Consider the following 288,358-nt stretch of genomic DNA (forward strand, 5'->3'; position numbering starts at 1 on the left):
GTCACTGTTTTTTAGTGTTGTAACATCACCATCATCCAGGCCCATTACTCTTTATTACATACAGTCAACTGATGCACTATATAGCCAGTGGTCCATGACAAAAATGGACTATACAATCAGAACAGTAAGAAAATCAACTGGATACAGCTAACAAATTCTGACATATCTGATTTTGATGGAGAGGTGACTACGCTCTTAAAAAATCTGATTTAAAAATACATAAAGAAATTATTAGCTTGTATTTTTAATATTTATAGTTCTAGTTTATTCTAAATTTTGTAGGGGGATTCTATGTATAATAAAATTTGAGAGTCTGATGCTTTACATCCATTTGGAGTTACCACACGTAAAGCAGGGGGAATGTTGTCTGGGCTTGCTGAAGGTAGGCAGCAGTGCTTTATGGCTGGGCAGAGAAAGGAGGTCAGAAACTGCTGCAAAAGGTGAGTGTCAGCTTTGTGGCGCTGACTCACTCCCCCGGAATGTGATGTCAGAAGGCTATAAAGGTGCAAGGCCTGAGCTTTGGAAGCCCTTTTCCCACAAAACAGGCAAGGCAGCAGCAGCTGCAGGGGGCAGAGGATCTAGGCTTTTTAGGCAGCATGGCTCCAGGTGCATGCAGGAGGGTGAGAACAGGGAGAAGGGGCGCTAACATCCCTCTACCCCAGGTGCAGGGAAGAACAGGCAGAGTGAAAGTACAAGCAGGAAACAGGGAGGGTGAGTCAGCCAGTGAAATTGCTCAGCATCTGATACAGTCGCCAGGCATTGAGAGGGGAAGGGGGAAGCGAGGGGGCTTAACTCTCTCAGGTGGCAGCCATGCTGTGAGCAGAGGTATGGGGGATCGAGTTTCACTTTTTTCCTGCTATGAGCGGATTAGGGCTGGGGGGAATGCACCTTCACTGGGAGGGACAGAAGCAAACGCTGCACAAGGCAGTCCAAATGGAGATCAAGGGCTAGAGGGGGGCCCAACGGTAGGATTATTGCAGCAGGGGCAAGGGGTTGTTACCAGGGGCAAGGGGTTTGGTGGAGCCCAGAGCGTGTCGGATACTCCAAGGCACCTCATGGGCTGAGGGATGGGGATGGTCATGGAGAAGCATCCACGCATGCAGGTGGGCAGGCTATGTTTGCTAGTGGGACAGTCAGCAGTGCAGTGCAGCAAGTGGACCACTTGCAGGGGCCTAAGCGAGGTGTGGGGTCTGGGTTCAAATTGTCCCTCTGAATTTACTTGGTGGGGATGGGAGTGGGCCTGGTGGGTAATAAATAGTCTGGGCCTAAGAGTGGGAGTCTCAGAAGCCATAGCAGACCCGTCTGCTAGTGGGGACACGAATGGTGTTACGTAGCTGCTCCAAGCTAATTTGCAGTTGTTGCAACAACTTCAGGCATCTATGGGTAAGGTGTCTGGACAGGGTGACAGGGTAGGCCCAGTATGGGCTCAAGTTTGGGAGGCAGGAGATCAGCAGCTGGGGAGGCACCCAAGCTAATTGCTGGCACCTGCTTGTGGCAGATGTCCAGTGCAGGTACTCCATAGGGAGGGCAGCCAGTGACCAGATAAAGGGCCTGGTAAAGGACTTAAAAGGAGGTGCTGGATAAAGAAACAGAACAGGGGAGGGGTATTGGGGACTTCTCTGATTGGTACGGCAGGGAGCCAACCCCTCCCCATTCTTCTAGCCCACCTTAACCCTCCTATGAGGCAGGTGGATGGTAAGGTCCAAGCCATGGGTTGGCAGGGGGACCTGGATAGAAAATGAAGTGGGGGCTGGGGGAGACCCCAGGTAATTATTTGAACAAACATGGATTTGCCTGCACTGTACATTTTATCTGCCGGGTAGTCCCAGACATCTATATAATAAAGTTGCGGCCTAATTAAAATCCATATCAAGTGTCTCCTGTCCTTTTTCAGAATAGCCAGATAATGTGTTTTTGGCCAATTTAGAGCCACACACAGTCCTCCAAGGAAGATTGATGGCTGTGGGAAGAGGAGGGGTATCTATCCTCAACTGGAACAAGTCCCAAGAGGCAGCTACTACAACTTCTAACACTTTATTATTGGTTAATTTGGGAGCTTCTTTCACTCAGATGACATAGCTAGAAGGATGTCACTGCACAAATCAATATCTACTGCCTTGCCATTGATGTGTCTGCTACCTTAAACAACAACAGCTGGGTCTACAATCATCTCTGAGTTGTTCAGGATACTAATTATTGAAAGCACACTACTCTTACACCAGGCTGTCCAGAAAAATTCTGACCTCCTAATACAAACTTGAAGAATTTGCTGCACATTCTCTAGTAGCCCTTGCTATTTCATTTTCTGACAGCTAAGACTTTCTGTCTTTGCCATCAGTGTCATGCAAATGGTTTCATTTATGTTTAAATTAAAATTCACATGTGCTTGCAGCTTAATGCAACAAGAACATCACATTTATTCAAAGCAGAAAATGTCTGAATTCCGATACCACATCATGGCTTAAGCAGCAATATGTTTTACATAGATTTACATTACTTTTTTTCTGGACTTTTAAACTACTACCATAATCTAGCAGTTTTTACACATTGTAGTTGAATTAAATTAAATGCATATTTTAATTCCCTTAAAAGTGCTGCCAAGGATTATGTAAGATTTGTGAATCTTTACATGCTTTCAAACCTCACAAGATGCAAAAGGTTGCATGCAGTTTTGCTTGAAAGGACATCATAGCGCTGAACTACACTTTTACACCATTTATTGCCAAGATTATTATTCAACAATCATATAGTGTCATAGCAGTGCTGCTCTGCTATTATTGTATAGCAGAGGACATAAAATTGCTCCTCTTAAGGAAGACCGCCTTGTGACATGTCACTTTTCAAAATATGAGAATGTTTGGGTCTCCTCTCTGTAGTATTAGTGCCTTTTTGACAGGTGGTGGGTGAGTGCACCTGAGAGTGCTGGGACTCAATTTAAGAGGAAGACTTTTGTGGTGGATTATAAAGTTTGCTTGAGTTCACACAAGACCTGAAAAGTTTGGATGCATACCTGAAACTATGCAATCCAAAGCATTCTAAGTGTTCTTTTACCCATTTCCAACCCTTCTCTTCTACCCCCATTCTTCTCTCTGCTGGCCCCTCTTTCCCTCTCTTCAGTAACGATCACTCCCCCTAGTTTCATCGTCTCTCAACAGTCTCCAAGTTGTCCCAACTGATTCTGCATCCTCATTCATCTTTCTGACTCAGACTTTAGGTTTTACTAGCTTTGGTTATTCTCATTCTTGATATCATAAACACTAGGGCCCCAATCCTGCAAACACATGTACATGTGCTTAACTATTATGAGCAGTTCCATTGAAATAAATGGGGCTATTCCGAACACTAAAGTTAAGCATGTGTTTGTTCATAGGCTCAGGGCCTAGTAATGTATTAAATAGAGAATTAGAACCCCTTTGATGTAACAATGACAGTAAAAAAAACAAAACAGGGACAATAGCACACATGCAGAAAGAATAATAGCAAGTGTGTAAATACTAAACGCACCTCATCTGAATATAGACATACAAACTAAAACTGTGCATGAGAGGATATTTGACAATATCTGTACAAAAGGTCTAAAGGTGAGCAGAACAAAAGAAAGGCCAAGAAATCAGCACAAATTAAGACATTAATGCTCTTCCCCTGAATGGTTTCAGAGTAACAGCCGTGTTAGTCTGTATTCACAAAAAGAAAAGGAGTACTTGTGGCACCTTAGAGACTAACCAATTTATTTGAGCATAAGCTTTCATGAGCTACAATGCATCCGATGAAGTGAGCTGTAGCTCACGAAAGCTTATGCTCAAATAAATTGGTTAGTCTCTAAGGTGCCACAAGTACTCCTTTTCTTCTTCCCCTGAATGTTCCAGAACATGCACACAATGTGTGAGCATAGAAAACATTAGGTCAAACAACGGTTGAGAGAAAAACTGAAGAAGAGACTAACCCTTCTTTGTTCCACTGAGAAAGCTATCTTCAAATAACCAGAGGAAGAAAACTGAAGTTGATACATACCATCATCATTGAAAGTAATTTAGCTGATTATGGATGAGAGACATAGTCATGTTAATTTTTGAGTGAAAAGGGAATAGAAATCACCAGTATTCTGTTTATTGAAGTCTTTTGTTCCTCCACCCTAACAGGGACACAGTAAAAGAACATCAGTATAATGGTGCCACCTATCGAGCAGCAAGGAGATGAACAAATTGTGAGCTCCAGCCTTTATCTATTGTATAGCTCCTAAACTCATACCTTCACCTCCACTAAGGGTATGTCTACACTATGAAATTAGGTGGAATTTATAGAAGTCGATTTTTTAGAAAGTGATTTTATACAGTCAATATTGTGTGTCCCCACTAAGCGCATTAAGTCGGCGGAGTGCATCCACAGTACCGAGGCTAGCGTTGACTTTTGGAGCGTTGCACTGTGGGTAACTATCCCACAGTTCCCGCAGTCTCCATTGGAATTCTAGGTTGAGCTCCTAATGCCATTATCGCAGGTGGCTTTGGGTACATGTCGTCAGTCGCCCCTCCCTCCGTGAAAGCAACTGCAGACAATCATTTTGCGCCTTTTTTCCGTGCAGGCGCCATACTGCTTTCAGCGGATGGTGCAGTAGGTCTGCAAACCATCATCATCGAACGACCGCTTCCGCTGCCACTCTGCTCTCCTGCTGGTCTCACAGGTCCTATATATGACAGTCGTCATCCGTCGCTTCTGCTGCAACTCTGCTTGGCTGCTCTTGTCTCGCCATACCATGGCAAGCGTACAGCCCGCTCAGCTGTTGTGTCCTGGCAGCAGACGGTGCAGTAGGTCTGCAAAACTGGTCATCCAACCACCACTTCCCCTGCAATTCTGCTCTTCTGCAGATACCATACCACGGCAAGCATGGAGACTGCTCAGATCACTGCGGCAGTTATGAGCATTGTAAACACCTCGCACATCATCATGCAGTATATGCAGAACCTGAACCTGCAAAAGCAGGTGAGGAGGCGATGGCAGCGCAGTGACGAGAGTGATGAGGACATGGACACAGACTTCTCCCAAAGCACGAGCCCCAGCAATCTGGCCATCCTGGTGGCAGGCTCATGCCATGGAATGCCGATTCTGGGCCCGGGAAACAAGCACAGACTGGTGGGACCACACTGTGTTGCAGGTATGGGATGATTCACATTGGCTGCGAAACTTTCGCATGCGTAAGGGCACTTTCATGGAGCTTTGTGACTTGCTTTCCCCTGCCCTAAAGCGCAAGAATACCAAGATGAGAGCAGCCCCCACCGTTCACAAGCGAGTGGCAATAGCCCTCTGGAAGCTTGTAATGCCAGACAGCTACCGGTCAGTCGGGATCAATTTGGAGTGGGCAAATCTACTGTGGGGCTGCTGTGATCCAAGTAGCCAACGCAATCACTGAGCTGCTGCTATCCAGGGCAGTGACTCTGGGAAATGTGCAGGTTATAGTGGATGGCTTTGCTGCAATGGGATTACCTAACTGTGGTGGGGCGATAGATGGAATGCATATCCCTATCTTGAGACTGGAGCACCAAGGCAGCCAGTACATAAACCAAAAGGGGTACTTTTCAATGGTGCTGCAAGCACTGGTGGATCACAAGGGATGTTTCACCAACATCAACGTGGGATGGCCGGGAAAGGTACATGATGCTCACATCTTCAGGAACTCTGGTCTGTATGAACAGCTGCAGCAAGGGACTTACTTTCCAGACCAGAAAATAAACCATTGGGGATGTTGAAATGACTATAGTTATCCTTGGGGACCCAGCCTACCCCTTAATGCCATGGCTCATGAAGCCATACACAGGCACCCTGGACAGTAGTCAGGAGCTGTTCAGCTATAGGCTGAGCAAGTGCAGAATGGTGGTACAATGTGCATTTGGACGTTTAAAAGCACGCTGGCGCAGTTTACTGACTCGGTTAGACCTCAGTGAAACCAATATTACCATTCTTTTTACTGCTTGCTCCACAATATCTGTGAGAGTAAGGGGGAGACATTTATGGCAGGGTGGGAAGTTGAGGCAAATCGCCTGGCTGCTGATTACGTGCAGCCAGACGCCAGGGCGATTAGAAGAGCACAGCAGGGCATGCTGAGCATCAGAGAAGCTTTGAAAATCAGTTTCGTGGCTGACCAGGCTATGGTGTGACAGTTCTGTTTGTTTCTCCTTGATGAAAACCCGCCCCCTTGGTTCACTCTACTTCCCTGTAAGCCAACTGCCCTCCCCTCCCCCCTTCAAAACCACTAGCAGAGGCAGTAAAGTCATTGTTTCAAATTCACGTATTCTTTATTAATTTGTCACACAAATAGGGGGATAACTGCCAAGGTAGCCCGGGAGGGGCGGGGGAGGAGGGAAGCACCGGGTGGGGTGGGGGAGGAAGGAAAGGACAAGGCCACACTGCATTTCAAAACTTATTGAATGCCAGCCTTCGGTTGCTTGGGCAGTTCTCTGGGGTGGAGTGGTTGGGTGTCCGGAGAGCATTCTTGGGCATCTGGGTGAGGACGCTATGGAACTTGGGGAGGAGGGTGGTTGATTACACAGGGGCTGCAGTGGCGATCTGTGCCTTTCCTGCACCTCAACCGTACACCAGAGCATTTCAGTTTGATCCTCCAGTAGCCTCAGCATTGCATCCTGCCTCCTCTCATCACGCTGCCACCACCTCTCCTGTTGCTCCAGACTCCTGTCCTCGCGTTCTTTTTGTGCTTTCCTGGACTCTGATATTGTTTGCCTCCACGCATTCTGCTGGGCTCTTTTAGTGCAGGAGGAGTGAATGAGTTCAGAGAACATTTCATCGCGAGTGCGTTTTTTTCGCCTTCTTGTCTGCACTAGCCTCTGGGACAGAGATACTGGTGGCAGCGTTGAAACGTTTGCAGCTGCGGGAGGAAAAAAAGGGAGAGTAAAATTGAAAAAGACGCATTGGTCATTTAAAAGGAGGGGTTGATGTTTTTGGGTCAACGTGCAGCACAAACTTAACTAACCCCCACACCTCACTCAATTCTCTGGGATGATCACTTCACCCCTCCCCACACTGTGTGGCTAACAGCAGGGATGATTTCTTTTCAGCCACAAACAGCCCCGCCGGAACGGCCACCTCTGAATGTCCCCTTAATAAAATTCCCCTATTTCAACCAAGTGACCATGAATGATATCACTCTCCCGAAGATAACACAGAGAGATAAAGAACAGATGTTGCTTGAATGCCAACAAACACCAGGACCACACACTGCCATGCTTTCTTATGCAATGATTCCAGACTACGTGCTACTGGCCTGGCGTAGTAAAAGGTCCTACCATGGAGGACGGAATAAGGCTGCCCTCCCCAACCTTTTGCAAAGGCTTTGGGAGTACCTCCAGGACAGCTTCATTGAGATGTCCCTGGAGAATTTCCACTCCATCCCCAGACACATTAACAGACTTTTCCAGTAGCTGTACTGGCCGCGAATGCATCTCAAGTATTCAGGGCAAATTAATCATTAAACATGCTTGCTTTTAAACCGTGTACTATATATACAAAGATACACTCACCAGAGGTGCCTTCTCCACCTTCAAGGTCTGGGAGCCCGGGTTGGGAGGGTATTGGCTCCAGAGTGATAAACAGTTCCTGGCTGTCGGGGAGAACGGTGTGCACTTGCCTGGTGTGCACTATCTTCCTCATCCCCAAAACCCTCATCACTGTTGCGTGAGACTCCCTTGCAGGAGTCCATGTACAGGTGTGGGGTAGTTGTAGGGGCACCCCCTAAAATTGCATGCAGCTCATCATAGAAGTGGCATGTCTGGGGCTCTGACCCCAAGCAGGCATTTGCCTCTGTGGTTTTTTGGTAGGCTTGCCTGAGCTCCTTAAGTTTCACGCGACACTGGGTCCCTGTTATAGCCTCTGTCCTTCATGCTCTTGGAAATTTCAAATATTTTGGCATTTCGTCTTTTCGAACGGAGTTCTGATACCATGGCTTCGTCTCCCCATACAGTGATCATATCCAGTACCTCCTGTTCGGTCCATACTGGAGCTCTTTTGTTATTCTGGGACTCCATGGTCACCTGTGCTGATGAGCTTGCCACAGTGGCCAAACAGGAAATGAAATTCAAAAGTTTGCAGGGCTTTTCCTGTCCACCTGGCCAGTGCATCCGAGTTGAGAGTGCTTCTAGAGCAGTCATAATGGAGCACTCTGGGATAGCTCCTGGAGGCCAATACCGTCATTGTGTCCATGCTACCCCAAATTCGATCCGGCGATGTCGATTTCAGCACTAATCCCCTCATCAGGGAGGAGTACAAAAATTGATTTTAAGAGCCCATTAAGTCGACAAAAATGGCTTCATTGTGTGGACGAGTGCAGGGTTAAATCGATCTAATGCTGCTAAATTCGACCTAAACTTGTAGTGTAGACCAGGGCTAAGAGTCTTTCAAGAGTGATCAGGAAAGAGGGAACTGAGAAAGACAGAAGAGTACAAGGCAGCATCCTTCAGAGGGGAGAAAAGAAGATAAACTTTTCAACTGTTTTGAAGGATAACAGCTTCCAAGGGATCAAAAGACAACTTCAAGAAGGCACCTTCAAGACAAGAGATAAATTCTACTGCAATAGTCTCTGCAATAACAGAACAAAACAGTCTTTTAACATAGGAACAGGAGCCAAAGTAGAAGCAGAGGAATTAATCAGGAAAGCACAGACTTTAAAACCTTCCGTGAAGCCTGCTATTCCAAAACATTCCAAAGATGTGGAAATGGCAGTCCTGGTTCCTGTGGACCACTATCTGAGGAAGTTCTTCAACATGCAGGAGCATGTCTTAGAAGTACTAGACTCTGCTGTTCACCAGGCACTTGGCTTTCCCCATGGAGAATTTTTCCTTTAATTAGATGGCTTGCTCAATTTCCATGCAGTCCTAGTCTATGGCATATTCATTAAAACAACTAGAAATGGAAACTCAACAAAACCCTCCCAAAGTTCTCAGGTATTCAGAACTAGGACGCTAGTCTGAGCCTATCACTATTATACAGAGTGGTAGAAGTCATTAAATGTTTTTACATGTTCAATTGAGTAAATGGAAGAAAAGAAAGAGGAAAACCAGGCTGGTCCTTGAGTACAGTAGCTTCAGCCAAAGAAGATACATCCTGACTTTAGGAGCATAAAATAATGAGTGAAATCCTGCCCACAGTGAAGTCAATAGGAGTTTTGCCAGAAAAATGCAAAGATATCTCGGAATATGGATGGTAGATTAACCATCTGAGGGAAGGCTGTTGATTGGGGCTGCCAAAAGTCAAGTCTAGAGAAGAGAAACCTAATATCAGGAGAAACCAGATCTAAGGTCTTAAGGAAGGGTGGTGGTTCAGGGTGGGCCTTTTTGAAGCTCTCAGCATTGACCTAACTCTTCTCCCAATGTAAGTTTTCCCATTGACTTCAAGGGGAACAGATTTAGGCCAATGTGATTGCTTCTAAAAACCTCAGAAAGGAGGAATACTATTTCTTTTAAATGTAGGGTTTATTCTGTTTTACTAAATTCCAAAACCAGGGAGCCATATCACAGGTTTCTTCAATCTGATTCTTAGAGATACTTTCTAAAAGATCTGAAACTTTTAAAATAATATGATTGCAGATTGTAATGTCAAAACTGAAATAATGACTCTCACTGGTCTTTGGGATGGCAGTTTTTAAGTGGTAACATGAACATATTAAAAATTATTCTAAGCACAACCCATCACAGAAAACTATGTCACATTTAAATGGTAATTTCCAGTGAAGCATCAATGACAAAAATACAAGAAAAGATAGAATTCAGAAAGACTCTCTTTTAAATCATTATAGATTTTAAAATTATTATGCAACCATTCACATTTGGATGTTTTTATAGTTGCATGGGACCTACAGAGTTACAAATTTTTCAGCTCTTGAGTGACTGCAGTACTCAGAAAATGGGAACTGTTCCTGCCTGGTAGGTAGCTTGCTTTTATTTTCATTTCCTGTGCAAGAGTGAGATTACTGTTTGGGGAGAGTTAAATCTATTTCAAGCATAAGAATCATTTGTCCCTGGAGGTGTTGAGCTTCGATTAATAGCTTTTGGTTTCTTCTTATTCATCCTAAGTCTCCAATCTGTGCTGTTTGGCACTATGGGGTCCATTTTGTTCCTTTCCTCATTTTTGTGCATTTCTAGCTTGACAATTTTGTATTCCCCCTTTTTTTTTTTTTTTTGGAATGCTACATTTCAGAAGAAGTTTTTTTGCCATTGTTTTAGTTTGGGTAATATTGTTGATATTTAGATCAGATCAACATTTAATCTTTATTTATAACCAGCTGTAATTCACATGTGACATCAACCTCAGTATTTGATATCCCTCGGTTTTAATTTTCATGCAATAAAATCTTAGTCCATCTGTATGTATACAACCCCCATGTTTAGGAACAAGGTTTTATGGAACCGCTCTGGGCTCAGCCAGCCTCACCCACCCTGCCCCTCCCCCCTTATGAGAGAACAGACCCTGCAAGCTCCAGCAGAAGAGAGCTGAGGGGAAGGCAGAATCTTTCCCTATGACAACTGCCCAAAGGTTCCTCACTGAGGGAAGAGAGGATCTACTACAGAGACAGCCTGAGAGGGAAGCATTCCCCTCTCCCTCTCATACGAACCCCTGACTTTCTGAATCCCATTTATTTTGTTTGGACTAACCTGGCAGGGGAAAGCCCTGAGAATGATCTGGCCCAAGAGGGTGTGCCATACCTCAGGAGGAGGCAGCTGCCGCCTGAGAACGAGAGTGACCTCTCTATGTGCAGCCTCCAGAAGGTGAGCAGAAACCATTCACATCACCTTAACTCAGACAGAGATTTTGGGACTACTATGGGTGTGGGGAGGGATAGGAAGTGGCCCAGGGTGGGTAGCCTTAAGCATCCTCAGCTGTCAGATAGCCCTCAAAGGGCCCTGAATCAGAGCCAGATGAGTGGGAGGGCTTGGGCTCCCCATCACCCTCCCGCAGATCACGAACCTAAGTCCTGACCACTACCAGCAACGCTACCCTATCAGCCAACCCCTGAATGAGGACCATCACACCTTGTTATAGATTAACCACCTGTAAAATTACAGTTTTGCATACTGAAGCCATTTGAAGCTATAATACAAGTACAAATATGATCCAAAACTCATAACCCTCATTTATTTATACAGTTCAAAGTCACTCAAATCAATTTGCTGAAAATCTGGTTAGTATTTAGGACTAAAATCTACTCAGAATGTGCATCTCACACAATAGGGCAAATTTGTATTGTCTTCCATCTGACAGAAGCCTGCCCGAGAAATGCTTGACCTGGCATTGTATCCTGTTGCAATCAGTACAGATATTCATTGCCAACTGCCACCTCCACTCCTCTCTCACTGACCTGAGATAATACACTGACACTGATATATGGTAAAAGCCAAAGGCCTCTGGCCACAACTTCATTTTAAACCAGTTTAAAAAACATCCATGAATTCAGACTGATTAATGCTGGTACCTGACTACCCACTGGTTAATCATTGCATATGTAGTTGATAAAGGCTCATGAATCCACCTAAGCCAATGGACTGCTGTCTCTCCAGGACCACACATATATTACCAACCCCTTCTAAAAAGGAAAATGGGCACTCTTCAAGGGTGCCCATTACCTTTGCATAGTATTAAGGCATTTGTTCCTCCTCTTCCAGTACTCTTACTGTGGATTCCTCCTAATATATCCTGACTCATGGGTACCTATCAATTTAACATTCTTACTACCATAAGGGCTTGTCCAATATCCTTATCCTCACAGCTGGCAACCTCATCCTCTCACGAACCCACTGACAGCCTGCCTGCTAGGCATAAAGCATATCCATAAGTTTCGAAAGAGACACAGTAGATACCAAGGGGACATATAGCTGCTACAACAGGTATCTGAGGATTCCTCTAGCATAGGAGAATCGCTGGCTGGCATGGAACCGGCATAGTTGCTAAATCATTGTTGCCATTAAAAATCAACAATGTGTCTGGTACCATACAAGACACAAAATGAAGACTGTCCCTGCTCCAAGAGAAGCTTATAATCCTTTCACAACATATATAAAAGAGAACAAATAAAGGAATAATTTTAACAGGTTTTGAGATGCAAATAATATGTGTGAAGGTAGATGGATCCACTGAAGAACGAGTTTACTTGTGACTAAGGTTACAGAAAAAAATCAAGCTGGTGACAATTAAAGAAGTTAAAAATTTTAAGCAAAATGAAACGTGTTAGATGAAAATTAATGTGATTAAAAGAGTAAAAAAAGGGACAAAACTGAGAAAAGGGAAAAAGTAAAGTGTAAAAAGTTAAATTAATGTACAGTCATAGGTTGTGTAACAGTCATAGGTTGTGTATCCAATCTAGTAATACATATATGAGGAGTAGAAGAGTCAATGGGGATGAGCAGGAAAGTCCAAAATGTAATCAAAGGTAAGGAAGAAGGAAATACATGGCATAAAACATCAGCTACAGAGCAGTATTCAGAAGATTACAGAATGACATTAAGAAAGAGTGCAAAAATGATAAGAAAATTAAGGGTAGAAAATGAAAAGCAGATTGCACAAGAGTTTGAGATAAATCAGAATTTTTTTCAAGTCCACGGAGAAGAGGAGGTCAGCAAGAAGGAATAGAGTAGGACCTCTAAGAAATGGAAAGTGTAATTTATTCACAGAAGAGGTAGTTATTGCTATCAGTTTAAACAAATCTTCATATAAGTGTTCCGAAAATAGGATACGGAATGAGTACTAGAAAACAGACACACATTTTGCATTTCCTGAGGGAGGAAGAAAAAATAATGAAAGAAATCTTGATCACACAAAGCCAGATGATCAGGCAATGGTACACTATTGTGTTGAATTGTATTGTTTGTATCTGATTTAGAATGAAAGCTCCTGGGAGCAGAATCCATGTTTGTACAGTACTGAGCACAATAATGGCCTACAATAAATAAGTCACCAAGTTGGAAGATGAATCAAACTCTGCGGCCAGATGAGATTGTGGAGAAAGTGCCAAAACAAACAAGGGGAACTTTTGCAATTATTTAAAAATCTCTTTGCACAATATTTTTAACCTCTTTGGAAACAAGAAAGTTATTTTACATAACTTACAGTATATTCAAGAAAGGATCTTGGATGATCCAGGAACTATGGGAATTTAATGTACCAAGTTATGCATCAGCAGAAATGAGACTAAAAATACTAATGCGGAACAACTTGAAGAAACTTCAGATTTAATCAAGACTAAATGGCATAAATTAGGAAAAAAAGGTATCATGCCCAGTGACACAAATATGTAGGATTTTCTATCAAAGTGTGTAGATATTGTAGCTGCTGAAGTTTTTCCAAAATTTGGGGAAGATTTCCTTTTCTTTTCTATTTCTTCTATTGCTTTCTATTATTGCTACTGCTTTCAAAACCAATGGAAAAGACAGACTGAATATCAAATAAGTAGAACTCTTCCCTCCACCCCAACCCTCTTTCAGTATACAGGGTGGATGATGTGTAGTGAATGAGGCAGGAGTCCACTCACTGAACGTGATTAAGAATTAACACTGATCAGCTGCCTCATTCACAATGAGGAATGCAACGTCCCGTCCCCATATGCTTTCCTGAAGTAGCAGGCAGGGATCAGACATCAATTATTTCATATATCCAGAGGACAAAAAATAACAAAAACTGTGGCCTAACTCCTTTGACAAACCAATAAAGCTTTAGAAGAGATTTACACCACAAGATAGCCCAAATAATGCAAAAGATGTTGAAACTGCAATGTTATAGTCTACGAGCATTTTTGAAGACACTGTGTGTGACATTGTCTCACTAGTTTGTTTTTCCTCATGGCATCTGTAGAATTGGGTAGGATCCTAACCGAGAATTATTTAGTAGTTAATACTGTAGCTGTTACAAGTTACATAGCAGGATCTCTTTGTTGGCACCAAAAGACCAATATGGAGGACAGACTGTAAAAGAGAATCATTTTTTAAGCTTCTAGTCCTCCTCTTTGTGAAGATAGCTTAGAAAATGTAAACTGATGCAAACCGATCACTTGGGTTGAAAGTTTGACACTTTTACTAAAGTCACAGGCTATTCACAGCCCCACCGCTGCCACACAACACTGAAGTAACCAAACAGATAGACAGAGCAGCCTTCACTTGTGGGAAGACTCAGATCAGTTCACAGCTGAAGGGAGTGCTAAGCTTCTAATCAGGCCACTATTAACTGCAAGATTCCTACCAGCTGACTGCCCATGACTGAGCCAGTTCCTCTACTAAGCAACCAGTGTGTACATTGGCCACCGGGAGGGATGGCATGGTCTAATGGACTACAAAAAAAGTGATGCATCGCTCTGACACAGGTTCCCTTTGTGACTTTGGTCAAGTCCCATAGGCTTTGGTGTGCAACCTTCAAAGCATTACTAACAAACAAAACAATCATTATGAATTTGCTAAATATGATTAGATGGAGGGCTTGCAAAATCTTGCAGAAATTGTACAGACTACATCTTCATCAGAACTAGAAAACCTTAATTTTGTTACGAAGATTAGTGTAAAAAGAAAAGGAGTACTTGTGACACCTTAGCCTAACAAATGTATTTGAGCATAAGCTTCCGTGAGCTACAGCTCACTTCATGAAATAAATTTGAGCTGTAGCTCACGAAAGCTTGTGCTCAAATAAATTTGTTAGTCTCTAAGGTGCCACAAGTACTCCAGTTCTTTTTGCGAATACAGACTAACACGTCTGCTACTCTGAAACCTGAAGATTAGTGTGTTATACTGTATATTTTCTTGACAGTCCCTATTACTGTGCCTTTGTAGAACATAGGTTTTGGAACTGAACTGATCAAGAACAACTTGAGGTTTTCAATGAGTGAAAAAAGATTCAGTATTTGTGATGATATCAGCAGAACATGAAGCCTCAAAATCCCTAAAATGCAACAAATCTAATAGATGAATTTGTACACAGAAATATCAGCAAAGTCTCTCTGAAATGCTGAATTGTCTCAGTTTGAGTTGCTGCAAAGTTTACAGATAGTCTCAAGATGGAAGTTGGGAATACTACAGCAATCCAAGTATTTACACTGAAACTATTTAGTTGTCTGGCCAGTTGACTAAGCTATGAAATGCCTTTATTGTGTTTTCCAAGACAATATCCAGACATCACTATTTAATAGGATGCAGACACATGCTAACTTATTGGCTTGGTAAATCTAATACCTCTAGGATTACTTATCGCACACCTTCCCTCTTGCTCAGTTGCTTTGGTTTCCTCAACTGCCTACTAAAAATATTGTTTCTTAAGCTCCCAATGAGGCATGTTTGTTTATATACTACAATATATGTATATATTATTTGTATTGTCAGACTTTTTTGTTTAATTTTCATTTGTAGAATATAATGAAATTATTATTTAAAAGTATTGGCTAGCTTCACTTGAAATGAGTCTAATATTATGTTTAGGTGTAGTTTTGTAATGGCTGCCAGGAAGAAAAAAAAAATCAAACACGAGATATCTTTCAGGGAAGTTTTGAAAAGAAAAAAATAAAAGCTAGAGATACATGACTCCCTTTTACTAACATTTTATTTTCTTAAATAGTATTTGGGAACAGGAAGAGTAAAAGCAGATACAAACCCATCACCACTTTCAGCTTCATAATGCTCACGGGTGTTCTTAGAAAGATAGCCCAAATAAAATGAGTGATGATATCAACAATTTTGTGTTTAAGGAGGTTCTGTTAGGCAATCAGCTTCCTGAATAGCTGATAAATATCCCCTAGTAAAGCTGGCAGAGAAAGCAGAATTAACCAATCATAAAATAGCTTATTAAAAAAAAACTACAGAAAGGACCCCACCACCCAGCTGTCAGAAAAACAGTGCTGTTTACCATCATGGTTTCTGATTTGCTAAAGAACAGAAAAAAATCCAATCTCTGAACTAATTAGAAGGCAGACTTTTCCTTAATGGAGTAATGATCAGCTACCAAATTACTACACACACCTACATTGCACAAAATGACAGCATCTTAAATTAAAAAGAATTAAATTCATTGACATAAATGCAAGTAAACAATTCTTTAATAATGTATAAATCATCTAAAACTCATGTCTCATTGCTCTTTCTTCAGTTTTATGGCAGTAGCATTAGTATGCTGAGACTGTTTTAAAACTCCCTCAAGATTATATTTTTAAATTTTGTTACAAATTGGCAGCTACCTCTCCAGTGAAGAGGGAGTCAGGGAGATGAGAGAATCAGGCACAGAACTCAGATCAGATACAGCAGAGAAAGGTTTTATGGTCCAGTGCCATGAGACGGAAGCCAAAAGATTATAGAACATCATCACAGCACACTTGAGTCTTGACCAGTGGTATTGCTCACTAAGAGGCATGCCTGAATTCTGAGAGCTCCCCGGATGCCACAGGGTTTGAGAGCATTACCCGCTGCCACTCAATGTATGTGCAAGGCAGCTGAGAGATATTAGGAAGCATGGTGGACTGCTCGTGAGGGCTGTCCTTTATCATGCCTGAATTTATGACTGCAGTAAGCTGGGGCTGCTCCAAAGGAGCACAAAGAAACTTCAGCTCGTACAGAATTCAGTGGCCCACCTTCTGGGTGAAGTGTCGTTAAAAGCACATAACACCTATGGCTCTGCAATATACACTGGCAATATATTTGATTCCAAATGCAACTGAGAACTTCAGGTGAGGCTCTGAGCTTTTTAAGCGGGACAGGATTTTGACTGAATTTTTAATGTAGTTATTGTTTCAGCACACAAACCACTAGTGGAGAAGGAAGGACTTGGCTAGATATTACTGGTTCAGTATTTTATTAATGCTGTTTTTAATATTACTAGAAAGGGCCCAGTTAAACTGTTATAGGCAATCTGTAATTTAATAAATATGTAATAGAAAAAGTGTTAATGGAATCAGAGTTTCTGACCCAATATTGGTGTGCTGCTTCTAACAAAAATAGACACTGAGATGATACCTCAATGCTTATGTGTCAGTAGCAGGCTGCAAGCTTAGGTCTCATTAATTAACATAACATAAGCAATAAGGTTCATGGTGTTATAAGTAAACTAGGGAAGATAATGACGACTAGCAGCATGTCACTCATTACAGAAGGCAGGCTGTGGACTAGACCAGTTACACCCAATGTTATATATTTTATGTCTACATATCTTAGACTAGCAAAACACAAAGAAAACTTATCTTAAACAAGCAAAGTGAAGCACTGTTAGAAAACCCTGGTCATTCGTAGGATCGAATACCCTTAAAGACAGTGGATGAATATGCTTAGCTTAGAAAAGGTTTATGGCCCAAGAACAAGAGGCAAGATCTTAACACATGTGGCACTCTTCAGTTCAAACCATCCCTGCAGGACAGAGTCGCACTATTTGCTAAAGAAAGTGCTTGTAAGAACTGAGTGAAAACTGCTGGAGCAGATTGGAAACAATTGCCAAGGCGTTTGGGGCATCACACCAATGTCAATAGTGATGGGTGCATAGTTCAGTAGTAGTGGAGGCAACTGTGATTAATGCTAGACAAAACAAATAGAGAAACAGATTAGAGAGATGTGGTCCTCAGATACCAAAATGCAGAACTGTATGTGTCAAATTTGAGAACAAAAGTTAGGAGTCTTGGAAGGCTGCATTGCAGAATCATTTTTGGTTTTTGCTGATTTTCCAGTGAGGAATTGATAGTTATTGGAAGACAGCCATTTTAGTCAATATCTGATAGAATTCTATTGAAATGATGCAGAGGATAGACGCAAGGGACACCAAGTAAAAGCTTAGCAGTTGAACATCTCAGCACTCACACAGGACCGCTCCTGAGCAGGTGCACATGAAGCACATGCAAAGACAACTATGATTTCTTCATGGAAAATTTTCAAAGAGAAAATGAGGTAACAATTGTCAAACAATTCATTATGAATTATTAGCCAAGTTCTGCTCTTCAACAACATAATTGTAACATTGGCTGAATATGTACCTCTCCAGAAAACAAACTCCACTGGTGAGGGCAGACCCAGCAATGCTTACCATTGAGCATGGTACTTACTATCATGAGTATTCCCACTGATGCCACTGGATGCACTAACAGTAGTAAGAGCTATGGTCGCTAGTAATTAGCATGATTGTGCTCTTAATTCAAAACATCTGCTCATTTTAACATAAAAACAAACTGCCAAAAGGATCAAGTGTGGCTATGATGTTTTTAATAAACAAAACAATTTTCATTTATGTATGAAAAAATATTTTACTAGCCATTCGATTATAAACAGTGCTGTATATTCAATATCAGAGAAAGATACTTATGTTTATATATTTTAACATTTTTGCAACTTTGAAAACTAAACAGTGGTTTCCTTTTTGCAGAAACATTAGACACTGTTTTTCAACTGAACCAAATCATTCACTTGTGTATTTTAAGTTAAAATTGACTCAACTTGATGAAGTATGTAATTTGAAATTCTTAAATTTGTAATTTGAATGATTACTTTGTCTCACTATAAGCTGCTTAGGCTTTTTCATTTATAAAGCTAAAACATTTGGCCACACAAACATGGTATCAACATAACTTGTCATACAATCCTTTGTTTTTTAATCATCTTCTACTGATAATCTAAATGATGATTAGTCTTGTCTCAGTGATTTCTTTGCTCTTCTAATACACATTTGTATTAATCCCTACTACATATTTTGATTTATTCTCAATTTTTTGTAGAATGGGACCACATTAAAATCCTTTTTAAAAACTAAAATGATTAGAAAAACAACATTTTAAATGTACATAGAATTATGGCAAAGATTCTGGGAAATGCCAGCTGTTATACTTAACAGAAAAATGGAAATTTAAAAATAAAATGTCCTCTGATGCCATTAACTGGAAGAACTGAAATTAAGTTAAATCTCTGAAGGCTGCAGTAGAGTTCATTTATACATTGTAAACATTTTCTGAGTATATGCAATACATGTAATATTGTCTTGCTTCAGTGAATACAAAAGTTTTCATACATCTTATTTCCCTGGGTCTCACCCACTTTCCCCAGTTCCTCAGAGTTCTGCTTTCATAAGGCTCGGGAATTTAGTGGAAAGAACTCAAGTGGGGTTTAATGCTCCGGCTCACCTGAACTAGTCTGTGCTCAGCATTTAGAACAATGACTTTGGGTTGAGGAGTTTTCTACCCGAGCACACAAGGGACGCACAAGTTGCTGAAAGCAAAGACACCTACAAAGAGTCAGAGGAGGAGCTGCTTTTCAGCTACAAAGCTAGACAACTGGCCCCTGGAGATTGTGGGTCCAACCAAGAACCAGAACTTTGGCCAATCTCTCATAGTATATACAAATTAGTAAACTAGGGAAACAAAAATGACCAATCTTAAACTAGAAATCAACAAATAAAAAAAATCAGTATACAGAATTAAATTACTAATATATGTTAACTCCTCATTTTAATGAGTGGATGAAAGGCACAGCAAGAAATACAGAGTTATACTGATGACAATGAGTAAGCAAAATTCAAAGATTAGTCTAAAACTGCTCTACCTGACTAAGTAAAGACATGAACAGCTTCAACCTGTGGAAAAGTCCAATACAGTGTAAAGCATGTTGTTTGAAGAGCAGAGTGAAGAAGCTGGGCAATATTGTATTGGAAATTCTATTGACAGATACAAAGCCAGAGACTTCTGTAGCAAGTATTCAAAGAACAAGACTGAAGTCAGTTTGCCTGTGGCAGAAGTAGATTTATACAGTTGATGACAGAAAATATAAGATTACTAGTGAGAGCTGACGAGGAGCCTGTTGTGGTCATTAGACATTAGAAAGAGAAGGTCAGAGGATTTATTTTGAAGAGGAGATTTCTAGAATAGACACTGAGGATCAATAGTAAGAGATACAGGTATATTGTCAACTGGAGGAGGAGGAAAATTAAATACAAGTTTGAAAGAAATGGTGTCAAGGCTGATTCCCCGCTCTGGCACTTTGAGTGCAGAAGATGGGTGCCTGCAAGGATTCTAAAAATTAATGCTGGCCATTCCAGGCTTGTATTAAACTCCCAAGGTTACAGCTTTTCTCTGACCTTGGATGGGTAGATGCTGCCACCACCCAAGTGCAAAAATGCCTTTGAGAACCCAGGAAGGTGCACTCGGAAATTCCTTCCTGTGGGGTACCCTCAAGTCCTTTCATATACAAATCCCAGGGAAGAGATGAGAAAGAAAACAAAGGAAATTAGCTGTTGCCACCAGCTAATTAAACAACATGTGCACAAACCTCTTAGGACACAAAATCCAATCCTGTCTTTAAAAAGGTAAATTTTATTAAAAACAAAAAGAAAGAAAATACATCTGAAACTCAGGCTATTGCTAGATTTAAAAAACCCACTTACAAAAAGGCAGCATCAAGAATAATCTTATTGAGGTCCAGCTTAAAAGTTACAAGCAAAACAAAAGCATTTGGGGTTAGCACAGAGGATTCCACAAACCATAAAGAAATAAACAGAGATAAACCTAATCATATCTTCCTAGACATTTCCTGATCTACTTACATATCTGGGGTTTTAAATGAGTAGTTTTTAGGTATGATTTGATGATTTTTCATGCCTGGCCCCAGCTCTTACAGTACAGCTGCTCTGTCCCTTCTCTCCGGGAGAACAACCAGACAGACAAAGGGGAAGTTTTTTTCCCAATTTTAAAAAGTTCTAGCCTTTCCATTGGTTCTTTTGGTCAGGTGCCTCCTTCCTTCCTTTTACCAATGCAGGGAGAATTTTTAAGCCTTTACAGGTAAAGCAAGTAGAGAACAACTACTAAGAGGGATTTTATAGCTAACTAGCTGGCTGAGTCCATAAAAGCAAGCGAGCTACCTCCCTCCCCCACCCCTTCATTTATCACAAATGGTTAAAATGTTAGAGCAAAAAAAGGAATAGTTCATTTTTGGAAGGCTGTCTAGCAAAGAAAGACTTATTTAGGAGAGATGATTGCTAATAAATGAGAGGGGAGTTAATACAAAGAGAGGCCAAAATGAGGGATTTAAAAGGATTCTCTCAAAGTTTGTATTCCTAAAACTTTACCTATCTTAACAGTTTTTCATTTCAAAGTTTTTAGTTTGACGATCCCTTCAATTTTTTCCCAAATGTAATTGGACTGAGAAAACTCTCCTTAAGCACACACATTATGTAGGTACCTGGTAAGGACTCCATCATTGGGACTGCATTCTAAAATAGACTTAAAATGGGGCATAAATTCCTGCATTTCTCTCTAACTAAGTTGCCCATTGGGTTTGAAGCTTCACACAGAGGCAGTTTTTATGTCCTCTGAATATTCCATATAGTTTTTGTTTGGTTTTCCTTCGTACATTTTTAATAAGAAGTCTTTGAATTTGGGCTCTTGCTGACATTTGTCTTTGGCAGTCCTACTTTAGGCTGTTGACTGATATCTCTTTTAAAAGATTGTCTGTCTACTTAAAACTTAGTGTAAAGGTGAACCCTGAGAAGAACTGGAAGAATGGGGAGTTTTGTTTTAAGAAAAGGAGTACTTTTGTTTTTGATAGTGGATTTAGGGTCATTTTTAGGCATTTTTCATGCTTTAACTGGAAGTGTATGTGCTGTGCACACAAATCTGAACAATTCACTGGGGCAGGAGAGAAAGCCTGATTTGGATGATAGAGAGAAAGAAAATGCGTACTTAGAAGCTTGACTGGCTGATTGGGGGCGGGGGGGGGGGCAGAGAATACAGAAGCTTGATTGATGGGAAGGAGGGTAGGGCTGGCCACAAACTTGATTCATGGGGACTGGGTACACCTAAAACCTTCTTTGTTATGAATCATGATCTTCTGTTACAACAGAGACATGTTTACACACAGCTGCTGAGTGAGGAAATATTTTCCCACTGAACTTCTATACACATAAGTCAATTTCCATTTCTCTTCATCCAGTGCCCACCCCCATCTAAGCACCACAAAAACCTTGGAAATTAAGACACAAAAAACTTCACCCTGAGGTAGTTCAGGATGCTACATACACAACGTGCTTGATACAAACCCACAGATGCCTCTGCTCCCTAGGGATGCAAGCCTTCCATCATGCCCTTCAATCACTCCTACTCCTTGACCCAGTCTTCATCCCATGCACCTTCCCCAGTCTCTCCACTCACCACACCTCCAGCCCTTACCCCTCTGCATGCACATCAAACTGCCTTCCTCCTCCTCCTCACTGCATGGGAGGAGCAGGAGAGAGTGTCCACAGTGGCCCCTCCCTGCTAGGAGGGGCAATCACAGGGGAAATCATGTTCAGCCCCTGCAGAGCCAGACTGAACATGCTCAGTGCAGATGAGATCCTCAGAGAATTTATCTGCCAAACTCTAACAAGTCTCTACTGAACGTAAGTTTCTGCAAACTGAGTTTTTTTCAGAAACTTGTAACTGTACCGGATTTGAGAGATTTACAAGGGGACTCAAAAGACAACATCCCAGACAAAATACTGTACTGCCAGCCTCAAGAGTTTAAAAGCAACAAGTTGGTCCCCCTCAAGAGATCTCAAATTATGAGACAGACCCCCAAAATCATGAATTTTATGATTTTTTGGACCAGATTATATTGTGATTTTTTTTAGTTTGTCTTTTGATTTTTGAACTTTCCCTGTCCATCCCTAGTGTGTGTGGGTGATGATTAGCATTTCCCACTCTCCCAAATGTAGTGAGTAAGGTTATTTTGACCCTGCTGCAGAAGCTCTCACCTCCACATTTGCCCATCCCTTGCCCAACAATTTATTTTATCCCCAACCTCCAAATAAATCCTGTTCCCAGTTCAACATCTGTTCAGCCCCTGCTCCTCAATTCAGCACCCCACCTCTCTTCAGTTCGGCTCCTCAGCCTCACATCTGCTCTACCTGGGATTCTTCAACCCTTCTTCCAGGCTGCTGCTGAGTGGTCCCCTCTCCCCTTTCCAGGCTTTAGGGGTACTTCTAAGGGCTCTCCATCCCCCTGCTATCCCATCCCAGCCTGGTGGATGCAGAGGGTATGAGGGAAGGATCAGAGTCTCTTTCTGTTGCTCATAGGAGAGGTGGAGCCACCCTGAGCTTAGACTCTTCAGCACCCGTCTTCACACTTCCCGTCTGTGAGAATGGCTTGGAGTTGCTGCGGGGAGAAGGAGGAGGGAGAGAGAAAGCAGACGCTCTTCCTGTAGCAGCTCTGATTGGTTGCTCAGGAGGCTGGCATGTGGGGCAGGCAGCAAATCACAAATTCACTGAGAGCTGAATGTGGTGCAGAAACCACCCCACATGGAGCTTCTTAGGGCATAGCCCCAGCTAAAACCCTGTCTCTTGAGGGGAAAAAATCTAATCCCCTTACGCAGGGAGGCAGGTTCCTTCTGTCCTTCTCCTATTCCCTGAGCACTCACCTAAGAGCCAACAGCTATACAGCCCTGAATGGTTTAGAAAAGGTCAAGCAAAGGTACAGGTTTAATAAAATACAGGAACTGGTACAGCCTCCTTAAATGGAAATACAAAAAGATCAAAACAAAGTATCCAAGAAGTCAACAAATGTAAATGCACAGAAATACTCCTGGAACACTGTTACTGAGACAAGTCCTTGCTAGAGATAAGTCGAACCCATAGGGCCTGATTCTCATTCACATTAAGGCCACTTACACAGCTCGGGAAATGTAAAGAGACCCTAAAGTGGGAGTAAATACTATTTAAGCCCTTTTAGATCACTAGAGAAGTATAAAGTGACCTTAGCAAAAATGAGAATCAGATCTTAGATTTACCAATGTGTTATGTGAGGGGTTTTTTTTGGTAAGGAACATTTTATTTTTGAACAGAAAAATATACTCCAAGCTGCATCTCTGCAGAACATTTGTGACACAAAATGGTCAGTTAGACACGTTGGCATGTTCTTCTCTGTAGATGCTTTCAGCACTAAGATCCAAATTTAAAAAAACACTTAAGCAGAGGCTTAACTTTGGTGTCAATGTTAAAGTTAAGCATGTGCTTAAGGGCTCTGCTGGACCAGGGCTTAAGTCAACTCATTACTGATATTTTTTAAAGGAGGTGGTCAGAATAGTTCATCTAAATTTGGAAGGTTTAATCATCTCCAGGCTCTAATCATTCAAAAAAGAACAACTGGGAATCCTGGAGGACTGTGTATGATCAAATAATCTCTCTCATTCCAATTATCCTCATTATTTCACCACCAAACTTCATGAAGTTCTATATGAAACTGGACTTCTCCCTCCCCCCTCAAAAAAACTATACAGAATTTAGGTAATGTTAAAGGTCTAATGTAAAACCACAAAAAACAAGGAAATTCAGTTAAGCGTATAACTTTGGTTTTTCAATGAAGCTTTAATTCATAGTGCTCTGTTTTATAGGGGAAAAAAGTACAAAAGCATAAGTTAAGAAATATTACAGATTCAGATTTCTATCCATAATGCTAAATTTCTTTGCTTTTTATTCTAAAAAGCTAAATTTAAAGCACTAACCTCTCTCCCAAATTTAGCTGTTTTAATGGAAATTAAAAGTTAATACCTGGCCTGGCTGCAGATAATAAAGATGTCAGTCATCTGTTGCAGTGGAAAAATCAATATAAAAGCTAGTGACTGGAGTCATAACAAAGACCACAGTATGGGGCTACCATGAAGATGATATCTTGAATTATCACAAAAAAAATTTCTATAATAGAAACTGATCCTTTGAACTGCTACGAGTCCGTTACACTTCTTGGATAATGTGCCTTAATTGGATACAGGGGGGAAAGTCTTACAACCCTTAAGATTTTTTCAAAATTATATCAGGTTTAACATTTAAATATATCTTTTCATTGGATTTAATACCATACTGAATTGTGATAAAAAGAATTAGAACACTTCCAAAACTTTTGACTTCTGCAGCAAATGGTTTGCAAATAGGAACAGGTGGGATATATCTGTAAAGTGGCATTAAGGATATCTTTACTCAAACCCCAGTGACAATTAAGAACCCACCAGTTTGAAAAGTAACCACACAGCATTGCAAGGAAACAAAAACCTAGCAGTTATCACAGCATCATCTTAACATAATCTTCATAAACAGTAGCAGCTGCCGTTATGAGACAACATTTTAAGAATATTACCAATTATATCCTATTGATTAACTAGTGTTGTAGTGAGGCTCAGGATACAATTCCAACAAGTCCATGCCTATATGATCGACATTAACTTTAATCTTTAAACATGTCAAAAACATGGGCTTTGACTCCGAATAAAGTGTAATGCAGAAGTGTGGAGATATTAGTGTACTCTATATTAGTGTTACAAAATGCATTTGTTCAACATGGGTTTTTTTGGTTCCTGCTTAAATTATATTGATCACAATGAACATGGTATTGTGCAATCCCTTTCTTTGTACTAAAACTAAATAATGTAAGGGCTGTCATGAAGAAAAGGCCACCTCTTAAAATCCAATACAATTTTGATTGTACATGCAAAATAAGAACTAAATATTTCCTTTTTAAAATACATATTTTATGCACTTATGGTAGATCCAATGGAGATTATTTTTAGCAAATAAAACATTGTTTCTTAAGAAGGCATCAGACCAAGATGCTTAAAATTCAGCCATATAAAATAAGATGGAGCAAATATATATATTATACACACACATATATGACGCGCACAAGCACACACACACAGTTTCAGTATAAACTTTAGTTAAAAAAAAAAAGACAAACTATTTCCACTGACAATATACCATCTGTATCTAAACCATGTGAAAAGAAAAGCTTTTAAAATCTAGCCACTGCTAATGTGACATGTTGAAACATTAATCACCCCCTAAGGCCAATATAATTGTAGCTCCATGTTAATTACCTAACAATTAACAGCAGTAATTTCCAAGGGGCAATCAATGAATTAGCTTGTGATTTTCCCACAGACTTCAGTCCCACACTGCCAATCTGAATGCATTTCAAACTCTGCACCATGGTTCATCAATGACACTTCTGATGTATGAAATAAAAATTCATTTGCACCCTCACTAATTAGGCTCGATTATATCCCTGTGTGTATTACAAACTCCATTCACTTGCACAAAATCTCTGCCACAGGCATTTTTCTCCATTTAAAAATTCATTTTCTATTAAATTAGAAGGTCACCTAGCAGGAAAACGTACTAATCAAGATTTTATCACTATCGTATTAAAGGGTTTTAATAAGCAAGTTTAATTAAGTTATCCTAACAAGTGATAACAGCTATCTACAGCCTATCTGTATGTTTATGCAAGTAAGTGTGTGTATTTACAAACACACACATACATCATACAGGTGAATGGTATGTAATTCTAAACTTGGACAAAATTATTGAAGAACATTCAGGTTTCTTTTCTCCTTTCTTTTATTAAGTTATTAACTCAAATCTTACCCAAGCTAGGGTTTCCGTCTGCCAGTTACTTTGAGAACCATTTGACACTTGTCACACAATCCTATGATAGACACAAATATGGCTTGGTTGAATAGAATGTTATCACCTCCTACCGTCCAGATACAAAGTAGCTCTTGTTATGTGTAGGTTTTACACTGTGGTTGATTAACCATTAATGTCAATGAACTGAGTTTCAGTATGCTTAATTTATTATTGATTTATTAAATTTTATTCTTTAACAATTAAAAAGGATTAGGCACTAGTTTTACATCAAGTATCGTTATGAATTTCTTTTAGCTATGTTTATGTTTTGCAAGCACGAAGAAGGGGAAATTTTGCAGCTAATCTGTTCAAGAAGCCAGGGCAGAAAGAATGAATACATTAGTCCTTCCCTTATTAGACTTAATCAAAATTCTAGCAGCATCAGTGTTGTTTATGCAATGAAAAGAAGTTGTGACTCAAACACTACACTATTTAGTTTTGGTTCTTTAGTTATAGGAAAAAATACCCTTAAATACTTAGCGTAGGCATATTATGTGACTTGTACTCCTCCAGTACTGTATGTTAGGTGGTGTGCGAAGCACATGAGAAATTTAGTGCCAAATTATGGTTCTTGAAACAGGGCAGTCAGTGAAAGGACAGTGGAGAAACAATGCACCCTACATCTCCTAAGTATTGCAGAGGGAGGCAGTATGCTTTAGAAAGTTTTTTGCCCTCAGATGATTGGTTCGCATTAGACCATGGTCAATAACCACCACAAGTCGTGTCCAATGATTGCTCTCTAACCTCTGTGAAATGGTGGTTACCATATTTCAGCTCTTAGGGGACACATCTACCTCACAAAACCACTATGGGAATTATCACTTTGTTGGCAGTCTCAGCAGAGATGCCAAGTATTCAATGAGAATGGAAACTCACATACTAAGAGGGAAACTTCCCTCAGCAAGGGAAACTCCAACTTTCTCCACCTCTGCTGTACCTGTTCAGTGGACAAACAGTCTGACCTTTTCCCTCAGTAACTGAACCTCCCCGCTTCTGCTGCTAAGTTGCTAGAAGACAGAGTAAAAAGCCTTCCCTCCAGTCCGGCAGTAAGACTCAAGGCTGTTAAAATCAAATGTCTTTAAATCATGATTTAAGGACTTCAGTAACTCAGCCAGACATACATCTGTTATGGGTCTGTTACAGGAATGGGTGGGCGAGGTTCTGTGGCCTGCAAGGTGCAAGAGGTCAGACTAGACGATCATGATGGCCCCTTCTGGCCTTAAAGTCCATGAGTCCACGAAATCTCACCAAATTGGATGTACTGAAAAGAAAACAGTAGTATTCCTTATAGCAGGCCAGTTATAACCCTATGAGGCTGCAACTTACGCCCCTCTGTATCCACTGAGGCAGCTATGCTGGCAATCCTATTCAACTTATTCATAAATGATCTGGAGAAAGGTATAAACAGTGAGGTGGCAAATTTGCAGATGATACTAAACTGCTCAAGATAGTTAAAACTAAAGCAGACTGTGAAGAACTTCAAAAAGATCTCACAAAACTAAGTGACTGGGCAACAAAATGGTAAATGAAATTTAATGTGGATAAATGTAAAGTAATGCACATTGGAAAAATAACCCCAACTATACATACAATATGATGGGGGATAATTTAGCTACAGCTAATCAGGAAAGAGATCTTGGCGTCATCGTGGATAGTTCTCTGAAGACGTCCACGCAGTGTGCAGCAGCAGTCAAAAAAGCAAACGGGATGTTAGGAATCATTAAAAAAGGGATAGCAAATAAGATGGAGAATATCTTATTGCCCTTATATAAATCCATGGTACGCCCACATCTTGAATACTGTGTACAGATGTAGTCTCCTTATCTCAAAAAAGATATACTGGCATTCGAAAAGGTTCAGAGAAGGGCAATTAAAATGATTAGGGATTTGGAACAGGTCCCATATGAGGAGAGATTAAAGAGGCTAGGACTTTTCAGCTTGGAAAAGAGGAGACTAAAGGGGGATATGATAGAGGTATATACAATCTGAGTGGTGTGGAGAAAGTGAATAAGGAAAAGTTATTCACTTGTTCCCACAATATAAGAACTAGGGGCCACCAAATGAAATTAATGGGCAGCAAATTTAAAACAAATAAAAGGAAGTTCTTCTTCACACAGCACACAGTCAACCTGTGGAACTCCTTGCCTGAGGAGTTTGTGAAGGCTAGGACTATAACAGCGTTTAAAAGAGAACTAGATAAATTCATGGAGGTTAAGCCCATTAATGGCTATTAGTCAGGATGAGTAAGGAATGGTGTCCCTAGCCCCTGTTTGTCAGAGGGTGGAGATGGATGGCAGGAGAGAGATCACTTGATTACTGTTAGGTTCACTCCCTCTGGGGCACCTGCATTGGCCACTGTTGGTAGACAGGATACTGGGCTGGAGGGACCTTTGGTCTGACACAGTATGGCCATTCTTATGTTCTTATGTAGTAATCTTCTGCAGCTGATGCATATGCACCCCATGAGGAGTAAAAGGGGATTTTTTGCTGGTGTATCTGTCTAGCTTCAGATCGATCAGCCTTGCTTCAGCCCTTTCTTGGTGCATGATAAAGCCCTCACGGAACACTGCTCTGCAGGATTCAGACCTACCCACTCCTTCCACAAAGCTCCCCATAAAGGCATATCCACCCACCACCCCCATTCAGCAGAGCTGTACTGGGACTCTGGGACCTGCATGCTCTTCCATATCTCATTTACTTGGTCTTTTTGACTTTTACAAACTGTGTTTGCTCACTGCAGCCACATGATAATACCACTTGCTTAGAGCGGACACCTCTGACTGTGCCCCTTGACTGAGATTGGTGGGGGGGAAAGGTGTGTAGTTTCCAGGAAATTTTTACCTTCCAGAATCTCTCCCTAGAAGTGAAAGTGTTCTTTTCTCTTCAGGGATGTCTGCGTAAAATTATCCATACAACAATAATCTTAAAAATAAGATGCATTAAAATTCAGAGAAAGTGGAATTAAATCAAAATAAATGTTTTGATTAACATATCTAGATCTGCATTTCTCAAACAAAACTAGATAAAGCATTCTCAGCTTAAATACAGGGAAATGGAAAAAAGGGAAAGATGAACAGCTCTTGAAAGCAATCCCCCTCTCCCCCCACACTGGTCAGACTGGCAGCCCTCCTTGCTATCCACATACCAGCTCCTCCCTTGTCCTCCCCTAAGACATGCACATCAAATCCCCTCAGACAGTTTTACCAGAGAGCTTTCTGAAGAAAAGGACACAATAGGGGTTGGTAAAACATTTTCATTCTCCACCTTCTGAGAGAGGAAAAGAAAACCCCTAATGATGAATAATGGCCATCTTTCAAAGACTTAATGACCTCAGAATACTGCCTTTCACAAACCACCTTGGCTAGCTGCGCCCTTTCTCAGTCAGACAACTTGGTCAAACCTGGTCTGCCAATTCTTGCGATTTTATTGTGAGTCTTGCAATACTTGGTGTTTTCCTCAGAGTCCCAGTTACTGGAATCAAAAGGTGCAAAAACTTACTTCTTTTAAATGAAAGTTTTTAGTTCTCATAGCTGCAATGAAAGGCTAGAAAAAGTGAAGTGATTGTACCTTAAAGGCTCAAAACCAGAAGGCAAATAAAAAGAACCCCCACGTTTATTATTATTTTTAAAAAAATTTCATGATTTTAAAGCAAATCTTGTAATTTTTATGGCCTGACTCATGAGTTTTGAATGCTTCTGGTTGGGAATATTGTAAAACTCACCAAAGGCATCTTTCTTTTGTCAAGAAATAGGGGCAGGTCCCCAAACTTTCTGTGACAGTCTCTCCCTTATTGCACCCTCCTGTGCTTTGGAAGGGAGATGAATTTACTCCTATCTCAAGGATAAACAGAACTTCAGTGACTCATAGAAGTGACTTTCTATATCATTTAGTAGATCCCCCAGCTTACGAGGATAGTTCCTTGGAATAAGTTTCCTAAGGCTTCAAAGAGTCTAATTTTAAGTGTTCCAGGATATGGGATTTCTAACACTTCCCTTTGGAAAAGAATTCTCAGCCTAGATCTCACTCTCATGTGCAGCCTTCCCTTCCAATGGATATTGCTAGAAGGAAATCCCCAAATAGGGAGGCTGGACCCCAGGTGAAGGGGGGGGGGGGAAGGATATGGTATGTAGGGGCAGTGGCAGTGGAAAGTTACAGAGGAACAGCGTTGGTTTGGGAGGGGAGACAGAGCTGGAGGACACAGTACTGAAGGAACACAGAGCAGTACACACAGGCACAGTCAGCCACATTGACTGCACCACAACTAAAGGTGCGGCAGAATTTGTCTGGGCTTACCCAAAGAAAGGCAGCTCTGCTTTGTGGCTGGGGCGGGGGGAAGAGGAGGAAGGTCAGAAACTGCTGCAAAAGGTGCTTTGCAGCAATGACTCACCCCCCCACCCCCCCAGGAATGTGCATAAAGGTACAAAATCTGGGTGGGGCAAGTCTCTATGTCCAAGCAGCGAGGAAGCCAGCACCCACTGTCCCTCCCCTAGTGGAGGCGAATGGCAGGCTGAGTTAGGACCTGCTGTGGGCATTACGCTAGTCGCCCCTTTTAAAGGGGGGCTGGGAAGGAATTTTTCTCGCATGACCAGAATTGGCTTTGGTGGAGTGTGGTTTTTTTGCCTTCCTCACAGTGGGTGTGAGGATGGACCTTTTCTGGTGAATAGAAAAGGTGGTAGACCATATGTCGCAACTTATTGTGTAATATTGGGTGGATGTCCAGTGCAGGCACTCCATAGGGAGGGCAGCCAGTGACCAGATAAATGGCTTGGTAAAGGACTTAAAAGGAGGTCCTGGATAAAGGAACAGAACTGGAGAGGGGGTTCAGGGACTCCTATGATTTGTATAGCAGGGAGCCAACCCCCTCCATTCTCATAGCCCTCCTTAACCCTCTTATGAGGCTGGTGGATGGTAAGGTCCAAGCCATGGGTCAGCTGGGGGACCTTGATAGAAACAAAGGGAGGCTGGTGAAAGCCCCAGAAAGATGATTTGAATAAGCATGGATTAAACATAGGCGGGCTGGTGAAAGCCTCAGAAAATTGATTTGAATAAGCATGGATTTGCCTGCACTGTACACTTTATCTGCCGGGTAGTCCCAGACATCTGTATAATAAAGTTGTGGCCTGATTAAAACCCATAACAAGTCTCCTGTCCTTCTTGCGGTATACCCAGACAATTACAATTTTACATATAAATGGTGTTAGTCGAAGGTTTGGGGGGAGGAGGGGAACTGTGGTCATCAGTGAAGCCAGCTCTTTATCCCTTGCAACTTCCAGGTCCCGGCCCAATGTTTTGCGTGGTTGCACCTATGCATAATCCTCCCCATGCTGTCTTGGCTCATGCTTTCATTTTCCATGACTATTCTTTACACACAGAATGCCTTTCCTCACATGATCTATAAGTTTATTACATTCTCTTTCTTCAAATCCCTCATCAAGACCCACCTCTGCGGTCATGCCTCAAAGAAATTGACTCCTTAATGAAAGCCAGATGGAATAACAGTTGCTTCATCTATTGTAACAAACTAAAAAAATGTATATATGGATATAAAATTTTACATCATTCAGTTTCCCTCCCATCCCTTCAGTTTAACGTCTTAGACTAAGTGCCTTGTGGCAAGGACCATCTCTTACTAAGCATGTATGCTAGAGATGGAAAGATCACAATGAGTTGAGAGAAGCATCCAAATCCAAAGTTCAGACCTATTTCCTATTACTTACAGTATGGTGCAGAGAAGGGAAAATTATAAAGGATTGACATGCAAAACTAATCTCTCTTTTTTTTTTTTAGTATTTCCAACTGTGATTCAAGGCAACAATTTAATGTTTCTGCCTTTAAACACAGCTCTAGTAATCAGTCACCACAAGGCAAATCATTAATTTTCATGAATTTGTCCCATTGGAAACACTGAATAAGTAGTATAAACATACACTTGGTAGGTGCGTAGAAAAGTAAATGGATATAAGATAAACAAATATTCCCCTTATGAATTTGAAACCACTGAACTTCAAATACAACAAATACTTGCAGAATTATTTTGGGGTGCGAGGGAGGATATCCTTTTAGCACATAAGATTTCTCTCCCTTTACCCCAACAACCACTTTTCTTTAGTTAGGCCATCAAAAAACAAAACACACCAGAAAAACCCCACAGCCTTTAGTGATTTTTCAGGTGTTCCACTTTTGTTTCAAAATGTCAATTCATCTTAAAGGAATGCTTGCTTCCTACCAGCTCAGTTTACTTAGGTAAGAAGATTCTCTCAGAAAGATTCCTTTGGGACATTTATCAATTGTGCACACACTGATTAGAATAAGCATTGATTGACTCCCCTTGTTTGCCTATAAGAAACTTTGTTATAATTATTATTATTTCCTGCCTTCATCACCATTTGCAATAAAATTCTGTTTTATTGCCTCAAAATATTACTGTCCTCCCCTGGTAAAGAACATGTTAGGTAATGACATTAGACCTTGAACTGCTCTGTATTTATCTGGATCAGCTTGATGATACCTTCTGAAAACAATGCTTTACTCCTTTAACCATTTAGCTATGATGATGCTTAAATTTGTTACTCCTTGCTAAGTTTACATTCATTGGCATTCTACTGTGTTTTTTTCTTTTCATAATATACTTGTGATGTTCAGGCTTACACTTGCTTGTGATTCAAATAAATCTAAAATGGTGCTACTTAGTACAAGCACCTACAGTACTTGGTAATGTTTCATTTGCCACAATCCTCTTATCAAGGACTCTTGTTAACTTTGTTCTCCCATCAGATACCTAGGAGTTATTTTCACTTTATGCCTACTGATAATCAACTAAAGTGCCTCTTGAGAACTTAATGTTAATATCTCAAGAACACCAGTAGGCTCAAATCTTCTATCTAATTCATAATTTTCATAGTAGTACATCACTTCTTATCTGGATTATTCAAATATCTTTGCTGCGGATTTATTTGAGGCCATTTACAATAAGTCCAGCAAATGCAGAGCCACTCATGTCCAAAATTGCACTTCTGCAAATCAGCATGTTACTGCCTTACTGCAAACATTTTTCCCACTTGTTGATTCAGTTTGGCGTTGATGTTTAAAAGCCTCTTTGGTCAACCAGGTGGATAACCATGGTGCACTTGAGGATCTGCTTCAAAGGTCACACTCCAATTATAATTAATACCTTTCAGGGTGGGTGTGGGTATCACAAAAGTGATGCTTCATTCTCTCAAGGGGTGGAGACTGCTATACAGTTCCGATGTTTATTCTGGCAAGATTACAGATATGAAAGAGACTGGCAAATGCGTGTGTCTAAGGTGGAAGGAAAGGAGTGAAATAAAGATTTAATAGGAAGAAAAGAAAAAGGAAATCTAAAAACCCCAAAATCATACTAGATTTAATGAAATCTCAGCATTGTCAAATGACCCCCCCAAAACTCCGTCAGAATAAGTTAAAGTTCTTTTGCTCAGATGACTGAAGCCTTACCAGCCAAATAAAGTATGCACTCACAAACAGGGGCTGATCTATATCTCCTTAACTGTCTGCTTAAAACCTACGTTTTGCCTCTAGTCCTACAAATTACTAGCATCTGGCATTGGTTAGACTAGCAGCCATATCTTACTACTTAGACCATTATGACTATTATGCACATGCGCCTGACTCTTGTTACTTCTCTCCTCTTCCTCCGCACTTCTGTTTATTCACCTAACGTGCATTGTCTAAAATCCTCTCTGGCGTGGGACACGTTTGTGGGTTTTGTATATATAGTGCTTAGCACAAGAAGGCCCTAATCCTTCTTTGGGGGTCCATAGGTATTACCTCAATAGAAATAATATGTATCTAAAACAACAACAATCATGTAGTGAGCAGCCAGGGTGGCAGATAACTAGCCGTGGCTTCCACTGTGTAAACAAAGGGCTATAGTGCTCAAGGCTGCAATCCTGTAATACACATACACTTCTGGTAAGCTGGGGAGACTTATGCTTGAATATGGGCTGACCAAACTACTTGTAAATGGGCAGTATAGCCCCTAGCTAATTGGGTAGGATGGTCATATGAACTGAAGGAACCCCGAACTGAGTTTCTTCTGTAACTGTATCGTCCAGAGAGCTACACCTGGTTCCAATCTGACTCTCTGGTTGTTCCAGATCTCCCCTACCATCAATGGTGGTGGGCCTTCACAGTTCATCTGTCCACTAAGCCCTTATCTTTAGAGTTGTCCCAACCCATTTCCAAGCATGGCTCTGCTACTTAACACTATCATCACATTCTCATACACATGTTTAAGAATGAATGTGAACCTGTACCAAATTCCTGAAGTTCAAGCAGGAGGACTGTGTTCGCTCATATGCTCTCTCTGAAGTTTGCCTCTTCCTGCTCTGTGTGATTGCCTTTGGTGCTTCAAATCCAAATTCTCTTTTAAAGTTTGCATGTACGCTGATTCCTCCTCTACTGCTGCTTGTTTCTGTTGTGAGCAACTGGCAAATTGTTGGCTACTACAGTAAATGTACTTGATGACTTGCCTGTAAATTAGATGTGGGTGTGTAAAACCCATGCTTATGTACACTCTAGAATGGTGCCAAATGCCCGTTCCAATGAAACAAAATGTTTCTGAATTGGACAAACAGTAGAATTCACATCCTCACAGACATAGGGTGTCTTCACTATGGAATCCAGATAAATTCCACAGATCCTTTTTCAGGGGGTGGGGGGCAATTTTCTTATTAAGGACTACCGCAAAAAAGATATATTAGAAATGGAACAGGTACAGAGAAGGGCAACAAAAATGATTAAGGATATGGAACAACTTCCATGTAAGGAGAGATTAAAAAGACTGGGACTATTTAGCTTGGAAAAAGGACAGCTGAAGGGGGATGTGAAAGAAGTCTATAAAATCATGACTGGTGTGGAGAAAGTGAAAGTGTTATTTTCCCCTCTACATAACAGAAGAAGGAGGGGGTTACGCAATGAAAAAAAATAGGCAGCAGGTTTAAAAACAAACAAAAGGAAGTACTTCTTCACACAACATCCAGTTAACCTGTGGAACTCATTGCCGGGTTTGTTGTGAAGGCCAAAAGTATAACTGGAGCTAGATAAATTAACGGAGGATAGGTCCATCAATGGCTATTAGCCAAGATGGTCAGGGATGCAATCCCATGCTCTGGGTGTTCCTAAATCTGTGACTGGATGGATTACTTGATGATTGCCCTGGTCTGTTCATTCCCTTTGAAGCATCTGGCAACCAGCCACTGTCAGCAGACAGGATACTGGGCTAAATGGACCATTGGTCTGACCCAGTATGGCCATTTTTATGTTCTTATGAGAAATATCCTATGTGCAAAAAGGGCAACATTTTAATTTATACTCAATAATGAAAAAAGCGTTAAAATTAATCTTTATGAAACAAGTGATCCTAAATATTGTGATTCATGTGAATTTAATTACACTGATTTTTTTAAAACTAATTTTATAATTGGTTTAAGAGAAGTTTGGTTTTCTGTATAGTAATAAAATAACTTGTTTTAAACATGGCTATAGAAGAATATAATTTGATCATTTCTTCTGTTAGCCTTTGTTATATAGATTTTTACATAATCATTACTCATAATGTTCTGACAGATAATGCTATTACTAGTGTTACTATCTTTGCTATTATTACAAAAATCTTCTGGCTTTGTAAAAATTTTAATTTATCAAAATGTAATAAAAGCACATCTAACATGAACCATAATTTATGAAAATTTTAGATGTGCTGCTTGACATTCATGTCACTGGGCTTCAAAAGTTTCACATCTGAAATGCGAAATTACACAGATTTATAAAAAGAGTCTGATTCAGCATGTTAACTGGCACTATCTTCCATAAAATGTATATGTTTAGCTTTAAAGAGACAGGCGTATGCAATTTTAATGTCAACACTAGCATCTCCAAAAAGTGCCCTGGCAATCAGTGGAAAGGTTTAATAGGTTTCCTGTCTTGTTCTTAATTTGCTGAAATTACAAAATCAATACTTTCAGTTGTAGCTGCAGCTACCTGTTTTACTGCTTTAAGATAAAGTCTACAAGAAAGTAACCTTCACTTTCAATTTGTAATAAAGAACATCAGGGTGTTCTTGGCCACTAACTAACTAGTCTGTTTTCTCTTATCCAGAATGAGACATTCTGGATGTGCTATGTTGCCCCTTAAAGGGGAAGATACATATTGATGAGAGTTGTGATTAATAGAAAACAAAGTATTGTTTCTTTTGTTTGTTTTTAAGATCTCTTCCCTCTGTTTCTTTGGACTAAAGTCACATCTACATGGATTGCTCATTATCCCCTGTGTGTTTCAATCATGCAGTTTGGGCTTATACTACGCACACACAAGCAGGCCTAAGATTTGTTTTGCCTACGTCAGTATCTCTTATTACAAAGGAACACAACCTTTTCTGACAAAGGAGACAATTCTCCATACATAAATATTCTCTTAAATAAGGAAAATGACTCAGGATGAAATAAAGTCAAAGAGGACTAGGAAGAGAATGACCAGACCAATGCATCCAGGAGAGAGGTCCAGCTGTTATGCAACAGCAATAAGAAAAAAAAATCACTATATGGCATGAAGTTACAGAGGTCCTTTACAGGAGCTCTGTGCCCTTTCCGCACTGTGACTCCTTTATGCTGAATCCTGGCTTACCACAACCCCTTTTGAAACCACATCAGCGAGACGATCATACCCTTCAAGTTGCCTGGGAATCAGTAGTGCCTGGTCAGTCTTATCTCCCATCTGGAGTCCTATGGAAAGGTTCTCTTCCACCCCAGACCTGACAGGTAAGATGAGCTGAGGAAGAATGGAAAGGAGATTCTTCCCATCCTGTCCCCCTCCTCCAGCAAAGCAAATGTTTTCTGGTCAAAGAATGCTGCAAATCGTTTTAGCAAATGGTCCCATAACCTAGCTGAACAACATTTTGCAGCTGTAAGGAAGGGAAAGGTGCTTTGGCCTGTGTGGTCCCTTTTAAATTTCTCTTGCTAAGTAACATGAATAATGTTAAGTTACTGTTTCCAAAAGATTACAGTGTAGGATTCCTTGATGCTATCCACCAATGCAAAATGTATTCACACCATGCAAACAAAGAGTTCTAACACCTGCCACCACAAATGCCAACACACACACACACCTGAGATGCTTAGTACTACTCTTCAGCTGCAGCAAACTTATTTTGGAAGTTACACTTGACTGCATGTGATGGAAATGGTGTACTGTAAATAGAGAGAATATATAGGTTGAGTAAGTACGGCAAATGTTTAATCACACGAAGAAAATCCAATGGTACCAAATACTAAAGCTTCCTTGCTTACATGCTGTGTAGAGCATACTTTTTAACTTGTAGAAAAGCCGCTTGAGCTAAAAGTCTGCTATTTATCCTGTGATAAACTCTCTTTGTATCTAGTCAGATTTTTAATTTATAAACAATGTTCTGTGACAGGAAACAAAAGGTGTTCATCCATAAAAGAGTCAAGAGCAACGCCAAATGATTCAGTGAAGATCACTTGTGTCACTCGTGTTTGTTTTGATTGGTCCTACAATGTTTACAGCACTCAACTCAGCAGGCTCAGAACCCCAAATCTATATTTAATTTAAAACATTGCACCATCACTCAGAAACCTTTCAACAGCCTCACTTCAGTCTAAAGAACAAGGGCAGAGGGACCTGTTTACAAGGAGCACCTTTTATGTGTTTGAAGGGATCACAGAAGAGTTTTAAGTATATTTTGTCAAAAAACAATATTCCCTGAAAGGGTTCTACAAACACAATATTGTGAAGTAAAGCATGTAGCACTGCTTCTAAGATTTCATTTACATTATCTGTTCTTTTTAACCACATATCCCCAAAGTGACACAATAAATAAAATAAAATAATAAATAAGCCAGAAAAGTAATTTTTAATTCTGTAAATTAACAATTTTCCTTAGCCTTAATTTTTATGCTACTTGTCTGACTTAGACAGTACATATAACTTAGTATAGAAAACTATACAGCAAAAGCTTTGTACAGGTTTCCCATCAGTTTATATAGTTTAAATAAAACGGTATTACAATTATAATTCTTCAAACATGAGTGACTAATGTGATATGCCTCACTCTCTATATACACATTTACTGGTAAATTTTAAAACAAGATGTGTCATGAGTTTTAAGGATGCTGAGCAGTCAGTTTCTATTAATTTCACTGGGAGTTTAGGTTACTCAATACCTTGCAGAATCAGACCTGATTCAAATGGGTAATTATCAATGTTGTGAACATCATGTGTTAAACAATGGCTAATATTCCAAAGGTAACAGTGAAGGTACAATGCATCAGTGAAACACTTTCAACAGCAGTTTTCAACCTCAAGCTGCTGGCACTCACAGCAGTTGTTTCAATAAAAATATAGAGAACTTTGGAAAAATCAGAGTAGAAGAAAAACAACTTTGAAAATTGTACACGGTTCATCCGATTTACCCTTCAGTGGGAGGGATTTGGTCTCTTGCAGATGCCCTGAGATTCAGAGGGAAATCTGGTTCCTTCCTCATAGATCTAAGAGCTTCTGTGCATATATTCAAACTCATAACTGACCAGTCTCCAGGCAGCATAACTGTTTTAGGAGCTGTGCTGTAATTGGCTCCCCTGTCCATAACTGGGCCATACCTGATATAGATTTGAAGTTGTTGCTACTCTAATAGCATCACCTTCAGATTCAAAGCCTGCCAAACTCTGTGTGGACTTCTAAGGAAATAGTGTATCCTGTGATAATAAGTTCCCTCCTTGATGTCCCACCCAAAGTTTATGCGAGCTCTGATTTCAGAATCTTAGAGTCACAGAGTTTAAGGCCAGAAGGGACCACCAGATCATCTCATCTGACTTCCTGTATATCACAGACCACCCGCACCACCCAGGGCCCTCACACTATGCTTAACAAGCAAAATTAGACCAAAACATTACAGAAGACTTGCCAATTATGTGCCACAGGCAGGGACCAACGTGAACCAGTGTCTGAGGCCCTTGCCATGGCAGGGAGATGATTAAGTGAGATATACCCAGATAATCCTGGCAAATAAGATACATGCTGCAGAAGAAGGTAAAAAAAAAACCCAAGGTCCCTGCTGATCTGATTTGGGGAAAAATTCCTTCTAGACCCCACATATGGCAATCAGGTAGACCATATGCATGGGAGCAGAACCAGTTGGCCAAGCACCCAAGAGAGAGAATGCTCGAGGCCACCTCAGAGTTCTGCCCCTCTCCATCCCCAGGCATGACCATCCCCGGTACTTCAGAGACAGGAGATTAAAAACAACAACAACAAAAATTAGAATACATTGCCGGGGAAGAGGAGGGGAATCCCTTCCTGCCCCCTGCAGATGGGATAGCTGAAACCCTGAAAAAATGAATTTTTATTAACAAAAGACATGTGTTCACATGGAGGGGCTGATTCTGACCACCACTCCAACTCCTATATGGTGCTCAGGGTGTCTATAAGGTCAAAAGGTACCAGGGGAGCATTGCTCCTGTGCAGGACTAGCACAAGGTCAATGTAAACAGCCCAATGCCATTACAGGCGTTAGAGGAGGAAGCAGACTGGGGAGGGGTTGTCCATAGCTTTCAGCACTACAGAGATTCTGTGATACAGTGAAACCCATAGGCAGCCCTGGGGAGGCTGCTGTTAGTTAAAGCAACCCTTGGGACTGCTCTAACTAGGCCAGATATTGTTTCAGTCTCCATGGCAGCCTATTAATGTGGAGGAGCCGTGGCAGCGCTTTACCATCGACTGTGTACCAGCCTGAAGTGGCAGCGGCTTTCTTACCGGTACATTGTACTGGCTTACTTTCAGCTCTTCTGATTTGGCTCAGAGGATATTGGCTAGTTAGACCTTTTATAAATTTTGCACGTTTTTTATGGGGCTCACTATTGTGGTGTCCAATTACCGGATTTCCGCAGGTAGGCTCCAAGTGTACCCACAACAAATGCACTGGTTATGCTCAGTTCAAGGTGCACAGTTTCCGAAGCTCAGTGTAGGCTTCCATGTTGGACAGTTGGGCCCTATCACATCACTGTGAGTTATAGCTCAGAAATGCAATGTTACCTTTAAGGGATTTCTTAGTTCAGCTAACAAAAATTATTCAAACTTCAGTTTTATTTTAGCTTACTAGTACAGCACTATGTTTAAGTTATAGTGATTGTCTTTAAATACTTTTATAGCAGATTTAACTCAGCATATTTTAGATCTTGCCAGTTTGAGACCATTTCCATAAAAAGCAAAACAGCAACATTACATTGTGATAACACAAATAGAAAAAAGGAATTATTTAGCATAGTAAAAAGGGATATAACTAGGAGTAATGGGACAAAATTAATCACGGGAATATTTGGGCTAAATATCAGTGGGGGAAACAAAACCCTGACAGTGAGATCTATTAGGCAGTAGAATAATCTCCCTGGGGAATCAGAGAACGACACACTGCTAGGCACATTTAAAAGCTGGAACAAAACATTAGCAAATATATAGTGAGGAAACAATTCTGCATTAGCAGAGAGTGGGGAACTAGATGACCTTTTAGTCTTTTCCACCTCTAGATTTTATGGAAGTGAACAAGTAGATCGACAAATGGGCTGATATTCAGAATGATGGCTGCTCTGAGGAGATGGTGCTGCTTTTCTCTTTGCCAGTATCACTAGGAAAGTATTCCTTTTTTCACTTACAATTATTTTGTTGCTCTGGATGATTAATTATATTTAAAAGTGTTTAATAATAATCTGTTCACGGACAGAAAACACAGCAAAGTTAATAATATGGCAAAAAAGTTCCAGCATCTAAACAAAGTTTAAAAATATTGAAAAATGAGCCCTATTAAAGCTTTTCAAATGCAATATCAAACATACAACTTGATCAAATAAAGAAAAAGGAAATTAAAGTGCTCTTAAATGCAAACATTAAAGACATGACAAAAAAGAAATACTAAGCATGTTCAGAACCAAGACTTGCACCCCATCAAATTTGATGTAAGGCTACCCTTTAATAGGAAATGTTAATAGGAAAATGTATGAACTAAAATACTGGTACCAAAAAAAAAGTGACTTAGAAAGAACTAGCAGCCTTAACTTATTAGTTTTGCATTTTTGTAAGTGATATTTGAATCTGTTTTTATATACTCTTTATGTTCCAGTTAAAGCTAGTTCACAAATATCAAACAAACACAGAGAATCCGCTATAAGATACCAAAACTTGCTCATCAAAAGGGACCAGAGTTGTCTCCTTTAGGTGGGCCTTTAACTAAGGGTTAAATAAAACCATACAAGAAACTTTAGGAATATTTAATGACTGGTTAATACAGTGGATAGCTTACTAGAGGTAGTCTGTAATGCAGGTTTCATTGAACACGTAGAATAAAAAGTTGGCTACCATAGCAACTAGAAACTTTATTCACTAAAACATAGTTAAAATAAAAACAAAACAAAAAAAATCAGTCCTCTGCATAGTACACAGACTTGTGTTAAAATCAGTGAGGAGTCCGATGGCACCTTAAAGTCTAACGGATTTATTTGGGCATAAGTTTTGTGGGTAAAAAAGCCCACTTCTTCAGATGCATGGTCCACTCCATGCATCTGAAGAAGTGGGTTTTTCACCCATGAAAGCTCATACTCAAATAAATCTGTTAGCCTTTAAGGTGCCATCGGACTCCTCATTGTTTTTGTGAGTACAGACTAACACGACTACCCCCTAATACTTGTTAAAATCAGTGTGAATTTCCAAAGTAAGAAATATAGTATTATGCAGCAAAAATTATTTCCAATGAGTGCACATTCTAAAACATTGTCAGAGTGGTTTTAAAAATCTTTTAGCCATTGGTTTGCTTTTAAAAACATTTCAATAGTTCATACTACATTCTGGACTTATACTAATTCTTTCTTTCCATTTTTAAAATTAAGTCATTTTTCACCAATAGATGCACAACTATACAAAACTCCACAAATAATTATTGTTGCAAATCTGTGGAGAAAAAAAAAAAGGCTGAACTGATTTGATTTTTGTTTTGTTTCTAAACTGTACCAATGTTGATGATCTCTGTGTCAAATTTCAGCCTGATCCGAACTGAAACAGCAAAGTTACAAACCTCTGAAAAAAGGGGTTTCCAATGGTAACTCTGACAGGCCCTGTCTATAGTAGCAGTATCATGCATCACTGTAAATGTATAGGATTTAATATGATTCAGTTTACATTGTTTTGGCCAAAGCAGTGTAACTTTTGGCTTGACGTGACTAGATTGCAGGTTTGATAGGCTGTCGTTGTGAAAAATTTTCCTTGCTGCATATTATAAATGTTTATGATATTGTGATACGTGCTGAAGCTAATAAGAAGCTAAAGGTATGTTTGTATGCCATAATAGTCAACTTTATAAGTGACATGATAGTAAAATTCCTAAGAAAATGAAGTATAATCAGATTCTGGTGCTACAACAACATGTATTATGTTGTGAATAGTAGGGCCATTAGTACGGCTGTTCTAAATTTAATTTTAACATATGCAATTTTTACATTTCAGATTTTGATACCTTTCCTGAGAGGATTAATTTACTGGCCACAGATTTTTACAAGACCATGATTTCTTTTCTGAAACAATAGTGTGATGTGCATCAATTTCCTTTTTACCTTGAAAACAGAATAACTACTATGTTTTTTACATCTTATGACGAAATTATGTGTAACATGGAATTGTGAAGTATTTAGGAGCATGATATATAAACATGCTGATATAATAAGCAAAGGTATTGCAAATATTAAAAAGACCAATGTAGATTTAAAACAGATTGCATAGTTTAACATCAGTATATTCTTATGCTCGATATTAAATAGAATTTCTTTTTCTTACAGCATCATCACCAACACACCTGCCAATTGCACAGCTGTAATATAAAAACTACAATAAATACCCACCCCCAGAATATATATATTCCTATAGTACATATCAGGTTATGGCTGTCTCACATGTAAACTACTTTAAGGTAATACAACAAAGAAATAATCCATTATATGCTTCCTCACTGCTGCTTGAACACTTTAGAATAAACCAAACACAATTAATGAAATAATCTCATTTTAGCCAATCATCTGTGATGAGCCAGTGCAATGTTGTTTTTACATATTACTATCAATCAACATTTACTGAGAGGAAAGTCAATTGATTCATTTGTGTAAAAGTATTTAGGGCGAAGTGGAAGTTAAGGGGATCCTTGAAACATAGTACCACTTCGGGCTCCAGCTGGCATTGTTTGCTAGCCAACATATCCTGTGCATGCCTGCAAGGAAATTTCAATATCCATCTTTACTCTTTCTGAATATTGTTAACATCACCTCTGGAGATAAAACAGTTCTTTTATGTATTCTGCTGCTTATGTCATCAGAATACCAAATTCTACAGAATATACAAACATTTCAAGTGTGGTACCTGTTACCTAAAGTTGAAAACTTCCATTTTCTAAGACTAAGTAGTATTAATATATATACTACCCTATATCCTGCTTTAAATCAAAGTATCATATCAAAGTATACCTATTTTCCATTGACATCTTCCTGCATTTGTACAATAAAGTATCAGTATAATTCCTGGAAATTGCATATTAATTTTCATTGTCCAGAATTTAAAATGGCACTTATTCTAACTTAATATAAAATTGGTAATATATATGAACATAAAATTTGTGCAGAAACATTTTAGATGTTTGTATATATATATTTCTTTTAAATGCCAATTACATCAAAATTATATATAGATGAAATTAAGCTTAATTTAAAACATATTTTAAAAATATTTGACAATACCAGCTACCTACTCCATTTTAATTACAAAAATAAAACATTTTGTATATTACCCTTCAGAGTGTCCAGAACATATCACCTCTTGATTTATTCCTTTCTCCTTTACTTTTTGTTTACCAGTATTCTTTTTTTTAATATATGTGGTTACTAAATCAGTTGTAGTAGTCACAGATTCTAGCTCCCTTCCATTTTATAAAGTAGGTCTATGAAAAACAATTAGTATAACCACAAGCCATGACAAGGTGAGTGGCTACTATGCTCATAATGCCCACAGCACCATACCCTCTAACCAGGAAGATAGATAAGGGGACAATGCTGTTGTCACGCTATGTATCTGTTAACTGTGGGACATTAGGAACAATAGTAGCAGAAAGCTAAGTTTGGGAACTCTCTCTCTTAAATTCTTCTTGAGTTTTACCACTAATTAGACTTCCTTGAAAATAAAGACTTTAGGTTGTACATAGCAAATACCAGAAATGTTTGCAACCAGCTACTATAGGTTTCTGCTGTGCAAGATGAGAAAAGAACTCTGAAATTTAGTTATTCACTTAATGAAAATCTTCTGCTTTATTTTCAATAAGAAAACATCTTCCAATCGGATTCATTTTTGTTTTATTATTGGATATGTACATGGGAATTCTCATATAATTTTGCTACTGAGCTTTTACCTTTATTCATATTATTGCTAGTTTCAGAAGGAAAATCTGACACACTCATTTCTACACAGAAATATAAAAGGGGTGTAGGGAGGCAGCAATTTAGATTCTATAGAAAGGTTACTATAAAATTTACATTTTCCATAAAATATAAGTAGCCACCATTTTGCTGTAATCCCAGAGCAGCAACGAAATGGTGGTAAAGAAGAAAACTACCCTATCAGACACATTTCATCATTGCTTCTATCCATCACAATCTTCTTTCCCCAGCATGATTATCATTTACCTTTCTTCTTCTTACAAGTAACATGCTATTTTTTAGATTAAAAAGGGGTATACAATAAGAAATAGTTAATGGTTAATTATCAAACTGAGATACAAATCCTATAGCAAATCCATCGTCTTTAAAAAAAACTGCAAAAAGTACAGAATGGTGTTGCTAGCACACACTGACGAACGTGTTTCTTGGAGCAGTGCTATATGAAAGCTGTATCCTAGAAGTATAGCACATGGTATGGAATATGGCAGCTGCATTGGTCAGTATGGTATTTTAATTATTATATGATGAAATGGGCATATGAATAAACATTCAAATAACAAAAACAATTTAACTAATTAAAATATTCTTAATTTGTGCTATATATTTTTGCCTTTTCTGAAATCTTTTATGTTTCAAATTAATAAGCATATTGGTATATTTGAAAATGTCTGTTTATATATCTGTTTTTCTAAGTGATGCCACTCCTATTTTGATTTCTGTATCCCTTTCTGGAAGATGTGCATAGGAAGCATTCTTGTATGCAGTGGGGAAATAAGATTTGTGGACTAGTTCTAAGCATATACCGGTGATACTGTTCTGTACATACTAAACAAACTCTTAAGGTGTGCATAGTAAGTTCTATGGAAGTGCTATACACTAGATCTTGTATTAAATAGATTCTACGTTTTTAAATTGGAAATGTCCAGAAAAATAATTTATTTCACATACTTTATAATATTGTAGTTGTTTACTACCATAGTTAATGAAGTTGAAAATGATGTCACTTTTGAATAAAGTATGCTATAGAAAATGTTGTTCACTTATTTTACAGCTATAAGATAAATATTTTGGACTCCAATATAATATTTTAATTAATAACCACTGTAGAACCAAAAAAATTAAGGTAATGTAAAGGATGGATACTTAAATTAAACTTTGTTAGGAATAGTTTTCTCAAACATCCTGTACTGTGTTAAATTTGTTTATACATATCTGCAATTATGCACAAGTAAAACACATGTCATGTTCCTCTTAAGTACTCCCATCCTTTTTAAATTCAAAGAAAAGAGCATTTAGGTAACACTGCCACCTATTGCTTAAATATTATAGTACCTATATTTGTTGCTATTTTTTGTAACTCATCCATGCTGCTCTGACTATACTTGTATGGTTTCTGATCATCATCTCTGTTTTCCATGTTCAAAGATGTGTAAAGACGTAATTACTACTATAGAGTAGCTGAGCCATAATTTACCTAACAACTTGATCATGTCAATGACCTTGAAGTCTAAAAGTAAGATTATTTGAATGAGTACTTTTTTAAATTTAAAACATCATCTTTCCAGAAAAATTATAAGAGATACGTCAGAATATAACACATCAAATCAGAAGTCTACATTTTAAAATAGCAAAACTAAAAACACTCTATGCTATCCAGACATTAGGAGATTTTTTTATTTCAGTTTTTCAGGTCCTACCTTATGTTCAAACTAGGGATCCACCCCTGCAACTATTTCACAGACACAAATAATGTCATTTAAGTCAGTCATTGCAGGACTGGGGCCAAGTCTTTTTAGTAAATAATTGTAGTGTTTTATGACAGCCTGCAGCAAATCACCAGTTTTACATCTAAGCAAAAAATTACACCAACACCATAACTTTAGCTGGCATAAAAAGAGAAAGAAAGAAATATTTCCATTGATTTATTTTTAAAAAAAGGTAGAAAATTATATAATCTCACTTTCCTTAAATATTTATCCTGAAGTATCAGTACATAATTTCTTTAATATCAAATATGTGTTATATGTATTTATGTACTATAAAGTACCATCTACATTCATTGCAGGATGAATAGAAACACCTGCAATACCTTAAAAATAAAATGTACTGAAATGTTTATCGTGTCCAGAGAAATAGTCAGATTAGTTTTATATTTCTAAGAGGGTAGGTGTAATATAAGTTTACTTTACCTCACCCACTACAGGGATAGTAACTAGACACAGTACAGTATGCCGTGCAGTTCTCTTACTACTGTTATGTTAAAGTCTACGAAATAATGGTGAGTGTGCCTAAAAATGTTCAAGGTCATCTAAGTGTGGAATGTTAAATCATATTTTTCTTTAATTTTTCAATTTATGATTCTAGTTATATTTCAAAGATTGGTGGCACACTAGGCAGATCAGAGCATCCAACCCGATGAGTACAAATGGGATTTATTTAAAAGAAACAGTTTAAAATAGCTTTTTAGTACAAACAATGCTATAAAGTTACTTTCAAAAAGTAATTATAACCTTCAAAATAGCACAAGGAAACTGAGTTTATAAAGCAGTTTTGGTAAGACAGGCACAAGAAATCCATAGGTTTTGAGATCTTGTATGCATACCCTTCTGCAAAATTAAAATTACTGCAAATAATATACAGCTATTACAGGATAACCCTGGAAGTTTAGGGATCGCTCAAAAATATCTTTAATTTGTACGTATTTATTCTGTTGCTCTTTTAACTGTTTCACTGCTACCAGGTTACTTATGAAAGGCAGTCACCTATCAAAGCCAAGTATTATACAGTTACAATGCAGCAATGTGTTTGTGGTTAGCTCCACAACTACTGGTGTTAGAAAAGGAATAGATATATACTATTTTTAACTCTCTCCTTTTTCTGTATTATAACATATAGGTTTATATTGTGTGGGTAGAGAAAATGACCATACATTGAATATTTTTTTAAATAAATGGAATACATGATACCTAAAAACATACAGTATTAAATATTAGAAGAAAGAAGGATATTTTTCAGATTACATTAAACATTAATGTACTTAAAACAATTTGGCATTAGCGTGTTCAACCTTAAATTTGCTCAGCTTAGTACAGTAGGATAAATTATTAATGACCTAATTGGTAAACACTGATTTGTAATGTAATTATTTATTTAATGCACCAGTTTATGTAAATATCAGACCAGGACCTAAAAATCTAGGGGCTTGTAAATGGAGAATCACAGTGGAATAAAATATTCTTTGATGAAAAAGTCACTTGTTAGAGATACAGAAAGAAAAGTCTCATCGTTTGCTAGTTTAAGAAACAAACTTTCTTCATGAAGCTATAATCCTCTTCCTTCTCAAATGATTTGTTGCTACAAACTTCTGATGTCACTCTTTTCTACTCCTGTAAATTACTTAAATTATAATATACATAATCACGGTAGCCATTTAAGATCTCTGAAAATGCATAAATTCAAATGCCAAACTCATCTGAAAATAAAGAAATGGGTAGTGAGAACACAGCATAATATGAAGCATACTTATTAAACAATAATTTAAAGAGCATAAAATCCAAAATAGACTTGGGACGCAAAACATGAAAAATCAAAGATATATAGTACAGTGCATGAATAATTTCTTAATTTTCCTAGTTTCTAAAAATGTAACATATTTATATTTAGAACAACATATTTTCAGTAGTCGAGTGCACTTTGGCCTAGTCTATAAGATTAACAAATAATACATATATGTATATTGAACACTAGCATGTTTTGAATGTCAACATTTTGCATGTTAAAATACACATACATCAGACAAAGGTAGAATTTAATACACAAAAAGAGTACTTTGTCGGTGAAAAAACAGGAAGTCTTTTTCTTGGCTATTCTCTATAATTGGCTAGATACACCATGCTAGGATGCATGTTAAAATGCAAAGATAAGATGGTTATATTTCAACAGCTAACATCATCATTACTTTTATATCTTGGCTTTGCTAGATCATTGTTTTAAATGAGCATCACAAAACCAATGGAGCTTTAGTCTCCACATTACATTCTCTTCATAATCATTTTCAATTTATTTTTTTCCTGCATGTCATCATTTTAATGTAAATCTTTCTTTTTCTTTGCAATAAAATGAAATGATTAAGTAATCCTGCTTTTTGCATGATTAAAGATGACGGATAAGCTTGGGTGGATAAAAATCAAGGCTTCTAACAGAATCTGTGCACCTAGCATGTCAGAATCCTTCCAGCTTGCTCAGTGTTAATGACAGGAAAAATTAGCATGTCTGTGAATCGCCTAAAAAGAATAACAAGTTATCTTTCAAGGACCTACCATATATCTACCCTAAATTTTAAATAATTTCAATAATTTTCTGTAATTAAGCCCTGATTGTTTTGTAAATAGACAAGATCTTTGTTTAGAACAATAAGATACGCTCATCTAAAGCCATTTGATCAGTGAATATTACTCTGATGTTTAATAAGCACGCTTGTATCACCAATCTTACACATTTAAAGACAAAAATGTAAGGAATAAAAGGACTAGTGAGTATAGCATAAAACTGGTGAAAAACAATGCAATATTTTTATTTCTTTGTCAGATATGATTGTTTTAAAAGAACAGCAAAAAAACCCCAAAACTATTGATATTTACCAGTGTGTCTTTCCTTTCAACAGCCCTATGCAATACGCGTTCATCCTTTTTTGACTCAGACAAGTAAACTAGAAAGGGGATATTACAATACAGCACATACATACTGCCATCGCCTCTAGACATATGACCCAAAATGATGCTAAGAAGTCTCTCTCTGACCTCCTGCTAACCAGCCTCTTGTGATTAATTCAGCATGTCCTTGAAAGTATCTGCTAGAGATCCTTGTTTTTTTGTTTTGTTTTGTTTTTTTAATTTAAGAGTTTCTGAAGCCCACCTATAGTTTCACCGATGGATATTTTTATCTATTTTTTTATCGGAGGAAAACCATTAATCTATGAACTGAGGTCTGCGGTAATAGAAAAGCACCACCTGCCTCAGCTTTTGCCAAATAGGACCATAAATACCACAACATTTCCTGACCTAAGTTTCGTAGACATCTGTATCATGGTAGCACTGCATTTCCCTTCTTTGACAGATGAAATTACTATTCTTTGATTTCTCTCTCTCTCTCTTTTCTGATTATGTTCTGGATGGCAAAATTTGGGCCACAAAATGCTAATTTCTAACCTAACACCATGACAGCAATCACAGCCATCACAAGGATGGAATAAAGAGAGCAATCTAACATCCAGGGATATGAATTTCTGATCAGTGGCTGGCAGACTGCCGTGAAAGCTTACAGTAATCCCATTGGACAGCTAGGGTTGATGAAGCCTGGGAACAGGCAGCCACAATGTAGGTAGTTCACAATTGCAAGCATTTGTCCATAATTTAAAGCTATATGAGAAGTGGAGAGTATTCATCTGAACAACAAGCTGTAATTTAACTAGAGTAACATTTACACAGTTTTTAACCCATTAAGTCCACCTATTCTCACACTGACATTCCCTCTTTTTAATGCCATTTTGAACAAAAAAACCCTACACACTAAATGTGCGTGTGTGCGTACGTGTGTGTGTGTGTGTACAATTTGACAGGAGGGGGTGAGTTTGTGAGTAATTTTGTGTTTGAGAAGCCCAGTATAATTCAGTACTATTAACTTTTATTGTGTAATTTTGGAAAAATGAATGTCTTCTTTTAAAATTTAAGAGCCTGATCCTGCAAACCTTACCGTAAGTGATCCTGCAAACCTTACCGTAAGTGAGTAATCCCATTGAAGTCAATGGTCCCCACTCATCCATCCTTCCTCACACTGAGTAATACCATACCTTTGGGTGACTCATGTGAGTAATGTACTACTCTGTGGGATTCATGGCTCAATTCTGCAATCAAATTCCTGGAGGAGGACCGCTGTGCCTGTGCAGAGCTGGAGACACATTTAAGTCAATAAGGCTATGCCAAGGTCTGACTGGGGATGCAAGATGGAGGCGTAAGTGTGGCAGAATTAAACCCCATATCAGTAAAGGTTTTCTGAATCAGACCCTAAACTTTGTAGTTTGTGGCATGAAATATTATTTTGTGCTTGAAATACATCTTTCCATGTGACCTATAAAACAGCCACCCTCTAAACTGATCTGACTCTGTCATTTTTACATTTTGTCACTAGATCTTTACTGTGTAAGCAGAGCTGCTGCCAAGACTTACAAGGCCCCAAACAAGATGTTGGAGCCACTCCCAGAAAACATGATACAGCAGGACAATGACGCCTAGTACCAACTGAAAGTGGGTAAGTGAAACTGACGCTGCTGTACTTAGAGTCTAACACAAGGAGTAAAGATCATATTGTAAGGCATCCAAGGATTTAGAGGCATGCACTCTCAGACACATTTTGGGGGGGTTTCTATGGAAACCCCAGAAAAGGAAAATAGATCCAGGAACTCTAATGTATTTAGGTATAAAGGGTGAAAAACCTTGCCCCACTGAAGTCAATGGGGTTTTTGCCATTGATTTAAATAGGGCCAGGATTTCACCATAGATCTTAAAGATGTAATTATCACAATATATATGAAAATGGAGGGGGGGAACAACCTATGATGAGATAACAGGTACAGGACAAGATTTACTGAAAATGCCAACAAGTAAAACCAAAATGAATTTTATTACATTAATGAGAAAAAGGAGCAACAGGCCCAAACCCCTTCTATGAAGCTCAGACAGAGAAAGCTTTTTCTGTAATTTTAACCTTTCAGAGAGGCATCAAATATAAGCAAATACAATAAGATGCCAGCTGGGCATGCCTCATAGTATTGCTCAAAATTCATAAAATACCATTAAAATGGATGTGTGTGCTGAGTCTGTAACATGGCAGTTGTATTTAGAGTGGTCAGACTTAAAAAGTTTTTCATCTGTTTTGAAACATTCTACTGTTCTGAGAGATATTCCGTGTAATTGAAATGGGGAATTACCACTGGAACCAAGTGCGAAAGGGAGACCGTGTTGAGGGGCAATTAACTAAGCCCATTGTCTCCCTTATTTTTGGTTCACTCTTTTCTATTCTCCCTCCAATCTATTTTTTTTTCTCTCTCCTATCTAGCACTTTCCTTTTCACAGTCCCTTTGGTGTCTTTTCTCTTCAAATTACCTTTTCTTGTCTCCCCACCCCAGCCCACCAATAACCCCAAAAACTATCTCAATGTGCTCCCCTTTCTTGTTCAATCATTCACCCCCTACACACACACACTTTCTTCTTGCTCTGAGGTAGGGAAGCATTATTATCCTTATTTTACAGATGGGGGAATTGAGGCACAGAGTGGCTGACATGTCCAAGGTCACAGAAGAAATTTGTGGTAGAGCAGGGACTTGAACCTAGGTCTTCTAAGTCATAGGCTAGCACTCTAACCACTAGCCCCTCTTTCCTTTTCCAAGTTCACCTCTTGTCTCTCCCCTCACCTGCCTTTGTGGCCATCCTCCTCTCTTCTGATCTCCTCCCCCATTCTCTCAAGTATCTCTTCCCATGATGTTTCCACTGGCAGACACAGACCTTCACTGACTCTCCTCCCCCTTAACAGGATTCAGTGGAGTGTATGTAGAGCCACTCACAGTCGTGACTGCAGCCTGTCTAACAGCAGTACGCTGCCGTGTCTTAGGCATCTCACGCCTGCTGAATTCCATTCTCACTGTACAGATGATGGCTGAACAGCAGCCAGTGCCCAGGAGCAGCCACACAATGACTAGAGCTCAACCCCTACTCAGACTCTGACCAGCAGTCATGGATGGGGTGAGGGAGAGATCGACCACCCATGATGTCTAGGCTCAGATACCAAAGTTAGGCCTGACTCCTTCAATAGTGGTTGAGGGGCAATACTACAGACCAGTATGAAGTAGGATCAAGGAGCACCCAAAATAATAATGGAATTATAACTGAACTGCATTGCAGAGAAAGCAATCCCACTTATAACAGCCTTGAAGTGTATTTTTGGCACCAAACCAAACATATTACCATGGGATTTTTTTCCTTTTCTATCGAATGGCATTTGATATTGGTTCCTATACATGTAAGATTACAACAGGTGAATAAAAATGACAAACTTTGCATCATCTAAAAAGGAATGATATGTAGCACTGGGAAAAAAGTTGCAGGGGACCCTGGCCAACAAAGCAGAGAAAGGAGAAGCAATATCCCAGCTAATCCTGCCACAAAGCATTCCCTTCATTTAAAAAATAGGTGTTAGTTTGGGTCAAATGTACAGGCAAATTTTGTCTTGTGTAATTATCACAACACAGCAGGTCCCCTCTGACCTTGCTAGCATCACAAGGATCACATCTCCAAAGCAGAACTACTTTTCTGGATTCTTTGATGTGCAAAGAGATTTTTCTTTACCCGAGACATGCATGTTCTATTTCCACAATGTTATTTCTTGAACTACAATTTATTGGTGGCCTTTGCATGGTAAATGTTAACTTAATATTAACGTTTGAGATCCCTTTGTTCCCTTCAGTGATTTTGGATCTTGGGCCAGATTGTCTAGTGATTTTATAGAGCTTTTCATGTTGCTCAGATAGGGGGTGAAGAGATCGTAACCTAGTCACAAATACCCAGCAGAGAAATTCTCTTGGTGTGGGGGAAACATCTGCTGGACAAAAGATCTAAGTCAGTGTTTCAGCTCCTTCTCTCTCCCATCCCGCCTGGAGTAGGGAGTGACACCGGGAAAAGGGTACTGCATCAGTGGTGGAACTGAAAGCTGACTGTCCTCGCATCAAGTTTGGGGCTGCCCCTAAGTGTCAGGGAGGTAGAAAGGTTCCCTCCCTGTTACTTGGGCCATCTTGCGCTTTGTAGAGGTCTGGAGCAAGTGAATGTCAAGCATTCCCAACATTTCATCTCCAAAAGTCTGCACTGGAGCACATGATGGGTTGTGAATAGCAGTAAATCTGGGGCATCGGAAGAGGCAGCATTAGGAGCCTCTGCAAAGGTATGCCACAAATCAGTAGTGCACCACCCACTTCTAGGAACTTGAACAGTTGCCGTGTATTGCCTCTTGTTGGAGCATGTGCCTCCCCTGTACATGGCAGAGTACCATGCAGCACGTTGATTGTATAAAATGACTTTTGCTGCTCCATTGAACGGAGGGAAATGAGAGTGCAATAGGCAAATCATTGACCACCCAAATGACTCGGTCCAGTTGTGGGGGGAAGTAAAATGTCGGTTCTCACTAAGAAGTACATTCCACCAAGCTTAAGCTTTACTGTATACATGTATTGAAAAACATGAGCAAAATGCAGCCTCATGTACCTTCATATTTCCTTGCTTTTTGGCCACCGTATAATGTAGCAACGCACTCAACCTTCAGAGAGGGCAGGTGAGGCACAAGGGGAGGGGAAGACCTGTGTACGTACATTAAGTCCAAATCACTGACCTTGTATAAGAGTGGACTTAAAACATGTTCAGTGGTTTATTCTCTCAGCCCTCCTGCATCCCACAAATGTGCATTTATGATTGATGTAGTTTATGTATTGTTTCTTCCTGAACATAGTACTGTATGCAAATACACATATTGGAACAGTTTGTGCTATATAGCCATAGCCTTTGAGGATTTCAAGGCAGCATTCACATCATCAGATAATAAAACAAAACTATGTGCATAGTATTAAAAACAATCTCGAATAGGGTTGCCAACTTTCTACTCACACAAAACCAAACACCCTTGCCCCGCCCCTTCCCTGCCCTTCCTGTGAAGCCTCGCCCAAGAGGCCTCACTCCATTCCCCCCTCCCTCTGTCACTCACTGTCCCCATCCTCACTCACTCGCTCATTTTCAACTGGGTAGCTCAGGGGCTTGGGGTGTGAGGGTGGGGGTGAGGGCGGGGGTGAGGGCTCTGGTTGACAGTGCGGGCTCCAGGGTGGGGTCAGTGATGAAGGGTTTGGGGTGCAGGAGGGCTCTGGGCAGGGGGGGTGCGGGCTCCGGCTGGGGATGCAAGCTCTGGTGTAGGGCTGGGGATAAGGGGTTCAAAGTGTGGGAGGGGAATCCAGTCTGGTACAGAAGGTTGGGGTGTGGGGGGGAGGGGGAGGGATCTGGCTGGGGCTGCATACTCTGGGGTGGGGCTTGGGATGAGGTGTTTGGGGTGTAGGTGGGTGATCTGGACTGGGAATGAGGGGATCAGAGCTGGGGCAGGGGTTTGGGATGCAGGAGAGGGTCAGGGTGAAGGCTCTGGGCAGCGCTTACCTCAATTAGCTCCTGGAAGCAGTGGCATGCCCCCCCCCCCCGCACCTCAGGCTCCTATGCAGAGGCGCAGCCAGGCAGCTTTGCATGCTGCCCCGTCCACAGGTGCCATCCCCCTTCAGCTCCCATTGGCTGCAGTTCACAACCAATAGGAGCTGCTGAGCCAGCGCCTGTGGCAGGAGCAGCATGCAGAGCCCCCTGGCTCCCGCTACACCTGGGAGCTGGAGGGGCGACATGCTGCTGCTTACTGGAGCCATGCGGAGCCATGGCAGCCCAGGAGCCTGCTTAGCCCTACTGCGCCACTGACCAGACTTTTAATGGCCCAGTCAGCAGTGTTGAGCGGAGCTGCCAGGATCCCTTTTTGACCGGGCATTCCGGTCGAAAACCTGACACCTGGCAATCCCAATTTCTTGAGTGGAACAGAATGATAGCACAGCAGTGACAATTATAAAAAACAAATCTAAATTACTCTATACAAAAACAAGCATTAATTTAATATTGAGAAATTAACCTGTCAGAAGTCAGGTAATATCCAATGGTAAGATTCCAAATCCTTCTCCCAGTTACACCCATGAAACCCCATTGTCCCCACTGCATGGGTACAGTTGTATCAAGCCAAAGGGATCTGTCAGTGAGGGTATATACATATCTCTTTACAAGATAAAAACAATGGTCTTGCAAGCAAGACACTGGACAGGAATTCAGGCAATCTACCTCCAATACCCAGCACTGACACATAACTTCCGTAAAAAAAACAAAAATGAGGAGTCCGGTGGCACCTTAAAGACTAACAGATTTATTTGGGCATAAGCTTTCGTGGGTAAAAAACCCACTTCTTCAGATGCATGGAGTGAAAATTACAGATACAGGCACATGAAGAGAAGGGAGTTACCTTACAAGTGGAGTACCAGTGTTGATAGAGCCAATTCAGTTAGGGTGGATGTAGTCCACTCCCAATGATTGATGAGGAGCTGTCAATACCAAGAGAGGAAAAATTGCTTTTGCAGTGAGCCAGCCACTCCCAGTCCCTATTCAAGCCCAAATTAATGGTGTTAAATTTGCAAATGAATTGTAGCTCTTCAGTTTCTCTTTGAAGTTTTTTTGTTGAAGGGACGGCTACTTTTAAATCTGTTATTGAATGTCCAGGGAGATTGAAGTGTTCTACTGGCTTTTGTATGTTACCATTCCTGATGTCCGATTTGTGTCCATTTATTCCTTTAAGTAAAGACTGTCCAGTTTGGCCAATGTACATGGCAGAGGGGCATTGATGGCACATGATGGCATATATCACATTAGTAGACATGCAGGTGAATGAGCCCCTGATGGTGTGGCTGATGTGGTTGGGTCCTCTGATGTTGTCACTAGAGTAGATATGGGGACAGAGTAGGCAACAGCGTTTGTTACAGGGATTGGTTCCTGGGTTTGTGTTTCTGTGGTGTGGTGTGTAGTTGCTGGTGAGTATTTGCTTCAGGTTTGGGGGCTGTCTATAAGCAAGGCCTGGCCTGCCTCCCAAGGTCTGTGAGAGGGAGGGATTGTTTTCCAGGATAGGTTGTAGATAGTTGATGATGCGCTGGAGAGGTTTTAGCTGGGGGCTGTACATGATGGCCAGTGGCGTTCTGTTATTTTCCTTGTTGGGCCTGTCCTGTAGAGGGTGACTTCTGAGTACCATCTCACTGTCATTCTGTTTCCTCACTTCCCCAGGTGGGTATTGTAGTTTTAAGAATGCTTGATAAAGATTTTGTAGTTGTTTGTCTCTGTCTGAGGGATACAAATGCAGTTGTATCTTTGGGCTTGGCTGTAGACAATGGATCATGTAATGTATCCTGGATGGAAGCTGGAGGCATGTAGGTAAGTATAGCGGTCAGTAGGTTTCCGGTATACAGTGGTGTTTATGTGACAATCCCTTATTTGCACTGTAGTGTCCAGGAAGTGGATCTCTTGTGTGGACTGGTCCAGGCTGAGGTTGATGTTGGGGTGGAAATTGTTGAAATCATGGTGGAATTCTTCAAGGGCCTCCTTCCCGTGGGTCCATATGATGAAGATGTCATCAGTATAGCACAAGTAGAGGAGGGGTACTAGGGCACAAGAGCTGAGGAAGCATTGTTCTAAGTCAGGCATACTGTGGGGCCATGCAGGTACCCATACAGTGCCACTGACTTGAAGGTATAAGTTGTCCCCAGATCTGAAATGCTTGTGGGTGAGGACAAAGTCGCAAAGCTCAGCTGCCAGGTGTGCAATGGCCTCATCAGGGACACTGTTCCTGACAGCTTGTAGTCCATCCTTGTGTGGAATATTGGTGTAAAGAGCTTCCTGGTGTAAAAATACCTTCTGTGTGACTTTTGACAAGTCTTAATCTCTCCCCATCTGTTAAATGGGGAAAATAATACTCCCTTAGTTCACAGCTGTGTTTTGACACTACGTGCATTAATGTTTGTGAAGAGCTTGGATACTGTGGTGATTGAAGCAATACAAGCGTCTAGATAAATACATATAGGATTGTCACGCAAGCACGTAAAATTTCATCACAAAAGGAATTTGCTTGAGCATCTTCTAAGCTAATGAATTGTGGCTAGAATGGATGTTTGAATTCTACTTTAACTACAGCAGTTGCTATTGGTGACCACTATAATATATGTCTGCTATTAACCTTCCAAATGCCTACAAATCCGAAAAAGCACAATTGTCTAAATTCCATATTTATCCATCAATTGCCCAAAAGTCCTACAGTGATCAACTGCAAATTCCTTTATGTATGATATGTATCCCCTGCATTTTCATTTCTCATGACATGAAGATTTCCCATTAACTCTAAAAATAAAACCACTGTATAATGGTAAATATTTTGAATCAAAGATGAAAACTCCCAATACATTTATCATCCAAATACAACTGTGTAAGTCTATATGTCCCTTCATATAATATTGGCACTCCATTCGCCTGAGGCTCTCCAAATGTTAATGAACAATGAAGTTTTACAACATCCCTCTGAGGTAGGAAAGTATTATATCCATTTTAGAGATGGGTAAACAAAAGCATTTAAAAATGGCTTGCCCCAGCCCACACGGCCTCCCTAAGAAAATCTTGCAAGTTTGATGACAAAACAATAAATCTCTGAAGAAATTCCAATTAAATGGAAAAGACCTACTCCTTCTGATCAGGCCTCAGGATTATATCATCACTTTAGGCACACAGTAAAATAATATTTGTGTCCAATTTATTGGATGAACAACCAACATTAATTTATCATAATTTGTTTTTTTAAATAACAGTCTTCTAATTTGGTTCAAATTACTTTAAACCCTGTTAGATTTCCAACCAGTGTCAGTAAGAGACAAGAATGCAAAATTAAGTTGTTAACACTCTGGGTCTAATTCACCAACAGCTTTAGTCGGTACAGCTAAATTAAAATGAACAATGTTCACCAGATCATGCCAATAGTGATTTTAGCCCTATAGATCTATAAATAGTATGCTCAGTTTCTGTAAGTACACATTTTACCCTCCTCTCTCACACAAGAATCTTAATTTCTTCACATTTATATTTTATCCACAATTCAACACCAGACACACTAATGTTATTTGTAAACCGATCATAAACACAGGAGAAATATAGAGGTGAAATACCAAATAATTGTGTGTGAAGATACATGAATACAGGATGAATTCAGTGGCTAAAAATGTTTGTTAATAAGACAAATATCTCATGTAAAAGCATTAGGACAAAAAGCATTTACATGTTGATATTTAATAAATGAACTTAGATTGGATTCACTTCTATTTTCTACTAAACAAAATCTCAAGCTGCTCACAAACATCCTTTTTCATATTTCTTTGGAAAACAATATATAAATATCCACTTCTGAAAGAAAAGGCATTTTCACAATTATCTGCTTAATTGTCTGTATGTTGTTATTTTCTCTATTTTATAGAATCCTCTGCACATCTTGTCACTGTACTTCGTTATCTGTTGCAACTAACATCTTTAGCTACCAATGTCTGGCACTTTTAAATTCTCTGAAAAGCTCTACAAACCACAAGAATTAACTTTGAAAAAGAGGGGCTGGGGGAAGAGAGGAAAAGATTTAAACATCTTATGAACGAAATATTTCCTTGCAAAGACGAAAATTTGCTTATGCCCCATCGAAACCTAAGCAGTTGATTCCTTGAAGAATGTGTTTTATATTCTGCTTCTTCAAACCATGGTCAACAAATCTATGCAGAAAATCCTATATCAAGCTTACTGATATTTGATAGTCCAAAGTCTTACCGTTGATTTTCTTCAGTTTCCTCCTGTACCATGTCTCCAACATCTGCAAAAGGAACAGAAGGGCAATGTTATTACTAGCATTAGTTGCTTAATTGTACAATTAGCACCTATGTTAAGAAAAATATTTCATTTTTATTTTAGGTAAAGTCCTGAAAATTTCTACTCATGACTAGCAGAATAAGCGTAGCGTGTTGTTTCTCCTGGCATTTTACTAGCTACCATTTTAAGGGCTAGAGACTGTAGCCTGCTAAACTTCAGGACATTTCAGCTCCTGGGTGCCATTGGACAGGTCATGAAATAGCAGACTTGTGAGTGGTGAGTTTCTGGATTTCAACACTAGAAAAGGAAGTGTTCTTGAAGCTGTTGTCTCCTTGATAGGTGTTCAAATGACCTTTCAGCACTGGGCTGTTACAAAATAATGGTCAATAACAGTGGTTTGCTGTAGGGAAGCCTTCCACTCTGTCACCATAGTTTCCAGTGCTGAGAAGCCCATAAAAATAAATTGCAGCAAATGGGGCAAAAATCAGAGGGTGGATGTAAATAATCTTTGGCCTGTATATATTAAAGCAATGTCAATCTACAATATACACAATGAAGTTCTATGCTAAAGCTAAACCTAAAATGCATATCCTAGCATATACTTTCTTAAGTTTAAATAAGCACTATGAAATCCATGTTTTTATACTGTTTTAGGGTAGCAAAAATATTATTGTAATTTATCATAAACAAAATAACAGGAATGTCACAGTTGACTAAATTCCTATCAATTATGAACTTAATTTTTACACACATTTAATACTTATCTCATTTCAGACTTTTTTGTAGTGAGAAATTTTCTTTTAAAGAAAAATGGTTTATACAGTTCACTTCCTGCCATAATCAAGGTCTTTCTAACCTGATATCTGAAGGTTATGCTTCAGTGAATAATTCAGTAGGTTAGTGAAACTGTGGCAGCAAAGAAAGTGCTAATCTTAGATGGAAGCTGTGAGGGATATTAAGAAACAATTGCAAAAAGTGACATATTTAATAGAGAAAGATTACTCTGTGCTACATCTATTTAATTTGAATTGAATAAATTTTGCCAGTATTTTATGAGATGCAGTCTGCAAATTATGTGAAACTTCAGAGTGTCACTGAGTCTATGGGAAAGAATAAAGGTTTTTTTTTTTTCCCCCTCAACCATTTTACGAGTATTGTGATTTTTGAGGACTTCTCACTCTTTCAAAAGAAATTTCAAAGGAACTGGAGAATCATTCACTGCAAGACTTTATTAATTTGAATTAAGAAAGAAGAAGGGGTAATAAAAGGTGATAGTACTGAAAGATAAACAACAAGAGGCAATAGAAGGATCTTGTGTAATGAGACTGCTTGAAATAACTGAATTCCTTCTGGACTGTGACTGACTGTGGCCGGATACGTTTTCAGTCTTTCAGGGGAAATTTAGCTGATCTAGCTGAGACAAGTCTGAAAGTATGAGTAGATGCAAGTGTGAAAAATGATAGGGGGCAGTTTTTGGCCTTAATCACAAAACAGATACTTAAGTTGAACACAGTCCTGACGGAAATAATTTATTCTAAGTCTATGTTCATATAATACCTTCCATGAATAAGTAGAGGGGAAATATGATGCTACTACTAAGAATATTAACCTCATCAGAATATCTTATTGTAGATTTAGAGATTACCAAAAGCTAATTACTCTTGTCTCTGCTAAACAAACATTCATATTTTTGCAATAAATTATTTAAATTATTGGTTTTCTTGTAGACTATAGATAGTATACATAAACGGTACAGTGAGAGTGGCACTTTGACACTTCACATCTGAAAAAATAAAATTAGTAACATTTGGTGGAAGACATAGGAAATCTAAGTTTATAGCATTCTTTACCTTTAATAAAATAGTTCAACCATGACTACCATAGGTGAATGCACATCTTTGAAAAGGTGCAAAGATAAAAATTTGTGAAGAATTTGCATAGTACAGCTGCACAATTCATATGATGCTGTACTATTATTTAATATTTATATTACCATAGCATCCATAGGTTCCAGTCAAGATTGGGGCCTCATTTTACTAGGTAACATATAAAACACATGTAGGCACAGTTTCTGCCCAAAATTTTTCTCAGCAGGTTCCCTTTTCAGGGCCAAGTAACTTAACCATAAAATTATTTTTCACTTTGAAGCTTGACACAGAATAGCCAGCCCTGAAGGTTTTGGGAGAAACGGGGAGGAGAAGTTAGATAGCAAAAATGTATTTAAATTGGTTTAACTATTATTTTGCAATCAGGCATGGGAAAGTGTTAAAATGAATATGACCACCTTTGGGGGAGTTTTGTGCTCTAGACATTTTTAAAATGAAATTTTGCAAGCCATACGCCCAGAACGTGGTCTGTTTTGGTAATCCGTGTCTTTCTAAATGGTTACATTATTCTACTTGGAAAAAAAGTTGTCTGCTTTCAAATTAAGAGTGGTAAAACTATTAAAACTCCATACTACAAGCTAAAAATCTGCTCTCTGGTATGCCTGGCGGATCTTGACTCCAATATTCCCAGTGGGAATTCTGTGGTATGTGAATCAAGAGAAGAATTTTGCTAATACTATGCAATAATAATTTTTACCATGCACCTACTATGTGTTAGTACTATGTTCTCCCCTCTACTTATTCCTAACTTCCACTGTGTGTTCCACACATATGAGGGAGCGCAGGAATAGAGACCTGCTGTGTCTCTGAGAGCAAATTTTTCTTCCTGTATGCATCATTAACCATACAGTGAACAAATTCATACATTAGCAGGAATGGATATAGGATATGGAGCCTTTTACCTCTGCTATAGATCTCCAGGTCAAGTCTGGTTCAGGTCATTTGGTAACCCTAAAGACATTACTGTCTAATGGCTATTTTGTGACCTAAATTAAATGAGCTGCTGTTATCTAAATTCATAGTAAGCAGGAGTCCACATAAAACCACCACCAAACTGGTGTCCTTTCTGGTAACGTTAGTGGTGAGGCCAAGTAGTGAATGACAGTGGAGACTGAAACAACCTATGAGCCCTGCAGCTGCTCAGTGGAAAGGAGTTTGAGAGACAGTGGGGGTGGCGGGGGGGTGGCGGGGAAGTGATGATGCTTTCACTGTGTCTTTCTATATGTTATCTGTTATGTATTTAAACAGAAGACGTCGGTCTCCAGGCCTGTCAGTTCAGCACCTTTCACAGGCACAAAAAAGTGTCATGTACTACACACAGATGAAATAAAAGACAAAGGTGTCAAAGGCACCATTACAATATATCATAGCAATGATCGGAGGATCAACAGCTCCCTTCTATATTCATACTATATTAAGTCATTCCAGTGTATTGGGCCTGAATCTCTTCTTACCTACAATGGTGTAACTTTATTTATGGTCGTGGAGTCGCTCCTGATTCACATTGTGTAAAGGGTGCAGGAAATCAGACCCACTGTGTACTATATTGCCTTTCCAAATTACTTTAAATTATTTATTCAAAGGAAAATATGACATTATGCATGGATATATATTAAGAGGCATTGTTTACTTGTGACTTCAGAAATAAAGGATGTTAGGAGCCAAAGTTGTTCTTCCATCTTTAACCTTCCCACTTGTGCCCCCAAGATGCATTGCAGCACTTACAGTCTCCAAGGTAATGCACTGGTTTTTGGCCCTGTACCCAAAACAGTTATAAGCATGAGTTATGTATATGACACTATAGTCTTAATGCTGGGGTGTCATTTGTGGGCATACAACAGAATTTTATTACATCGATACAGTTTTGTATAAGCTGCACATCTGAACGCTAATGAATTGTGATAGCCTTGTAGATACCATACTGTATTATCCTCTGCAGTATTCTATCCAAAGTAGATAATACACACTGAGTATTCTCTGTGAGACTAAACATTTGAAAGATGGTCAGTTACTACTAGCTCTTACTGTAAATGAGTGATTTTAACTTACCTAATTGTCATTCCAATTAAAAATCTCTGTTTTAACTATTGAACTCGATTAATAATTTTGGAGTAATAATATTTAGTAATAATTCATTTTAGCCATAACAGTGGTCTTTACAATAATAACTGCCACAGTCTGAAAGTGACCATTTACTGTGTTAGATTATCATGCTCTATAGTGAGAAATTAGATTAGCTGTTTTGGAAAATCTGGATGTTTGCTTTCTTCAAGAGTATTTTACTAGCTCACTCACCACATAGAGCTGATTACTAAGTAAGGAATTTAGATTTACAGAATAATCTCCCTATGTTTTGGAGAAAGCCATTAATACAAACTTGCTAACTTTCAAATAGTCCTGATTATAGATTTTACAGGACTCTGTGTGAAGTAATATGTGGGGCCCTATCAGTCTCTCTCTCCAGTCAGTCTGTTGTCCATTCCCAATCCACTCCAGTCTGTCAGAGAATTTAGGCTCCAGTTCTGCAAGGAGCTTCCACAGGAGCAGACCCCTGCACTTGAGCAAAGTAACCTGCAGGATTGGGGCCTTAAAATGGGGCCAGATCCTCAAATCTATAAATCAGTTCTTCTCCAGATGCAAGGCAAGGTCTTCAGAAGCCCTAAGGGACTCTAAGGGGTTGCTCAGTTGCAAGTACCTGATATCAGAGGAGACTTCTAATTTATGGTGCTAGAAGCAGTTGCCCTTGCCTAGGGCTAGCCCCACCTTAAAAAAAAAATACTAGCATTACATTTATATACATCCTACAAAGTTCACCACTGTTACTCAAAATTAGTGTCTCATCATTCATGTTGTTCCATCTCGCACTCTCTCTCGTTGCTAACTCTTCCCCTTTTATTATGTTTTACCTACAGACGGTCACCTGCTTGAATATCTCTAAAGTTAATAGTTAATCTATACACCCGTTGGATATTATATATATGGCACCCACGACAACCATATTTTAAGCTGTTCATATAGCCTGCACCAGTCTTATTGGTAAGGTGCTTAGTTCCAGTGTAAGAGTCTAAGGTTCACAAACAGATTTCTATTTTTCTTGGTCATTTTTTGTGGGCTCAGTTGACACTTCTGAGGTTTTCCTCCCATTTTCTGTCATCATGATATGAGCAGCAGCTTAGAAACCGGCTTCACTTTCTTTAAACATAAATTAAGAAATGGAGTTTCAAGTAAAACAGAAGGTGTGTGGAGGTAGACAATCTCTACTGTTATGAGAAAGTCATGTTAGCTCTTTAATCAGAGTCCTTCTCTGCTTTCTATTGTAGCCTGATATGCAACCAGAAGCAGCTTAGGGCTGAAAACTCTTTTGGTGTCTTCTCCCCTCCCCCAGCCCTAAGCAGTTCAGCCAAAAAGAGGTGACTGGCACAGGCAACTGCCCTGCTCACCCACCCATAGAACCAGCCCCATGTGCATCAGTTCATCTGCCTTGAGCCTCGAGTTTATTTTAAACAGGAAGAGAAAGGTCTAAATGGATCACTAGGAATTTTCATAGGGGATCAGCACAAAGACATTTTAAGCCCCAGTTCTTGCTATAATTGCCATACACTGGGACAAAGGTACAATGCAGACTCCCATTTGCAGTGTGGTAATTACACTGGGGATTGCCATTTGGTTCATACGAAGGAAACCTGAAACCTTCACCAAAAACTCAGGCCCAAACTTTGACCACACTTGTTCTTTTGTATGTTTACCTACATCTACATTTCTTGGTTCTGGTTATCTCTAGAAGTGGAGGCATTTGAACACCATGAGATGCAGTATTTCTGAAACAAGGCAGTGCCAGGAGAAAAACACGATCTTGAAGGATTTCCAGCCCAATGGATACTTATCTGTCAATGACAGGTTTCAGAGTAACAGCCGTGTTAGTCTGTATTCGCAAAAAGAAAAGAAGTACTTGTGGCACCTTAGAGACTAACCAATTTATTTGAGCATGAGCTTTCGTGAGCTACAGCTCACTTCATCGGATGCATACTGTGGAAATATAATGTCTTCTGCAGTTTCCACAGTATGCATCCGATGAAGTGAGCTGTAGCTCACGAAAGCTCATGCTCAAATAAATTGGTTAGTCTCTAAGGTGCCACAAGTCCTCCTTTTCTTTTATCTGTCAATGAAATCTCTGAAACATTTGAGATTTGCATTTTACTAGGAAGAACCAGTGAATCTCAGAAGAAGGTTTTGTGATTACAGTCAATGGTGTTGCATTCTTCTTGCAATTCTGGTGGGATATGGTGTACATAGAAGACAGAGACAGGGCACCTCTGACAATAAAAACCTTACAGTCCTTCCTGAGCTTTGTCTTGGGCCGAAAAAAAAGCAGGCTTGGGCCCTATGTAGGTGAGAAGATATGTAATTGGGTGACATAAATTATTTATTCCATTTATCCAAGATGCACCCGTCAGACTGCAAGAAAGTGACAAGACACCATGACAGACAACCATCATTAGCCAATCCTCCTTTCCTCTCTCCATGCCTTTCACTCAACTTTCCACACATACATACACAACCGTTCAGATAAACAGGTTATCAGAAACACCTTGAGCTCTGCCCTGAAAGTCAAACTTGGCTACATCAGACTGAGGAAGAAGTGAATTCCAGCCTGTAGGGCTCTCCACCGAGAACACTTTGAACCCAGGTTGCTATTGTTATATACAGTAACACACAAAGGCCCCAGTCAAGATGGCAGAATCCATTGTGCTGGGACCTCTACAACACAGATGGAGATGGTTCCTGCCCTAGATGTATGGTTACAGGTTGAGATTTTCCAAGCAGGATTCCAAATGTGTCTAAGTCCCCTAGACAGCTTTCAAAATCTCAACCATAAGGCCTACAAGTTTGAGCCTGCGCTCAAGAAAGAGGTAATCTAATTTACAAAGGATCTAACTAACAAAGCGCTTTATAAATCAAACCAACATATTAACTTTAAACTGGAAGCAAATCTGAGGCCAGCACAATCTTTGGAGAACACGTATACATTCCTCCCACTACTAAGTAAACATGCCACCACATGCTGCATTGACAGAACTCCAAGAGGTCTACAGGCATTGCCCAAGCAGAGCACTCTGCAGCCATGCAATCCAGAGATGACAGAGGCTTAGGTAACTGTGACAAGGTCCAGAGTCTGAAAGAAAAAAGTTTGCAACCTCCTTGCCAAGCAAAGACCGGAATAAATACTCTTGTCTACTGATCATCCAGAAGCAGCCAAAGATCTACAGGACCTTCAGGTTGAGAATTTAAATAAAACAGACACTCTCACTTAGATAATGGCCGTTCTGAGTCTATAATATACTCTGCCACGAGGGTGAGAGCACACTTGTATATCTACCCTATGTTTTACTCACAGTGTTAGAAACATTTACCATGGGGAGCATCTTACCCCCTTAAAGATCATAAATGAAAAATGTTAACTAGGAACTATACAGTGACACATGGGTATTGCGGCGTTCCTACTGAAAGTAAGCTAAGCAGGAGGTATACACATGGAATAGGAGCTTCCTTAATGGTTAGCACTGTCCCCAATGTCTCTGTTTTGGATACTGAACAGTGGGCTTTATGTAGGAAATCAGTCAAGTACACAATCTTGGCCAGTTGCTAAATAATGCATGGTATTTCACGTGCACTAGGCAGAGCACTGCATGGTACCATTTCAATCTATTCAAGAGAATAGCAAATGCAAAGAAGATAGCTGATCCTTTGTTTTTAATGTATACATTCAGAGAGATGCACACAAACAAACACAAACGTACATATATCCACATAAAAATTCACAGTAAGACACAAACAGGAAATTTGAAAGTGTTCTAAATGTAACATGCAGGCTAACTAGACATACAACAAAAGACTTCTGAACCTTTATCAAATACAAATTAATAGGAATACATTTGAATTGTTAAGATGAACATTGCCTTTCAGATTGGTTCATAACTATTTTCATGTTATCATAAGCATAGAAAAAATATTGTTGCAGCTCCACCTAGTGGACGATTGGGAGAATTACAACATGAAATTAAAGTCTCCGGAGCTCAGCCCTTTCTGATAAATATCAATGAAGAAGGGTCCAGACTTTGTAAATCTTGGAAATTAACTCTACTTTGTTTACAGCTCCAAAGGGACAACAGAGGTGAACCCTCAACCTCATGTTTGTATTCAGTACCTAATGTTATACATACTACTGAATTCCAACCTCCGACCCTCAAGCACTTTTCTCATCAGTATGAATCATAGATTTGTCTTTTGTAACACTCTGTGAAATGGAGATTGATTTTTTTTTACTGTGCATACAATATTTGCTCAAAGAAATTAACAGCCATGAATGTTTGCCAAAATCTTGGGAGACACCTTTGCAAAAGGTAGAAGCTGTTAAACATTTGTACTCAAAAAAGTATGTTTGGTTTTATTTTTAAAATAAAACTATGAATTTTTCCATGACTTCAGACCAAGTTAAAGCATAATGTTAACAGTAATTTGCAAATCTATTGCACATCTAAGGGCCAAGGAGTTCTTAATATTTATTAATTTAGCCTCTGTACCATCCCCATTTTACAGATGGGGAAACTGAGGCACAGAACGAGCTCAGCAATTTCCCAAGGTGACACAAGATGTCAATGAGAGAATGGGAACAGAATCTGGATCTTCTGTCTAACCTTTCTCTCCTGATGGTGGCATGGTAGACTTTGAGGACGAGACGGGCTGTTGACAGAAGGAATCCTTAGCATGTATATAGGTATTGTGTTTTCTACAGTAGTTTTGCTAGTGCTGAAAGGAAGAAAACGAAATGGAACAGTCTCAGCTGATGCCTTTACCTTTACTTTATTTGATCTGCTTTTATATTTTAAATACACTCAAAAATGCTTAGTTCACAAACAATATTCCATCTTGGCCTCTCCTCCATCCCTTTTTTAATTCAGATCAATCTTTAAAAACCCATAGTAGAAAAAACTGAATAATTTGCCTTGCTATCTGTTTTCAGTGAGTTTCTCCACTACCCAAATGTCTGCTATTCATATAAGAGCGCTGGCCGAACTCACATTTTGAAAGGCTCTAAGCTTCTGGAGCTAAAAACCAGGCCTGGAGTTACCTACCCTCCAGTCCTGCTCGGGGTGCTGGAATAATTTTTATAGTGGGGGTGCTGAGAGCCACTGAAAACTGTAAACCCTGTATATGATGGCAACAACTTCAAGCCAGGGGGTGCTGCAGCACCCCCAGCACCACTAGTTCCAGCCCGCTGCCAGATAAGTAGTCTGACACTGAGTTGTTTCCTCCTGCTGGTGAAGGAGATATGAAAGACAGGTAGAGATTTTATGGGATGACAGACCTCCTGAAAGAAGAGGGCTGCTTCTTACACTGCTTATTCTTAAGGCTGGCTGTGAGATATATATATATATATATATATATATATATATAAAATATATATATTTCTGATAGCACTAAATGTTACATAAATAATTTTAATTCTGTATATAGTGTAAGTACCAACAATGAGCTCGATATTGTGACAAAAGACCCTGCCACAAGGAATTTACCATGAAAAGCCCAGTTCTGCAAGCATTTACTAATGTGCTTAAATTTAAACACGTGAGCAGTCCTGTTGCCGTCAATGAGACAACACACATGCTTAAAAATTAAATATGTGCATAAATGTTTCCAGGAGCCAGGGTTGGTGGATGAAACTGGCAAGGGGAAGCCTGTTGGAATAATCAATTGTGATATTTTGTTTAGAGAGAGAGAGAGATATTTGAGTTTGTTTCTTATTGACTTGTAAAAATATTTCACAAGGAGAAGATATGAAAGGACATAATGGTTGCAACTAAATTTGTGTTAACTATACACAATAAATTAAGCAGCAAACATAAAGACTAAATACTGTACACGATAATTAAGCTCACTGTTACAGGGCTGTACTGTAATGATTACAGCCAATATGGCATGCACACACTGATAATTCAGTTAAACTGCCTTCAGCAAAATCTCCTTTACACATGCAGTGCTCTGAAAATATTTCTAAAAATCAGCAAGTTTGAACTTTTCATTTTGAAAACTATCATTTTTCCTTTCCCTGTCTTGTCTCTTCTGAAAAACAAAACAAAAACCTAAATATAAAGAGAGCATTCACTCGTCTTTCTACTAAAGCTTTTAAATTTAAGAAATAATAGATGCCTGTCTAGACAACCCTAAAATTGTTTTAGTTACTGATGTATGGATGACTGATAAATGTCATCTTTGCTGCCTGCAGTGCATTTTGCATCCAGTCTACTGACATTTGTCTATAGCTGACCTGAGTCTGCATTTTTCATTTGCATGAAGCATTTAAATTTTACAGCTAGGAAGCTTCAAGATTCACTGTTTACAAGAAAATACAATACGCTCCCCCCACCCCCCAACAAAACCCACAAAACTTTATTTTCTTGTCATATTGACATTTTTAATGAAAGAAGCAGGGAAGATTTTAATCAGACAAAAGGCACTGGAATTCACTTCATACCTTTCCAGGTAAAATAATTATTAAATCCTAGCTTCACATTTCTCACAGATAAAATGAAATCTGAAGCACGGATACCAAAAAGGAGAATTTAATGAAACACATACTCAGATCTTTGAAAACAATGCAAATATGTGTTTGCCACTTACTAAAATATGTTTGCTTAAGTCTCCAGATGTAAAAAAATTGTAGGTTTTTCACTTGCTTTTAAAATATTTTTACATTTATTGCCCTATCAAGATCGTTAGGAATGTGACTGAGGAATAGTGGGGATTTTAATGGTAAAATAGATCACTATGTTTTCACACTCTTCTACTGAGAAACATGCTTATTGTCTCCTGCCACATATTACTGTAGAATACAGATGGTTGAAGTATTGAATATGACCATGAAACTTATTTACCAAGAAACTATAAGCTACTATTGCTAAGGCGTAGAGATGATTCTCTATACTACTGCATTAGCCAACTTGCCTGAGAAGATTGGTCCCAATCCTGAAATTCCCTGTGAATGAATTCGAGGGGGACATATAGGTTTGCAACAGGATCTTGCCCTCTAAAATTGTGGGAAATGTGTGCTTTATATTTTTTTTTAATGCTTTCACCAAACTTGGATTTATTTAATTTATTTATTTTTATTATTTCTATGGCAGAAATGTAACAATGTGCAGATAAAATCTTGAGTGTAATCTCAATGCAAATTTTCCACAAAACGATGAGAGGAAATTTCCCAAATTCTATCAAAATCAACAAAAACTAAGAAATATTTTGCTTTGCTATTGGGTTGACAGGCCAGAGGTGCTTGGGTTGGAACTAGACAGGGAGTTGAGTATTTTTATGAAGTGGGGCCTAAAGCATGTACCTAACTTTAGATCAGTAGTCTCATTCAAGTCACGGTACTCTCATGAACTTTTAGTTGGGCATATGCTTAAAATGTCCATACAGGCAGGAAAAGGAAGGGCGGGTGGGGTGAGAGATTCAATTAGATCAGTGGTGAGCAACCTGCAGGCCATCAGGGTAATCCACTGGCAGGCCGCCAGACCGTTTGTTTACATTTGCACAGCCGCCCGCAGCTCTCGCGGTTCGCCATTCCCGGCCAATGGGAGCTGTGGCTGTGCAAATGTAAACAAACGGTCTGGTGGCCTGCCAGCGGATTACCCTGATGGGCCACATGCGGTCCGGGGGCCGCAGGTTGCCCACCACTGGATTATATTTTTGCACTGGTGAAGCAACCCCAATCTATCTGCAGTGAAAATTAATAATGTAGATGCTTTGCACCAGTGTGGCTCATCCCAGCTTCAGGTAAATTGCACTTGTGCAAGGCATTTTTCTCATGATTACAGTGTGTCCACATTAGGGGTTTGCATTGTGCAACTGCATCAGTGTGGTTACACGAAAAATGGACAAACCCTCTTGGTGTGACTGTAGCGCTCACTTGTAGTGCTAGAAGGTCAGAGAATGAAAAATGTGAGTAAACAAGGGGAGTGCAAGACCCAAGGTAACCAAATCCCACCTCCTGCTGCAGGAGGGCTGGGTTCCACCCCATTCCTTGATCTAAGCATTTTCTACTCCCAGCAGATTTTTGGCAAGCTGCACTGTTTGCCCCTCATTTTACAGGGTTTATTTTAATATTTTCCCCTCTGCTGCACACAAGATGATGAAAAACTCTCATTCACATACCAGCCTAATCACCCACAGTCACAACATGGGGGAAATAGTCTGTGCCTTTCGTTTTTCGTTAAAGCCCTACTCTAGTCAAACAACTGTAGACTAGCAAAGAGATGGGCGATTTCTGTGTATTTCTAACACATACTTTGCAATTCTTAAATAGGGCTGTTTGTCACATTCTATTCAGGCAAACTTAAAACAAACGCACCAGAGGAAGATCTACTGAAGCTTGTGGTCTGCTTGTATGATCCAGTTGTAGGATTGGTACCTTTTTTTCTTTGGTTTATTAGAGAGAAAGTGATTGGGTGGGATGGATATCATGGGAGCTCAGGGAGAAAGTGCTACTCCATTGCAGGGAAAGAGGAAAGACAATAACCCCACCACTACCTCTGTGTTAGGAATCAGGGCTGCAGCTGTAAAATTAAGTAAACATTTTTGGGCCTACTTGTATCATGATCAGTGTAGTCAGAGGGCCCAGTTTCCCTTGAGGTTCTGTTTTGACAAGACATCAGGAAAACAGGGAAATCAGGTACTGAAGGTGAAAGCAAGGCAGCCACATGGATAGAACAGTGCACAGGGTTTAATAAAGTTCCACTTGTTCAACTTAACCTGCACTCTGCGCAAATGAAACACACCTGCACTGAAAACTAGCTTTGAACTTTTACCTTCTCACCCCTCCTTTTGATGCACTGCTGTGATTTCTTTGCTCACAAAATGACACTGAGCAAAAAACCACATACATTGTTTTGTACTTTTGCAGGACGCAACAAAATACACCTTTCAACGGTTTGACTTAATCCTCTTCCTTGTTTTGCACAGCTTTATAGGACACCACCAAAATACCCACAAGTATTCCAGTAATCTAAGCTACCTAGTACTCCTAAATATATGGATCAGGTATTCCCATAGTTGAAGCTTCCAGAAAAATAACTGTACAGGACCAGACTAGGTACCGTGTCATCAACATTCAGCACCCATACAATAACATAGCGATGGGGGGGGGAAGGGGGGCAAGCGTGCCTAGACACATGAAACATATAGAAGATAAAAGGCCAGAATGAAGAAAAACACATTACTTCTTAACTGAGCTGAGGATATGAAGGAAAAAAGGGACAATGACATAGCCTGCAGCTCTTTGTTTATGAGAGCACCTTACCAGTGATTTACCACATCAAATGGAAGTAAAGCACTACTCGGTCTATTTTCACTAATCTGGTTCTGGTGCAAATTTAAAAGGGCGCAAAGTGCTGTATGACTGCAAAGGCCTGCTTTTAAAGGCCTAAGGACAGATTTTATTTCAACACCATATGCCAAATCCTTAGATTCAAGACTGGATAGTATGGTGGGAATTTGTGGAACAACACTAGACTCAGAACAGCTGCTTTGGCCAATAAAGCAATAATCAGCAAGCTCTTTTGCTCCAGTTAACTTTGCAGCCGCTCACTGAATGTCCCAATCCTGCAAATGTATCTCTGCAGGGGGACCTGTGCCTCCAGGCAGATCTACTGAAGCTTGTGGTCTGCTTGTATGATCCAGTTGTAGGATTGGGACCAAAGAAAGGACTAATACCAAAACACTCCTCTTGTTTTTTGAGGCAGTAGCACTATGTAAAATAGGTAAATATTTTGTTTGTTGGAATTTAACAGTGACATAGATGAAGCCACTACCTTTTTGTATTTTAGTCCTTTTGATTAAGGACAGCTTCTGTTTTGTGCTTCCCTTTCTGAATGCTAGGCAGCCTCTTTTCACTTTGAGTTTGGTGCTTTCTACAGTGGGAACCAGGGCCTCATTAGTTTGCCAGAATTTGGAGTCATTCTTTTTAGCAAACATACTTTTTATTCCTCCTCAGGATTTTAATTCTTCTTTTTGCAGTTTTAAATTCTCTTTGAATATTTATGAGGCTTTTAATTTGTAGGACCTGAATCTACTCACTTGTTTAGGAGATTTGTCTTTCTCTGTAGCTTCCTTGGGTGGCTCCTTACTGTCATCAGATGGCTTGGCTTAAGTAGACAGCAGCTTGTACCTGATTGGAGGAAGTGCTAAAGTAAAAGTGAACACAGGGGAAATGCTCTAGGGCTTTAGGGATTGGGCTCTGATCTCAGATCACTGGTTCAAATCAAGACTAACTCTCCTGAAATCAATTGAGTTACATCAGTGTGAAGCTGGTGCAAGTGAGATCAGAATCAGACTCCTAGGACTCTGTAAGAGGGATTTCAATTAACTCGTCTCCTTATATAAAAGGGCAGGTATTTTTTCCAGGATCCTTTTATTATTGGTCTGATTTCTTAAGGAAACCATTGTTAGGAGTTGGCCTATGAACATCCCTCAGTTTATCATATCTGTTTATTTTCTACTTCTCAAACCCTGCTTTTATCCCATGTACTTTTATAATAAAAACTGGCTTCATATTACACCTGAAATCATAAGCTATGGGGAATTTTTTCACAAATTCTGCATATCATGCATCTATTTATTAATATAAGGCAGTATTTAAATACAGAAATAATGCCATACTCTTTGGGAGAAGACTGTATCCACCAAATGTTTGCCTGGCAGAGATGGGAGGCTAGACAGAGGGAAGTTTGGAAATGACAGTAAGGGGAGGGTTGTAAATTACCTGATCAATAGAGTGGAGCAAGGGAGAGAAGTGAAAAAGCCTATATCCTATAGGGATAAGAAGGAAGATGGGTCAGCTATGAGAATTCAATTGCCAGAATAAAAGAGATGGAAATGAAAAAGCACAACTTCCATGCAGGGGCAATAATTGCCTTTGCATCCAATGCCTAGTGCTTGAAATAAAAAACAAAGCTATAAAAGCAGAAAAATAACAATAATAAACAGTTGGGTCCTGCTGTGACTGTCTGGCCTCTCTGTGCCAATTCTGTCTCTACAAATCTCATTCTGTGCCCAAACATGTTTTTGGAGCCAGTCCATGCAGTGTCTACAACCTAGTTCTAACAACTATAATTATTAATAGTCTTTTGCTCTCAAACAGTGTTTTATATTCAGCTCTCTGAATGTACTCTACAAAATGGAAAAATATTATGGTTCTCACTTTGCAAATGGGGAAACTGAGGCCCAGAGTGGGCCAGGGCTAGATTCGCAAAGGTATTTAGGCATTGCAACCTGGATGCCTAATGGAATTCTCAGCCTAAAGTTAGGCTCCTAAGAAAGGGACTCTCAGAATCTAGCAAGCTAAGCAGAGACCCACCTACACTAGCCAGGAGTTAAATGCAGAGAAAGGGTGCGGAGCTTATGCCCAGATTCCCAAAATATTTAGGATCTAACTCCCATTGAACAGGGCCTCAGGCACCTGATTGTTGGGCCAAAGGGAGGCACCTAGCCTGAGATTCGCACCTAAGACAGATCAGTCCCAGATTCAAATCTCTGCTCTGCCTCATTTGGAGCAGAGACTTGAACCCAAGTCTCCTAGGTGATTGCCCTAAACACTGAGTTATACAGCCAATCTCTCGCTCGCCCAATGAATACTTAATTATTTATACAAGAAGAACAGCTCCAACAAGATAAGCTAAGAAAGAGCCACCTCAGAATACCCAGGGGTTTAGGATACACCACAGGGTGTAAATTCCTGCTCTAAATTAGGCAGAATGGAGAGTCAAACCTAAATCTCCTACATGAGCAGCTTAACCACCAGGCCATTGGGCCTCACTGCAAAGACTAGCAGGGGAATACATATCACAGCAGCCAAAGCTGTTTCTTAGAGGCCACCTTTTACAGGGCTGCCAGGGCTTGTTCTGGGGCTCCAAGTAGCTCATTAGCTGCGGGGCAACATCAGGATTTAGGCAGCTTTTGCCTGGGGTAAGGTGGCAGCTGAGTGGTGGTTTTGAGAATGTCAATGATGCCTAAATGATGGATTTACGTGCCTAAAAAGACAGTTAGGCACGTAAATGCCTTTGTGAATCTGACCCTTGGACTACTCCTACTCACTGGTTCAACCCACAAGTGGGGTTTGGTGGATGAGTGAGGTAATATACCCTTGCGGCTAAGGGTATATTACCTGTGGAACATTCCCACCCACAGTAGGAAAATAGACTGACTACAACCAAAGTTACCAGAAGTGTATGTGTGTGGGGGGGTATTTTACTCTATTTGGATATTATGTTCTGTTGCTGTGCTTTCCCTAGTTTATGACTGTGATCTCTTTACTTTTTAAATATTTTCTTGTTTGTACACAGTCTTGGAGTGCTTGCTGCTAAAATTGCTACTTCTACCTAATCTCTTTGAGCCTGATTTTCCATTGCCCTACACTTTGTGTGATCACTTAAACCAGTGCAAAGTGGATGCAAAATGAGTGTAAAATGCTACTAAATCAGTGTGACACTCACTTTGCAGTTGTGTAAATGTCTGCACAAGATGCACCACAACAAAGAATAAGGATGGCTCTTTCCATGTGTAACACCAGATGACCAGGTGCCTGGTGATTCCAAATATTCATCTACTTTGGGCCCACTGTGGAAGATGAGGCCAAAGGTCAAGTGACTAGAGCCACTCAAGAAATGTGATTGCCCAGTATAACTACACTTCTTTGTGTTATTGTTTCCATCCTCCTTTCCTTTCTTGATCAATTAGTCCTAGACAAATTGGAGGATTGGGCCAAAAGAAATCTGATGAAGTTCAACAAGGACAAGTGCAGAGTCCTGCACTTAGGACGGAAGAATCCAATGCACCGCTACAGACTAGGGACCGAATGGCTAGGCAGCAGTTCTGCAGAAAAGGACCTAGGGGTTACAGTGGACAAGAAGCTGGATATGAGTCAACAGTGTGCCCTTGTAGCCAAGAAGGCCAGTGGCATTTTGGGATGTATAAGTAGGGGCATTGCCAGTAGATCGAGGGACGTGATCGTTCCCCTCTATTCGACATTGGTGAGGCCTCATCTGGAGTACTGTGTCCAGTTTGGGGCCCCACATTATAAGAAGGATTTGGAAAAATTGGAGAGAGTCCAACGGAGGACAACAAAAATGATTAGGGGACTGAAACACATGACTTATGAGGAGAGACTGAGGGAACTGGGATTGTTTAGTCTGCAGAAGAGAAGAATGAGGGGAGATTTGATAGCTGCTTTCAACTACCTGAAAGGTGGTTCCAGAGAGGATGGATCTAGACTATTCTCAGTGATAGCGGATGACAGGACAAGGAGTAATGGTCTCAAGTTGCAGTGGGGGAGGTTTAGGTTGGATGTTAGGAAAAACTTTTTCACTAGGAGGGTGGTGAAACACTGGAATGCGTTACCTAGGGAGGTGGTGGAATCTCCTTCCTTAGAAGTTTTTAAGGTCAGGCTTGACAAAGCCCTGGCTGGGATGATTTAATTGGGGATCGGTCCTGCTTTGAGCAGGGGGTTGGACTAGATGTTCCTGAGGTCCCTTCCAACCCTGATATTCTATGATTCTATGATTCTAGTCAATGGTGCCTGACTACAGCTGTGCAAAACCTAGTGGTTTTGGTTTGCATTGCTTCTACCTCTTAGTAGTGTTGATAGATGTTGTTAGATGTTGGCTGCGTGTGTGTGTGTGTGTGTGTTCTCTGTGTGATGTTCCAACTCTGTGCAGATAGTTGGTACAGCAGACATCAGTCAAACTGCCCAATAACCACAGACTCAGTTCGTAGCGAAGGCACTTGTCATCATTGTCAATAGTTACAGGTACACTAACACATGTATACCTGTTGCAATGGACTAGCTCAGTTAATGGTGGGACTTTCCATTATCCCCTGTGCTAGCCAAAGACACTCCCTTTGAGGTATCTTTCTATTAGGGCTGTCAAGTGATTAAAAAAATTAATTGTGATTAATTGTGAAATTAAACAAATTAATCACAATTAATCATGCGATGAATTGTGCTGTTAAACAATAACAGAATACCATTTATTTAAATATTTTGGATGTTTTCTACATTTTCAAATACATTGATTTCAATTACAACACAGAATATGAAGTGTACAGTGCTCACTTTATATTTATTTTTATTACAAATATTTTCACTGTAAAAAAGAAAAAAGAAATAGTATTTTTCAGTTCACCTAATACAAGTACTGTAGTGCAATCTTTTTATCATGAAAGTTGAACTTACAAATGTAGAATAATGTACAAAAAAAAACTGCACTCAAAAATAAAACAATGTAAAACTTTAGAGCCTCCAAGTCCACTCAGTCCTACTACAGCCAATCACTCAGACAAGCAAGTTTGTTTACATTTGCAGGAGATAATGCTGCTACCTTCTTATTTACAATGTCACCTGAAAGTGAGAACACGCTTTCACATTGCACTGTTGTAGCCTGTGTCAGAAGATATTTACATGCCAGATGCACTAAAAATTCATATGTCCCTTCATGCTTCAACCACCATTCCAGAGGACATGCTGATGATGAGTTTTGCTTGATAACAATCCAAAGCAGTGCGGACCGATGCATGTTCATTTCCATTATCTGAGTCCAATGCCACCAACAAAAGGTTGATTTTCTTTTTTGGTGGTTTGGGTTCCGTAGTTTCCTCATCGGACTGTTGCTCTTTTAAGACTTCTGAAAACTTGCTCCACACCTCATCCCTCTCAGATTTTGGAAGGCACTTCAGATTCTTAAACCTTGGGTCCAGTGCTGTAGCTATCTTTAGAAATCTCACATTGGTACCTTCTTGCATTTTTTATTGCAATGAAAGTGTTCTTAAATCGAACAACATGTGCTAGGTCGTCATCCGAGACAGCTATAACATGAAATATATGGCAGAATGCAGGTAAAACAGAGCAGGAGACATACAATTCTCCCCCAAGGAGTTCAGTCACAAATTTAATTAACTAATTATTTTTTAATGAGCGTCATCAGCATGGAAGCATGTCCTCTGGAATGGTAGTCAAAGCATGAAGGCACGTACAAATGTTTAGTATATCTGGCATGTAACTACCTAGCAATGCCGGCTACCACAGTGCCATGTGAATGCCTGTTCTCATTTTCAGGTGACATTGTAAATAAGAAGCGGGCAGCATCATCTCCCATATATGTAAACAAACTTGTTTCTCTTAGAGATTGGCTGAAAAAAGAAGTAGGACTGAGTGGACTTGTAGGCTCTAAAGTTTTACATTGTTTTGTTTCTGAGTGCAGTTATGTAACAAAAAATCTACACTTGTAAGTTGCCTTTTTCATGATAAAGGTTGCATTATGGTATTGTATGAGGTGAATTGAAAAATACTATTTCTTTTGTTTATCATTTTTACAGTGCAAATATTTGTAATAAAAAATAATAATATAAAGTGAGCTCTATACACGTTGTATTCTGTGTTGTAAATTGAAATCAAATATTTGAAAATGTAGAAAAACGTCCAAAATATTTCATAAATTTCAATTGGTATTCTATTGTTTAACAGTGCGATTAAAACAGCGATTAATCATAATATTTTTAATTGCGATTAATTTTTGTGAGTTAACTGCAATTAACTGACAGCTCTACTTTTTATACACCGATACAAACAAGTTATGTATTGCCCCTCTGACATATCTAGGTGCCACCCATTACCTTGTATATGTTGGTTCGATCAAAACAGCTCTATCCATTATGCTGTCATCCTGACCTTATCTTTAGGATGGGCCAGCATGTTCCTGTTATCTTTGGGGGATGTGTTGGTATTGAGGTTTTCTGGCCCCACCCATCTGGAATGTGTTTGGGTGAGTGCTTTGTGCCTAGCACCTTGTAGCCCAGTGGGTTTGCTTACCTCTATTCTATTCTCTGCTTTGCATTTTATTCTGCTTTATTATATTCCGCAGTAATGCAAGGAACCCTCAAAGCGATAACTGGCAATTTTTATTCATAATCTATAGATCAAACTATAACCTCTTACGAGTGTGTGTTTTTGCAATATCAGCGCTGTTCTTGCCAAATTCTATGAGCAGGGCCTGCCTCTTGCTCACCACTTTACTTTGCTTTGTATCAGCAAAGTTTTGACCACTACTTTAGTCCAGGCCTCAGGCCTCATACCAGGCCTCTGATACAAGCACTTGGTATTTCCAGTTTGTACCATGCCAAAAAACCTCACCAGTTTAATTACAAAAGCAGTGTGTTTACCACCACATTCCTCTTATGAGACTCCATCTCCACCAACAGGCCCACAGATCCCCACCTTATTTTTGTCTTGGGGTCACTGTGGAGAGGGCAGCCATAATGCCTCACTCTAGATGACTTTTTGGGCATAGCACAAGAGGGTTGGCCTCTCCCTCATATGCTCTTTTCAACAGACTGTCAAGGAACCCCACTGCCCCCTCCTTCTCATATGTCAGGTCATCTTCTAGTATCTCAATCCCATTCAACAGCAATGGAGGAGGAAAGGTCTCTGGCGCTAGAGTCTGATGAAATACTCAGTAAAGGCAATGGGAATCTTTCCATTGACTCCAAGGGGCTGTGGATCAGCCACCGGACTGGACTGATTGTTACCTCAGTCTGGGCTCTTAAACACCCCACAGGGCATTGCACAGTAAAACCCTGGAGAAGTAAGATTTGATTATATTTTGTTCACTGAGAAGTATGCAGCCTGCTTACAACTCAAATACGAGTTAATGCCACTTCATGAAAAAAGGGAGAAACCAGATCATTCGAATTACAAGATTGTTGATGGATTAATTTGTGACAGAAGAAAGTGAAAGTGAGGTGGTGACAAGGGGATTAGTTAACAAGATGCAGAAAGGATTCTAGAAGAGCTGCTCTTGCTTTACAAATACACTAGACTTTTTGAAGATATTGCTAGCATGACATATAAAACAAATGTAGCTGCATTATATATTTAAATTTTCCAAAGGCATTTGAAAAGGTACCACACAAACGGCTTATTTTGAAAACAAAGACCCATGTGATGAAGAGAAAGCAACAAAGTGAATTAAAACGTAGAGAAGAGATGGGGGGAAAGGGAATAATGAATATAATATGATTAAAATGGAAGGTATTCTCCTGAGAAGTCTCACAGATAGATCTGCAAGTTTGAGTCAGTGCAGCTGCACCTTTTTATTTAGGCTCAATAACACCTTGCATATAAATGCTTAATTGACTGCAACTGCGAAAATGTTTTGTGACAATACAGACGTAAAAATATTTTCTTGCCATAATATTAAGAGTATGCAGTGCCTTTTAATTACCTGAGAGATGGAGATTAGCAATAGTCTTATGCCATAATTATACCAACTCATATTGAATTGTTTTTTCACAGTTCCTTTATCCACTCAGGTATGGGAAAAGACGTATTCAATAGCACCTCACTTATGGCTTAGCGTTAGGCTTGTGTTGGAGGCCTAGACCCTCCAGAAAAGTGGTGGGCAAGAAAACAACATCTTACGGCAGATTTCAGTTGAGTACCTTGATCTAATTTAGCAGCTCTGTCTCTGTGAATGGCTAATGAAAGATGAGAATGGTTTCCCATGTGCATAGCTACCACACCAATTGCTATGGTATTAGATAGCTATCTATTGCATTTATATGGACCACGTTAGCATAGAATATGAGTACCTCACAGTCTTTATTGTATTTGTCCCCTGATGCCTTCTGAAGTAAGGCGGCGTTATTATCCCCATTATATCGAGTGGGAATTGAAGCACAGAGAGACACACTAACTTGCCCAAGGTCATCCAGGAATCCTGTCACAGAGCAGGAAGTTGAACACAGATCTCCCAACTCCTAAACTAGTGTCCTAACCATAGACCATCTTTGTTCACTAGAGAAAGGGGGGGAAGAGAGAATGTTATGGTATTCGTTTTCATTAGTCATAATGGAGTTTGACTGCCTCTAATTCAAAAAAATTGTCTTGTTATCACACCTTCACACTTTCAGGTTGTTCAATATTTATATTTTTGAAGAAAATATTTTGTATTTGAGAAAAATGATTAGTTATTTTTGTTATGGTTAGTTTTGGGGCCCAATCAAGATCCCATTGACTTCAGCAGGAGCAGGATCTCTCCTGTAGGGTACCTTAAACAGCCTGGAACCCTTCCACCATACCGCTGTGGCATAGATCAGCAGAAGTGCTCAATCTGCACTTGGAGCCTGATCCACTACCCACTGACATCAGTAGAAAAGCTCCCACTGAGTATGTCTACGCATCAACTATGCATCCACAGTTGGTCCGAGCCAGCTGACTTGGTCTGGCAGGGTTCGGGCTGCGGGGCTGTTTCATTGCTGTGTAGACATATGGGCTCAGGCAGGAGCCAAGGCTCTAGGACCTGCGAGGTGGGAGGGTCCCAGAGCTCAGGCTCCAGCCCAAACCTGAAAGCTTACACAGCAATGAAACAGCTCCGCAGCCCAAGCCCCGCTAGCTTGAGTCAGCTAGCATGAGCCAGTCACAGATTTTTCTTTGCTGTGTAGACATACTCACTGACTTCAATGGAGCTGCATCAGGCCCATGATATGTAAGAAAGAGAGGTTCTGGCAAGGATGATTTCTGGCCCTGATTCAGGAAAGCATTTAGCTCATGCTTAGCTTTAAGATTCTGCTTAATCCCCTTTAAAGCAACAGGAGCATTTGTGGGACTTCAGTGGGTGTTGGATCAGACCCCAAGGGAGCAGCATTGACTTCAGTGTGCTTTAAACACATGCTTAAAGCTAAGTGTGTATTCAAGTGTTTCCCAGAACCCCTGAAGCTTTCCTAAAGCCATGGCAAGGACTTCTTGACTCACGATCTACCATGGATCAAAATAGTTCCTTTTCTGTCAACTTTCCAGCCAAAAACATGCTGCTCTTGTGGTTTGTTAATTATTTTTGTCCTCAATTTTTTTTAAATCAGTGGTCAGGGCACCTAGCTCCCATGATAGGAATTTTCATATGTTCTTAACAGATAAATGAATAAAATTAAATATATGTGTCCACGACAGAGAATGCTAATACAAGCATGTTGATCTCTAGTGACTGGTTGCAGCTTAGAATGTTAGGGTTACTTTTGGATAGCCAACAGAGATCTGCTTTAAGCTCAGGCAGTTGAGGCCTGTGATTTTGGAGGTAGAGAATCACGGTTCTAGTGTGGTGGTGGTAAATATATTAAATAACATATTTCCCATTTAACAGCATCCCTAAAAAGACCCCATTTTAAATAATAAAGTCAAGCTAACAAAAATAATACAGTAAAACCCAGCAACAATCAGTGGATCAGAGATAAGGTTGTTGTGTTATGATGAAATCTGCATTTCTTTATACTTGAAAAGAAACATGGTTTATTATTATGGTGGCAGTGCAACACTTAGGTCCTTGACTTTAAGTGTTTATGTGCCCTAAATGATGTGATTGGTAACTGTCATGTAGCAAAAGTAACTGATTTTTGAAATATCAACTCTTTAAAAATATATCTGGAAACTAATCTGAATCCAGTGAATTCTAGGTGTAACTTGCAAGAAATGCTCTTGGGTCACTGGCAATTGCATGCTGCACTAGCTGAAGTTTCTGAATGGCCTTCAAGGGTAGTCCTATGTAGAGAGCATTGCAGCAATCCATACCTGTTGGTGAGAAAGGCCTGGAGGACAGTGGTGAGGCTCACATCTAAAGGGAAAGAAAACAACATCCTTGCAAAATGAAGCTGGAAAAAGAACATAGAAATCCAGGAACAGCAAAAGACAGGACTCAGAATTGCAAATCTAATTAGCAGATAGCAAACTCCAGGCTGCATTACCTTTTTTCCATAGCCTGCCCCCACCCAAGACTTAATTACCTTTCCTGCAGACACCCGCCTCCCCCCAATCTCACAATCAACACCCTCCTGGGGAGATCCCTGTGGCAGCCTGACTTCAACTGAGCTCTGCAGTAGTGGGAAGAGCTGCAGATGTGTTACAGGTAGCCCTGACTTCTGATGGACTCCAGGAGATCCAAAGAATTTGGGGGCTGAATCCTGTAGGAAGGTGAAGCAAACCTTGACCTCTGGATGAAGGAATTGCTAATGGGGAAACTTGCAGTTTCCATCCACCCAGAAACTCTCCCATGGGTTTTACTGCAAGAATGAGACAAGTCAGATCACAACATTTTGTATTTCACTAGGCTGTTTGGCTACACATTTGATGCTATGGACCACACCATCCTTCCTAATAGTCTGTTACAGTCCATTGGTGTCTTAGCCATGATTTCACTTTCCTATCAGAGCCCATCTGTAATGTACAATAACTTGGGCTGGAGGTGGGAAGTACACCAAATTGCTTATGTTTTATTTTGGAGTAGTGGAGGTGCAGGTTTATGGTTTAAAAAAACCCTAATTAATATCTAATGATAGGAATGGGATTTGCTAATTTTCACATCAGTGTTAATGCAAAAATTTCTGATGCTTGTTCGTTGCTATAGGGAGTCAAGTTCTGTTGATTTTAGTGCAGATGCTTTAATTATCCCATTTCAGTGAGGATGTGATAAAGCATCATAAAATTTTAGTCTATATTTACCATAGTCATATTTCTACTTTAACATCTCTTCTGTTCCAAAAAGCAGAGTTTTCTAAATTGCTAAAGGCACTAATACCAAAGAGGCAGCCAGATTATTTGGTTTAAGAACCACACAAGACTCCTAAGTCCAGTTATCATCTTTTTGACAGATTTTGAAACAGACCATCAAAGCTACACTCAAAACTGTCAAAAAAGTTGTGTTTCAATACTGTTGCTTCCCCAAGGCCTGATTACTGTTTGGTATTGTTAACTTACTTATTGAATTTTCCCTCAAGAAGTCTTTGTGCTTGAAAATTGTTGAGCTGTTCCATCACATTAGCAAGAAGTGCTTGTTTCCAGCCAGGATAACAAAGCTCAACTAGTGCTGTGTCACTTCATTCATTTTTCACCTCTCTTCACTGCTGCATTTCATCTCTGACAAGATCTTCTGCGCCTTTTATGATCAAAGTCAGGAAAGTTCGTTTTTGGTACACTGAATACAATTCAAAGAGTTTTTATCTGAAAAGCTTGCATTTGTTAAAATCAATATGCATATTTTATAAAATGTTGCAGTTTAGTCTCAGCTGCTGTTTGGGTCATTCTTCAATAAAGTGTTTATCACGTGTTACAGAAAATAGAACCCCTCAAATGGGGAAAATAGTAAGTTGGCCACCCAATAAGCATCATATGTGTATATTTGTCCAAATTCCTATGGAAGTTCTCCAAAACTACTCCTTTAAGAGCAGTAAACATCTTTTCTTTTTTTCTTATTTTAAAAAAGAAGAATGATGAATGTTCATGAAAGGTACCAGACAGCACTAGAAATCAGAACCTTTGCAATACATGGAAGAAATATATCAGAAAGTTTTCACTGTACAATACACCTCAGCTGTGACCCTGATTGCTTTTATAGGTGAGAAAATCACCACGTTCATTCAGTCCTTGTTCTTTACTGATCCTGCGAACAAGGATGTCAGTTTTTGCTAGCTATATCAATGGGTTTTCAGATGTAAATAACTAGAACTGGTGCTGACCTATAAGTACCTAGACAGAACTGGACTGAGACCACCACTAACTCGTTTCACATATCAGACGGCAAACTGAGGTAATGAAGTTCGGTTACTAACAGCTCAGGCCAGGTTCAAACCAGTGACCTAGAAATGAATGGCTCCAGATTTCATTACCTCTTTATACAGTTTCTTGTCCTTTTCAGAAAATAAAAAATGTGTAAATAAAAGAGCATGCTAACTGGTAGTGTACCACGTTTACTAAGTTCATAGACCAAATCTGGTTCTTGATCCTCATCTGTGTGAGGCCCATCGTATGTACTGTGCTCAGTTCCTGCAGCCTCACTTGAATAAAAAACCCTACCATCTAGTTTGGAAGCAGCATTCCAAAAGGAGCTTTAGAAAGCCTTCCTGCAGTGTAAGGTTTCTTATTAGGTGGTGATAGGGTTTTAAATAATCCTCCAGAGATTCCTTATGACCTATATCCTGCATACTGTGATCCTGACCACATTAACTGCTTTCAGAACAATTCTACTACTGGGGGTAACTTCTAGAAGAAATACTCAGCATATAGTTATCTGAGGTCCAATACTGGGAGTAAGAAATATTGAATCAAATCAACAACACCCTGCTTTTACTGTGTTCTATTATGTTTAAAAGTAATAACAGGCTAGCACGATCGTAATGAAAGCATGCCAAAGGTAATAGTTATCACGTAATGTGCGGTACTTGCCAGGACATGGAACGCAGCATTGTTTCATTAAGATGTGAAGATATGAATGTTGGACCAACTTTTACCATAAAAATTGCCTCAATTTCTTAAGCCATAAAGTAAATCTAATAAATACTTACTTGTCAGGGATATTGGGCGAATCAATTATTTCATGTTGGAATATTTATGTATGCAATGTTTGAACATCATCAGTGTTTCAATCATGGAATAGTAAAAGTGTTATATAAATGCTGGTATTTATTACTGTTTTATATAAACACTGAATCACTGTCATGGCCTTGCCCAATGCACTGGAAGTTAAATTTTCAGAAGCATCCTCTGATTTTGTTTGCCTCCATTTGTGGGGATTCTACTTGAGATACAGTCACCTTTATTTTTAGAGGTTCAGAGTAGCTTCTGTTTTAATTGGGTTTGGCTGGAGGGGGAGGAATATAGTAGCCATTCATCTTGAAACACAATGGTGTAAGCGTCAAAGCAGTTCAGTTACTGTGTGTCATGCTTCCACATTGTGAGTGGCAAGGAAGTACAATTCTTGAGCAACCCTCCTTACCACAAATAGCCCTGAAGTATTGCACAGAACCAGAGGATGAAGCTGGTGCACTACTGTCACTTGAGGCCTGCTGCACTTTCCTCTTCACTTTCTTCTTTCTCAAACACCTCTCTTCAGCCTCTTTGACTCTCTGGTGCAGCCCTCTGTTGTGGCCTGTTGATAGCTGCATCTTTCCAGCTTCTAGTGTCAATGGTAAAAGTTTTCAAATCGCTCTTGAATACATCCTTGAATCTGAGCCAAGGTCAGTCTAGTGGCTTTGGAACATCCATAAGTTTTCCATACAGGAGAGCCTTTTGAATCTTCAGTGCAGATGATCAAGCCAATGGAGATGTCTTTTCTTGAGAACAGTGATTAGATTTGGCAGTTTTGCTTTCTCAAGTACTTCAGTGTCAGAAACTTTCGTTTCCTGCTTGATATTTAGAATATGGTGAGGACAGCGAGGGTGGAAGTTGTTTAGCCTTCTCTTATGCTTGCTGTAGGTGGCCTAGGTCTCACCACCATGCAGCAGTGAGCTCAGAACACACATTTGGTAGACCCATACCTTGGTGTTCAGAGTCTTATTAGTTTCCTGTTATTGCACACACACTTGTTCAGTTGACCTAAAGTGTTAGCTGCCTTTCCATTGTGATTATTAAGCTCATCATCTAGAGCAGTAGTCCCCAAACTGTGGGGTGCACTCCCACAGGGGGGTGCAGAGGAACATCCCAGGAGGCGTGGCAGGGCCAGGTCAGCCCCCTTGGGGGTGAGGAGACAGGGAGGGAGTGCCACCCAGTTCCGCTCTGCTCACAGCTCCATTCCGGCCCTAACCCAGCCCCAGCCTCAGCTGCCACTCCCCACCTGGCCACAGTTTAGGGTTGCCAGGTTACCCACAGGAACCAGCCTCTGCCACCGGGGGGTGGGAAGAGCAGCAGCTGCTGCGGAAGCCCGGATGAGCACTCAACAATGGCTCCAGGGGAGAAAAGTACCCGTGGCTCTGCTGTCCTGTCCCACTAACCCCCACCCCCAGATCACAGCTCCCCCTCCCCTGTCGTGCCCCCTGGGGGGTGATCAAAAAATTTGGGGACCATTGATCTAGAGAGAAGATATCCACTACAGTTGATCCTAGATGTCCCAGCTTGTGCACAACTTCTAGCATAATATTAACTCTTGAAAATTCAGGCATAGTCAACACACCTTGTGCTATAATCATTGTCTTCTTTAGACGAAGGGTTAGTTCATATTTATCACAATCTAGTGCAAAGCTATTGTAAAATTGCTGAAGCAGTGCTTCACTGTGTGCATGTTGCTGTTACATTCCAACAAACAGAATATTTACATATTTTACATAGTGCTACTGACTCAGAAAACCAGAGGTGCTTGACTTTGCTTTTTGCTCTTAGATGTGCAATGGTGAAAGTTTTCAATCTGATCTCATTTGGAGGTGTATACCTTTGGTGCTAGATGAGAAAGCACAATGACATGGAGAGAGAATAATATACAGAGAGAAGAGTGTAGGCACCAAAACACATCTCTGTTTGACACCACTGGATTGTAGCCTTCATGCCATCGTGGACAGATTGAATGAGACTGAGGAGAACTGTGGAGTACACAATTCTTTCTAACACTCGGAAAAGGCCCATTCTGCTGACCAGGTCAAAAGCCTTTGTGTGATCCATGAAGGCCATGTAGAGAGATTTTCCTTGCTCTTGACACTTTTCCAATAGTTGCCTTAGCATGAAGTCCAGATAGATAGTTGATCTACTGGCATGGAAGTCCCACTGACTCTCTGGATGTACACGTTCAACAAGAACATACAGTCTTTTGAGAATGACATGTGAATGCCTTGCCAGCAAATCAAAGGACAAAAATTCGTCTGTAGTTGTTGCAATCACTCAGATCTCCTTTGCTTTTGTACAAGTTATGATGTTGGTATCCTTCATGTCTCATGGTATCCCTCCATCCCTCCAGGAGGTAAGTATGACATTGTGCAGTTGTTTAAGCACAGCATGTCATTGTTTTAGTACTTCTGCTCGAATTCCATCTTTTCCTGCAGTCTTTCCTGGAGCTAGGGGTTTGATTGCCTTTTCAAGCTCATTTATAGAAGGTTCTATATCAAGACTTTGATGGTCTGGAGCCTGGGTATCGCATTAGCACTACTTCAGAAACAATGGTTTCATGTAAATAGAGTTTGTGATAGTATTCTACCCAGAGATGCATCTGTTTCCTTCTGTTAGTGATGATTGTCTCCATTGAGAGATTTGAATAGGGGAATCCTCTTGGGTGAAGGACCTATTAGTTTCTTGATTCCATCATATATACCTATTAGATATTCACTTTCAAAAGTCATTTATGTCTTCCTGCACAGATCAAGCCAATATGACTGAGCACATTGCCTTGTTGTTCATTGCGATGAACTCTTGGCAACTCTGAGGATAGCAAGTGTTTCAGGAGAGAGGTTCATGTTCTGGTAGAGATGTGCTGTGTGTTTGCTTCAGTAACTGGAAGCATTTCTTCAGAATATTCTGCAAACCAGTCTTTACCTTATACTGTCTTTTACCAAAAAGCTAAGGTGGCAGCTATGTGGATATTTATTATGCGTGTGTTCCATGCTGCATCAGCCTTCAGGAGAGGTGCAATGGATGACATAGCTTTCCTGAGATTTGCAGTGAATTGGAGACACCTTCCATGGGTCTTTTGTATTGTTGATGTTAGTGAATGGGCAACAGGTTACAGAATGGTATGATGGAATTTCTCTAGTAAAATCTTTATTTTGCAGCATTCAAGCACAAGGTCTCTGTGACACTGCACTGTGAAAATGGAATACATCCTATAGATGTTTTCTCTGAGTGACAATTAAATCCAGTTGGTGCCAATGTACAGACCTGGAGTGCGTTCACGAGACCTTCCGGTGGTGACCACCTTGGAAGTAGGTGTTGGTAATCCACCTGGTTGCTGCAGAGCTCCAGCAGTCTTTGCCCTTTGCCATTCATTTTTCCCCACTTCATGGTGGCCAAAACCTAGCAGTCACATCTCATAATCTGAACCAACTCTCATGTTGAAGTCTCCTGTATATATAGAGTTGCTCACCCGGTGGTAGCTTGCTGATGATGCTGTTGAGTTGCTGATAGAATAATTCCTTCACTTCATAAGTAGAGGGAAATGTTGCAGCACGTGTAGCAAAGACACCTGTGGTAGATATTTTTAATGATGGTTCTGATGTTGGAATGGGACATTCAGCTGTGGATGCCAGTGAAAGTTTGACTGCTAAACCCAACCCATGTTTGCAGTGGTCTGGTTTTCTTTTTCCATGCCAGAAGAAGGTATAATGCATCTCTTGTAGAGAGACTCTGTCAACTAATCTGCTTTCAGAGAGGGCTGCTACGTTGATTCATAGATATTAAGGTCAGAAGGGACCATTATGATCATCTAGTCTGACCTCCACAGGCCACAGAATCTCACCCACCCACTCCTACGAAAAACCTCTCACCTATGTCTGAGCTATTGAAGTCCTCAGATCGTGGTTTAAAGACTTCAAGGAGCAGAGAATCCTCCAGCAAGTGACCCGTGCCCAGTGCTACAGAGGAAGGCGAAAAACCTCCAGGGCCTCTTCCAATCTGCCCTGGAGGAAAATTCCTTCCCAACCCCAAATATGGTGATCAGCTAAACCCTGAGCATATGGGCAAGATTCACCAGCCAGATACCCAGGAAAGAATTTTCTGTAGTAACGCAGATCCCACCCCATCTAACATCCCATCACAGGCCATTGGGCCTATTTAACATGAATATTTAAAGATCAATTAATTGCCAAAACCATGTTATCCCATCATACCATCTCCTCCATAAACTTCTCAAGTTTAATCTTAAAGCCAGATAGGTCTTTTGCCCCACTGCTTCCCTTGGAAGGCTATTCCAAAACTTCACTCCTCTGATGGTTAGAAACCTTCGTCTAATTTCAAGTCTAAACTTCCCATTGACTAGTTTATATCCATTTGTTCTTGTGTCCATATTCTCCAACTCTATCAATGACGACAGTCTTTCTAGGGCCATTGACCTCTTCAAGATTGTTTGATATACCCACACACATTGTCCTCACATTCTTACAAGCACATTTAAAGATGGTTAATTTCAAGCCTGACAGGGCTGCTTGGTCACTCAGGCTGCCGCCAGACTCCCAGCATGCTCCGAATGACTATTGTATCCAAATCTTCAGCACATACACCTAGGAGGAAAAATAAAGAGGCAGAGGCTTGCCTTAGGACCAAAGCCCCCCTCTCATTAGTACTGACTGGGTCCAAGGCTTGGAGGATCAAGAATGAGTTGCAATGCCAACTGCCTAATGCTTTCTCTGCAGTGCATTTGGTTCAGGGTTTTCTCCCCTAGCCTTTGTTCAACCAAGAAATGGCTGGAAAGCAGTAGCAACAAATAGCATTACCCATTGGAATGAAAAAATATCCACAAAGGAGTAACTGGCATAGCCCCAACTACTTGGTGAGTGGTGGGGTTCCCAGTTTAGTTACCAAGCAGCCGATTTGTAGTCGGTTGTGCTGGTTTGTGTGGTACCATTAACAAACCTTACATGCCTGACCTAACATCAGGGTGGAGGGATAGATGTTTCTCAAAAGATATGAAAAGAGGAAATATCTCAAGAAAATTCAGCTGCAGCTCTGAGCGAAATCCAAGTGAATTGAATTTGTTTGGGATGTTACTATTTGTGCACAGAAAGGTGTTTTTTTTTATTTATGACAATTTCTACAAAAGTAACTTTTCATCCATATTGCATTTATGTGCTCTCTCTTCTACATCAGATTTTTTTCCAGGAGATCTTGAATCTTTCCCTGGTTCTCTGAACGTTCAATATTCAAATTGCTCCTCAAAATCTAGAACTTGGATCTGTGTCCACTGGCTGCAAAACTCAACGATACTAAAAAAAGCAATTATTCAGAGTGGTGTGTGGCTACTATTCTAATATTCCTTGTCATCTAGTTTTTATTCAGCTGCACAAGTGAATTGTAATATGGATAGTTAGATATTCACAGATAATGTGACTATTCTAATTAAAGTGTGTAAGGTCAAATAACCAGGATCTTTGTCCATTTTTAATATACTCTTTTGAAAATATTGTCCTTTAATACCAGTATTTATGGTGAAATTTATTACAGAAATAAAAATGAATCTGCCATTGCATCCTGTTAGCTTGGCCAGAAATATCTATTGGAGTGTCATTTCAAGGATTCCTTAGAACTATCTTTACAAGTCAAGTCTAGTTAAACCAATAAATTAGGAGGATGTTCCACTGTGTGCTGCCTGTTTATTGTATGATTACTAAGTAAGGGCCAAATCCTGCTCCTATTAAAGTCAATGGGAGTTTTGACATTGATTTCAAAGGGTGCAGGAACAGACCCCAGAACCTACTTTGGATAAGGGAAGATCTGCTCCACTGCCTTCTTACAGAATTTTATACCAGCATAGTCGGAACTGCTAAATGTCCATGTTTATCCGGAGAGAATGGGAGGGAGAGCCTGTTAAGAGCTCATGTGTAGAATATATACACACACATAGACTCAAATGTACACCTCTCCTTCAGCAGAACTTTTTCCATGAAGGGGCTGTAATTCGGAATGCTCTGCATATCAACATATTCCATAGTTCATCTGTAACATTCTTCCAAGTAAATCTGAAGTGGCTTTTATTTCCCTCTTAGTTTGTTTTGGCCTCCCCTAAAATGGGTATGGGCTGTGGGGCACTTTTTGTGTAGATGGGAGAGTTTTATGTATGAGAAATAAGATAAGACTAATGCTCAATTAATATTTTTATGCAACTCTCCAGTCAGTGGAAGTATTAAGGTTTGCAAATAGATTATTAATATCCAATCTGAATCATGTGATGGGAAATTCAATGCACCAAAGCCACCCTTCAGGAAGGGTAAGATACAAAAGCCTCCCTCTTCACTCTGTTTTAGAGATAAAAAGTGAAAAGAAGTAGAGAACATCAAGGGGTTTTTTCCCTCTGCAAGTGACACTAAGCTAGTGAATTGTGCAAAGTCATAGTCTCATCACAAAGCAGCATCAGGCTACATCCCTTTTACTACTACTTTGTTGACATGCTCAAGAGAATTCTAGTAGAGTAGGCCCCAGTTCAGTGGAGCACTTAAGCACATGTTTAAATCCCACTGAAGCACATACTTAAGTGCGTCGTTGAGTAGGGTCTTTAGTAAGGCATGATTTCCTTTTCGAGAAGCTATGCTGATTTATCCTTGTAATGCAATGTTCATCTAGATTGTTTATAATTCTGTTTTTAATAATTGTTTCATCCAATTAGCCCAGCTAATTAGATCACTCCTAGCATCTGTAATCCTTTTGCCAGTAGATAACAAATAGCATTAAAACTAACAAATTCCTCCAACCCCCTCCCAACTTGCAAACACGTAGTCAGTGTATGAAACAGAGCTATTTCATGTTCTAACCATGATCCAAAACCCTCTTCACCAGATATTGTGACCTCATCCCAGATAATACTCCTTAACTTTCAATCGGAGGCTGATTTAGGATGGGGCTGTACAGCCTTCTTTACTGATGGACAGGGCCCTGGCCCACATAAAGCAACACAGCAGCACCAATGGGTGGGGATTGCAGGCTAGGAACTAATCATGTTGGCGTGTCAGCCATAGTCTTTCCCTTTTTCACTAAAAAGGCTTGCATCTTTTCTAAAAATTCATCATTTGGCGCAGGTGTAGGGTTGGCTTCCAGAGGCAGACAGTTTGCACAAGCCACCTTGCACCGCTATTTCATTTATAACTTCTGAGGCTTTGTTGCAACTAGCAGCACCCATACTGCTGCATAGGCAGCGTTCTCTCTCCTAAACACAAGCTCCCATGCCTGGCACCTGCTCACGCATTCCACGCAGTTTTGCTTGAGCCCTCATAGTATGCCTCAGGTATCCCTGTAATTAAAAGCAATTTATTGGGGGCTATATGCATTTTGTGCACCAATCCTCCCACACATTGATTGCCATTTTTCAAATTATATTTTTCCAAAATATGTTGCTTTCCCAAATTAATAGTTTACTCAGGATATACTTGCAATAGGTACTAACCCAGACTATCTTGACCAAGCCCCCCACATCTAAATCTTCTATCAGGAGTTTCTGGCAAAGGGCAGGTTCAATTAGCTCAGGGTCCTTCTTAAAAGTAACAAACACCTCTAGCCTCACCCAGAATTTCTGGGATGACTAAATACCTCCCTGGGCACACTTAATAGGCAGTACTCCCCCACTTCCAAGAATGGAGTCTGTGTATGAAACAAGGAAAGTTTTTTGGGGAAAACAGAACACAGCGTCAACTTGGGAAAACCCAGCAACAATCTATCTATATGAATGATAAATAAAACACTCCCCTGTGCTAACTTTTATAGCATCCATTAACGTAGCTTCCCACCCACAAATAGGCAAGTGTTCCTTTACCACATCACTTCCCCTTTGTCCATCCACTAAATCCCACTCATGGTTTGGTGTCTGTAGGTAGCACAGTCCAAGAGTCCTGAAGTGCAATCAGGCAGGCCTCTCTCCAGTCCTCTGGGAAATGCTGCTTGGTCCTGTTCTGTGGCTGCACCACCTAACTCAGCTATAATGGTTTTAGATTTGTTTAGTGGCTGAGTTGGAGAAGGCCTCACCAGGCTTCATTCAGCTCTGCTACTGTCCTCTGCTTTGTCTCCCATCAAAAAGCCCTTCCAACAGCACAGCATTCTCAGCACTGGGGAACCAGTAGCATAAAATACCCTTGAGCAGGGATACACTCCTCCCTATTTCCCCTCTTGCTTCAGTTCCACTACCCAACCAATTCTGACTTGTGAAAAAGTTATGGTGACTCCCAAAGTGTCTCTGAAAGAAGTCTGAGTAGAAAGGTTATGCAAATGAAGCTCTCCGTAGCCATAACTTCCCCCTTTTCACCAACAGATGGGAGCAGCAAGCTCCTTAGCCTCTAGGGAGTCTAGCTACAGAGCTTATACATCTTTTTTTTAAACATAGGTACAACATGGAGTGCCTCTTAGGTATAGAAGCAATTTTGATGGTGCTGAAGAGATCCACTTTCAGGGGGCTTCCTTAATGCCCAGAACTTTGGGCATAATCTGCCCCACAGGTAACTTCCTCACTCTGCAAATTTTTATTGCCACGTATGACTGGATTACCTGGGTATGAGGTGCTCTTTTCCTCAGTTTCCCCTCTTCCAGCACCAGACTTCAGTCTCCCATTCTTTGATGGGCTAGTTTCAGGCCAACTAAAGATGGAGTAGCCCACATAACCCATATAGGCTACCCCCTTTCCCAGGGCAAGGAAACGTCCAACAAAATATTTTCAACTCTTCAACCCCAGCTCAAGATTCACAGGTTTTATTTCTCCTCCAAGCTTCCCAATCATCAAGGCTTCACAGTCCAATAAATCCCTTACTCAGGGATTCCCAATTACTCTTGTATCTGAGCTTCCAGCACCAATTTTCTCTCAGCTCCCTCTGAGCTGGGAAATTTTTCCAGTCCCACTCCAGACCCCTGGCTTCTCTGGAAAGACCTCCCTCAGCCCTTTTCAAGCCCTTTTTGGCCATTTTTTTAGGCCTTCTGCCTAGCCCACTGCAGAGAATCTCCTAACAGTTCTTTACAATTACCCATCTGTCTCCACTGCAGCAAGTTTTTCTTCCTCTCTATCAAGCTATCCTTTATTATATAAGTGCCATGGCAGACTCCCTCTTACAGGAAGCATGGCATCCAGTGTACTATCATGCTTTATCACCTGACCCAGGTAACAGTCCAGACATAAATCTGGGAGGTGGATAATTAGGGCACAGGGCATTTCCTGATGCCAGCTCCCTTAATGGGTCAGTCCACACTATGACTCAAAGAAATATGGTTTTAAAAATGCAAGTACCCAGCTTATTTAAGACTCAGAATAAAAAATCAGCAGCAGGAAAGGATGGATACTTCCAGTAAGAATATCAACATAGGCAATGGAAAAGTAAACCGACTAGTGGATTGGGTTTTCATTAAGTCCTACAAGCCTTCACTGTGTCCCTTTAAATCAATTCCCTGTTGCTTTGTTAACTCACCTTTAAGGCATTTTGGGTTTTAGTAAATCATTGTGAAGGAGACTATAGTTTTTTTCCTGTTACTTTTTCATTACTAGCATGAGCCAGGGCATTTGAACGTGCAACCCACTGAGGAGCATTGTTTCCAGAATAGATTGTGCTAGGTCCTGATTTCTGCTTATTTGCATTGGTGCCCTGCAGCATCTCTTAGTTCTGTCACTTGAAAAGACCAACTACGGTGCTCTATTTACCTGTTCACTTCACCACAGCAAATTCAATCAGCTGAACCCGTTTTGGAGTCACTAGCTTCTTGTTAGTGTGCCTGACAATTATGCAGGAGACTGCATGGGGTTGTAATCCCTGACATGGAGGACAAAATTATATTTCTGCTGGCAAGTGGCTGAAGCTCAATTAAGACACTAATAATCTGAAACCAAATTGAACAAAGCGCCCTACAACATTCTGCTGGAAATAATCTTGCATTTGCAGAAGGATCTATCTGCTTAGCTAGGTAGTTTTAGGTCTGCTTTAACCTATGCCTGAGGGCTGGCTCTGTACACAATAACCCTAGGATCAGGGGAGGGCTTGGGGAGTACCTTTGTATTCCCTCCACCCCAACTTGCACTAGCCACACTAGAGGATCTGATCCACATAGATACCTATACCAATGGTTAGCCTCCCAGTTGTTTAAGTCTAATGCACTAGAAATATGGAATCATATAGATATCTTGACTTTAATAAGGCTTTTGATACTGTCTCACATGACCTTCTCATAAACAAACTAGGGAAATACAACCTAGATGGAGCTTTTATAAGGTGGGTGCATAACTGGTTGGAAAGCTATTCCCAGGGAGTAATTATTGGGGCTCACAGTCAAGCTGGAAGGTCATATCAAGTGGGATCCCACAAGGATCAGTTCTAGGTCTGGTCCTGTTCAATATCTTCAGTGATTTAGATAATGACATAGAGAGTACACTTATAAAGTTTGTGGATGATACCAAGCTGGGTGGGGTTCCAAGTGCTTTGGAAGATAGGATTATAATTCAAAATGATTTGAACAAACTGGAGAAACAGTCTGAAGTAAATAGGATGAAATTCAATAATGACAAATGCAAAATACTCCACTTAGGAAGGACCAATCAGTTGCACACATACAACATGGGAAATGACTGCCGAGTACTGAGGAAAGGGATCTGGGGGTCACAGTGGATCACAAGCTAAATATGAGTCAATAGTGTAACACTGTTGCAAAATAAGTGTGCATCATTCTGGGAGGTATTAGCAGGAGTGTTGTGAGCAAGACAAGAGAAGTAAATCTTCCAGTCTACTCTGTGCTGATTAGGCCTCAATTGAAGTATTGTTTCCAGTTCTGGGTATATTTATATATATCCAGAACTGGTTTTATATATACACACACACACACACACACACCTATTACAAAAATAATGTAGACTGTGTGTTAGTATCACCTGGTAAATATTAGATGTGATGTGGAATCAAGGAAAGGAAAAGGAAAAAAAAATTCCATTTTTTTTTCTGGAAAATATATCATTACTACTATAAAGATTTCAACTTACTCTTGTCAATGATTTATAACTGCCACTGTATGAACCTTTTTTGTCCATATACAAATTATAAATGGTAGACACATTTTTTTCAGATATGACAGTCTCATGAAGTAAGTTATATTTTCCATTAGAACACATGCCATTAAATCCTTTATTCATTCTTGGGGGGTTTTTTTGTTTTTTTTTCGGTCAGTACAAACTGTCGCTTTGCTTTGCCACTGTTAATTAATATTTTCCTTCGTTTGTCCCTCATACGCTTTTAAAGTAAATGCAGAGCTTGTGAATGTTGGCAGCTCCTGGGAACAAAGTACTTATCCGCAAAACAGGTATAGTAAAAGTAGTGGCAGTGCGAAGTTCTCATTAGTGTGGCCTGTTCTGAGAGGAACTATGCTCAAAGTCTGAGGGCATAGTTTAGTCTCCATTCTCCATTGAGTCCTTGGCCTCACTGAGAGGATGTCAGATCAATGCCAGTTTGAGATGGGTGCATGATGGCTATTCACTAAGAACTGAACTGACAGCATTCCACATAAGAAAAAAAACAAAACAAAAAACCCTCTCACCACCACTAACCAGTTCCCTATTTGAAATGGTGAATGGTGACCTGGGGTTGAAAGGCTCTATATGCTATTGCCAGTCACCCGAGCCACACAGCTAGAGTTTCTCACATTTGTGATATGTCAATAAACATAGAGACAGTGAATGCATCAAAACTATTTTTCAGATTTTCCCAATATTCTGTATTTCTAGCTGTCATTACGCATGGATACCTTGTTATCAAAATATTCCTTCTTGTAACCTACATCGATTAGAGCATCAAAACATAGCCTTACTATTTTACTTTATAGGCTGTATATTTAGTATTCGGTTTATTTCCAGTACATTTTAAGCTTGACTATGTATATATCATGAACAAAAACCAAAACTGGGTAGATATGAAGGAAACATCAAAGGGCTAAATTCTGAGGCAACAGTCAAGGAGTCATGGTGATAGTAGTGGAAATATTACCAGCATAGCAAGGCAGGATGGCTCAGAGTGGACAACTGCAATGCATGGAAGTTGTTATGCTGGTTTTTGTCTGTTTATTTTGAGAAGAGAACAATTTATGCATGGATGCTTCTGAAGTGTAGTCAGTGCAACCAATGGTACTGTGAGCTCCATTCTGCAAGTTGGTGAATAATCTTACTTTGATCCAGTCCAATAAAGAAATCAATGGGACTATTCATGTTCTTAAATTTAAGCATGTGCTTAAATGCTCTATTGGAGTCAGAGTCAGAGTGTTCAACACTTGGCAGGATATGAGACCCAAATGTGTTAGTCAGCATGGGGGTAGCCCCAACTTATACCCAACAGGCCTATTTCCTTTGGGATGTGTTGTTCACCCTACGCATTACCTAGGCATAACTCCTAGTGCACTTCTGTGAACTATGCAGTGATCCATCCTTACTATACATGCAGGGATAAAAGGGCCCTTACCTCTTTCCTCCATTCTTGCTTATGACATTGCAGAATTTAATTTAATTTAGTTTTTCTCCCCAAAATAATTTTCTCTCTCTCTCTCATGTAAATTAATGTCTAATTTGTAAATGGGACATATCTATGGGAAAGTTGCCTAGTGGGTGCTGGGCTCCACAATCTGCTGAGTTCTTCAGCTAAGTAGGAGAAAGCAAACCTATTTAGGTGATTGTGAGGGTGAATTAGCCACTCACTAGCAATAATAGAATGTCTGAGGCGGTGTTTCACTCCTACTACTTATTCTCCTTCCCTACAGCCAGAGTCACAGACTCCGCTTAGTCTGATTGCCACATAGGACAGCAAGGGGACTCTCTGAGCATTCTTACTTGAATCCCTGAACATCTTAATCTAAAGAATATTAAAGGAACTTGACATTCTATTTTAAAGGTCAACAAATAACTCTCAGTGGGTTCTACCCATAAAGAAAATTATATTAGAGACAGGGCACAGCTTTGTCTCTTGCTCCTGTTGTAGTGTAACTCTATGTGCCATGAAATAATGGAGTTTAAAGTGGTGCATTGGTTTGTGTATACTGTGGATTAACCTGTAATACACAGTGCACCAAAATAAACCTTAATACAACTTCAGACAAGAATGGTGATGGGTTGTAGTTATACTTGTTTGTCTTCTAATGATACCATTATTGCAGTGTTTCCATTCCACTTTACCATGACATAATCAAATATCACCTTCATAAATTAAAACAAGAGGTCATCTGATAATAAAATTGCATGGTACTACTGGATCAAACCTCTGTTTAATAAATGTGATTTTATAGGGTCAGATGTTGATTTACATCGGCTGAGGATGTGACCCACAGACAATATTTTTCATCAATATTTTAGCAGATACATTTATAAATTCAATGAATGTACAAGAGATATAGGTTAATTAATTCATTTCTAGTTTTAAAACAAATAGTTCTCTCGAAAGACTGTGATAATTATTCGCTTGCAAAGATGAATTATGCATATGGTAAAATCCCACTTCCCCCGTCAAACCTGAGTCCATGGTCTTTGCACTGGTGAGGTGACAGTAGTCCTTGCAATACAAAGACCCACCTGGTAGCTGCTACCATGCTCCCAAAGCTGCAATAGTCCCTGTAGCCAGTGTTCAGCAGCAAGTATCAAAAATTACACGGAAAGCTGCATAGTTGCATATCCACTGCCCTTCTCTCTTACCTTACCCTGATGATCTTTCCAGCTATTGTCACCAATCCTGTCTTGCCCTAGCAGGCCTGAGTCTCATCCTGTGAGAACAGTGGTGCAAGAAATTGGTTAGTGCTGGCAGCTCATACGCAGGGGTCACAAAATAAACAGACCCATTTACTCTCAGTGTAGGAGAGATAAGGTAAGACATAGCTGAGAGAGAATACAGGGTAGTTCCATTAAAGAGGTTACACTAAACAACATTAAAAAATAGCAAATGACATTTTTAGGACGTAACAACAATAGCTGTGAATGCTAGAAATTTACCTATTTTAAAAAATGAAAGTTGAGATTCTCACATAATCACATGACTCCAGAAAGTGGGGCTTTAAGAAAAACATCACAAGACTCACAATAAAATCACAAGAGATGGCATCATTCCTGCAACAGTCTCTTGGGTGAATCTTCACTCCTTGGACCCCCCCCCTCAAACCTTCTTGAGCACCCACCTGGCCTCTTGGCTATCTCTAGCTGATAATAGGGTTCCCAGGAGACTTTCTTGCAATGCTCCCCTTTCAAGCAGTTTTTCCTTTATTCTTGGCCCCGTTTTCAAAGTGAAAAGTTCTTTACTCAAGCTTTTCCATCCTAGGGCTAGATTCTTGGAGCTCCCCTTCTCCCCTCAGGACCAGAGAGATGCTGCTTCACACTCCTGCCTTCCAAAACGGCTCCTGTCACTAGTTCCACCCTCAAAATGATTTGTTTGGCTGAGGGAAAGGGACTCAGCTGTCAATTTCTGACAGTTCCCAGTGCTGCAACCTTTCATAGAATCATAGAATATCAGGGTTGGAAGGGACCTCAGGAGGTCATCTAGTCCAACCCCCTGCTCAAAGCAGGACCGATCCCCAATTAAATCATCCCAGCCAGGGCTTTGTCAAGCCTGACCTTAAAAACTTCTAAGGAAGGAGATTCCACCACCTCCCTAGGTAACGCATTCCAGTGTTTCACCACCCTCCTAGTGAAAAAGTATTTCCTAACATCCAACCTAAACCTCCCCCACTGCAACTTGAGACCATTACTCCTTGTCCTGTCATCCGCTACCACTGAGAATAGTCTAGATCCATCCTCTTTGGAGGATGAATCCATCTCCCAGGTGGGCAGAGCAGAGGCAGTAATGGTCCTTTAAGGGTATATTAGAGTATTTCTAAGTCAGCCATCACTGAGATATCTAGGAACTCACCTTCTGGTCACCTTCACCTTACATATTATCCCTTCATGGAAATACCAAAAAGGGAGACCCTTGAAATACATATCTGCCATAGAGGGGTAGGAAGTGTCTAAATTCCCTTCACATGCTCCTGGCATCGTGTCTCCCTGTGCATCAGAACTGCACCACTTCCACTTTTCTAAAGGCCCCACGTGTCAATTAAGGAGATTTATTTCTGTGAAAAGGACAGAATCTAAATTAAACTTCTAACAATAATTCCCCCAAGTAAACTTCTCTACCCTTCCTAGCTACAGGATCACTACTAGATATGGCTGCACTATTTACAGCAACAATTTATTTGACTAATTATCCATGAATAGATTTATTTTTGTTTGTCATCTGAATCAACCTTTTCTCACCTTGAACGCTAGAGGTACAGTTCTCTGCCAAATTAGCCTTTTGTAATCTACCTAATTGATTTGTGTATAGAGTCTCAGTCTTTTTCAATTGGCAGTTTATTAACATTTCTTCTTTCTTTTTCCGTGTAGCTTTCAGATCTACATGACTTTTATAACATTCAAAAATAGTTTCTTCTGATTGTTTAATAATGTTCCATCCTCAATTTCATCTTTTTAAGGAGTCTGTAGGGGTTTATATATCTAGCTCTACAACCATATAGTAAAAAAGGGTAATTCCCTCCAAATTTCACTCTGTGCTGCCCGCCCCCCAACCTCCCACTTCACCTTTCCTCTTCAGGGACCCCTCTGATGACAAACTGCTAATAGATGACATTTTATCCCTCCTCCAAACAAGAATCATAGAAAAGGTTCCACATAGATACAGCAGGAAGGGTCTCTTCTCATGCTACTTTCTCAAATTAAAAAGAAAAGGTGGTTACATTGCATAATGGATCACAGACATCTGACCAAATCTATTAGTGCGTTAAATTATATTAGTGGTGATATCAGCAACCATAATCACTTCTGTGTCTCCAGGAGAGGTTCACTGCATATCCCTCAGAGTCTGTATGTGAGACCAACACTATCAGCACTAGGTTCTGCCATTTGAACTCTTTGCAGCCCCAAAAGAGAAGACTGGGCATTCTTTATTTTGACAACTGGCTGTTTATTTCAAGGCAAATTCAGACATGCAGAATCATGGAACGTACAGGGCCCTGTTAATGGCACATCATGTTTCATAAAGCTAAGGTAATATCTCAAATTCTTATTAAAGTTGATCTATGATTTTCACTTATAACACAAACCTGCCTGTATTTTCCCCCAAGACCTATTCATTACCAGAGGACGCTAAGCTACACTCTTGAGACGTTAAAAGGGTACTAAATTACTCTCGAAACAGCCATTCTATAAACCCACCTAGACTATCTGTAGTAGATGTGGACACTATTCAGATATTGTCCAAGTGGATTCCTCTGCATATTCTCTTGCTGTGAACTCACAAGGATTCTTATCAATAGGCACATTCCAGGAGGTCTAAAAGGGTCCCAACTGTATGTGCCAGAAATGTTTCCACAGCTGAACTATGAAAGGTTGCTACCTGAAGTTCTAGCCGTACCTTTACACAACATTAAGCCTGAGATTTAGCCTGTACATTGGATTTTCAGTTTGGGAGAGCAGTTCTGCAACCTTCGTTTAAGTAAGATTGCTCAGATCCTCCTCCTTTAGGTATATAACTGAAAAATGGAGTATCTGGTTCAATTTATTTAGTTATATGATGTAATTTAACCAAGATGCAAAAAAAAGGGGGTTAACAGGGAACCCAGATTATGAAGTACGTTAAATTATAATTTTGCTACTGAGATAAAATATAGATTGTTAATTTGCATATTGCAAGAGAAAAATCTACTCCAAAGTATATAAATTAAGCATATAAGTATGGCTTGTTTTATAGTGCATCTGTCTGCATATTTTAGATTACTGTTCTTTATACTGCATTTCAGATCAAGACTAATTTCATTACAAAAATTTTAATAAGACAATGAAAAATTCTATATGGCAATTCTTTATCAACTCTTACTATTGCTATCCACTCCACTTTTGGAAACCACAGCAAATTAGTCTCTGACTATGGTCATCTTAAGTATATCTTAGAATAGATGATGTCGGAAATATATTGAATAAACTCTGTTGGAAAGACTGCCATTGCCTCCTAATGCAAAATCTCTATGTTCCGATGCTCATATTATTTAAATTACAAAAAGGCAGGCATCAGAAAAATGGAATTCTTTGTTGGACAGTCATTTCCATGAAAATGCATTCAACTGTGAAGGGGGTCAATGAAATAGAAAGGAAGAAAAACTGCATGCTGTTAAAATATCAGCATAGGCTGCAACATTCTATTCATGCAGTAAGATGCATGGGCTAAATTAAAGAAATGCCTTGAAATGTTCTAAAAGCTGCAGGCTTTCTATATATTTTAAAAAATGTCTAGCTGGATTTCAGTGATAACCCTTTCCTTTTTAGTTATGTTATTCAAACAAGAAAAAAAAGGGGGCATTATAAAGGAAGACAGCAGTATTCTGCAACATTAAATAAAAAAAGTACTTAACTATTGCTAATATTGTTTTTTGGGTTGATAGGTCATAACAGTGCCAACCTTAGGGCTTGTCTGCATTGCCCCGAAGTTGAGTCCCATCCATACACAAAAACTCTCAGCTGGAGCATAGTGCTGCTTTTTAACTCGGGTTGGCTGTCCCGCTAGAGGTATAGGCTAAAGTTGGAGCAAGCACAGCTCGTCAGCTGCTGACATGACCACTCTACAGTGTGGACTCAGGCAAACTCCACTTGAGAGCCTGTAGTCCTCCAACACCTTTCCACAATTCCCCGTGTGTGCCCAGAAAGGACAGTCAAGTGCTCCCACAATCACTGGGAAAGAATTCAAAGAGAGGCTCAGCTTAATGCAGCACAAAGAAATAGGAGATCTACATCTCAAAAGTCACAGTTCCACACACAAGTGAATGGAGTGCCAGTGTGGACACAGCAGCTTGGGTGTGATTTTACAAGGTGGCTCCTCTCACTTGAGCTAGGCTAACTCAAGAGGAGTAACTCAAGTGTACAAACCTCTACTTAACTCTGCAGTGAAGACATACCCTAAGAGATAAAATTTCACCCTACATGACCCCGCTTAAACGCTGTAATCCCAAGGGATGTCAAAAATTAGAAGGTCTAGGCTTTCTTCCTTATTTGTCAGAACACAGCTGGAAACTGGCACAAGCTTAAACCAGAAGACCCAGTCCTGATAAAAGTGGATGAGGAAAAATATAGTAGAGCACCCGTTGTTGTAACTGGATGTAGTGCACCTCTACATGTAATCACAGAATCGAAGGCTGAAAGGGACCTCAGGATGTCGTTAAGACCAGCCTCCTGCACTGAGGCAACACCAAGTAAATCTAGACCATCCCTGACATGTGCGTGTTCAACCTGTTCTTAAAAACCTCCAAAGATGGGGATTCCACAGCCTTCTTTGGAAGCCTATTCAAAAATTTAACTACTACTATAGCTAGAAAGCTTTTCCTAATTTGCGGTAAGCGTTAGCTATTCAGCCCATTGCTTTTTGTCCCGCCTTCAGTGGACATGGAAAACAATTGAATACCATCCTCTTTATAACAGCTCAGAACATATTTGAAGGCTGTTATCAGGTCCCCTCTCAGTCTCCCTTTCTGGAGACTAAATATGCCCAGTTTTTTTAACCTTTCCTCACAGGCCAGGTTTTCAAAACTTTTTATCATTTTTGTTCCTGTCCTCGGGCCTATCTCCAATGTATACACATCTCTTCTAGTTCTGGTGCCCAGAATTAGACACAGAACTCCAGCTGAGGCCTCACCAGGGCGGAGTGGAGCAGGACAATTATCTCCTGTGTCTTACATACAACACTCTTGATAATACACCCCTGAATATTACCTTGTTTTTCACCACTGCATCATATAATTGACTCATACTCAATTTGTGATCCACCAAAAACCCCAGGTCCTTTTCAGCTGTATTACCACCTAACCAGTTAGTTCCCATTTTGTAGTTGTGCATTTGATTTTTTCTTCCTAAGTGCAGTATTTTGCACTTGTCTTTATCGAACTTCATGATGTTTGGTAAACAAGAGAAGTGTGAGACTGGAAATCAATGAACCAAGATTCGTGTGTTGAAAATTAGGCCTAATTCGTTGTAAAAATAAAGAGGAGATGGGCTATTCCACCTATCGCTCCCCTTTGGGGTCCTCAAGAAGAGGATGTAGAGCAGAGGTTCTCAAACTGTGGTCTGCAGAGCACCAGTGGTCTGCGAGCTCCATTCAGGTGGTCTGTGGATAGTTCCCTCTAAGGTGCATGGCTGGGCGGTTGCACATGACAGAATGAAGGGCCACCCACCCAATTAGTAGAGCCGTGCAGGGGGTAGGTGGGAGGGGCAGTGGGGTGAGAAGACGGGGTGTGGGGAATTTGGGACTTGCAGAGCTATGGTGGCCAGAGAAAGAGGTGACTTTCCCCAGCTCCAGGGCTGTGGCTGTTGGGGAGAGATGGCCCTCCTTCCCAGCCTTGCTCTGTGGCTGCTGTGGCGGTGAAGAGACCCCCTTCCTTCCCAGCCCCAGCTCAGGGGCTGCTGCAGTGGGAGAAGACTATTCTCAGTAATAGCAGATGACAGGATAAGGAGTAATGGTCTCAAGTTGCAGTGGGGGAGATTTAGGTTGGATATTAGGAAAAACTTTTTCACTAGGAGGGTGGTGAAACACTGGAATGCGTTACCTAGGGAGGTGGTGGAATCCCCTTCCTAAGAAGTTTTTAAAGTCAGGCTTGACAAAGCCCTGGCTGGGATGATTTAGTTGGGATTGGTCCTGCTCTGGGCACGGGGTTGGACTAGATGACCTCCAGAGGTCCCTTCCAACTCTGATATTCTATGATTCTAAGAGAAAGCACATCCATCGCATTAGAAAGGTAAGACTACTGATATTAAAATATGAGTTGTGTGCTTTTATTTGTAGAACAAAAAGAAGTTAATTATTATTACTTTTTTATATATAGCGCTTTTATCCAAAGCGCTTTACAATAGTTAGCTAACGGTACAAACAACATTTGGAAAGATCATTAAGTGGTCCACCGAGACCCTCAGCAATCTTCAAGTGGTCTGTGAAGAAAAAAGTTTGAGAACCACGGCTCAAGAGGGTGAAAATTATCAGACAGAGGGAAGCATAAAAGCTGGCTGACTGAAAGATGAAAGAAAGAGAAGAAGCAGGCTTCACCATCATGGCTACCATCCTCACCATCTTTTCGTAACCCAGGATCCAGCCTGACACCACTGTGCATTCATCATCCTGATCCTGAGATATGTCTTGACCAGACTGGGTCAGAGGGAGGGACCCTGATGACACTGCCACCTTCAGTGGCTCCAGCTGAATCCTGAACACCCACCTGGGGTGTGAGACTTTGTCCCCCTCTTCATGTGTTCTTTTCCTTCTCTACCCTATTTCTTTTCTTTCCTATCTCTTCTCCTTTTTCCTTCTGTCTAATAAGAGTCTGGGTTAGCTTACCAAGACTGCACATTTTGCAACTTTTCTTTGAGCCTGTGACCAGAAAGAGGCAGCAAAAAGCTATGCCCTGAATAGCCCAATGTTTCCCAGGACTTGGGTTGCCTGATAAGACTATGTCCTGTGCCTTAGATTTTCTAGCCGTGAGGTTGCAAGTGAGAGTCAACACCAGAGAGATGCTGCATTTTCTGTATTTTCTGTTCTTTTCTTTCTCTTTTTGTGTGTCTTTGTCTTGTTTCATGGTCTAGGAAACGGGATCAGACTTTAACAACAGTGAAAACAATCACTCCAGCCCATCTCAACTGACTTCTTTTGTTTCCCCCAAAAGACAGCTATTACGATCTTTAATACCATCTAAGAGACTGTCAGGTCAGGCAGTTTCTTTCCAAAAACTCTCTCCAGCTAAAGGGAAAGGGAACAAGGGATGTGGTTAAAATGAAACCCTTATTTAACACTTTACATTTCAAGTGTTTTTACTGTCTTTCCTTATTTTTCTGTATCTTTAATAAAAGGTTAAAAAGAATGTTTATGGTGTGTTTGCCATGGTATTAACAGGATGAGGTCACTGTATACCAAACCCTGAAGTTTGTTTAAACGTATGTAGGAAAGTTTCAGGGTCATGTTAACACCTTTGATTCTTTTGGTCCATTTATTCCTTTAAATTAATACAACAGAACCCTACAGGAGCCTGACTGAAAGGCCATTAAAGTCAATGGGATGCTTTTTATTGATGTAACCCAACCCATGTCTGCTTGGGGTGTCACTCTGTCCCCCTCTAGTGGTGGTCAGAATGCTAGTGATCGATGAGCTTGCTACAGCTTTGGCTAAGAGAGATGTGTCTTTTAGTTCATGCAGTAGTGGCTCATGCATCCCCGGTTTGATCCTGGCTGCTGGAATCTGTCAGCATTACAAGTGGGGGTTCATCTGGGATATCAACTGGGAAGTCTCTGAATCTCAGGATGTGCTTCCTCAGCTAGAGGAAGTATGTAATCCATTCCTGCTTGGTATGGTGCTCTGTTCCCCTCTAGTGGTGACTAAACCAGGTAGAGATTGATAAGCCTGCTACAGCCTTAGCTAAGAGAGAAGTGTGTCTTAGCTCGTGCAGTAGTGGCTCATGCAGTAAGCTCCAGGGATCCCAGGTTTGATCCTGGCTGTGGATGACCAGGGTCTGTTAGCATTACATTAACTTCAGTGGAGTTTGGATCAGGCCTTACTGTAGTGTTTCCAGCTACACAAAAAGGGAGAAAATCTCTCTTGTCCAAATTACCCCCTCCTGGCATCCAATTCAGCATTGCAAGTAAAGGGCACAGAGATTCCTAAACTGGAATCATCAATTGCAGACAAAGGTTGCTCAAAAGGCCTAAAAAATCTTCAACATTAACATCAGTCAACACCCACCCACCCTATAAAGAGACAAACAGTTGAACATTTGGCCCAAGGCAGAACAGATGCTGATAACATGATAAAATACATTGCAAGGAATCTTAAGGGGAAAAAAGAAAGAAAGAAAAAAATCTACTTCTAAACATTCAAGTATTATCAAGTTTCAACTAAATTAAACTGTTTAAATAATTTGAAATCTACAGAATTACAAAGGCCATGATTCAGGAAACTATCCCAATCCAAGAACAGTAGTTACTTACATGCTTAATATTAAGCACAGACTTAAAGTTAAGCCTGGGTTTAAGTGATTTCCTCAGTAGGGACTGAGCTAAGTGTGTGTTTGAATGATTTTCTGGGTCAGGATCAAAAACTGAAAACTGTTGCTATATAATACTAAAACAATGCTACAGAATGGCAAGTAATGTGTTGCTATCGTATATTTCCCATATGATTTTAATATAGTGAAGATGCAGATTTGTAACTTTTTTGTACTTATTTATATGACAATATAAAATTACATCAGTCTTTTCATGCAATTATGTAAATGGTCAAAAAGTTACCAAAGAGCGTATTTGACATACACATAGTTTATATATCTGTTTATTGAGCATTGATAATTATGATGATTGATGGTTATTTCCAGCAATCATTTTTATCTTGAATGCTCGACATACAAACATGACATCACAGTTCAGACATATAGATTTCATTTTAATATAATTTAAGGTTTAACAAAGCGAATCATTTTTGATTTTTGCATAATTAAGTTTACAAAAATAATGTTACATTTATAAAATAAATCAGCATATCCCAATAAATTACAGTAGTGTTTTCCTTATTTGAAAAAAATGCAATGTACTGTATAAAACAGATAACATCCTTTAGCAAGATAAAATACTACAGTATATGATTTTATCCAGTACATTCTGGCAGTTTGTGAAAACATTCTATTGTACATTCTCTGTCTAAAATACAGTGTAAGAACCAAATACAATAAGCTGTGCTCTGCGTCAGTTATAGAGGCATTCACGAAGCGTACCTGGGAAAATTACAGAATGAACCCAAACAGGGTGAGACCTCAGTCATGAAGTATTTGGTGCATTCAAGTCAGTAGCCCCGACCCTGGTCCCACTGAAGTCAATGGAGCTCTGCCATGGACTTCAGTAGGAGAAGGAATAGGTGTAGTCACTTAAATGGGAGTTGCACGTGCTCAGCACCTAAAAGCTACATTGTAGTTTCAAAAAAGACTCAGTTCCATACAGAGGTGCCGACTTCATGATTTCCCCAGGAGTGCTGGACCCCCACTCCACCCCAGATCCTTCCCCTGCTCCTCCTCCTCCTGCATGCTGCAGAACAGTTGATCACTGGCAGGCGGGAGGCACTGAGGGGGAAAGGGTAGGAGCTGATCTGCGGGGCTGTTGGTAGGTGCTGAGCACCCACTATTTTTTTCTGTGGGTGCTCCAGCCCTGGAGCACCAACGGAATCGGCGCCTATGGTCCAATTTGCATACAAGGGATACAACCCTGCTTCCATTGAAATTAATTGCAAACCTCCCCTAGGCATCAAAGAGAGTACGATCAAGACCATCAAAAAGTGAATCATACATATCATAAAGGAGATGAGAAAGGAGACATTATTGCTCCACAGAGTAATGCAATATATGCTTATTCATAAAAAATACAAAATAACCAATAAAAAGGAAAACACTTTTTAAAAAAGCAAAAGACGAACATTAAGAGCTATTGTATGCAGATTTAACTACAAATACAACTATTGCAGAATACCCTAAAGGAACACACATACTGCTCAGTGTTATGTGAATTCTCATTAAAGCATTCTGAGTTTACAAGTCAGCACTCAAACTTTTTCTAATTGTTTTACATGGTTTTGTGGCTTTATGTTTGCAAAAAAGGACAAAAAATTCTTATAGTTGTGTGTATACCACTTTAAGAGTCAGGGAGTTAGCTGCCTGTGATGATTGTATGAACTTACGATGTTATAATAAACCAAGGTATTTGGGCCAGGTCACATCTCTTTGCTGAACCTCTGACTCCAATGTGTTATTTCATTAAAATAACCCAAGAGACCACATTATTTGGCACTTTTTAACAGCTTTTGGGGAGAAAGTCTCCTTTAAAGGAAAAATCATTCCTCTTATGAACAACCAGACTGTGCGAAGTAGAAATTTTCTTGTGATGTCAATAATTCATGAATGAAAGCATAGCATGAAAACCTCTCTCTGAGTCAGTAAATAGATCATCATAACAAATTCCAACTGTGAGCAAACACAGTGTGTGTGCATGATCAAAGTCATTCCCTATACCCATGTTTCATTTTCAGCACACAGCTGCATGTTGCGGGTTCTCTCATTTTACCGTATTCACATAAACTGATAGGTAAACATGACAGCTATCATTCAACACGCTTAACTCTTCTGGTATAGTCATACTTCAAGATCATGGTATCCCCACATTAGGATTTATTTTAATGAAACAGACCCTCCTATCCATTATGTATTTTCACTCTAAATGTAATACGTCTGTTTTATTTAACAACCTCCTCTTTTATTATTTATGAACTCTTGGCTTGTGTTAATCCATGTCTTAAGTTCTACCATTCATAGCTAAACAAGCACAATTAGTTCCAAGTGACATTTCAATGAAGAAATTACTTACAGATCTAAAATAAACAATATTAAGATGACAACTACAAATGAGAAATAAAAATGAACCTGTTCAATTCAATGATCCAAAGGCATTACCAAAATATACATATGCTGTAAGACTACCAGTATCCCCAAGTGTACGGCAAATTCATCATTCATAATAGTGTACCTTGCTTTCTGAGTTTTGAAACAGAAGAATTATAAGAGCAGCCCCCTGTACTTCCTTGGGTCAAGGGGTGGCCTTATTTGCTATCCTGAGGTTTCCACCATCCAGGTGTCCTAACAATTTATACAGTGCATGTAAAAGAAAAGAAAATAAAAATAAAAATAAAAAAAATTATCACAATGGTTTTTGTTTTAAAATTGATTGCTGTGTTATGACTGTAGCCTGGTTTGTAGACATTTTGTATTCTTGTCCAGAGCCTTGCGGAGGGGAAGGTAATGGAGTTTCTGGAGTTGCTGAAAAAGAATTAAGGGGAAACTATGTATTATTATGTTCTTGACCAATCTAAATACATACTGATGATATACATACTAGTGTACCCTAAAAAAGTAGCTGCGTTAGCAGCTAAAGGTAAATATTAATTTTTAAATATCAGAAGCCCTGTGTATTGTTTACTTTTAAAAACCCACATTTGTAACCAATGGTAATATCAAAACAGCGTCATGTGTTTTCAATTCATCTCAAACCAGAATGTATTGTTTAGGAGGTTGTTTCTGTGTGTGGTGTTTTTATTTATTTAGTTATTTATTTATTTAAGTGCATGACTATTTAAATCTCATAAATTATGATGAAAGAAGTATACACTAACTTTGACAGGTCACCATTTTAATGAATTTGCCAGTTAAACTAAACATAACAGTCAGACGTTATGATAGAAAGGTAATGTGCAATTGCTTACAGATCTGTTCTGTATGGACAGGAGCAGACATTGAACTTATGAGAATAGTTTGGCCAGTTAATGGATCCTGAGCTAAATGAGGATGTACTGGATGATGAAGATGACTGGCATCATTAGACGTACCTGCAAAAATTACAAGAGCACATATCAATTCAAATGAACATGTTGCTACTAGCGATTTACACAGCAATAATTACATTCCCTTAGAGCAAATATTTTGATTGGCAATTTGAATAATTGCCTTTTGCATATTCATTAAACAATTTAACAAGACTTCAGCCATAATAAGTATGACATTTGTTTTCACTGCTTGGGTTGCATTAACAATGGATTTCATCCTTACAATATTTATAAGGGTTCCCCTGTCTGTCTCTTTGGGGAATTCCAAGTCCAGGTACTCAGCTATGGCTGTGGAACATACAGTACACATTGGAGGTGGGGGGACAGGACAGTAGCCATGTTATCATGACTTTAACACTCCCCCCAAATTGGCACTGTCCCCTGGTAAGCGGGGGAGGAGAACATTTTTTTCCAAAGTGCTTATCAAGTTGATACGGTGGAAAATCACAGAAAAAGAATGACACTTACCCCCTAAAAAGAAAAGGAGTACTTGTGGCACCTTAGAGACTAACCAAATTGGTTAGTCTCTAAGGTGCCACAAGTACTCCTTTTCTTTTTGCGAATACAGACTAGCACGGCTGTTACTCTGAAACTTACCCCCTAGTAACATTTCCTGAAGCAAACTGTCAATTTTAACCATTCCAAACAGTTTGACCAACTGTATTTGCTCAATCATTTGCCAAGTGATGCTCTGAAGCGTAGGCAATAGAAGCAGAAGTTCTCCAAACCTCCCCCTGGAGTCATACTGACGGTCATTAATGTAATCCTCTAAACTGATTTGGACTTGGAACCGCATGTTCTTGATCTTTAATGGGTCACTCAATCCCTTTGCATCTTGAAAAAATGAAAAAATACTTCAAGTCAAAGCATATTCTTTCAGTGAAAAATTCTTTGTTCAAATATGTAGACTGTTAATGAATGCTACATCACAAAAGGTGAATTTCAGTGTATTCATACAGTAAATCTGAAAGACTTTTTGGAAAATGTACCTGGATCAAAAAACACAATTGCTTTCAAGCAAGCATACTCATTGTCATCTATTTGAATTTCCTGGAATGGTCGGACTAGCTCATCTAGAATCCGGTTTGCCACTCGGCTGATCTCGACTTCAGAACTGTTGCGATGGATGATATAATCGTTACCTTGAGGAGAAAAAAAAAACAGAATATGGACTGATGTTACACAAAGGTTTAAATTTACAGACCCAGGTGAACCAAACCATTTTTAATTTTGCATAATCAGATTTTTGCATGTTGAATTTTTCATACAGTAACATTCCCTCCTGCAAAACTAAGTTTCTTTACAAGGAAAGCATATGTGCAAAACAAAGTCCTGATCCTGTAAGTACTTAGGCATATAAGTATTCCCATATGCATAGTTACTGATTAGTATGGCGCAGGTTCGAGGCCTTTTGTGTGCACAAACTGGGGAGTTATCCAATTAGCCATCTAACTATATAGTTTGGGCCCACAAGTCCATTTTGACACATTAGATTTGGCACGGGCAATTTTCCTAATCTTAGGAAAAGTCAGTGTTCTGTTTTAGAGGCTAGAAAGAGGCCACTATGAAAATGTGGTCCTCATAATTATTTAAATTCAGTGTAAAAAATATAAGTCCCCACTTCTAATTTATTTGGTTTAGAATTCTAAACCTTTCTAAGAGAAAGAGAGGAACAACATGTAACTTCCTAACAGACTGCTACTATTTATGGTAGCATAATCTATGTACTTTATTATATATATGTACTACCATAAACCCTGGGAGTCCCACTCATGGACCACGACCCCACTGTGCAAAGCACTATATAAACACAGGACAAAGATATAGTCTCTGCCCTGAAGAATTTACAATTTTCAACTGGCTCAGTCACTACAGATGCTATTGAGCTTATTCTAGTAAGAAAAAGTTAATAGGTGAAATCATTGCCCCACTGAAGTTAATAGGAATAAATGGTTGAATAGAAACAAAATAAGATGTAGCTTTAGAACGATGAAGTAATGTAGTAGCAGATGCTTGTGTTATATTGATATGGGGTAGTATGCAGTACACATTGATTTAAAGGAATAACAGATCCATTTTGTTGGCTGAGATATTTTAGATATTCATATAATTTACACAAAATTAATATTTCTTTCCATCATTTTACCCAAGCAGGGAATTCTTTGGAGGCTTGCCAGGCAGAATATTTGGAGTAAGTAGGGGGATTATGTTTATAAAGAAAATTTATAAGGTATTAAATGGGGTCAACTCCCCAACAAGTGCCATATTCTGGGCTAGATTGTCAGAATCATCAGTAGAGGGAAAGTATATCTTCCTTCAGAGGAGGTTGATGGAGGCACTCTTTACTGGGAAGCCAGTGCTTCGGCTACATCTAGTAATGGCAAAACCCAGAAACTTCCCATCCAAGAAACAACTTCTTCCATGGCTTCCACTTCTGATACTTCTTGCCTGACAAGTCCTCAACTCACCAGCTGAGGAGAAGCAGAGAAAGCCTCCTCTAAACAAGAGAGAGAAGGGGAAGCTCTCCATCTGCTTTTAGCAGAGACAGAGGAGCTGCCTACACCGGCAATCTACCTTACTTTAACTTCTGGCCAAAAGTTATCTGTATATTAAAATGACCTGTGAGAATAATATACAAGGGTAAGAGTTTTGTCATGACAAAAGATGATAATAATTTCCCACTCGGTCAATGAATCATCAGCTATACAGAATTCTTCCTCAGAGAGCTAGAGTAGCTGGTCCTAAATTGGTCCTTTCTGTGGAATATACTTACCTTTGTCATGCTAACCACCATTTTCATTTACACCAGTTCTGCTCATTACCTAAGAGTCCCAAGAATACAGCAAATACTTATATCTTTAGTAATTTATTGGGTATGATGAGTCAGTTTTACACTTCACTAGGCAGTTTATTCCAGTAAAATTGCACTCAGGAAAAAAACTGGACCAGAAACAGGAAGGAGCCTCTAATGTGAGTAGCATCTCTAGAGCAAGCGCTCTCCATTCCCTGGATGCTAGGGTTGGTACAATAATATTCAGAATGAATCATATTGGGCCACAGATAGCCAGAGCCCAAGTGTGAGCATAGCAGGCCGTGGAAAGTCCCCTAAATATGATGGCACAAAGTTGATAAAGAAAGGCTGATGGACTGCCCCTAGACCTTACACACTTTATACCCCTGGCTTGCATTAGGTGCTTCTGTCCAGGGACACCTAGACAGTTCCTTGCAAGAAGGCGAAAGTACTGGCACAGATGGAGCCCGCTGGTGGGTTGTGACATGAGTCAATGTTGCCACACAGGGTACCAAAGTATGTAGATCCATTTGGCAAGGACTTCCTATGTGGGTTTAGGTTTATGGTATCAGTAGAACTGGAGCCATTTTAATTTGCAAGGGACTGTACATCTGCTTTTGCTGAAACCTGGCACGGGACAATAAGGTAGGCATACCATAAGTACAGTGTTTAAAAAGACAGTGGAGTGCATTGCACTCATTGTGCTGTGGCAATTGTCCCAGTTAAATGAGGGCACTGTTTATCAGGATGCTGATTATATGGTTGTTGGTGAACTATAACATGGTAATTATTAATTAAAACAAAATAAATGTTTACCTAAAAGTAAAATGTCCTTATACGCCATGGACCGTTTTGCTGCTCCAAGCAAGAGGTGTTCCCCAGCATGCGCTCTTAGCAGGGCCACCTTAAAAAGAGGAACCCCCACAAACAAACAACATGAATTATAACATCGACATAAATATGTGATTATCTGTAGGGGACAAAATGAATCAGCGGCAGCAGGCATCAGAGTGCTGTTGCTTGCAATTACACCAGTCAGACTACTACAAGTAATTTTTAAGGTACATGGTTCCATTTTATAGTAATATCTTACTATTTCAATGTAGTTGAGTTAAACTATGTCACTTTGTCACGGTTATCACTTAGCAATATGTACAAACTGAATTTTGAACATAATATGATTTTACAAATAGTTTATCATTGAATATATTTATGTGCACTTCATAGTTTCCAATTCCTTTTACATAAAGTTTGTTCTTGGATTTTAAGTCAACATGGAAGGAACCAGTGGCAGGAAGGCTATCATAACTTATTATCGTGAATTTTGCAATATCCAGTACAGTATTTTGTTCAGCCTGATCCAGTAAAACACAAAGATATCTGAGATGTCTCTTTCCCCCACAAAGCCAGCCTTCTGGACATTGTTGATTTTTTTTTGGCTTAGAACAAATTTTCCTAGTGCCATACCAGGCCCACCTATTAGCTTTCAGAAGACAGTATGTTACTGGGTAATTCAACCAATTTTGTTAAAAATACCTCTCTTCTAATAAGTGAAATAAAAGAACAAACACCATGCACAAAACTGAAAATAAAAATAACAGAGAAGTACTCCATTTTGTTGTCAAACAGGCAGTTTCACTATGAAATACAGACAATGATATCCTTGCAAAATATATAGAACAAGGTCTCTTTATGATAGTCAATAAAGAAGAAACCTGATTCATACCAGGAAAGCAGTTAAACAATTTACTCACTAGTTTATCATTTTCATTTTTTATTTACATTCCATTGTTTATAATACCCTCTTAGAAGCTTGGCAATGAAATCTATTTTCTTGGGGCTTTTGTTTGTTTTCATTGTGCAAACATGAATTTTTCTCTTGTGATTTTTATGCTGGGATTTTCAAAGCCAGCTAAGAGAACTGAGCAACCAAATTAGAAAGCTTTCAGAATCTCAGCCTTAACAGAGCTAACACATTTTTTTTGTTTACCTTGTTGTTCATAAACCAGGTTGACTCTGAGGTCAGGAAGAAAGTGTACAAAACGAGGAAGCTTATTTGATAAGTAAATGCTAGTTGCCAATTAGCAAGAGGTTATCATACAAAAGTAGTAGCCATTACTTTTAACTTCTCAGTAACAAAGCATCACGTTTTCCTTGGAGTTTGAGGAGTATTTCTCACTTTATGTTCTAAGTACTGTAGGTCAAATTTTCAGCATAAAATTATTGGCTAGTGACCCTCTAAAGTGCACTTATATTCAGAAAAGTGTGAAGTTGGTATGTTCTTAATCAGCAGGTCTGTTCTTTTTCCTGTTCCATCATATCAGCTTAAGTGATGAAAGCAAGTTTTATTGCATCTTACATCTGTGGCCCCTACAGTACCAACACAACTAAAGACTGATTTGATTCCATTCTTCCTTCAGTATCGTCAACGGAATTGTTTGCTACATTTGTGCAAACCCAGTGTAAGCACAGGTATCACGGAAGCAATAATTTGAAAGGGCATGCTTTGGCCTGAAACAGCTTTATTACTGGAAAGATGCAGGAGGAGGAATGTCCCCAGCTTCACTCTCAGATACAAGCGTGGGTTTGCAGTGCTGAGAGAACCCTTCATGTCTTTTTACTACAAACAGAGAATGTTTGACACTGAGGAGACAGTACAGAGGAATTCCACAATGACATTTTTATAGGGTCACTTTCAGAGTAGAACTACAATTTAAAAGACCAAAATCAGGACCCTCTGAGCAGCGAGTTAACCTCCCAACCAGTTGCTTGGTGACAGTAATGTCCAGGGGCATGCACAAGGTGGGGGGGCTTGGGCCAGAGAGAGAGCTCCTCTGGCTCTGAGGCCATGGCAGGAGCTGACAGCTCCTCCAGCCCTGGAGCCATGGTTGGGAGAGAGAGCTCCTCCAGCCCCAGGGCCATGTTGAAATGGTGAGTGTACTGCTGTTTATATCTATGCGTATGATATATGTGCATGTGTTGATATTAATCTGTATAATATATGTGTGTTTAACATGCCCCTCCAAGAGCAGTCAAATTTAAATTCCTACCTACTCCCCTGGTAATGTCTATTACAACATGAAGACCTGGCATTTGAATTAGCTTTAGACATCTCACTCAAAGCTAACAGATATCTGGCATGGCACCAAGGTGATGATATTTTGTCCCTAAAGAGAACTCAAGCACCGTTTACATGTCAATTTAGAATAAAATTTACATAAGCACATTATAAATGCAATTTTGGATCTTTTATTATATTATATTATATTCAACAGCAAATTATTTTCTATGGTTTGGGGTCAATATAGGTTTGATTTCTTCTCAGGACTGTCATACTTATATTTCTTGCAAGGATAAGGAAACTGGTTCAAATTAAATAACAAGCCACCTCAGTCTTCACAAACAGTTGCAAGTGAACATGAACCAAATGTTCTGAAAGGTTCAAAGGAGTTTGGATGTTTTTTTTAACCGTTATTATTAATTTTGGCATGCCTTTAAAGTTTCTGGTTCCAACAGAACATGAAAGTTGCAAAACATTGTTTCTGAAATTTCCAGTTTGTGAATCTTTACCCTTTTTTCCAACAGCTGAAACACGCTTCAACCTCTACTATCTCTTTGTGTGATGTCTCAAGATCTGCTTCAAAGCTGAGATCTAGCATACGGGGCAGACAATGAATTGTTGCACAATATTTCTACATGACTGTAAAAGGAGGAGAATAATCATTATTCTCCAGTTCATTTGCTTTGTACCTGATCGTCCAGTGGTAGTTCACAGAAGGCTGGAATATATTTAGCCCACTCTACAAGGACCAAGAGCTGTTGCTTCATAGATTCACACACATCGCTAATACTGGCAAGTTTCTTTACATTTATGTCAGTACTAGCACCAGGACTCGAGACAGGGATCTAGCCATGTTAAGCAAAAACAAAAAACAAAACAAAAAAATACAGCATGTTAGTATTCCATATTTGTTACTGTTTCCACTGGCTAGGAGTATATTTAAGCAAAACACATGGAAGTAAGCATGCACATTAGTGCCAAACTCCCCGACAATATAGACGACCAATATGCATGTAAATGATAATGTTTGTCCCTCGTTACTAGTACGGTGTACTTTACCATGATAGTGGGATTTTTATTATTATATTTTTACAAGATCTTCTCATTCCAAGAGATGACTATTATTTGTAACATTTTTAATTTAATTTTTTTTTGCCTTTAAAATGGATGACATTTACCTCACTTTAGAAAGAAAGGAATGGGAAGGGAATGTAATAAAGTTCTAGGCACACAAAGGTAAGAGGGAAATATGTATTTCAGTGAAAAGATAAGTATCATTAACTCTAGAAGATGAAATAGGCTTTTTAAATGCCTAAAGCAGAAAGATTTGTAACGATGAGAACCAGTATGGATAGAAGCTGGGGATGTTTCAGAAAATGTACTAATAGGAGTGTATATAAGACCACCTGCAGTGCACAGTGTTCTGTGAAACAGAGAGAGAGGAATCTTTCTGGGCCTGGTGCTAGAAAGCTTTTGTATGATCGCTGAGCCAAATTCTTAATGACTTTCTAAGGAAAGGAACAATACTAAACTTGCCATTAAGCAATACAGGCAAGATGACTGAAGACAAAAGTAAGGCTGAAACTAGGAAAAATATCTCACTTAGACCTATGGCATCCATCACGCTAGAAAAACCTGCACAAGAACTAGGCAACTGAGTTTCAAAACACAGAGTCTCCCGCTACTCTCTCCCTTTGGAGATTGGGGACAGTGTGGTTTCACTACCAAGGAGGGAGTAAAGGAATTGGGTCTCTAACACTGCAACTACCAAACCCCATCATGAAATCCCACTATGTTGCAGAGCTCACAAGATTTTTATTTGTTAATGTCAGTAAACTTTGATTTCACCACACACACAAACCAATGAAAAAATATTTCCATTGATAATAAGTAAAATTTACAGATAGACAAAGTAAGAAAAAAGCTGCTTGAGAACTTACTGTATTAGGGTTTGATTTAAGGATATTTACTTTGAATATTTTGACATGTGGTGTTGACAATTTGTGTTTTAACAGTTATAAAGCTTTAACTTTTTGAATCTCAGTGTCTACTGATATTTAATAATTATTGGTGGAACCCTCCCCGCCCCCCAATATCTGACTCCTCCAAAATTTCCTGCAACTGTAAATCAATAAAAATGGAAAGAATCGTGAAAAAATAATCATCAATATTCTATCGCATTTTTTTTAAAATGAATTCTGTCAAGCCTATAGATAACCAGCTGCGTCTCAGCTCCCAGTCCAATGCTGTAGCTAAGGGGGTGAATACAATTCTTGTGTACATCATCTGGGGAATATCAATTAGGAGTAGGACAGTAACCTCTGCATATGGCCTTAGTGAGACCATTGCTAGAATACTGAGTCTAATTTCGGTGTCCTAACTTCAAAAAGAATGTTGAAAAATTGGAAAGGGTTCAGAAAAGAGCCACAAGAAGGTTGCAAACTCTGGAAAACATACTTTATAGTGACAGATTTAAGAAGCTCGATCTATTTAGTTTGTCCAAGAGAAGGTTAAGAAGTATTTTGATAATGCTCTCCAAACAGGTAAATGGGGAAGAGACTTCCAGCAGAAGATGGCTCTTTAATCTAGCAGGAAAAGGCATCAGCAAGACCCAATGGTTGGATGCTGAAGCTAGACTAGAAATTCAGACTAGAAATAAACTGCAGATTTTTAAGTGAGGATAATTAATAGTCAAAATAATTTATTTAGGGACATAGTACATAGTACATTCTCCATCACTCTACATCTTTAAATCAAGACTGGATGTCTGTCTAAATGATATGCTATAGCTCAAAGAGAAGTTATGGGCTTGCTGTAGAAATTACTTGGTCAAGTTCTAAGACCTGTGTTATGCTGGAAGTCAGATCAGATGATCACAATGGTTCCTTATGGCCTTAAAGTATATGAATCTTTGCGCTACCAGAGGTTTCACAGCTCCTGGCTATGCTACCATGACCTTCCCTCTCTCCATTGTCCACTGTCCCAACCTCCCTCTCTTTTAGCATACAGCATGGAAGGGTAAGTAGGGAAAATCATGCTGACAGGGTGAGAATTATCTTGTGGTACTGTGCCCCTGATGGTTAGAGGGAAGGCAGATGCTTCTGAGTCTCACTCCTACCTGGCCCTTCCACAATGGTGTAGCTTTAACCCTGCAGATTTGGGGCAGAGGAGCTCTTACAGGATTGGGGCAAAGGAGACCATGCTCTTCTCTGCTCCTCCTGGAATCATTTATTGTATAAATAATGGAATCACTAAAGTTAGAAGGAGAAGGATTAAAACATCTTTGTGCCTTCCTCATTGCTTCTTACATGTGAAAACTCTCCCTGAACCGACCTGTTATCCTACCCTCTTCTCCTTCAAATCTCTCTCTGAAGCCCATATTAAATTTGCCACATGTTTGACTGAGGGTCACATGATGCTATCTGGCACTTTATTTTCACACCTTCTATGTGTCACTTTTTAGCTCTTTGGGGCAGGACTGTGTCTTCAGATGTGCTTAGCACACTATGGAGCTGATTCTTCTTGGGACCTCTAGATGCTATGGAAATATAGATATCAAATAATCAGAATAACATATTTAATTTTTAGAGGGGGAAATTCTAGATGGGGAATATATGCTGAAGATAATCAGACAATCATCTCCCAGTTTTGTGGGAGAAAAGCATGCAGAATGGATATTTAGCAGGAGCCCATTTAAGAAAACACTTTTCTTCATGAACTGCATGTACCACTTGGCAATGATTAAAGGATTATAAAAACACATAAGTGTATGTACTCTAAACAAGTGCAAAGAATTACTAAGGAAAACAGCTTATTCTTAGATTTTAAGATCAGAAAAGACCATTATGATCACCTACTCTGATCTTTTGCCCAACACAGGCCAGAGGATTTCACCCAGTAACTCTGCATCAAGCTCTTTACATACCGGTAGTTGAGAAGCCTAGGATGACAGCTAAAAGTTAGAGCCCAAATAGAAAGTTAACTAGGTTGATATAATTGGAAGTCTGTCACAAATAGAGATGGGCATGAGACTGCAAAATTTCGACCCAAACTTTCCAAAGTGAAGGGTGTTTGGATTTAGGGCTTTTATTCAGGACATTATGGAGAAAGGAGAAGCCATGAGGTATGGGTTAGATAAAGATGAGAACTTTTCCTTGAGTTTGGGGTTGTTAACATACTTCCTTCAGGCCTGTCTGTAATTATTCATCTTAGCATCTACCAGAGAAGGAGAAGGCATTATCCTTAAATATTTATCTTTGTTTATTTGTTTGTCTGCCTATGTATTTTTAAGGTGTCCATCACTGTGGCTTCCGAGCATGAGCCCGAGGTGAAATATTAGTTTATTTGTTTGTAAACATGAGTTTGAAATATGAAATATGAATTAATTTGTACAATAGGTAAACAACAAATCACCAGGCCTGGCTAAAAGTTACTTAAAGCCTAACATTCTAAAAATAATAAGGGAAATTCAAATACCTTTGAAGAGGCTTTTTCACTGACTACTAGAGTCAGATGTAGTACCAAAGTACCAGGTCGCCCATTCGTACCAGCCTAGCAGTATTAAGTGGCTAATTTAATTCTTTTATTTAACTAAGGATCAAAGAAGGATCCAAGAAATTTTACAGCTTATGGGTATTTCTTAAAGACAGTTCCATCATACGAAAGCTGCTGACAAAGGACAAGATTACAAAACTTTTGGGGATGTATCACTCAGTATAAAACAGTCAGCATGAAATCATGAAGTAAAGATGGCAGCAGTTGCCCTCCGAGTAAGTTATGAAGAGGTAAGGGAGTGTGAAATCAATTATTATGATTTATTTGAGTTACAGGAAAGCAGCAGATACTGTTCTACTCAACAACTGATTAGATAAAAAAGAAACCAGAGGAAAATGTAGTTCAAACCAGACAAAGAGAGTTCAAAACCAGGATGTGAATAGGTTCAGCATTTGGACCCCTTTTGTTAACCTTAATAGGGTTTATAAAATCCAAACATTAAAGCTGTGATTTTCAAAGGAGCCTAACTAAGGGAGTTAGGCACCCATTGACATTTACTGGATGTCAGACATTTATCTCTGTTAAGCTCCATTGAAAATCCAGCCTCAAGGACCAGACAGATGCCACTAACTGCTTGAGACAGTACTTAATTTGAAAGTAAGGGGATCATAAAGCAATATTAAGGAAGAAAACTGGGACATATTGTACCTAACACAAGATGAATTTTCTTAAGTGACCTTCTTTACTGGCTTCGCCATCAGAAATAGATGTATGTTCTTTATTATTGAGTCTTACATTAGGAAGAAGCAGCTGGATTTCATTTTTGGAAGCAGATAGAACATTGGTATTCTCAATAATTATGCTTTATATAATGAGAAATAGGGAATATTTAACTATGAAAAAATCTAAAAGGGTGTTAAATAACTTCATGTGGATCACTGTACCTGCCGAGAAAGAGCCTCAGCTTGTGACAATGTGTTAATAGAGGGAATGTTGCTGCCATCAAATGTGCTCCTTCTTGTGCTTATCCTGTCCCGTTCATTTTGTACAGCTAGAAAAGAATAATCATGTCATTTATTTGCTTGTAGGCAGTGCGGTTGAACATAATTTCAGAGGGCTGTTATATAACTATATGAATCACAAGGTATGACATCCAAAGAGGACCTTGAAGTTTCAGCTCTGAGAGAGTCATGAGAAAGAGTGACAAGAAATCTTGTACATTTCTTATTCATATAATATTGTTTGTCACTAAAAATTATTCATTTCTAATTATTGTTAGACACAGGATTTTTATGATCGGCTTTATTACAGTAAATTTGCATACTTTCTACTTTGAACTCAACAATACTCTGTAATTTGATTGGCTGGCCTCTCTTCCATCCTTAATTAATGAAGCCTAATGATATAGAAATCCCAGTCCTGTTGAGTTAGGTCAAGGGGTGTACAGAACAATCACTGACAGAATGTCTGAGTCATAGAAATTCTGATACCTCTGTTCATGCTTTCCTGTGAGAAACACTGAAACAAGAGTGAATAATGAACTTAATCCATTTGTAAGGTAATTTTGAGCCTGCAATATTGGGCTCCTCCTTAGGGACGTTAATTCCTGCCAGTTTATAGAACATTAACTAAGCAAAAATATTCCAAGCAGGTGGGTTGTGTCTCATGAGGCCCAGGAAAGGTGGTATAAAGGGCTTTGGATAAGGAACCTTAATGAGCACAGACAGGGCTTATTAAGTAACAAGGCTTACTTTTTAATTCAGGAAAGAAAAGGATAAATAAAACTATCAATCAGATTTCTTAAAATCTCAATCGTATCCAAGGTTAGGCCAAGGAGAGAACAAGCACTGTGCTAATCAACATCTTTCTTTATTGCACTAGGAGTCTCATCATCTTTTAAGAGTACCAGTTTTATTTCCAATCATGTGTTTATTATTTTGAGGGGGAGGAATCTGCATTACATTGGTTCAGTTGTAGCATGAAAGGCTTCAGTAAAATATTCTTTCGCTACACTGCACAATATCCTTTAGTTTCTATGATGAATGAACACACTTTATTCCAGAGATATACTAGCTTTTTTGCCAAGGACATTTACTGATGTGCCTCTTATTAAGTCATAATAAGAAATGTTTTGCAGTGTTAAACACTCAGTGTTATATGTTCATGTAGAGATGAAACATGAAATATGATGTGTTTTTTTTAAATTGGAGAAACAAAATGCCCATTCATTTAGTAGCTCAAAAAGTAGGGTACTAAATACAAAATTAATTAAAATAATGTCAACATTACATGCGACCAGAAGAAGCAAGACACTGATGGTCAAATACTAAAGTTAAATGTTGGCATACCACCTGCTGGCTGAGCATAGAATTGCCAGTACTCCCTGCCTCGGTTTCCTTCCCCAAGATGGGTCTCCTCAGCATCCCCACACTAGTCTGTGTTGGAGGTGTGGCTTACCTCTTCACCCAAGTTACAAATAAATATAACCCCTTCAATGGTAGCAAAAGTGCGAACGAAAAAGTCCTAAACAAACCAAAATGGTTTCTCTGCCCTCCAGGGCTTCACTTCAGCCTGCCCTTTGGGCCCTGTTTTCAGCCCCTTTCTAAGGCCACGTCTACACTACCCGCCGGATTGGCGGGTAGTGATCCATCAATCGGGGATCGATTTATCGCGTCTAGTGTAGACGCGATAAATCAATCCCTGATCGCTCTGCTGTTGACTCCGGAACTCCACCAGGGCTAGAGGCGGAAGCGGAGTCGACGGGAGAGCGGCGGCCGTCGATCCCGCGCCACGAGGAAGCGAAGTAAGTGATTTTAATTCGATCTAAGCTATGTCGACTTCAGCTACGCTATTCTCATAGCTGAAGTTGCGTATCTTAAATCGATCCCCCCCCAGTGTAGACCAGGCCTAAGCTACTTTTGAATCTTTCCCCACTCCGCTATAGAGCACTCACCAGCCCCCAAGGCTGGTTCCCCTGCAGTACCCAGTCTCCTGCAGACGCTGGCTAAGGACCTTCCACAAGAGCCTTCCCACTCCCTGTGGTACTAACACCGTGATGGATCTCTCTTAGTCCTTTTATAAAGCGCAGGTGTCCATTAAGATATCACCTGGCTGTCCAGTCCTGCCCCCCCCCCAGGCTGGGAAGCAGCAAATTAATTATAGTACAAGTATGACTGGCCCCATCTCCTCTTACAGAGGCCAGTCACTGGGTGACAGGGCCACTTACAGAATCAAAAGGAAATACCTTTGTATTGCATATGTACAGGATTCAATGGGCTGGATTCATCAGTCCAATAGAGCTTCTTTGCTTACTTAGGCTAAAGCATTCTTAAGCAGGATGGAGATTCCCAACAGAAAATTCCCTCTCTGTAAGGGAAATCTTTAATGGTGTAGGACTGGCATAGCCTCCATCAGCTGATTTTTCCCACCTCTGGCATAATGAGGGGAAGGGGACATGTTGAAGGCAGGCTGGGGATGTGACTAAACTGATCTTTGCTCTGCTCAATCCTCCCATGATGTGCGGGACCATATACCACCAGCACACACAGTGTCATTTAGAATAGGATCCCTCCAATTCTGATTTATGCTGCAGTTGGGCAGCTCTGAATCAGCATAGCTCAGATGTAGTGGAGAACCAGGACAATATGTTTTATAGGAAAAATGGTGTCAAATCGGTAAAAAAAGTTATGCACATTTTTTATCTATTCATTTTATAAGGTTTGAGTGTCCTTGAAATTCTGCCTTTTGCAAAATGTTGAGGGCCACAACAGATGATTCAACATTTTTCTTACAAGGATCCTGCGGTGTATTCAAATCACTACGGATTTTAATGGTGTGAATGCTAGAGGCCAAGTTCTGCACCATTATACCAGTGTAAATGCAGAGCAACTCCAGAGACTTAATGGAGTTATTTTAGATTTACGAGTCTAAATAAGAGCAGAATTTCACTATGTGACTGCAAGAAGAAAATACATTTAATCCTCTCCTACAAAAATGTTTGCCATTAGCAAAGCCAAACAACATATAAGACTACACAATAAACCATTCTTATCCTAATAAGGTACTTGCAGAAGCACACTGTAAACCCACTTCACTACAGTAAAGTTACAGAGTCGTGCTGTAAACTGGCCTTATGATGGATAAAAAAACATGCCAAAACAGATTGTAAAACAGTTTCATCACAATAAACATAAGTCTAGTAATGTGGGAACCACAAAAGGCTCCATTTTTAGCTGCTTATTTGAACATACACAGGATGCCAACCAAGCCATATACTCTTTTGTCCCCACACAATGATCCCTCCCCAACGAGGCCTGAGATAGACTCTCCCATGGCACCCCACTTTGATAGAAGGACCGTTCACCTCCCCAGCTTGGAAACTGCCACATAGGATCACTGTACCCCATCAGTTCCTTGATGGTCTGTAGGGGACAATCCCACACTCCCACTACATAGTAGCCTTGAATTACTCGCTACTGATGCCGCCAGGACTTTATTATCTGACTGCCTCAGTAAAAGCACAGAAACTGCAGCCACCCCATCTGAGAAAAGGAGTCACAAAGAGCTTCTGTCAATCCCCTTGACCACATGGGGTAGACTCAGAGCCCATAATCAGTATCACCTAACTTGTGTGAGCAATAACAAGCAACCAACTTTGAAATGTGAAAATCTGGGCAGCAACATTTTTTGCAGTCAGTAAATTGCTTGAATTTCACCAACATGCATCCGATGAAGTGAGCTGTAGCTCACGAAAGCTCATGCTCAAATAAATTGGTTAGTCTCTAAGGTGCCACAAGTCCTCCTTTTCTTTTTACCAACATTTCACAAATTTAAACAGGTCTATTTTGAAAAAAAAAAAAAAAGTCTGTGTAGTTTAGCCATCTGTTGTTAGAGCATATTTGGTATCTTGGATGAACAGATATTATGAACTTTTAATTTATATAATTTTATCTCTCATTGAATAGCCGGAGTGTGTCTTTAATAACTGCAAAAAATTGTTGTCACCTTAATAACCAGAGAACTACACACACACACACACACACGCACACCCCACACACCTTTTTCTGATTTATGCACCTCCAAATTTTAAATTAAAGAGTTAACAGATTGACACTGAAAATTATTACTAGAGGTAGTCACCAACCAAAACCCTGGACACAGATTTTATATCTTTATAAACGAGTAGAACCAAAACTCCAAATCTGAACATTCCTAAATTTATGGATTCCAAACTTAGGTCTGATTTCAGATTTTCACAATGTTTGAAGTGTTGGGACTTGAAGCTAGGATTCACATACTACAAAGATATATTCAAGCTGCAAACTCAATTCTGAATCTGTTAATTTGTTATAGGCACAAAATACTATAACTTCAAAACTTACGAACTTCAAAAATTAAATGAAGTATATAATAGTAAAATCACTCTTCCTTTGTGAAGGCACTCGAGTTACCTATTCATTGAGTTATTCTAATGTGACATTCTTTTAGTTTTATACTAAGTTTTAACACTCATTCAGATTAAGTATTTATTTTTCTTTGTACATTAAGTAATAAATCAATTACCTTCTTTTTTCATTCCTGCTCGAAAACACTTTTTTAAACGACAGTATCTGCATTGATTCCTCTTGTCCTTGTCAACAATACACTGTCGGTTGAATCTATCAGATATAAGAAAGGGTAAATATATTAGAGCACTAATAAAGCACAGTCCTGATTAGCAAGCAGGACAACAATTAATGTGGCCTGTCAAAACAATGTCTCCAACTATCAGCCTTCACTGATCTTTATCTTTAATTCAGCCTTGAAAAATGTTTTCCATCTGTACATCTGGCAAGACTAACTTCTTGTAATGGGCAAGATATCATTAGTTTTTTCATCATCACAGCTAATATTTTGTATGAATAATAGTATTTAATGTCAATATTTGGTTTAAATAAAAAAAACAAACATAATTTATGCCAGAAGCCTTAGGACACAAGACGTTGATAAAAAGGGCTTAAACCAAATGATAGCATGAGTAGCAGAGATCTCTATAACCCGGAGAGGGGTTCTAGGCAGCCTTGTTAAGGATAAAGAAAAGAAAAGAAAAGAAAAGAAAAGAAAAGAAAAGAAAAGAAAAGAAAGTGCCAGAGGGCAGTCAATAATAAAGATCTGGCAGCCCTTTAAAAATAACAGTGGGGAACTATGACTAAAACAGGGAGCATAAAGACAATGAGGGGCCTGGAAGCATATATATATATATTTTTTTTTTTAAAGTCTGATGGTCCTCAGGACAGGACAAAATAATTTTGGAAAGCAATATTTGCAGAACAAGAACCAAGCTGCTGTCATTGCAAATGGACACAGAAATTTTTGGTCCCAGATTTTCAAAAGTCCAAGACTGCTGGAAGGTGTAGTTCAACTAAGTACTGTGCAGATGACCGCCCAAGTAAAGGTCAGAGGAGGTCTCCCTATTAGTCTATATACATTATGGCACACCACAAAGGAAAGGTACAGTGTGATTAGAAGAACAGTAGAACACCATTTTCAGCAGCACAAAGCTCCTTACAGATAAGTTATTTCTTGTATGTTCTTCGGATCAGGGTTTATGGGTCTTAAGCACTTTTTAGAAACTGTCTTTCATCATAGAAAAACAAATGTTTAGTGAGAAATCTCCAAAATTTTGCTTATCACAAACCCAGCAAAACATTTTTTTTAGGAAATTCTCGATATGTTCACATACAAAAAATGGCGAGCCAGTTCCTTAGCTGGTGTAAATTAATCTAGCACTAACGACTTTAATAGATCTATCCCAATGTCATCCATCTGAGGATCTGTCCTGGTGTATTTCACCTTGTGCTGGTACCTGAAACAATCAATAGCAAAAAGTAATCATGATAAAACCTGCCTCTAGTGGAGAATCAAGGTAGGTCGTTCTAAAAGATACTATCTTAAAGGTGATTATCTAGATGCTTATTAAATACCTTGTAATATTTATTTTTATTGTTTTGCCTATGTTGGATCATATTAAAGAAGTTCTGTATTAAAATCACAAATGAGTTTGATTCCCCGTAGTTTAAATTCCAGGGTATTACTAATTAAGAGGTCTCTTGGGTTTTGGTGCTGTTTCTCTCCCTCTCTGTGTGAAACTTGCAAGCTGTTAATTGTGTTAGTACATTCTAAGACAGAGTCTGTTCTCAAAGCAATTCTTTGTAACAACAACTACTCACACAGAGAGAGAGACTCAAAACAATACTCTGTAAAAACAGAAACAGCACCCAGAGACTCCCCGTGCTTTTGTTGTATTCATCTTGCTTTGTTAACTATTGTGATTAAAATAGAGATAGAGGATGTACGTGGATGGATGCTTGGTGTGGATAATAACTGAATGATTAGGGAGGTGCCAGCCTAAGAATCCAGTGTCCATCGGCTGAAGAAGGCGTCAAGTGGAAATAACCAGAGGACCCCCGGAGGGCAGACTGGAATCCACCCAACAGCCTCAAGGATGGGAGAACCAATGAACAAGAGAACATCTGGCAGCACAGAGCCGTCAGGAATGTGCCATCTGCTGATTGATTCAGCAACAGCATGATGAAGCAATTCCCATAGACTGGCATAGGACGAAATTCCTATAAAAATGGACTCTAGGAAGCGAGAAATTTGGGGTCCGATTCTGCAAACCAAGTTCCAGGAACATCAGATGAGCATCTGACAAGGCCCTGCTCCCTCCTCATGTCCAGGCCACCAGGCCAGTGGCTTGGCATGAGCAACTCCAAGGCTGGTAACGATGATAACAACCTTACAGAACCTGTGTGTGTGTGTGTGTGTGTGTGTGTGAATGAATGTGTGAATAAATATGAAATTGAATGGAATGTTATAGCTATATCTAACTGCTTACTATGATTCTTTCTGTATTCACAATAAATGTGGCATTTTGCCTTTTCCCCTTTAATAAAATCCTGCTGGTTTTTATTTTATTGGTATAACACCTACACATCATTTAAATGTAACAAAAAGTTTCGTAGCAATGAGTATGACTTCCCTCATGAGAGACAGGTAAACATTAATTTTTAATTTATTATGTTTGGGGGGGGGTGTTGGGTGTAGACAATTCTTTTCAGTGATTTGTAGGAAAGTGATTTTTTTCCAATTATGTTAACAAACCAACAATCATACGTTTTGTCCACTGTGTTGTTTATTCTGTTTGAAAAAGAAAGAAAATATCCACTGTATAAATTACATCTGAAAATGATTTGCCACCAGCTTAATGAATTAAGTTCTCCAAGCTGAACATTTCAAATACCTGCAGGTATAGACATGACTCTTCCGTATGCTGCGTCTAAAGAAGCCCTTGCACCCATCACAACTGGAGGCACCATAATGTTTGCCAGTTGCTCTATCGCCACATATTGCACAAAGTCCACTGACTCCATTGTCTGCAGTGTTCATGTTGAGTGGTTCTGCTGAAGAACTGTCTGATGAGGGACAAGAACAACATATGTAGTTATGGTTAAAACCTTCAACAAATACACCACCATGACTAATTTACACTCACATAGAGTTTAACTGGCCTTTTCTCTTTTAATTAGCATTTTCCGTTTAGAGATCATACAAAGACAGCATGTCTAATTACATCTGGTTGTTATTCTAATGAATCCTTTCAAACCCATCACTTCTGGTTATCAGAATGTATGATGCTCATAACAAGAAATACTTTTTGTCCAAACTATTGCAGATTCAAAGACGTGGTTTGAAAGTTAAAGTGTACATGAAATACCTAACTTTCTATTTGTGTATAACTATTTAAACATCCTTGCTAACAGAAATCATTAAGAGGGACGTTGGTACAAAACAACATTTTTCGGTCAGCTGGTAAAACATCCATAAATTAGTTCACATGACATAGCAATAGTTGGCTATTATCATTGCTTTCCTGAAAAGAATCTTAGTTATTATTGGCATAGGTATTTTTTTAAAAGTTCTGAATTAAATTTTATGAAAAAATTAGTGAAGAGGGTTGGCATAGTGTTATTTCCATACAGGAAGTTTCATGCAAGGTTGATGTAGACATTGTTTGTGCACACAGGCATGCCACCTGAATTTGACTAACAATTTGAGACAGCTGAATAGCACAGAGAACTTGCAGATGTTCACTCTAATTCAGAATGGACATATGATTTTACCACATTTCTTCTCCTTTTATTCACTATTTGTGAGAAGGTTTTTGTTCAGATGAATATTTGCAAAATTGCTGTTCTTTGTAGATGTGTGTAGTTATACAAAAAGAAGATTCTCCTGTCTACATTTTCAGTCATTCAGTCAAGAAGAAGAAACATTGCTATGTGACTTTGACATTCAATGATATATCACAAATAGTTACAGAATAGTTTATGAACAACCCATAGGATAAAAATTGTTTAGCAAACTATTATTATTAACATTAATTATTTATATGATGCTAGCATATGAATAATTAATGTTATTTATAACTGAGACTGAAGCCCCATTGTGCTAGATACTGCACATACATCTAGTAAAATATAGACCCCGTCCCAAAGAGCTTACATTCTAAATAGATAGCCAAGAGTGGAAGAAAGGAAACATTATTTCTATTGTATAGACAGGGAATTGAGATATAGAGAGATTAAGAGTGGAACTGAGTGAAGGTTGGAAGTTCCAGTTTGCAAAGGATTTAAGGATTTCAGAAGGTGGCTTTGTTCTGATTTGGCATGAAAAACAAAAATGTCAAAATTCTCTGCAAGGCAAAATTAAACAAAATCATTTTGGGTCAATCAAAACATTTAGTTTAGACAAAATCAAAATGTTTCATATCAATTTGGACTTTTTATTTTGTATTATAATGAGTAATGCAAAATTTTGGAAATTCGAAATGAAGCCATTTCAAAATGAAAAACTGAAATGCTTTATTCCAAAAATGTTGAAATAAGAAGTTTCAACTTTGTCAGAACATTCTTTCACCCCCCCCCCCCCACCCACCGCCCCCGGTGGCTTTCATCTGAAATAAAATTCTGGTGAAATCAACTCAATTTTGTGGTTCTGGTGAAGCTTCTCTGACCAGCTCTGATTAAGATACTTGCTCAAGTTCACAGAGGAAATACATAGCAGAGCTGCGAATTGAAATCAGATCTCCTGAGTCCCCATCAGTGCATTAACCGTAAGACTATCCTTGTAGACTGATTCTTACAGTTACTTAAGATAAGCTCATAAATGAATTGCAACCAGAATAAGATTACATTGAATAAATATATGAATTAAAAGTTGCCAACTCATCATTTTCACTTAATAATTCAACCATCTGCATTACCAATATAAATTTCCCTTGCCTAACTTCCCTTTCCCTGTGTATATATGTGTGTGTGTGTATACCTTTAACAGATCCGTAAGAGTTATTTTAAGCAAAAATAACTAATTACCAAGGAAATCCCCTTTCTTAAACCAAATAAGTGGAGAAACCATCTAAAGCTCAAATAACCAATGTTTAAAGCCTCAGAATCACTTAAGAAGAGGAAATTTTTCTTTCGTGACAAATGTTATTTTTTCTTCTTCTAGGCAGAATCAATAATTAAATCTACATTTCTGTTCACTATTCTGGCTGCAAAGAAATTGAAATCGAAGCATCAGAAATCAAAACAAAAGTTTCAAGACACACTTATACAGGCCCACTTAAGCTCTATATTGTGAGATATGCAGAATGAACACTTTTCAGTTATATGGAACAAAATACAAGTACAAATGAACTTTTCCACAAATGCTGAAATATTTGCTCTGCCTTTAAAAAAACAAACTACAGACAGCAGCAATGGGTCTACAGGTTGAGAGTAGATAAAAATAATTGTTGAGCTAGTGCTAAATATACTTTCTTTATCCTTAATGAATTTCAGTTCTAAACTTTAAAGTAATTCCTTGAAATTAAAACAAAGACTAAAATTTCCTTTATGTCTGTGGTAGAATATTCAGTTATGGTAAAGTTAAATACAGCATGCTACATGCTGAGGCAATATTTTTACAAATTGAATGTCACAAAAACCCATAGCATAACAACCCATATCATAAACAATTCTAACCTAAGTTAAAATGTTACACTCATCAAATACCAAACGCCTCTCCCAGCTAAACATTAGCCTGTAGAAGTCAATGTGATTACAAACTCTCTCTGGTTCACATATATATAATTTGGAAAGACTGGATTACATTATACAAATAAAATATGAGCCAATCAATTAGAAACTAGGCAGCAAGAGCAAGGAGATCATTTTCTCCATAATCAGTAAAATTTCCCAAACCTCTGGATAATTTTGTTCTGTCATTTTAAATGTTATGTACAAAATCTACCTTCATGCCCAAACTGTCAATACTAGTTATTCATTTGTTTTACAGTAAATAAAACAACTGCTGAAAGCACCCTTTTCTTCCTTTGATTAATTGACTGATGACAGTGGAGTTCACTTACTTTCTTACACATAACTGGTATTATATTTTCTTTAACATAAAAAAGTTATTTTATTAACTTAGATTTAGTGATGAAGTGTAAAAGAGCAGATTTCTTGCCATAACCCCTCATGCCCAAATGCTCTATTAATAAAACACTTAACTAGCACCTTATAGCATTACTCAGTTTTACTTTTTCCCGTTAAACCCACAGCTTGATTTTGCATCACTGAGCAGATGAGAACTCACCGTTGCCATTATACAGAATCTGCATAGTTTCAAACTCCAAAGTAGTATAATTTGGATCTAAGACTTCACTGTAGTTTGCCATGTCCATGTCCAATACTGGTTCCGACAGCCTCATCATTGAATGGGAAAACAGTAAAAGAAAGCTACTCAAGAGTACAAATGCGGTATGATGAGATCTACTCTGTTTTGCTGGCAATCAGTGATTGATAATCCAAAGTTAACTGTAAACGGTGCCACTTATGTGCAGCGATGGGAGGAGCTGTAAAACTGCTTCTGCATGCCATATTCTGCCTATATCTGTTTTCTTTTATGGCACACCAAAGCAATTCTTGTGATAATCTTAGAATGTTCCATAGACAAGTCTTATCAGGAGTCATATTGGCTTGAATTCTCGAGGAAACTGAAAAGGTTGTCCAGCAGCTGATTCTGCTCATTTTAACAACATAGTGCCAAATGCTGCCCAGTCCCTGGATCCCTGCTACACACAGTCTCTGTGAGCATGGAAGGCCTTAAACACATGCAGAACCACAGGGTAGAAAGACTTCATACTCGCATTCCCAATTGCTCTCAAAACCAATGTTCTGCACAAGTGGTAGTGAACTGGCTGCATAGACATGTTACACCAAGCCACTATGTTAAAGGGAAGATTCCTTCTCCTCAACCCCGATGTAAAGCCACTGTATGCAGGTTTTGCAGTGAGGAAGGAGGGCAGCAGAATTTGGTCCATACACATGCTGCTCTTAAATGCTGTTTTGCAGGATTCCATACATTTATGAAGATCCCAGGAGTTAATTATGAAAACCCACTCTTTGTACAATACAGTTACATTAAAGATTTCCAGCAGAGAACTGTAAAACTAACTAGCAGGTGTTTAATTAGCTACATTCAATGACTGGTTATATACTATTTATCACAGGTTGGCCCTCTAAGGCAAGTCAAGCTCAGTGTAGCCTGTGATCAAAGAATTATCCGCTGCTGAGTGTGATGGAAACCTAATTATAATGATGACCCAGCTATGGGAAATCAGGGAGAGGACTTCTTAAACAAAACTGGGAACTCAGTCTAAGGGAGGAGACCCAGAAAAGAGGAGCAAGGGGAGTTCCCTTCTGGGAAAGGACTGGGGAAGTCAGGCTTGATGAGACCCACAGAGAGCAGGTCAGGCTCCTGTGGCAGAGGGCTCTAAAAAAGGGCCTGTAAGGAACAAGGACGGTCCCTGAGGAAAGCTGCCAGAGTCCCTAACACGGGAAGTACAATAGAACCCCAGGGATAAGAACACCAGAGTTATGAACTAACTGGTCAACCACACACCTCATTCTAAATTGGAAGTATGCAATCAGGCAGCAGAGACCCAAAAAAAAAAAAGAAGTGAATGCAGTACAGTGCTGTGTTAAATGTAAACTACTAAAAAAAAGGTAAAGTTTAAAAAGAAGATTTGACAAGGTCAAGAAACTGTTTCTGTGCTTGTTTCATTTAAATTAAGATGGTTAAAAGCAGCATTTTTCTTCTGCATAATAAAGTTTCAAAGCTGTCTTAAGTCAATGTCCAGTTGTAAACTTTTGAAAGAACAACCATAATGCTTTGTTCAGAGTTACAAATATTTCAGGGTTACGAACCCATTCCCAAAGTGTTCATAACTCTAAGGTTCTACTGTAGAGGGAAAACCCCGTGCTGGGAAAAACTAACATAGGGGAACACTCTACAGGGACCAGAAGTGGGGACCAAGAAGCAGATAACTTTAGCGTGGCCCAAGATGGGCAGAAGAATCATTTCTTTAGATGTTTATTTGGAATTTCAGATGGACTTTTTGTTATCCTGGCAGAGGATTGAACCTTAGGTGACCTGGACAGAGGATGAAGCCATGGAAAACTCAAACACACACAGGCCAACAGGGCCATGGAAATGGCTACTTGGGGTACAAGAGGTGAAGTTTCCTGCAACAGCACTACCTGATGCCAGAGACACTACAGCAGTAAGATCTACCATTCACAGTATAATAAAAATGAAAAGCTATTTGGAGGTGGCTGTTCTTGCAAAAATAGCCATCAAACAATTCCTTTAAAAGCCCCTTTAATTACAACAACAAGTCATGCGGGGGGGGGGGGGGGGAAGTGGCACTATATGTGAAAGAAAATGCAGAATCAAATGAAATAAAAATCTTAAATGAATCCACATGTTCCATTGAATCTCTATGGATGGTAATTCCATGCTCTAATAAGAATATAACAGTAGGGATCTATTATCGACCACCTGACCAGGACAGTGATAGTGACGATGAAATGCTAAGGGAGATTAGAGAGGCTATCAAAATAAAAACTCAATAATAGTGGGGGATTTCAATTATCCCCATATTGACTGGATACATGTCACCTCCGGATGAAATGCAGAGACAAAATTTCTCTATACTTTAAATGACTGCTTCTTGGAGCAGCTGGTACAGGAACCCACTAGTCCTGAGTGGAGATCAGGATCTGGTCCAAGAGGTAACTATAACAGGACCGCTTGGAAATAGTGATCATAATATAATAACATTTAACATTCCTGTGGTGGGAAGAACACCCCAACAGCCCAACACTGTGGCATTTAATTTCAGAAAGGAGAACTATGCAAAAATGAGGAGGTTAGTTAAACAGAAATTAAAAGGTACAGTGACTAGAGTGAAATCCCTGCAAGCTGCATGGACACTTTTCAAAGACACCATAATAGAGGCTCTACTTAAGTGTATACCCCAAATTAAAAAACACAGTAAAAGAACTAAAAAAAGACCCACCGTGACTTAACAACCATGTAAAAGAAGTAGTGAGAGATAAAAAGGCATCTTTTAAAAAGTGGAAGTCAAATCTTAGTGAGGTAAATAGAAAGGAGCATAAACACTGCCAAATTAAGTGTAAAAATGTAATAAGAAAAGCCAAAAAGGAGTTTGAAGAACAGCTAGCCAAAAACTCAAAAGATAATAACAAAATGTTTTTAAGTACATCAGAAGCAAGAAGTCTGCTAAACAACCAGTGGGGCCCCGGACGACTGAGATACAAAAGGAGCACTGAAAGACGATAAAGTCATCGCGGAGAAACTAAATGAATTCTTTATTTCAGTCTTCACAGATGAGGATGTTAGGGAGATTCCCAAACCTGAGCCATCTTTTGTAGGTGACAAATCTGAGAAATTGTCACAGATTGAAGTATCACTAGAGGAGGTTTTGGAATTAATTGAGAAACTTAACAGTAACAAGTCACAGGGACCAGATAACATTCACCCAAGAGTTCTGAAAGAACTCAAATGTGAAACTGTGGAACTATTAACTATGGTTTGTAACCTCTCTTTTAAATCAGCTTCTGTACCCAATGACTGGAAGATAGCTAATGTAACGCCAATATTTAAGAAGGGCTCTAGAGGTGATCCTGGCAATTACAGACCGGTAAGTCTGACGTCAATACCGGGCAAATTAGTTGAAACAATAGTAAAGAATAAAATTGTCAGACACATAGAAGAGCATAAATTGTTGCGCAAAAGTCAACAGGGTTTCTGTAATGGGAGATCATGTCTTACTAATCTATTAGAGTTCTTTGAGGGGGTCAACAAACATGTGGACAAGGGGGATCCAGTGGACAAAGTGTACTTAGATTTCCAGAAAGTCTTTGACAAAGTCCCTCACCAAAGGCTCTTACATAAATTAAGTTGTCATGGGATAAGAGGGAAGATCCTTTCATGGATTGAGAACTGGTTAACAGAAAGGGAACAAAGGGTAGGAATAAATGGTAAATTTTCAGAATGGAGAGGGGTAACTAATGGTGTTCCCCAAGGGTCAATCCTAGGACCAATCCTATTCAACTTATTCATAAATGATCTGGAGAAAGGGGTAAACAGTGAGGTGGCAAAGTTTGCAGATGACACTAAACTGCTCAAGATAGTTAAGACCAAAGCAGACTGTGAAGAACTTCAAAAAGATCTCACAAAACTAAGTGATTGGGCAACAAAATGGCAAATGAAATTTAATATGGATAAATGTAAAGTAATGCACACTGGAAAAAATAACCCCAACTATACATACAATACGATGGCTAATTTAGCTACAACTAATCAGGAGAAAGATCTTGGAGTCATCATGGATAGTTCTCTGAAGACGTCCATGCAGTGTGCAGCAGCAATCAAAAAAGCAAACGGGATGTTAGGAATCAATAAAAAAGGGATAGAGAATAAGATAGAGAATATCTTATTGCCCTTATATAAATCCATGGTACGCCCACATCTTGATTACTGAGTACAGATATGGTCTCCTCATCTCAATAAAGATATACTGGCATTAGAAAAGGTTCAGAAAAGGGCAACTAAATGACTAGGGGTTTGGAACGGGTCCCATATGAGGAGAGATTAAAGAGGCTAGGACTTTTCAGCTTGGAAAAGAGGAGACTAAGGGGGGATATGATAGAGGTATATAAAATCATGAGTGGTGTGGAAAAAGTGAATAAGGAAAAGTTATTTACTTATTCCCATGAGAACTAGGGGCCACCAAATGAAATTAACGGGTAGTAGGTTTAAAACAAATAAAAGGAAGTTCTTCTTCACTCAGCGCACAGTCAACCTGTGGAACTCCTTGCCTGAGGAGGTTGTGAAGGCGAGGACTGTAACAGGGTTTAAAAGAGAACTGGACAAATTCATGGAGGTTAAGTCCATTAATGGCTATTAGCCAGGATGGGTAAGGAATGGTGTCCCTAGCCTCTGTATCTCAGAGGGTGGAGATGGATGGCAGGAGAGAGATCACTAGATTATTACCTGTTAAATTCACTCCCTCTGGGGCACCTGGCATTGGCCACTGGAACAATTTACCAAGGGTTATGGCAGATTCTCCATCAGGAGCAATTTTTAAATCAAGACTGGATATTTTTCTAAAAGATTTGCTATAGTAATTACTTTGGGAAAATTATATGGCTTGTTCTCTACAGGAGCTCAGATTAGAGCAGTGGTCCCCACACTTGTTCCACCGCTTGTGCAGGGAAAGCCCCTGGAGGGCCACACCGGTTTGTTTACCTGCCGCATCTGCAGGTTTGGCCGATCGCAGCTCCCAGTGGCCGTCATTCAATGCTCCAGGCCAATGGAGCTGCTGGAAGTGGCGGCCAGTACGTCCCTCAGCCCGTGCTGCTTCTAGCAGCTCCCATTGGCCTAGAGCAGTGAACCGTGGGCACTGGGAGCCGTGATCGGCTGAACCTGCGGACGCGGCAGGTAAACAAACCGTCCCAGCCCGCCAGGGGCTTTCCCTGCACAAGCGGCGGAACAAGTTTGGGAACCAGTGGATTAGAGGATCACAATGGTCCCTTCTGGCCAAGGAATCCATGAATCCTCTTGTCTGGATCCCAGCAAGCATGGCATCACATTGCAGGGTATCCCACAGAGCAGGGTGCCTCTTGAATCCGTCTCCTAGAGATGTTTTCCTACTTATACAGATTCTCTGCATTATTTGGCAGAGGTGCACCATGCATGTCCCCTATTGTCCCACCACTTCCTCCTCTTCATCTTGTTACAAGGATCCTGGAGCTTGCTGAGAGATCTGTATTTTCTTAGGAATGGGCAGGGAAAGTGAAACAGCATAGTCGAAACAACTGATCCCACTATCATATTAAAAATGTATGCATAGAAACATTCCATATCAAACATCTAAACTATTAGCCTGACTCAGAAGACAGCCAGTGCACCCAGATCTTTAGAAAAAGGCACAAGAACCCCACAGTGGAAAAGTGTGAAATAATTTGCCCAAAGTGGAAAACTTTTCCCCCAACCAGCAGTTAGTGGCTGGATTATGCCCTGAAGCAACTTCTCTGTTAGATGAACCATGTGTGGCTCTCTTCAGACCAGTGACCTGCCATGGATGGGACAGCACACACACACACACACACACACACGGCTGGTCCTTGATCCCCAGAAGCTGATAACATCTATTTTCTAGACATCCTGCTCCTCAACCCAACACCATGCTGCAATGTGTGAGTCCCCTGCACTACATAGTGTCACCAGGCCAATCCAGTTGCATTATGTAGTCTGTTGGGGTCTGATCCAAAGCCTATTGAAGTCAGAGAAGCCTACTAACTTCAGTAGTCCTTGAATCAGGCCTTTTAATCACAATCAAAACAAAGCTTCATTGCATCTATCCAGAAACCAGAATATTAGGCAAAGTATACAATGTGGTACCTTTTATTTAACTTCTCCACTTTCACTCAAGAATCAATATGACTTTCTGAACACCACAAACCAGAAGAGAAGACTATTATATCTGGGAATTCTACCAAATTCTTGGGATTGGGATCCCAGGCATTAAAATGTTTTGTGTCTAGAAACATGAAAGACCTTCTCTCCTAAGGGTCAGATTTTTAAACGTATTTATGTGCATATAGACACAGGTAAGTGTTTTTGAAACACCCTGTACGCACCTAGCTGTCTAACTTCCATTGAAATTTCCTATCTGTATCTCAGGTGCTTAAATACCTTTAAAAATTTGGCCCTAAGAGAACTGTTCTACATTTATGATATGGTACTTGGATTTCTGCTTTTAACCATACTTACTTTTCCAACAAAGCCCAACTTTTTAAAAAGCAGATATAGGATTTTCTTGAAAGATTTAGAGGGAAAAAATCTGTAGCTGAAATACCACATTTGTTTAGCAAAATTCTTTGAAGAGTTTTCATCATGCACTAAAATCATCTGATGTTTTCTAAGCTTTTCAATTTGAAAGTGATTTTCAATAGTTGTACATTTGCAGTGGGATAATTGCAAATAATTTAATTATTCACCAAACTGGTAGAATAAACATGCTACTTTAAATAGTACATAAAGGTTTGAATGTTAACTAAAATGATTTTTCAGTTCTGATGCCTAAGCTTTTGAGAAGATTTTGAATGAAGATGTAATATTTCTAGAAATGGCCACTAGCTTTTTCACACAAAATTTTAAATTGCCCAAGAATCAAAAAAGGATACAACACTAAGCAAGTTTTTGGCCATAAAATACTTGTATACGGCTAGAGTACATGCTCAGAGCCCCAGGCTACAATGACTTGGGTACTGCTTAACTTTAAAGTGTGGAGGGCAAAGAATTGATATTTTCTGTCTTATTATCTCTTTCCTAATGATTTCCAACATTCTGCTCACTTTTTTGACCACTGCTGCCATTGACTGGATGTTTTCAGAGAACTATCCACAGTGACTCCAAGATCTCTTTCTTAAGTGGTAACAGCTAATTTAGACACCACCATTTTATACGTGTAATTTGGATTATGTTTCCAATGTGCTTTACTTTGCATTGCAAACATGACATTGTCCAACATGACATCTGTTATTGAAGCCTCAGGACTGCACATCCAGCTGGTGCTTTTGCCCTCTTCAAGGAGAATTGTCAGTATCTCTCCGTACCTGAAGATCCTGCTCCTTCTATCCTCACTCTTTCTCCCACAATCCTCCTCATAGGCTGGGGCTCAGGAAACCCTTCCTGAACAGAGCTCTACAAGATGAAAGGTGTATAAAATGACCAAGCCTGGCCTTCCCCAGTAGAATCTCATCCATTTTGGTTCATCAGAGCCTTCACTGACTACAGAGGAGCAGGAAGCACTTGATGCTTTGTAGTGATGATTTAAAACCCCATTAAATAGATTCCTTTTATATAACAAAAAGTACAGCCCAAAGTAGGGCAGTTATTTTTATAGTGTCCTTTTTTATGGTTTTGTTACATAAATCACAATAAATTAAGTCATATATTCATGAAATTTTACATAAATGTGGATTTAGACATTTAGTAGAGATATGACCTTTACAGTCAAGATACAATTTGGGCTAAATTATCCTCCCATCCAGGGTTCATATATTCATACATGGGATCAATGCAAGCTAGCATTAATTCTACCTTGTTTCTCGTAATTTGACTAGTTTCATCAGCTAATCTGGATGTGATCCTGGGAGCTTTGCCTGATTAAGGAGAGGAATTTATAATAAATCCTCCATTGTCATTTGCTGGAACTCAGCTGTCCACCCTGGGTTAAGTGATAAAGTGTGGGGGAAAATAGCATAGTATATATGTGGTAGAAATTATGGGGTGAGATTCCAAATTCACATTGAGTGGCACCTTAGGCCTCAAAGTTACACAATGAGACTACTTAAATGTCTAAGATTAAGTATGAGCATAAGTCTTTACAGGACGGAGTCCTTAGTATGTAGGTAGCCCTACTGATTTGAAAAAAAAAATATTAACTCCATTGGGGCTACTTGCAGAGAAAGGCACTACTCATTGTCAGAAACATGGCAAAATCTGGCCATGATGTCATCCCAAACACTGTATCAGAACAACCAAAATTGACTCAAATTATTCATTCAGAAAGAACTTTGGGGTTTTTTTAGTTTAGTTGCAATAGTCCAGTCATCAAATTTTCAGCCACAGAAAATGACTAAATTTTGTCACAGACAATTAATACAATCTAAAATTATGAGTACAAAAATGTGAAATGGTAATCACTCTGTTTTGGGCTGGATTCAAATATGGACCTGGAACCAGAGGTGCTGAGGATAGATGCATAGCTCCAGATAGACTGCAAGCTTCAACTCACTGTCAGTCCAAGCTTAATAAAGTTTAACACTATTCAGACCCAGCCACAGTGATATTCTTTTCACATTATTAGACACCTGTATTGTTTTTCAAATTCTTTATGACCTTGCAACTTGTAGCCTGAGATGTTCTTTCACATTCTAAGCTAAGCCATGTACCCCTGACAGCAGGGAAGTACTAACCTCAGATAAGCAGAAGTTTAAAAATGGCATGACTAGTCCAGCTAAAAAATGTTGCTTTGAGAGAAGTGATTCTGTAAACCAGGGTAAGAAATGTGATTTAAAAAAAAAATTCTGCATAATTCTGAAGGAAGAAAAAAAAAGTACATTTTTTAAAAAAAAATCTGAACTCATTATCAACTGATACAGGCACTAGGAAAAAACAATCCTATCTTATCTGTAGGACTATTAAGCCTCTTAATTGTCCTTCTGCCTATATTAGATTTAATCGTTCTTTCTGATCATGGTGTAAAATAGAACACAAGCTAATAAAATCAAAGTTATTTAAAATCAAACCACAATTGACAGTGAAAGCATGTCTTTAAAAGCTGCAGATGGAAAAGTGTATGCACTATTATATCCTCTTTTAGGCATATTCCAGATTGACGAAGTTAGGTCCCTAAAATAGTGTCATTTCTGGGGCTAGCTTGTGATTTATCCATTTGCCCTTAGTCAGAGGCAGTGAGTCACAGTCTCCCCTCCCCCTGGACCCCGCTGCTATGGAGAGAGAATAAACTGCACCAGGTCTACACCCAATGTATCACATCTGCCAATGCTGCAGCACACCTCTGTTGCCTGGTGTGTTGGTGGTGATGGATGGTTCACTCTGCCCCTTTCCATTCACATGTGTGAGGGGTGGGACACAGTGATTCTGCACAGCCTGCTTTCCCCCCAGTGCTGTGAGCAGCTTTATGCACGTCTTGTGCAGCCATGTAAGTGGGGCCACAAACTTGTTCTAAAAGGATATATTAATTCAGTGAAAGATGCCAGATCACAGTGCTGCTATTTATCTGCCTAACAGTTACTGTACGGAAAGCAGTGCAAATTTCCTCGCCCCACCAGTGTGTTTCAACCCTGTCTTGGAGGGACAGCCCAATCAGCAGTAGGAGAGAGAAGTCCAGTGTTTTGCCAATGCAACTACTTGCCTCTCAGCTGAAAGAGAACAGGGTGCTAGTTCACGACAATCAAACAGCATGGTTCGTAATGTGGACACTTCCCACTAGGAACGGGATTCAAATCACCAGCTCATTTTGCCTAGGGAAACAGCCAAGGAGATAATGTCTTTTGGCCACAGCTGACCTGGGCTATATTTAGAGAGGTGACATAGCTACGCAAAAGAATAAATGGACACAAATCTGACATCAGGAATCATAACATTCAAAAACCGGCAGGAGAACACTTTAATCTCTCTGGCCACTCAGTAAAAGATTTAAGGGTGGCAATTTTGCAACAGAAAAGCTTCAAAAACAGACTCCAATGAGAAACTGCTGAGTTTGAATTAATATGCAAACTAGATACCATTAACTTGGGTTTGAATAGAGACTGGGAGTGGCTGGATCATTACACATACTGAACCTATTTCCCCATGGTAAGTATCCTCACACCTTCTTGTCAACTGTCTAAATGGGCCATCTTGATTATCACTACAAAAGTTTTTTTCTCCTGCTGATAATAGCTCATCTTAACTAATTAGCCTCTCACAGATTGTATGGTAACTTTCAACTTATCTGTATGTATATCTATATATATAGATATCTTACTATATGTTCCATTCTATGCATCCGATGAAGTGGGCTGTAGCCCATGAAAGCTTATGCTCTAATAAATTTGTTAGTCTCTAAGGTGCCACAAGTACTCCTGTTCTTATAGCAGTAAAAGACTCTACATCCCATGACCCATCCTCCCATGGACCACTCAGCTTCCTTATTGCTGTGTGTTTTGCAATACACGGATACAGCACAGGACCTTCATCATGGATGTCACAGTGCCACTTTGCCAGCATTTAAGTTCCGATTACAATGTTTAGGAAGGGTGTTTCCATCAAGGTTAATCATCTTGCATGTGCCAACAAACACATTCAACAGGCATAAAAACTAACAATGTGTGAAATTCCACACCAGTAGGGCCACCTACTTAAAAGAAAAATAGGAATTTGTGCCTCATTTTAAGCCCATTTTAGAATGGAACTGTAAATATGGGGTTGTTACCACCCATTTATTAACTTTACATCTGGCCTCAGGACTTGTACCCCAAACATAGTCATCACAACATGATACTGTTTTATAAATAAAATAGTGAGAAAATCAATTAGACACTTTGGAACACAATGAGGAGTAACAGTTCACGTTTACGACAAGGAGAGTGATACCTCTAGATACCAACATCCGCCAGCACTGAAGGCACGGGAAGGCTGCAACTCCCAATTCCCAGCCACGTTTTGTAATGGGGCCCTATATTTAGCATGTATTGAACCACGACCACGGGTGCTATTTCTGAACTTTGGTGCCTGAAATCCAGATTTGTGGCTCAGGTCCATCGCTAATTATTATATAATTAATCAAAGGGAAAAAGATTAGGTGGAAAATTGTTAATTTGTACCACATATTAGGGTTGGCTGTAGTAGCACTGTGAGTTGATGCAGAATTACAACCTGTTTTGTAATTAATAATTCAAATTTCAAAAGTTGACTCTTAGGTCTTAAAAGAGCTGTACATCCAAGACATTACAGTATTAAATGTATTAGATTTATGCAAAATAAATTTTTTTCTTGTGCATGAAACTACTGTAAGGACTTCTCTTTTATGGCAGGAAAATGTCCATAGGCTTCTCTCAGTTCTGAAACATTACAGAAAATCTGCAACGTTATAATGCAAAAATAAATGTTCCAGAGCCTAACAAGGACAAGGCTGGCTTCTGAGCTGGTTAATGTTAAAGGAATTTGCAAAACAATTTGACTCATGGGATTAAATACAGAACAACTGCTCCCACTAAACTGATCGAAGGTAGTAAAAACAATGCAAACCTCTCTATATATTACCACCACTAGCTTAGTTTAGAGGGCATACAAGCATGTTGTATCTTCATTGTGAGTTTGTCCTAAAAGTTGGTGGGGGGAGGGGGAGAGTTAAAAGAAAAAAACCACCACAAATCAGAGCTAGTCACTGAATTTAATGAAATATTTTCACAGCTCACCTATTAAGCTAGGCAATAAGATTAGCTGTAACAACCATGCCAGGTAAAACATAAGGACAAATCTTTGTGGGAAATAAATCTACGCTGAGCCTGTTTCCATTACATACATTTTTAGACACTTAGACCACCCTCATGCATTCTGCAAACGCTAGACTCTTGCAGGTGTTGAACTTACTCCTACTTTCATCAGAACTGGTGATTCATTACATAAAGCTCTATTGTATCACATGACGAAAATAAATAACTTTTAGTGCAGAATGATGAGCTTTTTCATTTTGGAGTAACTGGGAACAGACTAATGTTGCATGTTTCTGAACTAGACACCGAAATTGTCTTCACATTTCTACCTTTGGCTTAATAAAAAATCAATTTTTGAGATCTTTCCACTGTAACCTCCAGAGTCACGAATAAAAATATATATGGAAACCAAAGAATCTGTATTACCTGTGCTAAGTCACATTTTGTTAACCCTTTGGAGACTGCAGACATGCCCTACTGAGCACTAATTTGGCTGGCAGTCTGGATGGAAAATGTTGCCAGCTAAATTCAGGGGATGGCAATATATGTAGGTTCCATGAGATTTTTCAAAATTGACTATGAGATTTGGCCACACAATGCCCACTAATTTCAATTTACAATTTTCAACTGATGCCAGCTGAGGGCCTAGTCCTATGTGTAGTTGAGAGGCTGTATTAAAGGAATACAATCCAGCTTTTTATGCTCCACAGGGTTTTCCGGGCAGATCTGGGTAGATACAACATATTCTTAGTGTAAAAGTTTTATAAATTTTATATCAAACTATTGATTACCTTGTTACTGTTTGTGACTGACCTAGAGTTTTGGCAACAGCAGTATATAATAGTAACATTATATATGTTACTATTATGTATATATATATAATATATTGGAAAATGTTACACCCGCTAGGTAAGGTCAAGATAAACAAAGCTATCTGTTTTACCTGATTTTGTTGATCACTTACACACACAAAGCAGTACATAGAAAGTCTGTTAAGCAACAACTTGGAAAGTACAAGTCATGTTTTGGACTGCATGACCTTTTTTGCTGCTATCTTGCTGGGTTTTTTAAATTTATGAATCATTCGTGATTATGGACTGTTTTGGTTTTCATCATAAGGTATCCACCCAAAGTTCTATAGAAGCCAAAGCTGTGAAAATAAACCCTTTTGCTGCTGCTCATTCACTGACCCATAGGCTCTCCTACCTTCATCAACCCTTCACTGAAATCAGTTGACTGTTAAGAGTGAACCAGCTACATTCTATAGTCTAGCAGTTTCCTGAACCACTCTAGAACACTTGGCATTGTAACACTGACTGCTGCTGGATAATATACTTCTGTGGGTTTTTTTAATTCCCCAGAAACTTCTTTTCCACAGTACCAAGATGTGTAGAATTATAACAATCTGTATTTAAGATGAAATGGTAGGAGTGATGTCTCTACTATCTCCATGGTAAGGAGTGGTCAGAGGCATCCCCTGACTACCTACCATAGTCTTGAAGATTTTCTGGGGTGGGGGGAAGAGGGAAGGAAGGTATTATTTCTTTCCTTTATCACCCTCATGTTTCAGTGACTCTCTTCAGTCAAAAAGATTCAGTCAACTTCCACCAGAGCCTATTACAGCACACCTTGCTTTAGCAAGAGGGGAACAGTCAGAGAGGGGTGCAAGGTGCTCTCTCTTTACCAGGGCTAAGAGAAACTGCTAGTGAGGGACCGAGCTCAGCATTCAAGCCCTTTATATTACCACTTGACCACAAGGTAAGCTCCGGTGTCATACTCTCTTCAAATTTTAACCCAAATAATCACTAAGCACATTACCATTACTTCAGTGTGCACAGAACACCAGATATTTCCTTTGGAAATTTATGTAAAATATTTACTACATTAGCACATCCTTTTGTGTTTCACTTAGCAGCTAGATTATATACTATGAACCATATTATCCCTTAAATGTTTATATCACCATAAAGATAGGAGTAGGCTTTCTTGAATATAGTGGAAGGTGGATCCTTATTGCATTGACTACACCAGAATCTGATGAGCTCAGCAACCAGCACTCAATGAGATATTAACATTTTAAGTTTGTGACAAGAAGGGAATTTGAAGGATTGGGGGAGAGATAATTGCACGTCAGTGGTTAAGACTGAGAAACTTTTACCTGAGAATACTCATCTCCATCGCAGTAGAGGGGGAGGTACAATATTTGGCAAGACAAGCTTTACGATGCCCATCCCTGGGGTCTTTCTGTGAAGGGAGGAGGGCATAGACATCTGATGACAGCCTCCCATCCGTCCCATTCACACGGTCAATATGGGGAGTGGGGAGAAGCAAGGGGAAGCAGGACAGACGTCTTCTCCTCCTGCAGCTGCTCACAGGCCAGTGTGGTGGAGGTGACTCAGATAATTGGCTCCCTCTTCCCCTTCCCCTATGCGTAAGGCCATCTCAGGCATGTGGCTGCCATTGCAGGCATTTTCAGCTCCCTCCCCCCACCTTATGCTACCCAATAAGTTCTAATAGTTTTTAGGACTGGGTTTCCAGATGGCCAGATCACTTTTTATGGGGATCAGGAAGAAATTTTCCCCTGTGGACGAGATTGTGTGTGTGTATGTGTGTGTGTTTCCCTGTCTCACAAGTTCACTGAGGCCAGGTTCGTTAGGACAAAAAGGATACCAACATTTGGGAACTGAATGGTACTAAAAACAAAACAAAAAATAAACACCTGACCGGAGGAGGTAAGCATCAGGATAAACGAAGATATTGCTGAGGTCACAATTTGTAGCCTATCTCCACAGCAGGTAAGAGTGGTTTTAGGTGGTCAGCTCCTTGGGTAATCCCAAAAGGCAGCTGGCATAGCTGCCTCTGAATTGGGAGGCAGTAGGAGGTCTTAACTCTCACATAGATTGACCACATACCCCTCAATTATATCTACATTTTTCTTTGTGCATGCTGTGAAAGGCCATTGGATTCAGCAGTGGGGCTTAACCCTGTGTATGCGTATGGGTAGATTAGACTGAATGAGCTGATCTGTCCTGTCCTGGTGGCCGTCTCACCTTAAGCAGATTAATCTTGCCCTAGATCCAAATGATTTCCCCACCCCCCACCCCATTAGTGGTTAATGTTAGTAAAGTTGCACCCTGCCACTTCATTCTATCTTGTGTCTTCATTCTCATGTGTATCCTGATCAATCACAAATTTGCTAACCCCATCTATTGAGCCAGACACGGGTAGATAATTATAGATTGGAGGGGAGGGGTGCTTAGAGGAACTCAGTTATATTTCCCTGTACATATGGTAATAGACAACAGTTATGTATGCCTTGGTATCTAATATTAAAATACCTGCCCTTTAACATCTCTATTTTTATGTAATCCATGAAGTATTTTCTGTCTGGAAGCAGCCAAGGAGTTTTTGTGTGATATAATTTTGAAGCGAGCCTGGGATAGATTTGCTGAGTTATAGTTAAATGACATGTGATTGGTGAGTTTGTTAATTATTTGCTTAGATCAAGTAACTTATTCTTTTCTGATACACATTGAAAAAATTAATCAGAGACTCACTCTAGAGAGTAGACTGAAAAGAGGAGAGAGTTCAAAAGCAAGATTAAAAACAACTACATCATGGTATTGATAAGCAAGATAAAAAATCCTAGTTTACGAATATCTAGGTAATTAGTAGTTTGAAAATAATCCCTCTCAGCAGGCTTTTACTCATATCAGCTCATAAACAAAGTTTTATATACATGGCTAGATAACGTTTACATGCATCTTATCCACATTTACCTTGAGAAAAACAATGTAAGAATGTAATATCATAATGCGACACATTTTCCTTTTCCCCCCATAGATAAGTAAAATAACTTGCTTTTGCTCTACAAAACAAAACAGATTTAAAAAGGTGAAAGCAGGGGAAGGTGATTTTATTAGCCTCTCTAGAAGCTCTCTTTCCTGTGTAATAAATTAATCATATCAAGTTGTATGATTTCTGTAATTCATCCTTTGCAAAATGTGTTAAAATCTGTTTAAAGTAATGTTCCAAAACAAATTCAATAGAATTCTATTCAATGTTAGTAACTATATAACTCTGGGTCTTATAGAACAGTCAGCTTGAGTCACTGAGTAGTCAACAGAATCCATTAGTTCCAGTTACTATGCTTAAAATTTTTAAATTTTAACTAGTGCCTAAGCTGACTCATCACATTCTTGCTTAAAGAATTTAATCTCACCACTGACCACTTAACTCTTACAAAGACCAACTGAAGTGCAGTTGTCAATAATTTCAGAGCTTGTCCTTAGCTGGATAACTTCTCTTAGTTTTTTATTATCAAGAAGATTAATAATGAGAAGTTACAGTATTACTGAGACTATAAGTTTAAGTGAAGGTACTGTAAAGGAATAGAAAATTCAAAAGTTTGTCACTTAAACAAAGGAACATGAAAGGAGGCATAATCCAAGCATAAATTTAATAAATGTTTAGGACCAGATTTTCAAAACCACCCAGTAGTTTCCATGTAAGCACCATAAATAAGTGCCCAGATTTTCAAAAGAGCTCATTTCTCAAGTTATGCAGGTAAATACAGTGGCCTGATTTTCAAAAGAGTGCAAAACCAAGCAGCTTCTGGTGCAATGAGAGCTCAGCATTTTTGAAAATCTGGCTCTTAAAATGCTGCAGTGCTCCCTAAGAAGTAAATGTACTATTACCAACCTCAAATGTTCAAAAATCATAAATCAGGCTCCCAAAATACCATGAGATCAAAATCCATTAATTTTCATAGAAAATGGACATTATTTACCCATAGCTAATAAATGTGTAACAAAGTAATTTTCGTTTTTATCGGACGTGTAACCTCAGCAAATCTATATCCTCTTGAATGTTCAGAGAAATCCTATTAACTTTAATGGATGTTATGCTTAGAAAGAACAGAACCCATAATGCTCAACTTTACAATGTAAATATTTAGAAATCTCAATGTGCATTTAATTTAGCTGATCCCAATAAACAACATTAATGTTCATTTTAGTTAGTTCAAAATCAGCAAAAGTTTCTCTTTAAATGTTGGTAGGGATGTGTTAGAAATTAAGATGATTTACATCACAGATTAATAAACCACAGGCTGAGAAATCTCAGACTAAGCTGCAAGCCTGGGAACTTCATTGATGTGGAAACTGTGGTGTGAACAGCGGAGCAGAGAAAGTAACCAAAATCTACTCAGGGGAAACTTGTCAAAGCTTCAATGTGACAATAAAAGGGTCGAACATAGCATTAATCACTGAGTTACTATCTGTGTTCATGCTTAAATAGCCAATGGTGAAGGCAAACAGGTCAATTCTCCCCTACATGGGACATGTCACCCTTCTGTCTGGTATGATGTTTTGGACAACAGAAAGGGACACATCCAGATGTTGACATCAATATCCCCTTGGTCATACTCCATCTAAGATACTCATGTGGCCCCCATTACCATAGTATTTGAGGACCTCACCATCTTTACTCTAATACCCATGTGCGGTAGGGAAGAATAATGATCCTTATATTAGGGATTGAGAACTAAGGCACAGAGAGATTACGTGTCTTGCCCAAAGTCACACAAGATGTCTATGGCAGAGCATGGACTTGAAGCTTTGTCTCCTGAGTCCCAGGCTAGTGAACATCCTGCCTCAGTTTTCCTTGCGTACTTCATAACTGCTGACAATATACACTCTGCCTAAAGACACTTGCTCAAAAAAAACTGAGCTTTGGGAAGAGTTTGCCTAACAAACGTGGTTCTTCAGTTCAACCAATAGTGGACACTGTGTCAAGCGATTTGTAATAAAAATCGGAGCGTAATGTCTCTCAGAATAAGTTTAATAAAAACCCAAGAGAAGCAAGGTGACGTGCATCAGTAGTTACAATAAGTGACAGGATATACACAGATTGAAATGTGTACACAGTGATGTATGTATTTAACAGGACCAGTTTTCATCTAGAAAATAAAGCTATCCTGTTAAATGTACCTTCCACCAGTAGCAAAGGGGGGGAAAAAATCACACCTAGCTAGTTTAAAGTGCCTCTGGCTGGACATTCAAAAACTGTAGCACCCTACATTTTGGCAACTTTTGAAACTGTGCTATAAAGACGTATGAGTAATCTTTGCTGTATAGAGGCCACACAGTTAAAGCGAAGGGGCTGTTGTAAGCTGTATTCTCAGTCCACTAGCTGCCTTCTTAACTATTTCTAACTACAAATTATGATTTCCTCTGAATAACAAAACCCAACTTCAACCTGACATTTGAGCAAGTACCCATTGTAACATAACACATCAAGGGCATTTACTTCTGTGAACGCACAGGCATTTAAATACTCCAGATCTGTTTCGGGGGGATTGTAAAATATCCTACTTTGAAAAAAAAATTGTGTGTTTGAACGTCCAAAAATAAGAAAAGGGGCACAGGCAAATAACGGTCTCATCAGCAAGAACAGCAAAACTAATTTGTTTGCTTAGCAATCAGGAAGAGTTGAGTGAGTAGGCCTGAGTGCAAGAAAACTGAGATCACTGAGCCTAGTTAGGTGAAAGGAGGGTCACTGCTGGGCAGGGCCGGCTCTAGGCACCAGCTAAGGAAGCAGGTGCCTGGGGTGGCAAATCTGAAAGGGGGGTGGCGCTCAGATTGTTGGCGGCCCTTCAGCTGCAGCTTCTTCATTTTTTCCTTCTTCGGAGGCCACTTTTTTTTTTTCTTTGCTTCGCCGCTTGGGGTGGCACAAAAGGTAGAGCCGGCCCTGCTACTGGGTGGGTTAGTTCATGCTGATGTTTTATTACAAAACCAGCATACTAGTCATTCAGATAGTCTTAGAAGCTGGAGCTAGACAGAGAGACAGAGAAAGCAGGGGAAATAGGATTTTCTTCTTTTCTTATAGGAGGGTTTTTTTGGACATCGTATGGACAATTTGGAGGGAGCACCACAATATGTGTTTTATAAACTAAGAAATACTGAAGCTATCTCCAGTCTAGATTTGGCTTATCTAATTGGTTCTGTAGTGCATCATTCAAAGGCAGGTTTTGCTCTCAGCAAACTGTGACACGACTGCTGGTTTTGGTGATCCTTCTACCATCACAGAAAAGTAGTCTACAGAAAAAATGAAATAAAAATACACAACTTTGGTGGTTATTCAGAAGCTGACTGCAGGAAAAATAAGTTAAAAATAATCTAAGGGCAATTTCTAAATTATTCTTATGAAATATTTACATTACATTCGGCTCCAATCCGGAACAAAGCAGATCTTGGACTAGAAGTTGTAAGAAGACGTGCAGATACAATCCCTACCATGTAGAGCTTAAAGTCTAATGAAGTGTTGAAAGTCTGAGAAATATTTTTGTTTGTTACTAAAGAAAGCAGTAAAGAGATTATGGGGTGGCGCTGAGGAATGCCCAGGCTCCTCCCGCTTGTTGGCTTGTTGCTGAATAGAAGGAGAAAATGGCAGCCTTTAAAGTAACTGTAAAAGTCAGCAAAAACAACGAGGAGTACTTGTGGCACCTTAGAGACTAACAAATTTATTTTGGCATAAGCTTTCATGGGCTAAAACCCCTTCATCAGATGCATGGAGTGGACAATACAGTAGGAAGATATATATACAGAGTACATGAAAAGATGGGGGTTGCCTTACCAATTTTTATGAGACAATTCAATTAAAGTTGGCTACTATCAGCAGGAGGAAAAATCATTTTTGAAGTGGTAATCAGGGCGGCCCATTTCAAACAGTTGACAAGAAGGTGTGAGTAACAGTAGGGGGAAAAATTAGCATGGGGAAATAGTTTTTAGTTTGTGTAATGACCCGTCCATTCCCAGTCTTTATTCAGGCCTAATTTAATGGTGTCCAATTTGCAAATTAATTCCAGTTCTACAGTTTCTCGTTGCAGTCTGTTTTTGAAGTTTTTTTGTTGAAGAATTGCCACTTTTAAGTCTGTAATTGAGTGTCCAGGGAGGTTAAAGGGTTCTCCGACTGGTTTTTGAATGTTATAATGGTTGACGTCTGATTTGTGTCCATTTATTCTTTTGCATAGAGACTGTCCAGTTTGGCCAGTGTACATGGCAGAGGGGCATCACTGACACATGATGACATATAATTATTTTACAAACAGGACACCATCAAATTAGGCCTGAATAAAGACTGAATATGCCCAAATAAATTTGTTAGTCTCTAAGGTGCCACAAGTACTCATTTTTGCTGATACAGATTAACATGGCTTCCACTCTGAAACCTGTAAAAGTGAGGTTGGCATGCTGTATTATGTCACAGGGGTATAAAATAAATTATTCATTTGACAAGGCATGTGGCGTATACATTTTCCTCAGGATCCCAAAGTCAAACTCAATCAAAAAGAAGAGATCTGAAACTGCATTTTAGTTTTTAGAGACTGAAGGTAGTATTCAAGCAGTCTCTTTTGTCGTTCCAGGTACCTATGATCACTCCTACATCTTGGATGGACCCAAAAGTTGGTGGTCACCCATATGGAATCCACAAATCTAAGGTTTCTGTGTCCAGCTGGATCAAGTGTTCATGGCAAAAAAATAGGTGGCTAATAACACGTTGAATTTGTATTAAACAGTGCTAAAGGATGTAGAATTTTTCTGCTTAGATATGGCACTGTGGGTGTGGATGATGCATTACATACGTGTTTCTTAACTCTTTCCTAGGCTCCTATTTTGTCTCTAAAAATCATGCCACTCTAACCCACTCCGAATGGACTATGGCTCCATTGGCTATTTGTGAAACTTCCAAGCATATGCACATAAGCTATGTAAGTTATCAGGATGGTCCTGATTTGGACAGACTGTCCTGGGTCTCAGATAGTTTTCATCTTTCACTCATCCTTCTGTGTGTGCTTCACACAGCCACTACAACTTACCCACCAACTCACGCCTGTCAGCTGTCTCTCGCCTAATCAGCTGGAAGTGGAAGTTATGTCTACTTCCAGCTCAGCAGAGAGTTGCAAAGACTGCAGCTGTAGCAGGATCTCAAGAGTAGAAATGGCTCCCAGCTCAGTGAGAGGATGTTCTTCAGACCTGTGTGCAGGCCTTGATCAGAGGAATCAGAATGAGAGGAGACATGGATCAAGCTAAGGATGGGGAGGGGAGGCCTATAGGAGAATAAGGGTGGGGATGGAACAAAAACACAATACGAGATGGGAAAAAGGAGTGCAGAGATGGGGGGCCTGGAGGGAAATAAGCCTTGAGGGACCTCACAGAAGGAAGGAAGGGGGAAAAAAACCAAAAACAAACCAAACCAACAAAATACAACAGAAGACACAGGAAGAGGATAGAGACAGAATAATACACACATGGAAGAGGATACAGACCAAAAGTAGCAAGAAATAAGGCCAGACTTGGAACTTAATAGATATGTGGGGGGAGGAGACGATGGAGGGAAAGGAAGTTAAATTTGTCAAATGACCAGGACTTACAGGAGACAGGGTCAGAAACATCACAATAATGGAGTGATGGAGAAATTAACAGGGATGTAAGGATAAATACATGAAACATCAACAAAGGGTAGCAAAGAGGCAGGGATAAATATTTTGTCCAGTTGGAAATATGATGATGTTAGTGGTTACCCAAAGTTATTCATTGAGGAGGACTGAATGGTTGTGCACTCACAAGATTTGCATGTTTGTAAGATGTTGCATGTTTTTATCATGAAAGGGATTACTTTAATGTCACAGCCATGATTTTATCTTTAAACATCCCAGTGATAGTTTCCATTTTTGTGTAATATAGGTTGAAAGCTGATTTTTAAAAAATAGTCAGTGAACAAAATCTTTTGTGAATATTCCCATTGACAATTAATCTGGAATGACTCACAAAATGGCAGCATTGTGACCTCAGTTTGATTTGCAATTAACCAAAATTATGCTGTTATTGTAGCTGATGTGTAATTAACCAGCGTAGCAAGATATGCTACCTAATGAGCCTAGATAGGGGCAGCATTATTCTTATGCATATTTAGCAGATTCTGCAGTTAAGCAATGTGCACTTCAGTGGAGTACACTCTCCTTCTAAATTCAACTTCAGAAAAACACTTATTAGAAATGCAAATAAAATATATACCACCAACACATCCTACTTTAATCATTTCTTCCTCTTCAGAGCCACCTTCAAAAGAAAAATCAAACTGCAACAAGTCCAAAGAATGTTGTACAAACAGAGTTAAAGGATAATAGACAGTAGTTACACAAAGTTACATGCTTATTTGGACAGAAGCTGGCATATTTCAAACTAAATACTTAAGAGACACATATACAGCCAGCATAACTGAGTGTAGCTCTGCCGATGTCAATAAATGGATATTTAAGGCCCTGTACCTGCAAGATTCTGATCACTCAACTCCTATTAATATCAGGCACTCAGCACCTCTCAGGATTGGTCCTTAAAGAAAACAAGAGCAAATGCAATGCAATTCATGGTTTCAAAGCCCTTAGCAACTGAAAAGCAACAAGTTAAATAAAGCTAGATACATAGTGAGACTGAATTTTGGAGAAGCTAATCACTTCTGGGTTGAACTTTCTCTGAGGAGTGGAGGAGGATTTTGGCAGCAGGAGGAGGAAAGGACTAATGCTCAGTGGGAACCCTTGTGTGGCAAAGGGTTGTTGGGAGACAGTAATTGAGTTCATATTCCTTCAGCCAGTCTGTTGCCAATCTCACCAGCTGAGATCACCAGCAGCTCCTTCACATGTCTTGTCCAAGAGCTTTCAAAAAATATGGGAGAAAACACCATTGCTGTCAAACTGAGACAATGGAAGAGGACTTTAAATGGGGATATTCATGGTTTTCAGGAACACATGGTGAGCCTAACTGCATCCTGACTTTAGCCTTCACACTAAATGCTCATTATCTTCAGGGGGAGAGCCACATGTGGGTCCATGGCAGGATTGACAGTAAGTTGTCTAGCTTCTAGTAACCAAGTAGGAAATAATCAGGGTTCATATATTCAAGAAAAAAATGACAGAGGGCACTAGATTCAGTTCAGTATGCACTGATTATGGAGGGCTGGTATAGTTTTCTAAGACCCACCTTGAAAGATAATACTGGTAGCCAATTATAGTAACAAATGCTAAACTACAATTTTTCCATGCTAGACAGACCAACTATGCTGCTAATGTAAAATCCTGCTATTTCATTTGGATTACAGAAGCTAAGAATGCAGCATTTCCACTCTGGTATCAGGTTATAAAGGCAGTGCAGAAGATTAATAGAGAAATTTAAAGAAAATGGTTAAGTCATCACACAATGTCAGATTTTCTTCCACTTGGGGAAAAATGGTACAGAATTTCTGCCATGCCTTGAAATACTATCTGGAAGGATTATATGTAGTGAAGAAGAGGCAAAATATTTTTTTAAACCGCAGAACTGTTGACACAGAAGAGAATATGAAAAAAAGAACCCTTGCTCTTTTGAAGACTGTAATGCTTAGATGCTAGGTAATCTACATTCTCAAGCAGGATTTGCAGTAGTAAACACTCAACGAAAAACAGGTTTAATTTATATTGTGTACAGGAGGTTTTGAAATTTATAAAGTTATCAAGGTAGATCATAAAACCATTTCCCTTCTTTTCAAAGATGAAGGGGCAGTTTGTGATACCTCTGAGTAGTACTTTACAGCTTGTGCAGTCCCACTGGCTTCAATGGGACTGCTTCTGGTGTAAATTAATATTCAGCATGAGCAAGGGCATCACAACTTGGCCCTATGTGGAGAAAACATTTTGAAGCAGTTGTACTGTATATTTATCTGCATTTTTTTAACAGGGACAAAGGACACACAGATTACTTCTAAATTTCTGAATAATCAATCCTCTTTTACATACTAAAACAACCATCATACTTTCTACTAATAACCAAATTAGAATAAGTCAGTTTGGGGCTTCCCTGGTAATAACAATCCTCTAGGTTCAACTAATACAATATCCTTCCTTAAGTATTTAAAAACTTCTTATTTCACTAGAAATCTTATGCATCATTCATCATTCTCTCCCCCTGGGAAGTCAATGACACCAGAGAAAATCACAGCTGGATGTCAGGGACAAAAATAACTCCTGTTACTTAGGTAGAACAGGACTTCAGTCAGGAACAGATATTTTTATGTCTGAATTGTAGGGCCGCTGAGAAACTATATTCTTTATTGATCTGCTAAATTTTACTGCATGCAAAGTAGAAAGCAGTAAAATTATCAGCCCCATCAGTGCTCTCTGTCCTCAGAAGTGAAGCTACTACACCAACGTCCCAGATTGATTTGAGCAATATCAGAGATGAGAGGGGTTTTATTTAAGAGTTAAGATATAAAGTTAATTCTCTGCTGCATATTTTCATACTCAGAGCATGTACCGTCTGGGTAATTGTGGGGGAAAAAAGTAGTAGTTGTAATAACACAGTCTCTCCCACTGGAGCCACTATAAAGTCGCATAAAAATCATCAGCTGTACCAAAATGAAGATAAAACCCAGAAACGGATTTGCTCTTTAAGTCCCTCTGGGCCTCCTTCCTGCACCCCCTCTTATCAATGCAAGGTAAATTAGTCTCTCCATCATCCATGGTTAGGAGAAGTTAGAATCTCTGTGGGAAGCATGCACTTTTTACATGCCTATTTGGTTTGTACATTTTGAGAACTCTCTTACACACCTAATCCTATAGCCATTAGTAGGGCAATAAAAGGACATAAAATGAATGAACAGCAATAAAGTGATCATATCTCAGCATGTTTATTTAGTTGTGGTTCTTAATGACAGAGACCTTCGTACCTGGTGATACCTGGAGCTCAGCATCACTGCTAATAATTCTCCCCCTGCCTCAGATTCCAATATTTTTGCTACGACTTCCAATGTCATTAGAAGCCCAATACTTCAAACCCTTACTCACGCAAATCAGATGACTCACATATAGGAAGATATTATATTAATGATAGATTCTGGAATAATATCACAGTGAACACAACAAACAGTACCTACTATTTTTGTTTAAAACTTGAAATTCAACTGTCCTTAAAATACCTTGAGAAGGGAAAAACAAATTGTTCATCTGATTCATAACTGTGATGTGAAGTACTCCACTTACCAGTAAGAGACCAGAAAAAGAGAGAGAGAGAGGGAGAAAGAGAGAGAGTTAGATAGCGCTATATGGAAAATCCATATTGCCTGAACTTGTGTGAGGAAGGGCTTGCAAGTTCGGGCAGTACGGATTTTCTGAAGAGCTATGTCTCTCTCTCTCTCTTTTTTTTTTCTTCTGGTCTTTTACTGGTAAGTGGAGTACTTCAGACCACAAGGTGTAGTTCTGAATCAGATGAACAATTTGTTTTTCCCTTCTCAAAATATTTTAAGGAAAGTCGAATTCAAGTTTTAAACAAAAATAGTCGGTACTGTTATGTTCACTGCGATGTTGTCCCAAAAGCTATCATTAACATAATATCCATTGCTCTCTGATTTAAAGGGCCACATTTACCTATTAACTATTTAGGTTCAATTTTGCTACCTTCATTTCACTGTTTATAATATCCACCAAGACACTTTAAATTAAAGTTCTTTTCTTCCCAATTCTTTCTTAACAATTTGTCAGACATTGATATCCTAGATTAATGCATTTTAAAACCAGAAGGGACCATTATGATAATCTAGTCTGACCTCCTGTGTAAAATAGGCCATATAATTTTACCCAGTAATTCCTCTGTTGAGCCCTTGAACTTGTGGTGGTACTACAGGATATCTTTTAGAAAGATCTCCAGTCTTGAATTAAAGACAAGTGACAGAGAATCTACCAAAATCTATATCCTTTGGTGAGCTGCTCCAATAGTTAATTACCCTCACAACTTAAAACTTGCACCTTATTCCAGTTTGAATATTTCTAGCTTCAGTTTTTGGCCTTCGTCTCTTTTCCCATATCAGTTAAAATTAACTTAGTTCATCTTTGTCTGGAATCCGTCTTTCTTCACCAATATTACTCATGATATAATATTCCTGCAAAATCATTTCACTTCAACCTCATTCCACCTTCCCTTAATGATCCCTTCTTTCCTTCCCTATCTCCTTCTCCCTTTCTTTCCTGCCCTATCCCCTCTCCTTCCTTTTGTCTTTCTATTTACACTTTACAAAACCCCATTAAAAATAATCACGGAGCTAACATGAAATTCAAACCATCACTCGTTCACTCTACTTGTATGTTATATCCCTTTTGTCGGTCTTGTCTCTTTAGAGGTTGTAAGCTCTTTGGAGCAGAGACCGTGTTAAAATATGTTTGTACAGCACCTAGCACAGTTGGGGCCTCTAGGTACCACTGTAATAATACAAAGTAGTAGCAACAACAACACATATAACAATATTTGGGAATTAGGTAGAATTCAGGCCTTCTCTTGCATGTGTTTTTGAAAAGGAGTGACTAGGCACAGAACTTTTGTACCACTTTTCCCACACCTCCTCACACAATGGAATTTACCCTCCACAGGTTCTCTGTGGCCAAACCTTCCAAGGATATGTTCCAAAGTAGGTTCTGTGGTCAAGAGGTATGGTCCACATTTTTTAGCACACACATATGCTAGCTTCTTTATGCAATCTCCCCTGCTGAGAGTACCCAGGCTTCTAGCATGACTATATTTCCCTGAGATCTGTGCCTCGGCTGTATGTACACACCCAAGATGGCCAAAGGTGCTCTTTCTAACATACTTCAGCAGCATTAATTGTCAATATTTATATAAAACCTGTTATCATACACACAACCTTTTCAAAGTCCCATAGATAGGCCGGAGGATCTGGATAAAGCCTGGAGAGGATGCTTGTGGATATGCAGATGTTTTAAGAGCCTGCTTCTGCTGCCCTTATTCGTGTTGAATAGCATGTTACTCTGTCAATATATACTACTCTTATTCTTGAATGGATCTTGACCAGTTCTAGAGCTGGACAAATACTAAACTAAAAAGAAATGTTGAATATGTTACTCAATATATAAGAGTTTCAAAGAAATCAAATAATATATTCACTACACACAATTCACCCAGACCTGGATTGTTTTAAAGTTAGATGGTTTCTTGATTGGAACCAACTTTCAGGCTTATAATTTCATACTATATCTGTGCTAGAAGAGACCACTGCTAAATCATCTAAATCCATCCTGGAGCACGTGACAAGATTTTATTTAATCGTTCCCAAAGCATTCCTGATAAATGTTTATTCTAAAGGTGCTTGAATATTTCTTCTGATACACTGGCTTTGGAGTTTACTATTGTTAACCTTCTTCTGATTTTTAACTTACATTTTTCCCCACTATATTTTAAATAAATTATTACTTGTTCTTCCCTTATTGATTAATAAGCATAATTAAACCCAGTTCTCATCATAACAACCTTTCACATCTCTCTTCTATCTTTTCTGGAGTAAATTTGTCCTATTCCCTTATCATTTCCTGAAAGGTCATCCTTAGGACCTTCCAAGGGTTTTTTGTTCCTTTTCTGAGAACTCTCTAAACATGCCTGTCTCTTTCAAAATGTGGCAATCTGTACTGAGTGCAGTAAACCAACTGGTACCTAACAAGTATTCAGAACAGATTAATTATCTTACTTGGTGAACATGTATTTATCCTTTTAATAGGTAAGCAATGACACACTACAGGCTGAGCATTAATCAGCAAATATACTTACACCTTGGGAAATCATGTGGTTCCGTAATACAGCCAACATGTTGCAAAGCTGGTCAAAAACTATTTTGCAAAAAATCAAGTCCAAATATTCAACTTTTCAAAGTTTTCCAACTAGCCCTACCCTGGAGTATGTTATTGTGCATATAACATGGTTTGTTGAAATAATAATTAATACTAAATAAATAATCATAATAAACCTACCCCCACTTCTCCCTGTGAGCTGAATATGTCATTCACGCAGAGCCCAGAGTAAAGTGTTGTGCATAGTTTGGCGCAGCACCCAAGGAGGCACTGTGCTTCCAAGGAGGAGAGAATGAAAGATGGAATATGAGAATTGAAGGGGCACTGTGTGATTGGTTTTACTTTACTGAAACACAGGTTTCAAAGGTTTGGGAAACACTGAGCTGGTCAAAATCAATGTTCTTTTTGTCAATATTCCTTGTGTAGACACAGTTGACTTACTCTCTAACTTGCACTCTTTTGTAGTAAAAATAACAATCAAGCAGGTGTTCGATCCAAAATATGGATCTAGTTTTCTTTCGTAAAGAAAGAAATCTGTGACAATAGGTCAGATTCTGTGCTATGTCTTTCAGGAGATACAGACACAATGTGCCCCATAGGCTGAAGTGGGATCATGTGTGTAATTCTGTCATCTTTGTCCCTCTCTAATTCTAGACTGTTCAGAAGAATCAGGATAAAGTGCAATCAGGAGAACCAGGACAAAGTGTATGGATAATGGAGTTGAAACATTTGATCAAAACCTAATTAAAAGCAGTCTTAAACTTAAATATAGTATTCATAACGTTAATAATGTGAATGAAATTTGACTGGCAACAAAAAAATGAAATGATTTTCTTTTGCAGCTCACTACCATAAAGGAATTCTTTTTAAAAAGACATTGTGCATACATACAGTAGCTTTATGTTTGCCTACATATTTGCCCTATTAAAACCATTCACAGTTAAAATGAAATGCTGGCAACATATACCGCAGCTAATCTTAACAGCAAATATTGGCACTGGATTCTTGGGTAGGCAGATTTATTCACATAAATACTATGTAATTTTGTGAATAATAATTTGAAGTTATGTATTTACATGTGCTGCAATTTACATGGGTATTAAAACAATAGTACTGAAGTATATATAAGAATGAGTGCTTAAAAGTTTATAGTAGGACTATTTATTTTTAACAATCTATGTGGTTGTACAATTTGGATTTGTGAATATTTTATGAAGGAATCATGCTGTAAATTTTTTGCATAATGCTTTTTTAAAAGAACACAGTTTTTATCAGCATAAATGGGAAAGAGTGATACCCAGAATGTTATATAAAGTTAATATATGTACTTCTGGGCTCTCTATTCATACAAGTCTGCAGGTAAGCAGGGAAGTTCTCTAGTGTTCTGTGAATTTTTAAAACACTAATTTCATTGGTCAGCAAAGTATTATTGCTATGAATGTAGGGAACTATGCCTAGATTGAAGAAAGAAATAACTGGCAATAATTTTATGTTAATTTTTAATTATTATTTAATTATTATTAATTAAAAATTAACATAAAATTAATAATTTTAATTTCAAGATAGAAATAGACCATAAACTGTTGGAAGCCACCGTGCAAAGCACTGACTAGTCTTTAGAAAATTAATATGAAACGGAAAAAGTACTCTTTATGTCTGAAATGCAGGCCTGGTAAGGAGCATGTTATACAGGACATTCTCTCACTACAGCCATAGATACTGAAATATGAAATATAATAAAAAATAAAAATAGTGAAATTTGACATAAATTTGACTCAAGTTCTACCCAAAATTTGAGAAGAAATGTCTATGAACTGGAAGTCACTAACACATTTGTAAAAGCTGGTGTGGACAATCCTTACGGCTCAGTCTAGGATAAAGAATAAATATCTGCATCCTGGAACAAACATGTGGGAAGCCTCCACCCTAGTCTTTACAACATTATTCAATTAACTGGATGTAAAAATATCTAATGTAGATATACCCTATGAAAAGAGCCAGTCATCTTTTTCTGGACAAGCGTGGATGTTTCCTTCAAGGATAATGTATCCAGTTAATAAATCTACAATAAATATAGGAAAGGGAATTCAAAAGATTTACTGTTGGTCCAAGGCTGGTTCAGACCTATTTGAATTAAACAGGAAAGATTTTATTTTCTTACTGGGCTACAGCTCATATGTCTTTTAAACTGAGTTACTGTACAACATATCAAGTAGCAATGGAACTACCACACTGTAAAAGGCCATTTGTTCACCATGGAATTCCAGATGAGTTAACGATAGATAATGGCCCACAATTCATTTGTGACTTATTTTAGCAATTCTCTTTTATATAGAAATTCAAGCACACCACATCAAGCTCTTGCTATGCATGAACAAATGAGTTAATTGAAAAGAATCAGTACAAATAGAAAAGCACTTGATAAAAAAGGAACTAGCATGCTTAAGATACTCTTATATAGCACTGATTATTGTGACACATCAGTTTTATTAGGCTCTCCACTTCAGAGACGTACAGGCAGACGAACCAAAACCTTAGTGCTAAAATTTAACAAGCTTCTTGAACCAAAGACAATTAACCTTGAAGTAGTTACAAAAGAATTCTATATAATTATGATGTCAGCCATTTTGGCCAACTCCAAGGACTGAACCAGTGACCTCCAGAACTGAAAGCATAAGCAGAGACTGCTTGAGCTAGAGAGACAGTCTAGCTACTGCAGCAGACTTACATCCTCTATGGATTGGGCACAGAGGGATACACATAAACATACAGACCAATGGGTTATACCAGGAACTTAAAACAGAACTAGAGTGAGAAAACTGACCAAATACCCTCATAACATTTTTCCTGCTTGCACACGGAGTAGCTGGCAAAGTACTAAACAACAAGCGACATCCTCTTTACCGAGGCTGCATGTCACAACCTCCTGAGGGACAGTCTGACAGGGGGGTCAGGGAGAACACTGGCTCTCTGATTCTTGAATGCGGGCAGAATATTCCTGCACTGACAGAAGTAACACGCACCCAACACTCATAATGGAGAGCATGAAGAGCAGCAACCTTGGCTCCTGGTGGTGGATCCATCTCAGCAGCCAAACAAGCCATGGCACAACAAACTTGGAAGCAGAAAGTGGGTATGTGACCAAAAAGCCATTGTTACAGATGTCCAGTAAAATAAGCAGAAACAATCCTCTTATCTGGATGTTTGGGTCACAAACCTTGGTCTCCTTCCTAGGTGTCTCTCCTTCTGTGTTTTACTAATTGCCTGCATTTGTTTGTAGCTGCTATGTTGAGATGTGTAATTTCAGTTTGCTATTTTTGCATAGAAAGAAAGGCAATTGGAAGGACTTCAGTCTTGTGCTAAGAAAACTTGAAATTATTTCATACGTCACTAGCTTAAAAATTGCCTAATTTCACACTGAAGACATTTTTGTTCTCTGTGCAAACCAGTTAGACGTATGTGATGATAGCAAAACAGAAACTCTGCTGAAAATGACCTTTCTAGCTCTTTGCAAAAGCCATTAAATTTTAAATGTTTTTCTTTTCTTTTTTGTTGGCAGCAGCAGTGCAGGCTTCTCTTCACTACGCACCATCAATTGCATTAACTCACTTCCTGTACGTGCAAGAGGATAAAATTAGGCTGTGAGCAAGGATGCCAGTTGTAAAGGTGGTTTCTCCACTAGGAACTAGATTGAGACCACAAATTAATTTCACATACTCCAAGAAGCAGCCATCTGATGGTAACAAATTTGTGTGTGTCAATTATGCAAAAATTAGATAGGTGAGAAAACTAAACAGTAAAAAAGTAAATGCTTTAGATCAGTGGTTCCCAAACTTTTTCCGCCACTTGTGCAGGGAAAGCCCCTGGTGGGCCGGGCCAGTTTGTTTACCTGCCACATCCGCAGGTTCGGCCAATCGCGGCTCCCAGTGGCTGCGGTTCGCTGCTCCAGGCCAATGGGAGCTGCTGGAAGCGGCGCGGGCTGAGGGACGTACTGGCCGCCGCGGCCCTCCAGGGGCTTTCCCTGCACAAGCGGCGGAACAAGTTTGGGAACTTCTTTAGATTATGTTTTGATGTGTAAACAGGCTACCAGCTTTCTGGAGAGCATCTCAGTCTTATGACCTTTAGGCATGATCTTGTGTCTCCTGGATTGTATATCTGTGTTTTTCCCAGCAAAATATGTTTCAAGTTCTGTATTTTCTATGTAGGTCTCCAGTGGGTATTTTTCCTTTTTACTGTCAAAATCCAGAAATTTTGAATTTCTTGTCTTTTTGTTTTCAAGCAAGAGTGCATAGCAGACCAACATTAGCACAAACTAAACATTTGTTTCAGCAATGTATAAGTCATAAAAATATGCAAGACAGAGGAGTGTTGGTTGGTTCTGAGAACTGGTAATGGAGTATGGGGGTCACTTGTTTGATTTCAACCCATGTCAGTAGTGACTAAAGTTCGGTGGTGGACAAACTGCGTCCCATCAGGGTAATCTACTGGCTGACTACAAGGCAGTTTGTTTACATTGACCGGCCGCAGGCACGGCTGCCCACAGCTCCCAGTGACACGGTTCACCATTCCCGGCCAATGGGAGATGCGGGAAACAGTGGCCAACACGTCCCTGCAGCCTGCGCCACTTCCCGCAGCTCTCATTAGCTGGGAACGGCGAACCGCAGCCACTAGGAGCTGCGGGCGGCCATGCCTGCGGCTGGTCAATATAAACAAACTGTCTCACGGCCCGCCAGCAGATTACCCTGATGGGCCGCATGTGGCCCATGGGCCACAGGTTGCCCACCACTGGGTTAGACAAACACCGGTTAGGAATAGTCGAGGTACACATGGTCCTGCCTCAGTATTGGAGGGACATACTAGAACGTCCCTTTCAGCCCAACAGTTCTATGATTCTAGGCCCTTTGCTGAGCTGCAGCAATTTCATGGTTTTCAGGCTGGTTTCCTGTTAGAGGAGAAATTAATTACATGGAATCTGGGTACTTTCTTAGTATAATTTGTTTTATTTACATACACATATATATATATATATATATATATATATATATATATACACACACACACGCACACACACACAGCAGTCTTGAAACACAGATGGTCCCTCTTTCAGGAATCTCAGCCCCAACAGCAAAGGCCAATTCTCAGGAACTGTCCCTAAAATTGACTTTATCTAGAGATATTAAGGCAGAGTTCCAACTACCTCGTTGTTTGCAACAGCTTCCCGTAATGTAATATGCATCACAAATCTAACAACAATACAGCATTTCTTCAAAGACTGAACACTGCTTGCACCCCAAGAAAAATAACTTGTAAGATGTTATGTAACAGTGCCATCTGGTGACTCCACACCAGAACAATATCACAGGTGGTTTCAATATTAAGGTAGGGTGCACAGGTAGATTTTGTGTCAGCGCTTGTAAGTGTCATAACAATCTTGAAGACTGAATTATAATTTTATTTTAAAAACTGGTATAGGGGAAATGATTTATTTTGAGATTAAAACTATTTTATGTAATAAATTCATGCAGCATTTTTATATTCAAGATTGCATGAGGAAGAGACAGTAGCCTTGACTGGCTGAAGATTTATGAGTGCTATAGACAGCATAGCTACTTTTATGGCTGAGAATGTAATAGATCCTAAGCAAACACTGATAAGTCCTCTATTCTTCTGAGAAGTTTCCACCCACACAAGTATCCTGACATTGGAAAGCCCCACTGTTCTGATAAGAATGAAGACAAGCTAACTGTGGAAAACAGTTTCGCTTCTAAAGTCAGTTGAAAAGAGAGAAACATTCATCATATTAAAGGCTCTTTGGGATAAAGCCTGTGTCTTCCTGTATGTTTGAATAATGGCCAGCATAGTGAGCGCCACCACAATACAAAAAAATACATTTTTAAGATAAAGTTGTAAAGAAAATTATCAAACCATAGAGTAAAATCCTGCTTTCAAAATGTTTATTCATATCTAATAAAAACCAGTGCACTTTCATAAAGAAAACCTAAGTTTATAGTAAATTGTTATGGTCAATTGACCAGTTGCTACCAAAATACTGAGAAAATATTGGATGACCCAACCTAAACTATAGCAGTTTGTGTTTGACAGCACAACCTAATAACAGTAGAAAGACTCACAGAAGTTATCAGGGCTGTTTGTGTCTCTGATGTTTGTACAGGATACCAATAACAAAGTGTTTCACTAGCCGCTTAATAAAAATACTGCCGTAATCAAGTTATAAATCTCCTATAATGATCACTTTCGCTCATACTAAATATGCTTCATCACCCAGGTGTGATACTCAGGATCACTAATTAACTTCTGCAATAGCATGATTTTCAAGGAAGAAACTTGGCTGTCTTGCTTAACGATAGGCGAGAGACAAAGTGGATGAAGTAATATCTTGTATTTTACCAACTTCTGTGGGTGGAAGAGACAAGCTTCCGAGCATCATAGATCTCAACTTCAGGTCTGGAGAAGGAAACCAGAGTGTTCAAGCTAAATACAAGCTTGACTGTTAAGCAAAAAGGGTTCACACATGTTGTAGAAGACCACTTAAAATGTTGGAGGCGAGCACCTCAGTCATAGAACAATGGAAGGTTAGTAGGCAGCAAGGTGTGTTACAGGTTCTTGTAATGGGCTATAAAACCTGTGTATCTGTAAAGTCCATGTTTTTTAGTGTCCAGCAAAGTTATGAATTTAAGTTCCCAGGCCTGTCTTTTGAAGATGTCATACGATGAGATAAATCACCTGTTGTGATAGGTATGTGTAGGACCCATGGAACTTGAAAGGTGGAGGGTACTGATCATTGTAGCAGTGAAGATATGTCTGCAGGTTTTGCATCTGTTGTTCTGGCAGGGTCTGGTGCTGCTTCAGAGTTGGCGTGTCCTGCTCTGTGGGGAACTTGCTTCTGATGATGAACTTGGTGAGACTGGGGGTCAGGGGGGTTGTTTGAAGGCCAGAAGAGGGGGTTCAGGAAAGATTTATTTCAGGATGTGGTTCCTTTCAAGTATAGATTGTAATTGTTTGATGATACCACGCATGGGTTCCAGTGTGGGGCGGTAGATGACAACCAGTGGTGTGTATTTGGTGTCTGTGGTATTTTTTTTCTTGAAGCAGGTTCTCTTGGGGTATTTAAGTGGCCCATTCCATGATATAATCTATTTCTTCAGTGGAGCATCCTTGTTTGCTGAAGGCAGTCTTCCATGTGTTGAGATGTGTATCCTAGACTTTCTCTTTGGAACATATTCTATGGCATCTGAGCACCAAGCTGTATATAACAGATCTCTTAGTGGTTACTGGTGGTGTGGTGATCCAGGGGTTTTGGGTACATAGTTGTCAGTAGGATTCCATTGTTGAAGCTTATTGTTGTGTCCCGGAAGTTGATGCAGGTGAAAGTGTTCTAGGGAGAGAGTTTGATGGATGCATGGTGGTTGTTGAAGTTATGGTGGAAATCTATGAGGGAGTTTAGGTCATCTGTTCAGAGGATGAAAATATCACCGATGTTTCAGATATATATAATCTGTTGCTTAACTATATAACAGATAAATAAGTGTCCATTGTGGACTCAAAATAGTCATCTCCTGTCAGATACATAGTGGGCAGATATCAAAATCAGAAAAACAAATCATTGTGTGGTACCTGTCACAGCAAAGAGCAAGGATTCAGTAAGAAGTCACCAGAGATCCCGAAATCTGCAACGCCCAGTAAAGTTATTATGGACACGGTGGTGGCCACATTGGACCAGGCCAATATCAGAAGATCTGGAGTATACAGACCTCCAAAAATATGCATAAGCCTCATCTAATATATTTAAAAAACATCTAAGCACCAGCTTTTCCTGAGGAGAGGCACTTGTCCTTGTCATGGCCAACAAATTAACTCCCAATTTTGAGTGTTCATATCCAACCATATGATTTGCTATGTGACCAAATGAGTTAGAACAATTTTCAAAATCTCTCAATGCCCAAACTGTCATTAGGTAACTCGGATTTTGAAAAATCCAATCCCACTCTGGCATAAGAACACAAATGTGAAATGTGAGGCAGATTTTATTTTATTTTTTTTTGGTAAATAAAGCAGGGGCTGTGAAAGTCAGGCTTGCAATGGAAATCTTAATTTTGCAAATAGTACCATCACTCACTAAAGCTCTTTGAGGCAGGGACTGCCTTTTCATTCGGTGTATACATCGATTCTTGACTGGAGTCTCGAGACACTAGTGTAAAACAAATAAAGAAAGAATAACAACAGCCCCATTCTGTGCTGCTCCAAGTTCTGTTTGGTGTATGGTGGAAAGAGAAAGCAGCAGTCAAGTCCAGTCAAATTACCCAGTCTAAGTGGTGCTTAATTTGTAATGAAAGAGGTGCCGGGGCTCAAGCAATTTTTTTACTTTCATAACTAAGGCTATGATTTAGTCACAGAGGTCATGGCAATCATGGATTCCGTGACTTTACCAGACTTCCGTGACTTCTTTGGCTTCAGCTGTGTGCCCCCCTTGCAGCTTCACAGGGCCATCCCTCCTCACCCCTCTACCCCCGTTCCCACCGGTTGCTGACGGGGCTTGGTGGGAGCTGCAGTCAGGGCTGAGCACCCGTGTCCCGTGGCTGCAGCCAGCTCCAGAGCTGGGGCTATGCACCCTCCATGGAGCGGGGCTCAGCCTTTTAGTCCTCCCCCGCCCCATGGGACTCCAGCTTTCATTCCGCCCCCCACCCCCACCTAAACATGGTTACATAGACATGGTTACATAGGGAACTGAAGAAGGAAATACAAGTGAATTTAAAAATTAAACAGAACAAAACCAAAAAGTACATCTCTTTTGGGGTATAAACCATTGGAATAACTTAGTAGAAAAACAGTTGCCATCAACAAAGTCTTTTTCCTCAAAAATTAAACTTTATGGGTCTGATCCTAAGCCCAAAGTCAATGAGAATCTTTCCATGGATTTCAGTAGGCTTTGGATCAAGCCTTGAAACAAGACTCCCCATTTTAGGATTCAGGCCAATCTTGGGAGCCTGAGGTGAAGCCCAACATTCCCCAAGGTATTCTCCCTCTGTCCCTAAGCCATCACACTTACAGCTTCTCCCTGAGTACTTGAGCAAGAGGAGGAGGAAGTTGCACTGAAGTTAATCCCTTGCTAACTGACAACTAAGTAGCTCCCCTGCTCTCAGTCACACTGGAGTGGGGATAGATAGCTAACTTTGAGACGTGCAAGCTCTGTCAGCCTTTCTGGCTATTTTAGCTCAATATGGTATGTCGGTGTCAGTACTGGAGCACAGCAATGTTTACTCCAAGCTGACTTTATTCTTCTAGTCACAAATAGGTACTTTAAATTGCTAAGATCAGTCACAATTTGCCTCAGTGATTCCAAAGGGTAAAGGAAGAAAAATAAATACATTATTATTCTCATTAAAAACTAGCAAGAGACATTGATTTCTCAGTGTATTCCTGATTTTTATGTGCATTCCAACATCAAAAACTGTTCTGATGGCAAAGTCCCATAGTAAATAAAGGAAATATATATATTTAAAATATATATATAAATATATATACACACACACAATTTAAGGAAGCAAATATATATATATATATATACACACACACACACACACACACACACACATTTGTCTGTACACACATTGAATACTAGTTTTATTTTCATTGGGCTGAGGATCACAAAACTGCAGATTCTTAAGCACAAAATAATGAAAGAAAGGGTGACAAATATTTATTTCTATTTTCATCAAGTTTTATAATGTTTATGCTTTCTATATCAGCTATTGCAGTTCAAGCTAAAGCTAGTTCAGAAAAAAAAAAATCCCTACCTCATTTCCCTGAGAACCTAGTTATTTTATCTACCTCAACAACCAAGCCACTCTACCTTGCCATTTCAATTTTCACATATTTTCTGTTTGTGTATTAGTTTGATGATTCAGTGAAATCTCATCTCTTCAGCCCACTGCCATAAGTTGCTGTCCAGAACAAAGCTCTCTCTCAAATTCAATCTCAAACAAAATGAAAAAGAAAAAATCACAAATGAGACAGTGGACCACAACCAATCCTGGGATCTAGAGGAGGATTATGCCATCTTTGCCATTGCTGAGTGGGAAAGTGTTCATCAAAACCAGACATTCTGAGGAATAGTGTGGCATCAATGCTAGTTGCAACTTGGCATAGTTGAACGATGCTGCTTGCCATGAAATATGCAAAGAGCAATTTCCAGCTGAGACAGACTTAGGACGGGTCCTTTTAACTTGATCGGGTGAGGAAGCATCCTTTTGCTCACCTGGCAAAACTGTTGCCATTGGACCATGATTATCACTAGTGGTAATTGTTTGTATTATGGTAACATTGAGAGTCCAGAGCCCTGTTGTGCTAGCCTGAGTTTTGTTTGTTATAAAGTGCATCAGCTGCAAAACAACTCCAGTAACCAGAAAGGGGACTGCCAGTAAAAAGCATTCACTCTTAGGACTTGCTCATGTGGGTTTCCCTTAAAGAGAATCTTACGGTTAGCTGTAAACCACTAAAAATAAAACACTTATGTGCCAAACACTTTTATGTACTGGATGTGTGCCACTGCATGTGTACATGCTTAAGAAATTTTGAGCAAAGGATCCATTAAAGCCCACATTACAATTAGTAAATATTTTATCTGACAGTGGTGCCTGCCATGAAATACAGTAAAGGTCAAGTTGCTGACTCTACACCAGTGTTTCTCAACAACTGCTCCATGGACCTCCTTGCCAGTCCCTGATATTTCCCTGACACAGAATATTAATATTTAAAATATTTTTGTATGTACCCCTTCAGCCAGGTGGAGCCGGCAGCAACCAGGGCTAGGTTCAATATCTAGGGGTTCCTTTTCAACAATACAACACAGAACTGGCTCGAGCCCCCACCCAGTACCCTGGGAAAATTACACACCACCCCTGGGCGCCTCTGAGAGGCAATACATCCCCACTCGCAAGAACAGAGTCTGAGTGTAGAAAAGAAACTTTTAATGAAAGAAGGGAAGGCACCTGACATTAATTAGGGAAAATGCCACAAGAAGGATTCATAATCATAAAACTGTGAGCAGGACACCCACCCCAAAGTGTGGGGAGCAGTGCCTTCTGCCCCATGTTCTTGAATTCTACCACCAAAAATTCCTTATCTGTGCTCCCCCTGCTCCCTCACTACACTCCACTCACAGGGGTTGTCCTTGGGCAGTGAGGACCCAGAGTTCAGAGGTACATCTGTGTGAGTTCACTTCCCACCTGGGGAAGAAGGCACATTGCTGCTCCACCATCTGAGCACTTGCTCTGGCTGGCCACCTCGCCAGCTGTGGTTCCTCTTATTTGGGAAAGGTTACACATAGTTCTGTTCTCCTTTATTCATACAATAAAGACAACAACATTGATAACATTTCACTACCACGGCATTTAGTACTTAAGTGATTTGTAACCCAACACCAGCCAAAGTTGATCACTTTGAGCAACACCACTCTATCTACTGGATATCATGGCAGAGTAGGTGTGTTCATGTAAATATAGTTTGCTCCTGAAGTCTCTCCCCCTCCCAGCTAGCTATCAAGGTTCATTCAGACCATGCTTACATGTACTTATATTTTTCATCACAGTATTGATTCAATTAAAAAATAATAAATAAGTAAATGAACAAACCAACTGGGTTGACATCAGTTGGCATAGTGCTGACATGCAAAGCATGTGCACATGCATTTGTTGGAAGGAAGTAGTTAACAGAAAGTGAAATTTAAGTTCTAGTAAAACTTTTACCTCAGCTAAACCAAACAATGTCATTGTCAAAGCAGTTAACTCTGGATTGATTTTTTGGAACTAACAAAAGTTCAGAAAAACATAATAGAGATGCGAGTGACTCCAAACATGGTAAGGAAGAAGGGTTAGAAAAGAGAAGGAAACGTTCGGCCTTCAGTCAATGATATGATTCATCTTAAGTATGGGTTTGTTGCAAGTGAGGATGTAGAATGCGTAAAAGCCCTCTGTGTTGTATGTGGCATGACTCTGAGCAATAGTGCTATGAAACTTTCAAAAATGATTCGACACCTTGAAACCAAGCATCTAAATTTAAAAGAAAAGCCAGTGGAATTCTTCCAATGGAAGTGGGATGAAGTGAAGGGGCAAAAGAAACTACTACACACTGCCGTAACATCAAATGAAGGAATGTTAAAAGCATCATATCTGCTGTCCCTACACACAGCTAAATGTGAACTGCCATTTAGAGTTGGTGAAGAATTAATTGTGCCTTCAGTAACAGATGCCCATCACCAAGTCTTGGGTGATTCAGCTGCCAAAAAAGTGAGTTGCATTCCACTGTCAAATGATACTGTCTCATGTCAAATCATTGATATTGCAGAAGATATCGAAGCTCAGCTGATAGAAAGGGTGAGAATGTCAAGCTCATTTGCAATTTAGTTAGAAAAGTCCATTGACTCATCCAACACAGCGTTTCTTGTTGCCTATGAATGCACATTTCACAAAGATCTACTCTGTTGTGAAAAACTGCTAGAAAACACAACAGGTGCTGAAATCTTCTGGATCTTAAACAAGTAGGTGACAGGACCTAGATTATAGTGGGACTGCTGCGCTGGAATTTGCACTGACAGAGCGGCCGCAATGACACGTAGACATTCAGGTTTAGTGGCGAGAGTGATGGAACACTGCTTCATTCCTCAAAAGGTCTTGGCAGCCAAGAAATTGTCTTAAGAGCTTAATGACGTCCTCTGTATGGTTGTTAAAATTGTGAATTTTGTGAAAGCAAATTGACTCAATTCTCACATCTTTGCTACAATGTGTGAAGAAATGGGGTCCAAATACCATTACTTACTCTTACACGTTGAAGTGCAGTGGTTATCCCATGGCAAAGTATTAAATCAAGTGTATGAATTGCAATGTGAACTGGAAGCCTTTCTGTCTCAAAAGAAGTCTCCTCCGGCAGCATACTTTCAGGACTTACAATGGCTCGCCAAGCTTGCATATTTGGCAGATATATTTGATCACTTCAATCAGCTCAATCTCTCTATACAGGAAAGTATGTCAAGTGTCTTTGTATTGGCTGACAAGATCACGGACTCTAAAAAAAAAAGCTCCAAGTCTAGAAAGAGAGAGTGGGGTGCAACTGTTATTACACGTTCCCATCTTTTGCATTTCTGGCTATTGATGACAGTAAAGATGTGGATCTGCCTCTCCTACATGAAATAATTGCATCCCATCTAAAATCAACTCTTCAAAAGTTCAAGGACTATTTCCCATCAGACTCTGATCCATGGAAAGGAAAGCAATGGGCTTGTGATCCATTCTCCTCTCTAGAAACTGAGACCTCTCTGTCGCCATCTTTGGAGGACAAGTTACTGGAACTGTCAAGGGATGAGGATCTGAAGTTACAGTTTCACGAAGTGACTATCTATTTTCTGGCTCAAAGTCAGAAGTGAATACCCACAACTCAGTGAACTCACTGTCAAAACTTTGCTCCTGTTCCGCTCCACATATCTCTCTGAAATTGGATTTTCAGTGATGACTGCAACGAAAACAAAATACCGCAAATGGTTGAGCATTGGAAAGACGCTCCAAGTATCCTTCTGAAACATTCATCCCAAGATTGAAAGACTTGTGGCTATAAGATAGGCACAAATATCTCATTAACAGAATGGTGAGTGAACCCATCTGATTTTTTATTATTTTTTAAAATTAAATCAACTGAATTATCTCTAATGTACAAAATGAGATATACAGTTCTAGACGAAATTATTGGTACCCTTCATTTGAAACAATGTTTAAAAATCAGGTTAACAATTTCATATCACAAAACTGGTTGAACTGGACTTTATTTTAACAAATAAACAGAACTGGAATAGTGGTCCTGTGTTGGTAAGCAAGTAAGAAATGCCTTACATGCAGATAGTACCAAAAAATAAATGCCTGCCCCCTCCACCTGCCACTCCAGTTGGGGAGTGGGGGAAGTCCCCGCACCCCAAACCCACTCCCCAGCAGGACCGCTGGGTGGGTGGGGGAAGCCCCCGCGCCCCAACCCAGCTCTCTGGCAGGAGTGCTGGGGAGACTTCAGGCAGAAGCAGTGGGGAGGGGCCCCCACTTGCTCTTGCCCAGGTCCCCACAAATCCATAATCCGCCTTTGCCTATGTACCTTGTTTCTTCTGATCATTATCTTATTAACTTCTCTTGGGCATTTCAACTGCAGCCATCAATGCTCTCCCTATAATTTTAACCATTGCTTTTGCTCTATCAACTATACAAATGTTTAACACCCTTTAGGACTTCTCTCTTTCTCTCTTCACCCTCTTCCTGTCCAGTTCAAATAAATGTATGGCTTCCTTTCAGCTTCCTGTGACAAAATGTATCAGGTTTGTGTCCCAAAACAGTTTCATCTCCTTTATTTCTTTTCTCTTCTTTTTGATTTGCTTCCACTCTCAGTAATGTTAGTGTCATGTTTGACCTTTTCTTCTCTTCCCACATCCCTCTGCTTGCAAATCTGCCTTCTCCATTCCTGGAACACTGCACTTGAACACGAATTGCCTTGACTCCATCTCTGCCTTCATCTCCGTTCACCCTGACTATTGTAATTCTGTGGCCTCCAAATGCAAGCTTCCCAACTTCAGCCTGAACAGACTACTGTTAGTCACCCTCTTACATGTACAAAGAATCACAACCACATCACTGCCATCCTGAAATGACTCCACTGGCTCCCCATTCATTTCAAGATCCAGGTTAAAAGGGTCTTCCTGACTTTTAAAACTCTCAGTAGGCTCGCTCCAGACTCTTTGATCTGATTTCTCTCTAATTCCTCTCTGTTTCCTATACTTGTCTACCACTGGTCTCCTTGGATCCCCTCACTCTATCCCAGACACATTGTGGCCCCTGCTACACCCTTGGAAAAGATACAATGCACACACTTCTGCTTAGCCAGCTCACTTCTGTACTGTTGGTGCCACAGACCCACTCAGTTATGGACAGGCTACAACAAATGTTGGCAGGGAATGAGGTTGTGACTGGAACTAGGAGACAAAACATGGAGAGAATTCTCCTCCAGCATTCCTCCTGGATCCCTTCCCTTCCTTTTTCTAAAGGGAGCACTTAGCAGCAGTTCTAGTGCAGCTGACAGCAACACAGTTCTGCCAGAATAGGAACAACATGGCATCCTGCAGTTTCGCATGCTGCTGCTAAAACAAGTTGCTTCTTTCTCCATCTTTCCTGCAAAGGCTGGCTGACTGCTCCAAAACAGTCAGGTATCTATGACCAGCTTATGCCACACAAAAAATATCCTATAAGTAACTGTACCTCTTACCTATTTCTTAATACCAATTCCTAAAGTGACTGTCACACACATACAGCTTGAGTCAACTATGACAAGACTATTTAGGTATGATTGTAGCTATGTCAGTCAATGGAAAAATATTTGTAGAAAAATCAAGAGTTAAAAAAATCCCCTTAATTAATGTGATGTTAATTATAACCCTGTAGATTTGGGAGGTGCATGTGAATTGTGGAAAGCTCAACACTGCTTGGTACACTCAAGTGTACTAGGGCCAAATGTGGGATGCAATGTGTGACAAAATAAGGAAACACAAAAACAGGCAGGAAATTAAAAATGCTGTAGGATTTGTTCCTTCAATAATTCTATTATCTCAGCTTTATGATTCTTTATTCTCGATGTAAATAATTGTCAACAATGAAAGTCATGGGATATCTCATTTATGTAGAACATAGATCATTTTGGGATTAAAATAAATGATGAGATGAGGTAAATTTGAGAGGTATGTTACCAAGTACCAGATTATCTAACCAGCTCAACCAATTTACTTATTTTAAACCCCGATTTAAGAAGTCCCAAAATATGAGATTTTTATTGTCTCCACTGTCATTTTAGTAGAGACTCATTCTTAAAAATAAAAATCAGTTGAGTAAACACAAATAGGGTTTTAATGAATTAAATGAAATTCCTAAAGATAAAACAAGGCATTTTACTGACTGACTCTAGTAAAGCATAGACATGCATATAATTTAAAAATGCATCAGTTTTAAGTAAGTTTGTGGTAATAATCAAACATTTACTAAAAATAATACTGTATCTTTTTTCTTACAAGCATAACTAGATATTCATGTATATGGTTGGGTATTTCTGCACATCTCAAGACACTGGAAAAATAGACATCACCGTATTTATAAAACATACTTAAGCCCCTTTGTTTTCTGTTTAAATTCTGGGTTTTAAGAAAAAGTATTATTTGTTTTTCTTCCAATTTTCATCCTACTTTTCTATCATTCAAATATATAAAAAATAACTTGTTTTATTAGGAAAATACAATACATTGCATGAGATAAATGTATCACAATAATACATTAGTCCATGTATATATGCAAATCTGCTTGTTGAAGTAAGGCTATGTATTAGTCTAGATCAGTGGTTCCCAAACTTGTTCCGCCGCTTGTGCGGGGAAAGCCCCTGGCGGGCTGGGCCAGTTTGTTTACCTGCCGCGTCCGCAGGTTCGGCCGATCGCGGCTCCCAGTGTCCGCGGTTCGCCGCTCCAGGCCAATGGGAGCTGCTGGAAGCAGCGCGGGCCTAGGGACGTACTGGCCGCCGCTTCCAGCAGCTCCCATTGGCCTGGAGCGGCGAACCGCGGACACTGGGAGCCGCGATCGGCCGAACCTGCGGACGCGGCAGGTAAACAAACCGGCCCGGCCCGCCAGGGGCTTTCCCTGCACAAGCGGCGGAACAAGTTTGGGAACCACTGGTCTAGAAGATACACACAATAAACAAACAGGATGCATGCAAGCTCTGAACATACTGATGAATCTCACACCCACCACATACACATTTCAAGCTGCTAACAGATAACTACAGTTTTTAAAAATCTGACACACTAAAATGGAAACAAAAAGAAAATTAGTATCAGAATAGATTTCAAAACACAAGGAAGTATTCGGAAGTTTTAAAAAAAACAAATACAAGAGAGAGGATGAAGTTGTTGAGTGTATGCGCCGCAAATGGCACGGCTCAATTACTAAATATAAATGTTTACAGGGTAATAGTTCTAAAAGTCTACAACAGTAAACTGTTTATTCAAATGAAAAGTATTATTTGGGGATTACAGATATATTGTTTTATTAAACTCAGAGGTGGCACTGCATTTTGAGTTCTGTTTAAGTTCTGGAGCACTGAATACCATTCATCAAAGCATTAAACTACTGAATACTTTTCCCCCTGTCCTTCTGTCCACCAAAATAAACCCCAATATTTACCCAGAAAATTATTTAATATTTTTTCCACCGATATTCACCTGTTTTTGTTGTTGTAGTCATAAACACCGATAAATTCCGGGGGGAAATAAATAAAATAAAAACCAAAAACAGGGGACCTTAAGCATACTAAACCTTATTTCTTAACACACTTATTACATGTGACACTCAAGACTTTTCTAACTCAGATAATGCCTATCTTCAGCTTTCTTGTAAGTCAAAATCAAACCTTTCCCATTTATTTTATTTAGTGTAGTTCCCCAGGGTTACGGCAAGGAATTTCAAAGATTTTCCACCACTACAAATTGAAAGTATGAATAAAAGTAGACACTTTATCCTACCTTTGCCGTGCGCATAGAACTTGCAATGAACTGACTGGAAGTTTTGCACAAAAATCAATGGTACTTTATCATGTCAATTGGTAAACTTTGGGGGTTCTAAATTTTTCATAGTGTGAACTATATTTTAATAAAGAGATTGTCTGATGAATGACCTTCCCACCCATTTATACTTTATTCACACATACAGACCACCTACCTTCTCATGTACAATTGTGTAACATCCCTGTGACAACTATAGTAGCTGCTTACGTGGAAAAGTAAAATAATTATTTTTACCTTCTGCTAATACAACTTAGTTCTTGCTGCTGAGGAAGAGGAGGCAGTACGTTACCCACCAGCACACTGCAGACCACCACCATGAGCTCCATGGACCTCAATTTGAGAACCTTTGCTGTATTTAATATGTAAACACAAATGTTTTTAGACTACCAGGTGCAAGTAGTGTTATCAACATCTCTTATGGCTGGAAAAACAAAAATAAATAAACTGAATACACTAACAGTAGATTGTTGAGAAGGTTCCCCCCCTTAAATTACATAACTAATGTGGCATATAAAATGGTTCTAAATGGGTTTAGGTCAAGATGTAAGGTTCCTGCTATAAGCAGGTTATTGATTTTCAACAGGGATCTATGTCAGATACCAATATCAGAATTAAATGTTTTGTATCAGTGTGAGAAGGCAGGCAACTAGCAATCTCATATTACCCACCAATTTTACCCCCAGCTATGGATAATGCAGGATTCAGACAAACACTGACTCTCAGACCTTATCTACACTAGGAAAATTTGTCATTGTTTTTCAGCACCAGTGGAATTACATTACTGCTATAAACTACGTAATTGTAACCTATGTGCAGGAACAGTAACATGCTGGTAAAAATGCCTGTGTCTAGTCTACACCAGTGCACCAACACTAGTGCCAAAAAAATACTCACATATTTTCCTCGTGAAAATGCATTCTCACTGGCAGGCATTGATGGTCCCTTTAGTGTTTTCACATACACATAGGTCCTTTGGTCTTCTCAAAATCTACATACATGCAACTTCTTTCTTAATATGGCCCATTAGCCTGGATTGTCTCTTAAGATTCCTCATTCCCTCACAAAACTGAAGGATGAGCCTGCATATACAACCAGTTTCTCTGACAATGCTTGTTCTCTGCAAACTACAGTCCCTTTATAGTCACTGCGACTACAAAAGACTTGCATTGGGCATGTGTTCATCTTAGGGGCCAATCCTGTTCCCACTGAAGTCACTTAGAGTTTGGACTTCAATGGCAATAGGATCAGACCATAGGTAAGTTGTGATGCAAGAGAATTTAGTCCCTTAAAGACACCATTATCCTCATTCGATGGGGAGGAAATCATAATTGAAAACTAAGAAATCCTGAATAGTTACTGTGGAAAGTAAAGTCATTATCAAGTAAGACAGCTTCCCCAAAGCCAGAGAAAATGCCCTCTCTCTCACTGAAGGACTACAGGGTAAGTCATGTTCTTCAGCTAGGTGATGATAATAGGGCTACTTTGCTCATCCACAGTTAAATGAACTGTAGTTGTGGGACAAGGTTTAATCCTACAGATATAGTCTGTATATGGAAGTGTACAACATAACCCTCCTTCGGGGAATTTTGTTATTGGACTGTTTGGTCAGACATAGAGATGACTAGGGCTTTTCCCCTCAATCACATTGACCTGAGTGGGAGAAGACTTTTTCCATAGACTGATGATAAAATATAAAAACTACTACTTTGATTACCCACAGAGATCACAGCTATTGAATAAGAAAATGCTATTTTTATAGTCACTCTTCAGAGCAGAGCCACTCTTCCAGGCCTTCTCCAGCCTGTTAGTACCAAATGGTCAATAGCCTTTGCGTGTCCATTTACCTACATGGTCTTGACTGATTGCTGAATCACCTTAATGTCATGAGGGTTTTAACAATTCGGCACATACTTGGTGACAGCTGTTATATGATGCACCCTGATCAGCTACTACCTTGGTGGGAAATAATGGGTCTAGCCTAAAATGTGAAGCAACTAAAGGTGTAGAGTGCCAAGGGTTAAACTATTTGCTGCAGTAGGCTGTTATTATTCTCCGAACCAGTCTGAGCTGTGCTCATTTTCTTCCTGCCAAGGATTTTGCTACATTATATAACTTAATTTTAAAACATTCATTTGACTCTGTGTGATACCATACATACTTAGAGTGATCTTTGCCAGGGTATTGGCAGCGTATTTCATTTTCAAGCTTATTTTTTTTCAACTTCAAATACATCTCAGGAAATAAATTACTTGACCTATTAGAGTAAAAGGAGATAAAAACTCTTATTAAATTTTATATGTACAAAACTCATGGTGAAATTTTTGTTAAAATTTGAATTCCTTTTTCAGCTGCTTCCTGCTTTTAGTAACCCACTTAGTACCTCCTTGTCCTTGGGCTATAAATTTACTGATTTAAAGTTTCCCATGTTTCTTCAATTTTTTTAAAGGGGCCTTTATTGCCTTCCTATTGAAAAAAACATTACTAGAGTAGAATTGCTTGTTCTCAAATTTTGCCATTAGCCAATATATTGTTCAAAATTTAAATTGAGTTGCTGATCTCAGTCAAGTTTCTCGTGGACAAGTGTCCAAATCATAAAATGCACTGTTACATTTTCCTTTGTTGGCAGATACAGCAGGGTGAAGAAGGACTGACAGCATGAAGACTGAATTACCTTCTTGGCCCTTCCAGCTGAGGACTGAGGCATAGTTTGGAGCAGTATGAAGAAACTTGCACTGTTCCTGCCTATGCTGTATTACCTTACAAACAGAGGTTCTCATTCTCCAAGGCTGCCAATTTGCCATTTCCCCACAAATACTCGGATTTACCAAAGAAACCAGCAACAACAAACAAAAAAACAAAACAAAAAAAACCCCTGTAGTTCTCTGGGGTGCTCATCCTCTCAATAAGGTCTGATCCTGTGAAGTGCTGAGTGCCCTCAACTCCTGTTTCTAATCTAGATTGGATTATTCCTCAGTGGTTTTATAATCTATGTTGCTATATTCAATGTTAAATAATATTAATAAATTGATAAAAGATAGCAGAATATCAAGTCAGTTTGTTTTAAATATGTTGTGAATAATTTAAGAGTAGGTCCTAATTCTACCACACTAAAAATAAAAATAAAAAAAGTTCACTCCAAAGTTTCATTTTTAGTCCAGAAGCTAGGTAGAGTAAACAAATGGCATTCCACATTTTCACATCAATAAATCTTCTACCCCATCCTTAACCCTCACCCCCCTATTTTTCCAGTCATCTCTCATCTGTATCATCTTCTGTGCAAATTCTAATACAGGACCTTCTGTTCCATTTTTATGTATATTCCTTTTCCTTTTGATATAATGACTAGTCATTCCTTGTATTGATTTAAAGTCTTATAGTACACCTTTGTGATGGGGTTATTTATTTATCTACAGGATTCTAAAACAATAAGCAGAATCTGATGCTGAAGCTGACTATATCTCTTATCTTTGTTCTTATTATTTCTTTTGTCAACAGCATTGTCATGGCCAAAATTATTCCTGTTATGATATTCTAGTGCTGTGGTTTGAATTTATGTTAGAACAAGTTCTGGCAGTTCAAATCTGTTTGAGACTCAAAAAATGTGTCTCCAAGTTCACCTAAACCACGTGTTACAGTTATATGTTTAATATTAATATAGAAACTCACTGAAGCTCAAAGCAAGGAGCAAGAATAATAGAAAAATATATGAAAGTCAAAAGCAACAACAGAAGAGTAAGAAAAATGTTAAAAGTGAACTGTGACAAGACACTCGGAAGATTGTGAAAGCTTCTTAAAAATATAGTTCTTTATGAAAGAGTGCAATGCATTTTGGGATCTAAACATCCAAAACAGAAACCAGTAACTGATATCCTAAATAGTGACAGAGAAAACATATATACATACATATTACATAGGCATCAGCTATCAGCAATGTCTGGTCAACAATTAAAAACAACCATTGTATTTGCATAGTTCAAAAGTAAAAAGATTATTAATTCAGTTTTCCTGGTGACATTCTCAAAAGTGCAGACTGAAGAGCAACTGAACAAACATTGTAAAATATTACTGAACTGGTAGCCAACCCAAAAGATCTCAAATCAATCTAACAGAATCATTGTATGTCTGTCTGACCAAAGCCTCCAAAAGGGAAGACCATTTCCATTAAGAGATTTTAGGAAACCACTCAGTACGATGGCCAATACTGAAATGGGATAGTAAATGATTTATGTGATTGTAAGGAATTATGGAGGCTTTCCTCTAGGCTACCGGTTCAAATCTAGCGCAGAGTAACAGCAAATTAATGTCTGGCATCTAATGCCCACTTGGCAGCCTGTATGAAATGAGTTGATATCAGTATAGTTCTCAACAGATGAATCGCCACATTACAAAAACAAACACCCCTGGAATCCTTGTTGGCAGTCTTAGCAAAGATAAAATAGACATGGATTTCTCACCCCTTCATGCCTAGAATGAAGTATGTTGGTGAGGCGGTGTAGGTAAATCTGTACTGTTGCTCTACCCCACTGTACCTGTTCTGTGAACTAGAGGACTTTAATCTCTCCAGGCAGTTGTCAGTTTGGTATATTTCACATAAGAAATATAACAATCAATACTGACATACCAAAAGACATATCAGAAAGACTTGAACATGGAGTACCTTTGTTCCCCTGTCCACCTACAGAGCAGGTTAGGCAGGGCTCAGAAACAGACAATTCAATATCATGTAAGAAAGGAAAGGGAGGATCACAGACCTGCACAATTTACTGAGTGATGTATCATTTTAGTGCCACACATGGAATCGTGTTTGGAAGATACCACTGCTTTCCCGCCCCCTGGCAAGTCAAGAATGAGCCAAGCCCGAGGAGCCTAGCAGAGTCCATGGGTATATTCAACCCTCACAAAGGGGGTGCAAGCTCAAGGAGCCTGGTGGAGCAAGTGGCAAGACAATTTTAATACTGTACAATCTACTGTGAGCAGTATCTCACTTTCGCAACTCATATGGGCATAGCTTACTTTGTAGGCGAAGCTTAGAAGAGTAAGACCATCTTCCCTAACTCACCCCTGTGTTTGGTCAGGTATTTTCACACATGCAGCAAAATAATTAGAAGCCCTTTTTGTAGTATAAATAAAGACTTTTCAATTAAAATACAAGTTTGGAGCCAAATTTTGCCCCAGCAGGAATAGATAGTAGGAGCAAAGTTATTTGCAGGTGTCCTCTGCTGCTGGGATCCTGTTGGCCAGGGCAACCATGGAGTAGGGAATATGTGGTTGAATATTCAGAAAGCACCCCTGGCTAGTGGATGCTGTTGCCTGTGTTAGCTGTCTGGAAAGCTCTGGTAAATTACCAAACATGAGTGCCAGCCCCCTTTTTAGAATTGCTGTCAATACTAGATAGAGATCCTTCCCTGTTAGTTCATGGGAGATATGGGGCAGAGGATCTGGACTAAGGCTCTCTAGATCTTCCCAATGGTGTGCCACAGAGGGAAGGCTCTAGCCCTTAGAATTTTAAAATCTCGTGGGATGCCATGTCATATTGTGAACTAAATTTCATACAATTCATCACCCGAGTTGCAGAAAAATAGTTCAGGACCTCAAAATAATGAATTCTGTCATTTCCAATAGAACAGTGAAGGGAGAATTATGAATGAACCTTTTAAAAATACCTATGTGGCGGGAGATTGCCCTTCTACAAAATGAAAGCAGCATGCTTGTGTTTCAATGGCCCAATCCTGAAACCAAGACCTTTCATTTTCAATTTACTTAAATTGACAATTGAAAAAGGTTTGAAAACGTAGCCTGGGCCTTTCAGTTTGATAGATTTCAGCTGTGACATTATATACGCTATCCAACCCAATTTTTTGTTGTTGCTTTTTTAATTGAAATTTTGAAATGAAAAATAATTGATTGAAACAAAGCGGTTGAAGGACACATTAAAACATCTCTCATGTGTCAAAAATGCTGCTCATTAAGCACACTCTCTGGTTGTGATGCAAATCATCCCAAAACTTTACATGATACAGGATACTTTAAAATGGTAAAACATGTAGGCATGATTCAGAATAATGCGCACACCAAACAAGTTCTGTGTAATGTGTATACTGTTGTTAAGTGTAACATATAGTATGTTACAAATACAATTTGCTTATGGAATGCTTTCTTATAACAGATATAAAAAATCACCATCTATGATAAGAAGTGACAATTTATCACAAAATAATATCAATCTTTACCTTCTAATAAAGTCTATATAAACAGTGGAATAATGTAGCCATCAAACATTATGTATCAGACAGCAACAAGAAGCAGTGCTGTGTAAGATACAACTCTGCCTACATTTTCCTCCTTAATGTCACTGTAAACAGGATCTCTTTACCTGCTTTTAAACTTACTGAGGAAGCAAAAGATGGCCTTCCATATAGCTGAGTTGCTCAATTAAATAACAGGTGAAAAGAAATTAATCAAAGGATCTTTAAAACCTTATAAGCTGTAAAACTAGCTAGCAAAGGGCCCTTACTACTATTGAAAATTAAGATTGTGTGATCCCTAAATAGCCTAACCAGTAAGCTATCAAATAGCCAATCCACAGGCTATATTACTGTATGGTATTATGGGAAGAGGGAGTGAAAGAGGGGGAAAAGGGTATGGAATATACCATCTAGAGCACAGGTGCAGAAATTAACAAATGGAGTTCAGCTTGTCCATTTTACTTTAAAGAGGTCCAAATCAAAATCTATTTGGCTCAGAATGACAGCATCATACCAGTGATTGATTCTTAACTCAACTATCCGCATATCATACTTATTCTTATTCTTGATATAACAGATTTTTTTCATATAAGCAGAAATCACAATGTTTTACTGACTACTCAGAAATTCCCCAGATGGAACCACCTTTTTTGCAGCAGGTGTTATTAATAAAAATGCCAGTTATTGTGTTACTAATTTTGGATGCCTTAAAGAAAAGTTTGATTTTACTGGTGATCTCACATGTTATAAAAGAATTAATAAAAGCTTAAGAAATATTTTTGGTTTTCTCCATATCTAACAAAAAAAACAATGTAGAAGGACATATAATACTGGATATATAAATATGTAACATCAAAAATATGTATTGGTCCTCTTTTTCAGGCCCAATACTGAAAAATCTGAGTGTCTGCTGAGAGACGCAATGGGAGCTGAGTGTACTCAAACCATTACAGGATCAGGCTCTTATACAGCAAGTCAGTAGAAGATTAAAGTAGATACTGGTTTTGTAGCTAAACAAATATATTCACCAAAATTCCGAATAAGTCACTTCAAGCAAATTGACATTCAAATTCTCATTTACATTGGTGCAAATGCACAGCGACTCAACTGAAATCAAGTAGGCTATGCCACGCCCTTTCTTAGGCATAGGACCTGAAGAAGCACAGGGGCAAAGATGTCTTTACATTACCTTGAGACACCCTCACCCGGGTCAGGATCCAGACCAACCTCCAGGAGAGATTAGAGCAGCCTCAGGGCTGATATAATTTATGTCTGACTGTGCACATCCATAAGGGACTGATCAGGTAATTCGGGATTGCCAGCTCACACACACACACACACCCTAATCATGCTTCCTTTTCTCCAGCCATGCCTTCTATACTGGGGGTTACCTTTTGAGGGTGGCATAGAGCTACTATGTTGGCTCCCATTTCCTGGAGATTCCTCCTATGCTGAAGAGTATAGTTAGGAAGATGGCTTTGTGGCACAAAAGAGCTGTAGCAAAACAGTGAATTAGGTCTATTAGTTACTCTGGATTTACACTAGTGTAACAGGGCGGAATTTGGCCCAGAATGTCCCTTTTCTTATAAAGAATAAGTTTTAGGTAAAGTTATGCTTTGAGCTAAGGAGCCAATGGAGGAAACTATATGCTCCATATGTGTGAGTTGCTAAAATGAAGGATAACATTCTGAACAAGATAACTGCATTACAATCTTGTCCAACACCTTAATATTTTTTATGTGTATGAGGTGAGCCGCTGGTATGCATCAGTGAGAGAGCAGGAGAGGGACAGGGAACTGAGTACCAGACAACGAATAGCCCTTTTAAATGCTTTTTTCCTGTCAAACCTTCAGAGACAGAGAAATGATGGGAAGTTTAGACTGTTACAAAAGACCATTTTAAAGGCTTTCTATCATTTCTCTCACAATAAAAAAGGAAAAATCAACACTATCTTGTTCATGATATTCTATCAACACCTGGATATAATTGAATGTTTCAGATTTCTCTTGGGCATGTTGCAAAAGCTCCAAAATAGTACTTTTAAGGGACATGGGAATTATTTAGTGCTTTATATTTTTCTCCAATGACTCTTAAGTGAATCCCAAAATCAAGAGATTCAGGAACCTGGAAAACTGTTTAATACAATCAATCTGGCTCACGCAATGAGTTTTCAGAAACTCAATTAATAATATGGATGACACTTTAAAATACTTTATTAGCTTCATAATACAGATGGAAATGACAGTAACTCTAAAATACATATTATACACTCAACAGTACAAAAAAGACAGTGTTTGATAGCTATATAATGAAATTTCCCACATTAGCATGGAGATGGGGTATTATTGACCATAGCAAATGTGAAAACTAACTTGAAGAATTATGTTATTTTTGCTGCACAGTATATGTTGAATAAAATATGTGAACCTATTTCTCATGCCAACTACCAGGAATGGAAGCCAGTATCATAGACTGCACCATAAATTGTTCTTCTGTTATTTAGGTTGCAAGCACCGGTAGGCCCCAAAACCTGACCTGGTATCTGTGTGTGAAATCTAGATAATTCTTTGCTCTTCCTCCCCCCGCCTATGCGACAATGTTTTTACCTTTGGAAAAGAATCGGTGTGCTTTAGCATGCCCTGATAAGGCCCTCAATAATTCCCAAGTGCCATTGTGATCACCAACCCTACAATAACAAACCAGCCCACTTCACGTGTGGTCACGAGGTTCAGGCCCGGAACTCAGCAAGGTAACACATTTCCTGTGCAAAGCTTCCCCTCTCTTGTTACCAGAGCAAGTATAGTTTAGAGTCGTGGGAACGCGTTGGCCCTTCTCTCGATATGCCAGTGCCCTGCTTTCTCCCTGTGCTCCACGTTAAACGCCTCGTGGGCAGCCTGCGGCCCAGCCCCCCCGCAACCTGCAGCGGCACCCTCCCAAAATGGATTTCTGCAGCTCGCCCAGAGGCGCGTGACCCGCCCCCTCAGGAAACCATTGTTCTCCCTCGCGCAGCCAGAGCCGCTTTTTGCGTTTGCACTTGGCGCCGCTTCCAAGAAGCCCGAGCCAAGCCGGCGGCGGCAGCGGCGGCTCCTGGGGCGCTGGGCCGGGAAGCCGACTGCCCCTGTGCTAAGCAAGGGCAGCGGCGTGGCGGGGGAGGGGCGCTCAGTTACTCCCGGCTCACAAGTGAAACTTACCTGCTGCTGGGCACAGCGGCGGCTCCGTTGCCTCTCGCGTCGCAGCTCGGCAAGTCAGGGCGGCGGCGGCATCCCCCGGGAACGGCTCCCGCCAACCCCCAGGGGGCCCCTCGTCCTGCTCGGGCCGCGGGAGCTGGGTTGGTTTCGCTGGCAAAGCCTTTACCATATGCTCGAGCGGGGGATATTAACTTTGCTCAATGGCGACAGGGCACCAGGCTGAGCCCGAGCATCAGATCGATTTACTAAACAAACTGAAACGTGGGTGGGGATGTTAAACAGTAACCAGCCGCCTCAAGGAAAACTGAAAGCGGCTCCTGCTGGCTCGGCTGCTCCCACGGCCCGGGCCCTTTCCGCGGGCGGGGCAGCCCCAGCGCCTCGGGGGAAGCGGCTTTCTCGGCCCCAGGGGGTGCTCCTGGCCTGGAGGCCGAGGCGAGAAGCGCTGCACGAAAACCCCATGCTGGGCCCGTTCCCAGGCTCACGTGGCGGGCGTGCACCTGCCAAGCGCCTGCTTGCCCCGCCGCACCGAGGGGTAGCCCGGCAGGCTTGGTGGGCAGTCAGTGGCGCCATTGTTCTGAGAGGGCACCCCCCCCAACTGAGCCATTCGCCCCACTGCCAACACGGCACATAGCCATGCAGTGGGGCTAGAAAGCGATTGGATTTAAAGGCCAGCCTCGAACCTCGCACGCGTGCACTTTTCCCGCCCTCCCTGCTAGGGACTATCCCACTGCCCCCTCCAACACCTAGTCAATAAGATCCCCTTTACAAATTCAAGACAGCAGTGCTGAAGGTACTTTCAGCTTTTCCTGCTGAGCTAGCAGGGCAAAGGCAGAGCAGCACTCCCCATCATGGTAGCGTGATCACTCTAAACTGGAGACCCAGGGCAGGCTGAGTGGCATCGTGCCTAGCATTAGAAAAGGGATGGATCCTAGTTGCTACTTTCATCATCCCTATATGGATCATGGAAGTTTGACACACAAAGGTGCTCGAGGACTTCAGTGAAGAGAAAGATGTTTGTTTCCCCAGCCCAACACACACATAACTCATCAGTCATTTCGAGATATTTTCTCCCTTGACTATTTATTTGCCCTGAAATAAATACTTTTATTCCGCCTAGCAACCCTGGCGTGTGAGGGGAACATTCCTACTATCACAAGTGTTTAGCACTGGGACCCAAGACATCTAGGTGAAGTTTCTCTCTACAATGCTCTCTGGTCTCTTTCAAGCCACCGATGTGATTTTTATAGATAAGACACAAAACACGCAAGCACAAACTCCTAAATAACAGTGTGATCCTCGGAATTAATCGGAACAAGTCAAACATGTTACTAACCCCGTGCAGTCATTTAATCTCCTTAAATGTTTCCCCTCCCCGATTGTTCTGCAGTAACAATGTCCTTGTACATCAAAGGGCTGAATCTTTCTCTCTTGGATCAGAAGTTTACTCAGCTTACTTCCCGTTTCATTGAATCTCTTTTTGAATCCATCGTTTTTAGAACAAATTGAGTTGTTTTTCTTAAAGAACCCTGGACAACAGTAAAGTATCATAACTAAAACATCTCAATTCCCTCTATCAAGGATACTAGTTAGATGGAACTTCAGCTGCTTACCCAGAGCACCTCGGAGAGACTGTGGCACAAGGAAGTAGCCATTAAATAACAACAGACATTGTTCTGCGAAATTGCAATTTTGCAGATTTATTTCAAATAATAATTAACGGCTAGCCTATCATGGAATCAAATTCTCCCTTCAGTCACACCCGTTACGGCCGCTTTGACATCAAGAAGATACACATAATCATCTTGATGCAAAATATCGAAGGTTTTCTATAGCATCGTTCATTGTGGGGTCGCACGGGTGTGACTGAAAACAGGATATGGCAAGCTGTTACCAGGCAAGAAAGAGGTCTTCTTATTGAGTTCCTGGGGGAAAAGGTCTTCCTAAGAAAGGAAGATTCGGGGCGTTCCTTTAGCTTGTCTTTGTTAGCACTTCTGTATCCCATCACAATAAATATGAATGGACCTGTGATTTTTTTATTGGCACTGTCACAACAGAGAAAACAACCAGTTTCAAGTAAAAGCGTGGAAATATGGTTATTGTTCCACCCTTTCTCTAGTATTTGAATGAGATCAAGGATTATTGGTTTACACAGTGAGGAAATCGGCAAGGTTGCTCTATGTTCTTACTGTTCGGATCGTGCCAAGCCTTTTTTCTCGTTGTGACACTAAGCGTTCTGCATGAAAATCCTGAATCAAAATATTAGAGGCATTCGACTTTTACTTTGAATGCATTGGACGTTATATGGCTATTTAACCATTTAGTAAACTTTATTAATAACCAGAAATAATTATCCAGTTATGCAGCAAGGAAGATGTAAATAGCTCCCAAGAACTCGAGTGTCATTTTAAAGGGTATTTTTAAAAGGCCAGTAAAACTCACTCTGGAAGATTTTAGGCTGGTGTATGCTGTCCCTATCCTGCCGCAGACAAAATGCTAGGGATTCTGCATGCCAGGGTAATATTAACAATTAAATAAATGCAAGTGTTGCTGGTTTAAATGCAGTTTGTGGTAATTTGCAGAAGCAAGTGGCCAGTTTGAAAAGTGTCTGCTACTGACTGAAAGCTGCAAACCACATCTGATAATCTAAACCAGTCGTGTGATACCAGTTATTAATGGTCATTCATGTTATATGAATAAAGGGAGCGGACATGATTTGTTTTCTCTCCAAATTAGCATGGAATTTTTACAGTGAAGCCACTTGGTCACCAAAGGCAAATCTTTATCACAAGATAGAGATGCAAATTGACTTAATAATTGTTACGAAGTTGTAAATGAATCGAACAATTTCAGGGGATACAAACTTCCAGGGTAATCACTCTGTTGGAAAAAACAATGGGAATGGCTGCTACTTTGTATCAAAACTAAATGTCTTGTAGAAGATGAGATGGAATGTCTTTGATAAGCTGTGAATATTTGTGCACAGTGAATATTTCTCGACACACAAGGCCACATTTGATTTCAACTTAATGTCACTCACGGTTTTCATTTCTACTTTAGTTTCTTGTCAGAATAGTTTTACGATCTGCTGCCTATTTTCGTTGCCATTTCGTTAAGAAGCTGTAGGGGGGAGGTGGCATCTTGATGGTAGCCTCCCTGGCCATTCTACCTTTACTAAGTTATTTTCAAGTGTCACTTTCAAAATAAAATCATTGTGATCGCAAAAGAGCCACCGTGCCAAGAAACCGGAGCAGATCGCGTCCCTGGGCGGCCTTTTTGGTGTGCCTCAAAGGCCAGGCACCTGCGTCTTGTACTTATGTCGATCGTGGGGAAATTTGTGGGGAGTGGACGCTATCGTGAGTGCAGTAGGAGAGTAAAAGTGATGATGGCACGATATGGCCCTATAGACTTGTCGTCTCCTCAAGTGGAATCCATGATCCCTCTCCCCTCCCCACTATCTCTAACTACATCACCCAGCCAGGTACGGAGGGCTTGGGAGGTTGGACTGAACGTCGGGAGCCAAGCCGCAGTAGCCCTTTGCGGTGTTACACACGCTGATGAGGGTTTCCAGGTTCACAGCACAGCCCCCTGGGTTAGACCCTTTCCTAGCGAATCCCCCAAACGCCCTGCTGCCGGGGGCTCTGGGTGGAGGCACTTGTAGGCGAGCCGAGAATGAATGTGCAGCTCCCCGGCATCCCCTGTCCAGCAACTCACTCCATCATCGCCCCTTAATAGGGCGGCTGCCATCCACTTTTTAAAATGATCGTTTATTTTCGCAGGTCTGCCGCGAGAAGTGGCTGTTTTCCTGCCCGGACAAGCGCTCGCATTTTGCTTGTGACCTCAACCGGGGGAGCTTACTGAGCTCCTCAGAAAGGGGGCAGGAGTCCTGCTCACCTATCGGACTAGCCTTTGCATGGGTGCTTAGCCGCTTCTTGTGTTTTAACTCCAGGATCATTAACCTCCAGGTGAAGCTGTAAATGAATCGAACAATTTCAGGGGATACAAACTTCCAAGGTAATCACTCTGTTGGAAAAAAACAATGGGAATGGCTGCTGTCGGTGCACTGATCCTCCCGCTTCCCTGGGCTGTTTTTTCCTGTTACCGATCCATCCCTGGGAAATCATTCACCGGGGCTGGGCACTGTTTATCTCAGTGTAGGCGATTCTCTTACAAAACCTTGAATTCTTCACAGGAGCCTCTACTATTTGTTAACACACAGAGCTGTGGAAGGAGCCCCAAGTGCCATGTAAACGGCTGACAGGAACCGCAGCCACCTAGGGTCACGGATTGCTGCTGGTTTGAAAAGTGCAATACAGGAAATGATCAGGACCAAACCGGTTCAAAGAGACAATTATTTTTGTTTAGTTAGTTGAAACCATAAATAGAAACCCTTGTTTAACCTAGTAGGTTCTTTGGGAGCGTTCAGTTTTGCTGATTCCAGAGCACTTGGGATCCTGATACAAGCCCTTCTGTGTTTTCTTACCCAGAAAAAAAAAAATTAAGTCTGGGCTATTTGTACAAATGCTGTAAACCTTTTTAGAATATAAACCTTTTTAGAATATGCAGCCCCTAAACCACTTTGAGCTGTTTTCAAGTACTACATTAGAAACGCTGTTTTCTGTAAAGGTCCCTTACTAAAGTATTAATTGCCAGGATCCATGAAAGATTTGCAGATTTTATGATCATTTATGGTACGTGCAATAAAAACCAGGTGATAGGAGCAGACTGGTTCAAGGTGTAATGCAAAGATGTACTAGGTGCCCTTGGCAACTATCTGTGGGTGCTGTTTGTATTTGTAGAACACACCCTTCTCTGCAATGAACACTTCTGCAACCTTACCTGGGGTTTGGGTTGTTCATTTCCAGAGCCCTAGACAGCCACACAATGGAGCCATAGATTTCAGGCAAAGGGAATCAAATGATTCGAAACCAGTTCCAGTCCCCAGAATATTTCAAATTCAAGTTAGATCATTAAATTTGAAGAAAAGGAAACTTCAGCGTGAATTATACGATTCCCCCTTCTTTAATAAACAAGCTGTGTGTAGTAACTTTGAGTATTAAAATCTTCAGTGCTCCTTCGCCCCACTTTAATACAGAAATTGCATTATTGCACTTCTACCAAAAAAACAACCACAACAACAACAAAAACCCCACCCCGATTATGAACCCCTCAAAGCCTAGAGACAGACTCCCCAAAGGATAGGACAATACTACAAGGATCTTGTTCTCACAAGAAAGGACGCTGCTGATCTTAAATGCATATTTTGAAGATTATGCTAATGCCTGCAGATTACAAGAGTTTATTGTACCAACACCGAAACAAAACAGTCTCAGGTTTTATGGTAATTGGTATTCGTATTTTTTAAGATTAATTTAGAATCTCTATTTTCCAGCATTAGCAGCAGCTATGGAGGGGAAACCAGCCATTCCCTTCTCACCCTCCCCATTTTCTAACGTTATGAACTTTGAAAGTTGTAATTGTCACAAGACAGTTAATTGACTCCACTTCAGCGCAGTGCAGTTAGTTAAAGTGTGACAAAGAACCAAATGTGCCAGAGCACGCAAACTTCAAGGTATTCGGAAACCTATACATGCCACCTAGTGGGCACAACAGAAAACGATATGCCAGCTTTCTCAAGCTCCCCAGATACTGCTCTATAGCTCCTCTTCCAGGCACACATATCAATAGCGTTCTGTCTAAGGTAAGTTAAATACCTGCTTAAAAGGGCACATCTTTATCATACCTTGCCATTGATTTCATTCTAGGATCAAAAACAAAGAGGAAGAAGCCCTAGTTCATAGTTTTCTCCATGGGAGAGTGAGGGGAGCAGAAAGGAAGAAGGGAGAGGTCTCTAGCTCTAGAGATAGATACAGATAGAAATATAGATAGAAATGTACAAAGTCACACTCTATCTATATCTATCTATGGATAAATTTACAGTCACAGTGTGTAGGAAAGCTATACAATATGACCTACAATGTAATAGAACCACTGAATCCTGTAATTTCCTGTAATAGCAGTTATAACGGTTAAAAAAGAAAGCAAAACCCTGCAGTAGTGTAACAAAGTTATCCATTCTCCGGGGGCTGCAGAAGGAAACAGATTATTGGTCATTTAGATACACTCTCATAAATAGACTATAAAACAGACTGAGGCCTCAGACCTGAAAGCATTTAAGTGTATGCCTAACTTCACCCATGTCAGTACTTCTGTTCGTTTCTTCCCCAGAAAAAAGTGTGGCTTCAGATGATGAAAATAATGGGGTCAAATTCTCATCTAGCATAACTATCATTAATATTAATAGCAGTGAAGTACTTGCATGGTGAATAGATCCATCACTTTTTTTACTAGATGCCCCACAATGCCAAATACTGTCCCTTGGAGTAGTATTAATGAAGTAACATACCCATATAGTTTTATATAGAGAAGGACTATGGTGGAAGCAATTCTTCAAATAAAAGCAACTACAAATAATATTTAGATATAAACTGTTGATACTGTGGCTTCATGCAAGGAAGTCAATACAAACCAAACGATATGGAGTATTTTATATAGCTGTGTGAACAATAAAATCCACAACATTAATTCAAAACATTTCGCAAAATGTATATATATTAATTAAAATATTTGAATAGGTTTTTTTTCAAATTGCAAAATTGCACACAATTTTGTACAATTATCTTTATTTTAAATGCTTCAGTATTTGATTTCTGAAAACATTGGCAATGCCATCTGCCAGAGATTATGTATTGTTTAGCCAGTCTAAGGACTTGTAGCTTTGTGTTCACTTGAACAAGCTGTAAAACACCTCATGCTCACACACAAAAGTGATCCAAAGAGCGTGCCAAATATCTTTTGGATTAGACTTATTTTCAGTATAGATACATACCTAGTTTATCCAGTGTGGATTGCACTGAAATTAGTCAGACTGAAATGATCAGGTAATTCCCCCACTACTGTCCTACTCCGCACTGGTTGCCTTTCAAACCTCCCATGATCTCCAGCTCACAGGAGTGATGCTGGTAACTCTGGAATACCAACCCAGAGATCACTGCAACTGAACCAGAAAAAAAACTGCACCAGCACAGAAGCATGGCAAAACTCCAACAGTCTGGAACAAATATTGTCAGGGATAGTGTTCACACACTGAACTATTTGTGCTTAAACTGGTTCCATCTCACTGGCTCAATTAGGAATGGTTCCTTATGTAGCATAGACATGCCTTAGAAAATTACTCTTTACTGACAGTCAAGTCCAGCATTGTCTACACTAGAGAAATTAAACTGGTGAAAGACCCTAGAATTTTTGTAGAAGATTTTGGGTCAACATACAAAAATTGCCCAAATGGTCTAGTAACCAGTTAAAACAGACTGCCATTCAGTTTAAGCTTCACTGGTTCATGTGAACCATTTTGCTGCCAGTATGGATGCCGCAAGTTGAAACAGTTCAATTTGTCTTCCCTAGCATTGTCTCGCAGCACATTATGAAGTCTCCCAGAATGCATTGCTTCTGGGAGCTGATCTGGGAATTGTGGGATTGGCTTTACAAGTGAAACAGTTTAGAACAATACTGGTTTGGACATGGTACAAAACAGACTAATTCAGCATGACTGGCATAGATGTTGTCATAAATATAAAGGGAAGGGTAAACACCTTTAAAATCCCTCCTGGCCAGAGGAAAAACCCTTTCACCTGTAAAGGGTGAAGAAGCTAGGATAACCTCACTGGCACCTGACCAAAATGACCAATGAGGAGACAAGATATTTTCAAAGCTGGAGGGGGGAGAAACAAAGGCTCTCTCTGTTTGTGTCATGCTTTTGCCAGGAACGGAAAAGGAATGGAGTCTTAGAACTTAGTAAGTAATCTAGCTAGATATGCGTTAGATTCTGTTTTGTTTAAATGGCTCATAGAATAGCTGTGCTGAATGGAATGGATATTCCTGTTTTTGTGTCTTTTTGTAACTTAAGGTTTTGCCTAGAGGGATTCTCTATGTTTTGAATCTGATTACCCTGTAAGGTATTTGCCATCCTGATTTTACAGAGGTGATTCTTTTACTTTTTCTTCTATTAAAATTCTTCTTTTAAGAACCTGATTGCTTTTTCATTGTTCTTAAGATCCAAGAGTTGGGTCTGTGTTCACCTGTGCAAATTGGTGAGGATTTTTATCAGGACTTCCCCAGGAAAGGGGGTGTAGGGTTTGGGGAGGATTTTGGGGGGAAAGACGTTTCCAAGCGGGCTCTTTCCCGGTTATATATCTGTTAGACGCTTGGTGGTGGCAGCAAATAAAGTACCAAGGGCAAAAGGTAAAATAGTTTGTACCTTGGGAAAGTTTTAACCTAAGCTGGTAAAAATAAGCTTAGGGGGTTTTCATGCAGGTCCCCACATCTGTACCCTAGAGTTTAGAGTGGGGAAGGAACCTTGACAGATGCGCTAAGCTGTTTGTAATTAAATTGGTTCAATACAGTTCTTTGGTACAGATCAGGCCTGAGTGTCAGCGATGGGCTTCATTGGTGCTGAATGTGAATTAACTGCAAACATAGACTAGGAAAACTGTCGTGCATAGTAACTGAGTAGTTTCCCTTTAAATAGTTTTGGAGCCTTCTAGTGGACCTCCCATTCTAGTCTCATTGCAGAAGCCACCAAATCCTAACAGAACAACTGTATATAATGACTATGTCTACACTGCACATTTATTTCCGCCCTTCGTAGAGCAAATACTTGTGTAGCCCCCCTAGCGTTTGTATGAACAGCAGTACAGACAGTGAGGCTTAATTTAGGTGAGTAGAGTGAAGACACGCCTGACAGGTATGGGGATGTACATGAGTGTATACCCTTCAAGGCTCTCTAGTTGCCAAAGCCATGTCTCCCTATTTACACTGCTACTTTTAGTTGTGTAGTGTTCCACTGCCTACCCACTACTGGAGCCTTTTCCCGCCTCAGGAAAAGACTCTGACAGCAGGGAAAGGCTCTAGCACGGGGGAGTAAGCAAGGGAAGCAGTGTGAAAAGGCTTAATCTTTCCCTGCTGCTTCCTCCCACCAGAGCCTGTCCTCACCACAGTACAAGGCTCTGCCAGCTCCCCATATCTAGAGCCCTTCCCCACTGTAGGTAAGGACTCTGGCAGTGGGGAAAGGCTCTGGTAGAGAGTAGGCAGCAGGGAAGCAGTAGGGAAAGACTCAATCTTTCACTGCTGCTGCTCCCTGGCAGAGCCTTTCCTTGCCACCGTGAAGCCTTTCCCTGCTGCTTCCCACCCACCAGAGCACTTCAGTGACATGTGCGGATGTGGTGTGTTTTTCACTGCCACATGTAGCTACACGTACCCTGTAAGTGCTGTGTAGTGTAAACATAGCCTATATGTAGCTAGGCCTTGTATGTTTGTATAGTTAGCAAACAATTACTTGGAACTCAATTTTGTCCCTGGGGTTTCCTCATATTCTTAATGTTGTGTAGAGAGCAAAGACACACCACACCTGTTCATCAACATTTCACAAACCACAGTTAAGCTCTGTAGTATTATAATCTTCTGCTACCATTAGTAGTATAAAACTGTTTTATTTACTAGTGTGGATGGGAAAACACAGTTACTATATAGGGGAAAGAACAGTATTTTCACAGCAGCATCTTGGTTTAATATTATTCTTTAACACAGATTGATGGGGAGCACCCTCCCAGGTACATGGTCTGCTCCTCAGGTCTAAGCCAGGAACGTAGGTAAGCACTTGGGTCTGAGGTTGGGGTCTGTGTGTGGAAATAAATCCTGACATATCTTTTCAGGGTCCTGAAGTGGAGACCTTTTGAGACCTATTATTCGTGCAACCTGTATGTATACAGCTGACCCACTGGAATAGAATGCAATCCCAGATTCTTCATCTGTTATCCTGCCTGACTCTAATGACAGAAGGTTGCAGTAAGAAATGAATTCCATTCTTCCCTTCCCCTGCTTCCCCTTTGAAAAGCTGAATATCACAGCATCATCTCCGGGCTCCCCACTCCATGTAGCCTTGCGTAACGTAGGGAATGGAAAAGTGAGGCACGTGACCCATTAACTGTAGCTGCCTTGCATTGCTACTGAAGCTAAACCTTACATGTGATCCAGTGAAATTTACTTTTGATTAAGCTTTTCAAGGAATTTTCTATTTTTAGAAGGTCTGATGTCCTAAATACTAAACAAAAGAGACATACAAGTTACTGATCATATTGAAATGGGAAGAAAAAATATGAGGGAAAGACAAATTGTATTCATGGTTTCATAAGAGTGTCACTTATGATGCAAATAAGTACCTTTTGACTAGTATTGCTATATCATTTATGCATCTTCTGCTGCCTGAGATAACTGATTACTTTTCAATAATAGAGAATGTGTGGAACAAATTTTGAAATAAATATATAGGACCTTGTGTGGGTCTAAACTAAAATGGTGACCATAGTCACAGAGTTAGGACACTTCAGAAAGCCATTGACTATTGGTGGGAATTGATTAATGAAGCAGATAAGACACCCTTCATCTCTCTCTGCCCAAAAAAGGTAAAATTAAATATAGGTTCATTTGGTGGACTTAAGTAGAAGAAACTACAGGAAGAAAAAATACACATTTTCCTAACACCATCCCTTTATATGCAGTAGCTTTGATAATGAAAAGTGACTTACTGTGCAATAATTTTCACATCTTATATTTTGCTATAGAGTATGCATAATATAAACTCTATTTTATTTCTCTGTAAATGTCAGGAGAGCATAAATCAATAATAGAGTGGTAACTATGCAATTAACTCATGTGTCTCCTGTACCTTCACATTAGCATCACTGAGAGCGGTATCACCTTTTCAGTGACCTCAGTGTAAGCAATAACATCCTTTTCTGTTAAAATTAATTTTTTTAAGTGAACGTAATGCTCCTGAAAGGGGATGGATTGACAGCCCTGGAAACTGAAGTTCTCTAGCCACAGACAAGGTACAGCATGGGCAGTAGTAGTACACACTTCTCCAAGCTGTCCACCCAACTCTGTCGCAGAGGGCTGCAAATGAAGTTTACCATCCATTTTCCTTCAGTAAGACATAGAAGCATCACTGGCATCTTTGTTATGATATATCTATAGTCAATTAGTAACTAGAGTAAGAACTTTTAGATAGGCTCCCACATTCCTTTAATTAGTAGTGACATAAGTGATATTTGAACCATAGTCCCAGAGGTGAAAGAGTCTTCATCCCATTTCCAATCCCCTGAGCCACAATTTGTAAGAAAGCGTTGTTTAACTAATACCAGTTCACAAGGACCTTGAATACTCAAAAGAATTAAGGAAGTTGTATGGTAAATATGATATAATGAGAGGCCTCTAACAGAGTAGTGAGATCCTAGAAGAGTTATGATTTCTGTGGAAAATGGAGGAAAAACTATTCAGTGAATAGTTCAAATAGAGTTTCTTAAAAAATAATATTATTAATATTACAAGTACATTTTCATGTGTGTGTTTTTCTACATGGTACAGTACTAATGGAGTCACCGTGGGTCTAGTGGGGGAAGGATGGTCCAGGGATAGCCTATGACTCGGAGATTTGGGTTTAAATCCCTCCTTTATCACAGATTTGCCATCTGTCCTTGGGCAAGCATCTCTGTACCTCAATCCCCCTCTGCAAGTGGGAGATAATAGTACTTCTTTTTGTCACAAGGGTGTTCTGAAGATAAAGACTGTGAGGTGCTTGGACACAATGGTAACAGGGGAGCCGTACAAATACCTAAGATACGGTTGTTCCTGGATATTCCCCTAAGCATAAGTGTTTATAGGGTGCTTCCTTCTTCAAATATGGCTGCAGGAAAATGTTGGGCAATTTCTTAGAGGGGGGCTCCTATTCCGACTGTGATTTTTGATGTAGATGATATACTATTGTAGCTACTGTAGGTCCTGATCCTACTTCCATTGAAGCAATGGCAAGAGCAAGAGGGGAGCAGTGATACATTTCCCCTTCTCCCTCTGCTTTGGGTAGAGTGCTCCCCTACACATCCTCCTTTGCATTGACTGGTAGGAGGAAGGCACCCCCTTCCATTTCAGTGTACTCTAAAACCAGACAAAACTGTTGCAGACTTGAATAGGAGCAGGGTTAAGTCCATAGGCATTTGTAATGCTCCCCTCGCAATCATTTTAAAAAAGATAGACCTTGTGATCTACAAATAGATTGTTAACTCCCATTCTCCCATGACTGATACAGGATATTTTGTAATGTGCTGGCAGTACATAGTTAAATGACAGGAACAGGGATTAACATTTGCAATGCTGTTTAGGGGATTTAGACAGATATCTTTCATTAAAGCAATTGGAAGATGTGGGCTAAAGCCCCTGAATGGTTTTGGAAATCTCAGTTTTTCTTTGTTTTGATGTAACCTCCTTGTGACAGGGTGACACTCCTGTCTTCTTCTCTGTCTACACAGACTCAAAGACCTTCAGTTGTTAGACACCCCAGTGCAGTTTTTTTTACACTGGCTCCTCCCACCACCTTATTGAACCATACACCATAATTATTGACAGTTTCAGTTTTACCGTGGTTCTCTGCCGAGAGAAGGAGAGGAAAGGAAAGAGCTATCTCTACCTAGAGATCTGTGCTGGCTCTGTCTCTCCCCTGCACTTCCTTTCTTTGTAGGGTGGGGCAATCCCCTTTTTAACCTCTGTCCCGGGTGGCCAATTTTTTTTGGCAATGCCAAAAAAGTGGGGCATGCCCCCTTAGTGGGGCACAGAGAACCATTCGGGAGTGGGGAGAGTTGGCAGCACCAGCTCTGCATGGTGGGGTTCGGGCAAACCATGACACCAGGCGGCTTGGGCCAGCCCTTGCGGTGTGTGGGTGAGTCCCCTAACGTCAGCCTCACATGTTGGAGGGGGCTCAGGCAAGCAGCTTGTGCTAGCCCCATGCATGGGAGGGTGGGAGGACTGGGCAAGCAGCTTGGGCTGGGGAGGGCAGGGACTTGTGTGAGCCTCAAGTGGTGGCCCGTTTTCCCTTTGGGAAATATGGTCACCCTATTCCTGGGTCTTCTTATACCTCCTTTGTTAATGGGACAATTTGCTCATTAGTCCTGCCCCAGCCCATTCTAATTCTCTAGTCAGGCCCTGTCAGATTCACCCTGTGCAGAATTAATTGGTGTTTAAGTGACCAGAGAGGTGGCTCAGCTATTGGTTCCCAGCACTTTGCCATACACCTCTATTTTGGAGAGGGAGAAAGTCTCTGTAAAGAAAGTCCTCTCTAAAATATACACAAAAAGAAAAGGAGTACTTGTGGCACCTTAGAGACTAACCAATTTAAGTGAGCTGTAGCTCACGAAAGCTTATGCTCAAATAAATTGGTTAGTCCCTAAGGTGCCACAAGTACTCCTTTTCTTTTTGCGAATACAGACTAACACGGCTGTTACTCTGAAATCTAAAATATACACGTTTCTTATACCCACTTTTCCATCCAAAGTAAGAACAGCCTGCCGCATGAAGACCAAACCATTGTTATGTCTCCAGGTCTGCCTCAAATCACCTTTCTATACACCCAGATAATTGATCACATCCTGAAAAGCTCACTAGCACCAGAGTCTAAAGTCAATATCCCATTAACTATTAGTACTCCAGGCATCAAGTACATCCAGTTAGGTCAATCTTCTGAAATACCTTTTGCTATGCCACCTGTATTTCCTCATTGTGGTCCATCAAGGACACCACTCTGAGGCTTTCAGTTCCCCAGCCGTTACCTCTCCTGAATGGAGACATGTAGCTCTCTTTCCTGATCGTGTTATTTCTAGGCTGCACAGTTTCCCTCCAACACTGTGATATTCCCCAGCAAGACAGACTAAGCTGACCTGCTTTGCCTTCTCTTCAGAGGCACTATACAGCATAATTACTACAGTTATAAGTTAGCACACAGCCCTTTCTAAGCAAGCACATTTACTCTTAAGGTAAAGCATTTCAGAGACATCATATTAAAACAATGAAGAGCCATAGGCATGCTAATAAGCTTACCAGAGATCAGCCCAACCCTGAAATGGGCTCTGGCAGGTGAATGGTCCTTCAAATCCCACCAAGGGATTTTTGTGTGGTTACAAGTACATAACTGCTTTGGCTCAGAACAAGCACCCCCCTCCCAGAGAATCTGTGAGTTCCTTCTTTATACAGTGGTGGTGAGGGGGGTTGATCTGTCCTCATGTAACAAGTGATCAGCAAAGAAAAGGTCCCCTCCTCATCCCCACTTTACTTTAAAAAGTTCACTTTGCTTAAATTAGTCTTTTAAAGATGATAACACTTCCCAGGGTTTACATTAGTCAGGTCTCCTCCCTAGAGTGGTTACATATAATTCCACAATAATACATACACATTTTCATTCTTAATACAGTGAATTCCTAAGATATTTAAACTTAATTAAATAAGGTTTAATTTAATTCAATAAGGTTTGTTCAGGATATTGCAGGAAATTGCAGGAAATTGCCATATCTGTCACACACATTTCCTCCAAGGTATTCTCATGAGTTGCTATCTCCTCTTTCTTTTAAGTCTAACCACTGCTGAGTGTGTCATCTAACTAACAACATACAGGAAAACAGAGACTTGGTGGGACAACTCACATGACTGGAGTACTGTCATGGATGGTTATAAACTGTTCAGGAAGGACAGGCAGGGCAGAAAAGGTGGGGGAGTAGCACTGTATGTAAGGGAGCAGTATGACTGCTCAGAGCTCCGGTACGAAACTGCAGAAAAACCTGAGTGTCTCTGGATTAAGTTTAGAAGTGTGAGTAACAAGAGTGATGTAGTGGTGGGAGTCTGCTATAGACCACCGGACCAGGGGGATGAGGTGGATGAGGCTTTCTTCCGGCAACTCACAGAAGCTACTAGATCGCATGCCCTGGTTCTCATGGGTGACTTTAATTTTCCTGATATTTGCTGGGAGAGCAATACAGCGGTGCATAGACAATCCAGGAAGTTTTTGGAAAGCATAGGGGACAATTTCCTGGTGCAAGTGCTAGACGAGCCAACTGGGGGGGAGCTTTTCTTGACCTGCTGCTCACAAACAGAGAAGAATTAGTGGGGGAAGCAAAAGTGGATGGGAATCTGGGAGGCAGTGACCATGAGATGGTCGAGTTCAGGATCCTGACACAGGGAAGAAAGGTAAGCAGCAGGATACGGACCCTGGACTTCAGGAAAACAGACTTCGACTCCCTCAGGGAGCGGATGGGTAGGATCCCCTGGGGGACTAACATGAAGGGGAAAGGAGTCCAGGAGAGCTGGCTGTATTTCAAGGAATCCCTGTTGAGGTTACAGGGACAAACCATCCCGATGAGTCGAAAGAATAGTAAATATGGCAGGCGACCAGCTTGGCTTAATGGTGAAATCCTAGCGGATCTTAAACATAAAAAAGAAGCTTACAAGAAGTGGAAGGTTGGACATATGACCAGGGAAGAGTATAAAAATATTGCTCGGGCATGTAGGAATGAAATCAGGAGGGCCAAATCGCACCTGGAGCTGCAGCTAGCAAGAGATGTCAAGAGTAACAAGAAGGGTTTCTTCAGGTATGTTGGCAACCAGAAGAAAGCCAAGGAAAGTGTGGGCCCCTTACTGAATGAGGGAGGCAACCTAGTGACAGAGGATGTGGAAAAAGCTAATGTGCTCAATGCTTTTTTTGCCTCTGTCTTCACTAACAAGGACAGCTCCCAGACTGCTGCGCTGGGCATCACAACATGGGGAGTAGATGGCCAGCCCTCTGTGGAGAAAGAGGTGGTTAGGGACTATTTAGAAAAGCTGGACGTGCACAAGTCCATGGGGCCGGACGAGTTGCATCCGAGAGTGCTAAAGGAATTGGCGGATGTGATTGCAGAGCCATTGGCCATTATCTCTGAAAACTCGTGGCGAACGGGGGAAGTCCCAGATGACTGGAAAAAGGCTAATGTAGTGCCAATCTTTAAAAAAGGGAAGAAGGAGGATCCTGGGAACTACAGGCCAGTCAGCCTCACCTCAGTCCCCGGAAAAATCATGGAGCAGGTCCTCAAGGAATCAATCCTGAAGCACTTACACGAGAGGAAAGTGATCAGGAACAGTCAGCATGGATTCACCAAGGGAAGGTCATGCCTGACTAATCTAATCGCCTTCTATGATGAGATTACTGATTCTGTGGATGAAGGGAAAGCAGTGGATGTATTGTTTCTTGACTTTAGCAAAGCTTTTGACACGGTCTCCTACAGTATTCTTGTCAGCAAGTTAAAGAAGTATGGGCTGGATGAATGTACTATAAGGTGGGTAGAAAGTTGGCTAGATTGTCGGGCTCAACGGGTAGTGATCAATGGCTCCATGTCTAGTTGGCAGCCGGTGTCAAGTGGAGTGCCCCAGGGGTCGGTCCTGGGGCCGGTTTTGTTCAATATCTTCATAAATGATCTGGAGGATGGTGTGGATTGCACTCTCAGCAAATTTGCGGATGATACTAAACTGGGAGGAGTGGTAGATATGCTGGAGGGCAGAGATAGGATACAGAGGGACCTAGACAAATTGGAGGATTGGGCCAAAAGAAACCTGATGAGGTTCAATAAGGATAAGTGCAGGGTCCTGCACTTAGGACGGAAGAACCCAATGCACAGCTACAGACTAGGGACCGAATGGCTAGGCAGCAGTTCTGCGGAAAAGGACCTAGGGTTACAGTGGAGGAGAAGCTGGATATGAGTCAGCAGTGTGCCCTTGTTGCCAAGAAGGCCAATGGCATTTTGGGATGTATAAGTAGGGGCATAGCGAGCAGATCGAGGGACGTGATCGTTCCCCTCTATTCGACATTGGTGAGGCCTCATCTGGAGTACTGTGTCCAGTTTTGGGCCCCACGCTACAAGAAGGATGTGGATAAATTGGAGAGAGTCCAGCGAAGGGCAACAAAAATGATTAGGGGTCTGGAACACATGACTTATGAGGAGAGGCTGAGGGAACTGGGATTGTTTAGTCTGCAGAAGAGAAGAATGAGGGGGGATTTGATAGCTGCTTTCAACTACCTGAGAGGTGGTTCCAGAGAGGATGGTTCTAGACTATTCTCAGTGGTAGAAGAGGACAGGACAAGGAGTAATGGTCTCAAGTTGCAGTGGGGGAGGTTTAGGTTGGATATTAGGAAAAACTTTTTCACTAGGAGGGTGGTGAAACACTGGAATGCGTTACCTAGGGAGGTGGTAGAATCTCCTTCCTTGGAAGTTTTTAAGGTCAGGCTTGACAAAGCCTTGGCTGGGATGATTTGATTGGGGATTGGTCCTGCTTTGAGCATGGGGTTGGACTGGATGACCTCCTGAGGTCCCTTCCAACCCTGATATTCTATGATTCTATATCTACACAGCAACTCGACATCGATGGCTGGCCCGTGCCAGCTGACTCAAGCTTGGTTTGTGGGGTTGCTTCATTGCTATGTAGACTTCTGGGCTCAGGTTGGAGCCTGAGCTCTGGGATCCTCCCACCTCACAGAGTCCAAGAGCCTGGGCTCCAGCCTGAGCCTGGAAGTCTACACAGCAGTGAAACAGCTCCGCAGCCGGAGCCCTGTGTGCTCGAGTTAGCTGGCATGGGCCAGCTGCAGGCGTTTAGTTGCTGGGTAGACATATCCAGCTGGGTAGACATATCCAGAGAAGTGACAGCATAGTGATCTTTGTATGTTTTTTGCACTATTTAGTGATGACCTGGGAGATGACTCAATGAGCTAAAGCTCCTCAGATGTTTCTACTACCTTTTGAATAGTCCTCTGGATTCCACATCCTGCGACAGCTGCTGGGTTTGTCTGGGTTTTCATTTAATTTCATTTAACTTCATTCATCCTTATGTTAGAAACACTCCCCCTCAAACTTTGAGTTCATAAACATTCTGATACCATAACTAATAAATGTGGCAGATGTAGGTCAGGTAGGAGCACAAAGTGGGTCCATAGCAATGGCAAACAACATAATATCTTATTAAAAGACAGCAAGTTAGTGAACTCATTGGCAAAATCTCCTATAGGGACACATGTACTGCTGGCTAAACCTCAATAAGTTCAGAGGTTCAAATTCTGACAAGCACCCACAACTTCTCTGAGGCTCTTGGGGTCATCAAATGTTTTAAAAACATGCTCTCTTATGAAATTTCTGCTCTTTTTGCTTCGGGTCAGTCCAGAAATGCCACAAGAGGTGCTGTCTCTCTCATCAGAACATCTGCTTCTGTCTGTAACCTGGAAGTGGAGAGGGGAATAGAAACACAATAATGAAAATAATAACAGGGGGATTTAACTATACATTTTTGAATCTGCAGAAAAGATCTGTTTCATGTTTCAGGTGAGGATGTAGACTGACTCTTACTGTATTTAAACACATTTGCACCTACCTAATTAAAATCTCAGTATTCCAAAACATTAATAAGTATTGTAGGTAATCTGGGCCCAGTTCCTACTCCCACTAAAGTCAACGACAAAACTCTTATTGGTTGTATGGGGAGCAGGATAAATTCCTTTTTTCTGTGTGGAGGAACCTGAACTTGTCACATTGAATGCACTTACAAATTGTTTGCAGGCATATATTTCAACACATCAGCTATTGGTTTTTATAACCCAATCCTGAGGAGTACAGATTGCCCTCAATCTTCACTAATTCTAGGGAGCTGTAGTGAATGGAAGATGAAAGCTAACAGAACCTTGGAGAATTATGCTTGCTATAGTCCAACTCCAGTACATTTTACTTATGCGAAAAGTTCTTATTGGCTTCAGTGGGAATTCACATGTGAATAAATCAAGGCGATTTGGGGCCTAATAAAAAATACTGGAGAATATGAGAATGTAGGATGTGATTTTTAATGTAGCCAAAGGGAGTTAGGCACCCAACTCCCATTGAAATTCAATATACTCACCTAACTTCCTTAAATCTCTGCTGTAAGGTATCAATATCCATATTTCAAAAGCCTTCGGAGACCATAATGGTGAGTGTGGTCTGAAAGTCTAGACAGAGAGAGATGCAGTTAATAGGAATAGAAATAACTGAAGCTATTAAATAAACCTGTTTTCTAGGAATTTCAGTGTTACAGTCAGGATGGTAGAAATGTAAGGCACCATTAAAATATGTTCACAGTCATAGAAAAGCTATGAAAACACTATCAAATGGTAAATAATGTTAGTGAAAAGAAATTGCTGAGCTGTATTTCTCACAGTAAACACTAGATGGCCATATGGGCTTTTTCTTGCCTTTGTCATCTTTTAGAAGATAATGATTAGCAAGTCTTCAGGACGACCATAAATAATATTGTATTAGGAAATTCCTCTCAGGAAATGTAATGCCTGTTGTGCTGATTGGCGATATAGCAGGAATTACACAATTGTATACTGGAGCTGAGTATTACATACTGTGTCCCACATGAAATCGAGCAGAAATCATTCTTACGAATATCCTAATATGGAGAAAAAAAAAGTTTAAAGAAATATCTATAATTAACCTTCCAAGGTACATCTTGTGCTGAGACATGACTGAGAGATAGTTTTATGGCATGAACAAATGTCCATAGCATTTTGGTAATCTCTCTCCTGAAAGGCATCTTAGAACATTAACTCCATATCAGGAGCATGGATGCACTATGGTCATTGTAGTTCAAAATTAAGGGCATTCTTAACTGGTTTCATTATGCTTTATCACATTAAGCAGCCTGTATAATAAAACCAGCTTGCCCAACAACTGACAATACAAATTGGTTTTATTTTGAATGTCTCTTTTCTTTTTGTTTTTTCACAAAGACCGAATTCAATTATTTTAAATATTTCAAGTGTCTCGTGTGATTATGTACTATGATCTTAAATATAGTTTTTAAAGTTAATTATTTTAAGATTAATTTAACGTAACAAGCTGAAATCAAACAATGTCCTACTACTGTATCTAGAATTTCTCATAATGTTCAGTAAAAAGAAAACTGTTCCCTTGAGCACAAAGAAAACGGTATCTAATCTGACATTTGACCTACTGTTATTTAACTCATAAAAACCAAATGCAAATAAACACCAAATAAAAATTGATTTAAAAATAAGGATGTATATCTATGAGAAGAGGAAATTAATGAAACGTGTTTTTTAAAATTTCTAACACACTGAGGGACAACAGGGAGAAAACCACCATGAGCTAACCTCCTGCTCCACAGAGTTTAAACAAGTCCTCAAGACATTAAGAAAGCAACACTCGGTGTTACAGTTGATGGTTTATTTTTTCATGGGGTAACTGAGCTGTAGGGAATACTCAGGGGATGAAATTGGTTCTGCTGCACTTTTTTGTTTCTTTTATAATCAGGAAAAGAAGCGTCATAAAATGCCATAACTTTGACCTTAGACTGGTCAGAAGCCTGGCTGCTCTAATTAAAAAGTGAATGTTCCCAATGTTTTACCGAATAAAGCCCTTTTATAACAAATAACCTTTTGATGGGGAAACCACACTGTTTGTACACCAAAAAGTAATTTCAAGGCTTATGTTGAGTCAGGGCCATGGTAAACACATGCTGGAGCTTCTTGCCCTTCCCCTCTCTTTACCAAAGAATCAAACCAGATGTATTTCAACAACTAGCTTGTACAAATATTCTACTGTACATTTAACTATCGTTTGGAGAGACAACATCTCTTCTAATGACACATTTTTAGAAGTACTACACATGCTTACATTCTGGTGCAGTAGTTAAGAACTCCATAAGTAAGCTTGTGACACATTTACCACTATTAACCCAATTTTTTCACCCCTTTGTGTTTAAATTTCACAGAAAATCTCCCTTAGGCCTGAAATGTCTCATGCTTATTCTTAAATCAGAGAGAAGCAATTTTTTAAAAGTTTGAGGTTCCTCAGTGGAGTTATTTTTGAGTTAAGAAACTCAAAAAATACATGGCTATAATCTTTTTTGAAGAAACAAACACACAAACAAATAATGCTAGTAATGGCTCCAGTCCTGCTCCAAAAGAAGCTAATGGAAATATCCAAACAGTATCAGCTCCTAGGTGCTGCTGTATTTATCCCAGTAACCAGGACAGTGCCAGTGCATTGTAACAAAGATTTCAGTCCTCTGTACCATAGAAACTGCAGCATAGCAACTTGCAAGCCTTAGTAATGTAATATATATTGTATTGCATATATTAATATAATGAACAAGCAAACCTCTTTGAAATGGCTAGCCATGACTCTAGGTATTTTATACCATTAAAACATATTAAAATATTTTTAATTATATAAAGTTCTGTCTATAGTTTATTGTAATGGATATGTAACCCACACACCTTCTGGGTGTGGTGTTCTGTCCCATCTAGTGGCACCAAGAGCACTTAGAGATTAATGAGTGTGCTCTACACTACAGCCTTAGCTAAACGCAATATAGCATTTAGCTCATGCAGTAGACAATAGAGGCACATGTATTTAACTGAAAAGGTCCCAGGGTTGATGCCGACAACTGGGGGTCTGTTGGTGTTACAAGTGGGGGCTGGTCCTTGTTATATTCAGCCCTGGGTTACACCAGAAAGAGCAAATACATCTCTCCATACCAGCACAGATCCATCAGCCGATTTGGAAGAGCTCTATTCCTTTGTACCACATTTGAGGAGATGCTGGGATCTCCTGGAACTTGTGCTCTGGGAGGGCAATAACCAAGGACTGGGGTTATAGTTAACCTCTGTGCAGAGGTGCCAGGGAACTAAAGGGTAATGCTGCATGTGTTCTTTCTCTACTCGTGCTCCTTTGCAGTGCATGGCAAAGTATGACATTTCAAGCCCCGTTCCACAGACATTCACCCCTTTGAATTGAATGAGACTACACTTGTGTGTAAAGTTATGGACAACTTATAGGTAAGCATTTGCAGAACAGGACTTACAGGCAAGGAACTATCATTACACATGGAATGTTATCTGTGCTCCTAAACTCCACTCAGTGGTGGGACGTCAGCCTTTCAGCCTGTAGTCCTCATTCATTGTAGATGTTGATATAATACATTGGGGATGCATGCAGACTTGTACTTTCACTGGGATCAGAAAGACCCAGAAAAAAATGATCCAGAAAATAACTAAAGAACAAGAAGGATTGTCACTGAAATTAATTTTTTTTTCTTTTACGATAAAGTTCTCATCCCCTAGCAAAGGAAATTGAACACAAACTAAATGTGTTAAAATAACAGTAAGGACCTTACTTAAACATACACACATATGCATAAAAATCAGAGTTAAGAAATTTGAGACCCTGTTGTTTGACCTCACATACTATGTTATATGTAATCTTATTTTAATACTTGGAACAATAGTGTTAATTAGGGGCAGCCTGGGAAAATGTAACTACATTTCCTGGCTTATGGGAGTCTTAAAATCAAATTCAATATACTTTCAGCTTTGTTTGCCTCTGCATATACTTGAGCTTAATTGATAGAAATGGTACTTTATGAGTTTTGCATATGAAAAGTTTGTACAAAGTAATGTAGTGGATCACTGAAATACAAATATTTTAGTTACAGGCAGTTACTAATGAGTACAGACATACTGTATAAACAGACACACAGATTGCAACTACAGAGACTTAACATAAGTAATTATTCACTAAATAGACTTTTATTATAATTTTAGGGCTCAATTCTGCTCACTTTATGTACACTGAATAGTCTCATTGGCCAGATTTCTAAAGGTATTTAGGCACCTAAATATGGAGATAAGAGCTTAGTGGGGTATTCAGGTGTTAGAGACTAATTCCCACTGAAATTAATGTTGCACCAATGCCCTTCTAGGCGGTTTTCAAAAGCCTAATAGGCACCTATTTACACCACTAGGTGCCTAAGTACCTTTCAAAATCTGGCCCTTAAACTTCAATAATTTCAATGAAACTTGTGCTCATAAGTATTTTGGGCCAATTTTTTAGACGTATTTAGGTGGATAGGAACCTAGTGGAATTTTCAAAAGTGCATCGGCACCTAACTCCCATCAAAATTGATAGAACTTATATGCTTAGGTGTTTTGTTTTTTTTAAAATCTATCTAGGTCTAGCCGCATCATTAGGTACCTAAACACCTTTAAAAATCTAGCCCTTAGGAACTTATGATAATTTCACCTGTAGACACCTAAATATGGATTTAGGAGCCTAAATTTATGCTCCTATTTTTGAAAAATTTGGCCAGTATCAGGAAATACCTCCTGAGAGTGAGATCAATAAGACAGTGGAATAGTTTCCCAGCTGAAGTTATGCAATATTTAAAATTATATTGGGCAAAGCACTGTTTTGTAAGGAACAAACCTTTATCGTTAGGGGAATGGACTAACTCTAGAATTTAGAGATGGAAAAGATGGATGAGAGTGGGATAGGAAGATGTCATGGCCAACATTTCTCTTGAATGTTTACATTTGATATCTTCAATATTCTATGTCTCAGTTAGCTGGATATTATATTCTTTGTCCTTACAAGTTAGCAAAAGTGTAAGGGTCCAGTCAAGGTACTGACAGCCTCCTTGAGGTCCATGGAAGTCATCATCTTTTAAGAGGCACTCCGCACCTTGCAAGATTGAACTCTTGGTTAATTAAGGAGAGCAATGGTCATACCACTAAAACAGACTATTGCTAAGGTCAAGTGTACATCATTTCTAATTTGGTATGTGGGGGATACACTGTGAAGGTTTGGGTAAAGCCAGACTTAGAGGTAGCCCACAACTCATAATATTTATATACTTCTCACCTTTCTGAAGAAGAGGTCCATTTCTCTTTCAGAGCTGTAATGTAATTCCCAGAAATAAAAATGCAGTAGGCAATAGCGCCAGTGATGTTGATTTGGCAGCATGGTGAGTACATGGGTATAAGGGAAGAGGTTGCAGCCACAAGTATTTTAATATCCACACATCTTTATATGCTATTGTATTTCACAGGCTATACTGCACATTAAACTTCTGATGTCTTATTATCATGACAAGACAAAAATTGAAAATAGCACAGAACTGCAGGTAATCCATTTTCATGACAAGTTTGCAATGTGAATGAGGAATAGCAAACAGGAGCCATTCTCATTACTGTCCCAAGTCTGTAATCTCATTGTCCTCCATAGATGTCATACCTGGGGCAATCAGCTCAGTTATTTTTTTTTAAAAGGATCATATTTCATATTTCTAGATGTTCTTGAGCAGTCCAGTTATCAGTTCCAGCTACTTCAAAAATGAATGTAAACTATTCTTGCCCAGACTGTTCAAGAAATGCTTGTCAACAGTGAATAACAGTTATGAATATTTATGATACATCTAAATACACCAGAAAAATTAAAGCTATTCTGTAGAAGTTAGATTATTCAGATCACATTTTGATGTACATGCAAATAAGTATATATCGATGCTATTGTAAAGCATGGTTTTTTTAATGAATTGCAGAATATACATATAAGCCATAATTAGAACTCTTGGGAGCTTCAATACCTAAATCTAATTTGCTGACATGCCAACCATAAGGTCAAATGAGTCTTTAAAAAAAATCCTCAAGTAACTTGAGGTCAGAGACTTGAATATTTTTTTTCAATTTTATACAATTACATATTCAATGAGACTTTGAGAAAGAAACCTATCACTTTTTTAAAATGACAAAGGTGGCTGCAAACACAAGTAAAACCACTGGCTGATGAGGGGTTTCTCATAAATTAATAGATATTTTAAATGTGGTCCTGGAGTTATTTTTGACAAAACCCTAAAGAAAAATCAATTTCAGGATAAGAGAGAGAAACCTATAAATTGCTAGCTAGGCCCTGCTTCCGATCACTCTTCTGCACTGACAGTTATGAAGTAAATAATTCTCAAGGACATTTCTCATGCAGCTCTATTCAGTTCATAAAAAATTACTCATTTCCTTCTCCTTGTGGTTGCTGTTTATACAGGTTTGTGTTGATAGTGATAACAACTATGGCTATTGAGTATGTAGATGCCTATGGCTATACTGTACAGTGACCACTTTTTGGCAGAGTTGCTTTTTCTTCTGATTGTGGGATCTCTTACTTCAGAAAACAAAACTTTGCAATGTAATTTTCCTTGATTTCCTGTGTGTTTTGCCTAACAAGTCTCTAGGTAAAGTCTGGAAAATTCTCTTTAGGAAAACATTAAGGAATCTAGGTCAAAAGTCTTTAAAAAAATGGTATTTTCCACAAACAATACCACAGAGGGTTGCAGTTCAATTTAGCAGCTGAAAAGGGAGCTCTGAGGTAAAGCATAGAATGCAATTACACAGAAATACTGCACGTTAACATTCCAATTGCACAACCAATAATTATGCTGAGAAATGCTGAGCTGGCTAAAGTCTAAAAAGATGTCAATAATACAAGTTTAAGATTTGGGATTAACAATAGTTCCAGATAGTGATAGTGAATAAAAATAATGGACCCTTATGTTCTGTTGTTGAGGTATTCACAGCAGAAGACGATCTTGATAACACATGGAATCAATTGGGTTTACCATTAATTTATTTATCTGGAATATACCGTGTAAATATCTGACATTCAGAATTCATTCACAGCCCTTTTGAATTTGGCAATTGTGACCAGTTTAGAACTTTAGTTTAATAGTTTTCTTTTTAGCATTTTATTTGTTTTACAAGAGTGCCTGTAGGGTCCAGCCAAGATCAAGTTCCCATTATGTAGGGACTGTACAAACACATAGTAAAAGAGAATCCCTGTCTCAAAGAGCTTACAATTTAAATTGTCAAGACAGACAATGGGTGGAAGGAAGGAAGATAGTACTACCCCATTTTACAGGTGGGTAACTGAAGCCCAGAGAGATTAGGTGACTTACCTAAGACCACATAAGAAACCCGTGGCAGAGGGGGAGGCTGAAATGTGGAGACTAGCTCAGAGGTTCGAGCAGCCAGCAAAGCGCCCCACAGAGAACACAAACAGTCTGGTAAGTTCTGTAAGGGATGTCTATTGTTCATATTTTAAGTTTCATGGCTGAACATGTTAGCCAGTTGGGATAAAGACATTGCGAGCACTGTGGTCTTCCCCATGTGGTCTTGCAAAATCCATGCATTATTTCATCTTTATTTAAAGCATTTTCTGTACTGTGAATGGTTTTTATTATGAATAAACCACAATAAAAAGCCAGTGATAATGTTTTAATGAAACCAATTAAAAATAATTATCTTTATATTTGGAAATACATTTAACTAACCAATTGTGGTGGATAATCCTGCCCCACACTAGGCTGGAAAGGGTTAACCCCATACTAAGGACTGAGCAGGTCACACCCTTCTCCTCTGTGGGCATGCTCCAAATGGAATCACAGTATAAAAGGGAGCAGCTCAGCTCAGTCCGCCGACTAGAGAGGAGAGAGAATGTATGTTGCAGGCTCCTGTCCAGGAGCTGTCGGAGCCCTAGACCACAGAGACCAGACACGCTGAGACCCAGGTGAATACCCAACTGTCCATGGAAACCCATGAAGGGAAGGAGTTGTCAGGAACTTCGCCTTACAACTACCCCAGAGAACTAGAGGACCTGCAGACTACAGAGCAGGAAAGTAGGGTAGGAAGTTGCCCAGGGGAACCACACATTGATCCAGTTGTGGTTCTGCGTACAGAGTCAGTGCGTTTCGGAGGGATCCCCACTGACCCAGTGGCAGCCCACCCCCTTTTTGGCCACTAGGCCATACTGCCCAGTGCTGAAGGGCTGGCCTACTGAATCCGGCCAGTAGGCCATACTGCCCGATGCTAAATGGCCACCATACAGATGTAGGCCATTAAGCCTTGTTGCCCTGACTCTAAGGACAGACCCTCTGTCTCTGACCATTAGGTCATACCACGCTGAGGAGAAGAGCAGTTATTTGGAGTTGGCCGCAGAGCAGTAATGACCCACAGGGGTGTTGGGGTATACCTAGCGCACAACACCAATCTATAAAATAACCAACTATATACAAACTTTTAATGAACGCAGCAGTGCAAACAGAACTCAAAGTACAACAGTAAGAACATTTCAAATACACCATTTTGGGTAGGGGGAGAGTGGGGCATAAAGTTACAGGTGAGTTTACACCCTGCCTCTGCCTTTTCTTGTCCACATGGGTTCTGGGATAGAGTGCCGTGGCTCAAAATTGTCAGGCGCACTGCAGAGCTCAAAAGAGCTGGACTCCCACACGCAAGTGTCCTCAGTGCCCAGAGGTTGGATCTGAGAGGTGAATGGGAGCCACTGATAGCACTACTGGGTGTATGTGGCAGTTAGGGGTTGTTGCTGGTTCCAGTAGCTAGCATTGTCCAGGGGCTGAAAGACAAGTCTGGGCCCCAAATTACAGGGCCTGCTGGCCTTGCAGGAGCATGTTTTGCAGGAGGGCATTCTGACTGAGGGTGGCATCCATGAGCTGCCTCAGCATCTCTCTCCTTTTCCATGCGCTCCTTCACCATGATGATGTTCTTAGTCACTGCCATGCTTTCCCTGTCCATCTAAAATTTTGGTTACAGACCAATAAAGGATCACTGTAATAAACAGAGCATGCTGAAGAATTCTCTACCCTCCCTAAAATTAATCACATTACAATATCACTCAATCATTTCACATTTTGCAAGCTTGGCTGACTTTTACTTTGCTACCCCTGTAGCTATAGTTCTAAGGGCAAAGTATTTCAATGGTTAAGGCCCTGACCCAAAGCAGACTGGAATAAATGGGAGACTTTCCATTGCCATCAGTGAGCTTCAGGAAGGCCCATGTTATAATTGTCCTGCCTATTATTTCAGTGTTTCATTTAACACCCTCGCAACTTCTTGAGTGAAGCGCAGTTCCTTACTTTAATGTGTAGAAATATCTTTTCAAATCATGGAAATATATATAAGATGAGACACAACTTAGCAGTCTAAAAAGTTTTGACGATCAAGAAGAAATAGTTTTTAGATGGAAATGCTATCCCGAAAACAGTGTGGCTGCCTAATGAGTTCCTTAAGAGTAATTTTGACGGATTCAATTTGATTAAAACCAGCATTGTGAAACTAGCCGCATTGCTGAGATAATCACAGTGGTTGAAAGCTGCAGGCTTCCTGTTAAATTACTGTTCATTATTGTTACATAAAATATTTAGAAAAGGAATGCTGCTGAGCCACAGCATGGACCTGGGAATTCTCTGCAAAGCAAAGATAAAATTCACCTCACCAACCCACAAATCTCTACCACGGTACTCCTCATTTCTTTATTCCAAAAGTATTTACATTAGCTGCACTGTATTTACTGGACTTGGGTACAATTAGGTATTTTAAAAATGGGCAGGCTGATGTGCTGTTTCGTTGAGCTGGTGTGTGCTGTCAGTATGTGGCTCCAAATAGTACAGAGGCTATTCAGCTAAAGGAAAAACTGACAAAACTCCCAGCAAGACAATTGGGACACTTTTCCATTTCTCTCCTCCTCCCACTGCCATCAGCATAACCGCTTTTTACACATGGTTTCAGGAGCACTGGAAAATTCTCCTCACATAACTCCTGGCAATTGGATTCTCTGGTTGGTAGCATGGATAATTCTATTTGGATTGTGAACTCTCAGGAACTCAAGAAGATTCTTGTGAGGTGCTGTCAGAAGAATCTAAGGGAGATCTTGTTCTCAAAGAGAAAGTGGGGCAAATGCCTGACGTAGTACCTGTGATAGGACTGATATGGAAATCTATGTCTCTCAACAAAATATGGTGGGAGGAATAGTTCTCTGGGTGTATTTCAGAGAGTCCTTGTAGCATTGCTATAAATTTGGTTTATGCTTTACAGCAAGGGTGGTGGAGGTGGGAAATAAACTTTCTGGAGTTCTTTTTTGTAAAAACTTACTGAAAAGAGAATTAGTGGGGGGCAAGTAGAACTTTGAAATGTTACTATGGACCATAAAATAAAGCACCATTTTAGGCCCCAATCCTGCGAACACTTACATATGTACTTGCCTACTGTGAACAGTCCCTTTACCCATGTAATCTGCGGGAGTAGAGAGTGTGTATTAAGAGGGAAGAATCTGACCTTTAGTTAGTATTATTTTAATGACATAATTGAAAAATGCCTATTTCTTTAACACCGACATCTCTGGCTTTTGTTTATGTAATTTTTTTATGGCCCAATCCCATCTCAAGGTTGCAGCAGCAACCCATGCATGACTTTCCTGGAAAATAGAACAAAAGTCCCAGATTTGCAGTCCTGTAGGCCAGCTATCTGAGGTGACAGTCAGGTTAAGTGTATTGTTTTAACAGCTTTAGTCGGAGAGAGCATTGTTTTATTAATAAACACAAAAATAGAAGTTTTTAGCAATTTAAAATGAGAATATTTCTGAAAAACAATCCTTATTCAGGGGGAAAAAAGTACACTATCTGTTATACATGGCATATAACCTTAGAAAGGACTCTGTCAGATCAGGCCTGACAAAATATAGTTTATTATTCTTATTTGTTAGATGCCAACACTGTGCTTTTGATAGAACAAACGAAAAGGACACATAAAGATCTTACAGTTTAAACATGCAGACAAGATCAATCAATCCCAAAATGCATTCGGATATCCACAACAAAGATCTATCAAAGTATGCTAGTTATTATTTGAGTGGATGACAGGATTTTTACTGACATGGATTAGCATTAATGGACTTCCTGACGTGAGTTTTAAGGAGGTCACTGAATGAAGAGAAGCGAAATGGCACACAGGGCTAGTTCTAATGGCAGATGGCTGCATGGAGGGTGCAAAGAAGATTATACAAGCCACTGCCTTGCACAGAGATATTAAGTCAAGTCTTCAATTGTACCCTTGCATGCAAAATGGCACCCTCTGTACAGTGTGACTTTGCGTGCACCATATATGCAAGATCATGCTGTGTGGAGAACGCCATTTTGTTTGTGCAGTTAGGGACCAAACGCATCATTGCATGCTCACAGCTAGTCCTGGGGCATGAATGCATGCCTTGCATATGATGACAGCACGCCACTGATGCAAGGGTGGTGAGGATTCACAGGTGAAACAAAGGAGCTGAGATGAGTTACAAGGGAACAACAATGGAGAACAGGGTTGAAGTTGAGGCTGAGAAGGTTGAGCTTGATGTGAAAGGCAAGAGGAAGCCAGTGAAAGGAATCCAAGGGGAGAGTGACAAGGGCCTAGATTCACAAAGGTACTTAGGATTGTGACACTCAGGAACATACTGCGATTCACAAAGCCTGAGCTGGGCACCTAAAATGAATGCGGAGAGATAGACATCTTAAATTGTGATTCATAAATGCCAACATGCTTAGGGAGCCACCTAAGCTAGCTAGTGGGAAGGGTATTACCTAAGCCCCACTCCTGTCAGAGCTAGGTGTCTAAATCTGGGCTGCAGAGAGGCACCTATCTCTGCTAGCAATTCTCAACTGCAAACCCTCTTTGGAATGGGCACTGAAAGTATATTTTGCAAGAAGTCAGTGGGGAGGAGGAACTCCATCATCACTTTTATCCCAGTGGCCAAGGTACTCACCTGGGAGGTGGGAGCCCCTCCGGTTCAAGTCACCCCTCCACCTGATGAGAAGGGTGCTCTGCCACCTCTCAGGTAAGAGCCCTCGCCATCAGGCTATGGGATATTCTGATGTGAGATTTCCTCAATCTCTCCTGCTGAAGCTGTTCCACTGTGGATAAATCATTGTAATGTTATTGGGGCAGGGAGACTGGATCCTGGTCCCAGGTGAGTGCTCAAACCATCAGGCTACAGAGTCATTCTCATACTTGTTCTCTCTCTGGCCCAAAGGGCCAGTGTTTGTCCACAGAGGAACAGCTTCAACAGGAGAGAGTGATGGGAGCCCCACATCAAAATATCCCATAGCTCAGTAGCTAGTGCACTCAACAGCGAGGTGGCAGAACTCTGTTCAAATCCCTTTTCTCCCATCAAGAGGAGGGGGGAGTTGAGCCAGAGGCCTCGCACATCCCCAGTGAGTACCCAAATGTTTGGGATAAAAGTTCTGATGGAGGGCCGATGTGTCCTTCCCACTCCCCTCAGCTGTTTCGTGTGACCCGAGGGGCCTGATACGGTGGATGGTCTCTGAGCACACCTTCTGGATTTCCCCCCTCTCCCGCCACCAGTTAGGTATCCAAACACCTATCTTTCTCTGGTTCCCCTGGTTTTTGTTAGGCAGGTGTTAGGTGTTTAGATACCTGGAGTGAGGCAGCAGTGCACATGTCCAGAGGCAGAAACATAAGCACCTACAAAAATTTAGGCACAAGTTTAGGCACCTATAGTGTTCAGCAGAGAGGAGCAGTGGCTCTGTTTGGGGTTCTTGCTCGGTGTTCCCTGATTTTCAACCTTTGACCTCACTCCCATTCCTATTTTTCTCCTCTGTTGTGCCCACTAATCAATAGTAGCCTGGGATTAGTGGTTCCTTTCTTTTAACTGAGGGGGCAGGTCTTTAGTCTTGGGTAGGCCTCGATCCACCTGACCCAGTGCTTCAAATAGCAGAGAGTGCAGCAGGAGTTCTGTGAATCACAGGGTAACCTAAAACTGGGGCTTAGCCACCCAAGTCTGGGATTTAAGTGAATCCAGGCCATAGTCTTTGTGCTGGATGAGAGATCTGATTTTAGCTACTGGATTCCGGATAGACTCGAGGGGAAGTTTATGGGGGAAAGAGAAGAAAGAAAGAGTAATCCTTGTAGATATTACCAAAATTCTCTGTAGATTTTGATAGTCTCTGGTAACGATCAAGTTATTTGAAGAATTGTGACAGTATAATATAGTTATAGGATGGTTAGCAGATGGTTTCTGTGTCAACAAGGAAGTAAAGTATTTGTTTTGTGTACCCTGTACAATAAAATAATGCCAAGACATCTAACCTACAGCCACAACATTACTTAGGTAATGTTAGAAAAATGGCAGGGGGTTGTTTTTATTGGCTGCCATCATGGAGTGGTTCATGAAGTTATAATAAATTCTATCCCCAAATGCCTTGAAAAACTGAACTGTGGCTTAATCTAGTTTAAGGCCATTTTTCACTCCTGGTACATGAATTAAAACATTCTTCCAATTAGATAAATCTATTCCTTTTACTTTTCTTATGGAATCATAAGTTATAAACCTCCACTGGTTTTAATAATTAATATCATCTTTGAAAAGCTGCAGGTGAGCAGTCAAATAAAGCCAGTTTTATTAAGAAGAGAATTAATGATCAGTGATTACCACTGTTATAAACTATATGCCTGGGTCTATGCCATAACAACTATCATGTATTAAGTTTCTGTGGTATGACTAAGGCACCTAGTTTAGAAAACAGATTGTTCCCTAGCTATTAATAAACCTGGGGCCACTCTAATTGTTTTTGACTGTCATTACTGTAGTACTGAATGCCTGCTGTGTTATAGTCAATTTCATTTTAAGAACAAAACTACAATTGCTTAACTGAAACCCCAAAAGAAAATAGCAGTTTCAGGCTGAATCTTTGTCCTTAAAAAGTGGATTAAAAGGAAATAGCATGACATTGCACCACAATGGTGTAACAACATTACATCTATGTTGTGATGACAGATGAAGAGGATTTTCCCTGTCCAAATTAATGGGGCCAAACGAACTAACCCTTGCTCAGCTGAGTAGTCTAACTGAAGTCAACAAAGCTCCTTGTGTAAAGATTAAATCATGTGAGTAACTGTTGGATTAGGTTCTAAATTTGGGATTTAACAGTTTGCAAGCTTCAGTCTAGGAGAGTGAAGACAGACCAAAGTGTTGTAGCAGGCACCCAGTAGTGCCTGTTATATTTCAGGATTACAGAACAGTTTTTCATTGTAGTTCCCTATATGAAACTTTCATATTAGAGGCCAGTAGTGCCTGTTATATTTCAGGATTACAGAACAGTTTTTCATTGTAGTTCCCTATATGAAACTTTCATATTAGAGGCCAAATTCTGATTTCACTTACACGGGTGTAAATCTGGGATGACTCAAATCAACACAGCTTTGCTCTCTGGTGGAAGGGAACATCTGTAGAGATGTTTAAGTTTCAGGAGGCCAGGCTATCTGAACCATTTTTGAATGCATATTTGTATAGTGTTTATCGTTGATTTCATTGCTGTCTTCTCTAGATTGTCAAATAAGATTTGGTTTATTAAGGTGCTTTTGGACCATTCCCCCTCCCTGGAGTGGAAGACACACTTTTGAGGAAGCCACCAGCAGCCTACTTCTCCACTTCCTGTGGTGCGGGATGTCAGTGGCAAACATCTTTCCTGCTGTGAACCAGGTTTCTTGCTGCAAGATGCTTCCTGTAAATGTTCCAATTAGAAGGCTGCATTTGATTTCATTTTGTAACAGGACATTTTTAGTGTGATTTAATATTTATTAATTTTATCATCCTACAGTGCAACTGCTGGTATTGGTTTAATCAGTTCTTTGAATGTCTGTATGTGAAATATACTTAAGCAAATCATCAAGTCCTGTGTATATTCTGGATGCAAAGGGGAGGATACAGAATGTATGAGTTTTTTGATAGAATGTAAGTCCTGAACTTATATCAAAGTATAAAATAATAAATTATAGAGTCAAAAAAGACTAATTGGATCAACTGTGTTCATCACTTGCATTTAGAAGGATTAAGTCCCTTTATAATTCCTTCTAATGTCTTCTAGATCATGTATACTAAGGCAAAATATCTCTTATGTCTTTGAAGTCCAGGCAGGACTTTTATGCTAGTTTGACTATCAAACTTCATTTTGTATTTGTTGCTATAGCTACATTTTCAACTAACGCTAAAAGCTTGCTTTGTCCACCTGATGCTTAAGGGTTGTGTTACCCTTAAGTGTGTGACCATTGCCCTACATAGTTTCTATAAAAGGGTTTTTACATATGGTGCACATCTGAATCATCTGTTTACAGAGGTTTCACAGTTTAACCTACTTAAACCCAAGAGAAACAGAGAGGCATTGTGGTGATGTGTGGCACAGTGTTATCAACTGAAATTTTAATTGAATCAAAGGTCATAGAGTTTCATTCCCTTATACATATTAATTTATTTGGAAAGGGTGATGTCAGTGCTACGGAGCATGACTGCAGTGTTGAAAAGAAATGTAGATTGAGTGAAATATAATAAACCAACTATGTAACTTAAATATTTACAAATTAAGGGTGAATTTTCAAAGGCATATGATGTTGGCTTAACTCTGGTCTCATTGATGGCAATGGTCAAACTCTGCTTGATTTCGATGAGAGCACAGTTAGGATCAATTCTGAGTACTTTTGAAATCCCTATGCTTAGGAATAATTACTAGAGTTGCGTTATAAATTCAAGCTTTCTGCTTTCCTAATTATTACATTTTTAGTTATTTAGTGCCTCGTTGCCCACAGTGCAGTTGGTTACTCATTTTTCATCTTCACTCTCATTTAACTAAGGGATAAGTCTGCAAATAGCAATCCATTATTTTCAGTTTTTTAATTTGGGGCTGAAATTTCCCATGCTTGAACTCAACCCAAAGGTGATATTTTGTCAAAAAAATGGTAGTATATTTTGCGGAAATATTAAATCATGCTGTTAAAGATCACACTGTAATGCACACTTGCAGGGGGCAAGTGTAAAGACTGAACAAATGTTCATGCTGAAATCTGTGTTTGACTTTTGTACATTCAACTATACAACCTTAATTTTATGTTGTCATTGGGCTCTGATCTTGCTGCTATTAAAGCCAATGGAAACCTTATAATTGATTTCCATGAGAGTCGGTGGATTTAACTGAAGGCAAGATTTGGCCTAATGGGTTAGGAGTGGAATAAGTGTTGGCAACAGTAATCAAATGAATTAGTACTATGCAAAGTGCAAGTAGATAGAATCATCATGCCTAGCATTTTCAGTGCTGTGTATAGACAGTATTAGACAGCAAAAGTCTGCTTATATTTCAACACCCAAATATTAAACATACATAAAAAGATTGCTGCTTTTCTTAGAAGATGACATGTCATTTATTTTCAAAGTTGGTGCATACACATTTTTATGAGGCACTATTTGGGACAATTCACATTTTATTTTTTAGCTATACTCATTTAGTAGAACCATTCTTGGTGTCCAGTAGAACACAGAATGATAGGGTTTCCAAACTAATATTTACTTTTCTCCAACATAGATTTAAAAAAGAATCCTCACAATATTATTGTACAACCTATGATTTAGTTGGGGATTGGTCCTGCTTTGAGCAGGGGGTTGGACTAGATGACCTCCTGAGGTTCCTTCCAACCCTGATATTCTACGATTCTATGATTCTATCTCATATAAAATAAATATTAGGTAATGAGCTACACTGTGGGGTACACCTAACCAAGTTTTATACTAAGAATATCTATCTTGTGTCAAGAACTTCATTATAAGGACACCATATGTCAGTAGAGGATTTATTATCGCTTTCATGTTAGGAAAGGTTGCAAATCAAGGTCCATCCCCAAAACTTGTTCTCGCTTGCTCATAATTTTCTTCAAAATTTTCCTTTTAGAAAAAAGTTTCCATGGTTGATGTTAGCCCAAAGATGAACATTATTTGAAAGTTTGAGCAAAACTGAGTTAGTTTTAGTTAGCTGGAAGAGTACATTTTTCCAAATACATTTTTTCCTCCCACAAGGCTTAAAATTAGTCCACATAAATAACACTAAAACAGCTGAATTTAACATCTCAAACTTTGTATGTGGCCTGCCATCAGTGAAGAATAATCATATGCAAACTTTGAAAAAAATCCATCCATCGATTCCCATAGGGCCTGATCCTGCATCACCCAGTGGAAGACGATGGGATTTTTGCCATTGTTTTCAGGGGAAGCAGGTACTCTGTTGTATGTCGTTACTCCCAGATAAGGCCTGATCCTGATCCTGCTAAATTTTAAACAAGCGCTTAACTTTAAGCATGTGTGTTCTCACTGAAGTCAACTTTAAGTACTCTAAAAGTCCTATTGACTTCAGTGGGACAACTCATGTGCTTAAAGTTAAGTACCTCAGTAAGTGCTCACAGTATTGGAGCCTACATTTGCACATAAGAGCTCTCTTTGTTGTCAAAAAGGAGGCTATGACACACAGTAAAGTGGAATGAATGTTTCGAAATGCTTCAATGCCAGAGTCTCTAGATACCACAGACCTTGTAAGTGCAGGTATATCTGGGGGATGTGGTTAAAGTACTTTGTTCCCAACATTGTGCTGCCAGCAGATATCAACATTTTTTTGTCCTTTAGCTTATATAAAAATTCATGTACCATCTTCACATTAACAGAAAAGTGGAGTACAAAACTAGTCAGTCAATCTATCAATTTGCTTTCCTGTTAAACGAAAAGCACTCTCATAACTCTGATCCAGGAAGAAGGTTCCTTAAAAATATAGAGTTTATTGATAGGACAGCACAACGGTCAGCTTGTATAATTTGAAATGGGGAGTGGAAGTGTAGATCTTTTAGGGGATCAGACTGTACTCTCCCCCAAGACATTTTTGATAATATCATTCAGTACAATCCGGTGCATTCCAAAGGCAAAAAAAAAAAAAAAAAACTTTTTAGAAGAGTTTTTATGAGTATCAGGGACCAACTGCTGGTAAGAATGGTTTTTACTATCAAGGGAGTATAAATTCTACTGAAGTCAGTAAAATTGTCCCTATTTTTCTCTTCAATTTAGTGGCAGAATTTTAACAAGTTGCTTCCAGGAACCCCTGCGAGCTCCCTTCAGTCCACCATTCTGTTAAAGCCTTGGATGTATCCAAGCATGGACCACTGAATTTAAAAGAAAGTTATAAGCAATTTAAAATTGTCCTTGGTGCATCCTCAGTGTAAAATTTCTATTAGTTTTTGAGTTATGTAATTGCCCTATAGCACCATGGAGTTGCTTAATAATAAATTTGCCATTCTACAGTGCTCAGGGAGGGGATAAGGCTGAGAATAGTGATATATGGTAAAACTATATTCAATTGCTTGTTACTTTCTTAGAAAGTTTCCTTTCTGGCCTGTGTTGTTTTTCACATTAAGAGCAAACAGTGCTTGTATTCAATAGTCTTTTTAGTCAAACATCATATAACTTTAACCCCATGGAAACCAGAGCTACCTGGGAGTTGCAGCTCTCTACTCTGCCTCTGCTGCATGCAGCTCCCTCTTCTAATATGGAGGGTGACCTTTCTGTCTTCATGTTCAAGGCCCTTCATGGCTATCCCCATGCTACCTGTTATCTCTCACTGTGGAGATGCTGACATGTGCCTCTGATTTGTCAATTATGCCAGCTTTCATTATCCACTTATTACATTTTCCCACAAGCACCTTTGTGCTTTCTCTCATGCATGGGAGAAGTTCCAGTAAATTTACAAAAAGAAAAGGAGTACTTGTGGCACCTTAGAGACTAACCAATTTATTTGAGCATAAGCTTTCGTGAGTTACTCACGAAAGCTTATGCTCAAATAAATTGGTTAGTCTCTAAGGTGCCACAAGTACTCCTTTTCTTTTTGCGAATACAGACTAACACGGCTGTTACTCTGAAACCAGTAAATTTACAAAGGGCCACCTCACTGTCCTTGTATAAAACCTTCCTTAAAACTTTCCACTGCTGTGATGCCTATAAAAGGGTTTGACAATGGTTAGGCAATTGATATCCTGAGACCACTGCAGATCATTCTGACCAACATTGTCTCATTGTGCTCTGCTACCTGTCTGTATCCTCCTGGTGTCTTGTCCCAAACTTAGATTGTAAACAGAGCTGTGCAGAAAAAGGGAACGTTGTTTCAGATTTTGATATTTTTGAAATTTGGTTTTGTTCAGCATCTGAATGAAAACCAAAAATTTCAAGTTTTCCAGGAAACAGAATGGAGCCCTGGCTCCAGAATGGTCCACTTAGTGAGCTACCCGCAGTCACAGCCTTTGGAAGCTCTGGAATTCCTAACTCTGCGGCAATCCAAATACTGGACTGTGTAAGAGCTATGGATCCTGGAAGCCCTGGGGTCTCTGAATCCAAGGCAGTATGAGGGCTTCTGTGAGCTGGCAGGAAATGAGGCAGGTTTCCAATGATAACCTGGGTTCCAGAGGAACTTTGCTGAAAATGAATCACCTCAGCAAAAACTTTAGATTTTAAACAGATCAGCACGTTTTGACAACGTTTAGTCAGAATTTCTCAGACCAGCTCTTGCAGTAGGAACTGTGTTTTATGTTTGTGCAGTGTGTTGCAAAGTAGAGTGGGTCTTGGTTCATGACTGAGGCTTACAGCGACTACCTGTCATATCTCAAATAAATAATTTTAACCTCTGCAGCCATGCCCCACATCCTTACACAATAATAGCTGCTCCCAACACAACCTAAAAGTGACGTTTCCTGGGAAGGTTGAGAAGAATTTGTTGTATATTTTTGCATGTTGCAGTGATACATCATGTGTGCACATGCACAAGTAAGAGAAAACACAAGGGAGTAACTGGCAGGTATTGAATGGGAGCTGGCGTTATGCTGCCCAATTCTGAAGCACTTTAAATTATGAATCTTAATGTCTGCCTTATTTATAAGCAGCGGATAAGAGGTATCTCATAGGCATGTTGAGGAACTTGACTTATTAATGTCTAAGATGCTTTGAAGCCCTTGGAGGAAAGTTGCTAGAGTGGACAGATGACTATCATCATGCCTAGCTATGTAGATAAAATGTTCTCTTTGCTAAGATAAGAAGGATTACTTATAAAGGGAAATACCTCTTACCTACCAAGTAAAATATAAAAGAAAACATTGGGAGCAGATTGGCAGTTGGGAAGGAGGCATATACTGACTCTGCATCGGGATTCCTCTAGGCTGGGGAACCCCCAGCAGGGGCTTGTGGATGGCTTTCATTTCAAGTGGAGAGAAATGAGGCAGAGAATCTTCCTCATCAGCTATTCCCACTGGACAGTCATGAAGACATTATGAATAGCCAGGGTATATAGCCCTTCAGATGTATTGTAGTGGTCTAAAGTTCTCGAGTTGTGGACGTCTTACTGTTTCTTAATCTTTCACTGGTCTGAGTAATAGTAAGAACACACATAACTTTTTAGTTTAAGAGTTGAATTAGTGTCAGGATCAGACCTGCATTCCTTGTGCAGTTAAAACTTACATTTAATTTGTGGTACTTCAGTGCTGAAGGAATACCATATCAGCTCCAATGATGATAAAATTTGGACAGCTGGCAGATAAGGTTGAGGGCATAGAATTATATACTGATAGGTTAAAGAAACAGACATGAACTGAGGGAGGGGCAAGGAGAGGAATTACAGGCCAAGGAGGCAAAAATTGAGAAGGCCTTTACAAATGTTAAATGCATACTAAAAGAAAAGAAAAATCCTCAAGTCAGACTGGAATTCCTGGAAAAAAATCAGGTTCAGGCTTATATGTTGGTAGAGTGGTCCTTCTGCAGGGTGAAGAAGTTGCAAATCCATACAATTGGTGAGGTCAAGGCAAGAAAGAATGGCTTCCAAAGCTGGTGCATTCCAGTGTGATTATAGATACACAATTTGTAGAGTAGATAAAGAATTGGTTATTTGAAAGGATCAAAAAGGAGCTAGCAGAGCTATTATGTTTTGACTGTCAGATCTGAAGGGTACAGACAGTTCTTTCTAAAGCTCAGAAGAAAAAAGGAAGTCAAGTGTAAGAGGAAATCAGATATTTTTTTCCTGCAGTCTGGCCAAACATCCAGTTGAAGGGGTAGACCTTTATTCCAGTAAAGATTTTTTTCCTGCCAAAACTGGAGGTGGCTACCTAGCTCCCAGCCAAACTGAGGATGAATTATGAAAATAAAAAGACAGTATATCTACTGGGACTCTATGAGTCATTTGAAGATCTGTTGCAACATGTTGAAAGCAACTGAATTCAGGAAGATCTGGTTTCTAGCTCATGCTTAGAAGGAACCTGAGGACTTTATGGTTTCCTTTTCCCTGACTCCCAATCAAGTTTTATAGCCCCTATTCCTAGTAAAACAATGTTTTTTTAAGTTTGTATGTTTCATGGGAGTGTTGCCTTTAAGAAGCTATTTTAGTTAAATGGCAGCAGACAGAGTGTTCAGTTTGTGACAGGACTCCATTGTTTAGTTTGAAATTATGTTCTTCATTTGATGACTTCATGGTATCAACAACTATTCAGCAGGCATATCTTCTTGTGCTCCCCCTCAAAAAAAAAGAAAAAAAGCAGGCAAAATGCATCTTGAATTGATTTTACAATTTACTAATATTAGATATCAACAGGAAGAGTTTCTTCAACCTGATGTTTATTATTATAGACAAGAGTATGACTTTGGCCCCTAACTGTGCAAACATTGGCTGGCTGGGTCCTTTTGACTATGTCACAGCCATGCACAAACTTCAAAGATGAAGGGGTAGAACCTCATCACAAAAAAGGCTACATTTTATGAAATACTTAGTGTAACAGTTTGGGACACCTTTTAGTTTATTAATTCTTTTGTGTTTTATGAAATATAATTTATGATTATAACCTTTGTTTTTATTAATATTTCCATTATGTAGCAGAAACAGACTATGGCTGAAGATGACATGGGGCCATCTACATTGAATAGTTCTACCTTGGAGAGACAGCGGGGGTGCTATCAGCAGAACTATTGACTTAACAACTCTCTGCTCAACAGCTGATGGGGGGTTGGAGCATGGAAAATCCGTAATGGAAGAAGAGAAACAGAAAAAGGTGTTAGACTGCTTTTAAAAGTAATATGCTCTAAAAGGAAGAGGCAGTCAATCATCAGAAGTATAAGACACAGCTGAAGGAGTTTGTTTTGTATATTTTTGTAACTTGCTTGTGCTCTCGAAAAATAAAGTATGTGTTTAAGAAGTTCCTTTGCAAAGTCGTGTGACATAAGAGTGACCATACTGGGTCAGACCAACGGTCCATTTAGCCCAGTATCTTGCTTTGACAGTGGCCAATGCCAGACAATGCTTTAGAGGGAATGAACAGAACAGGACAATTATCTAATAATCTACTCCTTGTCAACCAGTCCCAGCAACTGGCAGAGAGAGGCTTAGGGATGCCCAGAGCATGGGGTTACCCTCCTTACCATTTTGGCTAATAGTCATTGATGGGCCTAACCTCCATGAACATATCAAGTTCTTTTTTGAACCCAGTTATCATTTTGGGTTTCACAACATCCCCTGACAATTTGTTCCACAGGTTGACTTTATCACATGAAGAAGTACTTCCTTGTTTGTTTAATTTCATTAGGTGACCTGTGATTCTTGTGGTATATAAAGGGGTAAATTACACTTCCTTATTCACTTTCTCCACACTATTCATGATTTTATAGACTTCTATCATATTTCCTTTAGTCTTCTCTTTTCTAAGATGAACATTATCGATCTTTTTAGTCTCTTCTCATATGGAAGATGTCCCAGATCCCTAATCATTTTTGTTGCCCTTCAATATACCCTTTTGAAGTCTGATATATCTTTTTTGAGGTGAGGCAACCAGAACTGCACGCAGTATTCCAAGTGTGGGAATACCATGGATTTATATAGTGGCATTATAATATTTTCTCTTATTTTCTACCCATCTCCTCATGCTTCCTAGTATTCAGATATTAATTCTGACTGCAGCTGCACATGGAGCAGATGTTTTAGAGAACTATCCACGATGACTCCAAGATCTTTCTTGAGTGGTAACGGGTAGTTTAGGCCCCATCATTTTGTATGTATAGTTGGGATTATGCTTTCCAATGTGCACTAATCAACATGGAATGTTATCTGCCATTTTGTTGCCCAGTCACCCATTTTTGTAATTTTTCACAGTCTGCTTTAGAAAGACAGCTAAAGCAAGGCACATAGGTCCCTGAGGCGCTAAACTGATTAATTAGAGAAGCTATCATCAGGTGTGACTTGGGGAGGGTGCACAAAAGCAGCTGGAGAGGCTTGGGAGGTCTCAGCGTTAGCTTTGGGGCCTACAGCAGATAGAATGGCAAATCCTTCATTCCAGAAGGAGTGCTAGACAAGGCCCTAGGACAGTGCCTTAGGAGTCCCACAACTGGAAGCAGTATCTGGACTCTGTCAAGACTGAGCTGGCTTGGATACATGTGGGAACACAGAGGTTGGGTCTGTTCAACACAGTATGATGACTGTCCACTAGGGGGACTCAGGCAGGACTTTGACACCTTTACTTCAGAATAGAGCCCTGCAGCAGGACTGAGATCCCATGGCTCCTGCAGGAGTCCCTGCCATAATAACGGGAGCGGGTAAAATGTACTTTGTTGTGGGCGGGATTGGGTGGGCAAAAAAACCAGACTGTGGTAATTTGTGGGAAAACACTAAATCTTTTTTTTTTTAAATAAAGGTATTCATACTTAAATTTAAGTGAGAGATAGAAAGATCTGATGTCTATTATAATAGGAGTTAAAGTATTTTTACATGGTTTAAGCAAGATTTGTTTTATTATTTTAGTGGTAAAAATTGTGTCTGATTTCCGTTACTATATATAATATATTAATCGACTGGTTTTTTGTTTTTTTTTGTAGCATGGGGGAATCTGTCTCTCTTGTGGGATTTGTGGGATCTAAGGTTTTTGCGAGTGGGAGCAGGATACAAATGCAAGCAAAAATGGAGGACTGGTGGGAGTGGGTATTGCAGGGTGGAATGGGAGCAGAGGGCTCTGTGTCAGAATGCTTTTCCAATATAAAGCAATCCTCACAACTCCCACTCTGCTGTAGAGAACTATTATTAACCCTATTTTACAGACAGAGAAGATGAAGAATAATGGTTAAGTTATTTACATGTCCAAAGTCACAGAGACAAGATTGGAATTTAGGAGACCTTGTCTTCCAGTTCCAGAAGTGCTTCACTTAAACAGATGAGGTTGAAAAGCTAATAGATTCTCCCCCACCCACCCTCATTGATTTCAGTAGGAGTTAGACACTTAAATATCCTTGATGATCTGGGTCTTTTACCTTGCAATGTTGAACAGAGCAATGCCTAAATGCCTTTAAAAAATCTGGGCCTAAGCCCTTTACGTCAATTTGAAAGTTCTACCTCGAAGCATTTGGGGCTTTTTTGAACAAAAACTAAAATTTTGTTTTGCAAGCAGAAACAAATTTGGCACAAGAAGCACTCTGAACCAAGTAAGCCACTGCATTCTGCAATAGTTTAGCTCAAGTTTCCAAGTCGTTTTCAAGTGTGGCCCAATGTAGAGAGCAGTATTTATATGAATGTGTGACCGAGTTGCAGAAGTAGTTAACTTGTTTCTTCTCAGCTGTCTCCTTCTTGTCTCCAGGACCCTGTTTACATGTAAATTGAGGTAAACACACATTCCTTTGTTAGAGAGACCTGCCTAATCAAGGCTAAGTGGGTTTGAACATGTGCTAGCAACGTGATAAGGGGGAATTCATAACTTTACGTATAATGTTGCTACATACATCTTACTATGATATTATTGGCCGAGTTATTAGTTGTCAAATGATACTTCATAAGGCACGTTTTGCTCAAAGATAGTTACAATAGTGTGTAGGGTGTAAATACACAAGTTCATTGGGTCACAATATCCTGTCTTTTTACAGGCATCCCTTAGCAAACCTACAAGAATCCTTACTGCAATGAAACATGATGGGAAGGATCTCCATGGGAAAACTGCACAGTCTGCATAATATTCTAGACCAGTAATTCTCAAAAGTTCTCTGGGTGGAGCACATTTTTATTGTGAGATTGTGCAGTCATGAATGGGAGAGGGAGGCTTGCCCTGTCATTCACTCTCACATAGTATCCCTGTGATAACTACAGCAACTGCTCACATGAGCATTGGAAAGTAGGTTTTGGAAAGTATTTAGAATATTTTAAACTATTGTTAAATGCAATATAATGGCTAGAAACAAAGAAGGAGCCACCACCATGTGACAACCTGCTGTGACCACAAGGAAGTGCTCCATGAATCACCAGTGGTCCAGAGACCACAGTTTGAAAACCATTGTATTAAATCAAGTCAAAGTTTTTCCAGCTACCTTTGAGGTAGCCCTTTCTGTTCAGATAGGAACATCAACTTATTAGTGATTTATTTTTCAAGTTATAGGATTTTTTTAACCAATCTTTATTACTCCTGTTTGCTTTATTCTCGGCCATTCACCCGCATTGCATTCTGTCGTCTTCTGGTCCTGGAACTATGCACTGATCCTGTACTGCTTTCAACATTTTCTGGTTTAGGTCCTGACAGCCTTCCTTGGCTATCAGATTCTGGGAGTGTCCTTTCACCATGAGGTGGTACTGAGACTTTCTAAGATGTTCTTTAAAGTCAGGCCCATTATAGTGTTACATCAGCATCTACATGATAGCCATATACTGTACTATATAGGTAAATGAAAACAGTGGAACTAGAACAAATAGCACTGTTTATTTTATGTATTTATTGTTTACCATTTCCTCTTTTAATATCTCAGCTGTTTTTCCTCTTTCTTACAACATAAGTAATCACCTTTCCCCATCTGAAACAAATTAACTCCTGGGGAGGAGATGTTCTGAGAGCTTTCTTATGGTCCCTGTTACCAGGGAAACTACTTCTTTTGTCAGTATGTGTTCTGTAGCTCACAGACAATGTAGATTGCTTTGTAACATCAGATGACAAGAGACAGCAAGGGCCAAATAGTTTGCATGTGGTTTTTGAGTGAAAAAAATAATTAAAGGATCCCACAACATGGGACATTACATATCCCAGATAGCTCTTCAAAACAAAGAGGTGTACAAAACAGTGTGATTTGTCTATGTATTCTGCTTACTGTAGGTTGGGGAAATAAATGTTTTCCTAATAGTATGGTGTGCAAAACATTGCCCAGTGCTGTGGGACCTCAGCTGGAGGATCATGTGTCATGAAAGTCCTGGGCACAACAGGGTGGAACTAAGGGTAATTTGGCAGCCCTCCTTTCCCCCCCAACAGGAGTATTATGAAAGCAGCATGCCCAGATCCTGGGGGAAGATGGAGTGCCTCATCTCATTCAGTAGCAGCTTCCCTTGTCAGTTAAGGGATATCATTTACTGCTAGATAGGAGAGTTCTGTCAAGCCCTGGCAGTAAGGTGTCTTAAGGGTGGTGCAGATTAAAGAGATTGGGCAGTGGGGGAGGTGTGTGAAGAAAAAAAGACAGATGTTAGTGTATGAACTTGATGTATTGATTCACTCAAGAACTTCTGCCTTGATGTGTTTACTTTCAGAATTCTTTGCTGTTATCATCACGATTAAACCCCACTCTTATTCATCTGTACACCAGTTTTCATAAAGAAAAAGTTGCCATATTGGGCTGGTAGAACCAGCCAGATTTTCTGATCTGAGCTTCAGTTTAAATCCAAGAGGACCATTAGATCATCTAGTCTGACCTCCTGTGTAACACAGGCCATTATATAGGGGTACCTACGTGAAATATTAGTCTAACAAAAGTCTTTGATCTTAAGGCATTTCAGTCCTCATGAGACTGAACTGTGTGCCGCAGGCAGAGAACAGGAGAGAGCAAGGTGTAACAATGGCCATTGAGTGGCAAGGAATTAGATGTCTTGTTTATATGCAATATACAAAATATTGCTTTTTAAAGTTCTGAACTATCCAGCAGAAACTACATAGTCAAGATCAGGTTGTTGAAGCCCAGTACTAGAGATTAGGAAATCTGGATTTTGTTTCCATGACACAGACAGCAGTGTTGCTATTGACTTGAAAGCAGTCAGGATTTCTCCCTTGCTGTGCAACTTGGTGCTAGTCACTTTCACTTCACTGGGCCCTGGTGTACACTACAGAATTAAGTCAATGCAAGGCAGCTTATGTCGCTCTAACTCTGTAAGTGACTACACTAAAATGTTGCTCCTGACGATGTAACTGGCCTGCTTCACTGACTTAATAACTCCATCTCCATGAGAGGCCTTAGCACTTAGGTCGATGTAGTTAGGTTACTGCAGTATCAGTGTAGACTGCGTTGATTACATCGGCTGTTGCTGGCTTTCAGGAGCCTTCCCACAATGCCCCACACTGACGGTTAAATTGGTGCAAGTGCTCCTGGGGAGGACACGCACTGCTGACACAAGGAGTGTAGTGTGGACATGCAAAAGCAATTTAACTCCTGCGGTGGCTGTATGTTGATGTAACTTAGCTCAACATAATTTTGTAATGTAGACATACCCTGCGTGTTGCATTAGGCCAGATGTCTCCAGAATCATTCCACTCATGGTGGAACAAGAGAGTCAACAACAAAAAACAGGTTAAAAAAAGAAATAAAAATCAGTCAAAGCAGACCTAGCAAAGTAGGAAGTGGATAGCCATGCTGCATGGAGCAAAGCTATCCTACTAATAGCAATATTCCTATGTTTTGCTGCTGCTGAGGCTTTTGAAGCATAAGGGCAGCAAGATGGCTCCTGAATGTCCGGGAGGCTTTAAATTGAGAAGATGGGAGCTGTTAGAGACAGTCAGCTTTCCTAATCTGTGCCTGCCACCCCAGTTAATGGGAGGCAGAGAAGCCCTTTGCCCAGGCACATTCCCATGTGGTTTTTGAGACACAAATACGGTCTAGCATGTCTGAGCATGAACTCTCCCCTCCCCCCACCCAAGAGCTGACCCTCTCCCTGCTGGTCGGGCTAAACTTCTCCCCACACTGAAGTAGGGAGAGACATTTAGAGGGCTTCGTATCTGGATTTACACCACATGAAATTAGCTAGGTGAAAATGTCAATGAATTTGCAGTGCAAGCTTCAGACTCTCTATTTTACTTCCTAACCAAAAGATGGTGCCCCCACTAGCAAAATAACCCCTAACATCATACCAGGGTATTGGGTCAGAACTGAGTGAGTGCAGGGTGCCTTCCAGTCAGTTATCAATGTCACTGCCTGAAGTAACTATAGGTTCTTTAGAACACCTGTCTGATGCCCTTGTAACAGCAAGAGGGTCCCATCCCTCCTTAGCTTGTGAGAGCTGTGGGGAATCATCACAGCACAGGGTGGCATGACCTATCTGTGCACAAGTCTATGAAATAGCCATACCAGGTGGGTCTGCTTTGGTGATTTCTCACTGAAAATTCAATAGGAGCCATTCCACTGCCATCCAGTAGGTGCTGGATCAATATTGTATATAAAAGAACATAACCTATTTTACTCTTTTGGCCTTCTAAATGTTTTCTCCAAAGAGTTACTTAAAGAAAATGGAAAAAAAAAGAAGTAAGTGCCAACATCATTTGAGAATTAATTCAAAAGAGAATTAAAAAGTTGTTAACAGTCACTAATTGTGCACTATTACCTCTTCATCAAAATATGGCATGGAAATCAGTGCAGAGAAAACCAAGCTGATGATAAACAAACGTGATGGCATCAGCTCACATATCACTGTCAGTGGACAAGAGCTGGAACTGGTGAAACAGTTCAATTATTTGGGAGCAATCATCACTGATGAAGGATCCAAGGCAGAAATTCAGGCAAGAACTGCGCAAACAACAGCAGCGGTGGCAAAACTAAAGCCAATTTGGAGGAATAAGAATATCCCCCTGGAATCCAAACTGAAACTGCTGCATGCATTGGTCATCTCCATTTTTCTGTATGCGTGTGAGACATGGACCATTATGGCAGAACTTGAAAGGAAAATACAGATAGTAGAGATGAGATGCTTCCGTAAAATCCTGGGCATCTCCTACTTCAACCACGTCACTAATGAAGAGGTCCACAACATCATCACGCAATGCGCTGGGTCATATGAAGACCTCCTGATGACCGTGAAAAAGTGCAAGCTGAAGTGGTATGGCCATGTAACAAGATCATCGTCCAAGGGACAGTACAGGGGAAGAGAAGAAGAGGCTGAGAGAAGAAGAGATGGATTGACAACATAAAAGAGAGGACAGGAATGGTCATCATGGAGACTCAAGCACTGATACACAATCATCAGAGGTGGAGACAACTGGTTGATTGCTCATCACTGATGGTGCCCCAACAACCAGTGCGGTTGTGGGAGTGATGATGATGATGATGACTTCTTCATCAACATTAACTTTGTCTTGAAAGAAACAGGAAAAAAAAGCAAACATGTTGCTCCAAGCCATACTTTAACAAATAAAGTGACACTGAACTAAATAAAATTAATTCTAAGAAGTCTTCTGAATCCCTGCCCCCCACATACTTTACATTTTTGGTTTTTGAAAGTATGAACATGTAAAATTTTAACCTTGTCAAGACAGAAAAGAAAGATATTTTTCCCCTATACTTTTTGTTTTGCAACTGGATGACAATTGTGCATCAATCTCATGTATAGGGGGATATATATTTTACTTCCTGATATAATTTAGAAATAGTTCTTACATTTCATTAAAGTCTTCCATTTTATCCCCTATGTAATTGTGAAAGTGAGCCACCAACCAGTGTGTCCCCTGGTGGCTGGGCTTGGCATTGAGGGTCTTCTTGTCTGGCATCCTCTGCCTACAACTGCTCAAGCACAGAAGTGGTTGGCTCCTTCTCATGACTCGGCCCTCCAGCCAGGTCATGTGCAGTCCCACTGCTTCTGTGGTAACAGAGTCCCACAAAACAATAGCCCAGTGGTCCAATGCCATGTCCACAGCCCAGTTCTGGGATAAATGGTCCTTATGCTCATACTTTCATGGCACCTTCCTTGGTGGCAGTTAAGGGAACCCATGGCCTCCCTCTACCACAAGGGACCCCTATAACAAGTAATTAAGGTCTGCTCCCTCAGATTCCTTGCTATCTCCCTGGACTACTTCCTATCTCAGCCTGTCTCAAGGCCCTTTTCTCCAGCTGCTTCCTAGGCTTACTCCTCCTCAGACTCTTTAACCCTTCCTAGACTCTACAGAGTTTCTTTCTGCTCTTGAACTGAGCAACACCTCCCAGGGCTTTCTCCCTGGAAACCCAGTTCCTACCTGCCTCTTCCCAGGCTCTCTGCATGTCTCTTTCCTCCAGAAACCCAACCCTGAGCTGCCTCACTGGGGTCTTACCCTGTTATCAAGGGTGCTTAATCCACTCCTTTGCTCAGTCAATCACAGGTACTCAATCCACTCCTGTGGCTTCCCAGTGTCTCTCCAAGGCCTTTGCCAACACTCCCTTTGTGAGAGAAGACCCTCCCATATCATACAATTCTCCTGAGCATCCTTCCTCCCTTCCAAACCCCTGAAGTCCTTCCTTTATTAGTCACCCCTCTTCTCTCATGTGAAATCCATCCTTAACTCAAACATTTGTCTCCTCCTCAACTGGGTCTAATCCAGTCTCAATTGGGCCTGGCACACCCTTCAAAAGTAACTGGATGAACTAATTGTTCTCCAGCTCCAGGTAATTCTTTCTCTGCCTGTGTGGAGTACACACGCCATCACAGCTATGTATTATTTTTTGCGTGATGCAACATTTGTTAGATCGGAAATGTATTCATTCTCTATTATTTCGTTTATGTCCTTCCAGCATTCAAGGAAAATTTCTTTTTGCCATCTTTAATGCTAGAAGTGATTCTTTTTACTAACAAGGCTCTGCAATTTTCTGTTTAACAAGAAAAAGTAACACCCTATAAGCCCTTACTAAAAATACAAACTTGCCTTATTTCTAAAATATTTCCTCTTCATAGCACTGTACTTTTGTCACTTTAAACTGCAAACATTCTCGCACATTTGAACAATTTTCAGAGGCTGTATCTGCAACAAAGAATAACTTCAGTGAATTAATGTAAATGCCCATTTATTGTATAAGCTATTTCACCACTGGTTCTTATACACCTTGCTAAATATTTTCAAATGCTTTCAAGAGCCCTGTTTAAGGGCTTGATCCTGCATTGTAAACATGGGAGTTTAAAATTAATTTCAGTGGGAGTAGGACATGCCCTCTAATGCTTCCATACAACCTTAAGCCCCTTTTCTGCCTTGTGACCCATACAAATTGACAGCTTCATGCCCCCACAGATCCATGGACTGCAGTGAGGCTCTATTCTGGTGCAACAGTACACCTATATGGATCACAGTACTGATCAAGACCTTATTTTTGGTGTCCCAAAAATCTGACTCCTTTGTTACAAGCAATCAAAAAAAAATCTCCCCCAAAACAGCACAATCTCCATGCCATGTAAATATGTTGCTAAAGGAGGACAACTCAATATTTTCCCTTATTTCAGCCTGGATGGTAACGATACAATGAGTATATGTAGTATTTCTGAATAGCACATATGGGTTACAGGAAATAAACCTATTCTAATTGTACAGTAGCTTGTCCAAAGATATACCTCTATAGTTATGTGATAAGCAAAAAATGATCTGCTTCTGATCTGGTCTTTGATTTTCTTTCTCACAAATCAGTTAGCTTCAAGTGACTCTCTTGCAAATAAAACAGTGGTCCTGACTTTGATCTCACTCCCACCAGTGTAAATCAGTGGATTTAGACTTACAAAAAGGAGAACAGAATCCGGCACTTAAATAAATTTAGTGGGAAATCTTGGCTCCATTGAAGTCCATGGCAAAACTCCATACAATGGGGCCTGGATTTCACCCAGGATCTAGATGTGTAGATCTCATTAAACTCCACTATGTCTTATCAGCATTTGGTAAAAAAATGGCAAGTACTATCTGTGACATTCTATACCTTGGGGGAGCACCCTGTAACCCCCACATTCCTCATTAATATACAATTGTGATATTGCATATAAAGCGTGCCATGTGAGGTATCAGGGGAAAGGTCATGATCTGCTGAAAGTCATTGTTCTATCTAAATATGTATATCATTAATGTATATGAAGTTATGAGAATGTGTTGTGTGCTTGCCACTAAAATATGTTGTGAGTTTGGGAAGCGCCCGGATACTAGCTCTCCAGAGAAAATGACAAGGGAGGGCACCAATGCCTGGGTGGGTGCTGAACAGACATCACCAGCTGTTATCCAGGAGAGGAGTTACAACTCAGTGACTCACTCACAGGAGACACGCTGAAGTATTGTATCAGGGGATAGCTGTGTTAGTCTGTATCCACAAAAACAACAAGGAGTCTGGTGGCACCTTAAAGACTAACAGATTTATTTGGGCATAAGCTTTCGTGGGTAAAAAACCACTTCTTCAGATGCAACTGGAGTATTGCTTCACCTTGTGACTCAGCAATGCCCACCAGACATGCCTGGACTTGTGTTCTCCAAGGACATTGACTAAGTGTATAAAACAGAACACTGTGGCCCCATGCTTGGCTTTTCACCCTTCCCCACCTATGCTGCAAGCAACAAGGATGCTCAGAAGACTGAAGACTCCAAGAGAGGAGACTGGCCAGGTTTCAAGGGTGAAACCTGTGTACTCTGAACTGCAATATACAGTGGGATGAGAAAAACCGCTTAATCTAGATGTTGCCCAGTCTAATAGGGTTGAGAGTTTAGACTGAATACTTATATTTTATTTTGGTAACTAACTCTAACTTTTTGCCTATCCCTTTCAATCACTTTAAAATCTTTTGTAGTCAACAAACTTGTCTTACTGTTTATCTTTACCAGTGAGTTTGCCTGAAGTGTTTGGTAAATCTTCTCAGGTTTACAAAAGCTGGTGTATATCCACTTTCCATTGATGAAGTGGTGAACCAATTAATAAACTTGCATTGCTCGCCTTGAGCAGTGAAAGATGGTATATTCCTGAGGTACAGTGCTGGGAGTTGGGGGAATTCAGCTGGTGCCTTTCTCTGTGTGATTCATGAGTGGCTCTGATAGCATTCATGCAATCTAGCTGGGTGTGGCGCTCCACTTGCTATTGTGCTGAGTGGAGGGGTTTGCTGCTGTCACTAGCAAAGCATTGTGAGAGACAGCTCAGGCTGGAGAGTTAAGGTAGCACAATGGTCCCAAGGTCCAGGCTGCACCCTCGGGATCCCGTCACACTGTCATAAGGAATGAGTACCTACTCTTTGTATTTTTGGTGCTCTAGGAAAGACTTATTGGAAAGAGAAAAAAGGGTATTTTTTAAAATATTCAACACTGGACCTATCCTTGCAACAAAGCCCGTTGCCAACTGTGTCCACATATCTATTCAGAGGACACCATCATAGGGCCTAATCACATCAGCCACACTATCAGAGACTTGTTCACCTGCTCATCTACCAATGTGATATATGCCATCATGTGCCAGCAATGCCCCTCTGCCATGTACATTGGTCAAACTGGACAGTCTCTACGTAAAAGAATAAATGGACACAAATAAGACATCAAGAATTATAACATTCAAAAACCAGTTGGAGAACACTTCAAACTCTTTGGTCACTCGATTACAGACCTAAAAGTGGCAATTCTTCAACAAAAAAACTTCAAAAACAGACTCCAACGAGAGGCTGCTGAATTGGAATTAATTTGCAAACTGGATACAATTAACTTAGGCTTGAATAGAGACTGGGAGTGGATGGGTCATTACACAAAGTAAACTATTTCCCCATGTTTATTTCCCCACTCCACTCCCGACTGTTCCTCAGACGTTCTTTCAACTGCTGGAAATGGCCCACCTTGATTATCACTACAAAAGGTTCCCCCCCCCCCGCTCCTGCTGGTAATAGTTCACCTTAAGTGATCACTCTCATTACAGTGTGTATGGTAACACCGATTGTTTCATGTTCTCTATGTATATAAATCTCCCCACCGTATTTTCCACTGAATGCATCCGATGAAGTGAGCTGTAGCTCACGAAAGCTTATGCTCAAATAAATTTGTTAGCCTCTAAGGTGCCACAAGTACTCCTTTTCTTTTTGCGAATACAGACTAACATGGCTGCTACTCTGAAACCTGGTTTAAGATTGACATTGTCAAACTTCTGCTGTATTGAAAAACAAATTGCAATCCAGTTATGAGCTAAAGGAGTTTGGATACCTTTAAATGCTTACTGTACTGAAGAGAGGGTGATCACCAATAGTTACCACATAGTGGTATATGAGATATTTCAGTATTCCCCTAATTTAAAAAATGAAATAACTGTGGTGTCTCAGTGTTTTGCTGTTGATTTCATTGGGTGCAGGATCAGGCTTCTGTGTAGTAACTATGGGTAAATGTTGACTTCTTTATGGTGACTACTCTAGGTTGAGTCAGATTATGTTCTGCATGAGAGAGAGAATGAAAGTGAGAGAGGGAGAGTACATGCTTTGCTGAATTTTAAACAGGTTCCTAGCCTATTTGTACAGTCCATACTATATTTACAATTTTTGTGAGCTTTGTCATTCTACCTCCCAGCCCTTTGTGAACTTTCCACAATATGACCGTTGGTTTCACTTACTCACTGTGGGTCAGACATCCCAAAGATATTTTGTTGATGTTTTCTTAGGTATGTGGTCTAAAATTTCACTACCTGCCCATCTTTACTGGACCACTGCAGTCTAACCACTAACACTAGGTGTCAGTATAGGGCCATGCATCGCAATTATATCCAGTGTGATAATGCAGTAATTAGGCAAATGTTTTTTAAATTTCCTTTTTAATGCCCTTGCACCATTTTCTTATTGTTCTCCTGCCATCCCCAGTCTTCTTTATTTTCAGTATTCAGTACTGATGCAAAGTGGCACCCATTGTGTTTTTCTATGTCCCATATGTTGTCAGACGCAAAAGCCAAGTTGCCAGTGATCAGACTTTCCTTTCACTTGAACTGTATTTTATTACATAAAACTTTCAGCAGTAAGGCATGAAAAGTAGAGGAGTTAAGTAGACAAAAAGAATCCCACTGAAACATATTTCCTGGAAAATATAGGTATACATTCTTCTTTTTTGATTTGGTGTAATAATCTGTTATCTTTTGCCATTCATGTTAAAATGATTTTATGCATGAGTGGAAAGGCTAGATGATTTATTAGGGGAGCTCAATTCATCTTGCAGAGTAGGCTTTGTTTTGAAATTGACATGTTTTTTAAAGAAATACAAATATTTCAGATCACAGTTGTGAAAATATCTGCCAGGTTGCAGCTTTATTAATGGTACTCTTTTAAGAAAACTACAAAAGACCACTTAGTGCTGCTTTATTCACATACTACATAAAAGATTACACTAATGAATGATTCAACCAGGATCATTTTCTGTAGCTCCTGTTCCAGCCTTTGTATTGATTTCCATTATTCAACTGTAATTATGGTACAGAGCATTATAAAACAAGATTTGATTTTGAAACATTGCCTGGAACTGTCTACCCTTCAAAGTTTGAAAAAGTGAGAGTCAATTTAACTACATCAACCTGTCATCAAACTTTTATGTAGATATTTTTGTAGAATTTTTAAACTCATTAAAATATGACTATATTGTGACACCTATGGTTCTGCTCTAATTAACTCCCTTTGCAGTAATGATAAATCACCATTCAGTGCAGTGGTGAGGATATTTCTAAATTGTTAGCCCTGAGTAATTTGAATGCTGCTGCCAAGATACAGCCACACATATTAATGGAAAGCTGATTAATGATGCTTGCTCTGAATAGAAGTGGTGAGAGTAGTGGCACAAACCTCTGTGAGTTAATGAGATGGCCTATCTTATTTCATAAAAGTCTTACAATGCCAAAGTCAGAGGTTTTCTCAAGGAACTGGTTAAGCTGAAATAGTGTGTTCCTCTTAAAGAATAGGTCACTGTAAGATGCTAAAACTTAATCCAGCTGCTTTTCTTTTCCTTTTTTAATATTGGGTAGATTTCAGAACAACATGAGTATGAATTGGAAGCTAAAGTGGAAAGGTTGGGTAGTTGTTATGACTCACCCAACCTATACACTTAATTTGTCTCCGTGGGTGGCTGGAAATCCTCAGTCCTCACCCCTACTGCGGTGAAATACAACAGCTGAACTGAGGAAAAGAAACTGCTTTTCATTATTCTATATATTGGACATAGGATGATATTATTTCAAACCCATTTTTGCAAGAAAACAAAAACAAAAACTGTTTTTTCCCTTTCAGTGCATCTAAATTAATCCACAAAGATTTCAACATTTTAAAAATGGCAGGTTTTTGAAAAAAGGACATTTAAACCAAAGGGAAAAAATCAAAAATTCTAGGGTTCTAGAGTATGAACTTTCTAGGATTCCAAAACCCACCCATGAGAGTTCTGAGTGAACAAAGTGGAATAACTGTAAATAATAATAATGGTAATGAATGTAGTGTCTAATCAAGTTTTATGAAAGATCACTTTATATAACTGAATTCTTTTTCTAACTTGACTGTTCAGATGTAAGAAATGTTTAATTTATATTTATTCACTAAATTTTATGGCACCAACATGACTTTTACAGCATCAACATGCCTTTCATTATTAAATATGATCAGTTCTAAAATAGAAAAATATAAGCCTTTAATCTTAAAGGCTTTATAACTCCACTTCATCTTATACAGACCTATTATCCTACCAATTACAATTGATCTACAAGATATTCAAAAGCCTTTCCAAGGAAATACACCTGGAGCATGCCAAGTGTGAGTCCTGGAAGACTGCTGGAGGGAGCAGAGGCATGGGTCCTGTTCCACTGAGAATATCGTGCCATCAGCCCTGGAGAAGTACACCTGAACTGGCAGCGAGAGTGATCCAGTGGTTCCTAACTCCTGAAATGGGACAGAGTCAGAGATGAACTTTTACATAACTGGCAATCAGGCAATTGGGGTTTTTAATAACCAGCATCTTGAATTGCGGTTGGACATGAACAGGTGCCAAGAGTACACCACAGAACATTTGTGTTTTACACTTATAGTGAATTGCCCCAGTGAAGAGAAGGGTCACTACATTCTGCGCTAGTGGAAGCTTTTAGATACTTTTCATGAGTAGTCTGCAAATAGGGTGTTTTGCAGTCCTCTGGCCTTGAGGATATAAAATCCTGGATCCAAGTGAGGTTAGCATCGGAAAGGTATGGTTGAAGTCCCTACACCAATGATATCTTAAAAAAGAGACACTGTACCACAAGCTGATACTTGAAGTTTCACTCTGACCTCAAGGTGGCAAGCTGAACTGACAAAGGCTGAATATACACTATAACACAAGGTGTATGCACCACTGCATGCAGGTATAAAGGGTGTAGCCGCTCCCAACCTCCTTCAGTTCCTTCTTATTGGATAGACTCCAGCAGAGAGGGGAAGGAGGGAGAGCCATGGAATGGACATGTGCAACACTCCTCGAAGAACAACAATTACAGAAAGGTTGGTAAGCATTTCTTCTTCCTCAAGTGATCATACATGCCCATGCCACTGTAGGTGACTCAGAAGCAGATTGATCTGGCGGTGGTCCCTTTGTCTATTTGAACAACACGCCCGAATCTGGCATCATCCTTCGATTAATGGGCTATAGTGTAAAGAGAAGCAAACCCAAATGGGTGCTTTGTAAATGTCCAGAACAGGAATTTGTGCCAGGAAAGCTGCAGATGATGAATGTACACTATTTGAATGGGCTAGCCCTCTAGCTGATGGAGTGATATTACCCAAATGGTAACACAAACTAATACACGAAGAAATCCAGGAGGTATACCGGGTGACCTTTCATTCTCTCTGCCACCACAACGAACAATTATGATGATGACCTAAATTATTTAGTCTGGTTCAGATAAAAGGCTAAACCTCTTCTGACATCTAAAGAGTGGAGCTTTTCTTCATGTCTTTGAGCATGAGGTTTCGTAATGAAAGTCAGCAAATAGATTGTCTGATTAATATGAAAGTTGGAAACCACTTTTCTCATGAACTTTGGCTGAGGGCAAACGTAAACCTTGTCCTGATAGAAAACCATATATGGAGCCTCTCTTACCAGAGTTCTCAACTCACCCATTCTCCTCGCCAGAGTAATTGTGATAAAAAATGCCACCTTCGCAGAGAGGTGGAGTAAAGAACAAGTCATGAGTGGTTCGGAGGGTGGCCCCATTAACTTTGCTAATACCAAGTTGAGATCCCACAGGAGTATAGGTTCTTGTACTTCTGAGTATATTCTGTCCAGCCCCTTCAAAAACCTGATAGCAATGACGTTGCAAAAAAGAGATCTGTTATTCACTGATGAATGGAAAACTGAGAGAGCTGCCAAATGAACCTTGATACAGCTCACTGCTATACCTTGATGCTTTCAGTACAGGAGATAGGTTTCAGAGTAACAGCCGTGTTAGTCTGTATTCGTAAAAAGAAAAAAGAAAAGGAGTACTTGTGGCACCTTAGAGACTAACCAGTTTATTTGAGCATGAGCTTTCGTGAGCTACAGCTCACTTCATCGGTTCAACATGTGAAGGATGGGGGCTTGCTCTGGATGAACACCTTTCTGGCAGGACCAGGTGGGGAAAGGCTTCCATTTAGCCAGGTATATACTTCTAGTTGAAAAGGCTTCCATTTAGCCAGGTATATACTCTCTACTATTTAGAAATACTTCTTGCTTGTCCTATTAGCCAGGATGGGCAGGGATGGTGTCCATAGCCTTGGTTTTGCCAGAAGCTGGGAATGAGCAACAGAGAATGGATCACTTGATGATTACCTGTTCTGTTCATTCCCTCTGAAGCACGTGGCATTTGCCACTGTTGGAAGATAGGATACTGGGCTAGATGGACCTTTCGTATGACCCAGTATGGCCATTATAATATCATTATGTTCCTATGTTCCTTGAAGCAAGCCTTTTCTAATAGTGTTAGCCAAGAGGTATCCATGCTGTCAATGGCGGGACTACAGGTTCGGGTGGAGGAGGCGGCCATGGTCCTGGGATGGACCCATCTGGATCCAGTGGGAGAGAGTGGAGATCTTACTGACAGGCAAGGAGGGTTGAGATCCAGTGCTGCTTAGGCCACGCAGATGCTATAAGTATGAGGTGAGCATGGTTTTGATTTATCTTAGTTAAGACTCTGGGGAGCAACAGGATCAGAAGGAAAGCTTAGAGTAGGGTGTTCTTCCAGGGAAGCAGGAATGCTTTTTTCAGTGAACCTGGGCTGACTTTCTGTTCATCCTTGTTGTAAACAGGTCCACTTGGGGAATCCCCCACAGTCGGAAAATGAATCTGGTCATATCCGGATGTAGTGACCATTCATGGTGATTGGTGAAGGACCTGCTCAACTGAGATTCTGCATACTTTGTGCCCCTGAAAGGTAAGCAGCTCTGAGGTGAATGGAGTTGACTGTGCAGAACTCCCACAGGAGAATTGTCTCCCGGCACAATTGCGTGGAACACACTCCTCCGTGTCTGTTTACATAAAACATAGTTGCTGTGATGTCTGTTAACACTAGCAGATTTTTTTTTACTCGATATGTGGAAGGAAGGCTGAACACACAAGATGGACAGTTCTCAGTTTGCCGACATTTATATGAGCCTTCAGATACTGGGAAGACCAAAGACCCTGAGTCTGCAGTGAAGTCTGCAGGGAAGGAGGATACACCTGTGACTAAAATGAGCATTGGTTGCAGGGGAGTGAAATGAACCCCCATACAATCTTTCAGAGGGTCTGTTCACCAGTCAAGGGAGGACAATACTAGCATTGGTAATTGAACCACCATGTCTAGGCGATGTCAGCATGGGGAATACACCTAAACTAACCATCCTAGTAGCCTTTTGAGGTGCCGTCTGGCATGCTGCACTACATAGGTGCATGTTCCCATGTGCCCTAGGTGCTTGAGGCAGCTACATTCTGTGATGACAGGATGTGTTTTTTGTTCCCAAATTAAGCCCCACAGCATTTTGAACCTTGATTGTTGCAGAAATGCTATAACCTTTGTAGATGCCAGGACTGCTCCAATAAATTATATTTTCTGTACTGGTTTCAGAATTGATTTGTACACATTCACTATGACAGGGGCAGTCAATAGACAGACCAGGGCCAAATCCAGACCACCAGACACTTTTGAATGGACCATGAAATCTTTTTATTTACTTATTATTATTAATTATTATTATTATTATTGTTATTGTGGTGTGAAAAATATTTCTCTGGATTCTGGACCTTTACTATACCTTGACAAAGAAATCATGACTTGACAAAAAATAATTGACTATACCTAGAATAGAAGCCCCAGATTGTAGAAGGTAGACTGGATCATGGCTACACTGGACAGTATCTGAGACTTGGACCAGCCTCTCACCAGCAAGTCTTCAGGTAAGGAAGCACTTCAGGTAAGGGCCTGTCAGCAGCTCCTTATATTTTCACCAAGTGCATGGATGCTGGACATTTGAAAGAACACTGTGACTACCACCATGCACTCGGTGAAAATATAAGGAGCTGCTGACAGGCCCAAAGGAAGCACTGTAAATTGGTTGCAGATCCCCATTGACCATGAACCTGACAAACTTCCAGTGGTTCTGGTGGATTGCCATGTGAAAGTAAGCATCTTTTGAGCTGAGGGCAGCATACCATTCCTCTTGCTCCGGGAAATGAATAATAGAATCTCGGATAACCATAAGGAGTTCTATTTTCTTCAGGAATTTGTTTCACTCTTTTAGATTGAAGATAGACCTGAGATTGCCTTTTGCTTTCAGAATAAGGATTCCCCTCCCCTAGAGGAACTTCCTCTATGTCCCCCACTTGAAGGAGAGATAGGCTCTCCCAATGATGGATGGTCTTATGAGATTGGTCCCTGAGGAGGGATGGGGAAGAGGAAAAGAAACAAACGACTCCGTATCCCAAATCCACCATACTTAAGACCCACTAATCTGACGTGATGTGGGACCAAGCACTTAGAAACTGGGATGAATAGAGGGGTAGGAGCAGATAGTAATCTGTGGACTGGTAGATTGGATTTGACCTATGCATCAAAACTCTTGTTTGGATGAAGTCACTGGATGGGAGGAATCTGCGGTTACAGAAGAGGAGGGAGGTGGTGGTGACCTCCTATAATTTCTGCCCCTTTTCTCAACGGATCTTAGGATTGAGGTCTAAAACCAGATATCAGTGGGTCTGCTGTGGCTGGAGCTTCTTGCATTTTGTCAATGGTGTATAGATTCCAAGCATTTCAGCATTTCCCTGGAATCCTTTAGACTATGGTGACTATCAATTGTCTTGTCTGAAATAAGAGAAACATCTTCAAATGGGAGGTCTTGGATGATCTGCAGGCCTTTGGAGGTAGGCTGGACAACTGTGGCTGTGAACTTCTCATAGTTATGGCTTGAGCTGCTGACTCAGCTGCATCCAAGCTGGCCGGAAGAGCTGTTCTGGCCACTAGCTTGCCCTCTTCCACCATTGTAGTGAATTCCGGTTTGCAGTCACCCAGTAATCTGTCCCTGAACTTCAATATGTTATTGCACAAAGGGAAGTCATAGTGACCAACGAGTTCCTACTAATTTGCAATCGGAAAATGCAATCCCCATGTAGAACGAAGTTTTCTACCAAAAAGGTCCAGATTCTTTGAGTCCTGTTCTCTTGGTGCCAATGCCTGGTGCCCCTGCCTTTCCTGCTCATTAGCTGTGGCAACTGCTCAAGAGCCCGGAGGGGGATGTGTATATATGTGCTCAAATCCCTTAGAGGAGACATAGTATCTCCTCTCGCCCTTATTGCTGTGGTGGGGAGGGAAGATGGGGTCCCAGTACTGAATCTTATAACTACTATTACCTTAACTATAGACTATCTAAAACTCTACCTATGAGACTACTCTAAGTAAAACTGGGTATATTTTACAAGAAATGAGGAAAGACCTTGCAGTAACAAGGCTGTAATTGCTCCAACAACTGTTCCAGGCTGTAAGAATGAACTGAGGGAGAGCAGCAGGGAGTGGCTCCACCCTTTATACCTGCACACAATGGGACACGGAAGCAGATGGCACTCAAACCATCCTGATGGGTACCTCTGAGAGAAAAAATCTCTGACAACCATCCACTGGACATGCACTCACTTGCAGTGGAATGGACATGTGCAATCACTCAACGAAGAATTTGATATTCACTGGAAAGCCACGGCAGTGTGTGGAGCACTGTGCTGATGTGCTTACCTAGACAGGTGTTGCTTTCAAGGAAGACCACAATCCTGTCTGAAACCTCTTCAGGGACATCACATTCATTCCAAGATACACATTAAGCCTGAAGATCACAGAAGTGTTAGACTCTGTGACCAGGTCAGAATCTGTTAGGATGAGGTGCTGTCTTTTAGCTAGCCTTAAGTAGAATGTGGCATTTTTGACAGCTTTTGCCAGATGGGTACAGTGAAGAGTTCAGAAGAACCCTAACTGCACCCTATCTTGAAAATTGAGGGAGTCTGTCCCTTAATCAAGGTTGACATCATAGTGTTTTCCTTTGCCTACCAACATCACCTTTGTTCTCACCATGTTTAGCTCAGCCAGCTGTTCCTAGTCCTAGTGTGAATCTCTCTTAGGCTCTCAGACAGATGAAATGATACTACATTATTGTATGAGAAGTAGATGTAGAGCTGAGTGCCATCATGTCTTGCTAGCATTTCACAATTTCCCACAGCAGTTTCCCATAAATGTTGAATATAATGAGAGGGAAGACAGAGCCTTGCAGATTTCCACATGTAAAAGCTCTAGTGATGCTTCTGTATTTCCACTCCACCATCTTGGAACTGATGGGCAGTTGCGGCTATACTTCTGGCAGACAGTGATGACTAATAGATTGGCAAGATTTTTGGCATCTTCCTCGTCTGGTCCCAGAGAAGTTTCATATGTGTAGCATTATTTAATTAATTATCCTTCAGTTTTTGCTATTACATTGATAACTAGAACGTATAATATAATTACAGTAAAATAGGCTTCTTAAATTTCCCTGTATAAACACAACTTAATGAAAGAACATTCTCTAGATGGCACACCAAGTCTATAGAGGTTAAGTGCCAGGGAGGTTTAGCATCATCTCTAAGAAGAGATTTCTGCTTTCTTCATCCACAGACGCAATAAATTCAGAATTAACAGGAGATGAATTGCAATTCCTTCACATGCCATCTAAATTACATCATCAGCTTAGGTTTGTCCTCTCCTGGCTCAGGATGAGGTCTGAACCCAAGCAGAGTAATCTTTAAACATGACAGAGCCAAGAATTGCCCCCACTGTGTAAGATTCAGTAGCATTCTCATAATACCCTGGGTCTGAAACTGCCTTAAAGATAGGTTGCACTTATCTTGCTATGAAGGCTGATTTCTGTGAAGGAATTTGGTGCTATGACAAAACAGTATAATACACCTCTGCCAGCTCCATGGTATTGAAACCTTTTATCTAGTTGTTAAATTGTATTGCCTGTGCAAGTGTATGGACTGAACCATGTCACTGACTTACACTGATTAGCAAATGAAAACACTCCACGGAGTTGCTGCTTCTTTTATTAGCGAACGCTTTAAGTCACTGTGCATTCTTTGTTTAGCTTTGTTCTTCTCTTCAAATTACGCATGAAATGTAAAGCTGCTATGCAACCAGATATATTCTGCAAGACAGTGTCCTACTTATAGCTCTGTGCAACTCAGCGGGATGATGTAATGTTGTTGGACTGTCTCGTTTCACTAGAGTGAGACAGGCTGGAACTGCCCCAGCTTTCAAAGATTTTTGGCCCTTTGAAATGCACAGACAGGACAGACTCATTTGGAGACCAATGGCCAGTGCCTCAGTATTGTCTGGAACAATTTGTTTCAGTTGTTTGACGAGCAAAAATTAATAGCTACCCAAATTCTAAGTGTAACCAATGCCTCAAAACTATATGATAGCCTATACTAGCAGAAAAAAATACTGGATAAGGGGCAGTGCACATCTGCACAGCCCCAAGAGTGGACTAAGGTGAGGAAGCAATTGTGGCTCTGATAGTGGAGGAAGTAATTTGCCACCGATCTTTACCAGTAACGGATTCCTTCCCCTTTGGTGCTGGCTCAGCACTCTCTAGTCTCTGTAGCTGCCCACTCCAAATCCACTTCTGGGGGTCAGGGAGTAGTGGCCCCACAGAGGCTGCTCTCCCTTTCTGCCTGTCCTATGACCTATAGTGAAACTTTTGCCCCCTTACTTCCCTCCACAGGTGAATAGGCCAATCAACAACTTTGCCCTTAGACACTGAATATATGAAACCACTATACACTTCTCATCTCCAAGGGGAACAAGGCATGTGGATGGGAATTCTATCAAATGGTATTTTCAGAGAAGCAGGTAAGTAACTATTCCTCTCAAAGATGCCGTATCAACTGGATTCAGATTGTTGGAGGCAAAAAGCTCAAGGGGAGATTCCACAAACCCACTGGTATTCTCCAGTCATGGAGGGAGACAAAGTTACTGCAGAAATCTGAAGTTTATGCTAAAAAGACTTTACGCAAACAAATGATTAGGATCTTCAAGAAAAAACTATAAGAGCCACGGGCTGTGTTCCATTCTCCAGTCCTGAGTGTTCCATTTCCAGGTGTCCAAAGCCAGCCTGCCAAATATCAGGAGACATAAGAGACTGAGAGAGGCCGTATCAGAGATTTGACAGGACTGAGACACAACATCAACAGCATACTCAGAAGAATTTGCTTGTCTGGCAAGTGTAAAGGGAAGCTTCTAGCTTTCTCTCTGGATCCCAACAATAATGTTCTTAATAATACACTGTGAGTGTATGTTAACTTTCTCAGTCAGTCTCTCGAAGAATGGAGGCAGAGGCTTGTGTCAGCAACAAATATGAACTGAATTTGCTGGAATAAGTACATTTTTAATAATCGAAAGAAAGGCTGTGTAGAACAGTTTGTGCCATTGTTTTGAAACTCAATAGCATCTTATCTATGTTTACATTTAGGGAGCATAATGGCTACCTGTTAGTCAGCTGGAAAATCAGTCCATGAGCATAGCCTACTGGATTTTAGAGAAATTGCACTGAAAGTAATTGATTTTTAAAAGATTTTTGGTCTATAGACACTGATATGAAGTGTTATTTTTTTCCCTCTTGATTCATTTTTCACGTTATCCTAATATAAAATAAAAAATGAGCTGCCGAACACCCAATTAGCAAGCCAGCTCCATCAATAATAACTATACCTTAAATAAAAAGAAACGTAAGTGTGGTTTAAATGAAATTTGCTTGTTTTATTTCAGCAAATAACAGCATGATTTGAGTAATGCATCTATACCAAAGCATTTCCAATGACCCTATGAGCTCAAAGGTCAACTCAAGTGTTCTGTCACAGTGCCTATTAAAAATAAACTAAGAATGATAGAGTGATCCACAAACAAAGATTCAGGATGAGAGTAGTAGAAGTCAGACCAATATAATCTAAATAAATTCATTATTAAAGGGAAGTGAAATTGTTAAAGGAACCCTAATTCTATTATGTGGCCAAGACTGTAACTAAATTCACTGTCTATGATACTTAAATACAAACACAGAGTATGGAATATAGTGATGTTAGTTCAGAAGTTAGGGATCTGCCAGGATCAGCCTTTAATTTAGAAAGACCCCTTTCTTCTGTGCATGTTTTCTGGGATCCTTCAACTTTGGATTCTTAATTCATCCCCTGGGTGAAGCTTGCACTCAGGTAGAGCAAGCTTAGAAATTAGCAAGGAAAGAAACTTCCTCTGCTTTTGAGATGCAGTTTGACCCATCTTGCCTTTGTGATCACGGGTCCTTGTGTTACCCACTATTATCTCTCAGTAACTCCTTGTTTCTGTCTTAACAAACACAATTTAAGGGCCCTCTTACCTGTAAGAGATTCCATTGTCTGTCTTAACACTTCTGGAAATCTCTCAGGTGCATCTCAGCTACTGTTTAATGAATATATTGTCTGCTGAGGTGGACATCGTGTACTGTGGGAAGCACAGCCTCAGAAGGCATGCAAATAAAAAGGCAATGGAGGCAGGGGAGATGTGGGCCTCACTGCACCAAACACTAAGAAGACAAAAGAACAGGAGTACTTGTGGCACCTTAGAGACTAACAAATTTATTTGAGCATAAGCTTTTGTGGGCTACAGCCCACTTCATCGGATGCATAGAATGGAACATATAATAAGAAGAAGTATATATACATACAGATAAGTTGGAAGTTGCCATACAAACTGTTTCAGAGTAGCAGCCGTGTTAGTCTGTATCCGCAAAAAGAAAAGGAGTATTTGTGGCACCTTAGAGACTAACAAATTTATTTGAGCATAAGCTTTCGTGAGCTACAGCTCACTTCATCGGATGCATTCAGTGGAAAATACAATGGGGAGATTTATATACACAGAGAACATGAAACAATGGGCGTTACCATAGGCACTGTAACAAGAGTGATCAGGTAAGGTGAGCTATTACCAGCAGGAGAGTGGGGTGGAGGAGGGAAACCTTTTGTAGTGATAATCAAGGTGGGCCATTTCCAGCAGTTGACAAGAATGTGTGAGGAACAGTAGAGGGGGAAATAAACATGGGGAAATAGTTTTACTTTGTGTAATGACACATCCACTCCCAGTCTTTATTCAAGCCTAAGCTAATTCTTCATACGAACTGTGAGACGCTAATTAGTTAAGATGAGCTATTATCAGCAGGAGAAAAAAACTTTTGTAGTGATAATCAAGATGGCCCATTTAGACAGTTGACAAGAAGGTGTGAGGATACTTAACTTTAGGGAAATAGATTCAGTATGTGTAATGACCCAGCCACTCCCTGTCTCTATTCAAACCCCAGTTAATGGTATCTAGTTTGCATATTAATTCAAGCTCAGCAGTTTCTCATTGGAGTCTGTATTTGAAGCTTTTCAGTTGCAAAATTGCCACCCTTAAATCTTTTACCGAGTGCCCAGAGAGGTTGAAGTGTTCTCCTACCGGTTTTTGAATGTTATGATTCCTGATGTCAGATTTGTGTCCATTTATTCTTTTGCGATAGAGACTGGGAGTGGTTGGCAACTTCCAACTTATCTGTACGTATATATATTTCTTCTTACTATATGTTCCATTCTATGCAGCCGATGAAGTGGGCTGTAGCCCACGAAAGCTTATGCTCAAATAAATTTGTTAGTCTCTAAGGTGCCACAAGTACTCCTGTTCTATTTGCGGATACAGACTAACACGGCTGCTACTCTGAAAACTAAGAAGACAGTGCAGGCTGAGGGAGCCAGACATATCAGGGAGAGGAGGTATGTGTGAAAAGGGAGACCCATCCTATGTGTGGGGGTTATCAAAAGGCTTGAATAGCTCATCTAAACAACTAGATGTTTGGGGTGGTTGTCTGAATTGAGCTAGTTTAACATACGACATTTTGTAGAGTTACTAATGCTTAAGCCTAAGAGAGCTATAGTGAATTTTATTTCATTCACAGAGTACTTAATTGAACCTTAACGTTGTTCATATACTATAGAAGTAAGGACATATGCTTATAAAAGTAAACTGTCTCTAGATGTTAAGGGACAGAATTACATACTAACTAAAGGACATTCACAGCTTATCAAAACTCTCAGATTGGATGGGAGGCTGATAACATGCTGGTTGTCTCTGGCTTGTTTTAGTTTCCTTAGTTTCAATCTTGTCGCTGATCTCCAGCAGCTTCTCTGCTTGCAATTCTTATTTGACCTTTTTGTTGCAAAGTTATTGTGGAGGTTTTAAATAGTTCTTTATGAGATCTCAGTGGGCATTTCAATCTGAAATTCAGGAAGAGTTCTTGTTATAATCCTAAGAATCAGCATATACAAGCTGACCTGCAGTTTAGTGTTCATTTCAGTCCCAAATGTCTATTGTCTCTCACAGCAGGTACAGAAGAGCACAGTATAAGGAAAAATACTGTTTATTAAAACTGCTGTGAAACAAGAATTAGGGGTTTAGCACGAAACTTCAAATTCTTAAACCAAGATGTCCTTGCCATCATTTTAAACTTTTCAGCTAGTACTAATGCTGTAAAGATGAGGATTCTTTCTTTCAAACCTTTTGCCTATCTCAAATAATACGATATATTTTAAATCTTTTATGCAATTGTTTCTAAATCCTTGCAATTTTGGTAACTGAAAAACATGAATGGATCCTGATTTTGCTTATAGAATGGGGATTATTCTGTATATTGAAAATGAATTTGTGCTAAGTGGTGAACTAAACATATCCACAAATATCCAATAAGAATCCTGCTTTTATTTTATTTTGCTCATAGTGGGCCAGATTCTGTCCCTAGTACTCCCATTGAGTAGTAATTTACTGGGCTTGATTCTGAGATTTTTACTCATGTTGAGTAACACCTTACTCTGTCCTCAATATGAACAAGGTTATTAGAATCTGGTCCACTGATTTCAGTGGGCCTACTCATAGAGAAAGGTATTACTCAGCCCGAGTAAAGGTGGAGGAAGAATATAATCATAAATAACAATATCAAATATCCACAAATATCCAATAAGAATCCTGCTTTTATTTTATTTTGCTCATAGTGGGCCAGATTCTGTCCCTAGTACTCCATTGAGTAGTAATTTACTGGGCTTGATTCTGAGATTTTTACTCATGTTGAGTAACACCTTACTCTGTCCTCAATATGAACAAGGTTATTAGAATCTGGTCCACTGATTTCAGTGGGCCTACTCATAGAGAAAGGTATTACTCAGCCCGAGTAAAGGTGGAGGAAGAATATAATCATAAATAACAATATCAAATATTAGTCAAAGAAAAAGAAAAGACACAAGAAGACCCAGATATTGGTCTACATTTTCAATGGACACTGCTAAAATTAGCATATATTGTGAGAGTTTGTTCTTTTAGCAAAAAGATTCTGAAAACCCATATTTCTGCACAGCAAGGTAGATGAGCTCTGTTATACAAATAATTGTTGTTGTTGTCACTCTCACCATGTTCCCACTTTTATTTTTATTTTTAAATTGACACCTTTGCTTTTATGTTTCATTCTGTTTCATCTACAGCTCATAATTGCTTCCAATTTCACAGAAATAGAGAGAAAAAAAATTGTTGTCCATAACAAAAAGTTAAGCTACAGGGATTTGTACTTCTGTTTTGCTCAGTATCGCTTAGACAGAGGCTCAAAGAAATAAAACACAATTTGTATAGAAACATGTATTAGCTCAATATCAGGATGGGATGCAGTAAATATGCTTTCTTAAAGAGCCTTTAGTTCCAGTAGCAACAATGTGAGAATTTCCTTTGCTTTAAAGGCCTTCTGCTCTAAGTTTTTCTTTTAGAATTTCTCCCACATATTAACTTAGAAGAGTAAAAACCTTTATTTAATGATTTGCAATGACACAGTGGCAGTGACCCAGGTGCATTGCCCATCAGCTGTGAAATCTCAAATGATTTCAGGGAGGATGATGTAATAGGTTGTATTAGCAATGGTCCTTTTTTCCCTGATAATTCATGCTATCACACTTTAAATAGCATTGGGTTATCCAATGACAACCACACCCTTAATCGCCATTGTTTTAGCTGCTACAAGTAGGGGTTCTATAACTTTACCAACCATTTCACTTTGTGTTCAAAGAACTCACAGCACTCATCTCATAGTTAAGACCCTCTGATCTATAACCTGGTGCCAAGAAGTTTGAAACTGAAATGCATGCTGCACCCCTTCCCACACATTGTCTTCCTTTCTCCAAATGAGATTGAAAGCACCACCTTTGTGACTTTCTCATTTCTAGCTCCAGACCTGAATTTCCTGAATGGCAGTGCATAATATTATCCGATAGACTGACAGGACAGATTTTATATAGTCTTTAAAATCACTGTACTTTTCAGTTCATTTCTACAGTGATGACCAAAGGGCTCAAAACAGTCTTTGTATACTATAAATTAGCACAAGCTGCCCAAATTTTGGTGCAGAAATGTATGACTAGCAGTACTGTTTAAACTGAATGACATAAATCACTGGGGATGAGCTTATCAAAACAGGACCATGTGTTCTGCATTATTAACTAAGGGCTGTTTACTCTGATAAGTCAATAGGTAGAAAAAATTCTAAAAACATTTTGTGACATGAAAAGACTTGAACTGAAAATATATTCAAGCTTTAGCTTTCATATTGGTCAACCTTTTGTTTTCATCTTGCATACCAGCAGGGTGGTGGAAATCCCATTTCCCAGATAGCACAAGCTGGCTGAGAGAAATCATTTTCTTCATTTCATTTAATTTCTTGTGCAGAGTGGGCTGAGGATATAGCCTGGAGGCACCCTAGGGTTCAATGTACTAAGATGCCAAAATTGAACAGGAAATTCAGAATGAAAACAAATAGCCACAAAAAAACTATGTGAAATGCACAGACAGTAATTCAGGTATCTTGGAGTACTCAGTATTATCTTCTTTCTACCTGATAATAATGTACAAAAAGAAAACATTTCAGCAGCATGAAGGTGGTGAGTTACACCAATCAAAATAATTAAAGATAGTCAAAGGTTATGCTGACACTCACTCCTTGCTCTGTTAGATCTACATATTCACCTATACATCAAATAAAATCTCCTATGCTTGGAGATCTCTGCAATCATAGAATCATAAAAATATGGGGATGGAAGGGACCTTGAGAGATCTAGTCCAGTCCCCTATGCTAAGTTGGGACTGAGTATACTTAGATCATTCCTGACAGGTGTTTGTCTAACCTGTTCTTTAAAACCTCCTGTGATGGGGATTCCACAGCCTCCCTTGGGAGTCTATTCCAGTGCTTATAGTTTGAAAGTTTTTTTCCTAATATCAAACCTAAATCTCCTTTGCTGCAGATTATTTCTTCTCCTACCTTCAGTGGCCATGGAGAACAATTGATCACAGTCCTCTTTATAACACCCTGTAAAATATTTGAAGATTGTTATCAAGTCCCTCCTTCTTTTCTCAGGACTAAACATACTCTTTTTTAATCTTTCCTCATAGGTCAGGTTTTCAAAACCTTTTATAATTTTTGTTGCTCTCATCTCGACTCTCCAATTTTTCGTACAATGTAGCACCCAGAAATTGACATAGTACTCCAGATGAGGCCACACCCTGGGTGGAGGAAGTGGTAAGAAGGCACCTTACTCACAGTGCTACCCAGGCACTCACTCATCAGCTCCTTTCCACCAACTGCCCTTTCACCACACCCCGTTCCTCTCCACCAGTCACCCTGCTGACCAATCGCCAGGATGTCTTCAGGTTCCACCACTTAAAACAGCTCTCAGTGACTTCAGCTGTTAGCGGGGAGCCTCACTGCTGTGCACACTAGGCAGTCTCTTGCATCAGAGACACTGTCCCAAAGCAGGTCCAACACTTAGACCTAGATATCAGTGATTTCAGCTCTGCAATGTGTAACAAGACTCTCAATTGAGTCTAAATTAGCTCTTATATTATATAGTGGAGATTGAAATGGTCAAATAGTATCTAGGGCCCAAACATACAAGTACTTATCCCGACCCTCTCTCAACTCACTGGGCTTTAGAACCAATGTCCCCTGACTAGCGAGTGCTGTTTAGTTGAGGATGAGTCCCTCAATAAGGGTATGCCAAGTACAGTTTGGTTATTAATGAAGATATTGAATAGTACCAGACCCAGGACAGAGTCCTCCCAGATCCCACTTGATATGTCTCCCCAGTTTGACAGGAAACCATCAGTAACTACTCTTTGAGTATTGTCTTCCAACCAGTTTTGTATCCACCCTATAGTAACTTCATCTAGACCATATTTCCCTAGATGCTTACACAAATATCATGTGGGACCATATCAAAATCCTTTCAGAAATCTATATCACATCTACAGCTTCCCCCTATCCACTTGGCATGATTTGTTCTTGACCAACCCATGTTGGCTATTACTTATAACCCTGTTATGATTTAGATGCTTTCAAACTGATTGTTTCCAGTATCTTTCCAGGTATCCAAGTTAGGCTAACTAGCCTATAATTCCCTAGGTCCTCTTTGATCCCCTTTTTAAACACATGTACTATATTTGCCCTTCTCCAGTCAGCTGGGACCTCACCCGTCCTCTGTAAGTTTTCAAAGATAATTGCTAATATTTCCAAGACTGTTTCAGTTAGTTCCTTAAGTACCCTAGGATGAATTTCATCAGGCCTTGCCAACTTGAATACAATCTGAATTATTTAAATATTTTAACTTGTTCCTTCCCTAATCTAGCTTCTGTTCCTCCCCCTTTTTGGAATATTAATTGCGCTAAGCATCTGGTCACAGTTAAATTTTTAGAGAAGACTGAAATCTCCCTGATGTCATCCATTACTAGCTCTCCTTCCCTGCTAAGTAGAGAACAATGAGAACATTTTGGCAGAACAGGGATGGAGTGTCACCTTTAACTGAGGGCCTGATTCTCTACCTCTTTCCACCTGTGCAAAATGAGTGTAAAATACTACCAGATTAGACCAGTAATGTTTTACACATACTTTGAATTCATTTTTCACAATATAAATGATGACACGAAGTGTATGGCAGTGGAGAAGCAGGCTGTGAGTGTTCTTGCTTCCATCAACTTGTGTCATATAAACTTGTACTAGGATGTAGTTGTGCATTTAACAGTAGCCCTTGCAAGACTACAATTTTCTAGGTAGATGACATTTGGAAACAGTGTATTCTGAGGCCAGTCAGTGTATTGGATGAGGGCTCACATCATGGATCTATTGGATGGTTTTGGAAGCTAGGAGGAAAACATTAATCAGGGCACATGTCCAAAGTAGGGGAATAGAAGATAGTTTTGGCAACTGTGTGGTGGGTGAGATATACATGCTTGGGAAGACAGTGCAGGGACTGGGAAGTTCTGAAGTGGTTTGGGTGCATGGACATTGGAAATCTTTAGCACAGACCAGTCAGGTTACAGCCAAGGGATAAATGAAGATTCCAGGATCTGGAAGTCAGGCAAAATAGGAGTGCATATTTGGGCTGGTAGAAGGAGAATTCTAGCAGCTGAGATGACAGCTGGGCCAGGCCAGAATGCAAGTCTATAAAATAGGCATGCTCCAGCAGGAATACACTTGCTGTTTATTGGCATGAATTCAGACAGCTAGGCAGCTGGGAATGGTCTCACTCACCTATTGGAAGTAGAAGTAATTGGAAATAGGAGAAACTGGAAGATCAGACAACTGAGAGGGAGTGCTCTATGTAAATTTATGATTCTCCTAAGGTGGGAATCCTTAGCTTCTTTCTCATGGTAGCTTCAGAAAGAGGTCTTGAATGGGTAGAAAAAGATAATTTAAAATTGTTTTTTTCAATGTAAAATGATTCACTCATCAAAATGAAAATGTATGTGGAAAGTCAATCTTCAACTCTATTTTTGGGTTTTCATCAAAAACTTTTGGACCTGGGCTTTTCTGACACAAACCCCAAAACATCTGAAGACATATTTTGATGAAAGCAAAATCTTCTTTGTTTTCTTCAAAACATTGCACAGGAACAAATCATTTTTTCCACATGGCTTGATGTAGGCCCCAGTCTAGCATCAAATGCATCATTTTAAGTGTGTAAGAATTCCCATAGACTTCAAGGATTTTTGACATACCTAAAGTGACGCAAATGCTTTAAGTGCTTTGCTGGATCAGGGCCTTAGCATAGACTAGCTTCTGGCCTCATAGTCCACAGGGCATCCAATATTACTTGAGAACGGATTTCTGATGTATTTAATCTATGTTGTCATTCAATAATATAATGTACTGACAATTAGAATATTATCTATGATTTATTAAAAATATATGTGCAATTCCTTCAACAAACCTGTTACAAATATATTGAAAATACATGGTTTTTCCATATGGAGGCTAAACCAAAATGTTCTGACAATGTGTTTTTGTTTAAAGGTTTAGCAAAGTTAGGGTTTGTGATAGTAAGTACATCCAGGTACTTTTCAGACAACCATTGCACAAGCTTCATCACACAGCTGTACCAATGTACATCTACCCTCAACACCACCCCTGTTTTACTTCTACACTGGTGAGCAGTTTCTCACAGGAGTAAATGGAACTATGCTTCTGAGTAACTGCTCACCAAGCCGATAAATGTCCTAGTGCTGTGGTGGTGACAAGTTCTATACAAGAGCCACCTTAATTCTGAATTCTCTGCTGCAATACTCAAAGTTGTTTCATAAAATTTTCTTCAAAGTTTGCTTTTCTTTTTCTTGGAATAATTTTAAATAATTTTTGTGGCACTTTGTTTGGTGATTTTTTCCCATTATTACAGACAAATTTTTGAAACAAAATTTTGTTGTTTTATCAATGCGAAAGGGAGCAAATCTAATGGCAAAATGAAATCAAGAGGTTTTCATCACCCTTCTTGTTTATTTTCTATTCAATGTCTCAGCATTATTCTAGTAATAAACACTCCCCTAGTCCCTCTTCTATGTGGAATATACATTTCAAGAAATAGTGGATATGAATGTCTCTCTTTGTTTCTGTGAAGTTTTTGTTTCTTGATGTTTACTTTTCCAGTAAGTTATAATTTATTACCATGGTCACGATTGTACAAACCATTCATCAACTAAGAAAGTCCTATTTATCATAGCAAGAATGAATGTTGAGGTAGTTATGAATGGTAAAGATGAGAAGAATTTTTAGAAAGCATGGAAAATAACTGATTATATCTTATACACATGAATACTCTAAGGGTATTCGATGAAGAAAGCAAAAATCGAGAGACGACAGGGATTTGCATGGGGTTGTAAGGGAAGAAATGATTAACTAGTTCCATTCTGTAAGGAGACTATGGAATATGACACTTGCTTACTCATCAGATCTGTTGTCTGTGTGTATGCAAAGTTGCACCTGCTATCTTTAGGGATAATTATCCATTTTTTGCTCCTCCTAGCCCTGTAGACCCAACGCAGCCATGACAGTGTGAACGGGACACAGAATCAATTCACTAAGTAGTTATTTGCTGTTCACTGAATGCACTGGGAAGCCTTTTCAGGATGCAAAATCCTATATAATTGACAAACAATGCTTTCAAAACTTAAAAGGTGTACATTAGTAACAGTATTCATTTAATTACTAATGGCCCTGTGATGTGATTTCATATAACCTAGCTGTGTCCCCAGCCATCTATACTCAGTGTAAGGAGGCTAAATTAGAAAGAGCTGACGCTGGGGCAGACTAGTGTTGTTTTCCCCCTGCTGATTTGCTATGCTTATCTGAGCGAAGGGCAATAGGGCTCAAATAGCAGATGTAGCCAAGAATGGCTTGATTCAAAGCACTCTCAGTTCTCATAGCCACATGAACCATTCAGGGAGAAGAATGAAATCATGGGCAATAACAAGTGTGCTGCGCTGCTTTGAAGTCTTAGGGAAACAGAGGACTTTCTACCTTTACGTTTCCTTGTTTGATTTTTTTTTATTCCTCCCCATCCCTACAGAAAGGCTTCATAAAGCACACAGCATTTGAAACGTTTCTATGCTTTACAGCCTAAATCAATGCTAACATTAACTGTAAAGTATTATTTCAAGCAAATTCTTTCTAACACCCTTTAAAATTTCTAGAACTCCGGTGCTGTGCTGTCCCCATCCCAGCCCACCCCCCCCCACCCTCTTAGAGAGGGAGGTTGGGAAATAAGTACAAGGTGACTGCCCCATGACAGCTTGACTCCTGAAGAAGGACAAGGGAGGGCAGAGAAAGAGTGCAGAAGGGCCAGCCTCTCTTGGGGCAGAGTGTTCCTTTCCCTGGAGGCCTCCCCAGATGCCAGTCAGAGAACACATATTGTGCTACCTTTATGTCTGTACAGCATAATGGAGTCCTGACCTGTTTGGAACTTCAAGGTCCTACAGTAATACAAGGAACTATAGTGAGGCATGCACACTCATTACACTCCCTGGAACTAGCTGAAGGATTGTGACTTGGAAGCACAAATCCTTCCACTGGGGAGGGCCTATCACATGCTGGTACATCTGCACTGGCATAATTCCTTCCGCACTAACTGTATGCAGTAAAATGTATATTGCACACACAATACTGATAACAGAGAAATAGATTCACACAATGAAAAGACTTACCGGATTGCAATTAATATGTGAGGGTTTAGCTCTTTGCTGCTTCTGACTCAGATTATGTTGTGATTTACCTTAAATGATAGAGGAGAAACAGCTGTCCAGAGTGTGCCCACACATGTCATAGAAAGGGAGGATTCGAACCAAGACTGATTTTTTTCATATTTGCAATTTAATACCTTCCTTGTAAAAATAAAATGACCTTTGGTATAATTGTAAAGGGTTTAAAGGAACTCACTCGTGGACATTTTTTCTTGGATGTGAGAACATTTCAGAAGTAGGAAGATTTCTTGATAGCCATACCCATGGTACTTGTATTCATTATAGCTGCAGAGATTCAATCTGTGGTGAACAAGGTTTCCATGATTTTCCATCTTTTTCCTTGATTTCTTTCCCATTTCCTTTTAAACCCCACCAGGCTCAGGGAAGACACTGTCCTCCAAAAACCAAACAACAACAAAAAAAAAACCCACCCTCTTTTCTGGTACAAAGGGTAAAAAGAATATTCTGTCTCTGTGTGTCTAACCCTTGTAAAATATATGTGAGAAGATTCTGCCCTGCCATGCACTTACCACCATTAAAAATAAGTCAGCGTTTGATGACAGAAACCACATCATCCTAAAGAGAATAACATGGTTATATCAGATATCACTTGGTGGTTAGCTGCTAGAAAGTGCTCACTTTTTTTTTTTTTTTTTAATTAAAGTAACTACACTGCAGATTCTGCCACTGGAAAAGAAGCACAACACCATTTACTCTATGCTGCCTCTGAGGGGAGCAAAGAGGATCAGACTTAAAACAAAGCTACTGCTGAAAGGCAGTGGCTTTGGGCTCAGTGCCTTGGACTTACAGGCAAGGGGTGAGGAAGAATATTTTCTCTGAACCCCGCTCCAGTGCAACAAAGTAGGCATGTCGCTCCAGGGCCCTTTGCCTCAACGCCTATAAGTGCCATCCAACTTCTGACCTCCTTCACTGGGAGAAATGCAAAGAAGTAGCAGTGACCCAGTGACTTGGAGTGTGGGAGTGCTGACAGCTTCTCCCTGTGGGTACGTGTGGGAGTTAAATCAGTCATATAATCGTTGCCAAGGAGTATACAAAGGGTTTTAAGTTTATATTAAAGTTTTGTTTTAATAAAAGATATTTTCAAGCTATAGGTGCACTGAAAAAAAGATGGGATCCTGTTAACATTTTTAATCTAGGCTATATTTACTTACCTCTACCACAAACATTTTCAACCAATTTCCTTCAAACTGAAGGAAAAAAAAATCTCCTTGAGTTCAAGAATGATCTTGCCAATTTTCAGTCCAAAAAGAAGAATTCTAGCCAAAGTTATACTGTATGGCTGATGTAGGCCTTATAAATAGGACCTGAGCTGTCGCCTTAATTATGTTGCTGTAACTGGAGTCTCTATTACTTTGGTCTAGATTGTGCTTTTAGCTTTTATGCACAGCCCAGAGCAGGAGGTGGTGTCTAAGATGACCCCCCACCAAGGAGATAGCCCTCTGAGACTTTGTGACTCAGAGACAATTCCTCTTCCCCCTCCGATCGCCCTTTCTTGCCTTGTCTGCAGATTTTATCCCCATCCACTTTCTCAACCTCAGCTCTGGGAAATATTCAGTAGAAATTTAACCCATCATCCAAGCTCTCCTTTGTGCCAGTTTTTATTTTCCATAGATACCAACTTGTAAAAACAATGAGCAGGGGGTAAAACGACTAGAGCTGGTGGAAGGATGTGACAATTCAGTTTCACAGCAACTTTCACAGCTTCAAATTGGTTTTAGTTACACATGGTACCAAAACCAATGCCTTTGAATGTTGTGACAAAAACAGAATTGTGTTGAAATACCCATTTTTGGACCTACGTGTGTGTGTGCGCGCGCGTGTGTGTGCGCACACCTGGGATATGGGAGATCCAGGTTCAAATCCCTGCTCTGCTTCATTCAAAGCCAAATTTAGCATGTGAAACAATTTTTTCCTCTCTTCCTCTCTTTTTTCCTGACTAAAACTTTGTTGAAGCTGATGTGTTTCAGGAAAACATTGTGGCTTCAGTGAAACAGTATATTTCAAACCAGGTCCAAGAACTACAGACATACCTTTTAACCTTTGTTGAGCTGCAGTGAACTATTTAAGCCTTTTGTGAATCAACATTTTGACTTAAAAATAGGGAACACGCCTCCTGGTTGGTATGCATCTGCTGTACCTTCAGAGTAGAATTAGACCAGATTGGTCAGTGCTTAAGCAGTGTCGCTGCTGTCACACTTCCATTAAAATGATAAGATAAATGTAGCTAAAAAGTCCAAAAATGAGCCTTGCTTATCGTGAAGTCTTCCAAGGGCTTCTTCAGTAGAGGTCAAAAATCTAGTCTTGGTTTTTTTTTTTTTTTTTTGCTACTTGTGATCTACCTAGTCTAATCTATGTATTTATACCTTGCTTATTTCAGTGGCATGTGAGTGGACTACTAATATAGTAATATTTATCACCTTTCCACTTATTTATCACTTTCATCCAGGAATCTCAGCTTTTTGATAAACATAAATTAAGGCTCACCTGTTATTTTTGGTTATATATCTAATAGATGCATAAGTTGAGGAACAGAAAAGTTTGCAGGGTTGAGATTTATAAAACCAAATACAAGAGGATTGGAGTTGTATAAAAAAATCCCCATATCAGCTTTGAAAATCTCAGCCTGGATCACTTGCCCAACAAACAACTGGTATACAACCAGAGCCAGGAATAGACCCTACCCCAAATCCACTGTTCTACCCCCCAGAAAAAATTAACTTCTCATACAAAGTAGAAGTTCAGATTTCATACTTTACACTTTACTGCCTTCTATAGAGTTGCAAAGGGTGTAATTCAGCATGGAATTTAGCCTGGTACATTTTACTGAATCATAGAGTTCAAGTTTAAGGCCAGAAGGGCCAACAGATCATCTAGTCTGACCTCCTGTATACCTCCTGTATATTACAGGAGGCCATCAACACTACCCAGCACCCGCACAATAAAGCCAACAACCAAACCTGGACCAAAGTATTACAGCCCACAGGATGGAAGGATAGCACACACGCATAATTCATATTCATAGGCTAGTGAGGCCAATGCACAAAATAGGAGGATATTTTTTCTACTAAAAGCAGGCAGAGTAGATAATTGTCTGTGAAATATTTTTACACTCCTCAGAGGTTGCTGCTAGCGCTTATCACTAATTAGGCTATAATGAACAATGAACTAGCAACAGACACATAACAGAGTGGCACATGAGCATGTTTGTTGAGTTTCTTAGCAATCACATTGAAACAGAAATTATGAAGTGACATATGGATGAGATTCAAAATACTAACTTATTGGTTAAATTAGCATATGCTTAGTGTTTACTTGACAGGTTTGCACACACGGTTATATAAGAAAATATATCAAACCCAAGTTGGCAGTATGGAGTCTAATTTGTTTTGACTAAGCAGTAATGCATAATGCTGTCAGGGAAACCTTCCAAAACTTGACCAGAATACCACTACTAATACAAGTCACCAGTTTTGTTTCAGGAGAAGTTGAATGAATACAAATGAGAGATATAAGATTCCTTTTTTGTTTAGTTTCTAGTAGCCAAGATATATTTTTCCTCAACCTATCTTAAAATATTGTGTTTATTATTCAGAGGTAGTGGCTTTGAATCTTTGTGTCCGGGCAAGATTCCAGATGAATTTCAGCCTTTTAATATAGTCAGTCAGTTTTAGAAACCAAAAAGTTTACGTACTGAATTGTTTTTGTGCCCAGATTTATTTGATAAACATGCCTTGTAACTATAGAGTATACTGTCACATTTCTAAGCATTATTTGTTAGTTACAGAGAAGAGTCCTATAGTAATTAAGATGTAGTTATGCAGTTTTAAGAAAAATGAATTGGTCATATAATATAGGGCTTTTTGTATGCAGAGGAGCCGATTCAGTATCTTTATTTATAAGCCACACATAACAGTGTACTATCTTTTAGACTACAAATTCTTTGGGCCATGTCTTTCATTTACTATATGTTTAAAGAACATTTAACAGAATGGGGCCCAAGACCTGGCTGGCCACTAGGTACTACTGCAATATAAATATTAAAGAACAAAAACAGTAAGAAAATACATATTGTTTTGTGAATATTTTCCTTCATTTGTAATGAATTTCAGTTCTGGTGCTGTTTGGCCTTGACGCTGCAGTCCTTCTACAGACTGACTGGAATGTGAGTCCCACATTCAGAACAAATGCACAACTGGGCCCTAGTGAATTTTGGATAGAGATGGATCTAGCTGCCCGAAGGAGCAAAGGGTACCGGGGACAGAGCAGTGCTGGGGAAGCGGCAGGCTGAGCTGGGGAGCTCAGGCCTGGTGACTCCCAGGCTGTGGCCTAACAGGAAGGCCTTGAGAGGAACTGGGTTGCAGGGAAAGGCAGCAGGTCCAAACACTCTTTGCTAGTGATGAGTGGTTTATAGATTGCAGTCTGCCCCAGTGAGCGGGGGTCTAGATGATGACTAGCAGTAGCCCCTGAGGCAAGGTGGGTTTAGAAGGTTGGGGGCTCCCCTGGGAGGGGAGACCCAGAGTGTGGAGCTACTGCTAGGGCAGAACCCCAAGGCAAAGGGCACTGGGGTCGGAGGGACATGGGGCCAGCAGCAGGCAAGACACAGGCCAGTAGGAGGTGCTCTGTATGCTGGAGAGCTAATTCCTGAGACGACCAGCAGGAAGCGCTGTACCGGTGAGTCTTCGTGTCACTACCTGAGACATGATGGAATATAGAAGCATTGGACACAGACCTCTGATTTTTTTTTCTATTGTATGTAGTGAAAATGTATACATGGAAATGATGCTTCCATTTCAAACTGATAATTGAAAACATTTTGCAATATTGTGACAGTCTGTACCACCAGGTTCACCCCTTGGTTAAATTTTGTGCAAAGCATACACAATTTGAAAACTCATGATTTGCTACGTAGGGCTGGTATAGATTGGGTATGCCGTGACTCAGGAGCAGCAGCATAGTTTTGTTTTGATGCTCTTTATTTTAGGGGATAATATTGTTCAGTGTTTTTAGGGTTATCAGTCTTTAAAATCAACAAGTTGACTATTTAATTAAGGGGTTTAGATCAGTTCAAAGCTAGTCTGGGATTGTCTCCGATTTTGGACCATTCAATATTTAATCTTTATATCCTTTAAACTACTGATATGATTTTCTTCAAACTTGGACTATTTTATAGAACTTCATCATTCTGAAACTCACGTCTTATCTTTGGTCTTTAGACTTTTTTGTGTACTCTGGGCTGACTAATGCCATAGCATCTATATCACCTTACGTAGGGAGCTCGAGCCTGAGCCCAAACATCTACACTGCAGTTTTTTAGCTTCACAGCCAGAACCCTGCAAGACTGTCACCTAATACACATCAGCCATGGGTGTTTTATTGCAGTGTAGACATACCCTATATTATATGCCACTGTAATCCCCAGGTCCTCTTCTGTAGAACTGCCGCTTAGCCAGTTGGTCCCCAGCCTGTAGTAATGCATGGGATTCTTCCTTGAGGACCTGCTCCATGATTTTTCTGGGGACAGAGGTGATGCTGACTGGTCTGTAGTTCCCCGGATTCTCCTTCTTCCCCTTTTTAAAGATGGGCACTATATTTGCCTTTTTCCAATCGTCCAGGACCTCCCCCAATTGCCACAAGTTTTCAAAGATAATAGCCAATGGCTCTGCAATCACATCAGCCAGCTCCCTCAGCACCCTTGGATGCATTGCATCCAGCCCCATGGACTTGTGCATGTCCAGCTTTTCTAAATAGTCCTTAACCTCTTTCACCACTGAGGACTGCTATCTCCTCCCCATACTGTGCTGCCCAGTGCAGCAGTCTGGAAGCTGACCTTGTCTGTGAAGACTGAGCCAAAAAAAGCATTGAGTACTTGAGCTTTTTCCACATCATCTGTCACTGGGTTGCCTACCACATTCACTAAGGATCCCACACTTTCCCTGACCTCCTTCTTGTCACTAACACACCTGTAGAAACCCTTCTTTTTACCCTTCACATCCCTTGCTAGCTGCAACTCCAATTGTGCTTTGGCCTTCCTGATTACGTCCCTGCATGCTCGAGGAATAATTTCATACTCCTCCTTAGTCATCTGTCCAAGTTTCCACTTCTTGTAAGCTTCTTTTTTGTGTTTAAGCTCACCGAAGATTTCACTGTTAAGTCAAGCTGGTCGCCTGCCATATTTGCTATTCTGCACATTGGGATGATTTGTTCCTGTGCCCCAATAACGCTTCTTTAAAATACAGCCAGCTTTCCTGGACTCCTTCCCCCCTCATATTAGCCTCCCAGGGGATAATGCCCATCCGTTTCATGAGGGAGTCAAAGTCTGCTTTCCTGAAGTCCAGGGTCTGTATTCTGCTGCTCTCCTTTCTTCCTTTTGTCAGGATCCTGAACTTGACTATTTCATGGTCACTGCTGCCCAGGTTGCCACCCACTTCTACTTCCCCTACCAATTCTTCCCTGCTTGTGAGCAGCAGGTCAAGAGGAGCATGGCCCCTAGTTGTTTCCTCCAGCACTTGCACCAAGTTGTCCCTAACACTCTCCAAAAACTTCCTGGATTGTCTGTGCACTGCTGTATTGCTCTCCCAGTAGATATCAGGGTGATTGAAGACCCCATGAGAACCAGGGCCCATGGTCTGGCAACTTCTGTTAGTTGTCTGAAGAAAGCCTTGTCTACCTCATCCTCCTGGTCTGGTGGTCTAAAGCAGATGCCCATCACGACATCCCTTGTTTCTCTTGCCTCTAAACTTAACCCAAAGACATTCAACAGGTTTTTCTCCAGTTTCATACAGCAGCTCTGATGCTCACTTCTCTAGAGTTCTGTGCCTGTCATTTTCTCTCTGCATCTATCCCTGACGTCTCACATCAGCCCCCTGCATCAGGTTCCCTTTTCCATTGGAGGCTGTTCAGGCTATGTCTACACTACAGCCAGATCGACACTCTGGTGATCAATGCACCAGGGGTCGATTTAGCAGGTCCGGTGAAGGCCTGCCAAATCAACTACAGATTGCTCTCAAGTTGACCCCAGTTCTTCACCCCGAATGAGAAGAGTAAGATAAGTTGACAGGAGAGTGTCTCCTGTCGACCCAGCGTGGTGTAGACACTGCAGTAAATCAACCTAAGCTACATCGAGTCCAGCTACTTTATCCACGTAGCTGGAGTAGCGTAACTTGGGTTGATTTACTGCGATATAATCTCAGTTACTCCTCCAGGTTCTTTTTATGTGATCAGGTATCAACTCGTTCATAAAAGCAGGAAAGCTATGGTTAGCATTATTGTATGAAGAATAATGTTTATGCAGGAGTACTATTTTGGGTAGTGGACTAATCTATGTTCCTATCCTGGCACAATTGCAACTTGAGATCTACTAGAATGATAGGCTACCTTCCAAATTTTACTAGCCTGTAAAACTTTCCTGTAGTCTTGTTGTATGTGGTTGGCTGCCTTCCCCACAGAATGGTTTCTTGCCTGCTGGGTCTGCTTTAATAAATATTACTTAACCTAGATGGAAGTTTGTTTCTGTTTCTTTTCCCATCCCTCCCAAGGTGACTGCCTTCCTGCTTTGTTAAGGGACCTTTCAAATGCTAATTAGGTGTTCTCTGTCCTGGCTTAAGTGTTAAACAAGATACAATTGTTCAGTATCTCTCTCTCTGTGGGTCATAGTTTTATAAAGGACTATACTTACTTAACAATTCTAGTCTATCAATTTTCCAAGCCATGGTGAACTATGATTCCTGGGTGGATGACATTCTATCCATTCCCTTACTGTGACTTAAAAATCAAGCCAAAGTCTGAAAAGTTTATTATGTTGTAATAACTGGGCCTAAAAATTTACCCTAACCGTAAATGCAACTGTAAAAAGTACGTATAAGTTCATAAAATGTCCCAAGAACTAATAATAAATGTTAATGGAAAAAAGTACAAAAAATCCCCCAAAAAGCAAACCCCCCAAATTAAATTAGTTTAAACAAAAAAGCATACTAATAACTCAATGTTAAAATCATGCTTAGTGATTTTTGGTTTTAATCTTTTGTTTACTAAGCCAAAATTAGCATGCCAGGAACTAAGCCTAATTTATGAACAAAATAATAAGGTGGATGGGCTCAAGCAGCGGTACAAGTTGGGTTGCCAACTCCCCAGGATTGTCCTGGAATCTCCAGGAAATTAAAGATCAATCTCTAATTAAAGATTATGTCAGGTGATGAAACCTCCAGGAACACGTCCAACCAAAATTGGCAATCATAGAATCATCATAGAATCATAGAATATCAGGGTTGGAAGGGACCCCAGAAGGTCATCTAGTCCAACCCCCTGCTCGAAGCAGGACCAATTCCCAGTTAAATCATCCCAGCCAGGGCTTTGTCAAGCCTGACCTTAAAAACCTCTAAGGAAGGAGATTCTACCACCTCCCTAGGTAACGCATTCCAGTGTTTCACCACCCTCTTAGTGAAAAAGTTTTTCCTAATATCCAATCTAAACCTCCCCCATTGCAACTTGAGACCATTACTCCTCGTTCTGTCATCTGCTACCATTGAGAACAGTCTAGAGCCATCCTCTTTGGAACCCCCTTTCAGGTAGTTGAAAGCAGCTATCAAATCCCCCCTCATTCTTCTCTTCTGCAGACTAAACAATCCCAGCTCCCTCAGCCTCTCCTCATAAGTCATGTGCTCTAGACCCCTAATCATTTTTGTTGCCCTTCGCTGGACTCTCTCCAATTTATCTACATCCTTCTTGTAGTGTGGGGCCCAAAACTGGACACAGTACTCCAGATGAGGCCTCACCAGTGTCGAATAGAGGGGAACGATCACATCCCTCGATCTGCTCGCTATGCCCCTACTTATACATCCCAAAATGCCATTGGCCTTCTTGGCAACAAGGGCACACTGTTGACTCATATCCAGCTTCTCGTCCACTGTCACCCCTAGGTCCTTTTCCGCAGAACTGCTGCCTAGCCATTCGGTCCCTAGTCTGTAGCGGTGCATTGGATCCTAGGTATGAGTACCTGGGGGCATGCAGGGGGTCTTCCAGGGGATACATCAACTCATCTAGATAAGTGTTTCTCAACCTGGGGGGTCGCAAGATGGGTTTGGGGGGGATCACAAGTGCAGGGGTGGCATTAGGGGGTGGCAAGCAGGGCTATTGCCTGGGGCCCCACATACAGGGGGGCCCCATGAAGTTAAGTTACATGCTTCAGCCCTGGGCGGCAGGGCTTGAGCTTCAGAATCCTGAAAGAGGTACAGTAGTCTGGAAAGGTTGAGAACCAATGGGCTATTCCACCCACCATTCCCCTTGTGGGTCTTTGAAGAAAGAGACTTCAGGGAGAAAAACTGGCTCCTGGAGCTAGTTTCAGCATTATGGCTGCCACCCTCACCATCTCCTGAAATCTTGGGTCTTTGTCATCCTGAGCAGACTAGGCCAGAGAGGGACCCAAATGACATCAACTAATGTCTGTTTTCCCCCGAAAGGACAGTTATTACCATCTTTAGTATGGTCTAAAAAGACTACCAGAGGAGGGAGTTTTTCCTTTTTTAAAAACTCTCTCTAGCTAAAGAGAAAACAAACAAGGGAACAGAGTAACAGCCGTGTTAGTCTGTATTCGTAAAAAGAAAAAAGAAAAGGAGTACTTGTGGCACCTTAGAGACTAACCAGTTTATTTGAGCATGAGCTTTCGTGAGCTACAGCTCACTTCATCGGATGCATAGCATATCGTGGAAACTGCAGAAGACATTATATACACACAGAGACCATGAAACAAAACTTCCTCCCACCCCACTGTCCTGCTGCTCTGCAGTTTCCACGATATGCTATGCATCCGATGAAGTGAGCTGTAGCTCACGAAAGCTCATGCTCAAATAAACTGGTTAGTCTCTAAGGTGCCACAAGTACTCCTTTTCTTTTTTCTTTAAACAAGGGAACAAATGCCTTATTTAATATTTTAAATTTCAAATGATTTAACTGTTTTTCCTCGTTAAGCAGGGTGAGATCTCTGCTTGTTTAATGCTGAACAGTAACAAAATCATGTCAATACCTTTGGCCCATTTACTCCATCTAAATCACATACTATTTCTGGTGCCCAATGAAAAAGGAGCAGTCCTGTACTGTGACTTACTGTATGTAAAGCTAATGAAAGAAATTCTAGTTTGGATTATAATATATATGTATTAGATGTCACATAATTTATGATATAAAGAGAAACTATATTTTAAGGCATAATCACAAGAGGGTAGTCTGAAGGTTAAAAACTCACCTTAAGATATTTGAGTACTTGATTTCTCAATCATTGTTATTTCTAGGGGTTTTTTGTATGATCAATTTTTTGTGTTGACAGTAATTAGAAAAGGAATGAGATTTTGGCTAGTCTCATCTTCTCACTCATCTGTGTTATGTATGCTGTTCCTAATTTGGATGTATTTTGTTAATGGTATTCTTAGTTTGTTATTGTGGTTCACTTTATTATTTAGTCAAAAAATAAAAACTTATTTATTATTTGCAGGGCTCCTATCTTCCCATGCCACAATCTGTTTTGTTGGGCTATATTTCCATTTACACATGAGCCAATGGAAAGTTCATTAACCACTTTTAAAAAATGTATGTATACAATGAAACCATCAAGATTTGTATTTCACCATATTGGGAAACTCTATTGTCTTATTACACTTAACCCTTTTCTTTTTTCTTCTTTTACCAGCCCCTCTCCTTTATTTGTTCCTCTCTCATCAAACCCACAATTGCCTTGTAATCTGTTAGGGACAAATACTTTGGATCTGTTTGCCCTGTACACCAGTTTTGCATAAGTGCAACTCCATTGACCTGAGTGTATACTTTGTTTACACCATTATATGTGATATCAGAATGAAACAGCTGGTCTTTTAGTCATACTGTAAATTGACTAACACTGTTGGCTGCTGTAAAAAAGAATAATATCATCATTACTCGTAATACTTTGAAGGACAAGCATTGGGCACATCTGAAATAACTCCAAGCTTCATATTGGACAATTATTCAAATTTCTTAAATTGCAAACTGGCTGAACATTTCACAAGAACAGGCTCTGTCATGAGATTTCTGGTATTTCCTGATTACATTTGGGCAGCCTTTCTCAGCATGTTCTATGAACAAAAGAGTTCTGGGATCATGATTTACAAATATTACAAAGAGAGCCACCTACCCATTCCACATCTCATTGTTGTGCTACTGCTGGAGACATGATGAAGACCCCTATGATTGCTGAAAAAGACACCTACAAATTAGTCGTTTCTTATTCCATAGATCTAAAGAATTTCAGGAACAAAATAATTATTCAACGTGTGAGCAACACCGAATCACGCCCTTTTTCTTAAGATGAATTCAGTTACAATTAACATCTGTATTAAAAATACACAGTACATTGTAATGATTTAGTTCACCCACAAAAAAGTGCAGGCTTCCACACTGAATAAGTCAGTGGAAGAAACTTTATTTGGCTTCTGCAATCTCTGTGGTGCAGAGATTAGGGATTTTTCCCCTCAACTCAGTTCCTAAGAAATTAAATAGCCCTCAAAAATTTAGACTCACTTAGCTTGTTACTATAAAATTTTGACATAAAATGCCACCTGAATTACTCTCCTATTGCAGAGCATTCAGCAAAATCAGCAACATTTTCCTCATAAACGTTACTGAGTATTTTCATAAAGGAGCACATTTGCTTTTTATGTGAATTCTTAAACCGGAATGATAGGTTTTTTTCAGAACCAGTGATTTACCTCAAGTATAAGCAAAGAACATAGAAACTTGACATGATCATTTAGAAAGTTTGCCCTAAGAAACTTAAACCAGTCCAGAAGGTATGGGCTTGATGCAAGAATCATTGGGTGAAATTCTATGGCTTGTGTTATGCATGGATAACACATAATGGATCATCATAATGACATTGTAACATCTGGATTATCATAAAGACATTGTAACATCTGGCAATAACATCTTAAAATCTATGAATCTATACACTTTCAGAAGTCCTGAGTGACAAGATTGGTGAAAGGGGTATTGAGATAGATATTTTACATGGTGCTTGATGAGGAAGGGGTTAAAACCCTCTCCTGAAATAAGGGCTTGATCCTGCAACATCCTGACCCTGATCCAGCAAAGACCTTAAGCATATGAGCAGCCACACTGAAGTCAGTGTTTTTTAATGGTTTCAGCACATGTGCCCTTCTAACCTAGAGATCAGCCGAAAGCTACTCTTTGCTCCTGCCAGGCAAAGAGAAGAAAACTAGTTGCTCATTTGTCTGAAGACTTGCCATTCTCATCCTATATTAAAGTCAAACCAAGGAGTAGAGAAGCCTCCCACTCTCCCCTTGACTTTGCAGTTATGTGGGGGAGAGGCCCATATCTAGATACAAAGAGGTTCTGAAGCACATGCTGAAATTTTAGGTATATTAACTGTCCCACTGGCTTCAGTTTAGGCATAAGTGCCTTATGGAGTCAGGGCTCTAGCGATCAAGGCAAGGAACTCACCTTTCGATTAGCCTCTGCTCTTTCAAGTATTACAAAAACCAAATACTTTTGAATTAACCTGCCAATGGTTCAGGCTTGAAATGTTTCTTTTTTACTTTTTTAAGACTTGCAATTGGAATTACTTCCACCTTTGGGCTGTACAAACACACATAGGCTACAGAGTCCTTATAGACGGATATTGACTGAACCAGAATAGGGGGCTGAGGGTCACCATGACATAAAGCAGAGACAAGAGTTCTTCTTTCCAAGAACAACTCTGCGACTCCCAGCCATAAGCATTCTTTCTTTCTCCCCCTCCCATTCTCCTTGGCACACTCTGCAGCCAGCATCCATGGCGTTCCAGGGTTTAAATGACATGGAAGGCCACAGATATTTTTTGTTGGACTGGGCCCAACATTTTGAAATTCATTTTAACAAGGGTATTGATCATATAATTCAATAGAGAGCAAATACCTTGGAACTTTTTTCATTTAATTGAAATAATATGTTTTCTAAATTTGCTAAAGCCTTCATTCCAACATCCAGTACCATGCTACAGTATTAAGGCCATCTGTATTTGTTTATATTCCATATGAAGGAATGTCAAGTTCACAGAGTTAACAGTCAACAGTCAGGAAATGCCAAGTTAAGTTCCATGCATAAACCAAGATGTCTATGCATTATGTTTGTCTTTAATTTCATGATCACACACTATTTTTCAAATAATACAGTATCATATTTTATCTATATCCTTAGATAAACATGTATAGTGAGGTGAAACTTTTTTCATTGTTTTATGTTTACACTAATTTCATTGTCATAAATGCCGGATATATCTTTACTGACTTAGGTCAAGATTTTCAAAGTTGGGTGCCTAAAGTTAGACACCTAAATTCATGTTAAGGAACCTACATGAAAGTGCCTGATTTCCAAAGCTCTGAGCATCCACAGCTCATCCTGGCATGCCACTTCAATGGTCTTAGTGGACTAGGCTGTGCATATATACATTTAAAATTCATGAATACTTGTGTATGCAATTTTGAAATTTGTAGAATCAATAGGGCCATGAGCACAGCTGAAGCAAGTTCATTTAAAACTTTACAAGGATATTCAGTTAAAATTGTGAAAAGTCATCCAGTTCTGGTTATTATGCAGCTGTTTTAAATCATACTTTTATCCCATGTGGCTACATGAATTAGTATCAAAGCAAAAGTCTGTACAGAAAGGCTGCAATGGTAGTTTACCTATTTATGCCTGCCTGTGCTTCATAGTTAAAAGTGTTTAGTGTTTTATGTCTCCAGTTGAAAGGGCCCTCTCATACATTTGCATATTGCATCATTCTGTCTAATTACAAGTTAAGGAAGGTCAATTGTCCTTAGCAATAAAATATGTGGGAAAGAAAGAAAAATATCACACACAAGCAAAATTCTTTCTACATAAGATTTTACATGAGTCATCAGCAACTCTTTAAAGTTCATTCCAGGTTAAAACTCGTAAAGTTCCCTTAAAATGTTCAAAAGAAGGGCAATCCCTCTGCCAGGGTAGAAATTACACACTCAGATATATAATTCACTTATCTCCACCCAAATTCCAGTAGCTAGAGGCTTATTGGAAATGTTCTTTTGTGTTAAATATTGTGTTGTCAATGCACTCATCCAGCTATAAAGAAAAATTGTCTGTCAGTGGCAAGATGTTCACAAAGGTCAAACAGTTGTGAGGCAAATCCTAACCCCACACTCTGCTCCATGGCATGGAGCTGTCTGGAGCTCCGTAGCCCAGTCGAACTCTCTGTTCTTGGCCTGCGTCACATAACAGTCTAGTCTCCTGAGGGCTGTAATACTTTGGTCTAATTCTGCCTGGTGGGCTGGCTGTAGAGGTAGCTGGATGATTTTAGTGGCCTGTGATACACGGGAGGTCAGTCTAGATGATCTGGTGGTCCCTTCTGGCCACGCTTCTATGACTCTAACTCTGCATTTAAGGCCCTGACTATACAACAAACTGGTATCATGTTTCTGACAGGGCTAGGGGACAACTATACAATGCCATATTACCCATGTGCAGTAATTTGCTAATTTATGAGAGATGCACATGCAAATTATTTGGACAAACATGTATCCGGTAATATTTTAAATAAGTGGTTCCAACCTTTCTAAAATGCCATCAGGCAGATCATAGATTGTATTAATCTCACACTGGTATGAAAGAGTGTTTGTATTTCTTGATTTACTTTTCCTCATTTATTAGCTGTGTCTAAATTAGAAGATTTTCTAAAATGGACTCTATGGGCTGATCCAAAGCCCATCAGAGTCACCTGGAGTCTCTCTATTGACTCCAATGGGCCTCGAATCAGGCTCTAAGTGAATTAAGTTTGATTTTAGTAGAATGTGGCCCCTTTAAAAATTCTTTTTCTTATAAAATAGATTAAATAGTTAATAGTAATTAGTAAATAATGGTAAAACATGAGGTTACTCCATTTCTTTCCCCTCGCCTTCAGGCATAATTACTTTAAATCAGTGTTCAAATCTAGGATGGCAACTCAAGTCTACTGGCATGTACCTCTTAAATCTCACTTAAGTCTTTAAAATAGGGTATAAGTGGGATTTACTTGCTGGCCCTCTGCCTAAGGATGAATTTAATCTCTAACAGTTAAGATACTGTAATATATCTTCATAAGAAAACAACCACCTCCGCCCCCAAACAACTGAGAGAAAACTCCTAAAACCTCTCTCACTCCAGTTTAAGTTATTGGAATTTTTAAAGCAGAACATTTTTCAAGAGACGTATCAATTTATCACGATTTGAAAAAAATCACAATCTTAGTTCAAAATCTTTTCCATTCTAGGAAAAGTCATTCCTTTTAGAACATTTCTTGTAAGCATGATGGGAAAGCTGAAAGGCAACTGGCAGCTTGATATAGTTCCTTATATGTGGAAATATTTCTGAATCAGCTTTTCTTTTTAAACTTTGAAACTGAAAAGCAAGCCTTTTGAGCTATATTTTAACACTGCACAAACAAGAGATAACAAAAGTTAACTTTGAAAAAACAGCTGCAAATAAATTTAAAATATTTAAAAGAAACATGATCATATATGGAAAAAGATTATTGCTAAGACTTTTTTCAAATCTAAGGGCCTGATGCTCTTCTGACTTATACCAGGCTGAATAGGAGCAGTCAATGGAGGTATCAGTGTAGAACTGGTGTAAATAAGAGGAGAATCAAGCTCAAAATGTGGTACATTTGCCAACTTCTGATGTACTACGTTGTTAGCAACAGAGCAACATGCTTTTAAACTGTTAAAGACGTCAGTTTCCTTTATCTACTTTATGCTTTCCCGAGGATGAAGTAGTCCTAAGAATCCCAAAACCGGAGTCTTTTTCTTTTGATCTTCTGAGAGAGGTAGAATAGGTTTGTTGTAGGCTTTTCTATTGAAGAGCTCGAACAACAAGCCAAAATACTCTCCAGTCTCTGTTTCTTCAGTTAAAGAACTCTGGAAGCTAGGCAAACAAGGTATCATTTCGGAGGTAAATGATTTCCTCATTAAGAAGAAAGCCCCCATGCCAGCCGTACTGAGGTGAGAAATTCTTCTTGGAATGATGTTCTGATTCTGCTGGCACTTAGACCCTGAACCCCAGGAGGGAATCACAAGCCTGGCAGTTTCTTATAGGAACAAAAAAAGATGCTTGTCCAACTCTCACATATATTAAAAAAACAGTCTGTTTGAGAAGCAGGAAGAAGAAGGGAAGTAAAAGAAAGCCCCATCCTGGATGCAAAGGTTGCCATGAGAATGGATACATTTTCCAGCCTTTTCTGTATTGGCAACTTTTTTCACAAGAATGAAATCAGGTTTTGGATACATATTAAGTTGACAGAGTGCACAATGCAATCTTTCTCCTTTTCATAGTTAGTGTTTGCATTGGCGGGTGTTTTTCCACCTCTGTGTTACAAGTTCTTGACACTGTACTGCAGTTTTGAGTGGAAAGGTCAATCAAATGCAGAGTATTGTAAGGCTAACATAGCATTGCACATTACAGTGATACAATGGGGATTTGGCAGGGAATTCAATTCCTGTATCCCATTCTTAGTTCTTTTAGTTCAAATCCTAAGGACAAATTGGTAAATCTGCAGACTTAACTGACTCCTGTAAGAAATTTCTGAATTGAGAGCCTTATCCTCCTCCCATGGAAGTCTTTGGAAAAAACAACAACTGACTTCAATGGTTTAAAACTAAACCCTCAATGTTACTGATCTTTGTTTCTTGGATGACCATCTCCTGGGTTAAGTTCTTTATGCAAACAGGAGATGTCCTATTACAAGAATATGGCAAATGAATTGTTTTGATTACAGATAGGTTCAAACTTTTCCATCACAGAGTTTGGGATAGAAGCAGGACTGGTGGTCACATCAATGGGTTTTGACTTGACCCAATTACAGATGGGGCCAGATCAAGATGCAACATTTTCCTGAGTTTGGGCAATTTAGACTGGGGGCTTCAGTTGGACCCTCTCTCTAAATCCTCATGATCAAGGGGAAAATTAAGGAATACTTTAACCTCACTATTGGCCCCCTCACTCTTCCTATCTTAAACTGGGCAACCTGCAGTTTTCCAGATCTGCGGTCTCATACTCACATGCTTAATTTTAAGCACTTATCTTATAGTAGGATGGGGCTTAGAACAGAAGCTAGCATTGTGGCATTCTCAGAAGCTGTTCTGTATGCAGGTCCATTGCTTTTGAAGTTCTAGATACAATATATTTAGGAAAAAAAGCTTTGGGAAACAAACAAGCAAGAAAGAACAGGGAGGATGTTCTGAATGTTTTCCTGGTTCTATAGATTGCTTTGTGCATTCAGTTACAGCACAGAAGTTACAGTAAAGAATAACGGTTGTAGCTATTTAGAGTAGACCCAAAAAATATACATTGACAGACTGGAACTGTTTCCAGTGAAGGAAAAATGGCAATTTATGCCACAGTTACTGCACCTACTGTAGGCTATTACTGGAAAAAAGTAACTTCTACCCTATTTTCCTTCACTTCTTGTTAATTTTCTATTTTTTAAAAAAAATCTATTTGGAAGCAAGTAAAATAAACAAGTTGATCAGCCAAGTGAGGTTCAGTGTTCCTGCTGACACTGGCATATGGAGGAAAAACGATGGAAAAACTAAAAAGGCTAAATGCTGTCCAAAGCAGCACAGGGAAAATAATATGGACAACTGATGTACTTCAAGTAGTTATTTAACATGTGCACCAGTGGTAAGTGTATCGGTGTCAATTAATACTACAAAGAGAGAAGTGTTCAGATCCTATTGATTTTATGTGGAGGGCACTCACATATTACAGTGATGGGTGGCAGTGTAAAACCAATAGATAACACCTAGAACTTTTCATCAGAGGATCTCAAAGTGCTTTAGAAAAGAAGGTCAGTATCATTACCCCCAACTTGCAGATGGGGAAACTGAGATACAGAGAGAGGAAGGTCAGGCTGCAGGCCAGCCTGCAGGCCAGTGGCAGAATCCCAGTCCTGAGACCCAGTTCAGTGCTTTAGCCAGTTGCCACAGTGTCTAGATTTGTCAACAGATAGATAGTTAATTTTGGTGATATCATTCATAATGAAGGCAATGGCTTCACTCATAGCAAAAAGTTCAACTAGAAGATCCATTCTTACCTTTTAGAAAAGTGAACCATGACAGTTGTGTCTACCGTGGAGCTATTCCTGTCTGAAAAGGAAAATGTTATTATTAATATACCATTTGATATTTTCATTAGTTACTTGGAGAATGCAGTGTAGCATATGCTTACAAAATTTGCAGATGACATCATGGTGGAAGGAGTGTCAAGCACTTTGGAAAGCAGGAATAGAATTCAAAATGACCTTGACAAATTGGAGAATTGGTCTGGAATCAACAAGATGAAATTCAATAAAGACAAGTGTAAAGTACTATATTTAGGAAGGAAAAATCAAATGTATAACTAAAAAATGGGGAATAACTGGCTAGGAAGTAGTAGTCCTGAAAAGAATCTAGGAGCCATAGTAGATCACAAATTGAACATGAGTCAACAATGTGACGCAGTTGCTGAAAAGGCCAATATCATGCTGGGGTGTATTAACAGAAGCATCCTCTGTAAGACACACTTTATTCAGCACTGGTGAGGTCTCAGCTAGAGTACTGTGTCCAGTTGTGGGTGCCACACTTGAAGAAGATGTGGACAAATTGGAGAGCGCCCAGAGGAGAGCAATAAAAATGATAAAAGATTTAGAAAACCTGACCTATGTGGAAATGTTTAAAAAAAACTTCTCAAGACGAAACATGCCAAGAAGACTGAGGTGGCAATCTCATAACACTCTTCAAATATGTTAACGGCTGTTATAAAGAGGTCTGTAGTCAATTGTTCTCCATGTCCACTGAAAGTAGAAGAAGTAATTGGCTTACTCCACAGGAAGAATGATTCAGGTTTGATATCAGAAAACTCTTTCTAACTAAGGATAGTTTAGCTCTGAAATTAGGCTTCCAGGGGAGGCTGTGGAATCCACCATCACTGGAAGTTTTTAAGAACAGGCTAGACAAACACTTATCAGGGATGGTCTAGGTTTACTTAGTCCCACCTCAGCACAGGGTCTGGACTAGAGACCTCTCATGGTCCTGACCAGCCCTATCATTCTATAGGTTTTATATGTTTGTTTGAATTTGGCCTTCAGCCATACCACTTTGAGCTCAGGTTGCATCCATTCTCAAAAGCTGAATAGGACGGTTCTTATGTTTGGACTGAAGATCTCCAAGGAAAATACAGGTGCTGATGGTGATTCAGTAGGTGGCACCTTTCTTTTGAGCCAGTACTGAATCAATACCCCAGCAGGGCATTATAGACACAGTTCTTGCTACCAAACCCTATATTTTAAAGGCTAACTTCGCAAGAAAATGAGCTAGCAACTCCCCCCCCTGCAAAAAAAAAAAAAAAAAAAGAGTATACTAAGATTAGGACTGAAGGGGAGAAAAGGGGTCAGGTGCAAGTTTTCAAAATTGGCCTTTAAAGTCTATTTTATTTTTTGGGTGCCCAAAGCCTGATTCCCTAAGCATCCACATGTGGCCTTGATTTCACTGGAATGGTGGATGCTCTGCACCTCTGAAAAATTAGGCCATAGAAGTCAAAAGTTGGACACCCAAATACTGACCCGCCCCACTGGCTAGTTTTTAGTGAAATCTTTCCCCGCCAGAGCTGCTCATATTGAGCGAGTGATTTTACAAGAAAATCTTTAAATACCTTCTAATTTTTAGAGCAGTCAGCAGACTATTTTTTTTGAGACAGGGACTGTGCTCATTTCATGCTTTGTGCAGGCACAAGCATATTGTCAGCACTTAATAATGAAATAATAATACTATGGTTTTGTTCAAAACAAGCCTACATGCTATTTTTATTTTATTTATTTATTAGGAAAGTTTATATGTACTTGAGAAGACTTAACTCAGAAAACTGACCTATCTTTTAAGGTATAGAACCTCCCCAAAAAAGTTAGACCTATTTGCAGAAGTCAGCAATAGGTTACATTTTCACTGCCCTGTAATTCAAAAACATCTGGGCAGATTTGCTTGTGGAAATAAATCCAAGTATACACATTCACACGGAGATAACATATGTTTTTTTATTAGCAGAATTCCAGCAATTTGCTCCACATTCCAACAGCTGTTTTCTAGAATCATTTTCCATAGTTCTGGGGTTCTCAGGTTACAATGTTCAGATAGCCTTACATGGACATATCAGTACATTCCTCCTGGAACGCTTTACAAGTCCATCAAAGACTAACAAACAAACCACTCCAGTCTTGTCGTCATAAAAAAAAAATAATCATTATCAGGTTTTACAGTCTTGTAAACCTTCCTCACTGGTCGTCTTCTTACTGCAATTACATATCCTCTTTTATCTTAAATGAAGTTAAGGAAGCCTGCTTTTTGAAAGTTTCTAATGGACTGCTATGACTTGAGAACATTTTTAATATCAGCACTGTCCCTGGAATTTTGGTGTATCTATATTAAAATATCTAGAAGGCAAGATATATTGGTCTTTTCTCCTTTGTTATACTGTCAAAGTGCATCCGGAGTTCCTCTGACAAGTTTAATTTCTTCTTTGCCTGTGTTTGCCACCAAAATTCCACTTGCTATTTGAGTTTCACCATTTTTACTCCTTCCTTCTGTAAATCCATCAGTTCGTTCCTGTGCCTTTTTTAAACTTCTTTCAGTCACTTCCTTTTCAGTCTCAACTGCTTGAAGTCTTGACTCTGCTTTTGCAGCATGTGTTCCAGCTTCCTCACTTTGGCTGTTAGCTACCTTCTCCCAGCATCACATTTTGTACAATATTGCACAATTTTCAGGTTGATTTTATGATCCAAGTCATCCAACTCAGATCTGAGTGCCAGCTGGGATAATCTTGCATTACAGCTGGTCAGTATTTCAGCTACTTCCTGCACCAGTTTTCTGAAGACAAACGTTTCATTTATCACATTTTTCTAAAAACAAAAAAAGTCAGAACAAAAAGGGATTTTTCAAATGGATCTACGTCTCTGCTGGGTTTTTTTTGGGGGGGGGGAAAGCAGTGAATCAGAAGCATAATTTATTTCCTCACCCACATAGTGTAGCTGAACAGCAACTTGTCATTTTAAGTTTCCAGTTTCAAATACAGCCAAAAGATTTCTGACTCTCCTTGACCATTTTTGCCCCCATTAAACACCTTATCCATCCTCATGGATACTCCCTCACTGGGCATACGTGTAATGCAAATACCCTTTGCACTTGCACATGTGTGCTCTTTTTTCGCTTTGTCTTTTTAAATTATTGTATTTTTTTTACTAGCTGTTCCTGTACATTCTTTTCTTTCAGTTTTTTATCTAAGTTATGGATGCTCCCCCCCCCCCTTTCTCTATGTACCTTTATCCCAGCAGATTTTATGATCTATTCTCCTTTAACTGTTTCCAGTAACTTTAGTATATACACTATTATCCACAAAGATGGCTGCCTCATATTTCCTGTTAGTTTCTCTTATTCTCAGTAAAGACAGCCACTGCACTTTCAGCTCTGCAGTTGGAGACATACAGCAGGAAGCTTTTCTTTGGTATTGCAAATATAACAAGCTCTGTGTAGCTCAAAAGCTTCTCTCTCTCACCAACAGAAGTTGATCCAATAAAAGATATTAGCTCACCCACCTTGTCTCTCTAGAAAATGTACATATTGCACAAAACAGCTAGGAGCAATCAGTGCAGTTAAACCAATGCTGAGCACTGCATAGTTGGAAATCCGGGCAAGGCCAAAATGCATTCAATGATGGTTTCAGAAAAAGTGCTTGTTTTCTCTCAGATTTTTATTTAAGTAATGGATGCTTTTTTCGTTTTCGGGAGCCTGTGTCACTACAGTTTTATAAACTATCGGTTTTGAAATGGTGCTGAACATGATTTGTCCTGGGCTATGCATGTGGTGCTTCACCCAAAACACTTCTAATTTCCCTGCTCTAGGCACCCACTCATCACCCACACTCACCTAACAATTACCCAAGGCAACCTCTTTCCCAGTCCTGCTAGTTCTCCAGTTCAGCAATCTCGGATACTCATTCCTTCACACAGCTGTGCCAGGCACCCTGTTTCTACCACCCTTCCTAGAGATAACTTCTCTATGGGCATGGCAGCCCTCCCACTGGAGGGAATAGGCTGCTGTGTCTCACTGTCATCCGTACTTGCTTCCAGTGTTCTGGGGAGAAAGGGGTGTAAACCCATTTTTGTGCCCTCTCCCTGTCAGCTGCACAAAATCTCATCTATAGACAGTTCCCCCTCTGAGGTAGGTAAATATTATTAAGGACTTAAATATTATGTTATTTATGTAATAGTCAGACACAAGAAAAAACTCCTTTTCACTTTAACGAGCATTTTGTTTGAGAAAGGGCTAAGGAATATTACCATTGATTTCAATGAGTCCAGGATTTCACCCTGAGTGAGTATGTCAGGATTCAGCCTGTAATGCCTTTGATCCAAAGCACTGATTATGCTTGACCCAAAGTGATGAGTAAGTGAAGAACACAATCAAACCAATCATGAAAAATAACTAATCAATAATTCAAAAATGAGTGGTCCCAAATAAGAACAAAAGCTGACATGTCAAAAAAGAAGCATCGTATTATTATAAGAACAGGAGGAATCCGGGAGAAAATAACATGCTACAATATAGTTATTGAGAGTGAAGTTCATTGGGGGAGCAACAACTCTAGGGATATATATATATATTTAACGGGTATTCTCACTTTGTCATAATTCTGATACTCAAAGGTCTGATCTCAGAAGTGCACAACTGGCCAACGAATTACACAAGTGTAAGCAAGAGGGAGATCCTGGACCAGTGGCTATAATTATTTAAGAATGATAAAGAAAGAGCAGTTTTATTAAGCTCAGTTATTCCTTGGAAGTTGTATTATCATCATTTCACATTGGATTCTTTAGTTTTGTTTTTCAGTCAAACCTGAAGTCCCTAAGGTAGGTCATTTTTGTTTGGCCAAAACTTTGCAATCTTTGCAGCTTTATTGTTCCAATACATGTGGCAATGCACCAAAACAAAACTATTTTTGATTAGATGTTTAATTAAACAGCAAGTCCTCATCAACAATGTGAACTACTATATGTGCAGAAAGCCATTTGTTTGCATAAGCAAGAAATAGTCTTTTGAGTTCAACACTGCCCAGAGTACAAGCCACCTAATCACACATGAAGCCAACCCCTACAGGTCAGTTTAAATCCTTGCCTTTTAAAAATATGTGAAATGTCTGGCTCTAGTACAAACTTCTAAAACTAAATTTAAAACTGCTGAAAAACAGCATGAAATTTTGTCTCTTCATTTTATATTTCTTGTCCCAGAGTAATGATTGAGTAGAAGGTCGTGAGGGCTAATGAACACATGGTGGGACTTTATACAGGATATCAAAGCTGAAATGACCCACATACATCTCACTGTAGTACTGTAACTAAGATCAGAAAAGATATTTGATGCTGTCTTGTTCAATAGCTATAAACATAAAACTCAAAAGCAGTCAGTGAAAGACTCCCTTCTGCTCTCTAACAAAACAGCCTTTCTGTACAGATGACTGTGCATCTGGAAATGTCAGACCATCTGTGGGAGATTCAGATAACTCTAGTCATAGGAAATATGGAGTATCAATATGATCTTCACACTATTATAATGTGACAACTCTTTCCTCAGTAGGTCACAGTAGGTATGTTAAAAGATTAAAACTTTGTTTCAAAATAATGTAAATTTTACCATCCATTTGACTATCTACTGTATAATTCTGAATTTGGTATTAATGGTTAGCATTCATCTTCCTTAGAAGAAGCTTTTGATCCAGCAAGGAGTGCTTCCACTATCTTCAGGTAATGGTGGGTTTCTACCTATAGAACATGGGTGTGTGTCATGGTAGCTTGCAGAGGACAAAGCCCAGTTTGTTAACACAACACATTAGGGTCTAATCGAACTCCACTGATTGCAATGGGAGTCTTTTCACTGTCTTTAATGGAACTTCCCTGAGGCCATCAGTTCTTGGGAGCATTCTTATTAGTCATCTCAGTGTTTTTCTCTACCACGATTAGCTGATGCAAACTGCGGTATATTTGTATGAGCTTCTCCAAAAGCAGTTGCTGTTGCTAGCTGAAGTTAAGGTAATGAAGAGACAGCTCCTCCATCTTCCAGTAGAAAATGATGTTTCATGGGAGAAAGGTCCAGACTTTGGCTATGTTCAGAGAGAAACTCGGAGAAGGGGGAAATGCATCAGAAATGTAAGGTGGGTTGGGATGTCATCAAGTCCAGCCCCTGGAGCTGAGGCAGGACCAAGTGAGCCTGGACCATCCCTGAAGGGCATTTGTCTAACCTGTTCTTAAAAACCTCCAATGATTGGGATTTCACAGCCTCCCTTGGAAGCTCTCCTCTGGACTCTTCCAATTTGTCCACATCTTTCCTGGAGTGTGGATTCCACAATTGGACACAGAACACACCAGTGTTGAGTAGAGCAGGACAGTTATCTCCTGTGTCTTACATACAACATACTTGTTAATAATCCTCACAATGCAGTTTTTGCAACTGTATCACATTGTTGACTCATATTTAAGTCTACGAATCTGTCACGGAGGTCATGGGATCTGTGATTTTACGAGACTTCTGTGACTTCTTGAGAATTCCAATAATTTAGCCTTGGGTAGCAGTGCTTGGGCTTAGGCTTCAGTCCCAGGCAGCAGGGCTCGGCCTTTGGCTTCAATAGATCCATGATTTATTGTTTGTTGCCCACATCCTGCCTGTAACTTTTAATAAAAATACTCATGGCAAAATCATAGCCTTACTCATATTCAATTTGTGATCCACTATAGCCCCCAGATCCTTTTCAGCAGTGCTACTGCCATGCCAGTTATTCTCCATTTTGTGGCTGTGCATTTTCCTTCATAAGTGAAGGATTTTGCATTTGTCTTTATTTTAATTTCATCTTGTTGAATTCAGACTAATTCTCCAATTTGTCAAGGTCATTTTGAATTCTAATCCTGTCCTCCAAAGTGCTTGCAACCCCTCCCAGCTGGAGTCATCTGCAAATTTTATATACATACTCTCCACTCCATTATCCGTTTAATTAGTATATTTAATGAAAAATACTGAATAGTACCAGACCAGGAGTGACTCCTGTGGAAGCCCACAAGATACGCTCTCCCAGTTTGACAACAAACCATTGATAACTACTCTGAGTATGGTCTTTCAACCAGTTGTGCACCCACCTTGTAGTAAAATCATTCAGACTGTATTTCCCTAGTTTGCTTATGAGAATGTCATGTGGGACTTCAAAAGCTTTAATAAAATTAAGATATGTTATGTCTACTGCTTCCCCCATCTGCTAGACCAGTAATATTGTCAAACCTCTCCTCTGAGGGAGGGATCTCAAAGTTTCTTTCAAATTCTTCCATTGTAAGTGTGAGTTGACCATCATGGCTCTCACATGCAGGGATTTGACAACCCAAACTCAGGAGATCTTCAAAGAGACTTGTGGAGGAGCCAGCTGGAGGCTTCCCCTTTGCCCCCCCCTTACCCCACCCCCCCCCCCACAAAAAACCCACTAATGAAACAAGACAGAATTTTGTGTAAAATGCTATACATTCTCTAAGGACCAGTCCTGACTCTGGACTTTCATTGGCATTGGGAAGTCTTTCCTTAGTATAGACTGCAGGATTGGATCCTAAGGCACACTCACAAACTTTAAGATCAGAGGAGACCATAATGATCATCTAGTCTGACCTCCTGCACAGTGTAGGCCACCGAGACTCACTGACCCTTCCTCTATCTGATTTAAAGACTTCAAGCTACAGAGAATCCATTTAACATTAGTTTAAACTTGAAAGTGACCGATGGCGCATGCTGCAGAGGAGGGCAAAAAAAACCCAGGGTCTCTGCCAATCTGACATGGGGTACAATTCCTTCCCGACCCCAAATATGGCGATCAGTTAGACCCTGAGCATGTGGGCAGCACCGACCAGCCCGAC

General features: G+C 39.9%; 1 protein-coding gene and 2 long non-coding RNA genes across 9 annotated transcripts; 2 read left to right on the forward strand and 1 right to left on the reverse strand.

Moving 5' to 3' along the window:
* Positions 1–45,283: 45,283 nt before the first annotated feature.
* LOC141982285 (uncharacterized) lies at positions 45,284–119,285 on the forward strand. Its single transcript, XR_012638010.1, has 3 exons — positions 45,284–45,423; positions 51,114–51,233; positions 117,671–119,285. It is a non-coding gene; the product is annotated as an uncharacterized LOC141982285 (long non-coding RNA).
* HNF4G (hepatocyte nuclear factor 4 gamma) lies at positions 108,038–188,087 on the reverse strand. 5 transcript variants are annotated; one of them, XM_074944212.1, is made up of 10 exons: positions 186,041–186,143; positions 129,922–130,093; positions 127,203–127,297; positions 122,585–122,691; positions 117,836–117,991; positions 114,902–114,989; positions 112,284–112,436; positions 111,892–112,128; positions 111,175–111,297; positions 108,038–110,731 (listed from the first exon to the last, which is right to left on the reverse strand). In XM_074944212.1, exons 1-10 carry the CDS (start codon positions 186,054–186,056, stop codon positions 110,613–110,615), a joined length of 1,266 nt encoding a protein of 421 aa, XP_074800313.1. In that variant the 5' UTR covers positions 186,057–186,143; the 3' UTR covers positions 108,038–110,612. The 5 variants fall into 5 exon arrangements, with proteins under 5 accessions (XP_074800313.1, XP_074800315.1, XP_074800314.1 ...); XM_074944214.1 differs by lacking the exon at positions 186,041–186,143 and adding an exon at positions 130,190–130,334; XM_074944213.1 differs by lacking the exon at positions 186,041–186,143 and adding an exon at positions 130,174–130,325.
* Positions 188,088–191,284: 3,197 nt separating this feature from the next.
* On the forward strand, positions 191,285–228,402 carry LOC141981365 (uncharacterized). Of its 3 annotated transcripts, none has more exons than XR_012637750.1 (5): positions 191,285–191,315; positions 191,614–191,848; positions 197,605–197,731; positions 220,821–220,971; positions 228,173–228,402. It is a non-coding gene; the product is annotated as an uncharacterized LOC141981365 (long non-coding RNA). The 3 variants fall into 3 exon arrangements; XR_012637751.1 differs by lacking the exon at positions 191,285–191,315 and adding an exon at positions 191,361–191,426 and having other exon boundaries at positions 197,605–197,737; XR_012637749.1 differs by lacking the exon at positions 191,285–191,315 and adding an exon at positions 191,361–191,426.
* The last annotated feature ends 59,956 nt before the right edge of the window (positions 228,403–288,358 follow it).

Source organism: Natator depressus, chromosome 2, assembly GCF_965152275.1.
Source record: "Natator depressus isolate rNatDep1 chromosome 2, rNatDep2.hap1, whole genome shotgun sequence".
NCBI lineage: Eukaryota > Metazoa > Chordata > Testudines > Cheloniidae > Natator > Natator depressus.

Excerpts from the sequence above, each read along its gene's own strand:
- HNF4G (XM_074944210.1), bottom strand. The coding sequence starts at position 188,006 with ATGGTAAAGGCTTTGCCAGCGAAACCAACCCAGCTCCCGCGGCCCGAG. Across the intron at positions 127,298-129,921 it reads AGTCATGTCTATACCTGCAG|ATTCAACCGACAGTGTATTG; the intron begins GTATTTGAAATG and ends TATATCTGATAG. Across the intron at positions 114,990-117,835 it reads AACTACCACTGGACGATCAG|GTGGCCCTGCTAAGAGCGCA; the intron begins GTACAAAGCAAA and ends CCTCTTTTTAAG.